Here is a 288358-nt window from a genome sequence, read left to right as displayed (position 1 = left end):
TAAGCGGGGCATGTGAGCACGTCCCTAGAAAATGCCTTCCACTCTGCTCAACAGCCACCTCCTCAGATCCCAAAGCAGCAGAGTCTTCCAAGTCATCCCCGACACAGCACTCAGCCACTTTCCTAAGGCTCCATTTCTCTGACTTTGTGATTTCTTTCACCCTTCATATCTAGTCCACCTAAACAAGTCCCTGAAAAGTTTCCTCCACATCAGTTTATCTACCAGGTCTTTTTCAGTACGCAGTACGATCACCACGGCTTTTAAAATGACCTCTTCTCCCCTCTTGAACTACTCTACACACAGCAGCAAGGCCTTGCTTTGGAATCTTCTGGATAGTGTCACCACCTTATTTCACAACCTGTAAAAACATCCTACTGTTCAAGTCTCAATTTGACAAGAGCCATAAAAGCTTTGAAATGACCCTCACCCCCAAACTCCCAAACTAAAATCACTGCTTCAACAACCACCAATAAAAAGACTGCCAGTAGCGCAGCTTGATGAGGGTTCTCTGAGCACAAACCCTCCTCGGCCAGCTGCAAGCAGGCATGGCACCTGTGCTCACAGGGCCCAGAGCAGTCCCCACTTTCCTCACCTCACATCCCCCACCCACAGTGCTTCTGCCCCAGGATGGGCTTGATGCTCAGAAATGTTCTGAAAAGTTTCTTTCCCCCACCTCCAATACAATGCTTTTTTTGGGAGACTCTTCCTAAGAATAATGTCTTCTCTTGCCCATCAAAAAAAAAAAAAAAAGGGCTTCCCTGGTGGCGCAGTGGTTGAGAGTCTGCCTGCCGATGCAGGGGACACAGGTTCGTGCCCTGGTCTGGGAAGATCCCACATGCCGCGGAGCGGCCGGGCCCGTGAGCCATGGCAGCTGAGCCTGCGTGTCCGGAGCCTGTGCTCCGCGACGGGAGAGGCCACAACGGTGAGAGGCCCGCATACCGCAAAAAAAAAAAAAAAAAAAAGTTAACTCCTACTTCTGATCTCCTTGGAGAGCTTTCCTATGACCTCCAAACTTTCAAATGCAACAGATATTCATACTACCTGTGGACATGAACTCTGCTCATCAGCAAAAAGGAATGGAAGGAATAAGAGGAGGAGCTACAAAGAAATACAGAGGGAAGAGGACAAACCAATGAACTTTGTGGATGTAGAATGTTAAACCAAAATATGATTCACAACAATAGTTAAATACCTTGAGAAACCTGCATGCGATTCACTGGCAGAGGCATGGGCCCATCTATAATGGCAGGAAAAAAAAATGGGTTATTTAAAATAATCCTTGGGACTTCCCTGGTGGTCCAGTGGTTAAGAATCCACCTTCCAACGCAGGGGACGGGACGCAGGTTCGATCCTCGGTTGGGGAACTAAGTTTCCACACGCCGGAGGGCAACTAAGCCCGCACGCTGCAACTACTGAACACGCGGGCCACAACTAGAGAGCCCACACACCACAACTAGAGAGAAGCTCGCGTGCTGCAACAAGGAGCCCACACACTACAGCAGAGGATCCCGCATGCTACAATGAAGATCCCAACGAAGATTCCGTGTGCCGCAACTATGCAGCCAAAAATAAAATAATTTTTAAAAAATTTTAACTTAATAAAATAATCTTTTAAACTTAAAGAGAAAACCAGGTCCAAAAGTGCTGTGCATTCTGATGCCAGCACACCCGCCTTTCCATGAGAGAGACTCAATGTCTAAACACAGGCCACTGCAGAAGGTCACAGCCACTACCACACAGGTTTCACAGCATAGGGTTCCAGAGAATATAATTCTATATGCTTAGAAATACACACCAAACGCAGACGGAAAAACAAGGAAACAGACTAAGGGCTGGAAATGAAGTCCTTACTTGGAGGTCTCACAGGCTGTGCCTGTGGTATCCCAGGAGGCTGTGTCCCGGGGGCTGGTAAGGCTGGCTGGTTACCCAAGATGCCTTGTTTGTGTAAACGCGATCTCCGTTTTTCTTCTAGTTCTTTCTGTATCTTGTAGATTTTCTCTGCTAGTAAGTGATAGTACTCATCCTAAAAAGCAGTAATATTCAATACTAGTTATTTGTAAAAAAAACAAATGATCTGGTTTTGTATGTTCTAACAAACTAATGAACTTTAAATTAAGTACATGGGCACAGGTAAGCATTCAGCACTTCTGATAAACCAGTGCCCAGTGATGTTACAGGAGTTATCAGATAGGAGGTACTGAGTGCTCATTACATTCATTCCACAGCTGAACCTCTTCTTGGACACTCACTGACACTGGCAATAACATGGACAAGCGCTGTGAACACTGCCACTATAAAGTACACCCACGGATTAAAAAAATTTTATATACCTCATTTACCACTGTAGCGGAGACATCTGTACTCTGTAGTTACAGAACAAGAGAGTTGTACAGGGACCTCATGTCTTAACTGGGAAGTCTCCCTGGTCAGTGCCCTCAAGTGATGAGTCTACCAGACTAACAGATGTCCCCACTTCCAGACAATAAGGCAGACAGATGCAGTTACAGCTCCCATAGGTGCTGTGCGTGGCTAGAACACAAATGGCAACCTACCCTGCTGTTGGCAGACTCATACATGTCCCCTTCCACTTTCTTAGCATAGGCCACCAGGTTCTCCATGCGGCGATCCTTCAGGGCTGCAGGGTCAGGTGTTGGGAAGATGGCTTGGACACTGAAAAGACAACACACACTCTCAATCTATTTTCAATACAATGTCTGTCTATGTGACACGGAAAGAGAAGAAACAATCGTCTACCTATGGGCGCAATACACTGCTGATAGAAACCCCCAATCTCTCTCGCCTAGTTCATGAATACACAAATGAAGTCGCTCTCTGGAGACAATACTGACCTGTCAATTTATCTACAAGTCAAACACACCCATATTTTGCTATTAACGATAAGTGCTGGACCATTCAAAATTCTCATTTTGAATTGCTAATTTTTAAACTACTTATTCTAAAAACTTTTGATTAAAATAATGAAGGAGAAAACAAATCTCCAAGGGAATCAAGTTAACCTCACCTTCAATTTAACTTAAATAGCTGGAGAAAGTTAACTATTAATTTCCTGTATGTTAAAACTGTATGATGGTAGTGTCATGCCATCTGTATTTACTAGGCCCAAATTCCTCCAATTCTCAGGGGTCTCCACAAGTATAACCTTGAGCCACAAAATAAGGCTAAGCTTCTGAGCTGATCACAGGTCCCTGGTGCATCCCAGAGCTTAGAAAACAGGTCTGGCCCCCTGCAACATGGGTCACAGTTCATGTCCCTCTGTAGGACCCACTGGGGATGCAGCATCTGGGTCACAAGCATGTGACCCCCTTCAGCTGCTAGGATACAATCACCTGCAGCGCAAGAGAACACTTAGGAATTAAATCAGACATCGATGAAACTGCAAAACTGTCACATCGCCATCAGTCACAAAATGTTTCCATCACATGTGAATAATGGGCGAGGTGGCCACGTACAGTTTATGCACTAGATGGCTCCGCAGGTCCTGAGTGACATGTTCGTGCCAGCCTTTCCGAACGCCAGTGCTGGAAGGAGGTGCTGCTGTGGGTATAGTGCTGAGGGTTCCAATGTTTCCAGAGTTTGAGCCGTCATTGATCAGTGGGCTAAGGAAAGAGTAAGATTTATCTAACTAAGGTTCGTCAACCATATGGAACTTTAAACTGTATTGGAAGGAGGGAAGGAGGGAGGGAGGGAGGGAGGAAGGGAGGAAGGAAGGAAGGAGGGAAGGAGGGAAGGAGGGAAGGAGGGAAGGAGGGAAGGAGGGAAGGAGGGAAGGAGGGAAGGAGGGAAGGAGGGAAGGAGGGAAGGAAGGAAGGGCGAGCATCACACATTTAGAAAGAATCAAGAGCTTCCCGTGGTTACCAGCCCACTTTCACATGCAACTGTCACTCAGATCGGAGCCAAATGAAACACGGGTCTTACTTTGTGGCCCCAAGGGAAGTTGGAAGAGCTGATTCTGAAATCAAGTTTGGTGGCTGCTGATCTGTTGTTATTCCTCCTGCTGGAATGTTCATTGGGTTATTTCCTTGAAAGAAAGAAAGAAAAGAAATCAACCAACTCCTGAACTATAATATACACTTTAAAGTCCTGATAACAGATAAAAAAAATCACATATAAATAAATGATTCTTATAAGTTATAATAATAAACGCTATGGCAGGAACTCTGGGAGTTATATTTTCAACAACGGTGATCAAGTTGTATAAATTCAGTTGCAGTCTCCTTCCCACTGCACTTTATAACTAAAGAAAGGCATTTCTATGGAGGCTGGCTGGCATCATGAGTGCTCTGTGGCTGCAGAAAAAACCCAGAAATGATCCATCTGCAGATTCAAATTTTGATTCTGGCTTCATTGATATCATGACCTAAACAAGTAAGCTAACCTGTCACATACAAATTTAAGTGCAGGTGAAGAAGATAAAAGGTCAACTTATCTACAGTATCCATTCTAAAGTAAGAAAAAGGTGAGATACAGAGAAGTTAATAGTCTTGTTCCAGATTATATCACCAATAGGAGTAGAGTTAGACTATAATGCAGGTTTCAGGGCTCCAACCCAGTCTCCTAGCCAGCAGGAGTTAGAGATGCATTAGGGTGATTATTTCCCAAAACGCAACAGATGAGATGTCTTTAACTGGACATTTTTAAGGTTAAAATATTTTATTAGGAAAAGAAAAAAACTAGCACAACAACCTTGATTTAACTTACTGACATAACTGTTTGGCTTAAGTCTGAGTTTAAAAGGACTATGCCAATTTGAAGAGAAACATTAAGGAGACACTATGCAGAGATGGCAAAAACTGTGGAGAGATGTGACTGAATGATGAAACACTGGCAATTAATGGGTTGAGATGACACTAGGAAACACTAATCCGTGGAGAAGTCTGAGACAGAAGAGATTTTCTGAGATTCCTGTTAACCTCCTCATGTCCAGGCTGGTCACCTCCAGCCATGAGGTAGCCCATAACCAAGACGTGCTAAGAGCTGTACCCACCTTCAGGTTCTTTGTCAAATAAATGGTCTACTCAGAGTCAGTGCAAGTGGTACAACCCTAATTCTAACTTGTGAGATTCTGTATTCTGAGCCATATGAAATGCCCTTATGAAAACTGTCCAGACAGAAGCAACAAAAATATTGGTTCATTTGCAAATGCTATTCATTTTACAAGCCTGTAACATCTTCTGTGCACCCTACACTTTAGCCTTTTCCTGGAAGTTTTTTATTTCAATCATTTAAAAGATACCATCACCATAATATATATACATACATTAACTTGAATTTAAAGTAAAAACAGTAACTGAAAACAGCCTTGGGTTCCAGGAAGACTTGTCATTCCCAATGCTGCACGTGGACAAAGAAATTCTTGAGAGTTCTTTCACCTACCCAGGGTGTTGAGAGTCCTCATCTGCTGGTGAGTTTGAGGCTGTGCTGGTTGCTGGCCAGGAACCTGAGGCTGCAGCTGCGTCTGGGGCTGGTTCAGGTACGGGAGTCCAAGAGCAGCATATGCTCGTTGCATGGAGCTGGGGTCTATGGGATTTGGGTTACTTAAAGAAGTGGCATTCTGTTGGCCTGTGCCAACAGAACCAATTGTGTTTTGAATTCCACTAGCTGGAGACCCCAGGATGGCTATAACAACAAACAGACAAACAAAAAAGATAAGTAAAAGGGAGAAGTCCACAAATGATTTAAAAACTACTGAAAAGCAAGTAAAATTTTATCAGAAGACCACCTATGTATGTCACGAAACACTGGAACAAGGCTACCAAGAAAGGAACTGTGCAGACAGAAGGATCCCATTCTATTCATCTATTCTGCACAGCAGTAGTTGAAGAGCAAAAAGCTGAAGAAAAATTCAAGCTTCTATGTTAGAAAACAACAGACCACAAAGTCAGTGATTACCTAATCAAAGTCCTCATGTATTAAATCTAGAGACTCATAAGAAGTCGGTTCTGGGGAAATAGAAAACGTGTAACAACAGAAAGTTTCGGATTCTTTGGGGGTCATCAGCCACCACTGAGATGACCTAAGGAGCCCCCCCCCCGCTGCCGCTCTCCCAAGTCCTTTACTCCTCACCTGCATAGGTACAGAAGGATTAACAGAAGGAGCAGAGGTGATACCTAGTTGGTCAGTTTTGTTACTTATTAATAACTTGAGATCTATGACATGACCTTCCAAAAAACAAAAGTGCACTTCCTTGAAACTGCAGTGTACAGTGACCAGGTAACACCACACCTTTCTCTCCTACGAGTTTCCTATGCAGGAGGACACCATGCTGAGCTCTCTGCTATGTGAAGCTGTTCGAGAAATGCTGTACTTGACAGAGTGACTATCTAGCTGAAATGAGTGATGGACCGAGGCTTGGTGTCCCCTCAGCACCGCTGATACTCAGAACTGAGTGTCAAGATGCTCAGCCTCGGCAGCCAACCTCGGCTCCCATGGCCTGGCCTGGCCTGCGGCTGGCTCGCAGGGCGTTCTCTCCAGCTACCCTTCTTCCTGCCTGATCCCCGGAGACTAAAGGAAAAATCTGTGGCAATATAAAGAGTCCCATTCCCAAGGGCTTCAAAGCTAACAGAGATGGCCCCAAACATCCATCTGTCCGTCTGTCCATCCATCCATCCATCCAAATGTCTTCCTTTGCTGAGCACTCAATATATGGCAGAAGTTTTATGTCATACCATTTATTCTTATTCTTAAGATCTCCTTTCTTTCCAACTTCCCAAAGCTTTATAGTCATGTCATAAACAGCAGCTTATAAAACTGATACTATAACACATGCTCTCTGATACATTAAAAAACACTATCACAAAGCCTTTCTTTAAAATTCAATTACCTTATGTGTAATAACAATATTCTCACATTACCATCAGTGCAACTATAACATAAACAACTCAAATACTTAACAGAGTAACTTAATTAAACCGAAATGTGTTTTAAAAAACCCCAAAACTTGATAATTACACATTCCATACTATTAATTTTTCTAATAAGGATATTCAGATCTCAAACTCATTAATGCTCATTAGACACAATTACACACACCAAGCACCTCGTTATTATAAATGAAAATCAGTTCCCAAGGTACACTTTATGACAAGCATGTAGCTGAAATAAGTCATGTATAATACCTTATAAAAGTGTTTTTTTCCTAATAGCTAATACTCCACAAAACTTTAAACACATGACACTGTACTCTTGAAACTGACATGCTAAATTTTCTAAAAGAACTATGATGTAAAAAGGAAAGTGATAATGGTAGGATGACTTATTTTTCTATCACCTTGTGGTATAAGAAAGAACAGACACAGACTACGTTGATACACATATTGATCAATTGTGGAGGGAGAGGAATTTAAAGAAACAAGGTGTACGTGGCCTTCCGTTTCTGGGTGAAGCTGCATTAGCGACCACTTCTTCCTGCTATTATCCATTCGCGTCCACACTTCCCCAAATGCCATCCTTTTAGCCAAAATTCCACATCCTAGGACAAATGCCATTCCCAAGCTCAAGGCCACTTATGGGGCAGCCAGCATGTCTCGTGGAAGCTGCTGACAAGGTCAATGCATTTTTTGTTTGTGTTACATTTATGTCCTAAATGTAAACATTACTATATTTTTTATTTTAAAAGAAAACACATCTATCCGAAGACAAGCAAGCATTTGGTAATTGACATTTCTAACAATTTAGAGACAAAGGAAAACAAAATACAAACAAAAAGCGTCTCTAACATACACGCATGGCCCAATTTGAGTCCAAATGCTGCTATGAGATAACACAAATTATCTCATAAGGGGAAGGGAACACAGGCATTTCCTATGGGGGTGACAGCTGATGGAAAGGGGTAAAAGCGCTAGATGCTCCAGCTCTCCGTGAACATCCTGCTGGTGTCTTGGGCAGCAGTTAAGTCTTCCCCGAATTCCCCCAGTGTCTCCTGGGCCTCTGCTTCTCTTTGGGCATCTGAGCTTCCTGCACTCTCTCGCTCACTCATTCACTCAACTTGCGGCACAGACTGCGTACAGACTGGATGTTGGGGACTCTGCGAGGCTCCGGGATATGCACTCACAGAGCAGAGGGTCTGATGGGAGAGCAACAAATTTATCTGATAATACTGACAAATGTAAGGCCGCAGCTCTGGACCCCATATCAGATTCAATGGTGCTCATCTCCTCTTCCCTGCACGTTCCCTAAAGGGTGGACCAGTGTGCGACGCATCTGGATTCCTCCCATGTTGTGGCGCCCAGCACAGGGCAACGAGGTGCAGGTGAGCTGCGGCAGTGTAACAGGTGCCCTCCCAGCACTGAGGGCTTTAGGGCCGAACAAAAATGAAAGGAGTGCTAAAACAGCAAGGCTTCATTTATCTGGTATCATTGAGAATACAGCCTGCTGTACTGATGTTTGCCCCCCCCTTTTTTTTTTGGGCCATGCTGCAAGGCTTGTGCAATATCAGTTCCCTGACCGGGGGTGATCGAACCTGGGCCCCCACAGTGAAAGTGCAGACTCCTAACCACTGGACCACCAGGGAATTCCCATTTACCTCTTTAAATGTCAAAACCTCTTGTTCTTTTTACGATTTTTACATCATTTTCTTTCTTAGAGCTCAATGCTATGTTTCATACACAATCAATCCTTAGAATATCACATCACACAATGTCTCAATACATCTCAATACAGTGTGGGTTCCTCTCCCTTGAGTATCAGTCGGCATTCCTGCTACATCAAAACACCCCCAACCCCTCCACTGACCCACCGTTCCCCTTCTGTTGCAGCTATACCAGGAGCCCACGACTTAGGAAATAAAAGTCCAAGTTTCATAGTTGGCTCTGCCCAGGACTCACCCACCACTTTTCAAGGCAGTCCTTCCCCAGTGAGCACAAAGCCTCACGGAGAGGGTCCATGTACGCTATACACTGCTGCTTTGCAACATTCAATTCACCAGAAGTTCCAGTCCCCCCAGTCATTCTCAATAAAACTGTGCTCAATTTGTAAATCCAATGAAAAGGGACACACTGAACTCCAAAGCTTTGTGAGGTTGGTGGGGGACATGCCACGGAGCAGGCAAAGCAACTACTACCTGGTCATCACTTAGATTTCCACTGAAAAAGCCAAGCTGAAATTTACTCAGACCTGCAGACGTCTCTGCAGAGCTGCTCCCACAGCACAGGGCTTCACATGCACTGTGCACCAGGACCCCCCTTCCTCTCCAGCATCTTCATGTGTACAGCACAGGGCACAATGACAAAGGGGAACACCTGAGCCCCAGGGCCAGGCCTCCCAACACAGCCACCAACAAGCAAGAATGCACGCCCTGCAGCAGGTTTTCCTCAGAAGCCAAAGACTCAGAAGTGGCAACCCTGTGTCTCCCAGAAGAGCAAGGACAAAGCTATTCTGATGAAGTCTATCACCAGCGAAGGTTTGGTACTTAAATCAGGGCAAACAAGGCCAATGCTCTGTCCCTACAGCCAGAGGCTACCGTGCCCGCTTCTGCTCCCCGCCCCTACCCGAGTGAGGGCTGTCAGAGGTGGCTGAGGGTCTCTGGGGAGCCCTCAGGTGGAACAGGCGGCCATCCCACAAGTGCTCGCTGACCACCAGGCAGGCGTCATGAGGGCACGTTTTAAGGAAGACTCAACACCCTGAAGGAATGCATTTCACACAGAGGGGTCTAAAGTTGGAACACACAGCAGGGCCAGATAGTGAGCATCAAGCCAGTAGAGGTATTCAAGTCACAGGTCTGGGGACTGCCGACTGAGACCCTGTGGAGGCTCACATCGAGGTGCAGCCCAGGGCCCAGGCAGCCCTGGGCAGTGAGTGGGCTGGTGTGGCTCTGGGGCTGACCCTGGGGCACCCATTCTGACAGTCCTTCTGGTCTGAGTTGGGAAACCCATGGTTTCCCCCAGAGAACAACTCACACCTTCTCAAAAGTTCCAGAACAGACACTCTGCCCTTCAACGCATTCAGAGCAGCATGTCCCGATCACCTGGGAATTTGTTAAAATGTAGTCTAGTAACACAGAAGGTCTGGGATGAGGTCCAGTTTTCTGCATTTCTAACACACAACCTGGGGGTGCCCGTGCAGTTGGTCTGAGGACCACATGCTGAGTACCAATAACCCCACTGATGAGGCAACATGAATTCAAATAGAGAATTCGGTCATGTGTTCCCACAGCCCCTGTCCCCGTTGCCACCCTGTACAGTACTGGAATTTACTGGGAGTCAGATGCCAGGACTGACATTAGGTATATACCTTGCAAAGTCCTAATTATTCAATAAAATCTGATTATCTCTATAAGGGATGGATAACTCAAGATCAGTGATTGCAGAATCTCTTGAAAACAACTCAAGGAAAAATTAAACAAAATCTCAACACAGGCCAAAGAGGTCTGAGTTTCCTTTCAATGACCACTGTGTAGGCTCCACAGGTGATTCTGGCAGGCTCTCTCAATAGAGACATCAGTGAGAGAAGTTAGATAAGTAGGATGTGTGCACCAGGTAGGGTGAGCATCTGTGGGAAAACCTGCCTGGAAAGCACAGCCTTGGTGGGCACAGGTGTGTCTCAGTCCCCAGGGGTCCTTACCACCCACTACAAACCTTACTATAGCATAGGAACCTCTGAATCCAGTCAGATCTGTGCCCTTGCAGGCATATCAGCTGTGCTATCTAGAATGCTCTTCCATTGTTATTTTATTGAAATTGGGCTTTGCCCAGCCCCACCCTCCAGCACACTCTGATCCTCCCTGCCAGGACTGCTTATAATACTGACTTGCCTCTACCTCACTCCTCTGACTGATGCCATCGTCACATCATTTTCAATGTACAGCTGACCCTTAAACAATATGGGTTCGAAGAGCATAGGTCCACGTACACACAGATGTTCTTCAACAGCAAATATGACACCCACACACTGTCATCTGCAGATGCAGAACCAAAGACACGGAGGAACCAAACTGCCAATGCAGTGGGAAGGCCGTGGTTTGACTGACTGATTTATGCTGCGCTGGGTATTACCTGTGACGCGTGGGATCTTTTAGTTGCGGCATGCGGACTTCTTAGTCTTGGCATGTGAACTCTTAGTCGCTGCATGCATGTGGGATCTACTTCCCTGACCAGGAATCGAACCCAGGCCCCCTTCACTGAGAGCGCAGAGTCTTACCCACTGGACCACCAGGGAAGTCCCGGGCGGTGGATATCTGACTGTGCAGAGGTTTGGTGCCCCTAACCCCTGAGCTGTTCAAGGGTCAACTGGATATATTCTAACAGTGGAGCTGACTCTCAGCTGCTAGAGGGTCAGATCCACAGTTCCTCTCTATTGCCTAAACCCCATTTCACACATGATAAGCACAACTTGCTTCAGGAGAGGAGGAACAGCAACAAACATTTACAGAAAAGATATTGCTGCAACTTTCTCACTCAGCCTATCAAAGTCCTTTGTACTCACAAAACTATAGTGCTAGAGCCAAAGGAATAGACTCAGAGCAGAAACGTAATTTGAGAAGCATGTAAAAAACCAAAAACAAACAAAAAAAAGAAAGCACTTTCATTTCTTTCATGAAAATTTGCCAAAACCTTGCACAAAGTTAGTCTACACCTTCTCCGTGACTTTATATTATAAAATCACTCTGGTAACACCTTACATTATGACTAGGAGAAACACTGTGGTTTACCACTTCTGAGAGCACGCACTGGATCAATTGTCACAACAGTCAGGCAGTTATAAGGAGTCTAAAAAAAAAAAACCCACATTCATTTTTCTTTTTTTTTTAAAACAAAAACCACACAAAGTGTTTCTTAAAAAGAGAAATCTTTACAATTGTCATGGCAATACATATTAAAAACCAGAAGAGCTCAGAAAATCCACAGCCCCAAATTAAAAGTTAAGAACAATGTCTTAATTCATTACTCATGGAATTAATACTGTACAACCACAAACTCGACAAATGAATATTCTGGCACTTAAAACGCCTACTGGGCTTCCCTGGTGGCGCAGTGGTTGAGAGTCTGCCTGCCAATGCAGGGGACACGGTTTTGAGCCCTGGTCTGGGAGGATCCCACATGCTGTGGAGCAACTGGGCCCGTGAGCCACAACTACTGAGCCTGCGCTCCGCAACGAGAGGCCGCAACAGTGAGAGGCCCACGCACCGCGATGAAGAGTGGCCCCCGCTCGTCGCAACTGGAGAAAGCTCTCGCACAGAAACGAAGACCCAACACAGCCAAAAATAATAAATAAATTAATTAAAAAAAACAAAACAAAACACGCCTATTACTGAAATACATCATAAAACACAAGAAACTAACCATCACAACATACTAGTTAAAAAAAATGTTTTACACTAACTTGAAGGAAAACCAGACTGCATTCCACTAGAACTACTGTCCCAAATATCTGGTTCTAGAAGACCCAGACTCCTAGATCTTCACTTTATATAAGAGATGTCCTGGAAAATTGTGTATTAATTCAATTTTTGGTTAATCAAAGTATAATTTAACTGATTTAGGAAAGTGACTTTTAAAGGAAGCTTAGTATGACCCCTTCTGCAGGGAGGGAGGGAGGATGACAGGCCTGTGGCCCTGGACCATCTCTCCTGTGCCGTGGACACCCAGCCACGTGGGGCAGGCTCATGAGGGACCCTTTTGGAAGGAAGGAGCTGGGCTTGTTGAGAGGAAAGCATGTGGCCTGCACAGTGCTCTGAGGAACAGTGTGCTTGTCCATCTTTCCTTGTGCCACATGGAAACAACCAGAAAGAAAAGCAGCACATGTTCTGCAGGCAGCAGTGGGGTCTGAGGCAGGTGATCAAGAAGAATGAGAGTAATGAACACATAACGACAAACAGGGGAGGCTGGCAAGACAGCACAGATGAGGTGGAGGAAGATGAAGACGACGGTGCTGGAGTCACGGGGAGCAGCTCCAGCCCAAGGGGTGACACAAGATTCAAGGGCACGGCCTATCTGCCCAAACTGAGGGACACACCCAAAGACCACAGTTTCACCTTGGAAATGACAGGAAGGGACTTAAAATTCAGGAGAGATGCTCATCCTTTCCCTGCTCTGATGCCTACAGGGAGCCCCTGGGAGCCACACACAGGCCTCCTAAGCAGGGCGCTGCTTAGCCGATCAGCTAAAGGCTACAAAGATCGACTGGAAAGATGACAAAATGATGGGAATGATCAGGATGCAGCCAGTCCTGGTGCAGAGACTCTCGATTTGTGCTGAATAAACTGTTAGTTATGCAACTAGATCTGGGAACTGCATCTCCAAGGAGGAAAACCTCCTAAACATCTACACGTGGGATTTTACCCTGACCCCCTGACTCTTCTAGAAAACGGAGTCCTCAAAACTTACTTTAGAGTAATTCCAAAAGAAGTGTCCAGTCTACTCCACCCCTCACCCCGAAGTCGCCGCCATTATAGTGACATGACACTCAAATCTTCAGATACTGAGTATCTGTCAAGAAACATGAAGAGTCATCATGTTGGCTCTTGGCTCTCTAAACAAAGTGACGCCCCTCTTTTGCACTAACTGCTCTGCTGTGACCAATTCTAGTGCTGGAGGTGGAGGGTGGGGGGGATTCCAAAGCGAACATGTCACTGAGCACATGGAGGACCTGCCTACTCGCTAAGCTGAGCTTCACCCTCAGGTCTCCACCTTGGTACCTCTGCTCCCACTATACTTTGCGGTTAGTAGTTTCTGCCCTGCTTCCTACCTACTCCTCTGTATTCTCTTTAGAAATAGCTTATCATCTCATCGCCAAGCTTCTCTATCCCCAATGCTCACTTACTTTGTTGGTTTCGCTTGTCACTGGCATTTTTCAAAGGGAGGCAAACAGGACAGTCATGTCGTGTGCAGTTCTTCCAATGAGAGATGATTTGTCGTGAAGATGCACAATGGGCAACTATGACCAGAAAAACAACGAGATGTTATTTTTCTATCCAAATTGTCACGCTTTCAATTACACCTAAATTATAATGCCAGCTTCCATAAAAAAATGCTAACAAGTGTAACCACAGCACAGTGCAGGCAGTCCTCAACTTACAAACAGGCTATTTTCCAAAAAGTTTGTAAGTCAACTACTGAGAGTTCCAAACAAAAACTTCCCATAGAAGCAATGTTATGAATGATGGTGAATAAGGTTCAGCCCACAAATCAAAAACAAAACAAAAACTACTCGCCCTGAAATACTGCACAACTGGAATGAAAGGCAGAACAAATAATAATTCTGCGATGTCACTATTTACAATAAAAATTTTACATTATGTTTAAGGATGAAACCATCTAAATACTATAGCTGAAGAAATATAGACAGAAGCAAATGAGAGGTCTGTGGAGACTCTGAAGGGGACGCTGGGCAGTTCTCAAAGTACTTGAGAGGGCAGCTGTGCCTGGTCCCTCTTTCTTTATTTTTGCTTCCATGTGAAGGTGCTGTCACTTCTTTCTAAAGGTCTAGCATGACCCTCCTCTGCTTTTCCATCAGGATCAGGGTTACACCTGGGACTCACAAATGTCACAAGGGAAAGAGGGAGATCAGGGACAGACTCTCCCCAAGGTTTAGGAGCACAAGTTTGAAGAGAAGGAAAGAGAATAAAGAGTAAAGGGAAGTAGAGTTGTTAGTAAGAAGCAGTCTCTTCGGGAGAACTGGGGTGTCTGCTATAGAAGAGCAGGCGGCGGGGGAGGGGCACGTGACTTGCCTGAGTCCTCCTCCTGGAGGGGAAGGAAGGAGAGGCAGGGATGATACGGTGCATAGTTCCCCACGTCACAGACAGTCACCCAGGACAACTTCCCCAGTATCCCAATGAGCCTCAAGACGAAAAGGTGGAGGAGCAAGGCAGTGGGCCCCTGGCAGTGTGGGCACACAAAACGACTGCAAGACAGATGCTCTAGGTTCTAGGAAGGGCGTGTGCATGCGTGTATGTGTGTGAGCTACACTGTCCAAAAGAAAACCGTGATCTAAACAGTTATGACAAAGACAGTGTCAAGAAGGGACAAAGGTCTTCCGTGACACAGGAAGGCAGAAAAGAACAAATGCAGGGCACAGCCCCAGCCAGCAGAAGTTCACAGAATATCATAAAACCAAATCGCCTTTCTCCTCAGCAGGTAAGTGTCCAGAGGCATCTGACTGGTCGGCGTGTGGGGACGTTGGTGGTGGGAACCTTATTAACGAGAGGTGCCTGAGAATAATAGGCAAATTTAATCCTAAACTCTGCCCCCAGGACTTCAGAAAATGGCACTTACCTTGACAGGCTTTCCCAGCCTGACAATGTGTCATGTGATTCAAAACATTTTTCATGGTTCGACAATGTGGGAGAGAGCAGGCCCGAACCTCTCCATTTGCTTGTTCTCGCCTCTGACATTTATGAGCGTGAAGCAGTAGAACCAGCTGCTGCTGTATCAGTTTGCGTTTTTCAGGATCTGCAGTAGGGCCCGTTGCAATTGCCTGTGTGGGTCCAATTCCCACTGATGTTTGCATCTGAGACTAAAATAAAACAAATAAAAATATTTTAATAAGCTTTCAGAGTTCCAATTCACGTTCATTAATTATTTTTCAAACTAATGTTAAAGCTGATGGATAGTATTAGCCACAGAGAGAAGGCAGCTGGTGAGGTTCTCTTTAGCTCATTGGCAACTTTAAGGAAGATCCAGAGGCACAGAAATAAACCAACTCAGAAGCAAGGCTGGTTAAAGTTCACTTTTGTATGATCATCCGAGAGCAAGAAAGCGATGCTTATTCTAAACTGTAGTAACAAAAACCCAATTCACTCTACAATACACACAAGTGCACGAAAAGCTGTTACTATATTAGGTTCAACCATATGAAACTGTTGTTTCTCTAGGCCCAAATGACCAAACATTGGCAATTTCATATGATTCAACCTAATTAAAAAGATTGTCAAGGCCTGACCAATTACAACCCACTGCGAATATCTGATGGAGCCTAAGAATCAGAGCCACCCTTTGGATTTCATAATCTTGTGACCAGAGGGACAATACTTGCAGCATTCCTAAAAGAATAAGACAGGACTTCCCGGGTGGCACAGTGGTTGAGAATCTGCCTGCTAATGCAGGGGACACAGGTTCGATCCCTGGTCCGGGAAGATTCCATGTGCCATGGAGCAACTAAGCCTGTACGCCACAACTACTGAGCCTGCACTCTACAGCCTGCAAGCCACAACTACTGAGCCTGTATGCCACAACTACTGAAGCCCCTGCGCCCTAGAGCCTGTGCGCTGCAACTACTGAGCCCATGTGCCGCAACTACTGAAGCCCGAGCACCTAGAGCCCGTGCTCCACAACAAAAGAAGCCACCACAATGAGAAGCCTGCACACCGCAATGAAGAGTAGCCCCCACTCGCCACAACTAGAGAAAGCCCATGCGCAGCAATGAAGACCCAACGCAGCCAAAAAATAAATAAATAAAATAAAAAGTTTTTTTTAAAAAAGAGAATAAGACAGCACTTATCTTGAATACAACCACCCAGTACAATTGTTAATGCTTATCAAATGCTTTGCCTTCCATTAAAATTTCTATGCAGACATCTGACAATATTTTTTCTAAAAGTATTAGATGATCTGCTAAAGTTTCAAAAATAGAGTTTAGCTGCTCTCAGCCTTTCAAAGTAATAGGCCAGACCAACCATATCTCTTAACTGCAAAGAAAATGGAAAAGGTGACCTGTGGAGACCACCTTCTTACTCTTTACTAACTACCAACATTCTTCACACAAATTTACTAAAGAAACTTGTGAAATCAGAGAAATGTAATGTTCCTAATATGCAACAATATAATCCATAGTTCAGGGATTTCTATCTTCTGCTCTGACATTCACACTCCTCGCCTGATTTCACAACACTCAGTGCCTCCCATGAAGTACACCACCACTCTGATTTTCCAAATTAAGAATCAAAACTATACACCTGCCATTAGGGGAAAACCAAGTATAAAATTATTTCTTAATGAACCAAAGCTCATTTTTAAAAAGTTACAGGGTTTTGTGCTTTGGTTTTATCGTGATGAGAACTCAGAAAATAAGTGTGTAGAAAAACCGCCTGGCTTTGCTCAGGAGCACAACCCCTGGAAACCTAACCAGGATCCAAAGCAAAAACAAAGTTCAAGCTGAGAGGTCGAGCTTCCTGACTGGTAGAGAAAACAGCCTCTTTTCCTTATGTCTGTTTTTTCCCTGATTATATAAACAATATATGCACCTGGTAGAAAATGTGGAAAGCAAAAGAACTAAGGAAATAATTAACATGTGAAATCCTGACAGCCAGGAGTCCACTACTGAAGCACAGACAGGTTTTTCTTCTTCCAGTCTTTTTTCCTATGCACATGTGTATGCATGAACCATCTGGCTTCGTATTTACTCCAGGTTCTATCCCATACCATTAAGTTGTAGTATGATGTGTAGTGAACATGTGACTATACACTTGTTTATCCAATCTCCCATGATTGGGCATAAACTGTACCCTCTCCTTTTTTTCTGGTACTTTAAAATAAAGCTCCAATAGCCTGTGACTATGCCCCCAGCAGCATTCAGTATCAATGTTAAATGTTTCAGAACTGATCAACTTATTCCCATGGACTAGAAAGTCCAAGCGGAAATCAATAGGAATAGAAGAATATGAGAAATATAAGATGATCCTTGTTTAGGTCTCTTCTGCATTTACAAAAATTTCAAACGTATGGAAAAACAGAGAGGAAAGGATACCATTATCACATCTAACAAAAGAAGGATTTTTTTAAAAAATAAATTTATATATTTATTTGTTTTTATTTTTGGCTGTGTTGGGTCTTCATTGCTGCGCCTGGGCTTTCTCTAGTTGCAGCGAGCGGGGTCTACTCTTCATTGTGGTGCGCGGGCTCCTCATTGCTGTGGCTTCTCTAGTTGCGGAGCATGGGCTCTAGGCGCGTGGGCTTCAGTAGTTGTGGCACTCAGGCTCAGCAGTTGTGGTTTGCGGGCTCTAGAGCACAGGCTCAGTAGTTGTGGCACATGGGCTTAGTTGCTCTGTGTCACGTAGCATCTTCCCGGACCAGGGCTCGAACCCATGTCCCCTGCATTGGCAGGCGGATTCTTAACCACTGTGCCAGCAGGGAAGCCCAAAATGAAGGATTCTTTAATATCTGCTAATATCTAGTCCCTATATAAATTTCTCTACTTGCCCCCAAAATGTCTTTTAGAGCTGGTCTGCACAAATCAAGACCCAATTCAGACCCAAACCCTGCATCTGGTTATTGTCTTTAAAGTTCTTCATCTCCTGCCCCCTCCCCCATTTTCTCATGGCACTGACTTGAAGAATCCAGCCAGTTGTCCTCCTCCCATTTCTTAAAATACAGAAATGCTACATACAAAAAAATATGTATCATACAAAAATCTGGTAAAAATCTCAACCTTATGATTAAATTATGAAAGACTTTTTAGGGGCTTCCCTGGTGGTGCAGTGGTTGAGAGTCCGCCTGCCGATGCAGGGGACACGGGTTCGTGCCCCGGTCTGGGAAGATCCCACATGCTGCGGAGCAGCTAGGCCCGTGAGCCATGGGCGCTGAGCCTGTGCGTCCAGAGCCTGTACTCCGCAACAGGAGAGGCCACAACAGTGAGAATCTCGCGTACCACCAAAAAAAAAAAAAAAGACTTTTTAAAGTTATTAAAGATTAACACATTGCTTCTCATCTGGGATGTTCTTAATATAGCATATTTTGAGCTATACGTGACAGTATATTGAAACCTCAACATGTAGAAATAGCATGGCTGGAAACTATACAGCACATTCAAACCTTGGTCTTTACTTTGTCTATCTGTAGATGCTTAATAAGCTCTACACACTGCTTACATGTGTCTCAAAAAACATAATGGATGGTGAAGATGAGTCTGCAGCAAAATGGAAGAGAAGACATGTCTCGTGTCCCTGTGTTTGGCCTTCCCCATATAACTCCACGTACTTGCTCAAGGCTATTCCAGTTTGCAAAGTGCTTACAAACTTCGGGTGCATTTAAGCTCCTCCTCTCTCAGACTGGTGTTCAACAAGACAGAAGAGGTGTATGAACTCCTGCAGAACTCTGTCAGAAGCAGCCTTCAGACTCTACCAACTTCCCTGCTCAGTCCCCACTGTCCAGGCGGGCATGGAGAATGGAAAAAAAGCGCTTAGACAAGAACCTCCCTTTAAACATATAGAACAAAACCTGCATATTCCCCCCAAAGTAATTTATAATTTTATGCAAATTTATTTTTGCAATAGCCAAGAAAATTTTGAAAAACAGTAAGAATGAAGGAGAAATCTATCCTGCCAGATACCAAAACTATAAAGCTATAGATTTCTTTACATAAGTCTAGAAAAAGATACATGTACATATAAAATTAGTGTATTATACAGGTGGTATTTTAAACTGGACGGCTGTGGCGGCAATCTTTGATCCTTGTATCATCTTAAAATATAAAATAAATTCCAGGTGAATTAAAGTGAATAAAGTAGATTAAAATGGATAAAAATACTAGGAAAAAATACTTGTAGCAGGACAATAAGAAAAACTTAACATAAAGAAAAACAGCAAAATTTAAAAAGTGAAAAACAGGGAAAATGGTTGTTTTTGGGAAGTGGAAACAGTGAGTCAAAAGATAGGGCCATTATTAAAGCTCCTTATATATGTTGCTAAATTGTTTTCCAGAAAGGATGTGGCACTTTTTATTATATAAAGAACTCGGGGGGGGGGGGGGAAGATACTACTCCATTAAAAAGTTGGGCAAAAAAAAAATGTACAGATACCTCACAAAACAAATAAACAACAAACATAAAAAACGTTCTACACCTCGGAGCCAAGACAACTAAATGGAGAGAAGAATAGTCTTTCCAACCAACAGGGATAAAAAGGATAGGACAACTGGATATCCACATGCTAAAGAATGAAGGTGGACCCCTTCTTCACATCATACTCAAAAATTAACTCAAAATGGGGCTTCCCTGGTGGCGCAGTGGTTGACAGTCCGCCTGCCAATGCAGGGGACACAGGTTTGTGCCCCGGTCCGGGAAGATCCCACATGCCGCGGAGCGGCTAGGCCCGTGAGCCATGGCCGCTGGGCCTGTGCCTCCGGAGCCTGTGCTCCGCAACGGGAGAGGCCACAACAGTAAGAGGCCTGCGCACCACCAAAAAAAAAAAAAAAAAACTCAAAATGAATCAAAGGCCTAAATATGAGAGCTAAAACCATAAAACTTTTAGAAAAAAAATCATAGGAGTAAACCTTCATGACCTTGGATTAGGTAATGGATTCTTAGATATGTCACCAAAAGCACAAACCACATCAACGAGAAAAATAAACTGGACCTCATTAAAATAAAAAGCTGTTATGCTTTGAAAGATACCATCAAGAAAGTGAAAGACAACCCAGAGAATGGGAGAAAACATCTGCAAATCACAGATGTGATAAGGCACTTGTATTAAAAAAACACTTACAACTAATGATTAAAAAATAAAAAGAACCTAATTTTTTTAAATGGACAAAGGATATGAACAGACATTTTCCCAAAGAAGATATACAAATGGTCAATAAGCACATGAAAAGACGCTCAGCACTATTAGCCATCATCAGAACCACACTGAGGTACCATTTTACACCCACTAGGTAGCTACAATTAAAAAAACGAGACAGTAACAAGTGTTGGTGAGCATGTGGAAAAACTGGACTCTCACACACTCTACTGGTGAGAACGTCAAATGGAACAGCAACTTTGGAAAACACTCTGGCAGTTCCTCAAAAGGTTAAACCTGGAGTTACCATATGGCCCAGCAATTCCCCTCCTAAGCATATACACCCAAGAGAACTGAAAACATATGTTCACATAAAAACATGTACACAAATGTTTGTAGCAGCACTATTCCTAACAGCCAAAAAAGTGGAACGAACTTAAACGCCCATCAACTGATGAATGGAAAAAAGTGATATATCCAAAATGCAATATAATCCAACCACAAAAAAGGAAGTACCAGTACATGCTACACCATGAATGAACTTCGAAAACATCGTGCTAAGTGAAAACAGCCAGTCACAAATGACCACATATTGTATAATTCCATTTCTATGAAATGTCCAGAATAGGTAAATCCATAGGGGCAGAAAATAGATTAGTGGTTGCATCTGGCTGAAGGTCTGGGGGAAATGGAAGGAACTTGCTAAAAGTACAGAGTTTCTTTCTGGGATATGAAAATGCTCTAAAATTGTGGTTGGCGGACTTCCCCGGTAGCACAGTGGTTAACAATCTGCCTGCCAACGCAGGGGACACGGGTTCGAGCCCTGGTCCGGGAGATCCCACATGCCGTGGAGCAACTAAGCCCGTGTGCCACGACTACTGAGCCTGCAGCGGCTCCAGAGACTGAGAGCCACAACTACTGAGCCCATGTGCCTCGACTACTGAAGCCCGTGCGTCTAGAGCCCGTGCTCCGCAACAAGAGAAACCACTGCAATGAGAAGCCCACTCACTGCAACGAAGAGTAGCGTCCACTCATTGCAACTAGAGAAAGCCCGTGTGCAGCAATGAAGACCCAACTCAGCCAAAAAATAAATTAATTAATCAAAAAAGAAAAAAATTTAAAAATAAAAAATTGTGGTTGGTGATGGTCACACAATACACTGAATGCCACTGAATTGTGCACTTTAAAAGGGGAAAGGAACACTGTATGGGACATGAATTATATCTCAGTAAAGCTGTTTTAAAATGAGTTCTATCTCACTAAGCATCAAAGAAATGAAATGAGAACAAAGAGACATCTTTCACCTATCAATACGACCAAGATAAAAAAAAATGGTATCAATGAGGGTACAGAGACAGCAATTTTCAGAGATTTTGGTGATAATGCAATTTAGTACGACTCTGGAAAGCAACATGTATCAAAAAGAAAAATGTGCATTTCTTTTGATCCAGTAGTTCTACTTCTTATAACTTATTATTAGGGAAGTAACCGGACTAGTGTGCTAAAATGTATGTACAAAGACAGCCACCACACCTTGATTAAATCACTGAATACTGGAAAACTCCTAAATGCCTATCAAAGGTGGACTAATTAAAAAAAATTATGGCTACAGACCTCATGAAATCATATGCAGTCATGAAAAGTAAGGTGGACCTCAAGTGACCCCAGTCAAAGCCACATGGTACATAAGGGCCCAAAGCCAAGCCCTAACCAAATCCTTGACCCACTCAAAATTGTGAGATATAGCAAAATGACTGAGGCAAACGAAATTAGTAACAATAATAATGTAGACCTTCATGCTCTCATGAAAAGCTGTCTATAACATATTAAGCTACAAAGGAAAGTTATAAAATAGTACCATAAAGTCATTTGGTTTTTCTTTATTAACTTTATATTTTGTACCTGTTCTTAGAAAATCTTTGTTAAGATTATTTGGTGGTTAGCTCTGGGCAGGGGTGCGATCGTGTTTATAATTATGTATTGTTTGAATGTTTTACAAGTGTCCACTATTTTTATAAACAAAAAACATTCCACTTTGGGAGGGATCAGAAGAATCAGTAGAAAACAATGAACAATTAAATATAAAAAATAAAATTGTAGGGCTTCCCTGGTGGCACAGTGGTTGAGAGTCCGCCTGCCGATGCAGTGGACACAGGTTCGTGCCCCGGTCCGGGAAGATCCCACATGCCGCGGAGCGGCTGGGCCCGTGAGCCGTGGCCACTGAGCCTGCGCGTCCGGAGCCTGTGCTCCGCAACAGGAGAGGCCACAACAGTGAGAGGCCCACGTACCACAAAAAATAAAAAAATAAATAAAATTGTAAAGGTACTAGAAAGTATTAAATGAATATTTTGTAATGCAAAAGTGGTAAAGGCCTTCATAAAAATATGTAAATAAAGCAGTGGTTCCTAACCAATCCCCAGTAAAACCTCTTCAAATACAGATTTCCCATTTGTCCCTCCCAGAGACTATGATTCACAAATCTGGGGCGGAGCCAGAGGCATTTCTATTTGTTAAAGTTCCACAGGGAGTGCTTTATTATATTTAGCTTTCTACTTTTTAAAGATTTTCCAAAATGAACATGTATGTACTTTTACAGTTAGAATAAAACAAAACATTTAAGAGCAAAAGGGCCACAGGTGATTCTGATGCAGCGGCAGCCATGCATAATGGAAAAGCGCCAGGGCCAGGCCACTGTAATAGCAACCAACAAACTAGGAAAAATATCCGAAACACACAAGACAAAGCAAATAACACTGCAGGTATTATTCTTTTTCCTCTCCTTGGCCAGTCTTTATTTCTCAAGGACTTTGTGCCAGGCTCTGTGTTCAGTGCCCAACAGCATCAGCTCATTTAATACCCACCCACCCACCCCCAAGGGAGGACTAACTCAGGGCCCAAAGTGGCACTGGGCAGTGGTGGAGAGAGGGATCTAGCAGTAGACTGCCCACCTTTTAACCCTCCTGCTGCCCACCTTGTCAGAGGGTTGCCCACCTTGCTTTATAAAGCATTCTAAGAGAATCTAACAGAAAAACTGGCCAAGGACAGGAACTAAGCAACTCAAAAAATAAAAGCATACTAAACATAAGTACTTTAATTCTTACCAGTAATCAAGAAATGCAAATCAAAATAAGAAGACACCATTTCCTCCTATCAAAGGACAGAGTGATAATCCCCAGCCTTGGGAGCACTGTGCGATACTAATGACCTGGTTCGTGGCTTTTCTTGGAAGGCAATATAACAGTATCATTAAAGGCCTTAAAATGTATGAAATTTGCATTTCAGTAATTCCCATCAGATCACATGCAATTCCTAATCATGGAAGGGGGAGGTTACCACGGCGTGGGAGTCACATTGGTGCAATCGTGACCCCCCCACGCCTGCCTGTCAGCATTTTGAACGATGAGAAACAGCAGGTGAACACAAAGCACATGATCTAAGGGCTGTGGAGGGTACAGCCCACTCACCCCTTTTCAGTCTTTGCTAGATCTTTGCTCTTTGCATGTGTCACTTGTCACCATAACTCAACCATCATTTACACCCCTGTCCATCACACGACCTTGAAACGCAAACATTTTATATTTATTGTGGTGTATTCCTTAATTTTTAAAGGAGTCTGATGTATTTTTATTAGGGTTGCGCTATTGTTACATAGGTTTGAGTAATCAGCACCAACCCCATTTTTTAAAATGCCCTTTATTCTATCCTAAGGATAGAATCACAGATATGCACAAGGAGTATGTATAATAAAGTTTATTCTGGCATTCTTTCTAGAAAAGGAAGTTATTTTCCATGAAGCGTCCAAGAACAGATTATAATGTCTGCAAAGGACTCTGTAATGCAAACAGTAAGAAGCAGACACTGACCAAGACAGAAGAGGGAATGAAAGTGCTTCCTCCTGCCACATAACCACTGCCCCCAATTCATGTCGGGCTGGATTCCTAGATATGGCCCTTCAGGATCAACCTGGCCCAGACCTTCTACATTACTGATGGACTCCAGACCCACACTCCTCTGACATACTCCCCTGGCCCACCTGGAAACTTTACTTCTTCCCAACCTCCACTTAAAAGTCAGAAAATGACAAGAAAGCAAATACCAGGTGGGACAAAGCGTTGTTCTGCAATATTTGCTTGTTCTGATTCCCCCAGAAGGACCCTAGAACAGCTGGGTACACAAAGCTTTGCAGTCATAAAATAAAGAATATGCTCATTAAATGCAGAGCTATCAAACTAGGAAGAAGTGATAATCACCTGAGATGATAAAGATCAACTGGTAAGAAACCGAACATAGTTGTTTAGATAGAAGGAATAATGTTTCTGTGTTTTCTCCTTCTTGCTTGGTGTTTGTTGATTAAAAAAAATAAGATTACCTTACAATTTAAGATTTAAATTCAATAGGGAAATAATTTAAAATGAGCAAGCTGGACCAGAATGATTTCTAAGCAATCTTCCAAATCAGAAATGCTGTGATTTCACAGCAGAAAACAAATGGCTAAGTCAAGAAAGAAAACTCGATGGGTGAGCCAGAGGGCCAAGGCACAGGACTGACAACTGGACAGACCCACTCTCTCCCCTGCCCTAAGGTCACTCCTTCCGACCCAGAGAGTTGGTCTGCCATGGAGGGCTGAGTGGTCAAATGCACCTGTGCAAAGAAACCCTAAAAGGTAAAAGCTGCTGAATCTATTCCAACAGCCAAGGTGACAGGCCAACCAGACCAGCAGGTCTTAACTGAGTTAAGGGGTCTTCACAGCATCAGGCCCATTCACCGAATGAGAATTACCAATCTACTAAAAACTTTTAAGGAATAATCTTCTTGACCATCAATATATACGAACATATTCTTCAAGAACATTTATTACAGTAAGTTTTTGATAACTTGGCAAATTAATCATTTGACTGAAAAATTCGTTTTTGGTGACTTGAGCCTTAGGGCCATTTCAGATAATTGTGGAAAAAAGTAAAAAGAAGTTAGGGTAATTAGGGCTGCAAAAAGACTGTTGTGGTTCCTGGCTCTTCAGACACAGTATTGCACTTACATCTTTGGTAGCTACGACTATCTCCTTCCAGATCCATTAAATGTGCTATCTACTGAGTTCTTCTTCCTTTTAAAAAAATATATTTTTTATTAAAATTTTTTTTTTATTTTTAATTCTTTTAATACAGTCTTTTAAGGTGTCTACTGAGGTCTTCTTAAAATGGTCACTTCACTTTCCAGAAACACCTGTATTTGCTGCTATCGAGCAGGCAGAAATTCCAACACTAGCATGTGGTGGGCGCAGCTTGTTTAGACATGAAGAACCTTCCTACTGAGTCTCTACTTTACATGAAGTGAGAGGGCTGAATGTCTCTGGAGATAATTTATGTTGTTTTACCCAGAAAGTTTCATTGAAGAAAAGGCTACGCTAATTAGACCCTAGAAAAGACACTGTTGGTTAATGGAAACTCATCTTGGAAAGAAGTTAAATGATCTTGATTGAGTACTTGCAATACGTACAGTTGGTTCCTAATATCAAAGAATACTGTTAATTTTTCTCCATTTACAGTTTCCTGATATTCGCAACACATCATATTTTGTGCTTAGTCTATGTTTCCCAGCTGATATTTATTACCAAAACAAAAGGGGATGAGTTAAAACAGTAGAAAGGATTTATACAGGTACTAATAAGAATTTTAGAACTAAAAGTTATTCTTCAAAGCCCTCACATACACATTTTCTCAGAGATCTTCAAGTTACAGGTGAAGGCAATAAGTGGAGAATACGAAAGGTAAACTCCTAAAATTACAAAAACATTTGGATGGCTAATAATTACAGGCAAGCGCTCACTTCCCAACCTTGTCCCCTGTTTTCCAATTCAATTACTGAGGCATAATTCATAGCCACAGAGTGATTTTATACAGAAACTGCTCTCACGGTGAAGAGCTGACAAGACTCTTCACTCGTCGTTTCCAGAGAAGGACGAGAGTGCCGGGAAGCACTCTCCCCAGTCCTAGGGTAGAGGGAAATACTAGACCACCAGTGATTTTAAATTCATGCTTGTGAAGTACAAGGAGCTAGTGGACAATGGTATGCGAACATCAGCATCTCCGCAGGGCAACTAAAACTGTGAGATGAGCCAATCAAAGACAACAACAAAGAGGAGACCCTTGGGTTCACAAAGTTCAATCAGTTCAAGTGTTGCTCCCTCAGTGATCAGAAACTGGACATGGAGGACAGAAAATCATAAGAGAATAAGACAGAAAAGGTGGAGGGAGACAGGGAAGCCTTCTGAAGTACTGAAGTGGACTCAAGACTAACAAAGTAGCCCACTCCACAGTGGGGCAGCCGGGCATCAGGTCACTGACACTGCAGGGGACAGTGGCTCTCAAAGACTAATCTACATCAAAATCACCGGAGGAGCTTATTTAAAGCTGCAGTTCCAGTGCAAAAGAAACAACAAGTCCATCTATTTGGCAATTATCCTGAACCGCCTTACAGGGAAGTAGGTGGCATACATTGGAAAACTGAGAAAAAAACTAAAGTTTCACAAATAACAGTGACAGACAAGAACACAGATTCCTCACCCTCTTCTAAGGCATTCTGAACCAGGAGGGCAGGGTGGGGCCCAAGAATCAGTCCCACTGATGCAGTGGGTCCACTGACATGCTGAGAAACAGAGAGGACTAACCCCAAAACACACAGCTTGCCCTGGAAGAGCCGTAGCTAATGGCACTATCCCACATCTTTGTTATTCTGGCAGGACACAGAACACAGTTCTACAACCCTCCTCTGCATGGATAGTCAGTACTAGCGACACTTTCCTTCACTTTAGAGACATGAATCAGCAGCTGCCTGGGGGCCTCGTCCAAAGCCTCCAAGTTCAAATTCTCTGACACACGACCAAAATCCTAACACCATTCTCATGAGCTATTTTATTTTATTCTTCTGTGAGCAATTTTAATAAGCAGCACTATTGATGATTTTCCTCCATTACAACTTTAAGAATGGCAAAGTCTCCATAATACAGTTCTTAGTTTTTCTCAAAACAACAACATAACAAAAAACCCCAACACGTATGAACTTTCTATTAGAAATAACCCTTGTAAAATAAGCTCAAAATGGACTAAAGACCTAAATCCAAGGCGAGACACTATAAAACTCTTAGAGGAAAACATAGGCAGAACACTCTTTGACATAAATAACAGCAAGATCCTTTTTGACCCACCTCCTAGAGAAATGGAAATAAAACCAAAAATAAACAAATGGGACCTAATGAAACTTAAAAGCTTTCGCACAGCAAAGGAAACCATAAACAAGATGAAAAGACAACCCTCAGAACGGGAGAAATTATTTGCAAACGAAGCAACTGACAAAGGATTAATCTCCAAAATTTACAAGCAGCTCATGCTGCTCAATATCAAAAAAACAAACAACCCAATCCAAAAATGGGCAGAAGACCTAAATAGACATTTCTCCAAAGAAGATATACAGATTGCCAACAAACACACGAAAGGATGCTCAACATCACTAATCATTAGCGAAATGCAAATCAAAACTACAATGAGGTATCACCTCACACCGGTCAGAACGGCCATTATCAAAACATCTACAAACAATAAATGCTTGAGAGGGTGTGGAGAAAAGCGAACCCTCTTGTACTGTTGGTGGGAATGTAAACTGATACAGCCACTGTGGAGACCAGTACGGAGGTTCCTTAAAAAACTAAAAATAGAACTACCATATGACCCAGCAACCCCACTATTGGGCATATATCCTGAGAAAACCATAACTCAAAAAGATTCATGTACCACAGTCTTCACTGTAGCTCTATTTACAATAGCCAGGACATGGAAGCAACTTAAGTGTCTATCGACAGATGAATAGATAAAGATGATGTGGCACATATATACAATGGAGTATTAGCCATAAAAAGAAACGAAAATGAGTTATTTGTAGTGAGGTGGATGGACCTAGAGTCTGTCATACAGAGTGAAGTAAGTCAGAAAGAGAAAAACAAATACTGCATGCTAACACATATATATGGAATCTAAAAAACAGAAAAAAAGGTTCTGAAGAACCTAGAGGCAGGACAGGAATAAAGACGCAGACGTAGAGAATGGACTTGAGAACACGGAGAGGGGGAAGGGTAAGCTGGGACGAACTGAGAGAGTGACATGATATATACACTACCAAATGTAAAATCGATAGCTAGTGGGAAGCAGCCACATAGCACAGGGAGATCAGCTCGGTGCTTTGTGACCACCTAGAGGGATGGGATAGGGAGGGTGCGAGGGAGACGCAAGAGGGAGGAGATCTGAGGATATATGTGTATGTATGGCTGATTCACTTTGTTATAAAGCAGAAACTAACACACCATTGTAGAGCAATTATATTCCAATAAAGATGTTAAAAAAAAGAAAGAAAGAAAGAACCCTTGTAGGAGACCGCATTGGGGAGCCCCACAGGAGACTCTGTGAGAGAAACTGATGATGAGGCCCCTTTGGTCACCAAACTTTCTTAGATTAGATAAGCCCAAGATGTGTCCCACTTCGAAACAGTGCTCCTTTAAAACAATCCCAGACCCATCATGAAGGTCAGCAATGACCTAACTGACAAATCCAGTGCCAAATGATGTATTTCCCTCCTTCCTGCAAATGCTCCCTTGCTCTCCGTGTTACGACTTTTTCAGGTGAAAATGGCAAGAAGGGTAATGTCACCAAGGAATCAGGTGGCCTCCTCTTCCAGAGGACTGCCCTGGAACAACTCTCCCCCACCCCACGCACTCTCATGCAAATCTCTCCTTCGAGAAGGCCCACATGGACCTTGAAGTCAGGCCACAAAAGACAACCCAACCTATACCCCTGCCCAAACCTGTTCTTGTCAGTAAAATTTACATAATTTTGAAATTTTTATATCCATGTGAGCTATCCTAGAAAACTGGATAGTGAATATATATTTAATAGTTGTCACTCTTATTAATTACAATTATGAACAAGTAACGTAGTTAGTACACATACTGCGTCTTATTAGACCTAAAACTTGTTTGTTTCTAAAATACATCCTGATTTCAAAGATGCTACAAATGTGAAAAAAATTTGCATCTTAGAATCATGAAATACAATGTAATAATATGGTAAAAGTTCTAAGAAGCTTCAAAAATCTGTAGAAAGTTAAGAAATTACAAATAAAATGGCCAAAGACACAGCTGCAACGAAATCCATGTGAAAATTTAGGGAGATGTGGTATTTGCTTTTGAATATTGTCCTGAGGATATATATGCCCTCAAAAGGACCCCATTTGCCATAGGGTCTCTGAACCTTTTGGAGCTCCAGGCAGCACATAGACCTTGGTGATCAACACGTCTCCATGACTACGGGCCACACTTAAGTCTCACGGAAGATGTTCCATGCTTCCTGACCGTCCCACAGATCCCCTGAATATTCCAGCGATGCTCTTTGGTCTTCATCTCACTCACCATCTCAGCAGCCACCATCTCTGCCTGTCCAAACGATCTCCTCTCTCGGCTTCAGTGACATCAGTCCCTTGCTGTCCCCTTTGCCAGTTCCTCCTCTGCCTGGTCTCTCTTCCTGTGCTCCCCTCTGAGCCACGGCATCCACTCCACAGCCCTTCTACCATAGCATGCTTACTGCCAGCTCCCGATGGATAGTGGTTGCCCTACTTGTATGTCTACCCATCTGCCTGGCCTCTTCACCTACACATCTCGCAAGCATCTCAAGAGGAGCATGTCTAAAGTGGAATTACGAATGCCCTCCCCTTCATCTCCCTTCTCCCAGTCTGTTCCTCCGCTAGCTCTGTAAATGGTCCTGCCTCCCACCAAGTCATCTCACATGGTGACCCCACATATCCACTCTAGTGGCAAACCTCATCTGGTCTCCCGTCCCCTCTGTAATCAATGGCCTCCAGGCCCCCATCTCCGCTAGCCTAGAGCACTGCAGTGGCCACTGCCACCCATGGCCCTCCTTGAGACGGCTCCTGCCCAGCCCCCAATATCCACTTCACACCGCTTTCCTCTCACCCTTCCCACTGGACTTCTGCTGGCTCCTACACAAGCCAATGCTCTCCCAGTGCCCTGGGGTCTCCGCGGCTCCTGCTCATCCTTCCAATCTTGCCCTTAAAACCCCCTACTTGGTGCGGCCTTCTCTCTGATGGCTCCACCTAAGGAGGTCCCTGTGTCAACCTCAACCTCTCCGTGCTACTCAGACCTGTTGGGGCAGTTGGCATTTGTAATTATTTGTTTTCCATCACCACCACCCCCAATTTCACGAAAGAGGGGTGAGCTCTATGTAACTCACACCAGCACTCCAGATGCACCTGGGCTCAGATAAGGTGCTCAACAAATGAGACGAGTTAAAGGAATGGCCACATCCCCTCGCTTCCTGAGCACCACCAGTGCTGCGGGAATCCTCTAGGAGAGGAAACAAGCATGAGTCCCTCGGCCAGTGACCAAGTGTCAATCGTCCCACAGAGAGCTCAACCAGGGCACCAGGTGATTCGGTATCAGAGTCCTGAGCTCAACTGTTTGGCACACTGAACCTAGCTGGGCTTTAAAAGACCACTCCCCAAAGCATGACAAAAAACACAAATATGTTCAAGGCTCCAAATTTTTCTCTTTTATTAATTAAAGAAATCTAGATCTTTGGTAACTGCTCTCCCTCACTGTACAAAAATCTCTGGGCTCCAAGGGGCCAGAAACAATTTACAAAACTCAAGGAAGACAACAAAACATGTTTGAGGAACTGCAAATAAGCAATGTAAACACACCCCAAAGGGCTCGGAGCCACTAAAACATGACACCAGGACATACTGAAGGAGCTTTGGGCCTTGCAGACAAGAAGTTACATAGCCCTGAATGAACCAAAAGCCCTCAGACCCTCAGCCTCTTCATCTGTAAAATGGGAGGTGTAGTGATGTCTTTCAAGAGGCTGTCGAAAGAATAAGGTAAAACAGGGTGAGAAAGCACTTAGAAAGATACTAGGCAAATTATGTGCACTTGCTGCCCTGCTTCTCTGTCAGTTCCCTCTGGTTCCTGTGCGCCCAATAGCGTGAAGGCCGTGGCTGGGTCACCTGGCCTGGTGAAGCCTGCCCCGAGCCCCGCGGTAAACGTCTGAGGACTTCACTCCAAAGGCACCAGCTGCGGATCTCTCCGAGAGTCCACCTGTGCCCCTGTGGAAAAGTGGTGGCTAGGCTCCCATACACCAAGATACTTCCCCAGTTCACCATGCAGGTAGCCTGATAAGGCCAAGGCGAGGGGAGAGGGGGAGAGAACTGCTTTTATCTATTAGATGTCACAGACAGAAGGATGAGATGTTACTGCTACTGCCTCCCCCAACCATTCCCCGGAGCAGGGGCTTTCAACTGGGGCCAACTATAGGGGGGTCGGGGTAGAGGGCTGTGAGCATCGAGTGGGTGAAGGCCAGGGATATTGCTAAACATCCCACAATACACAGGATGGCCCCCACAACAGAGAAAGATCGCACCCCAAACGTCAACAGCGCCAAGGGAGAGAGAAGCCTTCCCTAGCCCAAAGGGCTCCAGCCCAGGCACAGGTGGAGGCAACCAGAAGCCTCTTTCCAGTCTGGTCTGAACCTGCCCTTGACAAGCACACCACTCTCAGGAATTCAGTCCCCTGGAGCCGCAGAGGCAGGCAGAGGAACCTGCAGTGAAAGGATTCTGCCACTAAGTTGGGGGTAAAGGAGAAAGGATGAAAAAGTGGGCCTGGAGAAGATTTAAAAAAAGAAAAGGGAAAAAAATGTTAGGTCAGGGTTTCTCAGACTACAAAACACAGAATGTCTGTGAAAAGCAAACACTCTTACTCTGAAGCCAAAATGTGCTCCAGGTCACTGACCAAACCCAGGTGACAATCAACAGTACTGAAGTGCACGCTACTGCCCTCCCAGTGAGGACTGGAAAAGGAAAGGCAGGCGAGAACAGAAGAGCAGGGCTGGGGATCCTGGCCTGCTGCCCCCAGGGCTGACAGGAGCCACGTGAAGGGAGCAGTGGGCTTTGTTGTAAGTTCTGGGTCTGTATGGCCGGGAACAGGGCAATCCTGGCAACAAAATGTTACTGGAAGAAGAGAAGCAGATCCAGGCAAGTTACAGGGGGATGATCAGAAGAAGAAATAAAGAAGTAAAAACTGGAAGCAGCTTGAAAACAGATCTCATTGCTTGTACCCTTTCTTTTTAAAGAAGGAAGAATGTAGCAAACTGAGAGCGAATCTGATTAGGATACCTCAGTATCACTCCCTTTTCTGATTTTTTTTTTTTTTTGCTGCGTTGGGTCTTCGATGCTGTGCACAGGCCTTCTCTTGTTGTGGTGCACGGGCTTCTCATTGCAGTGACTTCTCTTGTTGCAGAGCACAGGCTCTAGGTGCATGGGCTTCAGTAGTTGTGGCTTGCGGGTTCTAGAGTGCAGGCTCAGCAGTTGTGGCGCACGGGCTTAGTTGCTCCGCGGCATGTGGGATCTTCTTGGACTAGGGCTCGAACCCGTGTCCCCTGCACTGGCAGGCAGATTCTTAACCACTGAGCCACCAGGGAAGCCCCTTTTTCTGATTTTTAACAAAAACAAAGAAAAAGAGATCCAACTCTTCCTGCTTCCAACAGCCGCAAAACTTCTAAGTACTGTAAGCAGTCAATTCCTTAGTTTTGGCAAATATACCAAGGTTATAGAAGATGTTAACATCAAGAGAAGCGGGTGATGGAGATACAGGAATTCTTGTCTGTATCTTTACAACAAATACTTCAAATTAAAGTTTTTTAAAAATCAAAAGACAAAAAGCAACTTTTTCTGAACATAATCCCCCAGCTTTCTTCTGAGTCTTCCCAAATCACTCTGCACAACTATGTGGATGGCAGCCCTGGAAGGGCAAGCCTAGGGGAGAGGACAGTGGCTGCTCCAGGCCCTGACCCATCGCTAAAGGCACATCAGAGACGCAGAAGCCATGTATGCACGGTGAGGTCCGACAAAAGAACACACTTACCCTTAGTGGCCGGAATTAAAAGAGATGCCATTTTGTGGCACAAAAGGAACCATTTTCCCATTAATAATCTGGGTTAGTTAGGTTGAGAGTTCCAAGGGTAGTTTCTATTTTACAGGTAGGAAATCTCAGGGAGAATGAAGACATGTGAAACCATCTGTCAAGTCAGACAGGACACACACATCTCACAGACAAGGTACAGTTCTCTGAAGATAAATGTCCTTCGTAACAGAAATGGATGGACTTCTACTGACAGCTTCAACCACTAACAGACAGGAAGTGTAAAAAAGCCCATCTCTCCAATTCTCTTGGCTCTACTGCTGAATCAAGAGGGTGACCTCTGGAGGAAAGTCAAAATGACGCATGGACATGAACCCTCTCCCTCCACATAGGGACCTCGGGAAGACTAGCTGAATCATCTTAACTAGCCCCTTACGGGCAGCTCATCACAGAAAATTAAACTCACTGAGAGAGCGTATGCATGAGAAATACAGGTTATTTTCCTTTTACCCATGACGCACTTTTAGTTGCAGATCTTCACTGTCAGCACGATAAAATCCACACACCAAAGCACCCACTGGAGACCCACAGCTCTGAGACCAAGGGCAACTTACCATGTTTGGCACGTTGGTGACTGAAGCATTCTTGATGTCTGCAGCGAAGGGAGGCAAGCTATTGACCATGCTCTGCTTGCTGGGCAGCTGAGGGTTCACTCCAGGGGCTCCCATCTGCTGCCCTCCAGTTTGACTAAAGGGTTGTCCAAATGGACTTGTGTTACCAGTCATTCCCATCTGAAACAAAAAGAGCAACATCAGCCATCCTGACGCGACCACATATGAAAGGAAGAGCCTCAGAAATGCTCACTTTGACCCACTGAAGCAAAAATCATTATTTCCTGTAAAATCTTCATTTCAATTATAAATTAAAGGCTCATTCTCAGGGTTCACAATTAGGATTATGAACAGAGCTACTTGCTCAAACAGCTACAGACTAAAGGCAGGAGACTAGTGAAGCTGCTCCCAACAACCCCATCTGTCCCCTCCTCCTAAATATCATCCCAAGAGCCAGCACTTTTCCACCCTTACCCCTCAGCCATACTCCTCACGCCAAGTCCCCTACCCTGAGAGTGGCACCGACCCATTAAGATCATTTGGAAAACAAAACCTTCCAGAATAACTGACAAAGGGGAGCTCCTTCAGTTTAATCCTTAATTACTCTATAAGTAATTCGTTTCTTTCAGCTACCACCCCCCAATCAGATTTAAGTTTCCATTATTTCAAAATGCACAGCAGAAATACTGACAAAGAAATGATATAATGTCTGGGATCTGCTTTAAAACCTAGTGAGGCAAGGGGTAGTGTGGATGAAAAACGACTGGACAAACGTCGGTGACTCCTCACCAGGGGACAGGTGTGTGTGGGTGTTATACTAGCCCCTCTAATATTATACGTATTTGAAGTTTTCCATAATAAAGTCCTATTTTAATTACAGTGAAATAAAAGAAACTGTAGAGTAGATAAAGCCAAGAATGGAAAGGAGGAACCCCACCTATGCCACGGGGTGGGGCAGCAGCCAACCACAGGAGTCAGAGATCCCCTCCAGTCAAGAGACCCCGGCCAGGTTCCCGCCAGACCCCTCAGCTCTAATCTCCACATGCATGAATCCGGGAATCCCCACAGTGATGTCCTGCTGCTCAGCCACCCCCTCTGGAGAAGCAGAGTCTCATTACTAAGAGAGTGGCTTTTCTAGTCTGCCTGCTTTGCTCTCTCACGAAGTTGCAACAATCCATCTGCTGCCTACTGCCTGCTCTAGTTTTCTGGTGTCCTGGTGCATTTGATGTTTAGAAACTGGGAGGAAGGAGTCTCCTGAAGGGAAGAGCCCCCTTCCCTAGGGGAGAGAGTTTCCATTCAAGAAATCACAGCTCAGTTCTCTCCACCAACCTCACATGGTGACTGCACCAGCCCGTTCATGCTGGTTAACTCACGTTCCTTCTATGGACCTTTATCTCACCTGAAAGATGAGCATCTTGCACAAGACAACTGCATTACTTCTTTCAGCTCTAAAATTCTAGGCTGCAAACAAACAGATGCTCAACACAATCGACCCCTTCCTGCTGAAATGTCCGCATAAAAACACAAATAAAACCAAACTACTGTAACCAAAAAGATCTTGTTCTGGCATTTTCATATGTACTGGTGGTTTCCACACATAGCCCTCACAGCGGTACTTCTCAAGTTTTTGAAAGTGAACACATTCTAGCTGCCACTTTTGCCTTATTTGCTTTACTCAAGTAAACTGAAACAAATTTAAATTCAACTGAAATTCAAAGTGAACTTGAGAAAACTGAAACAAAAACAAACTCTTTACGAAGCCCACCAAGTAGGCTCAACTCTGAATTCAGATGATTTAATCAAGGTGAGACTTAATCAGCAAACTTTTAACATAAAGGACATTTCTGATTCTCAACTAGGTTCCTTCAGTTGTTATCTGAAACTCAGAAGAACTGAAGCAAAAACCTATATTTTCAGGAAGTGTTACACTAAATTAACTCCACGTAATGATTACTTTTTGTAGAATTCTGCATAAACTCAAACACTGTTCCCAGAGCCCCAAGAATCTGGGGAAAAAACATGGTTATAATTTCCATTTCCTAAATTTCATTTAAAATTTCTCTACTTAGGACCAAACATGTCAGAAGACACATGCATCAATTGACCCTCCATGAATCCGTGCTCACAGTCAGCCAGCGTTTACCTAGCGCCTGCTATGAACCAAGCCCGGTTCAGAACACATTCAGATGCAATTTTCCTACTTGTCATAGAGCTTGCTCCAAGTAACCACCAATCTGATAAACAAGAAAAATCAATGTTGTTTTGGAAGTTTCTAGTACTGATGAATCAAAGTGGATGGCAGCTGGGGGGTGGGAAAGGAGAGGCAACTGTCCTTCCACTGATGCCAACTGTCCAAGGCAGTCAGCCCTTTGGTGTAGAGAGGGACATAAATACCAAGAGGTCAAAGAGCTTCCAAAGGGGACCTGTGCAGCTCAAAGTTCATCAGCCCTGTTAAAAACGTCTAAGGCTCTGCGAATATTGGGACGGTGTTCACATGATCACCTTGCCAGGGTGAAAACTGGGTGGGTGTGTGGCCTGGTCAGTTGGCTACTACTTGCCTGGTAAGCCTCTGGGACAAAGCACCAAAGTGCTGTGGACACTGACAGATTTCATCAGGAAATCTGTTCTCACCTTTTCTTCTTGGCCATTCCAGAGTGAAGGAAACCTCTCAACATGGTTTCAATTCTCATGGGACAAGAACCAAGGTAAAGTCAAAGATCACAGACAGCAGGTAAGGAATGGCCAGCTCACAGGAGGCTATGTGTCTAAAAAAAAAATTGGGGAAAATCCCACCCTCAGCCTATGACAACACATTCCAAGGAAAAACCAAAGCAAGTCACAGCCACCTTCGGGATCAGGCTCCAAGGTCACGGATCAGCTCCCTGGTCCAGGGCCAGTCCCTCCTTAACATCAGAGCTAACAGAGGCCTAGGTAAGGACAGTCCTCTAACAGGCCACCCAGCCACATCAGCCAACTAGGCCCCGTGGTTCCAACTACCCCCGGCAGAGCCTGGTAGAACCGGAAGGCTGCTCCAGTCCTAGCCTGCAGTTTTGAGTAAAAGCCCTTCACTTCTAGAGATTTCTAGATTTCTGATTTCCTGTCTGTATCTCTTCTCCTTTGATCAGATCGAACATTCCCAAGTCTAGCTAACACATGTTTTTTTTAGCATCAACGTGTTCTTTAGCTCATGATGAAATAGTATAAATCGAGATGTTTCTCTAACTCCAATGAATAAAATCAACGTATTTAATTTCCCAACAGTTAACTTGATAGCAATATAGTAAACTTTATTTTCTTTTGTCTTTTCTTTTTTTTTTTTGCGGTACGCGGGCCTCTCACTGCTGTGGCCTCTCCCGCTGCAGAGCGCAGGTCCCGGATGCGCAGGCTCAGCGGCCATGGCTCATGGGCCCAGCCGCTCCGCGGCATATGGGATCCTCCCGGACCGGGGCTCGAAGCCCCAGTAAACTTTATTTTCAACTGAAGTTTATCAGATTTTGGTTTAAGGCTGCTACAGAACCAGCACACAATCTTTTCAATAATATTCAAAAAGTAGAACAGCAGGGCTTCCCTGGTGGCCCAGTGGTTGGGAGTCCGCTTGCCGATGCAGGGGACACGGGTTAGTGCCCCAGTCTGGGAAGATCCCACATGCCGTGGAGTGGCTGGGCCCGTGAGCCATGGCCGCTGAGCCTGCGCTTCCGGAGCCTGTGCTCCGCGATGGGAGAGGCCACAGCAGTGAGAGGCCTGCGTACCGCAAAAAAAAAAAAAAAAAAAAAAAAGTAGAACAGCAGAAATAGGCAACTGTTCAGTTAATGGTGCAGTTTATATAAGAACAAATTAAAGCCTACAGAATAAATATTTATATTCTGCCTCACTCAGCAACAGCCCATACATGTTAAAATATCCTTTCACTCTATTCTTCCAGAGCCCTTTTAAGCATTTAATTCAAGTTCAACCTTAGAAAATAGGAAAAGTTAAGTATGGTAAGTACTGAAAAAAAGACAAGCTCCCCCATAAGAAAATCTAAATTAAATAATGCTTTATAGGTCTACCAAGTATCCCCATGAAAATGCATTCTTGTAACCAAGTGTATCAATCAATCATTTGAGAACCTACTTACTCTGTTGTTTGTCTATCACTTCAATGAGACAATAAAGACATGTAAACTACAGTCCCTGTGTACCAGGGAAGAACAAACTAGATAAGAAGGTAAAAAAGACAACCTCCCCCAAACCCCCCAAAACTAGTGCCAGATCCTGAGGCCTACCCCCTGCCCTAGGATGGGATTAGGTATTAGTCTTGGCATGACTCTAAAGCATGAGACCAGATGAGGAAACCTGTCTTTAGGGTTTAGTCCAAACAAACCTGAACAATGCCTACACAAGCCTCATTATGAAACAAAGGTAGTGTCCGCAGCAAATTCTGTTGATAGCACCTGGCCCATCAGTCAAAAACTGCTGAAGTTCTGAGCTGTTAGGCAAGAAGGTGAATGACAGACATCACAGAAGAGGGAAAGAGTAGACGATGCTTCTCTACTCTGACAGACACATACTACAGATATGCTATGGAAGGTTCAAAACAGGACATGACTCTGTGGCAGTATCTGTCATAATAATATTTATGACAACCCATCCTAAATCTATCTTTGGCACAAAACCAGGATGAAACTTCTTGCCTTCCTGGAACATACATCTCCTCTGTGTCCTTGGGCCCCAGTACACAGTGGGTATCAATTAGTATTTGGGGAAAGAACCAAATAAATGAACACTCCAAGAGACCCACTGCATCATGCAGCCCACCCCTCGGAACAACAGAAACCCCAACATCAGCCCTGAGGGCAGGGGGGGAAATCAAAGAACCGTGCCCCAGTCACAGAAGCCAAGCACAGATAAGGGTCACCACTGGGTGAAGCGGGCACTGGGAGTGGCAGAACAGGCTCCTTTCTGTTTTCTAAACAGTCACCACGAGGATCTCAGCTACTAGCTGCAATGGACAGGCTGTCAGTCGACTGGCCTGTGCTCAAAGGTTGAGTACAAAGAGCATATGCACTCGGAGTTGGTTTTACAGGACAAATACGATTTTGTGCCCCATGACAGCACAGACGGGAGCCCGGCCTGGCTGTACAACAGGCACTCTGTGCTTACGTGCACTAGGCCAGCAAACCTTTGGCTTTGGTGCAAGGCCTCAGCCAGGCCCAAGCCCAGAGCTTCCCACTGGTGCACTGCGATAATGGTCCATCAGCCTCCATGGTCACCTGTGGCTGCAAACGGCCTCCTCTGCTGAGCTCAGTGTGGGACAAATATTTCACTTTCTACTTGTGTCATGATATGACAACTATCAACATAATAAGAGAACAAGCCGTGGGCTACGAAAGAGCAGGGAGATTCTCTCCACCACACTGCACTAACCCGGAGAAGATCTCTACTACTTACCTAACTCATCTAATCAAATAAGGTAGTAACTGAAAACCCAAAGTACTAAGAAGGGGTGTTAAGGAGAAGTAACAATGATCATGTAAGTTTCTCCCCAGAATAGGTTTCTACAATAGTAGCAAGCCAAGTATTCCTTTTCTTGCTCTTTCTTAGGAAAATGGGACAGAGAAACACTTTCTTTGCAGTTAGGGCCACCACAGGTTGTAGCTCCTCTACCATCATCAGCAGCCCAAACTCCCTTGAGATGAGACAGTGGGCCTGGGCCTGCCTGGGCAGTCCGTGGCAGGCAGGGGTGCCTGGGCAGAAACGTCTGTACACATTTTGTGTGATGTGCATTTTTGAGAGAAAAGGTCCATTATTAGATTCTCAAAAGGGGTCCTAAGATCCCCTAAAGATTAAGGATGCCTGCCCTTGGGGAAGGCAACTCCCTCTTCCTAGACCTCACACACCCCTGCCACATACGGGCCTTTTCCAGTAGCAGACTCCCATCCAGAGACGTCAACCACTAACGTAACAACGACCCTCACAAATGAAATCTCCCCAATTTCCATCTCCAAACATCCTCTTGAAATGCACACTCACAGGAAGGATCAGATCATAACTATTTTTGAGCTAAAAGCTTGATGGGGGACACACTGTGTGACCATTTGAGAATATAGGGAAAAGGAGGTAAGAGGGAAGATGCTCAGGACTGGAGCAGGACAGCCAGAAACACGCTTCCACTTCATGATTTTACTTAGAGTCCACCAGGGCTTCAGAAATGCTTCAAGTGGCAACAAATGTTGAGTTTGATGTGGTTTCAATGAGCCCACTAAACACGCTTTTTCAAAAGCTGAATTCTTCAGCAGTTTCCTCACACCTTGATATACACTTAAAACCACACTACACAGCAGAGCAATCAGAGGAAGTACCGCTGTGTGTGTGTGTGTGTGTGTGTGCGTGCGTGTGTGTGTGTGTGTGTGTGTGTGTAACTGGTGTGACGCTGGTCAGGAAACAGAAAGAAAACAAAATACGGCCTTCAGCGATAAGCTTAGTAGGGACAATAAGACAGGTTAGAATTGTCAGCTGGAAGGCCTCAGAGAGTTATCTAGTTAAAATTTACACTCCGTCGGGCTTCCCTGGTGGCGCAGGGGTTGAGAGTCTGCCTGCCGATGCAGGGGACACGGGTTCGTGCCCCGGTCCGGGAAGATCCCACGTGCCGTGGAGCAGCTGGGCCCGTGAGCCATGGCCGCTGAGCCTGAGCGTCCGGAGCCTGTGCTCCGCAACGGGAGAGGCCACAACAGTGAGAGGCCCGCGTACCACAAAAAAAAAAAAAAAAAAATTTACACTCCGTGGATGAGGAAAGGGTGGCCCAGAAAGCTGAGGAACACAACAAACCAGCTGGTGAACCTGCCGTGATGCTGGCCCTGCCCTGCCCCTCCTAGAGGCGCCACCGCCGCTGCAGGCTCGTTGCCCCCTCGCTTATTTAGGCAGAGCCTCAGCTCCTCCAGGAGCACCCAGAATTGCACTGCCCAGACTTGCACCGCCAAAAGGGACAGGCTCAGTCCACCAAGACCAGGCGTCAGCAACTATGCCCCCAGGGCCAAAGCAGCCCAATGCCTGTTTTTGAAAAACCAAAACAAACAAAAGTTTTATTGGAACATAGCCACAAATAAGATTTCATTCTAAGAGACAGCAGAACGTTGTGGTTAAGTACAGAGGACCTGGTCTGCGGGTGGCTCTGCCACTTGCCAGCTGTGTGACCTTCGGCAATTTACTTAAACTTCTCTGTGCCTGAGCTTTATCACCTGTAAAGTGGAGATGATAGCACCTCCTCTCTTTGGGTTGTGTTAGAATTAAGTGGATTCACGAACATGAAGCACCAAGAAGAGTGACTGACATGTAGCAGGTGCTACAGGTGCTGGCTAGTATGTTATTATTTGGCTTTGGGGGGGAATTCATTTTACACTAGATGTAGTTTCTTTCCTAAGTATGCTTAGGGTACTAATTTAAAAACTGAACATTTTTCAGAGACTGTGTGATGGTGGAGTGGTTCAAACAGGTAGGATAAGAGGGAGAAGCCAGCTGGGATTACTGGCATTTGATTATGAGACATTTGCAGAGAAACATGAAATAAACTTGTGACAAGAACAATCTTGTGCATTCACCAGCTGTAGAAATACTTTTAACAGACAACTATGTTCAAATTGTCCTAGTAAATCACAAAGTTTCCAGTTTCACTCTAGATTGTTTTCCAGCTTAAAAAATAATTAATACTCAGAATGTTTACTTGGAACTTAAAATAGATCATAAGCTGTAAAAATATATGATCAAAATACCCTAGCCTAACCTTCCTGGGTTGAAATTTGAATCAAAACATCGAAGAATTGAAGAAAGAACATTTTCACAAAAAAAGACATTGATGTGACTCCCACTTGCAAGCCGGCCACGACAAAGCAACAAATGTTCCATCTGATGTGGCTTCGACCTAACATGACAGCTTTATTAACCTGAAGTTTTTAGCATCTTTCTTCACATGCTGGTACACACATAAAACCACAAATTCATATAAAGTATGTAAAAACGACACAATTTAGGATGCCATGAGCAAAAAGCTGCTAAATAATTTAAGAGTCACAAGTATTCACTCTTTTCAATGACTAAGAAAAACAAACCAAAAAACAAAGCCAAAAAAAAAAAAAAAAAAACCCAAAAAACCAGAACTACCCCAGAGTATGGCCATATCATTTGTAAAGCCAAAAGCATTTTCTCCTGGCAACCTAACATTGTTGGGAGAAAGCCAAGAAAAGCAGTTTTCATGGAAAGACATGGCTGTGTTCAGCTGTCTGCTATCACCCACTTGCTCTTGGAATCCTTCCAGTACCTCAACTTGGCAGATAAAGAGTAAGTAGAAATATGCAACAAATCACAATGCCAAAGCCATCGCCTGGCTGTCCAGTGTCACCTGGAGTAAGAGAACTGGGAATGAGGACCCTGGACATGTGAGCAGCCCCCCTCGCTGAACTCAACTCTCAGAAGGACGCCAGCTTTGAAAGCATTCAGGGAAATACACAGCCCCCAAGTCTGAACACTCTCCTTAGACTAATAAATTGCAACTGGAAGAGGGGCAGAAGTATTTACTGACTTTCATGGTACTGCCCTTGGATGATATGTGGGCAGAATGTGACTTAGAAAGAACGGTGGAAACTCCTAAAAGGAAGGTGACAGGACAGCAGATCACTGCCAAGGCCTCAGGCCTCATTTGTAGTTGCCCAATTGTTCTAGAAACTTCTAGCAACAAAGGCAGTGCCCTAACACTGTTGGTATCCCTCACAAGTCACAAAAGTTAGACACACCAGCTCTCCAGGGTACAGTCTACATTAATTCACAAGCAAAAGCACCAGGCCAAGGTCAGTGGGGTAACTAATCCTGACTCTGCGGCTAATCAGCCGCGTGACTGAGACAAACCTCTTGCTCCCTCTAAGTTTTAGTTCTCCTCAGCCGTGAGACACGAAGCATTTAGATGACCACTGGGTGATCTTTAAAGTTCCCTGTGACCCTGGACTTCCCTGGTGACTCAGTGTTAAGAATTCACCTGCCAATGCCAGGGTCATAGGTTCGAGCCCTGGTCCAGGAAGACTCTACATGCCACAGAGCAACTAAGCCCGCGTGCCACAACTATTGAACCTGCGCTCTAGAGCCTACGAGCCACAACTTCTGAGCCCACGTGCCACAACCACTGAAGCCCGTGCGTTTAGAGCCCGTGCTCCACAACAAGAGAAGCCACCGCAATGAGAAGCCCACTTGCCGCAACTAGAGAAAGCCCGCGTGCAGCAACGAAGACCCAAGGCAGCCAAAAATAAATAAAAATATTTATTTTAAAAAAGTTCTTTGTGATCCGAAAAGCCAGTGACTTTCTTGGTTTTAAACAATCAGCCCTTGAATTGTATGATGTCTGTACTCCTGGAAGGCCCAGCTACCCGTAATGAGAGGCAGATGGGGACTCGGATTCGTGTGGCCAAGTGCCGGCCCCTGGACTGTGAGGACCTCATTAAGTCTAGGCTCCCTGTGGGGTGGCCAGCGGCCCGTCCAGGAGACTGGGATTTTGTAGGGTGCTCCCTGCCACCCGCACTGCAAGGCCCCCACGCTTTCTACAGCTTCACATCCTCCACGCCATTTCCCAGATCGTGTTACAGGAAGTACCGCCAAGCCAAGGTGAGGGTGATAAAACTTAAATTGATTGCCTTCCCTAATTCTTCAAGTCCTAACATTTTTTAGGTGGGAAAGCAGCCTCTTTAGGATTGCATCAAAGCCAAGTCAAGGCAAGCCCACAGTGGCTATGGAGAAAGAGGAAAAGATGATAAAAGAGTAGGAGAGAAAAGGGAAAAAGATAAGAAAAAAGCACTTTATTTTATAAGGAATGAATCTGTAGAAAGATGAATTTTAATTTACACTGCAGCTCAGCTAAAGCACAATGGAACAGAAAGCCAAGTTGTTTTTTTTTTTTTTGCAGTACGCAGGCCTCTCACTGTTGTGGCCTCTCCCGTTGCGGAACACAGGGTCTGGACGTGCAGGCTCAGTGGCCATGGCTCACGGGCCCAGCCGCTCCGCGGCATGTGGGATCTTCCCGGACCAGGGCACAAACCCGTGTCCCCTGCATCGGCAGGCGGACTCTCAACCACTGCGCCACCAGGGAAGCCCCGAAAGCCAACTTTTTAATAAACCTTACCCCGACCCTCTACAGGGCAGCTCTCTCCTGTTAGGCCAAGAATTACCCTACTCCATGGATTTACAATCCACTTGAAAAATGATGAAACAGATCAGGCAGAGGAGACAACAGAGGAACAAGGCGACGTCCATACAGATAATGCGTGAATTCAGGGGAAGGAGAGGTAAAGATGGGACCGAACAGGCAAAGAAGGTTGTAGGGAAGAGAGCCCATGATTATTTCTAGCAAAATTTAGAAGAGAAAGAAAGCTGACATTTAAGAGAATTTTTTTTTTCCTCTCCATTGGGGCAGGAAAACTAAACAAGTTCTTGTAACAGACAGGCGATCAGCTTCACTGCTGGGGCAGGAGGTGAGTCCCAGGACGCAGGGTGAGGACAGAAGCCCAGTGTTTTCTGGGGCCTCCTCGGCTGCAAGAAAAGGAATGGAGAGGATAAAGTAAAGTCCCACCCAGCTTATTAAATGCCATAAATCTCAAACCATAAAACATACTCAAAGACATATCACTGTTTCAAATACATGTGGCTCTACTTCTAACCAAAAACTGAGTTGTGTAAAGTCCTAACAAAAAAATACTTGGTATAGTAAAGTGTTCTTAGTCATGTCCACTGGTGCAGAGACATGGCTTTGAGGACACACAGAGGTACCTTAACACTCTACAGATGTTGCACCTCACTCCTGAAGATAATGTAAGTGAAAGCACTTGGAAAATGAAAGTGCAAAATCAATGTAAGGCAGTAGCGCTGGCATTAAAACAGTTCTTTTACTATAAAAACTCACCTATTACTGACAAGGGGAAAATGTTCCTTGTAAAACATTAACTTCTAAAAAAAAGGATTAAAAAATATAATCCCCGTAACACACGCACACGTGTGCACACACATACACACAGAGCAAGGAAGACAGAACACCAAAATATTTAATAAAGGGTTTAGAGGTGTTTTTTATCTTTTAAACATTTTCTGTATTATTCAAATTCTCTGCATGAAACATTATTTTATCTAAGGAGGAAAAGTTATTATTTTTTTTTGAATTTTATTTATTTATTTATTCTTGGCTGTGTTGGGTCTTTGTTGCTGCACGCAGGCTTTCTCTAGGTGCAGAGAGCAGGGGCTACTCTTCGTTGCAGTGCATGGGGTTCTCGTTGCGGTGGCTTCTCTTGTTGCAGAGCACCGGCTCTAGGCACGCAGGCTTCAGTAGCTGTGGCTTGCGGGCTCTAGAGCACAGGCTCACTAGTTGTGGTGCACGGGCTTACTAGTTGTGGTGCACGGGCTTAGCTGCTCCATGGCATGTGGGATCTTCCCGGACCAGGACTCGAACCCGTGTCCCATGCATTGGCAGGCGGATTCTTAACCACTGTGTCACCAGGGAAGTCCCTATTATTTTTTTAAAAAATAAATTTATTTATTTATTTTTGGCTGCGTTGCATCTTCGTTGCTAAGCACAGGCTTTCTCTAGTTGCGGCGAGTGGGGGCTAGTCTTCATTGCAGTGCCTGTGCTTCTCCTGTTGCAGAGCATGGGCTCTAGGAGCACAGGCTCAGTAGTTGTGGTGCACGGGTTTAGTTGCTCTGCGGCATGTGGGATCTTCCTGGACCAGGGCTTGAACCCGTGTCCCCCTACATTGGCAGGTGGATTCTTAACCACTTCGCCACCAGGGAAGTCCCAAAAAATTATTTTTAAAAGCCATTCTCTGCTCAAACATTATGACTGCCCACAATGACAAGATGACACACTGTTGGGCTGCACACCTGTACTTAAAATATTAACTTTTTCTTTTTTAAAAATTAAATTTAATTAATTAATTTATTTTTTTGGCTGTATTGGGTCTTCGTTGCTGTGCGTGGCTTTCTCTAGTTCCGGTGAGCAGGGGATACTCTTCATTGTGGTACGCAGGCTTCTCATTGCAGTGGCTTCTCTTGTTGCAGAGCATGGGCTCTAGGTGCGCGGGTTTCAGTAGTTGCAGCATGCAGGCTCAGTAGTTATGGCACGCAGGCCCTAGAGCGCGCAGGCTTCAGCAGTTGCAGCACGTGGGCTCAGTAGTTGTGGCACGCAGGCTCTAGGGTGCGCAGGATTCAGTAGTGTGGTGCACAGGCTCAGTAGTTATGGCACACAGGCTCAGTAGTTGTGGCTCGTGGGCTCTAGAGTGAAGGCTCAGTAGTTGTGGCGCACGGGCTTAGTTGCTCCGTGGCATGTGGGATCTTCCTGGATCAGGGCTCAAACCTGTGTCCCCTGCATTGGCAGGCGGATTCTTAACCACTGCACCTCCAGGGAAATCCCTAAAATATTAATTTTAACCTGTCATCAGACACTGAATAAAACTAGGTAGATCAAACTGACTATGACTGTCAAGAGATTACTCTTGGGTGGTAATTTAAATCAAATTCACCCCGGTTATAACATGGTTGTAAGTTGTTACTAATGTATTATACATGTGACCAGAAAAAAAAGCCTGAATGAGGCTCAGCCACTCAGACATCTACCACTACTATTGGCAAAGAAGGCTGGAAGGAGGGAAAAGAGAAGCAAAACATAGTCAACAGCCAATCAGGATATAAAAAGCTGTATGTTGCTTTAGTAGCTTATGTTTATCAACTTGGAAATTTCGTGAGTGCCTCCTGATACAACAAAGGCACAATTATCCTGCTACCTTAATCTTGGTTCATATTTCAGGCAGCAGGGATACCATTTCATCTGAATCTATCTGGTACCTGAGCTTTGGAGAGCAACAGGCAAGAGACTGGATCATGAGGGATTTACCAGAATGTGTTTGGCTCCCATGTTTCGATAGTGAGGTACTTTTACAGTTGGAAAGTACCTATTTCAGGAGTAGCACCTATTCCAGCAAGGAGATGATCCAGCTGCTATCACATCTGCCCAACTCTCACTAAAGCCCACTTGCCTCCCAGCTCTCAGCTGTTAGCAATGATGCTCTGATCTTTGGCACAGTGGAAGCTGAAAAGGCAGTGGTAAAATACACGTTATCAATTATTAGAATGATGTCTATTAAGCATCTTCCAGAAGGGAGATACTACGGGGTGGTGGAGGTGTATAGCATGCAGGGCCACGTCCTCTCGAGCCCAAGGCAAGAGACACAAGCTACAAGGAAAACACATGTGCGCTGTCAGCAGGTGGCACCAACACTGACTGCTAAATGGAGTCTGAAGAGGGAGAGGGGGGCCCTGGCCCTGTGGGCAGACAAACAGCTCAGGTGGTCTAACTTGAGGTGGGTCTTGAGAAGTGGGCTAAATAGTAACTGTAATATTCATCAGTGACGGGTGCTGTTGGGCATCATCACCATGAATGAGAATACGGTAAGACATCTCAAGAAGGGGCCTGGGTATCCACTAGGCCTAGAGAAGTTACTCTTGCAGTTTCAAAGTCTCTCTCTACTCAGTTACCCACAAAAATCGGACTAGATGACCAGCCATCTGGCTGGGAGTTGACTGATAGATCGAAGGTATTAATTAAAATGAACATCAATACTGGGAACAGCAGGAGTAAGCTGGTTATTAATGTTGATAATTACTTATAAGAGGTAAGCTCTGTCTCTGAAGAGCATCACTTGCAAAATCAACAGACAGGAATGAAAGCTGCTATGATGTCTCCAATCAGATTCTGACAGACTGAACTGAGAGTCACCACCTTCTGTCTTCCGGCCACACCCATCTCCACACACCTTTCCTTCAATGAATCCACATGTGGCAGTAGCACAGCTAGGTGCAACCACACCCTGACAACTTTAAAAGTACAACTGCCAAGCAGGCCAGCACCTCCCATTCTACAGCCAATCTCCAACCAACATGTGCCAAGTCCTCAGGGGAGAAAACAACGCTCCGAACCTCCCCTTGGTCTGTCCCTTATCTCCATGCCCCAGTGCTTTCCCCCATAGCCCTATCAGCATGGCTGCTCACCAATGAGACCATACACCTCTATACACCATACACAGAGGGCTGCTCAGACTTCCTGTTTCCAACTTAAATGGAACAGCACATAGGAAAATGCTCTGAAAACCACAAAGCACTGTGCAATCTTGAGGTGCCTTTAAGATCTCTTTCCAAAAATAGAGCACAGAAAATCTCTAACATCAGACAGGATTCTCTAAAGTGAATAAATTTTCTACAATACTGAAAACAGACGGGCATGCATTGTAATTTGTAATTTACAAGGTCAGTAATTCCAATACGATGTATGAAGTTGGCATTTCCCAGTATTATCTATCTCTTGCCTTGTTCTAGGACTTAAGATGGCTTGTTTTCCAGTTCATCCTTCAAACACTGGGCAGAATAACAGAATTAAACAACTCATTATTGAGGGCATGAAGTTTCCACTTGGTAATAACAAAGCAACCACTGCAATCATGCCATTTTTCAAAAGCTACAAACCCAAGTGCCACATTCTTACCCTAAAATATACAATAATATGCACAGATGTAATTATACAGAACTATGGCTTTGGAATTACAATCCACTGATAATTACTTGCATCTCCTGAACAGAAAATGTCATCAACAACCAATTCATAGCTCTGATCTGGTGTTAGTTATTCAGAGCACTCTGGACACTTGTTCATTAGAACATTCAGGAAAGGTGCTCACTCCTCAGCAGACAACAAAAGGGGGGAAAAAAAGGAATTTTTGCACAGAATGCATTTTACCAACTGTAGCAAAGATGATCAAAGAAAAATAAAAAATGTTTGGGGAAACTCCATTTGTGAGTAATTTTTATTTTAACAATTATTAAGACAAAACCCTCTTGTTTCTGAGATTCAGCTACACCCACTGCTTTAAGTTCTTGTACAAAGCAAAGTTTTCAGAGTGTTATGTGTATACTCAAAACTCTGCACAAATACAGAAAAATTTTAATACAAAAAAATTAAAGAAGAATTTTAAGTCATATGAATAGATGTTAAAAATAAATGAATCAGGGCTTCCCTGGTGGCGCAGTGGTTGAGAGTCCACCTGCCGATGCAGGGGACACAGGTTCATGCCCCGGTCCGGGAAGATCCCACATACCACAGAGCGGCTAGGCCCGTGAGCCATGGCCACTGAGGCTGCGCGTCCGGAGCCAGTGCTCCGCAACGGGAGAGGCCACAACAGTAAGAGGCCCGCGTACCGCAAAAAAAAAAAAAAAAAAAAAAAAAAAAGAATCAAACCTATATGTATCAATTTAATAATACCAAGTTTTTTTTAATGAGATGAATACATATAGCGTACCATGTATATCGTGTATAAGACACTTAGATTTTTAATCTGTTAGATTTGATTTCATTTATTTTAAAAAACTATGAAAAAGAGACAAATCTCCCATGCAGAAGCGCTCCAAATAAGTTACACAGACACCCCACCAAGAGGGAGATAGAGCCCAACCCCATTCTTTAAGTGTGGGCTATGCATGGTGACTTCTTTCCAAGAGGACAGGCTAGAAGGGGGAGGGAATGGAACAGTACAGCAGAGACACGAACTCAGCCAGGTAAGCCACACAACCATGTGATCAGCCATGATGACAATATGCACACTTTGCCATGTGATAAAAATGGCACTTTAGGACTTCCCTGGTGGCGCAGTGGTTAAGCATCCACCTACCAATGCTGGGGACACAGGTTCGATCCCTGGTCCCGAAGATCCCACATGCCTCGGAGCAACTAAGCCCGTGCGCCACAACTGCTGATGCCCGTGTGCCTAAGAGCCCGTGCTCTGCAACAAGAGAAGCCACCGCAATGAGAAGTACGCAGTGCAACGAAGAGCAGCCCCTGCTCGCCGCAACTAGAGAGAGCCCGTGCACAACGAAGACCCAATGCAGCCAAAATAAATTAATTAATTTTAAAAAATGGCACTTTATGATCTTCCTTCCATAACCCCGTAAGTCTAAAACCCTAGTCTTACCATAATAAAAACATAAGACAAATCCCAATAATGGGGCATCCTAAATACACCTGACCAGTCCTCCTCAAAACTGTCAAAGTCATCAAAAACAAGGAAAGTCTGAGAAAATGTCACAGCCAAGAAGAGCCTAAGAAAACATAACAAATGTAATGTGGTATCCTGGATGAAATTTTAAAAAAAGAAGAAGGACATTAGGGGAAAATTAAGGAAATCTGTATGGATTTCAGTTAATAATAATGTATCAATATTGGCTCATTAATTGTGACAAATATACAAATATAATAATATGGGAAACAGTAATGGGGGGAGGAAGAAATATAGGAATCCTCAATACTGTCTTCCAATTCTTCTATAAATCTAAAACTTTCCAAAAAAGTGTCTACTTTAAAAGTGAAAAGGGAATTCCCTTGGTGGTCCAGTGGTTAAGACTTGGCACTTTCACTGCCATGGGCCCAGGTTCGATCCCTGGTTGGGGAACTAAGATCCCACAAGCCATGTGGTGTGGCCAAAATAAAAATTAAGAAAAAAAAAAAAACTGTGAAGAAAATCTGAAAAGTATCAACATGTGTTAATTCTGACTAACAGAAACATAGATGTTGATTATATTGTTCTTTGGTGTGTTTTGAAAATTTAAAAAACCCAGAAAGTCACAAATGAAATCTTTCTTTGCTACAGTAGTAGTATTGTTTAAAAAAAAATTTTTAAGAGACAAGATCACTTTAAAAAATCACATAAAAAGTAATTATAACTATGCTGGCCTCCCACATGGGAGGTAAACACTTTTTCCCTAGCCAGAAAAATCAACTTCTTTATGGGTCTTGCAAAACTTGCTTGGCTGAATTACTATTTCAGATTGAGAGCCACAGCCCAATGAGACCACAGGCAAGGCCCACAGTATACACGTGTGTTTCTAGAAGGGTGTAAGCAGCAAATCCTTCTGTACAACAAAAAATACTCCTGGGGAATTAGACTCACTCTCCAAATTATCTATTCTATAAATTTTGTAAATGGGGGTAAAACCTGGTCCATACACAGAAAATTGGGTATTATGCAGTTCCCCATCTTATGTTGAATCCTGGTATATTACAGACAAAATGGTGTAGTAGAAAAAATACAGACCTTGGAGTCAGACATGGATGGGTTGTAAGTCAAGTCTGCCACTTTCTAACATGTGTCATCTTGAATAATTTCCTGGGAGACAGAAAAGTGGCTCAGAATATTTTATTCCATGTGCAAAACAGATATGGCATGTACCTCACAGGATTATTAAACATGAGACGAACTGAGATTGTGTTGCAAAGCACCCAGCACAGAGCCCAGTACAATCGGCACCCCAGCCCAGAAGTGTCATTCCTTGCCTGCTCTTCTCTTACTATAATTCAGAAAGAGTAAATACAGTAATTGTTATCCTTGTTCATAAAAGGATCATACTGAAATTTTATGTTATAGTCATTATGTAATTCTGAAAAATGCCATAAGTATTATGCGGTAATCAACATAAAAACCCTAAATGTTTTAACTTGGTGACAGATGGACAGCAAATTACTGTCTACAGTAAACGTAACTCTTTCCAAAATATTGCAGAAACATTTTGGAGAAGTCGATCCTTGAAGTCATGCTTTGGACCCATTTACATAAAGAATGTTAGGTTTAGTACTTCCCAACTTTCTACACTGAACAAGGAAAGAAACAACAGATAACTTCTGAAGTGTGATATATCCAATCACCAATGGGCACCCATTACATACCCTAACTTACAATCACACCATCAAGATGGAGAGACCTCCCAGTGCCTGGAGGGCACAGCCACAACTGCCCCTCCTAGAGCTGGTGAGAAAAGCAGACTCAAAGCACCCCACTTCCCAAGACCTCCCAAAGCAGAATTTGCACCTTAACAAGATCCCCAGGTGATCTGCAAATCATTAAAGTTTAAGAAGCCCTGCCCAAGTCCGTGTTAAAGTCTGAGACAAGTTAATGGCTGGGCTTGAGAATGGTTCCTAAAATGTTTGCAGTGACGGGAAAACACCCAAGAGGAATACAAAGAGTGGAGTCAAATGTCTCTCAGAACAAATCCAACACTCCCTAAAGGAAGACAGCAAAACTTATTCAACAACATATCCACAATATCCACTACATAATCAAAAATTACTAAACATGCAAAGAGGCAGGAAAATGTGACCCGTAACTGGAATTATATATTTAAACAAACGAACAAAAGACTGCAAATGAAACAAACAGAGAGATGACAAAGATGTTGAAATCAGCCTTCAAAAGAAGGGCAGGGAAGGAACAAAGAGGAAAAAAAAGAACAATATGCAGAAGGGACAAATCGAAAGCAAATGGCAAGATGTGGACCTAAGTCTAACTGTATCAACATTTCATGTAAATAAACTAAACCCTCTATTTAAAGACAAAGATTGTCAGAATAAATTAAAAGTAAGTTCCAACTATATGTTCGTTCCAAGAGACACACTTTAGATATAAAGACATAGACAAAAGGGTAAAAAAAGATATCCTTTGCAAATATTAATAAGAGTGGGAGCAGCTATGTTAATGAGACAAAGAATATTAATAGAAATAAAGAGAAACATGTAGAATGATAAAAAGTTCAATTCATCAGGAAGACATAATAATCCAAAATGTATATTCACTTAATAAAAGGGCATCAAAATACATGAAATAAGTAATCAAATTTCATTCTAGTTAAAGTAAAAATAGAAAAATCTATAATTATAGTTGGATATTTTTAACATTCTCTCAGTAACTGATAGAAGAGACAGAAAAAACATCAGTAAGGGCGTTGCCAATTTGAATACAATCAACTTACTCTAACTGACATTTACAAATGCTACACCCTACAACTGTAGGAGGCACATTCTTTTCGAGCATATGCAGAACATTCATCAAGACAGACCATACACTGGGCCATAAAACAAGTCTCAGTAAATTTCAAACGACAGAAATCATATAGAGCATGTTCTCTGACCACAATGAAATCAGAAATCAATAACAAAATAATATCTGCAAAAATCCCCAATATTTGAAAATTAAGCAACACACTTCTACCTAGAAACATGAGTCAGGGCTTCCCTGGTGGCGCAGTGGTTAAGAATCTGCCTGCCAATACAGGGGACACAGGTTCAAGCCCTGGTCCAGGAAGATTCCACATGCCACAGAGCAACTAAGCCCGTGTGCCACAACTACTGGGCCTGTGCTCTAGAGCCCGCAAGCCACAACTACTGAGCCCATGTGCCACAACTATGGAAGCTCGCGTGCCTAGAGCCTGTGCTCCACAACAAGAGAAGCCACCGCAATGAGAAGCCTGTGCACCACAACCAAGAGTAGACCTGGCTCACCACAACTAGAGAAAGCCCGCGTGCAGCAATGAAGACCCAACACAGCCAAAAATAAATGAATTAAAAAAAAAAGAAACATGAGCCAGAGAAGAAATCAAATATAAAAAATCAAATCAAAATATAAAAATATTCTGAACTAAATGATAACCTATCAAAATTTATGAAATGCAGTGCAGACCAATATTTATTGCTCAAGGGTGGGATAGGGAGGGTGGAAGGGAGGAAGACGCAAGAGGGAAGAGATATGGGAACATATGTATATGTATAACTGATTCAGGGAGGGTGGGAGGGAGAGAGACGCAAGAGGGAAGAGATATGGGAACATATGTACATGTATAACTGATTCACTTTGTTATAAAGCAGAAACTAACACACCATTGTAAAGCAACTAAACCCCAATAAAGATGTTAAAAAAAATTATTGCTCAAATGTTAATATTGGGAAAGTCTAAAATCAATGTAATAAGCATTTACCCCAAGAGGTTAGAAAGAGCAAAGAAAACCCAAAATAGAAAAAAGAAAATAACAAAAAGAGAATCAATGATCTATAAAAATGAGAATATTAACAAGTCAAAAGTTGGTTGTCTGAAAATACCAATAAAATTGACAAGTCCCTACCCAGACTGATCAGGGAAAAAGGAGAGAAACATAAAATTATAAATATCAGATTGAAAGAGGGCAATGGACATTATTACAGAGTCTGTAGAAATTAAAAGGAAATCAGGGGAATATTATGAATCCTTTTATGCCAAATAAATTCAAGACCTTAGATGAAATGGATAAATTCCTTGAAAAACACAAATTATCAAAATTAACACAAGAAATGAAAAATATGAATAATCTGTACCTATTAAACTAATCAAATTATAGTTTAAAACCTCATCACAAGGAAAACCCCAGACCCAGATGGTCTCACTGGTGAATTTTATCAAACATTTTAAGGAAAAATACTGAACTCAGAAAAGAAAGGAAGAGGGAACAAACCAGTGTAGTCTTGATACCAAAACCATATCAGGACACTGCAAGAAAATTATAGACCCATATCCCTCATGAATATAGACGCATAAATCCTAAACTATATTCTAATAAATCAGATCTGGGACTTGCCTGGTGACCCAGTGGTTAAGACTCCTAGCTCCCAATACAGGGGGCCCGGGTTTGATCCCTAGTCAGGGAACTAGATCCCATGCGCCACAACTAAGACCCAGCGCAGCCAAATAAAAACAGGAGGGAGGGAGGAAGGGAGGAAGGAAGGAAAATCCTAACTCAGTTTAAAAAATAAATAAATAAAATAAATCAGATCCAGTAGTACGTAAAAAGGTTAATACATCACGATCGAGGGAGGTTATCCCAGGACTGTTAAGGTTGGTTCAACATTCAGAAAGATGTACTTTACCACATTAACAGAATAAAGAAAATCCACCTGATCCTCTCAATAGATACAGAAAAAGTATTTGATGAAATTCAGCAATCATCTATGATAAAAAGACGCAGCAGACTACGTAGAGTAGGGGCCTTCTTCATCCTGACAAAGGATACCTCTAAAAGCCTACAACTAACACCATGCTTAATAAATGACTGAATGGCTTCCTCCACAGATCCAGAATAAGACAGGGGATGTATGCTCTCAACACTTTTATTAAACACTGAAGGTCTCAGGCAGAGCAGTAAAGCCAGAAATATAAAAAGCATACCGATTAGAAAGGAAGAAGTAAAACTATTTTACAAGGACAACCATGACCTAGAAAATTCTAAGGCATCTACCAAATAAGTAGAACAAGTGAGTTTAGCAAAGTTACAGGATATAACGTTAATAAAGAAAAACCAATTATATTTCTCCATATTAGCAACAAACAAGTCAAACAATGACACAAAATCTAGAAATTAAACAGAAATGAAAATGAGAAATTAAGCAACCCGATTTTTTTTTTTTTTTTTTTTTTTTTTGCGGTTACGCAGGGCTCTCACTGTTGTGGTCTCTCCCGTTGCGGAGCACAGGCTCCAGACGCGCAGGCTCAGTGACCATGGCTCACGGGCCTAGCTGCTCAGCGGCATGCGGGATCTTCCTGGACCAGGGCATGAACCCGTGGTCCCCTGCATCAGCAGGCGGACCCTCAACCACTGCGCCACCAGGGAAGCCCAAGCAACCCGATTTTAATACTATAAAGCTAAAGAAATAAACAGATCAATGGAATGGACTAGAACAGGGGTGGGCAGACTTTCTGTAAAGGTCCAGCTAGTAAATATTTTAGTCTTAGCAGGTGACCTATGGTTTCCATCCCTCATTCTTTTTTTTTTTTTGCTGTACGCAGGGCTCTCACTGTCGTGGCCTCTCCCGTTGTGGAGCACAGGCCCCGGACGCACAGGCTCAGCCACCATGGCTCACGGGCCCAGCCGCTCTCCACAGCATGTGGGATCTTCCCGGACCAGGGCACGAACCTGTGTCCCCTGCATCGGCAGGCGGACTCTCAACCACTGCGTCACCAGGGAAGCCCCCATCCCTCATCCTTTTATTTATTTGTTAGTTTGTTTTTTAACCAATCGTTTAAAAACATAAAAACCATTCTTAGGTTGTGGGCCACATCTGGCCCATAGGCTATAGTTTGCTGACTCCCAGAGTAGAGTCCAGAAACAGACCCCTCCTTATCCAGTCAATTCCATTCCTAGTTATTTATCTAAGAGAAATGAAAATTTATATGTCCACACAAAGACTTATACAAAAATGTTCACAGAAGCTTTATTCTTAACAGCTCCAAACCGGAAAGTACCACAACATCCATGAATAGGAGACTAGATAAGCAAATCATGGTATATTAATACAACAGAATACTAATTAGCAATAAAAATAACTACTAAATTCAGGCAACAACATGGATGAATCTCAAAAACACACCATGAGCAAAAGAAGCCTCACCAAAAACAAACCAAAAAACCCACATTACAGAATTCCATTTATATGAAGTTTGAGAACAGGTAAAACTCATCCATGGTGAAAGAAATCAGTAGTGACAGCAGACATGGGGGTGGAGAGAACAGGTAAAGTGAGGAATACAAAGGAACTTTCTGGGGTAATGAATATGCCCTGTATCTTAAGAAGGGTACGGGTTACATGGGCATGAGTTTTGACAAATCAAACTGTAACACTTAAGATCTGTGCATTTCACTCTACGTAAATTATACCTTTAAAAATATTAATAATGGGGGGCTTCCCTGGTGGTGCAGTGGTTAAGACTCCGCCTGCCGATGCAGGGGACACGGGTTCGTGCCCCGGTCCGGGAAGATCCCACATGCCACAGAGTGGCTGGGCCCGTGAGCCATGGCCACTGAGCCTGCGCGTCCGGAGCCTGTGCTCCACAACGGGAGAGGCCACAACAGTGAGAGGTCCACGTACCGCAAAAAAAAATAAAAATTTAAAAATTTAAAAAAAAATTAATAATGAAAGTAAAACAATAAAATATTTAAAAAATTAATACATGTAGGTCTTTAACCCCAGATCCTAACTGTTGACCTTTAGTTAGAAAGTAACAAAGCTGACTGGTTTTCCTTACAAGTATACTCTTCAAAGTAGTCACCCTGGAGACCTATCAAATCAAAGTACTCAATGCTGCTATTATGCAAAACATTCATTCAGTTTGTGCTACAGAAAATAATGAGTTACAAAGTTAACTGGAAAAAGAAAGAAATATAACTCCAACTTTGACTTTAAAAAGAGATACATAATTATAGATAAAAGACTGCTAGGGAAAACATCAAAAAGTTAACACCAATTATGAACTGGGTGATAAGATTATGGTTTCTTCTCTAAACTTTCAATTTTTGTACAATCAACTACTTTTATTACTAGAAAATAATTCTCTGAAAACAGTAGAAAAGCAGTCTCATCACTTCAAATGTGATTATCTCAAATCCTTTATGTAAGAAAGCATCTAGCCAGCTAACTAACCAATCTTCTCTCAAAGTTTTACAGTAAACCCAGACACTGTGGTTAAGAACTATATATACACCATCTCATTTAATCAGCACAATTCTATGAGGTAGATATGATTACTATCCCCTCTTTATCCATACAATTCTCAAAGGCAGATACTATTATTATCCTCACTTAAAAGACAAACAACTAAGACCCAGAGTGATTATATTATTTTCCCACAGCTAATAATTTAGTGGAGCCTGAACTTGAACTGAGGCAGCTTACTCCAGATCCCAACCTCTGCTCTTAAGCACTTGGCTGTACTGCATCTGGGGAAAGCAGTTTGAGCTGCTGAAGCTGCTGCTGCTGCTACTAACGATGATGATGATGACAACAACGACAGTAGCAGCAGCAGGTCAGTACAATCTGTGGGTAAAGCCATTAAATATACATATACAACCTCATTTAATTAAAAAATTAAAAAATAAATTCATGGATAATTATCATGGGAAGTTCAGTAAATCCTGAATCACATATTCTCCATTAAAATCATGATACAATTATTGAGCCAGTACAAGACCGCTTAATATTTCTACCAAAAACCTGTGCCTACAGGAGCTATATAATTATCACACAGCACACTGTATTAATTCAAAGCTTTCAACCTTTTAATTCTATAAACTGACCATTTACCTCCATTGTGATCTTTTTCAAAAAGGCCAAATTAGGATTTACTTAATAAAAAACTTCCTTGTTTCCTTTGCATTATTTCAAGGATCAGATGAGATGACATTACATGAGAAAGAGAAAAGGATCAGACAAATATACAGTATTATTTCTCTTGCTATTAAATGTTAGAAATGTCCAATTATCATTCCAAAATAGAGAAGGTGAGTCACTTATTCTGAACAGCCAATTTGGCCCTACTCCTCTCTTACTGACCATATGCGGCTAATCTATCCCTTCGGCACGCCAATTCTCGGAGTGTGGTCGCTGATCAGCACAACCACCGTCACCTGGGAGCTGGCAAGAAAAGCAGATTCTCAGGCCCCACCCCAAACCTACTGAATCAGGAACTCTGGGGAGGCCCAGCACTCTGGGTTAACAAGCCTGCAGTGCCTGTGCTGGACACCAAGTCTGAGAACGACCACTTTATCTTATCTGACCAAAATATTGGTTGACTGGATCCAGGGGGGTCTGGATCTAAAAATCAAAACCTTCACCCCAGAACTTCCCTGGTGGCGCAGTGGTTAAGAATCCACCTGCCAATGCAGGAGACACGGGTTCTAGCCCTGGGCTGGGAAGATGCCACATGCCGTGGAGCAACTAAGCCCATGTGCCACAACTACTGAGCCCTCGTGCCACAACTACTGAAGCCCGCGTACCTAGAGCCCGTGCTCCGCAACAAGAGAAGCCACCGCAATATGAAGCCCACACACCACAACAAAGAGTAGTCCCTGCTCGCTGCAACTAGAAAAAGCCCACGCACAGCAACGAAGACCCAACACAGCCATAAATAAATAAATAAATTTATTTTAAAAAAAAAAACAAAAAAAAACACCCTGCACTCCTCAGGGAGAGCTCTACGGAAAGCTAGCTGCCCATTTTCTGATCACTTTCTAAAAAAAGAACAGGGCTTCCCTGGTGGCGCAGTGGTTGAGAATCCGCCTGCCGATGCATGGGACACGGGTTCATGCCCCAGTCTGGGAAGATCCCACATGCCACGGAGCAGCTGGGCCTGTGAGCCATGGCCGCTGAGCCTGCGTGTCCGGAGCCTGTGCTCCGCAACGGGAGAGGCCACAACAGTGAGAGGCCCGCGTACCGCAAAAAAAAAAAAAAAAAAGTAAAAACAAAAAAATAAAAAAAGAACAATATTCCAAAAACCTTATAAAAAAATAAGCCCTAATCTAACCCCCTGTGAAGAAGGCTTACCACACAAACTATTTTGGTCCCTTATTTCCAATACATTACTTATAAGAAAGGACTGAAAGGATTTCTAAGGCTGTAAAAGCATTTATCAACCTCAAAACTATAAAGAGTCTGGACCCCTTGCCCAGATACATCAAAATACCTTCCTCTTTCAACCAGTGTCTGGCTTCCCTCTGCCACCTTCTCTGTGCAGAGCAATAACTCTCAATACCTCTAGCCAGGAGAAGAACTTGAGTGTATGGCTTCCAATTCCCACTTAAATTTATCTTTATTTTTTTAAAGAGATTTATTTATTTATTTATTTAATTTCTTTTTGGCTGCACTGGGTCTTAGTTGTGGCACGTGGGATCTTCACTGAGGCATGCGGGATCTTTCACTGTGGTGTGCGGCTCCTCTCTAGTCGTGGTATGCAGGTTTTCTCTTCTCTAGTTGTGGCACGCGGGCTCCAGTTGAGGCACACGAGTTCAGTGGTTGTGGCACGTGGGCTTAGTTACCCCGCGGCATGTGGGATCTTAGTTCTCTGACCAGGGACTGAACCCGAGTCCCCTGCATTGTAAGGCGGATTCTTTACCACTGGACCACCAGGGAAGTCCCCTTAAATTTATCTTTAAATATCTTTTTTGCTTTCCTCCTAAAAGACAAGTGTTTGGGTTATTTTCTGTAGAAAACAAGAGCATGCTACTGAAAAGATAACATATGAGGTTTCCTACTGTTGAAACGGAGGCACACAGAATGAAGGGAATAGAGGGAAGCTGAGTAACTTTCCACGATCACACAGCACAGCCAGGATCGGATCCCATAAAGTCTGGCTAAGGGTCTCTTAAATCACTAACCCGTGCAGCCTGTTCTTGGATCAGTTTTACAATCTATATTTTAATAAAAATTCTTTTTATCCAGGCTTTACAATTAATTAAGAGTTATATAAAAATTCTTACAATTTTGGACTTTCCTGATGTTTTTGATTATTTCTACTTTCTCATTCCTAATTTTGTGTCTCTTAAAGAAAACATTTAAAATAGGAAACATAAGCCATTTCAACAACATGGCAATAATGTTAACATGGCATGATATATTTTTTTTAATGAAATAATTTCTCCTCTCCATTCTGTGTGCCTCCATTTCTAATCTGTAACATGGGAATAGTACCCACTTTATATTTTTTAATGAGAGTAGAAGTTAAACATTTTGAGTTTTTCTTCAGAATAAAAATATATTTAGACTTTTCTAAAAGAAAAATATATTGACTTAAGAGACCAATAGTCTAATGGAGTATTGTCAAAGATCTTAAGTCACCCTCGAGGAAAAAAGCTTCAAGCCCATACAGTTGTACAGATGGTTTCTCAATTCTTCAAGGAACAGATCATTCAAATTCGAAACTGTTCCAGAGAACAGATGTGACCAGCTTCCAAACTCTTTCCGACCAAATTAACACAACCCTGATATCAAATCCTGACAAAACACAAAAAAGAACTACAGAACTACAGATCAATCTCACTGTTGATTAGTGAGAACCAAAAATTCTAAATGAATGCTAGCCAATAAAATTCAGCAAAACGTTAACTTTCAATTTCACAATTACAGAGATGGTTCAGTTGGATAGTAGGAAACCTACTGAGATAATTTGTCACATAAATAAAACAAAGGAGAAAAAAAAAATCACAGGGTAACCACTACAGATGTCAAAAGGGAATTGACAAAATCCAGCATCCAATAAATGAGTAATAGATTACACCCCAATTTTAAAAGACTGAAAACCAAAGCTCACATTATACTTAATAATAAAACACTACATACATCTCTATTTAAGTCAGATACAAGACAGGGACTCCCAAGAGCATAAACACTGGTAGAAATATTGCCAAGAAGACAAAAGTATCAGTAATGCAAAAGATGACTGCCTACTAGGAAAACCCAAGAGAATCAACTGAAGAAGTATTAGAATAAACAAGAGAACTCCATTAAGTGGCCAGATTACCAAATTGACATGTATATATCAACATCTTTCCTATATTAAAACAATAGTCAATTAGGTAATGAAATAGAACAACTCATCTCTAATAGCAATGATAAACCCATTAATACACCCAGAAACAAACTTAATAAAAAGGGTGTATTACCTATATAAAGAAAACTATAGTATGCCTCTGAGCAACATAAGACTCCATGAAAAGACAAACCTTGTATGTACAGGATAAGACAACTTGGAAAGCCACAAAACTGTTAGAATGTCAAAATCCCCCTTAAATGGTTTATAAAATGCAATATAATCCCAATCAAATCCCAAGACTTTTGTTTGATTTTTGGAATCTGAAAAACAGTCCTAAAGTTTATCTGAAACAGAGGTTCTCAACCCCGGCTGCCATGAAAATCATCTGAGGAACTATAAACTATATCAATGCTCATGCCATGCCCCAGAGATTCTAACTTAATTGGTCTGCAGTAGGGATGAGGCACCACATTAAAAAAAAAAAAACCAGGTAATTTTGATGCACAGACAGGGTTGAGAACCATACATCTAGAAGAGTATCTTATAAGGACAGCAAAGAAAATACTGGATTCTTGAAAAGGAGTGAAAGGCAACTGGCTCCATCATATGTTAAAATTCGTTACACAGGGCTTCCCTGGTGGCGCAGTGGTTGAGAGTCTGCCTACCGATGCAGGGGACACGGGTTTGTGCCCCGGTCTGGGAAGATCCCACATGCCGCGGAGCGGCTGGGCCCATGAGCCATGGCCGCTAAGCCTGCGTGTCCGGAGCCTGTGCTCCGCAAGGGGAGAGGCCACAACAGTGAGAGGCCCGCGTACCACACACACACACAAAAAAAACAACTCAGAACTATCATATTGTAAACCTATGTGGCCATTCTCCTGGTAAAACAGACTTTAGCAAATAAAAAAGGGGGAGAAACTTTCACTCATTAAAAGACTTTAGCTGTTTTTTTAAATTATAATATTTTCAGTCAAAAAATTGAACCATTTCATATTTTTAAATTATTATGCTTGATTTTGCTTCTCCCATCCTGCTTTATTTCTATTTTTTTTGTCTTTAGACTTTAGCTTTTAATATATAAAGAATACAAACCAACAAGAATAAATGGGAAACCATGCAACAGAAAAGTTGACAGACAATACAAGCAACAGCAAAATACAAATGCCCATGAATTTATGAAAAGACATTCTGCCTAAGAGACAATCTGCCTAAGAGAATGGCAAATCAGTAAAAGAATAGTATCAGTGTTGGTGAGAATTTGGGGCACAGGGACTTATTCACTTTGGTGAGGGTGTAATTTGCATAATGTTTTTGGAGAGGATCTGGCAATATCTATGCTTATTAAAAATGTCAATATCCTTTAATCCAGAAACTTCACCCCCAAGAATTCATCCAGCTGTTACACTCAGCTGTACAAAGATATATATACGAGTCAAAAATTGTGATAGCAGCAAAACACTGGAAACAATCTAAATGTACAGATACTGGGGCACTAGTCCTATAAATTAAGATATAGCCAAATCAGGGACTTCCCTGGTGGTGCAGTGGTTAAGAATCCACCTGCCAATGCAGGGACACAGGTTTGAGCCCTGGTCCGGGAAGATCCCACATGCCACAGAGCAACTAAGCAAGCTGTGCACAACTACTGAGCCTGAGCTCTAGAGCCTGCGAGCCACAACTACTCAGCCCGCGCGCCTAGAGCCCGTGCTCTGCAACAAGAGAAGCCACCGCAATGAGAAGCCCGTGCACTGCAATGAAGAGCAGCCCCTGCTCGCCGCAACTAGAGGAAGCCCATGCGCGGCAACGAAGACCCAATGCAGCCAAAAATAAATAAATAAATACATTTATTAGAAAGAAAAAAAAAGATATAGCCAAATCAGGGACTACTACCGTACCATAGCTAGTAAGAAGGACTGAGAGCTCTATCTAACATGGAACAACTTCCAACTTATGTTGTTCAGGGGTGGAAAGGAGGTGTATGTCTACATTTATACATGGTGGGGGTTGGGGGGGAGACAGAGAGAGAGACAGATGTTATACCATACTACTCTTCATGTTTAGAAGAGATAGCTACACACACACACGCATGCACACACACACACACACACCCTTTCTATACCTCTATATATACAGACCACCTCTGGCAGGATAGATAAGAAACAGTAGTTGCCTTTGGTGAGAGAATTTGGGAGAACGAAGGGTCAAAAATTAAGGGAGACTACCTTTTCAGTTCTTATCCTTAGTGCTATTTTTTAAAAATTTGGCTGTTAGCTGTTAAACCATGTGCATGATTTCTTCTAAAAACAAAACGTTTAACAAAGCCTTTGACCCAGTAACGTCACTTTTCAGAATTTATCCCATGATGCATGTGGATATGCCTACACAAGGATATATTCACTGCAGCACTGTTTGTACTAATGAAAAGTCAGAAACAATCCAAATGTTCATCATCAGAGGAGTACATAAATTATGGTGCATCACAAAATGCAATACCTTGCTATCAGTAGAAAAAAAGGAAAAATCTGCACACACAGCATGGAAAGGCATCCAGGGTATATAGTTATGTAAAACAGCAAGGTGCTTATGTACTGGGTTGGCCAAAAGGTTTGTTCAGTTTTTTCCTTTTTTTCCCTGTAAGATGGCTCTAGTAGTGCTTAATTGTCTTTAACTTCATTTGAAACAATTTTGTTAGATTGTATTGTAAAAGCTGTCATGTCAGCGTGCATTTAAAAAAAAAACATTAAAATTGGTGAATTTTTGTGTAGCCATTTTAATACTGAGGATGAAAGGAAAAAAGCAAAATTTTTGGCATATTATGCTTTATTATTTCAAGAAAGGTAAAAGCACAACTGAAACGCAAAAAAAGATTTGTGCATTGTATGGAGAAGGTGCTGTGACTTGATAGAATGTGTCAAACGTGGTTTGCAAAGTTTCATGCTGGAGATTTCTAACTGGATGATGCTCCAGAGTTGGGTAGACCAGCTGAAGTTGATAGCGATCAAATCGAGACTGAGAACAATCAACGTTATATACTACACGGGAGATAGCTGACACACTCAAAATATCCAAATCAAGTGCTGCAAATCATTTGCACCAGCTTGGTTACGTTAATCGCTTTGATGTTTGGGTTCCACATAAGTTAAGCAAAAAAAACCTTCTTGATCATATTTCTGCATGTGATTCTCTACTGAGACATAACAAAAACGTTTCGTTTTTAGAACAAATTGTGGCGGGCAATGAAAAGTGGATACTGTACAATGATATAGAACGGAAGAGATCATGGGGCAAGCGAAATGAACCACCACCAACCACACCAAAGACTGGTCTTCGTCCAAAGAAGGTGATGTTGTGTATATCTCCCTTGGGATTGGGAGTCCTCTATTATGAGCTCCTCTGGAAAACGAAACGATTAATTCCAACAAGTGCTGCTCCCAATTAGACCAACTGAAAGCAGCACTCGACAAAAAGTGTCCAGAATTAGTCAACAGAAAACGCATAATCTTCCATCGAGATACCACAAGACCACATGTTTCTTTGATGACCAGGCAAAAACTATTACAGCTTGGTTGGGAAGTTCTGATTCATCTGCTGTATTCACCAGACATTGCACCTTTGGATTTCCATTTATTTCGGTCTTTACAAAGTTCTCTTAATGGAAAAAATTTCAATTCCCTGGAAGACTGTAAAAGGCACCTGGAACAGTTCTTTGCTCAAAAAAAAGTTTTTGAAGATGGAATTATGAAGTTCCCTGAAAAATGGCAGAAATGGCAGAAATGGCACAAAACGGTGAATACGTTGTTCAATAAAGTTCTTGGTGAAAATGAAAAACGTGCCTTTTATTTTTACTTTAACACTGAAGGAACTTTTTGGCCAACCCAATAGTTTGGTTCCATTTCATACTAAAAAAGAATCTGTGTTAATATATCTGTATAGACAGAAGTGGTTATCTGTAAGGAGAGAGGGGCTGCTCTTTTTTTACTATTTAAATTATTTTATAGGAAATCTGCATTTCCTTTGTAACAATAATTTTTAAAACAAAATTACCTTTGTAAAAATGTTTCTTTTCCCGAGTGCATTTTAAAATCTTATTCCGCTTAAAATGAACTTGTCTCTTACACCTACTATCTGTCCACCACTGTTAGTTCTTTTGTCCCAACCAAAGGCCATGACAATCTTTCAAAAATGCCAGTTCCCACTCCTTCGCCATCAGCCTCTTTAGGGTACCTACAGGGGACAGAGATGGCTGCCCGCAAAGCACTAACGTGGCTCACTTTCCACATAGTGAACACTAGCTAAGTGTCATTTGAAAGAAAGATCACTCTGTACAAAGGAATGAAAAAGTTGGCAGAGGAACATGGAGTGAAGGAGACATTATCAGCAAAGCCCAGACTATAGGAAACCCCCAGAACAAAAAAATAAACGAGCAAAACAACTAGATTCTCCTACAGATAACGTTGTAAGACTCCTAGAGATTAATAAATTCTTAACAGCCATATCAACTGAATAAAATATAGGTTATTCAGAGCTGGGGGGAAAAAGTCTGTAATAACAAATCATGACATACGCAACCATTGGAAATTTGAATATTCAGTGGACATTGATGACATGAGGAAATCATTTATTTACATGTGAGAGTGGCACTGTGCTCAGGTATGCCAAGTCTAACTTCTAGGAATATATATATATATTCTATCAATGGCTCTCCAAGTGTGGTGGAGGGACTCAGTTCCTTCCAGGGGTCAAAACTATTTTCATATAATACTAAGACATTATTTGCCTTTTTTGCTCTCATTCCCTTACAAGAACACAGAGGAGTTTTCCAGAGGCTCTGTGACATCTAATGTGGCTAATATGGACAGATATATCCACGTTTTATCCACGTGGGCCCCTCAATAATTTTTTTTTTCCCTCAGTAATTTTTAAGATTACTTAAGAGTCCTATGTCTACTTTTGCATGTGACTTAAATTCTCCAAAATAGTTTTTCGTAACTGGGCAGCGTGGACAAGAGTGATGAGTCAATTAGGAAGGAACAAACATCAATCTATTCATGAACCCTAAGCCCACAGAAATCTTTTCTCAACCCAACTCCGAAAGGCACATTCACACACAGACCCCTCTTCAAATGCCAGGGACAACTAAAAATTAAGTTCATATTCCCCCTTAATAACATTTCAAAAGAGATAAATGCAATTTTAACGTTTGGAATTACTTCACCTTTACTTAAGCGAAAAAAAATTCCTCTTCTTACCTAAGCCAGTCACAGGGTTCACAGCTGTCACCTAATGCTCGCATCAACCTTGTGGGGAAACTGTGCTCTACTGTGATCTCTCCCTTTCCCTTATTTGGGACTAATCAAATCCAAAGAACAGCCCAAACTGTTTTACTGTTCTGGAATCTGCTGTACCAAATACTGCCTGAAACAGGTGCACTGGTGGCTGTAGCTGAGAAGACTTTTCTCAGTGCATCTCGGTGTTTGGCGCTCCAGTGGGATCAGCCCGCCCTCTTTCCCTTGTCAGCTCTCGCTTTCCCAGTGGTCTCCTATCTACCCTGGCATCTGCCTTCCCTTTCTCCACATTCAGTTCCTACGCTACACACCAGTTGCAAGGCCTTTCCCTGGAGCAGAGCTCTCAACCCCGCACAGGAGTCACACCATCTGGAGTCGGTAGCTTTGCACTTCTAACAAGCTCCCAGGTGATGCTGATGCTGCTGGTTTGGGGACCCCACTTTGAAAACCTGAGTTTCCTCTGGGACCCGAGGCCCCATGCTGCCCCCTGGCTCTGCCATGTTATCTCTTCCCTGTTAACCACGGCAGGTAGCTGACCAGCTTGGAACCTAGCTTCTTTGTTGGTAAAACGGAGACTGTGACAAAAGACACTTCACCAGTTGGTTGTAAAAAGGGAAGGGCATGAAGAGTAACGACTTGTTCGGCTGCGTGAAGTGAAGGTAAAGAGCCTTTACCGGATTCACTGCTGCAACAAAAAGCTGATTCCCAGCAGAAGCTGCCTCTTTCAACCATGTGGTTCTATTTCCACACATTCTCCTCAGAGGCTGAAAACTGGTTATCAGTCCAAACTCATTCCCTAAGTTTCAACTGTCTGACATGCAAGCTAGCCTATCGCTGGCTTCTTCAACAATTCCCACTTTAAAGGCATGGGGTAGAGATCTGTATCCTGGAAAGAAGGGCACTAAATACCAAATCTGTCTCTTCCATGTGGGAGGGGCAGGAGGAAAGCCTAAAGGAGGACAGGAATGTGACCCTGGTTAATAGGAAGAATTCAAAGCACTGAAGCTCACTTACCTTGCTCATGCCTCCGGCTTGCGCTGTGTTCAGTCCTGCATGACCGGCCATTTGCGGTGAAACTTGAGTTAACGTCTCAGCCAGCACACTGCTCGCGGCCCCCTGCATGGCCGGAGTAGCGTATGGCATTCCAGCTCCCCTTCCTCTGCCAGCAGCCCCAAGAGATCCATTCATGACTTGCGCCTGCCCTTGCTGGGCCGGGTTCATTAAACTATGGCCAGAGTTACTATTGAGGAGGCCTGGGTGGGTCTGGTTAAAATTAGCATTCATGCAGATACCAGGTCCTGTCTGTGACGTGGCAGGGCTGCTGGTCACCAGCCCCACTTGCTTTTGTGCTTGAGGATTCAGTGCTTGGGAAGCAGGGGGAGTGGGCCCAGAGGTGCTGGCTGCCTGTTTGGGAAGGCTGGGGGCTGAAGAATCTCCCTGGTTCAGAGGGCTCTTGCCCATGGCACCCAGACTGGCCATGTTTGCACTGTTCGGCTGCCCCTGGGCCTGGCCTCCGAGGCCTTGTTGCACGGGGCTGCTGGAGCTCACATTTCCTATTCCTGGGTTGATACTAGAGCTGCTGCCTCCTCGCAGAAGCTCTGACAGTTGTTTATGTTTGGAAGCAGCATCTGGAACAAGATTCCCACTGTTTAAAAGGCCTAATTCTCCTCCATTGGGGATCAGCTCATCGGGAAGATCATTTTCCAAGTCAAACAATGATCCAAAATCTAGAAATTAAACAGAAACGGAAATGAGAAACTAAGCAACCATAAGAGCTCTCCAACTGTCATATGTTACTATGATCTTAACCTAAAGGGGCATTTAACATGGAACACTAGCACGTCTTAACAGTAACATCAAAATGATCTGAAAGTTCATTTGGGAAAATAAAACAGGAAGAATATTTTTCAAATTCTGAAGAAGGGAAAGTTAAACAGAGATAAGAGGAAGGCTATCTAAAATGATAGATTTTATCATATATTCGAAAACAATAATAGTGCAGTATATGGCAAATGCAGATATACAAATTAAAGGAAAACAATGGAAATTTAATTAGTTCACTGAATTATGATGTTAAAATGCTTTATAAGAACGTATGTGTGTAAAATAGTAATTGGGCATCAGGTAAGACGAATAGTAATTTGAGGAAATTAAAGTCTAGCCTTAAGTGATTACATATTTAAAAGGTAAATTATCAAAAAACCCCAACCTTAACAGAAAATGAGATTTCTCAGAGTGCTGAAGCTACAGGAAATGAAAATAAAGACATATATAGAAACTAAAAATAATTGAAAGTAAAAGAAAATAGGAGCTTAAAAAACACTTGAATTATACAGAAAGGGTTAAGGGTCAATTTTACAGAAAGATTCTAAACACACTGAATCCCAAGAATAAATGCACAACGGATATAGCAGGTAAATATCACAAAGGAAGATAAAAAACAGTAAACAAAATAGACCATCCTTCCTAGTAATCAAGCATGAAAATGAAAGCAACTCCTTTTTTCCAGTCCCTCTCAAAGTAACACTTCTCTAATGTGGCCTATATATGTCATCTCTAGTTCCTCACTGACCAGGCACTGTCCAACCCACAACAACCTGGCTATACATGCAAGTATAAAGGACAAGATATGTACAAGTACATTCATCATAGAATTACCTGTAACATCAAAACAAATGCAAACAATACCCAGAGGTAGTTTAACTTAGTGGTTATTACAACTCTAGACCCATACTGCCACCATTTGAATGCCAGCTCTGCTTCTTGCTCCCCAGTTACTAGCTGTGTGACCTTGGTTAAGTTAGAGTTTCTGTGCCTCAGTTTCCCTATCTAGAAACTGGGAGTGATAATGGCTACTACACCTCATAGGGCTGTTGTGAGGACTAAATGAATTAATAAATGTAAAGCACTTAAACAGTGCCTGTGGATGCTAAGTGTTCAGAAAGTATTAGCTATTATTATTACTGTTATCCAATAACAGAGGTTTGATAAATTGCTGTATAATACTATAAAACACTATACATCTATTAAAATAATTATGAAGACTGTACAAATACAGGAAAATGTATGTTATGTAAAAACATGCAAATGGAAATTGTACACAAAATAGCACACAGAGTAAGATTAGAACTAAAGTACGTGCGTGTAGGCAGTAGCTGGAAAGTAATATGCCAAAAATAGAGTCGTAATGGTAAAATGGTGGGGTGATGTGCCCATGTGGCTTTTAAAAAAAATTTTAAAAGCCACTCCCCCTCCCACCACCCACTTTTAGAAAACTGAAAATCTTTTTCTCCATGGCGCAAACCCTTCTGACTGCTTCCCCCAACAACCTCCTCGGCTGGCTGGCCGGGATGTTCCTTTTAGGAAGGGCAACACCTTCTCAGGCAAGGAGCAAGAACCGCCACAATCACCTTCCCCTTCCAGGTGACACAATCCCAGCTAAGGGAACTGAAGGCAAGTCAGCCAAGACAGTTCTGGAAAAGGTTTTCCTTCCTACTGGTAAGGGATGCTCAGAAAAAGATCTCTCTTTTCCTCACTGGATTTCATCATGCGACTGTGGCAACCCTCTTCAACCAGGAGAGGAGACACTGTTCAAACACTAAGGATGGGGCTTCCCTGGTGGCGCAGTGGTTGAGAGTCCGCCTGCCGATGCAGGGGACACGGGTTCGTGCCCCGGTCTGGGAAGATCCCACATGCCGCGGAGCGGCTGGGCCCATGAGCCATGGCCACTGAGCCTGCGCGTCCGGAGCCTGTGCTCCGCAACGGGAGAGGCCACAACAGTGAGAGGCCCGCGTACCGCAAACAAAAACAAAAACAAACACTAAGGAGGGCTGCAGAAAAAATACAAGCACCTGGGTTCATGAAGCCATCTCTAGGCTAAATTATCCAACTCTGGAAGCCTCCCCATCTTCAGACTTCTCGTAATGAGAGAAAATACATTTCCTATCATTTAAGCCATTCTAGTTGGAGTTTAAAGGTAACTTGCAGCTGAAGGCATCTTATCTCCATCACTTCTGTGAAGTTCAAACTCCTTCACACAGCACATCAGTAGGTGGCCCCTGCCCACTTTCCAGCCCTTCTTTCCCAGGCACCTCCTACCTTCCAGCCACAATACCGTGAGCCAGCACATGTATTAGCAACCTTTCTTCTGGGTGCACTCTCTCTCAGTCTAGAAAACCCCACGTCCAGCCCTCCCTCAGATTAAACAGTGACTATGAAGACTTTCTGTAGGCTGCCCCTGCAGAACTGACCAGTTCCTTTTCAGCCTCCTGAGTTCTCTGTACCTACATGCCTCATAAACCACCTCGAACACATACTCATTTCTTCCTGCCTGACTGTAAGGGACTAGATACTCCTTGCAAGTGGATATACACACACTCTGTTTTGTAGAACCTGTGAGAGTAGCTGCAGACACCATGAGCCCTTCCTCCCAAGTACTTTATTTTGTGCCTCCTAAGAACACCCTTTACACAGTACAGTACATTTATAAAATTCAGAAAATTTAACCTTGATACAACACTTAATATACTGATTGCCCTTACTCAGATCTGGCCAGTTGTTTTCCAAAACGCCCTTTATCACACTTATTTTTCCTGATCCATAATCTGATTCTGGATCCCAGCGCACTTAGTTGTCATGTCTTGGTCTTCTCCTTTACTCTAGAAAGGTTCCTCACACTTTGTCTTTCGTAACTCTGAGATTTCTGAGGAGGGTAGGTCAGTTGTTTTGTAGAATGCCCCTCAATTTGGGGTTGCTTCCTCACGATTACAGGACACTCAACTATGAAGAGACAACAGGACTCGACTCCTGGATACAGCAGACACCTCTGAGAGAACCACTGACCAGGGCGTGCTGCTAGCAACAACCCAGCTCCTGTGTTTCCAGGTGGCTTTGTGGGTTCCATTCCACAGCTTTTATGCTATTGTACTGTCCTGAACCTGGAGATTCCCTAAGGTCTCCAGACACAAAGACCACATGAAATAAAGTAAGAACGAATGAAAACAACACTCCAACATCTAACATTGTTTGTTGCCTTCTAGGTTCTGTCCACATGTACACACATTTTTACTCAGTAATCTCATAAAAAAAAAGAAATCAGTGACCTCCCTGGTGGCGCAGCGGTTAAGAATCCACCTGCCAATGCAGAGGACGCGCGTTTGAGCCCTGGTCTGGTAAGATCCCACATGCCATGGAGCAACTGGGCCTGTGCGTCACAACTACTGAGCCTGCACTCTAGAGCCCACGTGCCACAACTACTGAAGCCCGTGTGCCTAGAGTCTGTGCTCTGCAACAAGAAAAGCCACCACAACGAGAAGCCCGCACATCACAATGAAGAGTAGTCTCCGCTCACTACAACTAGAGAAAAGCCCATGCGCAGCAACAAAGACCCAACACAGCCAAAAATTAATTAATTAAAAAAAAAGAAATCAATGTATGTGTGTGTTTAATGTAATGCTTCTTAATCTATGAACGTGAAAATGAAACTCATTTAAACTAGAAAATGGAAGCCGTTATGATAGAGATCACGTTTCCTCCCTATCTGCTGGGGAGGAAATTAGGTGTCAAGCACTATAAACCAGAAGAAGGGACTGGGCTACTAATATTGTACATGTAAAGCTTGGAACAACCTGCTGACGCTCCCCTGACTGACTCTTCCAAGATTGCCAAAGCACTTTTCCTAGGAGAGGGCAGACAGGCCAGGACAAGAGCAGGTAAATGCAGAAGAACATGGTCTCTAGTCCAGTGTAGGAATTGGAATTGGAAATGGAAATGCAAAAACAACACTTGCAAGTGGAACACAGGAGTTCAAATCCTGTCTGAATCAATTAGCCCTGTGTCTTTGGGCAAACTGCTTAATCTCCGTGCCTTAATTCCCTCAACTGTAAAACAGGGACAATGGTACCCCAGGGCTACACGACGAAAGCAGGAAAGGAGTGCTCTGTGCCACAGATACTGGTTATTTTATTCTATCCTGCACAAAAACTTTACCTTTAAAAATGCACCCAGCGTGCTGCCATTCTCAAATTGACTGATTTTCTTTAATGGTTTAGTCTTGTTCTAGTCCAAATGCACATGCACCTTTTACGGCTGTAGCAGGCATTATGTCTGCTTGTGTTCACTTTTGGTTTTGGTTTTTATTGGTCTGCCACAATTTGTCCACCTTAACTACTTTTTCTCATCCTGCTTCAGTCCAAGCACATCTCACAGCTGTTTGGGCTCAGAAAGGGTTGACAAATTCTGCTATGTCCTCACCTGTGCAGTCCAAACACGTATGAACCTGTCTACAACCACATATATGACGTATAGCTTTTTTAACAGACAAAGCGGTTGTGTAGGGCTTGAGGAAGGCACATCCATACCATCACCATCACCATCATACCCACACCATCACCCTTTTCTCACCATTACTTTCTCCTGTTCTCTAGTTCAAAACAAAACATTGATAAAGAGAGCGAAGCAGGAAAGCCAGGCTGTTGCAACATAACACAGCTGTGCTTTCTACACACCAAGTGTCCCAACACACAGGTTGGGTAATACCAATCTGAATCATCGGAAGTTCCTAAAATTCAAGATAGAGCGCCACCACTTCCAATCCCAGATAAATTCCTTTCTTTCCACCAAGTCACCGGGGGACGGACCAAGGAGAGAGCAAAGCTGAGGCTGAACGAGATTCGAGGACACCCCACTTTCCAGGGGTTCACCTTTAGCAGAAGACGAGCTCTGTCACACAGCGAACAGCAGACAGCCTGTCACACTGCCACCGCTGGGAACAGGAACTCTCTCTCTTCGGGGGCTTGCTGGTTGCATCCAGGAACTTGAGATAGAACATACACATTTGGGGGAGTCACCCTCCAGTCACCAGCTCCCTGAGGAACCACAAATGACTCTTCTTGGTTTGAAGGCACTTGGGGCGGGGGCGGGGCTGAACCTCTTCCCTCCCCTGGTCTCTGCCAGGTCTCACAGAGACCTGCCCGAGAGCCCCTTTCAATTAAGCTGACCTGAGAAAAGAAGCTACGAGCTCCCCAGTCTCTATCACACTGAGGTGAGGATGGGGTGCCCACAGCAGCAGCTTACGAAGGAGAAAGTCAACCAAACTTGGCCCGCCTCAGGAACGGAAGGTCTTCATCACGTGCGACCACGAGGGACCTTTCCCTCCTAGACCACACGCAGAGACCTTGGTCCAGGGGATGGTCACACCACACACTGACAGACATGCTGCAAGACCCATTCTTATGCATCACGATCAGAAGTCAGCATTTCACCTTAAACAAGGAATGAACTGCTATCAAGCAGGCTGAAAAAAGCTTTTCATTTTACAAAATCAAATACCAGGCAAGTGACTGACTCAATCTGTCCAGCCAATAACATCCGAAAACAGTTTTGTTTGAAAGACTTGTTTCAAATGCAACAGCTAAACAAACCATCTAGAAAACACATCTTCCCTCAGGTTTTCTAAATTCTCCTCTTTCTGTCATAATACCTTATTTTCTCTTTTGAATTGCATTTGGAGCCCCAAATTCTCTGTATTGGCAGAACTGATTTTTCTCCCAAAATGTGTACAAACCAGTTTATCACACCTGGTATTGGCCAGACGTATGAACTTTCCACACTCTACAGACATAATGAATGAGTCTTAAAATCATATGATCAACTTCTTGTTACAACTCACAAGGCTGTAAGTACCTTGAAAGCAGGGATCCTGTCTACCCAGCACCTGCCATACAATGCTTAGCATATAGAAGGCCCTCAACAAACATCTGCATGCTGAATGAGAGAATGAATTACAGAGAAGAGTGCCAGTTACAGATGATACACAATATCAATTTTAACAAGTTACTTGTCTAGCCAAAGATATCAGGTAGTAATCTTAGCATCTATTACTAGTTTCCTAAAATAGAAACAAAGAACAAAATTCAACAATGAACTTTCTTGAAATGTTACATTGTTCTATTCATCCTTCTCCTTACACCTCTTTCCTGCTGCCTCTATCTTCCAGAAAACCCGCCAAGTCTATTTCACTCTCTGGCTACACCTCAGCATTAATGACCCTCTATCCTATGGTTGATGCAAGGATTAAATGGCATGATGGAGAACGAGAGATGGTAGTGTTAGAAATAAACTACATAAGAGTTTTGATGCTGTTTTGTCTTCATGTTTCTCTACTTCTGAGCATGAAACTCCCCTCCCACAGATATCTTCTCTTCCCCACTCACCCCTATTTCTACCTGCAGTCCTTATTCCCTGTGAAAAAGGTCTGCTTTCTTTAAAGTTTTTTCAGAATTTCTCTACATTTTCTTTGGCATTACTTGTACTATAACCATGACTACCTAAATGCTTCTCTTAAATCTCTCAAAAGCTGAGCACTTTTACTTATCAACCCTGGAAAATTTTACAAGAAGAATTTTTAATTCCTGAGTCAAAACTGTATACAAAAAAACTTGACCCAAAAAGGGTAATGCATCCTGAAAAAGTTCACATCTAAAGATGAGGAATCCATAGAATGGTAGACATTTTCACAGGGTTATAAGTCTTAGATGACCTGGAGACCATTCTAGGTCTCTTCAGTGCATTTATTAATATATTACTAATTAGACACTGACAACACAGGAAGAACAGTCTGGGGTAGTGAGAAAATTACCCTGCCAGAGCTTAATTCAGGTCCATCTCTGTCACTCACTCCTCCCTCCTAGTGTGTGCTTCCTCAGATCTAAACTGGAAATGAAAATAGTACCTGCCTCTAGGATCACTGATGAAGGAATTAAATCACACAATGTGTATACAGCACTTAGCCTGTCATGCAGTAAGGGCTCAATAAGTATTAGTCATTATTATCACTATCACTGTCCCATCTTCCAAAGTTGCTATGAGGACTGAACGATACACACACATCAAGGACTGGCACCCTACGCCTGGTACAGGGTTCGTGCCAACAATCATCTTTTCTGTAAGGTAAAGCCCTAATAATCTGATGATTCTACTAGAATTAAAGCTTACTTTGCTTTGAAAATTCTCGGAGACTATGCAAATAAATAATGGAACAACTCTCCAACAATGAAGAATTAAATTTTTTTTAAAGGAAAAGAAAAGGCACTGTTTTATTGGCATTTATGCCATTACAAATAAACTTTATCCAGGCATTTAATCAAGTTCCTAAAAGACATCTTTTATTTTTTTTACAATTATTAGGAAACAATTAAAAGCAAATTCTTTCTAAAACCTTCTGTGATTAAGGCTTCTTTTATGTAGATACATAAATTAGTACAGAATGGGGTTTTACTTTATTCTGAACAATGATTTTACACTGAACAAAAAAATATGTCCTTCCTCAAGATGACTATCTGCTTCTTAAGAGTCAAAGTGGGGTTAGCTGGGCAACCCACCTCCTCCCAGGCCTTCCTCAGTGGGAGCAAGTGCCGGCTCTCAGGCCTTCGTTCTGTGCACGGCGGACTAGGCTCACTTGAAACTTGAATAAAAGGATTATAAGACAGTCCTGAGTGGAAGTTCTCTGTCACACTGGATCCTAAATCAGGAGAGTCCTGGAATTGCAGCCAGCCTCCTATCCTCATCTGACTCACTTAGAGGTTCCCAGGAGATGCCATTCTCAGACAGCTAGGACAATTTAAAGTTTCCTAAGTGTGGTTTGTATGCTGCCTCCCTCAGCCCTGAAGGGAGGAGAAAAGCCTTCCTGGGACAAAAGTGGGAAAGAAGGTACTGTCACAGCAGCAACCACCACTAAACCAACCATAAACCACCCAGCAGCCCCGAAACGCAACCAGGTGGTTTGGAGTAGAAAGGGGCTCACTGTTCTCCACCATCATGGCTGAGAAGGGCACTAGGACCAAGGGGAGGCGCTGCCTAGCCACCCTGCAACCCAATTAAAAGTCCTAGAGGAGGAGGAATGTGGGGGCTGAGCTAGGATTCAACCTCTGCACCCTAACCCCAGGTGCTGGGCCACCTCAGACTACCTGGCCACAATGTAAGTACAGGAAAGCAGACAGCCAGAGACCAGGTCCCCTGGCCCAAATGCTGGGAGCTGTAGCTGGCAGGCAGCAACACCAAGTCAGGAAGAAGGGGAAAGACCTTCTTCTGGACACAGAGGTGTCAGTGTACAACATATGGAAGTGTGTGGGCTATCAGAAAGCCCACAACAGAAAATGAATGCATGAAGTCCAGAAAGTACACCAACATCCAGACAATGGAATATTATTCAGCACTAGAAAGAAATGAGTATCAGGCCATGAAAAGACATGGAGGAAACTGAAATACACGTTACTACGTGAAAGAAGGCAATCTGAAAAGACTAAATACTACATGATTTCAATTATATGACATTCTGGAAAAGGCAAAACTGTGGAGACAGTAAAAATAATCAACGATTGCCAGGAGTGTGCTTTTTTGTGGGGGGGCAGGAAGCTGGGGGAGATACAGGAGGAATACAGGGGATTTTTAGGGCAGTGAAAATATACTGTGTGATAATATTATGATGGATAAATGCCATTGTACATTTGTCCAAACACACAAATGTACCAAACCAAGAGTGAACCCTAAGGTAAACTATGCACTCGGGATAATTACGATGCATCAATGTAGGTTTATCAATCGTATCAAATGTACCACTCTGGTGGGGGATGCTGATAATGGGGAGGCTGTGCATGTGTGCGGGCAAGGAGTATAGATGGGAAATCTCTGTACCTTCCCTTCAGTTTTGCTGTGAACCTGAAAGTGCTCTAAGAAAATTAAGTCTTAAAGGAAAAAAAGAAAAAATGTATGCCATTAGATTACAGATAAATCACAAGCAGCTGAGAGGTACAAAATGACAGAGAATCACAAGCTGAAGAATAACTTGAGTATTTATCAACTATATTAATAACTAACATACAAAATATCCAGTGATGTCTATGCTGGGTTTAAGTGTGCTGCTTTTAAAGCTTTAAGGATCCACCAACACACAAGCTCTTGGAGGACAGTTTGATGATATGATCAAAATTACAAATGCATATTCCTTTTAATCATTAATTCCATTTTTAGGAATCTGTTCTATAGATATACACATAACTGTGCAGAGCTATTCATTAAAGCACTGTTTGTGACGGGTCAAGACTGGAAACAGATTAAATCAATCATGGCACATCTCACATAACAAAACTAGCAACTACACGGCTTCCCTGGTGGCGCAGTGGTTCAGAGTCTGCCTGCCAATGCAGGGGACACGGGTTCGGGCCCTGGTCTGGGAGGATCCCACATGCCGCGGAGCGGCTAGGCCCGTCGGCCACAAATGTTGAGCCTGCGCGTCTGGAGCCTGTGCTCCGCAATGGGAGAGGCCACAGTAGTGAGAGGCCCGTGCAGCGCGATGAAGAGTGGCCTGCTTGCCGCAACTGGAGAAAGTCCTCGCACAGAAACGAAGACCCAACACAGCCAAAAATAAATAAATAAATAAATACTAACTCCCAATTTCTGACATTAAAAAAAAAAAAAAAACTAGCAACTACAGAAAGAGATAATAAGGAAGCTCTCCATGTGCTGCTGTGTACAGGTATGTAACCATGTGGACAGTATGCTGCCTCCAGTAAGAAGAAGGCAGGAAGGGGGCAAGGGAGCTAAGAATAGGCTGTCTGCTTGAAGAGATAAACCGTGGAGGAGAGCACAGGGAAGGAGGGGGGCTCTCACTCTACAGCTTTGTGTTCTCTGATTTTTGAACCATGTGAGTGAACTTCCTTTTAAAGAAATTGATTTTTAAAAGGCAGCCCCTGGGGTGTCCAGGCCCAGGTGATTAGCTTCAGCCTACGTGATAATACCTGAATTGCTTCCAGATGCTCCTGGTTCCAGTTGGAGTGTTTACGTTTGAGGATGAAATCTGAAATGGGTTCAATACTAGTTTAAAATATTTTTAGTATTCAAATGAGCTTAAAAGGCAGGAAAATAAAAAGCACTTTAAAGAAGGATTTTACAAAAATAATATTTTTTTCCTAAAGAAATGTGACAAATCTACATATCATATTTTGTACCCAACACAGTAGTAAGGTACACGTTGCTCGCGTCAGGAAAGCTGACATTATTTCAATGTACTTCAAAAAACATTAGTTGGCTGTCAGGTCTTGTAGCTTCCAGCACAACAATGAAGAAACCTCTAATAAAAGGGTTCTGTTACCCACTACTGGGCATATACCCTGAGAAAACCATAATTCAAAAAGAGACATGTACCACAAAGTTCACTGCAGCACTATTTACAATAGCTAGGACATGGAACCCACCTAAATATCCATAAACAGATGAATGGATAAAGATGTGGCACATATATACAATGGAATATTACTCAGCCATAAAAAGAAACGAAACTGAGTTATTTGTAGTGAGGTGGATGGACCTAGAGTCTGTTATACAGAGTGAAGTAAGTCAGAAAGAGAAAACAAGTACCATATGCTAACACATATATATGGAATCTAAAACAAAAATGGTTCTGATGAACCTAGGGGCAGGACAGGAATAAAGACGCAGATGTAGAGAATGGACTTGAGGACACAGGGAGGGGGAAGGGTAAGCTGGGACAAAGTGAGGGAGTAGCATTGACATATATACACTACCAAATGTAAATAGCTAGTGGGAAGCAGCCGCATAGCACAGGGAGATCAGCTTGGTGCTCTGTGACCACCTAGAGGCGCGGGATAGCGAGGAGGTGAGGGAGGTGCAAGTGGGAGGGGATAAGGTGATATATGTATACATATAGCTGATTCACTTTGTTATACAGCAGAAACTAACACAACATTGTAAAGCAATTATACTCCAATAAAGATGTTTCCAAAAAAAAAAGATTGTTAAAAATCAGAGCTTGTGACAAAGGAAGTGATGACTGGACACCACACTAACACACAATCATATTTTCCCATCTCTGGACGACACCTCTAAGTTAATTTACACTTTGTTCAAATCATTCTTGATAGAGGTCTAAAGGTTTTGCAATAGGAATTAACCAAAACTCCAGTTCTCACCATTTAACAGATTCCTCTAACCACAAATAGTAAAGATGTTTTGCTTTGGATCTGATTTACTTTTAAACTAGTTTTTCTTTTAATTTTTAAATTTATTATTTATTTATAAATTTATTTATTTAATTTATTTTTGGCTGCATTGGGTCTTCATTGCTGCACTCAGGCCTTCCTAGTTGTGGCAAGCAGGGGACACTCTTCATTGTGGAGTGTGGGCCCCTCACTGCGCTGGCCTCTCTTGTTGCGGAGCACGGGCTCCAGGCACACGGGCCTCAGCAGTTGTGGTGCGCAGGCTCACTAGTTGTGGCACGTGGACTCAGCAGTTGTGGCACACAGGCCCAGCTGCTCCACGGCATGTGGGATCCTCCCAGACCAGGGCTCGAATCCACGTCCCCTGCATTGGCAGGCAGACTCTCAACCGCTGTGCCGTCAGGGAAGCCCAGTTTTTTGTTTTAAAAATAATATATTTATGTTTTTTAAAAAAGCATTTGGAAGACTATAAAGTGAAAGTGGAGAGCCCCCAGTCCCCCACTCCCAAGGAAAACAATTTTCAGGGATTTCCTTCTGAAAATACCCTATGGACACATTAGTATATATCTTTTTTTTGTTTGTTTGTTTGTTTTGCTGTACACGGGCCTCTCACTGTTGTGGCCTCTCCCATTGTGGAGCACAGGCTCCGGATGCGCAGGCTCAGCGGCCATGGCTCATGGGCCCAGCCGCTCCGCGGCATGTGGGATCTTCCCAGACCGGAGCACGAACCCGTGTCCCCTGCATCGGCAGGCGGACTCTCAACCACTGCACCACCAGGGAAGCCCAGTATATATCTTTTTACCTCTAAAAAGGATCTAATTATCATTTCTGTTCTCCATCCTGACTTTTTATTTAACGATTCTCAAACTTATCTTCCATCTTAAATACCCATCACTCTCCCTCCCCAGATTTACAATGGCAAAGGACTCAGCTACTCCTCTTCTGAAGGACTTCTGGGTCACCTTTAGTGTTCTGCAATATCTAGATTAATTAACTAAATTAATAAAAAGGTCTGGAATTAACACGAATATTCTTAGAAGTCCTACCAAGCAAGAGATTGATTTTTACCTTATCTATTGTACTTGGCATACAAGTAGGTTGTTAAGCTACAGACATTTGTATGTCAACTAATAACGTGGTTAATAAAAACCACAGGTTTAAAGAATCTTTTCCAGAAGCTGGGAAACCATAAACAGAACTTTGGTGTGAACCATGGTCCAATGATGTGCAATATGATGACAGTAACAAAACCTCTAATACTCTTCAAGATGAAATTACTTTTTAGAACTTCAATTCTTCCTATTTACAAACTGTTGAAAAAACACAAAAATCATTCTGTTTTATTTAAGTACAGCACCAAAACATTTTACCATTTAAAAAAAAAGGATTTTTAGAATGAAGCCTGCTCTTCAAATATTAATACTTCCTACAGCTCTCAGATATTTATCAGTCTGAAATGCACCTATAGTGGAACAATATATATAACATGTCACTTTGGGAAGAAGGAGTAAAAAGAGACAGCCTGTGCTTACATACACAGCATATGTCTAGCATGATATACAAGAAACACTAGTTGCCTGTGGGGAGGGGAACTGGGTGACTCTGTAAACAGGAAAGGAAGGCTTTTCACTAAAGTCTTTTGTACTTTTTGGAACCCTATGAACACGTCATCCAGTCAAAAGAATTTAAAAAAAAAACTTTTTAAAGAAGAATTACCTGTTGGTACAAAAATTTCCTAATATCTTAAATAAGAACACTACAGCTGACCCTTGAACAAGGGTTTGAACTGCACAGGTCCACTTATACATAGATTTTTTTTTTCAATAGTAAATAGGGAGGTCCCACGAATATGGAGAAACCGGTATACAGAGGGCAAGTTATATGTGGATTTTTGACTGCAGGGAGGGTTGGCGCCCCTAATCCCCACGTCGTTCAAGGGTCAACTGTAGTTCTGATTCTTAAGCTGCTTTTTGTGGGGTCTTTTCCCTCCCACAAATAGGGTTTGGGAAGAGAGAAAGCAGTTGTCAACTCTCCCGGCAGGTATGAACTTAGATGGAAAAATATACCCTGGAAAAAGATGATACAGCCTCTAGAGAACAGATCACAGTCATGTGATTTGGATGTGATGGGCTTCTAAAATTTTGTATTGTTTTTTAAGCTCTAAAAGGATGGTCTGGACTCCCTGGTCAGACACTGCAGGCTCTCCATGACTTTACCTTGCCTTCAGACACCCAGCCTGACTCCCCCTGCTAGTATGTCCTACAATGAGCTCCAGTGCCCTTCCTCTAAGAAGTTTCCCTGACCACCCAGCCTGAAGCATCTGGTTCCTTCCCATCACAACACTGATTTCAGTTCGCAAATAGACAGGCATTGGTGGGGCTGCTGGACTGCCTGCCCACACCACTGCACTCTGAGTTCCAAGAACACAGGGCCCCCACTGATATCACCACAGCCCAAGAGTGTCCCATACATAATAAGCACATATAAATAATTTGAATTATATAAGCGTTTTAATATTTGTTGAATAAAAGAATAGATAAAGAGTGGTAGAGTTGAGACTAGAGCTCAGGCCCACCCAACTTCTCAGCACAGGACATCAGTAGTGTCCACATCGAAGAGGCAAGACCACGCTGCCTCTAAATGGTAGCCTGTTGAATGTAAAACAAAAACAAAACTGACTTTTTGCAAAAAGTTTACACGCTCAAAAGTGTATACCTCCAGACCTCCACACTTGCTGTTTATGCTGTTCCCTATGCCTGGAATAGCACCTCACCCCAACTCCTGTTCATCCTCAGGTCTCAGTCACCTCCCCCAGGCGGCCTTCCAAGACCCTTAAGAAAAGACTCTGTCCTATGCCCCAATCATGGACCTCCTCTCCAAGGTACTCGGTCACAGCTCACTATAGCTGTCTCCCATGAAGGCAGACCCTGGACCTGCTGTGTCCCCACCACTAGATCTCCAGGACTGACATCACAGTGTAACAAATATTTTCTACATGACTGAAAAATCCTATATCTAAACCAATGAGTATTTTTGAAAATGCTTTCCATCTTTACAAGTTGGTCCCTTTAAAGGGACTTTGCCCTTTAGGTCATAAATATCTTAAAAGAACACTCTAGACAAATGAGGTAAGTAAATATACTCAGGGCTGTGCTGTCCGACACAGCAGCCAATAGCCACATGTGGCTATTAACATTTACATTAATTACAATTAAATAAAATTTAAAATGTAGCTCCTGACTCACATTAGTAACAGTTCAAGTACTCACTAGCCACAAGAGCCTAGAGGATCCAGTACTGGGAGTGTGGGTCTAGAACATGGCCATCATCACAGAAAGTTCAGCTGGACTTAGTATCAGGAGAACACTAGCATTTCAAACAAAGAAAATGTCCAAACTCACTCTTACCATTGAGAAGGAACCCATTTTTCCTTAACTTTCAAAGATTAAGAAAGTCACCAGTGTGAGCTAAAACACTGAATTATCACTAAAATAAGTTTTAGCTCACCAGTGTGAGCTAAAAATCACTGAATATGATTTTCTCAGAGATCTTTAAAAGAGAAGTTCAACTCTGGGCAGGTTGTGCTCTTCAAACAAAAACCAATCCCAGAGTAGTAAAGGCACAACCAAAATAACACAAAAATCTATCAATACTTTATGCCTTGTTGCTTTCAATAAAAATTACTGATTAAATAAAATGTAAATAAGATTTAATGTTAGGGGCAAAAATTCTTTGTCCGCCATGGGGTGATTTTTACTAGCAAAATCCATAAATCACCACACCTAAAATATCTAGGAGACTGGAAAAACAGTAAACTCCAACTGAAGCAACTTCCTATTGTAGAATCTGTAGAAAGAGAAAATCCCCACAATACAGGGAAGAGCTGAATCCATTCCTTTCAAGGTCAGTGGTAGCTGAATCAAAGAGGAAATTAAATTTCACTGCTCTTTCTTTCAACCAATTAACCTGACTAAACTGGATAGTGATTCAAAGGCCATTTTCTCCCCTGTTTGCTAAAAAAGAAAGACCATTTTTATAGCTTCTCCATGTTCACTTTTCCTTTTTCACTAAGTCCTAACCTAAATCAAGTCCCTGTTCTGAAACAATACGGGAAACACAGTTCCGTTTAGACTTCAATTTTCCAATAAAGAACAGTTTTTAACTTCAAACACAGACTGAGTAAAGTGTGTCAAACTCCTACCCGTTTTGTGGGATTCCTGAATCTCAGCCTCTAATTCATCCCTTTGCAAGCTGGTACTGAGACTGCACCAGCCCTGGTGCTCCACGTGGAACAGGAAGGGGAAGCATCTTCCTGTGTACTCAGCAAGAAACGTCCATGGATCTGGTTCTGGGTCAGACCCCTCACCTACATCAGTCCCATCCTCACCAGCCCAAGGGTAGGTGATGTATAGTACTTTCCCACAATGATACAATAATAATAGCCGCTGCAACCGGCTATATGCCAGGAACCACAGAAGTCCAATATGCAAAGCTAACCAAAGTGAGAAGAAATGGAAAATTCTAGGGGGGGAAAAATCCCTTTTAGAGATGAGACTCACCCTCCCCAACGAAGTTCTAATGTAAAGTCACTGGCCCAAGGCACAGAGCTGATGAGCTGGAAGCTGAAATCCAGTGTCCACTGAGTGGAGGCCAGGGCTCCTTCCTCACTACCTGTATCCCAGTATAAAAAGCTCTGACATTTCCTTCAACTCTGAGTCATGGTTAGAAGGTTCTACTTTTAATCAAGTGACAAACACTCAAAATATTTTAATCCAAAGGAACTGGGTCAAACGCATACAGTCCATAACTGTCAAAGAAAACCCCAATTATTTGATATATTTCTATAGTTCCTGAGTGTTATCATTCAGTTTGTTATCAAATATCAAAATCCACTTTATTCAAATATTGTTCAAGCCTCATTCTACAGGCTATCAGAAGAAACAGTAGCTTATTTTTCTTGCTATTTCATTGGTTATTCTAAGTACAAAATTAAAACACATATAGACGGTACAGTTTTTATAAGGAAAATTCAAAATATTTGGGGGCAGTGCAAAGGGAAGCTTTTGAAATATAAAAATATTTTGCAGGACTTCCCTGGTGGCGCAGTGGTTAAGAATCCACCTGTCAATGCAGGGGAGATGGGTTCGAGCCCTGGTCCGGGAAGATCCCACATGCCGTGGAGCAACTGAACCCAGGCACCAGAACTACTGAGCCTGCGAGCCACAACTACTGAAGCCCACGCGCCTAGAGCCCATGCTGCCCAACAGGAGAAGCTACCGCAATGAGAAGCCTGCATACCGCAACAAAGAGTAGCCCCCGCTTACCGCAACTAGAGAAAGCCTGTGCACAGCAACAGTGACCCAATGCAGCCAAAAATAAATAAATTAATTAAAATAAATGTAAAAAAAAATTTTTTGCTTTACAACAGAATTGTATAATCCCGTTAAACAGCTACAACTATTAAGAAACCCCTACTATATACACAGGTGTATTAGAAAGACTGGCAAATTAAGAGATCTTCAAAGAGCAGCAGACGGGACATCTAGAAATAGGAAAGTCGGGTTTAACCGAGTGAAAATCTCTTCAGCATTAGATTTTACTATTCTTAGTGATGGTTCAACTAAACATTCTTTTGATTAATGGAAATGAAACATGGGGGAAAACGTTACACGGGATGATATCCAAGGTCTTTCTAAGGGTAAGGTTTTAAAAGAAAGGAATTTGACTTCTAGACAGAGCTCAAAAATAGCCTCACTTCCCAAATTTAGAACAAGAAAACACCCTGAAGGCAGATTTTTCAAAGTCAGCAACATTCTGCATATTGTCTAAGAACTTGGGGAAAAAAAAAAAGCCACTTTTGCTTACTTCCATGCCTTTCCTAAAGATACCCTCCCACCCCAATCTGTGATTCACATCTCTTCAAGTCAAAGCTCGAGCTGGGCAACCTTGCACATGGCTCTTTTCCGGCACTACTGTCAGCAAATCACAGCCCCCACAGAAAGGTGAACACGCAAAAGCCCCCAACAGACACTGGTGCAAGCGCTGACTTCCTGCATCAATGACTTGCTGCAATGTGACAATCCTGAAAGCTAAGCTTAGACTGTATTGGGAAAGTATGGCATCCCCTCCCCCAATTTATGCAAGAGCTGTGGATGCCACAGCAGGCCAGGGGAGCCCATCAGGCATGGGACAGTCTTCTGATAAGGGACGTGCTACTAAGGAAAGGCCTCAGAGTGGGCTCAGCGAACACTGGGCACACGTAATGGAAACCAGAGGGCATGGCCAGGAGCCTGAGAGCTTCTAAGAGACCATCTTGGACAACCTGAGAGGACTAGATGCAAGCCATGGGCTGAGATCACACCCATGGAGACGAAACTCTCTGAGTAGCCAGAGTGCTTTTCGCCACGCACAGAAGGCACAGAAGCCCAGCAGACTTCCCCAACTGCCTGGCTCCTTGCTCTGGCTCAGTGAGAGAAGACCAGGGGGCACCACAGAACAGGAGTACTAAGGCCCTGCCTCAGGTGCCACCTCCACTTGGACACCCAGCCCTGGGCTTATGCACATGGGGCATTCAGTAAACACTGGGTGAATAAATGAAGCCTTCTTCAATTGCCCTTTCTGACTCCTGCATTTGGGCACCTGACTGCATTTTATATTCTTTTCTCAAGTTTTGCCTCTATGTCTTATCTTTGTCAACATAGTTCTAAGCTACTTGAAGGCATCACCAGAATCCTTTGTACACTGCTACTGCATAAGGGGTACCTCAGACTGAACTGTAATATACACAGTAAAGAAACAGAATCACATATTTGTTTGCTGCTTCAACAGTCCATGAAATACACTTCAAAATTAGTAAGAATTTTCAGAACATACCATAGTGCCTAAGTTTTTGCAATTTTAAAATTTCATGGCCATCGTGTTCCTACAAAAAAATACAATTGAAAATGGAGGCAAAAATCAATAGTATTGGGCTTCCCTGGTGGCACAGTGGTTGAGAGTCCGCCTGCCGATGCAGGGGACATGGGTTCGTGCCCCGGTCCAGGAAGATCCCACATGCCGCGGAGTGGCTGGGCCCATAAGCCATGGCCGTTGAGCCTGTGCGTCCGGAGCCTGTGCTCCGCAACGGGAGAGGCCACAACAGTGAGAGGCCCGCGTACCGCAAAAAAATAAATAAATTAATTAATTAATTAAAAATAAAATAAAATAAACAGTATTGATTAAAGAACTCCTGGCTATATACTGAATGTGCTACACTACAAAAAGATCTGCCTGCTTGTGCGCCTGTGTGGACACGCATACATGGCTACTACTGTTTCCAGAACCATCAGCAAACGTGGCTACCAGGGTGCACCCACTCTCCCCTGTCAGGACGGTGCTGGCACCAGGCACTGAGCACTCACTCCAGACCAGGCACTTCTCACACAGCATCTTATTCCACCTTCACCATCACCCTTGGAGATGGGGATGGTCATCCTCTCTTTTTCACAGATGAGGAAACTGAGGATCTTCAGAGCACCAGTCCCACATTACATCAGGGTCACAAACTGCAGCCTGAGGGCCAAACCACCTGGCTGCCGGTTTTTGTAATGAGAGTTTTTCTAGTTTTACTGGCACACAGCTGCACACATCCGTGTACATATTGTCCAGAGCTGCTTTCACATCAAAATGGCAGCACTGAGTTAGCTGCAGCAGAGACCTTGTAGCCTGCAATCTGAAATTATGTCCTCTGACCCTTTACAGAAAAAGCTTGCTGACCCATGTATTTGGGAATGGTGCAAAATGCAAGCCCCTCTCTCCAAGCCTCACAGCCCATCAGCAAACTAAGGCTGGGAGGGCCCGCAAGAAAGTGCCTCGGCTATGACCAATTTCTTGTGAGCACAAAACCTCTGTTGAGCAACATCTCTTCACGTGCCCTTGGAATATACTTGAAATGCTGGTCTGAATGAGATAAAGAGGTAGTGTCCTGACTAATGTTACCCCAAGAACTAAAATGGCTTAAAGCAAGCTTTTCTAATCTTCAAAACTCACAATAAGGAACATTTCATCTTAACACGGGAAGGTATACTTTGGCAAAATCATTTTAAACTATTTTGTTCTCAAACACATTAAGTAAAAACACAAAGCTGGCACTTATGTAGCCCCAAATAATCACTTTGTCACACAACTATCAATAGAATGGCACAAGTCAGAAGTTGTAAAAATACAGGCTAACAATGTAAGCATCAACTTCCAATAGTAGGATTAAGCCTAAGTCCCTTTACAAGCCATTCTCAATTATGTTTGAGAATTACAGAATCAAATTCAAGCTTTAAACAGCAGTGATTCTCAATCTTTTGCTCTACTGTGAAGGCTCCCTTGGTGGGATTCATACTTACCTGCCATCCCCAAGGAACTTCAAATGAGGCCACTGTTCTCATCGCTCTCACAGTTATTCAAAAATCCCTACTCTTCTACTAAGTAAAAGCTAAGCAAGTCATGAAAAGCCCTAGAAGTCTCTACAAAAACTCACATTTCCTAGTTAGCCAGAACTTAGTAACGAGATGAAATAACCTAACTGGTCCTCAATTACCCACTGCAATAAACAAGAACGTTAAGACCAGTATAGGCCTTGAATAACACCCTGCTGCACCAGAATGAGAGGGAGGGGGGAGCTCCTACCCCAGGCCCCTAATAGGAAGAACACTCTCCTGTTCCATAGCTGCTGACAAACCTTCCCTACAGGGAATTAATTCACTTGCTGGAGTTATGCTACTGAAACTTAGCTGCTGACAAACTTTCCCTACAGGGACTTAATTCACTTGCTGGAGTTATGCTACTGAAACTTGCTAAGTACTGTAGTCTCCCGGGTCCATGATTGAAGTAAATTCCATGTTTATCGATGTAGATTTATAAGATGAATTTATCAATTTACTTTAACGATCTAGGTTTGATTCTGGTTTTTACCCTTTATGTTATTTGGGGCAGATCACCTCTCTTAAGTCTGGTTCCTCAACTGGAATTGGCAGGAACTGTATCTTCCCTTCCTGCCTCACAGGTTGCTGTGAGGACCAAACTGAGATGATGGGGAGAAAAGCACTCCGATATGTAAACCTAAAAGGTCATCATTTTGCCGTAAAAGGTATTTCAGTTGGTAACAGTATTTACACCAAGTTTCTTTAAATATAGTTTTCTCTTGCACTTAAAGGGATTCACAGTATAAAATGTAACCACAACTGCTTAGGGACATTTATACAGCACAGGATGAAACGTACCTGTGTTCAACTTTCAAAAGGCAGTCCTACAAAACTTTTTTATAGTATATCTGTTGAACGTAAATTTGGCTTCAATAAAGCTGACCAAAAAAGGTCTACTGCTTGCCTAGATATTTATTTGTTCCGTGCTGTTAAATCATGAATCCCTGCTGCTGAAAGACACTAATATGCTGGTTTAATTTGAATATATTAAATAAAAAAGTTTCCAAAACACACACTGGTAACACAAAATCCTACTTCTCATAAAGGGTGCCAAGTAAAGGAAGATGACATTTGTAAAAAAGCGTTTACACCTTCAATGTAAAACAAGAAAATGCTTCTTCAACAACATCTGATACCATCAAATTCTGTGCCACTCCAGAAGAAAGGTTGGGGTTGGGTGAAAAGTACTGCTTTTCCTTCTTCCTCTTGTTACCTTCCTTTGGGGTACATTCCCTATTTCTGCATCGGCTCTGCATGCTCTCCTCAGAAACCTTCCCTGACCTCCCCAGCCTGCACTGATCTCTCCCATCTGTCTCTGGTGGCAATGACATTTATCAGAGATGCCGCCTTACCTCACTGGAGTGCATGCACATACACACTCCCCCTGCAGGCAGCATCCTGGCTGGTAACTGCCTTACCTTACTGGAGTGTACACACATACAAGCGCCCTGCAGGCAGCATCCTGGCTGGTAAGCGCCCCAGCATCAGGTGTACTATTCTGCCCCTCCCGCACACCCGCCCCGGGACTCAGCTGACACTGATGGCTCCACAGACCAGTCCCCAGAGAAATGCACTGCATCGTGACAGTCCAAGTCACTCTTGTTTCTCAGGCCACCAAGGCCGCCTCCTTCTCCTCCTAACCCTTCAGCTCTTCCCATGCAGAGCTCCCTTCCCTCAAATTTTACCACATGAGCATGGAACATACCTTGCTCTGCCTGGCCCAATTTTATCCTAGAAGCCAAAAACACACCTCCCCTCACTAAAATGACGCTGTCTCTCTCAAGAATGTTATTCCCAGGTCTCTCCCCACTTTTCCACCTAACCAAAGGCTTTCACTCCTTTGACTAGTGTAATATAATTGCTTTAGTTCTTTATTGGCTTTAATATACATCCTTAAGATCTCTGTTTTAGACTAGTAGTTATAGGAAACAAGGTTTTACCTTTTTTAATATGCTCAATGATGACCCCTTCTGTGGCCTACCACGCTAACAGACCCTCTCACAATAATGTGATGGTGATGATGTGCAACCAAGGACCCAACATAAACATGATGGTGAACTTATTCTTTGGATTATTTAAACAGAACTGTTAAAAACTGACTTTTTTGTTCCACATTTATAAAAGAGCCCCAATGTCTTACAAGGATCAAAATTGGAAAAGGGGAAAAAAGTAGTCAAGAGTAGAAAATCCTTTCTGATAAACTTTGTTGTGATTAGCAGCACATTAAGTAAATATGTGACCATCCAATAACAGAACTACCCAAAAGCCAATCCTTTGGGCACCATCTTGGAAACAGCTGAAAGTATATAGTGGGACAAGCCTTTTTGTTACGTGTCATGTTACTAATTTGTCCTTCTTCATAAAACAAAATCTACAATAACCTCATTCAACAACAGAAAAGCTGCAAAGCCATTCAAAAGTTACCAGTTTCAAAGGACAAGCTTCAAGGCTGAACTTGTCTGGTACGATCTGTTTCATATGATTAAAGATTTTTCACTCAAACATGCCAAGATTAATGAAGCAAAGGAGATCTATTCTGCAGTAAAATCATAAGTTTTTTTCAGGCAGTAAAATCAGAGTATTTAAATCTTGGTTGTTCCCACATTTCTCACTTCAGATAAGCCAATTTTACAAAATTAACATCAAACTCAACTCCTTATCAGTTTTTAGAAAGAGTATTATTAGTGACTTATATAGCATGAGACTTACTGATTCCTCCCCACTGTTTAACAAATTTATTTCAACCAGACAAGAATCTTCTTACGACTGATTTGTTTTTTAAAAAAATTGTTTCCCTCACTTCTACTTTAACTAATAGTCTAGGAATTGTATTAAAACTGAAGCCACAAAATTCAAGTTTTGTTTCAACAGTAGAAATAGATTTTTAGACCACTAGTATAAAAACACTAGCGGTCAGTCCCAGAAATATTTGCACAAGCTGAACAGCTGTGTCTACTGCAAATCTGAAGGCATTGCTGCAGCAATATAATTCAATTTGGACCCATTCATTATAAACTGATTTTCAGATGCTGCTACTCAAGACCGTAGTGGAGAAACGCAAGCTGCGCTGGGAATCAAATCATTCACAGCAGCGCACAAGTTTTTATTTTACTGCAAAGGAGAGTTCTGAAAGAGGAAATACAACTAGTTCATAATGCTACCGTGAACCAGCCCAGAAGAAGCTAGCATTATTAAATGAACAGAAAACTAAAATACTTCTCTTAAGTAACTGACATGATTACCTAAGGAAGTTTCCAAGGAAGCTGCTTAAAAGAATGATTTATTCAGTACCCTGATAAAAATTTTTTTGGGAAAAAATGTAATTCCTACATTCCTGAACATAATTTTTTAATATATATCTACACGGTAAAAACAACACAAGCGCCCTTGGAGACTGCAGCTCAGATGAATCTGCTATTTAACTTTCTTCCGAAGTCATACAAGTGAAATTAAACACTCCACAGCAACTTTCATGACATCTTGCTAACGAAGTTTGGGGTTGTGAAAAATGTAATGACTTAGGTGACCAGCAACAAGAGTTTTCAAAATAACTACTAAGCATTTTCCCAATGAGCACATTCCAAGTAACTTCTAAGTCGTAACTCACAGGCTGGCTGCTGCTAGGAGTGTCTTCTGGTCGCAGCCTTGTGAATGTGTTACCAATTCAGAAAACACTTCGGGTCCCCTTTCGGCTGCACTATTTTCTTTTCTCACCAGCAAACCTACCCTCCGCTGACATCCCTCCAGACAGCCACGCGTGTGTCGACACACGGCGGCAGAAGGAGGGGTACGGAATCACCACGCAGAATAGACACGCTCCACTTTACTTTTTCTCGCTGGAAGTACCACTCGGTCTGCACGCGAGGAGGGTTCACCAACTCCGGGCGATCCGAGCGCACCCGGGCATGTGTCGCCCTACTCGGGCCCCATAACAGTCTTCCGACAAACTTCCCCCTCTGCGGCGCGGGTCCCGGGGAAGGCGCTGCGCGGTCCTCCGCTGAGTTCGGGTCCCCCAGGGGCACTCACCTCCAGGTGGGGCTGACAGCGACCCCCCAGGGCCCCTACCCCCGGCCCGGCCCCCTCCTCACCTGTGCTGTCATTCGCCGAGAAGCCTGGCGAGCTGAGTTTGGCTCGTTTGGGGTTGGGCGGTCCGTCCAGCAAGTTTTCGGCCATTTTCACCTGCTCGCGAAAACAGCCCCGAGCGCGGGCCGCGGGGTCGGAGAGGGCTCCGGGGCGGGGGTCGGCGCCAGCCCCGACCGGCTGCGAGGGGAGAGGAGCGAGCCGCGAGCCGCGCGAGCCGCGAGCCGCGAGCGAGCGCCGAGGGAGAGGGAGGGCGCAGGGCCGGGTGGGGGAGGCGGCGGCCAAATCTCAGCCACAGCAACAGCGCCCCGCAGCGCTCACCGCCCGCCCCCGGCCGCCGCCGCCGCTGCCGCCGCCGCCGCCGCCGCCGGCCGCGGCCCCCTCATCCCCTGCCCGCCTCCCGAGCGCGACACTCCGCGGCGGGGGCGCCCCGGCGGCCCGGCGGTGCCCCCGGGCCCGGCTGGCAGCGACGGCGCCCGGCCGGGCGGCTCAGGCAGTACCCGGGAACATGGTGCCGCCGCCGCGCCTCCGCCTCGCTCCCCCCCCGCGCCCCACTTAATTAATTCGCTCGCGGCCCGACGACCGGGGGGCTCCGGGCTCCGCTCCCCGCCCGCGGCCCGCCGCCGCCGCCGCCGCCGTGAGGAAAAACAATGCGCGAAGCGGGGCCGCCGCCGCCGCCGCCGCCGCCGCGGCCCCCCCACCCCCCGTTCCGCCGCCGCCGCCGCCGCCGCCGCTGCCGCCGCCGCCGCCGCCGCCGCCGCCGCGGCTCCGGGAGGCCGAGCCGAGAGGCGAGCGGGGCCGCCGGACTGGGCGCCGAGGACCGGGCGGAGCGGGCCGGCCGGGCGGAGCGGGGTGCGCGGGCGGTTGTGGGGCCCGGGACCGGCGGGGCCGAGTAGATCGCGCTCGAAGCCCCGGTCGGGTCCGCGACAAGATGGCGGCTGTTGATTCCTCAATTAAAAAAAAAAGAAAGTTTTTTTTCTTCTCTTTCCAGAGCCTGAACGGGGAGGGGGAGGGGGCGGGGCACGCCGGTGCGTCACCCCCCCCGAGGCGTCACCACGCACGGCCCCCGCCCCGCCCCCTCCACCTGCGCCTGCCGCAGCGGAAAGAGCCGAGCACGCTCGGACGGAAAGGGCCGAAGATGCGGTCGCTGTGCGTCGTGCCGCCGGGCGGCGGGGCTGCTGGGCTGCCTGGCGGGGGCCGGGCCTGCGGGACGCCGAGCGCCGGGCATCGCCGCCACTTTTGTTCTGACGGTGACTGGGCGGCGAGGGCTCTGGCTACGACCTGGTCGCGAGCCGGGCCCCCAGGCGCGGAGTCGGCGCCGGCCGGGCCCGCCTGTCCCGCAGGGCGACTCTGCCAGGTCCCGGCTCCTCACGCCCCTGCCCCGCGACCCTCCTCCGCGACCAGACCTGGCCACTTCCCCTCTCCGGATGCCATCGATGTGTCGTGGCCTCTGCAGGTTACATACTGCTCTCGGGTCCGCCTGCGAGCGGGTGCAGATGGGGAAACTGAGGCAGGAAGTGGCAGGGCCGGAATTCGAACTCCCCCACGTGAAGTGAGGGGGGCGCAAGACTCCTGAGCCCCTGTTCCCCAGCCCGATGAGATGGGGTCACCTGCATCGGGAGTTGGTGAGCGCTGCCTCCCAGACGGACGCGCTCAGCCTGCGCCCGGCCCAGAAGGTCCCATTACATTAGGGCTTAGGGCCTCGACGACCGGGGCGCGCCCCCCACCCCCACCCCAGGACAACTACCTGGACCCCACAGGTGTTCCAGACAGGTGTGGGGTCCCAGGGAGACCAGCCCGCGTGGCCACTCCCCGCAGGACAGTTCCACAAAAATCTAAGGTGTTCACATATCTCAGCTCCTTATCTGCTTCTCACAAGTTGCCAACGCTTCATCCGAAGTCCTTATCCGAAAGGTATCACCAGCAACCTGTTTCCTAAGCTAGAATCCTGTGAGTCAGCACCGACTTCTCCCTCTCTCCCACCCACCAAGCAACCTGCCTTCCCAGGTCCTTTACCTGGACAAACCGCTCTTCGTCCCCATCCCACTGCCCCAGAGGCGTCTCGCATCTCCCAAGTGGCTACGATGGCAGCTTCCCACTTCAGTGTCCCTTGCAAACCGTATTTCTCCCCACGCAGCATCAGAGTTAACTTCTTGGAAAAACAGAGAAAGAACTCTGCTTGAAACAAATAGCTCCTACACATAGAAAAAAAAAAAAGCCCATATATATATATATATATATATATATATATAGTCTGGGGAAAAAAAGAACATATGTATAGTTGTTTTAAACAAATATATATATGCAAAAAAGTGATTGTCTTCATGTGTCAAGACTGAGTGATCTTTCTACTTTTTTCTCTTTATATTGTTCAAAATCTTGACTGCCCCCCCATCCCTCCCTTCCACTTTCCATTCTTCACTCCACCCTCACTCCCTGACACCCACGCAGCCACTAGGAAGTTCTTACCATTCTGACCTTTTTATATTTTTGCAAATGCTGTTCCCTGCGCTGAGAATACATATACCTGGCAAACTCTAATCCCAAGACCCAGTTCAAACATCACCTACTCCAGGAAGCCCCCCCCCAGCTCAGTTTTGGGCTCCCACAGCACTTGTGGGAATACTTCTGTGAAGGCATACCACACACTTTCATTTTTCATCCTTCATGTCTTTATTTATCCATCAAATATCCCCTGAGAATCTCCTGAGGGCACTGCCACTGTGCTAATCTCTTGGGCAAAGAATAAAGAAAGAAATCTCTATATATTTGACGAGGCCAAAGAGCAAGGCCTGGAAACCAGAAACAGAAACATTCAGGAAGGCAATTTGCACAAGAAGGCAGAAGGTGTTTAGAGTCACAGAGTAACACAAGGCCAGTGGCATCCTATATCTGAATGTGCCTTGTGTGTCCCTCTCACCCCAAGTCTGTGGGCCCCTTGAGGGCAAGAGCCAGGTCTTAGTCATAGTACAGTGCCCTGCAAGAGGTAGGTTTGTAAAATTTGATGAATGAATGAACACTGTCAGGTTCCCCTGAGTCCTAGAGGCCTCCAGGACACCGAGAAGGATGGGCTCCAGCCTGAGGCAGGTCCAGGCCATTCACTCACAGAGGGGACAACGTGTCAGGTCACTGAGAGGCCACAGCCAGGACCTGCTTGGATCAGTAGGGACACCACCTGGCCTTCAGAGTCCCTGGGTAAATGGTTTACACAACAGTGGGCCCATGAGCTCATACCACCCCCTCACCCCCAGAGGGGGAAATTGAGGGCACCCGTCCCTGTAACCCAGAGGTAAGTGACCTGGATGTGTCAGGGCTGGGGCTGAAACACAGGTCTTCAAACCTTCAAACCCCATGTTCTTCCTACCTCACCACGCTCAACCCTGAAACATACCTGCTCTATAGACCTTTTTCTATCTCATTTGTATCCTTTTATTACATTCCTCTGGTATTTCTTGATATCTGCTTTTTCTTTCCTTTCTATGTCTTCTCTCCTTAGTCTGACTCCCGTCAAAGAACACCGCACTCAGACATCGACAGCAGAATAGCAAGGAAGGAAGTATGGTTCCTGTCTGCCCACCCTTAGCTTGGGATCAAGGTCGACACAGACAAAAGGGACCCAGCACTATTGAGTGCCTTCTGTATGCCAGGCCACTCTGCCACATGCTCCACTTGGATCAGGACTTCCCACAATCCTGGAAGGAAATATCATTGTCCACATTTTATTAAGGAGGAAATAAGGCCCCAAGGAGGGCCAGTCACTCAGCCACTAAGGGGTTCTGCTAGGTTGCAAACATAAGGTTGCCTCCTGCTCTCTCCATTCTCAGAGGCCGTGTCACCAAGGAATCCCCATTTACAGAATGCTTCGGGCCCGGGAGAGGAGGAGTAGGTAGAAATAAATCAGGAGAGATTTCCTGAGAAAAGTCTATTTGAGGGCTTCCCTGGTGGTGCAGTGGTTGGGAGTCCGCCTGCTGATGCAGGGGACGCGGGTTCATGCCCCGGTCCGGGAGGATCCCACATGCCGCGGAGCAGCTGGGCCCGTGAGCCATGGCCGCTGAGCCTGCGCGTCCGGAGCCTGTGCTCCGCAACGGGAGAGGCCACAACAGTGAGAGGCCCGCGTACCGCAAAAAAAAAAAAAAAAAAAAAAAAGTCTATTTGAATCCATCAACTGCTGAATGGATAAATACAATGTGTTATAGCCACACAATGGAATATTATTCAGCCAGACAAGGAATAAAGCACTGACACAGGTACAACATGGATGAACCTTGAAAATACGATGTTTAGTGAAAGAAGACAGTCACTAAAGACCATATATTGTATGATTCCACTTATATGAAATGTCCAGAATAGGCAAATCCATGGAGACAGAAAGTAGATTAGTGGTTTCGGGGGGCTGGGGAGAGGGGGAGACAGTGGATGGTCGCCAAAGGTTATGAGGTTTCTGTTTGGGGAGATGAAAATGTTCCAAAATTAATGGTGATGAAGATTCACAACTCTGAGCTGAAAACCATTGAAATCTACACTTTGGGTGAATTGTATGGTACAGGAACTCTCTGTCAATCAAACTGGTTCTTAACATGTCGGTTTGGGAAGAAGTAAGAGAGACAAGGAAAGACAGAGGGAGGCTGGTGCTCCCAGCAGAAGGACACAAGTCAGGACCAGTTGGGAGAGCGAAAAAGGGATCTGCTTGGTGGCACCAAGTGAAAGCTTCTGGGGGGAGGGGCAGGGCGGGGTTGGATTTGATGTGATTGGGATTTCCCAGGTGGGGGCTGAGGGATGAACTCAGCAGAAAGAAAACAGAGACCCAGAGTCACAGACCGAACTGGAAAGAGAGGACGTTGATGGGGGAGAATTGAGGAATGTGCAGCTCAGGCTCCTGCCTCGGACCCCAGTGGACATTCATGCTCAGCGGGCCCCAAACAGAAGCCGCAACCTTGTCTCCACTCCAGCTCTGCCTCAGGTGCTCTGCTTCCTGGGAATGGCTCCCAACTCTCTTCTTGGGGACCTCAGGGTAACTTCCCACTGTCCCCTTTCCTGAACCTTTAATCTCCCCCCTACCCCCAAGGGCTTCTTTTTGTTTTTTAATTAATTAATTAATTTATTTATTTATTTTTGGCTGCGTTGGGTCTTTGTTGCTGCGCACATGCTTTCTCTAGTTGTGGCGAGCGGGGGCTACTCTTCCTTACGGTGCATGGGCTTCTCATTGCAGTGGCTTCTCTTGTTGCAGAGCACCGGCTCTAGGCACGTGGGCTTCAGTAGTTGTGGCAGTTGGGCTCAGTAGTTGTGGCACATGGGCTTAGTTGCACCGTGGCATGTGGGATCTTCCCCGGACCAGGGATCAAACCTGTGTCCCCTGCATTGTCAAGCAGATTTTTAACCACTGCGCCACCAGTGAAGTCCCCACCCCCACCCCGGGGCTGCTTCTCCTCAATAAACGGTCAACCCTGATCCTGCCCCATCTCCTCCATTCCCAGTCAAGCTGCTTGACCCAGTTGTCTACACTGGCCCGACTCACTTCTCTTCTCCCAGGCACGATTTTTATTTTTATTCATGAAAAATTTCCAACCAGTTACAGAAAGTAATGTAGAGACACTTGTGTCTATATTGTTAAGGTAGACAACGTTAACATTTTGCCATATCAGCTTCAGACCTTTATTTTACTTATTTATTTAAGGAATCACATGTCAGAGACAGAGCTAAAGCCCCCATTTCCTGCCCCTCTCCCCCAAAGTCACCACTTTCCTTGGTGTATATGGTTACCATGTAAGATGTTTATTTTTACTAAGTCAAACCAAGTGGAATTGCCAATACTTGACTGTTTTTGATCCCCACCCCCCAACAAATTAATATGGTTGACCTAAATATGACATGTGCATACAACTTTTTCATCCTGCCAAATTGAAACTGTATTCATTAAACAATAACTCACTATTCCCTGCTCTTCCCAGCCCCTGGCAACCACTGTTCTACTCCAAGCTTCATCTGTGTTGTAGCGCATGTCAGAAATTCTTTCCTTTTTAAGGCTGAATAATAATCCATTGTATTTATATGCTGCAGTTTGTTTATCCCTTCATCCATTGATGGATGTCTAAGTTGCTTCCACCTTTTGGCTATTATGAATAATGTTGAGTGTACAAATGTCTCAAGACCCTGCTCTGTCTTACTCCTTACTCTGTTCAGGCTGCTAAAACAAAATACCATAGACTGGATGATTTATAAACAACAGAAATTTCTTTCTTACAGTTCTGCAGGCTGGAAGTCCAAGATCAAGGTGCCAGCAGATTTGGTGTCTGGTGAGTGCATGCTTCCTGATTCATAGACGGCTGTCTTCTCTCTGTGTCCACACATAGTGGAAGGGATGAGGGAGCTCTCTGAGGTCTCTTTTATAGGGGGCACCCCTAACCTCCTGAGCTTTTTAAGGGTCAACTGAAAGGTTCCCTCACCTCTATTACAGTGTTTCAAATTTAGAGATATCTAGTAAGGAGAGTTCCACCACCCCCTCTTCCTTTTCAAAGCTGTCTTGACTATGCTTAGCCCTTTACTCTTCTAGATGAATTTTAAGGTAAGTTTTTCCAGGACCATAAAAAAAATTGGATTTTTTATTGAAACTGCACTGAATGTGTGGATTAATTTGAGGAGAATTGCCATTTAAAATATAGTGAGTCTTCCAGAGGATCATGTCATTCCAACACTATGGGATGTAATCTGCAAAATCCAAACTCTGGGAAGCTCTGCAGGAAACGCAACTTGGACTTCTTTAACAAATAAATTTCAAAGAAAAAAACATAAAGTAGATGAAGGGAGATCCTGAATATAAGGGGACTTAAGAAACATAACAACCCTGATTCCAACAAGTTAAAATAATGAAACAACTGGAAATTGAAACACTGACTGGCATGAAATGATATTAAGAAATTAATGTTACATTTTTGTGTGTGATAATGATACTGTGATTATATATTTTTAAATAGTCCTTATATTTTAGAGGGATAGGCTGAAATATTTGTAGGTAGAATAATAGGATGCCTGGGAGGAGTAGATGGGAAAAGAGATGAAACAAGATTGGCCAGGAATTGACAGTTATGAAGGTTGAGTGATGGGCACTTGAGAATTCATTATATGATTCTGTATACTTTTGTGTATTTTGAAATTTTCAGAATAAAAAGTTTCTCAAATATTGAAATATTGAGTCTTTCCATCCACAGACATGCTTCATTTATTTAAATTTTCTTCTGTCATTTTTTTTTTTTTTTTGCAGTACGCGGGCCTCTCACTGTTGTAGCCTCTCCCGTTACGGAGCACAGGCTCTGGACGCGCAGGCTCAGCGGCCATGGTTCACGGGCCTAGCCGCTCTGCAGCATATGGGATCTTCCCAGACCAGGGCACAAACCCGCGTCCCCTGCATTGGCAGGCAGACTCTCAACCGCTGTGCCACCAGGGAAGCCCTCTTCTGTCATTAAAAAAATATATTTATTTATTTATTTTTGGCTGTGTCGGGTCTTAGTTGCAGCATGCAGGATCTTTTGTTGAAGAGCGCAGGCTCTTGTTGCAGCACACAGGCTGCTCTCTAGTTGTGGCACATGGGCTCCAGAGCATGCAGGGTCAGTAGTTGCCCTGCGCGGGCTCTCTAGTTGTGGCACGTGGGCTCAGTAGTTGCAGCGCATGGGCTTAGTTGCCCCACGGCATGTGGGATCTTAGTTCCCCGACCAGGGATCAAACCCATGTCCCCTGCATTGGAAGGCAGATTCTTAACCACTGGACCACCAGGAAAGTCCTTAAATTTTCTTCTGTCTTGCTAAGTTTTATAACTTTTTCCATAAAGTCCTGCATATCTTTGGCTGATTCAACAAATTTGCCAATTACTTATTTACTAGTTCTAATCACACTAATAATTTTTCTCTAGCGTCTTTTGGATTTTCTATTTAGGCCATCAGATCACATGAAATGAAAACAATGAAATTTTGTTTCTCCTGTCCAATACTCATAACTTCCATTTATTTATCTTGTTATACACTGCCAGTTAGGTCTTTCAGAATAATGTTGAATTTAAACAGTGATAGATGCATCTATGTCTTGTTACCAACCTGAGTAAAAATAATGTTCTTGGTAGGTTTATTCATTCATTCCATAAGTACTCATTGACCAATTACTATGTGCCAGGCACTGTAGTTGGAATACAACAGCAAACAAATCAAAGGTCCTTGCCCTCACAGACCTTACATTCTAGTAGGCAGAGAGAGAAGATGAATATAATTAATGATTAAATTCTACAGCATATGTTAGAAGGTGATAAACACTATGCAGAAAATTAATAAGATAGGTTAAGGATGATCCAGAGTGTCAATGTGGGACAGGTGCAATTTAAAATAAGGTGAGGGGGCTTCCCTGGTGGCACAGTGGTTGAGTCCGCCTGCCAGTGCAGGGGACACGGGTTCGTGCCCCCGGTCCGGGAAGATCCCACATGCCGCGGAGCGGCTGGGCCCGTGAGCCTGCATGTCTGGAGCCTGTGCTCCGCAACAGGAGAGACCACAACAGTGAGAGGCCCACGTGCCGCAAAAAAAAAAAAAAAAAAAAAAAGGAACTCATAAGCTGTGTAAAAAATGTTTATGGAAAAGAAAGGGAACCTAGTATCACCAAAATGTCATTCTGGCCACTGGGCATAGAAGGGATGGGAGGGACAAGAGAAGAAGGAAGGCCAATTAGGAGACAATTGCTAACAACCCAGGCTAGAAACTATGGGAACAGTGGAAATGAAGATGGAGAAACATGGGCAGTTTTGAGAGAAGTTAAGGAGATAAATACCAAGAGATTTTGGAGATTAAGCATGGAAGTAGGGGGGATCAAGAATGGCTCCCAGATCTCTTATTTGGGAAAATGAGTGGATGGTGGAGATATTCATTATGATCGGGGACACAAGAAAACTAGTTTTGAGAAGGGAAATAATGATGTCAGTTTAGGGCATAATAAGTTAAAGCATCCTTTGACATCAATAAAAGGACACATCCAGCAGGAAGCTGCATACATAGGATATACTCTGGGCTGGATGTGCACATTCAGGAGTTATCAGCAAAGAGATGGCAACTGAATACAGAAGTAGATGAAATATCCCAGGAGGTGTGTAGAGCAGGAACAGGGGACCCAAGGTCAACGCATGGAAGTGTTCTAAGCATGTGGAGAATGAGCTTAATGGGGATAAAGTATTAGGAGAAACCAGTTTGGAAGTTACAGCTTTAGTCTTGGTGCTATGGTGGCTTAAGACTAAGGCAGAGAGAGTGAAGTAGAGACACTTGTATTGATTCCAGTGATACTTAGGGCTTCTATTCAGATATGCGCAAGGAGCTCCTATTGGATCAACCCTTCTGCAGATCACTACTGAAAATTCTGGACCAAACATTAAAAAAAGCACCTACTTAAAGGCCCTGGAAGGAAACCAAAAACAATACTGGAGGGGCATCAACCCTTGAAAGAATGGAACTGCATTAGATATTTCACATTTTTATGGTTTCTAGCCTGAGGGAAGGTTGCAGTAACCACCATTCCAGATGGTTAAAATTCCAATAGAAAACTCATAGCTCTATTGGTTTGAGGAACCAGGGGATGATTTGTGACAAGCACAGCTGCTGGAAAGGAGGGAGAGAAAACTTGGCAAGAACAGAAACAGAGATGAAGTGCTCCAAATTCTGTGTATAAACTGCCCAAATCTTTGGCTGACTCATAAATAATGCATGCATTGGCACCAAGCTAAGGCTAAAGGAACTGACCTGAGGTTTCAGCTGCTTCCCACTATGGGGAAGACAGAGTTTGCAAACAGGATCCAGCCAAGTTAAATGCTGGCTTAAAAAAAATCAACACTGTTCAGAGGAAGATAACAGGATTCAGAGTCTCTGTAATATATCATTCACAAACCAATCTTACTAGACATACAAAGACATAGGAAAATGTGGCCCACTCTCAAAAGAAAAGACAATCAATGGAGGCTGACCCCCAAATAAACAAGACATTAGAACTAGAAGACAAGGATGCCATAGCAATTATTATAACTTGTATTGGCCATATAGGGCTGCTGTAACAACATACCACAGACTGGATGGTTTTACTATTGAAATTTATTTTCTTACAATTCCAGAGGCTGGAAGTCCAAGATCAAGGTGCCAGTGGTGTTGGTTTCTCATGAAGCCTCTCTCTTTGGCTTGCAGATAGCCACTTTATCTTTGCTGTGTCCTCACAAGTCCTTTTCCCTGTTCATGCACATACCTGATGTCTCTTTCTTTTCTTGTAAGGACTCCAGTCCTATGGGATTAGGGCCTCATTTAACCTTAATTACCTCTTTAAAGGTCCTATCTCTAAACACAGTCAGAGTTGGGAGTTAGGGCTTTAACATATGAATTAGGGGGCAAAATTCAGTCCATAAAATAATTGTTCTCAAGGACAATATGTATATAAAGATATATAGATATAGATATAGATAGATACTTATAGTATATATAGATATATAAACACAGACATTTAGGATATAGGGTATCTCAGGACAGACGACAGGTACAGAAATGAATAAAAAGAACCAAATGGAAATTCTAAATATAATTTAATTAAAAATTCATTGGATAGGCTTGAGAACAGATCAAACACTGTAGAAGAAAAGATCAGTAAACTAGAAGATGGGACAATAAAACTACCTAAACTGAAGCTTAGAGAGAGAAAAAAAAAAAGCATGAAAAATAGCCTCAATGACTTGTGGGACAAGATCAAATGGTCTAACATGAGCAATTGGAGTCCTAGAAGGAAAGGAAAGAGAGGATGGACAGATAAACATTTTTGAAGAAATGATGAATGGAACTTTCCCATATTTGGTGACATACTCATCGATTCAAGAAACTCAGAAAAACCCAAGCTGTATAAACACAAAGAAAACTACATCCAGGCATTTCAAACTGCTGAAAACCAAAGATAAAGAGACAGTCTTGAAAGCAGACAAAGAAAAGTGACACAATAGATACAGGGCAACAAGAATCTGGATGATACTGACTTCTCATCAGAAACAATGGAGGCCAGAGTGCGATGGAACAACACCTTTAAATTTTTAAGAGGAAAAAAAATATCAATCAACTCCAATTCTGTACCCAGTGAAAATCTCCTTCGACATTTAAGGTGAAATAAAGACATTTTCAGATAAAACTAAGAGAATCTATTGCCAGGAAAACTTTTCTATAGAAATGCTAAAGGACTATCTTCAGACTAAAGAGAAACTATATCTCCTGGAAAATTGAATTTTCAGGAAGAAATAAATGACATTGAAAATGGTATATATGGGCAAATATAAAAGAATATTTTTCCTCTTAATTCCATTAAAATACATATAAATGTTTGAAGCAAAATTTATAGGGTTGGCTTGATTGTAAAGTTTACAATGGGTGAAGATATAGCATATACAAAAACTATAGCATAAAGGATGGGGGAAGGGAGTAAATGGACCTGTTTCTACATTTTGGGAGCAGTAGCATAAGACTAGCTTTAAATAGATTGGGAAAAATTAAGGATGCACATTGCAATCCCTAGAGCAATTACTAAAGTAATATGGCACACAGATATTGCTAAAAATATTCAATTAATACCAAAAAGGCAGGAAAGGAGAAACACTGGAACAAAAATAGAAAGGGCAAACATAAATCAAATGGTAAAATGATAAACCTAAATCCAACCATAGAAATAAGTACATTATATGTCAATGAACTGAACACTCCAATTAAAAGGCAAAAGTGGTCAGATATTATCATACTAAGTGAAGTAAGTCAGACAGAGAAAGACAAATATCATATGATCTCACTCATATGTAGAATCTAAAAAATGATACAAATGAACTTATTTACAAAACAGAAACATACAGACGTAGAAAACAAACTTATGGTTATCAAATGGGAAAGGGGGGTGGGATAAATTAGGAGGTTGGGATTAACATATACACACTACTATATACAAAATAGATAATCAACAAGGACCTACTGTATAGCACAGGGAACTCTACTCAGTATTCTGTAATAACCTATATGAGACAAGAATCTGAAAAAGAATAGATATATGTATATGTATAACTAAATCACTTTGCTGCACATCTGAAACTAACACAACATTGTAAATCAAGTCTACTCCAATATAAAATAAAAATGAAAAGAAAATTCTACAGTTTATAAATTTTAGAAAGAGGCAAAAGTGATCAGTATGGCTTTTTTAAAAAAGCAAAACCCAATTATATGCTGTCTGCAAAAGCTTGACTGTAAATAAAAAGACACAGGTTGAAATTAAGTGGATGGAAAAAGATATATCGTACAAGCAAAGGGACATAGGCTGCAGCAGTTACATTAATATCAGATAAAACTGACTTCAAGATACAAATATTACCAGAAAAAAAGAGAACACTTCATAATGATTAAAGGGTCAACTCATTGGGAAGGCATAAAAATCATAAATACGTGAACATCCACTTAAGACTTCCATTTGAAGATGGAAAACCAAACATATGCGTTTAGCTCCACTCCCTCAAACACCCTACTAAAATACTAAAATATATATTGCATTATTAAAGAAAACCCCAGGGACTTCCCTGGTGGTCCAGTGGTGAAGAGTTCGCCTTACACTGCGGGGGATGGGGGTTCGATCCCTGGTCAGGGAACTAAGATTCCCACGTGCCGTGGGGCAGCTGAGCCCGCACGCCACAACTACAGAGACCACACGCCCTGAAGCCTGCTCTCACCACAACTAGAGAGAGAAAACCTGCACACCACAAGTAGAGAGATGCCCATGCGCCACAACAGAAAAAGATCCCGCATGCCGCAACTAAGACAGGATGCAGCCAAAAATAAATAAATAAATAAAAATAATAATAAAAAAGAAAACCCCATACCTACAAAAGGTATAATGATTTCCTACTCACCCATTACCTAGATTTAACATTTATTCACGTCATTCTATATTCGTTTCTCCCCCCACCACAAAGTATCTTAAAATAAATTTAGTTTTTTAAAATTTTAAGTGGTTGCATTTTACCCAGTAAAGGAATTTGTAAAAAATTAAAAATGTATAAAGTCAATAAAATTTTTAGAAGAAAAATAGGAGAAAATGTTTGTGATCTTGGGTTAGTCAAAGAGTTCTTATATATGACAACAAAAGCACAATACATAAAAGAAAAAAATGATCAATTGGACCTCATTGAAATGCAAATCTTTTGATCTTCAAAAGACACCATAAAGAAGACAGACAGGCAGATAATACACTGGGAGAAAATATATCCAAAATACATTTATGTTAAAGAACTTATATTCAAATTTAAAAAAATTAAAAATAAAATAAGATAAAAACAAAAGAAAAAAAGGAAAATAAAAAAGAACTTGTATCCAGAATATACAAAGAATTCTCACAACTAAATAAGAAGACAAACAGTACAATTAAAACTGGGAAAAAGATTTAATTAAATATTTTACCAAAGAAAATATACAAATAACAAGTGAGTATATGAAAAAATGCTCAAAACCATTAATCATTAGGGAAATGCAAATTAAAGCCACAATGAGATAAAACTTCATACCCACTACTGATGTCTATAGTAGAAAACAAACAAAAAACCCAAACAATAACAAATGTTGGCAAGGATGTAGAGAAATAAGACTCATGCATTGCTGGTGTGAATATAAAGTGGTGCAGCCACCTTGGAAAAACAGTTTGGCAATTTCATATAGAATTAAACATATTCTTAGATGTGACACCAGAAGCACAAGCAACAAAAGAAAAAAAAACAGGTAAATTGGACTTCATCAAAATGCAAAACTTTTATGTATAAATAACACTATCAACAGAGGAAAGGCAACCCGCAGATTAGGAGAAAATACGTGCAAATCATTTATCTGATAAGTGATTAATATCCAGAATATATAAAGAAATCCTGAAACTCAACAGCAACAAAACAGACAACCCAATTAAGAAATAGGCAAAGGATTGGAAAAGACATTTCTCCAAAGAAAATATACAAATAGCCAATAAACACATGAAAAGATGCTCACTAGCATTAGAAATTAGGGAAATGCAAATCAAAACCACAATAAGATACCACGTCACAACCCTTACGATGAAATATATATATATTGCACACAACAGTGTATATACACAGTCAAATAAACTAAAAAGTAAAATATGTTCTATCCTCCTACCTTAACAAGCATACCTTCAGAACTACCTGGAAGGCCAGGTTCTGATATAAAATACTCAGGCTCTCTGGAGTTCTGCTCCAGAACGTGGAGGTGTGGGGATTTCTGGCCCCTGCTGACATCCCCTCACCCAATCTTTTTTCTTCCAGCTCCTGATTCATCCCACACCACGAGGGGCCTCATGTGCATGAACGTGGGCACTCCAAGCTCCAACCCTGTCTCCCACAAAAGGGTGTTTTTCTGGGCTACTCCATAGGCATAAAGTTGTGAACAATTTGTAGTGTGCTCTGTCCTCAGGACAGATCTAGAGAAGATGCCTGCATGGGTCCTGGAAATGGACTTTGAGCTATTTGGGCAAGGAATTCCAGGTTTACAGGTATGTACCTAGGTTACTATCAGGGCATGGGCTCTGAGTTGCCCAGTGTGACTTCAGAGTGTAAGGTGAAAGCCAATCAGAGTAAGAGTGGATACTGATGGGATCACAGCATCCCTTGATGGAGAGCGGGCCAGCCCCATAAAGACATTCCCATGACCAGCACCGTGTTGCCCATGTACAAAGTGGCGCCACCGCTCTGAATGGTGACGATGAATTCAGACAGCTGATGCCCACTGAGCGCTTACTACGTGCCAAGACAGAGCCTAGTGCTTTCCACACCTTATCTGGTTTAATCCTCTCAACAGCCCTGAGAAGTAGATGCTATTCCCATTGTTCCCATTTTACAAACAGAGCACCCAAAGCTTGGAAACTTATTCAAGGGCAGACCCAGCTGACCCGAAGTCAGAGCATCTGGTCCCATTACTGCAGAGAGGCAGCTCCTCAGGGGTGTGAATCTGATCTTAATTGCAGAGCTGGGAGTGACCAAACAAGTTCTATCACATACCATCCCCCACCCCCCCACCCTGCAATGCCCTCTGGCTCTTGTAAGACTCCACAAGCACCTCCTACTGCTGGACGGAGGGAAGGAAGAGGAAGAGCCCAGCCTCACTCTGCCTAGCACCTGAGGTCCACTGGGTGGGTTGGCCTCTCCGGCCTTGAGCCAGTCCTGATCCAGACCACGCTGCTGGGCAGCATCTGGACTCGTGCTTGTGTTTGAAGCTGGGTGTTTCCCTGCCCCAGTAGGGAAATCTTAGCTTGGGGCCTAGGCTGGGCCCATGGCTGGACTGAGACATTTTTGGAAACATAAGTTCGAGCTAATGGGTCTGGCCCCACCAGAAGCTAGTTGCAGAGTCCAAGAAACTTCTGGAAAAGTCCCCCTCGGCAGCATGGCACCAGAGGAAGAGCTCAGGCTCTGGAAAACTAGGTTCTAATCCCACACCTGCCACTTCCTGTAGTGTGACACAGGGAAAGTTCATTAAAGATTCCCAATCTGGGAATGTAAGTTGGTACAACCACTATGGAAAACAGTATGGAGGTTCCTCAGAAAACTACAAATAGAATTACCATATGATCCAGCAATCCCTTCCTGAGCATATACCGGACAAAACAATAATTCAAAAAGATACATGCACTCCTATATTCGGAGCAGCTCTATTCACAATAGCCAAGACATGGAAACAACCTTAATGTCCATTGACAGATAAATGGATAAAGAAGATGTCGTACATATATACAATGGAATATTACTCAGCCATAAAACAGAACAAAATAATGCCAATTGCAGCAACATGGATACAACTAGAGATTATCATACTAAATGAAGTTAAGTCAGAAGAGAAAGACAAATACCATATGATATCACTTATATGTGGAATCTAAAATATGGCACAAATGAACCTATCTACAAAACAGAAACAGACTCACAGACACAGAGAACAGACTTGTGGTTGCCAAGGAGGAGGGGGTTGGGGAGAGGGAAGGATTGGGAGTTTGGGATTAGCAGATGTAAACTATTATATATAGGATGGATAAACAACAAGGTTCTACTATATAGCATAGGGAACTATATTCAAAATCCTGTGATTAAACCATAATGGAAAAGAATATTTTTAAAAAAAGAATGTCTCTATGTATATAACTGATTCACTTTGCTGTACAGCAGAGATTGGCACAACACTGTAAATCAACTATACTTCAATTTTTAAAAATTAAAAGAGAAAAAAAAGATTCCCAACCTGGGACGGGAGTGAACATGTCTACTGTGGTGGTTTTAAAATACATCTGCAGGGCTTCCCTGGTGCTGCAGTTGTCAAGAATTTGCCTGCCAATGCAGGGGACACAGGTTCAATGCCTGGTCTGGGAAGATCCCACATGCCGCGGAGCAACTAAGCCCGTGTGCCACAACTACTGAGCCTGCACTCTAGAGCCCGCGAGCCACAACTACTGAGCCCATGTGCTGCAACTACTGAGCCCATGTACTGAAGCCCATGTGCCTAGAGCCCATGCTCCATAACAAGATAAGCCACTGCAATGAGAAGCCTGTGCACCACAATGAAGAGTAGCCTCCACTCTCTGCAACTAGAGAAAGCCTGCACACAGCAATGAAGACCCAATGCAGCCAAAAATAAATAAATAAATTAAAAAATAATAATAAAATAAAATATGTCTGCAAATCCCTTGATATTCTTCCCTTCAAGAGGTGGACCCTAGTTCCCCTCCCCTTGAGTGTGGGCTGGACTTAGTGACTGGCTTCCAACTGATAAAATGAAGCAGAAGTACTGGTGCATGACCTCGGAGACCTGGTCTTAAAAGGCACCATGGCTTCCTGCCTGCTCCCTCTCTTGCCCTTGAATCTCTCCCTCTAGTGGAAGCCAGCTGCCATGTCAGGAAGAGAGGCACACTGGTGAAGGACTGAGGTCTGCAGCCAACAGCCATATGAGGGCACCATCATGGAAAAGGACCCTCCTGCCCCAGTCCAGCCTTCAGATGGCAGCAGCCCTGGACAACATCTTGACCACAACCTCATGAAAGACCCTGAGCCAGAACCACCTAGTGAAGCTGCTCCTGAATTTCTGACCCGTGGAAATGGTGACATAATCAATGTTTGGTGCTTTTAGCCAGTACATTGAGGGTATTTTGTTACACAGCAGGAGATTACAGATATATACACTCATCTCAAGTATTTGTCAGGATTCACTGGGATAACAGACACGAAATGCCAGATGCCTGATGGATGCTGAGTCTGATTAGCTCCTTTCTACTCTGCGGTCTTGGCAGTCCCTTCCCCGTGGGGCTAAGGTTTGGACTGTGGGTTATGCCCACTCAGGGGCCAGCCCTCCAGCAGGTCCCTGGCTTCTTTCCCTGCCCCCCACCCAGCAGACCTCCTGGCCATGCCCACCAGAGACACTGTCACCCTGGGGGAGGACTGCTCTCTCTTTTATACAGAGGATCAAACAAATTGGTTGGCATCCAGTTCAATCCAAATCCTGCATCAATACTACCAGCCTCGCCCGCCAGGCTCACCTTCTGCACAATAGCACAAGTGGGATGCCCAAACTATAAATCAGTTCACACCACTTTTTGCTTTAAACCCTCCAGCAGCTTCCCTTTACCCTTAGTGTAAAAATCCCAACTTGTTACCATAGCTACAAGACCCCTGTGATAGGCCCCACCCCCACTGTATAATTGATTATTATGCTTCAGTTTCTCATATTCCAAATGCCATCCAAACGTGCCAAACCTCTGCACGTGGAACATTCTTCCGCCAGACCTTCACAAGGCTGCCCCCTCCCCATTAATTGAGCTCCACTCAGTGTCACCTCCTTAGAGCCCCACCCCAGGCCATGTCTACCACATTATCTTATTTCATCCTTTTTATCACCAGCTATAATGACCAGTTGCCTTGTTTATTGCCTGAAGCCCACCTACTGCTGGAGAGCAGAACTTTGCTTTGATTATTCTAGGGCCTGGAATGGTGCCCAGAACCCAAGAGACACTGGATGAAGGCTTGTGGGCCAAATGGCTTCTTGAACATCAATCAAATTCCCTTTTGAAAGCTTTGGAGGCATCTTTCTTCATGAGGAACCCTCTGGAAAATCCTTCCATAAAGGGAATGAATCACCTCCAGACTTTCGAACAGCGGGTCATACCTGCATCATAATCATCTTAATCCAGGAAGGCCCATGTTAGGGATTTTGAAATGCCAGTGTTCTGAGAGGCAGTAAATCTTTTTCTGATTTGGTTCCAGGTAACGTACAGGGACTGGAACACCCTGATTTTTACCCCTTGGCTGGATTTTCATGTGGATCTGCCTGGCCAGCCGTCCTTTGCAAGGAGCAGAGGTCCAAAGACCATGTGGCTCTGTGATGCAAACCTTTTCTCCACCCCCCAGGAGGGCAGGGACCGAGTAAGGGGCCACCTGAAGAAGCCAGAATGTTCTGAGGTCCTGGAGGTTGGAAGAAGGGAGGGCACCCAGCATGGGGCTGAGAGGGGCGTGGCTCAGGGATAAGGACGGACTACAGGGCCACCCTCCAGCAGGTGAGATGGCCATGGCCTCCAGGGCCAACCAGCAGAGGACTCTGCTTGTTCCTGCTTCCTTCCAGGACCTAGGGGAGCTGAGGGGCTCATGGAGGACCCTGATGCTAACTGGTCTCCTTGCTTCTCTTGGTGCCAACCACAAACAGTCGTCTTCTACAGATAAGATCGCATCATTCCTCTGCTTGAAGGAATCACTCCCCTTATTCTCAAGATGCAGACCCATCTATATGTTGAATCTCCACCTCCAGCCCCAGCCCCTGCTGCTGGCCGCAGTCACACTATTCCCAACCCTGGCCAGCTCTGTTTGCTGAGCCACAAGGCTGTTCCCGCCATGTCATCTCCTGAAAGAGACCATGCAGCCCTCCTGCCCAGTCCAATCCCTACCCACTTCACCGTCTCCCACTCCTGTCCTGTGGGGGGGCACAGCACTGCCACGGCCTCAGCTCTTATGTGTGGGTTTGATTACTGCAGTCCCAGGGGGACGGGGATGCTGCCTGTCCTCCTCACCCCTGCACCTGGAGGGGAGTGGCCCTGGCACTCAGCAGACACTCAGACCACACTGAGTGAAAGAAAGAATAGGAAGCTCTAAGGGCCAGGCCAGCATTGTTGGAAATGCAGTGAAAATGACGGACGGGGCTGGAGAGCTGGGTGAAGAGCATTCAGGCGAGTCTCGGGCTCTGTCTCCAGGGGGTGGATGTGTGTGGATGGAGCAGGGTGTGTCCAGGTGTGTCCCCCTGGCCTGCATCTGGGGAAGCCACATCCCCAGTCTCCCTTCACCCAGACAGCGTGCAGGGTGGGCGTGGTGGGTGGGGAAGGACTCACTGGATCTGGAAGGAGAGAAGGGGCCCAGCGTGGTCTGGGGATCATGGCACTCTGATGTCCCCGGCTTTGCCCAGGGGAGGGGAAGAGCTGGGGAGAATGGAGAGGATGAAGGGGTCAGGAGGAAACGGTGTGACCCGACAGGTGCCCTGGGAAAGCGGCCGAATGCAGCTGCTTGGACTTGAGGTTTTCTGCCACTTTGTGTGGCTGAGCATGGGGCACCCTGTGTGTCCCCACTTCTGGGTATAGAGCCAGGGCGGGAGCAGCATCTTCAGCTAAGAGGCATGAGGTCACCGCTGCTGCAGGGGGAGGGCAGGACACTCGGGGTCAACCACACCGGTACCCAAGGGGGCAGGTGGGACCTGGGTAGGTAAGGCGTGGGCAGGACCAACCAGAAGGGGCCCAGCCATGGCAGGGGAACAGGGTTCTGGAGACTCCCTCTGGACCAGGCATGCCCTTTATTGCCTGGATTTAGGGAAGTCCAGCGAGTGCCTGGGGAGGGGGTGGGGTGTCTGGGAGGCCATGGGAGCATTCAGATGTTAATGCCTGGTCCACCCCTGCCAGTTGGAGCCAGCTGAAGTCAGACCCCACCTCAGCAGGTCAGGCCCAGCCCTAAGTGGCCTCAGGTCTTCTCTGTGTCCAGCCACCCCAGCCTTCCATCAGTCCCTGGAAGACACTGTGCTCCCTGGGGCTCTGGTCCCCAGTCTCTGCTCTCTCTAGAACCTCCATGACTCCCAAAACTCCTCCTTATCCTTCTAAGATCAGCTCAGCCATCTCATCCTCAGGGGCCTTCCCTGGCCCTGAGGCCAGTCCAGGTCCCTTGGTCCCCACCAAACACTCATCCTTCTCAGGGCCTGACTTTGCTGACATGCATCTCTGTTCCTAATTCCACAGGGATGAGAGTTTCCCACGGACTCAGTCCAGAGGCTCGGGATCAGAACTATTGTTGCTCACTTCTCTATCATCGACATCTCATGAAACATCCACTGAATAGATGAGCAAAGGAATGAGTGGGCCCAAGACGCCCACCCTCATGTGGATCTTATCACTCCCTTCTTGGCTACGAATTCAGGTAGTGGGTACCACTCGTGTGGTCAGGAAAACATGGCTTCTCTGAGGAGGTTGGGATCTTAGGGGTGCCCTCCCACTGTAGCAAAGAGAACCCACATGGTCTGGCTGCGAGGGACACAAGATCCTGCCTGAAAATACAAGAGGCAGAGTTGCGCCCCCCGGGGCCAGACCTTTGAAGTGGAGACTGAGCGCAGTGGAAGGTTGCCCAGGCTGTGCACTGCTGCGCTGATGGGACCTTTTCAGCACAGACATCTCCTCCTGTGGCTCACCTTTGAGCTCCTGTCTCGCAGCACATGGGAGAAATCCACGTCTTTGTAACACAGTTGGCATTGCCACGGACCAAACAACTAGCTATTTGATTTTTCTCTCTATTCTGTTTGACTATTTTACCAGGATTTTCCCCCCTCTAGAAATACTTAATCTTTCCCAACTGGCTGGAAAGGTGGTCAAACAAACAAAAAGATTGATAAACAGGGATTTAATTAAAGGCATGGGCTACATTAAAAAGCAGTGACATTTCATCCTTTCCTTAGCGCTGTAGTAAGACTAGAGAGCTTCTCTTATTCAGCTCTTCAGTTGCCTACACTGGGAAGGCTTGAGCTAGGTATTTCCCAGGATGTACCCCCATCCCCCACCCCCGGGAGCTGAACGCAAGTCTGGAGGGGGTGGAAGCACAGAGACTAGCATTCCCCCCCTGAATTGTCGCAAAGGGCGATCCTCACCTGCCACGAACAGCCTTGGGCAGAGCCAGCGGGTCCACGCGCTGCCAATCATCACACAGGAAATAAGCTTGCTGGCCGACCCCTGTGCACATGCCCGGGAGCAGCGCCAGAGCCCACAGAGCGGAGAGGGCTGGGAGGAAGCGGGCTCGCAGAACTAGGAAAACCTGTTCTGTGTGGGAGAGGCTGTGTAGCAGGGAACCCTGCGCAGAGGAGGAGGGGACTCCAGTGGAGGATTAAGGTGGTCTTTGCTCACCTGATCCCATAACTACAGCAGGAAGATGGGTAAAAGCACATGTAAATTGGGTGAGATGCACGCGTTTCACGGGGAAAGGCAGGGAGAGACTCTTAAGTGTTAAAGCACCACCTGTGAAAACTGCCCCTTAATGGGAAAGCTGAAAGGGAGAGCAAATTCTAACAAGGATGGAATTGAGCGTTTGCCAGTCTTGCCGACAACGATTCGGAAACGTCTTTATTTCTTTAGAACGAGCTCAGTGGGTTCCCCTCCGTCTGGGTGGATGAGGGTGCTGCAGGGAAACCGAAAGTAGAACCAGAAGGAGAAACAAAAGGCAGCATTGTTCTTGCAGTAGGTCACTTGTCATCAGGAAACACAAATCGGAGCCACAGTGAGACACACTTCACACCCGCTAGGGTGACAGTAATGAAAAACACAGGTAATAACAAATGCTGGTGTGGGTGTGGAGATATTGGAACCATCACACACTCCTGGTGGAATGTAAAATGCTGCAGCTGTCTTGGGAAACAGGTCATTCCTCAAAAGGTTAAACACAGAGTCACCATATGACCCAGCAATTCCACTCCTAGGTATAGTCCCAAGAAAATAAAAAACATTTGTCCACATGACAACGTGCAAGTAACTTTTCAAATACAAAATCCAGGGACTTCCCTGGTGGTCCAGTGGGTAAGACCCGCACTCCCAATGCAGGGGACCTGGGTTTGATCCCGCATATATGCTGCAACTAAGAAGTCTGCGTGCCACAGCTAAGAAATCCGCATGCCGCAACAAAGATCCCACAAGCCGCAGCTAAGACCTGGCGCAGCCAAAACAAAAAGTCATAAATGTGTTTATGTAAAACTTGTTTTTGAACATGATGCTCTTGAGAAAACTTTTTAAGAGAGGAAAATATGTTTACATGAAGAGAAAATGGTTTGCGTTGACAAAAGCCTAAGGAGGAAAAAAATATCTATGCTAAAGTCCTGGTTAATATAACCTCTAACCTCCCAGTAGAAATTTTAGCATAAAACCTAGGTTCAGTCTAATGCCACTGGGCACTGAACAATGGATTTCCTTGCATCTCTCTGGAGAGCACTAACTGGGTGTTTTGTAGGTCACAACATACAAACCAGGAGGAGACTCACACTCATAGCTGGAGGCAGGAAGTATTGCTAGCAGAAGTCATTGATGAATCAGCTGAGAGTCAGCATTGGCTGAAAGAGAAAACTGAGGGATTCGGATAAGGTCATGTGTGCCTGCCTGATACCCCAACTTACTCCCCACTGACTTGCTCCCTGCTTAGGTGAAGGGGTGTGTGTGTGTGTGTGTGTGTGTGTGCACGCATGTGTGATCGGTAACTTCTCTAATATGAGTTTGAGTTCCTATGATCAACCTTGAGTTAATACTCAGATAAAACAATCTAGAGTGAAGTATGAAGAGAAAAAAGAAAAGAGAATATAGTGGAAGAGCAAAGACGTCCCTTATATGGAAAGAATATCTAACATAAGTTTTATTGGGGTTTTAGGAAGAGAGGAGGAAGAATGAAGCAATATCTGGATAAAATAAGCTGATTATTTTCCAAAATTGATGGAACACATCAATCCGTAAATTCAAGGAGCCAAATAAATCTCAAGTAGGATAATTAAAAAGAAATCCATACCTAGTACAGAAACCCCCAAATGAAGAATTTTAAAAGTAGCCCAAGAAAAACAAAAGATGACTTTCAAAAGTGCAAGTTTTGCTGAGTTTTTAGCAGCAACAGGAGAAGCAGAAGTAGTAGAATTACATTGTCAGTGTGTTGGAAGTAAAATTAACAACACAATAACAGCAACCTGGGCAACACAGCTTCCTACCTGGTGAAAAAATATTTCAGTAAAGGGAATTCTGGGGTGTTTTTCAGGCAGAAGAAAAATTTGTCCTAGAGGGGAGGTTGGGGATAGAAGAAGGAATAAAATGTCAAATGTGAGATTAAGTCCAAATGAACATTAACTTTATAAGACAATGTCTTTTTTGGCTTATGACACAGAGAGAATGAAAATTCAAAACAATAAAATCATCTTGCTCAATAGAAAACAAACAACCCAATCAAAAAATGGGCAGAAGACCTAAATAGACATTTCTCCAAAGAAGACATACAGATTGCCAAGAGGCACATGAAAAGCTGCTCAGCATCACTAATTATTAGAGAAATGCAAATCAAAACTACAATGAGGTATCACCTCACACCAGTCAGAATGGCCATCATCAAAAAGTCTACAAATAATAAATGCTGGAGAAGATGTGGAGAAAAGGGCACCCTCCTGCACTGTTGGTGGGAATATAAATTGGTGCAGCCACTATGGAGAACAGTATGGAGGTTCCTTAAAAAACTAAAACTAGAATATGACCCAGCAATCCCTCTCCTTGGCATATATCTGGAAAAAATGAAAACCCTAATTCAAAAAAGATACACGCACCCCAGTGTATCATAGCATAATGTCATTTGCAGCAACATAGATGGACCTGAAGATTATCATACTAAGTAAAGTAAGTCAGAGAAATACAAATATCGTACGATATCACTTATATGTGGAATTAAAAAAAAAGATACAAATGAACTTATTTACAAAACAGAAATAGACTCACAGACATAGAAAACAAACTTGTGGTTACCAAAGCAGAAAGGGTGGGGAGGGATAAATCAGGAGTTTGGGATTAACAGATGCACATTACTATATATAAAATAGACAAAAAATAAGGACCTGTTACATGGCACAGGGAATTAAATTCAATATCTTGTAATAACCTACAATGGACAAGAATCTTAAAATACAGGGCTTCCCTGGTGGCGCAGTGGTTGAGAGTCTGCCTGCCGATGCAGGGGACACGGGTTTGTGTCCCGGTCTGGGAAGATCCCACATGCCGCGGAGCGGCTGGGCCCGTGAGCCATGGCCACTGAGCCTGCGCGTCTGGGGCCTGTGCTCCGCAACGGGAGAGGCCACAACGGTGAGAGGCCCGCGTACCGCAAAAAAAAAAAAAAAAAAAAAAGTTGCTTGTTTTGAAAAATAAAGCATCTAATATGGAAGAAGTGTAAATGTTCTAAATGCATTGATTTTTCTAGGAGAGAAGTAAAGGTAATAATTCCTATTGGGTGATAAGTCAAGGCTGCATATTGTAATTTCTAAAATAATCACTAAAAAGAATGGTAAAAGCCTGAATAAATATCAAACCAACAGAGGAACAAAATGAAATTTTAAAAACTCAACTACACTTGGGACTTCCCTGGTGGTCCAGTGGCTAAGACTCCACACTCCCAATAACGAGGGCCCAGGTTCGATCCCTGGTCAGGGAACTAGATCCCATGTGCCACAAGTAACAGTTCGCATGTCTCAACTGAAGATTCTTCATGCAGCAATGAAGATCCTGCATGCTGCAACTAAGACCTGGCGTGTCCAAATAAATATTTTTTTTAAATAAAAAAAATAAAAACTCAACTAAACTAAACCTAGGCAAAAAAGAGATAAGGGAACAAAGAACAGGTGAGATGAGCAGAAAGCCCATCAGTAAGACAGTAAAATCATTGCATTAAAGGTAAGAGGGTCAACTACTCCAGCTAAAAGACAAAGATTATCACACTGGATAGAAATAAAATCCTATATATGCTAAGTACAAGAGACACATCTAAAACAGAGGGATCAATAAAGATTGCAAAGAAATGATGAAAAAAATCATATACCACTGAAATACTATGAGGATGGCTGGTGTCACAATCCTAATATCAAACAAATATACTTTAAGGTAAAAGCATCACTAGAATTAAAGAGTGTCACTCTATAATAATAAAAGAGTATTCTAAATTTGTATGAACCTAATAACATGATATATAAAGTAAATGTAGACAGAATTATATGGAGAAACAGACAAGTCCATAGTCATAGTGAGATACTTTGACATACTTTTTTCAGTAATTAATGGAGTAAGCAGACAAGAAATCAATAACACTATAGAAGATTTGAAACAACGTAATTAACAAGCTTGACTTTATGGGCATATGTACAGCAACTGAAGAATACATTATTTTCAAGAAGATATAATCCACTTTAAAATTTGACTATAGAGGACCTCCCTGGTGGTCCAGTGGTTAAGACTTCACTTTCCAATGCAGGGGGTGTGGGTTTGATCCCTGGTCAGGGAGCTAAGATCCCACATGCCTCTGGGCCAAAAAACCAAAACATAAAATAGAAGCAATATTGTAACAAATTCAATAAGGACTTTAAAAATGGTCCACATCAAAAAATCTTTAAAAAAAAATTTGACTATATGCTGAGCCGAAATGCACATTCCAACAAATTTCAAAGGACTGAACTAAAACAGATAATATTCTCTAATCACATTGCAAATAGCTTAAGAATCAGTAACAAAAATATAATTGGAAAATCCCTGTATCTTTGAAAACTACACTTTTGAGTAATGTGCTTCCAAAATACACTTTTAAATAATGCACTGTCTCTGAAGAAATAAAAATGGAAATTAGAAATTATTATTTTTTTAACATCTTTATTGGAGTATAATTGCTTTACAATGTTTTGCTAGTTTCTGCTGTATAACAAAGCGAATTAGCTATATGTATACATATATCCCCATATTCCCTCCCTCTTGCATCTCCCTCCCACCCTCCCTACCCCACCCCTCTAGGTGGTCACACAGCACCGAGCTGATGTCCCCCTATGATGCAGCTGCTTCCCACTAGCTATCTATTTTACATTTGGTACTGCATATATGTCAATGCTACTCTCTCACTTCGTCCCAGCTTACACTTTCCCCTCCCAGTGTCCTCAAGTCCATTCTTTACGTCGGCGTCTTTATTCCTGTCCAGGCCCTAGGTTCGTCAGAACCTTTTTTTTTTTTTTCTTAAATTCCATATATATGTGTTAGCATATGGTATTTGTCTCTCTCTTTCTGACTTACTTCACTCTGTATGACAGACTCTAGGTCTATCCACCTCATTACAAATAGCTCAATTTCGTTTCTTTTTATGGCTGAGTAATATTCCATTGTATATATGTGCCACATCGTCTTTATCCATTCATCCGATGATGGACACTTAGGTTGTTTCCATCTCCGGGCTATTGTAAATAGAGCTGCAATGAACATTTTGGTACATGACTCTTTTTGAATTATGGTTATCTCAGGGTATATGCCCAGTAGTGGGATTGCTGGGTCATATGGTAGTTCTATTTTTAGTTTTTTAAGGAACCTACATACTGTTCTCCATAGCGGCTGTATCAATTTACATTCCCACCAACAGTGCAAGAGGGCTCCCTTTTCTCCACACCCTCTCCAGCATTTATTGTTTGTAGATTTTTTGATGATGGCCATTCTGACTGGAGTGAGGGTGATACCTCATTGCAGTTTTGATTTGCATTTCTCTAATGATTAGTGATATTGAGCATCCTTTACGAGTTTGTTGACAACATGTATATCTTCTTTGGAGAAATGTCTATTTAGGTCTTCTGCCCACTTTTGGATTGGGTTGTTTGTTTTTTGATATTGAGCTGCATGAACTGCTTGTATATTTTGGAGATTAATCCTTTGTCATTTGCTTTGTTTGCAAATATTTTCTCCCATTCTGAGGGTTGTCTTTTCATCTTGTTTATGGTTTCCTTTGCTGTGCAAAAGCTTTTAAGTTTCACTAGGTCCCATTTGATTAGTTTTGTTTTTATTTCCATTTCTCTAGGAGGTGGGTCAAAAAGGATCTTGCTGTTATTTATTTCAAAGAGTGTTCTGCCTATGTTTTCCTCTTAGAGTTTTATAGTGCCTGGCCTTACATTTAGGTCTTTAATCCAGTTTTTTTTTTTAATCCATTTTGAGTTTATTTTTGCATATGGTGTTAGGGAGTGTTCTAATATAATTCTTTTACATGTAGCTGTCCAGTTTTCCCAGCACCACTTATTGAAGAGGCTGTCTTTTCTCCATTGTATATCCTTGCCTCCTTTATTAAAGATAAGGTGACCATATGTGTGTGGGTTTATCTCTGGGTTTTCTATCTTGTTCATTGATCTATATTTCTGTTTCTGTGCCAGTACCATACTGTCTTGATTACTGTAGCTTTGTAGTATAGTCTGAAATCAGGGAGCCTCATTCCTCCAGCTCCGTTTTTCTTTCTCAAGATTGCTTTGGCTATTCAGGGTCTTTTTTTTTTTTTTTTTTTTTTTTTTGTGGTATGCGGGCCTCTCACCGCTGTGGCCTCTCCCGTTGAGGAGCACAGGCTCTGGACGCACAGGCCCAGTGGTCATGGCTCATGGGCCCAGTGTCTCTGCAGCATGTGGTATCCTCCCAGACCGGGGCACGAACCCATGTCCCCTGCATCAGCAGGTGGACTCCCAACCACTGCGCCACCAGGGAAGCCCTATTCAGGGTCTTTTGTGTTTCCAAACAAATTGTGAAATATTTTATTCTAGTTCTCTGAAAAATGCTATTGGTAATTTGATAAGGATTGCATTGAATCTGTAGATTGCTTTGGGTAGTAGAGTCATTTTCATAATGTTTATTTTTCCAATCCAAGATCATGGTATATCTCTCTATCTGTTTGTATCATCTTTAATTTCTTTCATCAGTGTCTTATAGTTTTCTGCATACAGGTCTTTTGTCTCCTTAGGTAGGTTTATTCCTAGGTATTTTATTCTTTTTGTTGCAATGGTAAATGGAGTGTTTCCTTAATTTCTCTTTCTGATTTTTCATCACTAGTGTATAGGAATGCAAGAGATTTCTGTGCATTAATTTTGTATTCTGCTACTTTACCAAATCATTGATTAGCTCTAGTAGTTTTCTGGTGGCATCTTTAGGATTTTCTATGCATAGTGTCATGTCATCTGCAAACAGTGACAGATTTACTTCTTCTTTTCCAATTTGTATTCATTTTATTTCTTTTTCTTCTCTGATTGCTGTGGCTAAAACTTCCAAAACTGTGTTGAATAATAGTGGTGAGAGTGGGCACCCTTGCCTTGTTCCTGATCTTAGAGGAAATTCTTTCAGTTTTTCACCATTGAGAATGATGTTGGCTGTGAGTTTGTCACATATAGCTTTTATTATGTTGAGGTAGATTCCCTCTCTGGAGAGTTTCTGGAGAGTTTTTATCATAAATGGGTGTTGAATTTTGTCAAAAGCTTTTCTCTGCATCTATTGAGATGATCATATGGGTTTTTAAAAAATTAATTAATTTATTTATTTTATTGAATTTATTTTTTAACATCTTTATTGGAGTATAATTCTTTACAATAGTGTGTTAGTTTCTGCTTTATAAGAAAGTGAATCAGCTATACATATACATTTATCCCCATATCTCTTCCCTCTTGCATCTCCCTCACTCCCACCCTCCCTATCCCACCCCTCTAGGTGGTCACAAAGCACCGAGCTGATCTCCCTGTGCTGTGCAGCTGCTTCCCACTAGCTATTGGTTTTACATTTGATGGTGTATATATGTCCATGCCACTCTCTCACTTTGTCCCAGCTTACCCTTCCCCTTCCCTGTGTCATCAAGTCCATTCTCTAGTAGGTCTGTGTCTTTATTTCCATCCTTCCCCTAGGTTCTTCATGACCTTTTTTTTTTTTTTCAGATTCCATATATATGTGTTAGCATACGGTATTTGTTAGCATACAGTATGTGGTAGTATATGGTATTTGTTTTTCTCTTTCTGACTTACTTCACTCTGTATGACAGACTCTAGGTCCATCTACCTCACTACAAATAACTCAATTTTGTTTCTTTTTATGGCTGAGTAATATTCCGTTGAATATATGTGCCACATCTTCTTTATCCATTCATCTGTTGATGGACACTTAGGTTGCTTCCATGCCTTGACTATTGTAAATACAGCTGCAATGAACATTGTGGTACATGACTTTTTGAATTATAGTGTTCTTAGTGTATATGCCCAGTAGTGGGATTGCTGGGTCGTACGGTAGTTCTATTTTTAGTTTTTTAAGGAAGCTCCATACTGTGAGATGATCATATGGTTTTTATTCTTCAGTTTGTTAATATGGTGTATAACATTGATTGATTTGCATACACTGAAGAATCATTGCATTCCTGGGATAAACCCCACTTGATCATGGTGTATGAACCTTTTAGTGTGCTGTTGGATACTGTTTGCTAGTATTTTGTTGAGGATTTTTCATCTATGTTCATCAGTCATACTGGCCTGTAATTTCCTTTTTTTGTCTGGTTTTGGTATCAGGGTGATGGTGGTCTCATAGAATGAGTTTTGGAGTTTTCCTCCCTCTGCTATATTTTGGAAGAGTTTGAGAAGGATAGGTGTTAGCTCTTCTCTAAATGTTTGATAAAATTCACCTCTGAAGCCATCTGGCCCTGGGCTTATGTTTCTTGGAAGAATTTTAATCACAGTTTCAATTTCAGTGCTTGTGATTCATCTGTTTATATTTTCTATTTCTTCCTGGTTCAGTCTCGGAAGGTTGTGCTTTTCTAAGAATTTGTCCATTTCTTCCAGTTTGTCCATTTTATTGGCATAGAGTTGCTTGTAGTAATCCCTCATGATTCTTGTATTTCTGCAGGGCCAGTTGTTACTTCTCCTTTTTTGTTCCTAATTCTGTTGATTTGAGTCTTCTCCCTTTTTTTCTTGATGAGTCTGGCTAATGGTTTATCAATTTTGTTTATCTTCTCAAAGAACCAGCTTTTAGTTTCATTGATCTTTGCATTCATTTCCTTCATTTCTTTTTCATTTATTTCTGATCTGATCTTTATGATTTCTTTCCTTCTGCTAACTTCAGGGTTTTTTTATTCTTCTTTCTCTAGTTGCCTTAGGTGTAAGGTTAGGTTTTTTATTTTTCTTGTTTCTTGAGGTAGGATTGTATTGCTATAAACTTCCCTCTTAGAACTGCTTTTGCTGCATCCCATAGGTTTTGTGTCATTGTGTTTTCATTGTGATTTGTTTCTAGGTAATTTTTAATTTCCTCTTTGATTTCTTCAGCAATCTCTTGGTTATTTAGTAGCGTATTGTTTAGCCTCAATGTGTTCTTATATTTTACAGTTTTTTCCCTGTAATTGATATCTAGTCTCATAGTGTTATGGTCAGAAAAGATACTTGATATGATTTCAGTTTTCTTAAATTTACCAAGACTTGATTTGTGACCCAAGAGATGATCTATCCTGGAGAATGTTCCATGAGCACTTGAGAAGAAAGTGTATTCTGTTGTTTCTGGATGGAATGTCCTATAAATATCAATTAAGTCCATCTTGTTTAATGTGTCATTTAAAGGTTGTGTTTCCCTATTTATTTTCATTTTGGATGATCTGTCCATTGGTGAAAGGTGGGGTGTTAAAGTCCCCTACTATTATTGTGTTACTGTCAATTTCCCCTCTTATGGCTGTTAGCATTTGCCTTATGTATTGACGTGCTCCTATGTTGGGTGTATAAATATTTACAATTGTTATATTTTCTTCTTGGATTGATCCCTTGATCATTATATAGTTCCTTCCTCGTCTCTTGTAATAGTCTTTATTTTAAAGTCTATTTTGGGGCTTCCCTGGTGGCACAGTGGTTGGGAGTCTGCCTGCCGGTGCAGGGGACATGGGTTCGAACCCTGGTCCGGGAAGATCCCACATGCCATGGAGCAATTAGGCCTGTGCGCCACAACTACTGAGTCTGTGCTCTGGAGCCTGCAATTAGGCCCGTGCGCCACAACTACTGAGTCTGTGCTCTGGAGCAGCCCGCTGCTGAAGCCTGCATGCCTAGAGCCCGTGCTCCACAACAAGAGAGGTCACCACAATGAGAAGCCCGTGCACTGCAGCGAGGAGCGGCCCCCGCTCGCCACAACTAGAGAAAGCCCACACGCAGCAACAAAGACCCAACGCAGCCAAAAATAAATAAATAAAATAAATAAATTTATTAAAAAAAAAAAGTCTATTTTGTCTGATATGAGAATGGCTACTCCAGGCTTCTTTTGATTTCCATTTGCATGGAATATCTTTTTCCATCCCTTCACTTTCAGTCTGTATGTGTCCCTAGGTCTGAAGTGGCTCTCTTGTAGACAGCATATATACGGGTCTTGTTTTTGTATCCATTCAGCCAATCTAGGTCTTCTGGTTGGAGCATTTAATCCATTTACATTTAAGGTAATTATTGATATGTATGTTCCTATTACCATTTTCTAAATTGTTTTGGGTTTGTTTCTTTTTGTAGGTCTTTTCCTTCTCTTGTGTTTCCTGCCTAGAGAAGTTCCTTTAGCATTTGTTGTAAAGCTGGTTTGGTGGTGCTGAATTCTCTTAACTTTTGTTTGTCTGTAAAGGTTTTAATTTCTCCATTGAATCTGAATGAGATCCTTGCTGGGTAGAGGAATCTTGGTTGTAGGTTTTTCCCTTTCATCACTTTAAATATGTCCTGCCACCCCCTTCTGGTTTGCAGAGTTCCTGCTGAAAGATCAGCTGTTAACCTTATGGGGATTCCCTTGTATGTTATTTGTTGCTTTTCCCTTGCTGCTTTTAATATTTTTTCTTTGTGTTTAATTTTTGATAGTTTGACTAATATGTATCTTGGCATGTTTCTCCTTGGATTTATCCTGTATGGGACTCTCTGAGCTTCCTGGACTTGATTGACTATTTCTTTTCGCATGTTAGGGAAGTTTTCAATTATAATCTCTTCAAATATTTTCTCAGTCCCTTTCTTTTTCTCTTCTTCTTCTGGGACCCCTATAATTCGAATGTTGGTGTGTTTAATGTTGTCCCAGAGGTCTCTGAGACTGTCCTCAATTCTTTTCATTCTTTTTTCTTTATTCTGCTCTGCGGTAGTTATTTCCACTATTTTATCTTCCAGGTTACTTATCCGTTCTTCTGCTTCAGTTATTCTGCTATTGATTCCTTGTAGAGAATTTTTAATTTCATTTATTGTGTTGTTCATCATTGTTTGTTTGCTCTTTAATTCTTCCAGGTCCTTGTTAAGCGTTTCTTGTATTTTCTCCATTCTATTTCCAAGACTTTGGATCATCTTTACTATCATTACTCGGAATTCTTTTTCAGGTAGACTTCCTATTTCCTCTTCTGGTTGGAGCATTTAATCCATTTACATTTAAGGTAATTTTTTAAAAATTTATTTATTTTTCACTGTGTTGGGTCTTTGTTGCTGTGCACAGGCTTTCTCTAGTTGCAGCGATCAGGAGCTACTCTTCCTTGCAGTGCACAGGCTTCTCATTGCAGTGGCTTCTCTTGTCGCGGAGCACGGGCTCTAGGTGTATGGGCTTCAGTAGTTGTGGCACATGGGCTCAGGAGTTGTGGCTCATGGGCTTTAGAGCACAGGCTCAGTAGTTGTGGCACACAGGCTTAGTTGCTCCATGGCATGTGGGATCTTCCCGGACCAGGGCTCAAACCCATGTCCCCTGCATTGGCAGGCGGATTCTTAACCACTGTGCCACCAGGGATGTCCCTGAAGGTAATTATTGATATGTATGTTCCTATTACCATTTTCTAAATTGTTTTGGGTTTGTTTCTGTAGGTCTTTTCCTCTTCTGGTGGGTTTTTACCTTGCTCCTTCATCTGCTGCATATTTCTCTGTCTTCTCATTTTGTTTAACTTACTATGTTTGGGGTCTCCTTTTCACAGGATGCAGATTCATAGTTCCTGTTGTTTTTGGTGTCTGCCCCCAGTGGGTGAGGTTGGTTCAGTGGCTTGTGTAGGCTTCCTGGTGGAGGGGACTGGTGCCTGTGTTCTGGTAGGTGGGGCTGGACCTTGTCTTTCTGGTGGGCAGGGCCACGTCCAGTGGTGTGTTTTGGGGTGTCTGTGAACTTAGTAAGATTTTAGGCAGCCTCTCTGCTAACGGGTGAGGTTGTGCTCCTGTCTTGCTAGTTATTCGGCGTGGGGCATCCAGCGCTGGAGTCTGCTGGCCGTTGGGTGGAGCTTGGTCTTAGCATTGAGACAGAGATCTCTGGGGGAGCTCTCACAGATTGATATTACATGGGGCCAGTAGGTCTCTGGTGGTCCAGTGTCCTGAACTCGCCTCTTCCACCTCAGAGGCTCAGGCCTGACACCAGGCCGGAGCACCAAGACCCTGTCAGCCACACGGATGGAAATAGATTTGCTCTTGATTCTTGCATGTTCCTGGCCTGTAAACCTGCTAGTGTTGGAGGGTCTCATGCAGATGCGGGGGTGGCTGTGGCTCACCGTGGGGATAAGGACACTGGCAGCAGAAGTTCTGGGAAGTACTCCTTGGCATGAGCCCTCCTGGAGTCTCTAGAAATTATTTTGAGCTAAATTATATATAATGAAAAAATGCAGTACAACAAAATTTGTGGATTAAAGATAAAGCAGTGCTTGGAGGGAAATTTATAGCCTTAACTGCATATTTTAGGGAAGAAAAATGGCTGAAGTATAATGAATTAAGCACTCATTTCAAGAGGTTAGAAAAAGAATGGCAAAATAAACTCAATAAAAGTGGATGAGAGGAAATAATTTAAAAGTATAAATAACTGTAAAAGAAAACATACAACAAAGAAGCGACAAAGCCAAAATTGAAAAAACCAACAAAATCGATAAACTCCCATTGAGAATGATTAAAAAGAAAAGAGAAGGGACACATAGCAAGTATAAGAAATGAAAAAGAGGTTTTGCTGAAAAAATAAGAGGATATTATGAACAACTCTGTGCCAAAGACTTGAAAATTTAGGTGAAATGGACAGATTCAGAGAAAAATACAACCTAAATGACACAAGAAGAAATAGAAGATCTTAGTCTTATGATGATTAAAGAAATTAAATCTGTAATTTTTAAACATCTGATGATGAAAATTCAAGACCCAAATGTCTTCACTGGGGAATCCTACCAAACATTGAAGAAAGAAAATATGCTTACTTATGTACCTCTTCCAGAAAGAAGAAAAAGATTCAACAACTAATTTTGGGAGGCCTGTATACATTTTATACTAACAACCAACAAGAACAGTAATCCTCCCTTGTCTGCGGGGATCTGTTCCAAGTCCCCCAGTGGATGTTAAAACCATGGATAGTACCAAACCCTATATATACTTTGATTTTCCTATTTATACACACCTATGATAAAGTTTGATTTAGAAATTAGGTACAGTAAGAGATTAACAACAATAACTAATAATAAAATAGAACAATTATAACAATATACTGTAATAAAATTATGTGAATGTGGTCTCTCTCAAAACATCTTATTTTACAAATTTAATGCCTCTTCCATCTTAACTAAGCACTTATCATGCACAATGGCTGTAACTTTTACAGTTTGAGGTGCGACAGCAAAATAGCATGAATTTACTTTTCCTTGTTCACAATTTCATGGATAGAAGATTCATTCTTACCAGCCTCAGCGTACAATTTTTTTCCTTATTTAGTCGAGAACTTTTGCCTTTTCCCTTAAAGGAAGCATTTTTTTTGGCTTCTCTTCGGCATATCTGAATTGCCAGCACCACTCTTCTTATACTTTGGGTCCACTATTAAGTAAAATAAGGCTCATTTGAACACAAGTGCTGGGATACGGTGATAGTGGGTCTGATAACTGAGTTGCTACTAAGTGACTAGTGGGCAGGATCCACTGGACAAAGGGATGATTCATGTCCCAGGTGGTACAAAACAAGATATCATGGGATTTCATCACGCTGCTCAGAATGGCCTGCAATGTAAAACTTATTAATTGTTTATTTCTGGAATTTTCCACCTAATATTTTTGGACCATGGTTGACCATGGACAACTGAAACATTGGAAAGTGAAACTGCAGATATGGGCAGACTACTGTACCAGAAAGAGAAGATACAGGTCAATTTCACTCATGAGTATAGGTTCTAAAATCCTAAACAAAATAAAACAAAGCAAATCAAGCAATATATAGAATGATAATACACCATGATCAAATTGGATTTATCCTAGGAATGCATGTTGATTTAACATTAGGAAATCAATTAATAGAGTTCACCATATTAATAGATTAAAAGAGGAAATGCATCATCTCAAGTTTGCAGGAAAAGTAATAAAACTTGACATTCATATACAATAAAAACTCATAGGAAAGAATGAAACTGCCTGAATCTGATGAAGGACATCAATTTAAAAACCTATCATACTTGGTAAATATCATACTTGGTAAAAAGTTGAAAGCTTTCTCCTTAAGATTGTGTATAAGAAAGCTCATGACCATCGTTTCTTTCTTCTTTCTTTTTTTTTATGACCATCATTTCTTTTTTTTTAAATATTTATTTATTTATTTAGCTACGTCAGGTCTTAGTTGCGGCATGCAGGATCTTTGCTGCCTGACCAGGGATCAAACCCGGGCCCCCTGTATGGGGAGTGCAGAGTCTCAGCCACTGGACCACCAGGGAAATCCCTATGACCATCATTTCTATTCAGATTTGCTGGAGGCTTTGGCCAGTGCAGCAGGCAAGAAAAAGAGATAAAAGTTATAATGGTTGGGGACTTCCCTGGTGGCGCAGTGGATAAGACTCTGCGCTCCCAATGCAGGGGGCCTGGGTTCTATCCCTGGACAGAGAACTAGATTCCACATGCATGATGCAACTAAGGAGCTTGCGTGCCACAACTAATGAGCCCATGTGCTGCAGCTAAGGAGCCCTGGAGCCACAACTAAGGAGCCCACCTGCCACAACTAAGACCTAGTGCAACCAAATAAATAAATAAATATATTTTTTTAAAAAAGTTATAATGGTTGGAAAGGGAAAAAAAAAAACAAAACCCAAGACAGTCATTATTCTCAGCTAAGGATTCTATATGAAGAAAATCCAAAAGACTCTACTGTAAATATTAGAATTAATAAAGGATTTTAGTAAGGTTACTGGATATAGAGTCAATGTACAAAAATGAAAAGTGTTTCAGTAGTAAACATAAAAATAAATTTAAAAGATACCATCTACAATAGCATAAAAATATCCATGCCTAAAAATAAAACTAAAAAAAAAGATATGCAAAGACTTCTAAATAGGGAGGGATAAATCAGGAGGTTGGGATTGACACATATACATTACTATATATAAAATAGGTAATCAACAAGGACCTACTGTACAGCACAGGGAAATATACTCAATATTTTGTAATAACCTATAAGGGAAAAGAATCTGAAAAAATATATATATGTAACTGAATCTTTGTGCTGTACACCTGAAATTAACATGATGTAAATCAACTATTAAAAAAAAGTCTATGCTGAAGTATATTTACTGAAATACAATGTCCTTAGATGTGTGTTTTATACACAGTAAAAAAAAAAAAGCAGTATGAGTTGATACCAATAAATATTTGTCTTCCAAACTCCCAAAACCTAAAAAAAAGACCTCTAAATATAAAACTAAAACAAAGAGTACTGCAAGAAATTTTAAAAGATCTAAATAAATACATTTTATGGATAAGAGGACTCAATAATAAGTACATCAATTCTCAAACTGATCTGTAGATCCAATGCAATCCTAATCAAAATCTCAAAGGTTTTTTAAAACTAGAACTTGACAAACCGATTCCAAAAAATGGAAACAATTCAAAAGTCTACCAACAGTAGAATGGATAAATAACCTGTGGTATATCCAAAGGATGGAATGAAAATGAATTAACAATGTACAAAACATGAATGACTCTCAGGAAGAAACCACACACACAGACACACACAGACACACACAGTCACGCTCAGCCATAGGATTTAGGAATGCTTGTTTTGGTGGGAAATTATAGGTAAACACAAAGAAGAGATTAAACAAAAATTAGGATGGGAGTGGAGATTTGTGAAAGAAAGAGCATACAGTGTGTTCTGGAGTGCTGCCAGCATTCTGTTTCTTGACTTGGATAGTGGTTGTACAAGTATTTGCCTTATGATTAGCCATTGGGTAGTACATTTTTTTGTTTTGTGCACTTTTCTATGTGGGTGTCATTTTTCACAATTTTTTTTTTTTTTCAGTACGTGGGCCTCTCACTGTTGTGGTCTCTCCTGTTGTGGAGCACAGGCTCCGGACGCGCAGGCTCAGCGGCCATGGCTCACGGGCCCAGCCGCTCCACAGCATGTGGGATCTTCCCGGACCGGGGCACGAACCCGTGTCCCCTGCGTTGGCAGGCAGACTCTCAACCACTGCACCACCAGGGAAGCCCGGAAAGTAATCTTTTTAACAAATGGTGCTGGATCAACTGGATATCACTATGGAAAGAATGAACTTTACACAAAAATTAATTCAAAATTGATCATGAACCTAAACATAAAAGCCAAATCTATAAAACTTCTAGGAGAAAAGCTGGGAGTTCCCTGGCAGTCCAGTGGTTAGAACTCAGTGTTTTCACTGCTGTGGCCCCAGGTTCACTCCCTGGTCAGGGAAATAAGATCCTGCAAGCTGCACAGCATGGCCAAGTTAATTAATTAATTAAAATAAAACTTCTAGGAGAAAATCTTCATACCCTTGGGGTTAACAAATATTTCTTAGGACACAAAAACACTCAACATAAAAGAAAAAAAAAGATAAAATGGACTTAACCAAAATTTTAATTTTCTGCTCTTTAAAACATACCATTAAGAAAATTAAAATGATTAATTAACAAGATGGGGGAATCCTTTCACAATGTATATGTATATCAAACCACCATGATATATACTTTAAATATCTCAGAATTCTATATGTCAGTTATACCTCCATAAGGCTGAGGAAAAAAAGAAAATGAAAAAGGCAAGACATAAACTGGGAGAAAATAATCCCAATACATATATCTGACAGAGGAATAGTATCTAGAATAAATAAAAACCCTTTACATTCCCAATAATAGAAGATAAACCATCCAATTAGAAAATGAGCAAAAGTTAATAGGTTCCGCCACTTAGTCCTTACCAGCTGGGCTCCCTGCCTGGGGTCTTGGCTCTCCTCTCCTACTTATTACTGTAATTTCCTCCTGGCTGCCCTTCTTCTCATACCACTGAAATAGGAGGGAAGGGGGCAAGGCACAACCTTTAAAAGAATGACATAGCGGTTGAGCATATGACATAAACTGGTTAGAACCAAGTAGGTCCAAGATGGCCGAAGATTCAACTTCCAGTGGACCTTGAGCCTCATCATATGCTCATTGTAATACATTACCTAAACGATACATTACAGGTGCCATGACAGTTCTGAGGCTAACCATAAAAGGTCAAAAAGTGGGCACTGGCCCAATTCCTGGAAATCTCCGCCCTTTCCCCCTGAAATACTTGGAATAACCCTCCCACTCATTACCCTATGAAATTACCCAGCCAATAAAAACTAACTACTCCATTTTTTTGTTGTTGTTTTGTTTTTATTTGCGGTACGCGGGCCTCTCACCGTTGTGGCCTCTCCCGTTGCAGAGCACAGGCTCCGGACGCGCAGGCTCAGTGGCCATGGCTCACGGGCCCAGCTGCTCCGCGGCATGTGGGATCTGCCGGACCAGGGCACGAACCAGTGTCCCCTGCATTAGGCAGGCGGACTCTCAACCACTGCGCCACCAGGGAAGCCCACTACTCCATATTTTGAGGCCTCTCACCTTCTGAGATGGCCCACACTCTGTCTGTGGAGTGTGTTTCTCCCAAGGCCATTCTTGCCTGTTTGATGGACTGCATTTTGTCTATGGAATATGTATCTCTCCAAATAAATCCACATCTTATCTATCACTTTGCCTCTCACTGAATTCTTTCTGCGACGAGACATCGAGAACCTGAGCTTCATTAAGTCCTGAGACCAGGTATGTGATCTCAACGAAAAGACAGTGGGTTCAAGTCCCAGTCCGAGTTGTGCGGTTTCACTGCTTCTCTATGCCAAAGGACTCTCTTTCTTAAATTAATTAAATTTGTTTATTTTGAAAAAATTCAAACCTACAGAAAAGTTGTAAGTATATTACAAAGAATCCCCCTATACTTACTTTCATCTATAGACTCTTTCCCTTTATGCTGAAATTTCCAGTTACTCTTTCATTGAGATACAACCTACTCCTTTAAGATGTAGTGTGGGTTTCTCCTGGAATCTTAACAGTCCTTTTTTCTTTTCCCCAGAAAAAAAAAAAGAAAGAAAGAGAGAAAAAAGAAGAAGAAAAAAATAAGTTAATAGGTTCAGGTTTCTTTTGGAGTGATGAAAATGTTTTGGAATTAGCGCTAATGGTTGCAACAACACATTGAATATACTAAAAACCGCTGAAGGGTACACTTTAAAATGGTGAATTTTGTTATGTGAAGTATACCTTGATTAAAAAAAAAATACCCTAAAAATGGGCAAAAGGGCTTCCCTGGTGGCGCAGTGGTTAAGAATCCGTCTGCCAATGCAGGGGACATGGGTTCAAGCTCTGGTCCAGGAAGATCCCACATGCCGTGGAGTAACTAAGCCCGCGTGCCACAACTACTGAGCCTGTGCTCTTGAACCCATGAGCCACAACTACTGAAGCCCATGTGCCACAACTACTGAAGCCTGTGTGCCTAGAGCCTGTGCTCCGCAACAAGAGAAGCCACCTCAATGAGAAGCCCTCGCACCGCAACGAAGAGTAGCCCCCGCTCGCTGCAACTAGAGAAAGCCCGCGCGCAGCAACGGAAGACCCAACGCAGACAATAAATTAAATAAATAAATAAATTAAATTTAAAAAAAGACAAGCTCAACCCCTAGGGTTGCTTTAAAAAAAAATGGGCAAAAGACTTGAACAGACACTTCACAAAAAATGAAACAGGAATAGACAATCTACATATGAAAAGATGCTTAAGATCATTAGTAATTAGGGCTAGGAAAATGCAAATTAAAACTACAATGAAAAAAAAAAAAACTACAATGAGTACCTCTACACACCCACTAGAATGACCAAAAAAATTGTTTAAATTACAGTACCAAGGGTTTATGAAGTTGTGGGGCAACTGAAACTCTCCAGCACCACTGGTAGGAGTGTAAAGTGGTACAATCACAGTTCCTTATATAATATTATACGTACACCTACCCATGATCTGCAATTCCACTACTAGGTATTTACCCAAGAGAAATGAACATATATTCCACAAAAAGATTTGTACACAAATGTTCATAGCAGCATTACTCATAATAGCTAAAAAGTGGAAACAGCCCAAATGTCCATCAACTGATGAATGGATAAACGTATTGTGATAGATCCACACAACAGAATTCTACTCAGAAATCAAAAGGAAAGAACAGCTGATACACAGAAATATGGTTGTATCTCAGAGACATTATGTTGAGCGAAAGAAAACGGTACACAGGGAATGATTCTAGTCATACAAAGCTCTCGAACAGGCATTAGAAATCCGATCCGTAGTTGACTGGAGCAGGGGTTGGGGTTGGGGAATTGACTATAAAAGAGAATGAGGGAACTTTCTGGAGGAATGAAAACATCTTGATTGTGATGTTCGTTACGTGGATGTGTATACATTTGTCAAAACTCATTGGACTGTACACTTTAAATCTATGCATTTTAATACATATGTAAATTATACTTCAGGAAACTTGATTTTAAAAAATTAAAAAGAGCATGGAATCTGGAAACAAACGACCTGAGTTTGAGTCTTTTGTCCTGGCTCCACAGTTAAAGACCTTGGACAAGTTACACAGCCTTTCTAAGCCTCATCTGGAGAATGGGGATACACCTCAGATGAAGGAGAGGGAATACTCCTTGTTGTATCCAGGTGTTGTGTGTTATTAAGAATGGCTCTGTGCTTACCACGTGCCAGGCCCTACACTGAGCAGTTTGCACAAAAGGGCAACAGATTGGATGGGAAGAAATGTGCACACCGGGCTTCCGGGATCCATCCTTTCAATTCTGAACTCCGGAGGTGGGGCTGGGGTGGAGGTATATTTGTTTGCTTGGGCTGCCAAAACAATTACCCCAGACTAGGTTCCTTAAACAATAGAAATCAATTTTCTTACAGTTCTGGAGCTTGGAAGTCCAAGATCAAGGTCCCCTTGGCTTTCTCACTCTGTCCTCACGTGGTCTTTCCTCTGTGACTCTGGCTCTCCTTATAAAGACCTCAGTCAGATTGGATTGGGGTCCACCCTAACGGCCCTCATTTTGAATTAACATCTCTTTTAAGACCCCATCTCTAAATGCAGTCGCATTCTGAGGTATTGGGGGTTAGGGCTTCAACATATGAATTTGGGCGGGACACAATACAGCACATAACAGGGAATGAATTCAGATTTGGCCCCTCTTGGATAGGGATGTCTAAGGACAGAGCCTCTACCCTTGACTAGTTGAGGGTCAGCTCAGAATAACTGGTAGAAAGATCAGATCAGTTCACCTGTTTTGACATTTTGTAGCTGCATAACCTGGGATGAAGCATTTAAAATCTCTAAACTTGACACAATGTCCCCTCACCTAAAGGGGAACATAGTCTTATCCCATAGGGCTGTTGAGAAGAGCATATGGACCTACATTATTATATCAAAGTGTAAGGCCGTGTTCTTAGTCGTACAATAGAATCACCCCAGCAAAAGTGGAAAATATTGATGCCCAGGCCCCCGCGCCCCCTGCCCCCCGCCCCCAGTTTAATTAGTCTGGGATGGAGCCCAGATACTTACCCTTTGAGAAGTTCTCCAGTGATTCAAATGACCCACCAAGGTTAAGGGGCTGCAGGAGCATCCCGACAAGTTTCCAAGGATGGACTAGGGGCTGGGGGTACTCTGTGTACTTGGACTCGGACTTTCAGAGCTGGAAGCCCCCCTGGATGTTCTCAGGACCACTCCCTCCTGCTTCTCTACAAGAAGAAACAGATGCTGGAGGACTGAGGCTGGACTAGGACCTTGTCCCACCCCTGCTCCCAGTCCAGCGCCTTTCTCGCCCCAGGCACTGCGCACCAGAAACCCCTGCAGGGCGCGGGTCAGAGGCAGCGCGAGTGCAGTGCTGGCTCTGAAATCCGGCTATTCCTCCTGCTTTACTTTATCCAGGGACCTGGGATTCAGGTGCTCAGGGTTGTGGATGGTGGGGCTGAGCCCCGCCTGGAGGGCCGGCTGCGGGCGCGGCCAACGCTAGGTGGCGCCCGAGGGCCGGATCGGCCCTGCTCCCTGAAGTCCTGGGGGCGCTGGGGATCCTGGGGGTCCCGCTGCGCTGCTGGTCAGCAGAGCTTCGCCCCTTGTGCTGCCCGGTTCCTCGCCCCCTTCGAAGCACTATCGGGAGAATTACGTGCAAGAACTTCTCAAGATCTAGCCCTTGCCCGACCCCTAGAGAAGATGGACTGCATGTTACCCTGCTTCCCTCTTGCCTTCTCTCACTTGGGGGGACCTGTTTTTTTCTGGTGAGTTGCTCATCTCTGTTAGCAAATCTGGAAGATTCTTCAATGTTTTGCTGCTCAACACGTGCCACAGAGGACTGTCGATTAGTAAGAAAATCACATTTTTAAAACACAGGAAACGTATCAGAACGAAGTCAAAGAATTTTCTCCACTCAAGTGTCGGGATAGCAGCATCACAATGAGGGCCCTGAGACACTGTAAAATCCTGACTCAAAAAGGATTCACTTTTGTTCAGAGTTATTTTCATGTAGAGTGCTTTATGTGTTTTATAACAATTTTAGAACCGGGGACCCATCACTGTGGTTGCTATTTACAGTAGCCCCTCCCTAACGCAGAACATCCCAGAAAACCCAACAGCCAAACACATTTTGGAGTAAGGTGTCATCTTGAAGTTCTAAATACTTAAAATATTTCCTTTTGAGAAACTTGAGTTAGCTTTTGCAAAATGGTCTTTCTCATGTTACCAGTTATTTCTTTTTCTTCCTCCCCATTTTATATTAGGAATTTCTTCAACTAACACTTATTTGCCAGTCTCTGAGTCAGACCCTGGAAATACACAAACAAACAAACAATAAATAGTAGGAAACAGTCCCTACTCCTAGGAAACTCACCATCTAATGGGGAGGAGAAAAGGTATGTAAATAACACCAGCACCATGTGCTTGGGGATGTTATGGAAACGTGTGTTCAGGGGACACATAAAGGAGCAATTCATTAATTTTTAAACTTTGTATTATGAAAAATTTCAAACACAAACAAAAGTAGAAGGAATAGTATAATGAATCTTCTCTGCCTGTCACCCAGTTTACAAAATTATCAACATGTCACCAATCTTGTTTCCTCTGTGCCTTGCCACCTTGCTGGTAATTTTTTTTTTTTACAGTGTTATTGAGGTATGATTATGTACCATAAAACTCGCCCCCTCTAAATGTACAACTCAATGATTTTTAGTGAGTTAATAGTTGTGCAACCATCATCACAATCCAATTTTAGAACACTTCTACTATACCCCAAATGTCACTCGTGATTATTTGCAGTCAATCCTCATTGTCATCCCTAGCCCTCGGCAACCACTGATCTTCCTTCTAGCTCTGTTGACTTGCCTTTTCTGGACTTTTCATATTCATGGAAGTACTGTATATGTGGTCTTTTGTGTCTGGCTTCTTTCACTGAACATCATGTTTTCAAGGTTCATCCGTGTTGTAGTTGTGTCAGTGATTCATTCTTCTTTATGGATGAATAATATTCCATTGTTTGGATGGGCCACATTTTACTTACCCATTATTAATTGATGACACATTTGGGTTATTTTCATTTTTTGGCTTTTATGAATAATGCATCTATGAACAGTCACATTCAAGTAAATGTGTGGACAGATGTTTTCATGTCTCCTTGGTAAGTATCTAGAAGGAGAATTACCGGATATTATGGTATGTTTATGCTTAACATTTTTAAACTCTGCCAAATTTTTTTTTTCCATAGTGGCTGTACCATTTTAAATTCCCATCAGTAACGTATAATGATTCCAGTTCTCCACATCCTTGCAAACATTTGTTATTTCTTCTTGATTATAGCCATCCTAGTGGGTGTGAAGTGGCACCTAATTGTAGGGTTTTTTTTTTAAGTCTATTTTATTTCATTTATTTATTTTTGGCCGTGCTGCCTGGCTTGCATTTCTTAGTTCCCCAACCAGGGATTGAACCGGCGGCCTCGGCAGTGAAAGCACCTAACCACTGGACTGCTGGGGAATTCCCATCTAACTGTAATTTTAATTTACATTTCCCTAATGAATGATAATGTTGAGCACCTTTTCATGTGCTTATTGGCCATTTGCATATTTTTGTTGAAACGTCCATTCAAACCTTTTGTCCATTTTTAAAAATAAACTTTTAATTTTATTATAGCTTTAGAAAAGTTGTGATGAGAGTACAGACTGTCCACATCCTTCACACCCAGTTTCATCTGTTACTAACATCTGACATGAGTGAGGTACATTTGTCACAATTAACTAAAGTTCACATTTTGTTCTGCTTTCCTTAGTTTTTACCTGAGGTCCCTTTTCTGTTCCAGGGTTCCATCCAGGACACCATTCAGTTGTCATGTCTCCTCAGGTTCCCCTTGGCTGTGACAGTTTCTCAGGTTTTTTTTTTTAACCTTGACTTTTGATAACCTTAGCAATTTTGAGGAGGACTGGTTGGGTATTTTGTAGAATGTCCCTAACTGGGATATTTCTGGTATTTTTCTCATGATTAGAATGGGGTTATGGGTTTTGAGTGGGATTCCTCAGAGGTAAAGGGCCTGTTTATTCTGCTCCGGGTGACTTAAACAGCAGAAGTTTATTCTCTCACAGTTCCTGAGGCTGGAAGTCTACGCTCAAGTTTTCAGCTGGGTTGGTTTCTTCTGAGGCCTCTCTCCTTGGTTTGTAGACTGCCACCTTCTCCCTGTGTCCTCACATGGTTGTCCTTGTGCCTATCTCTGTCCTAACCTTCTCCTCTTATAAGGACACCAGTCATATTGGTTGAGGGCCCATCCCAATGACCCCATGTAACCTTAATCATCTCCTTAAAGATCCTCTCTCCAAATATGTTCACATTATGAGGTAACTGGAGTTAGGACTTCAATATATGAATTTGGGCGGGGGAAACAGGTTAGCCCATAAGAGTGCCATTCTCATCCTATTGAGGGTCCGTGCCATCAACAAGACTTATCACTGTTGACTTACCACCTTGATCACCTGGCTGAGGTATGTTGGTCAGGTTTCTCTGCTATACAGTTTTCCCATTCTTTTCCTTTTCCATACTGTGCTCTTTGGAGCAAAATCATGATGTGCAGCCCACACTTAAGAAGTGGGGTTTATGTTCTATGAACCTCTTAGGGGTAAATCTTCGTGACTTTGGTTTTGGCAATAGAATCTTAGACATGACACTAAAAGCATAGCAACAAAAGAAAAACTAGATCTATTGGACTTGATCAAAATGAAAAACTATATCAGTGGATATTATCAAGAAAGTGAAAGGACAACCTATAGAGAATGGGAGAAAATAGTTGCAAATTGTATGTCTGATAAGGGTCTAGTATCCAGACTATATAAAGAACATAACAAAAAAAAGACAGAACTCTAGCTTTTACAAATAAATGCTGAAACGAAGAACCTTGTGCACAAGGTATTTTGCATGTTTGAGCATATCTGCAGAATAAATTCCCAGAAGGGTGTGTGCTTTTCTAATTTTGACCACTGTTGCCAAATTGCCATCCATTGAGGGTGTACCAGACAGATCCTCAGCAGAATTTATTTCCAAACATGCTCTGACATATGTTAACACTGAAAAAATGCCCAATGCAGTGTTATTCATCAAAGCTCCAAACTGGAAACAGCCCAGTGACCCTTAGCAAGAGGATGAAGAAATAAATCATGGTCTCCTCATACAATGGAATAATACAAAGCAGTGAAAAAGGACAAAGTTTTGCTACCCAAGAGGTGGAGGAATCTCACAGGCATGTCAGTGCCTGAAAGAAACCAGATGCAAAGCAGTGCTTCCTGTGGGATTCCAGTGAGATGAATCAGCCATGAAGTTGAAAGGAAGACGCAATCTACAATGGTAGAGATCAAAACAGGGGTTCGCCTTGGATGGTGGGGGCTTTGATGACACAGCACAAGATTGTCCACTGAGCTGCTCAAAATGTCCTCTACCTTGATCCGGGTGATAGGCAGGTAGGTATAGAAATACATAAAAACTCACCAAGTTATTTGTGCCTCACTGATGTTACATCTCAATAAAAAGAAAAAAAGGCTTTGTAAAAAATAAGCGCCAATGCTGACGTGCAAACAGCAGGGCCAGGGTAGCAGGGAGTGTCCTTGGAAAGAAGGGTCGCGCAGCAGGCCCTGTGTCGCTTTGTTCCGTCTTGTCCGGCTGCCAGCTCCAGGTGTCAGGAGGGGGGCTTGCTGCATCTCTGCCATCCAGGCCACAGCCCCGCAGCTCAAGTGCAGGGGGGCTGCTGTCTTACCACCCTGAGCCACCTCCCCCTGCCCAGACGGGCCCTGCACCAGCTGTGGAGCAGCTGCCTGGTTATTTATAGCCTTGGGCTCCGCATGAAAGGAGCCTTTTTCAGTGGCTCCTTCCTCCTGACTTCAACTCTGCTCCTGAGTCGCTCTCACCCCACCCCCCACCCCAAGCTTTAATGTTTCTGGGACATTCCAGGTCCCACTGCTGGGCTACATGTCACTGTTGGGGGCGTTCTCCCCTGCAGAGCCGATTCCTGGGGCTCACCTCTCCTGACGTGGCCTCAACTCTCTGAAGGGCTTTTGGATAGGATGAGAGAGCTTATTTCTCACAGACTCAGGCCGGGCCCCAGGGTTTTGGGCCCTCAGCTGCCAGGCTGTCTCTGTGGGTGAAGGAACAGCCACTAGGAGGCTGAGGAGGGCTCTGTCCCTTCCCAGGAAGTGCGATGGTGGTCCTGGCCTTTCCCCTTCAGGGTCTCCTGGGCCTCTGGCTAAAGAGGTCGCCAGCCCATCCACAGAGCTTCTCCTACGCCTGGTGTAGGCTTCCTGGCCCTGGGCCTCCTCTGCTGGCCGTGTCCGGCGGGAGCTCCAGGGTCCAGGAGAGCTCGTTAGGGGCTAAACCCTCACCCCTCATCCCACCCCTCTTCTGGTGGGGCCTGATGGCAGCGTCCTTCAGGAGCCTTGAGTCTTTTCTCCAAGCCCTGTGAGGCCCAAGTTAGTCTTGTTCCTCTTCTCGGAAAACTAGGATGCTCCTTCCCCTCCCCCCACATTGGAAGGGTGGTGGTGCGGCACCTCGCCAGCTGCAGAGGGAACAACCAACTCCAGTGCCTTCCGTGGTTCAGCTTGAAACCAGAACGGGGAGGACCCCCCTGCCCCCAACAAGGTGTTAAACTCCAGCTCTCCTCTGTCACCAGCGGCAGGACACTTACTGCAGGAGACGGGTTCTGAAAACATGATCCAGAAATGCATTTTAAAAATCAAATCCACTTTAAAGGCAGTAAAAGCATTTGCCTGCCTTTTCTCTCGCTCGCTTTCTCCCTTTTTCTTTTCTTTTCTCCCTGCCCCCAACCTTCCCTCTCTCTTTCCTTCCTTTTCTTCTTCCTTCCATCTCTCTCTCTAACCTTCCTTCCTCCCCCCTCCCTTCTTTCCTTCATAAAGTGAAGGATTCCCCTCTAATGGGGCGGGGTGGGGGGTGGGGAGAACAGGTCAGGGAGGCCAGATGCAAGTGGACGTCCCTGGGCTCAAGCTGAGTGACTGATGACCCCAGGAGGTGGGATTGCTCAGTTATGTGGGCTGAGTGGCCAGACTAGCAGGGAAACAGTTTGTTCCAGAGCAGAGGAAGCTCCCTTTCTCCGCTGAGGGTTTTCGGTGGCCTGCATGCAGCTGACCCATCCGGATCCCCCTCAGGCTCAGCCTGTGCAGAGCGCGTGAGGGCCAAGGAGTTATTGGCGGAAACACAAGAGCAAAATTAGCTTTTGTCCTTTGAGTCTGTGGCTGCCTGCCAGCGTCTCCTTCCAATAAGAACACTCTCATTCTCATTCTGGAAGTTTTTGTCAGGTTTATTGCAAACGAAGGGGAAAGCAGACAGAAACAAAGTGACGTTTGCTGAGCTGGAAGGATTGTTTCTAAATCTCTTGTCCAGAGCACACCAATTGCCTTTCCCTGGCACTCGCCTTGGTGAGGGTTTGAACCCACGTCAGAGATGGCCTTGTTTTATGACCAGCCTTGGGTCCCCGTGCTTGCGCGTGTCTCTGCGTGCATGATGCGTGGGCATATGGCCGATAGATGGTGAGGACGGTGGTAAGCCACCACTGGAAACATATGCAGGACAGATGAGCACTAAATCCACAGGATAATGGAGAATTCTAATGAATTTCACTGGCATCAAATTTTTATGTTCCTGTAAACTTATGAAAGCCATGAAATTAAAATGACTACCTCACAACAGAGCAATTTAATTAAAAAAAGAAAAGAAAGCCCTACAAAAAAGCGAATTGATAAATCAAAACTCAAACGAATACCCTTCTAAAAATGGAGAATGATACCCTTCAATTTTAACATTTGCTCCCAGATCCCTTTGGCTGTGAGAATTTGTTATATAAGGTACTTTCTTGTTTTCCAGAAGAACGTTTCCAGAAGAACGCAGCCTCGGTGTGTTGGCTGCGTCTCTCCAGGTGGTGATGGACAAGGAATGCCCGGTGTCTGACCACACAGGGAAGGTCTGAGGGGCCACCAGGTGACTATTTCAGTGTCAGGAGAGCCTCCTGGCTGGAAAGGTCCCTTCCAGGGCATGTAAAGGGATACTATTTAACGGGATGCTTTCTTATTTTCACACGAGCTTGATAACTGGAAAAAAAGAGGTGAGCAATGTTTCCTTCGTGGACAAGAACATTTAGCCATCAGGGCATTTGTTAATATGCACATTAAACACCTTTCTCCCCCCCACCCCCCATCACTAGGTTGCTAGAAGGATAAGACTTTTCTCTCTCTAGATGGTTGGGCTGACTTTAAAAACAACAAAAAAGGCAGGTCTCCTCCCAGGAGGAGTGCAGCTTCTCTGTATGGTGTTTGCTAATCAGCTTCACACACCTGTATACCCAACACCAGCTAAAAATGTCAAGCTCAGCATCAAGAATTATATACTTCACAGTTGGTGCAGGAAATCTGACCCAAACACACAGGGAAAGACCATTCTATGATTCCTGGGCGCCTCAGCTTGTGGGCTCGTTTTCAGAATATTCTTACAACCCATGGAATTGGCCGTCATGCTTCTAAGTGAAAAGATTGGGAAACTGGGCCAGTGAATAAACAGTTACTTTGGATTTGTACTATTGATCAAAAAAAAAAAAAAATCACTGGAAAAAATGAGCCCTTTTCTTCTATTTTGGCTCAAAACAGTCCAAAGAAAACAAGTTTTGGTTCACTCCTGTCCATGAGCTCAGCTCAGGGTTGAACAAACTCCAGTGAAATCACGGAGAAGGCTTGCCACTCCCCCATCCATGTTTCTTAGCAGGGAGGCCTCTCCGGCCCTTTCAGCGTTGGGAGAGACCCTCAGGGAGGGGGGCTCCTTTGCCCTCTTTCTCTACTTGCCTGTCTGCACACATTCTGCTGGAGGAAAGGAGGTACTGAACCTTCTGATCCCAAGAGTACACTCGAGGTCCTGAACATTTGCAGCTGCTCTCTGTTCTGAACACTTCTTTTCAAGCTAAAGCAAGCTGATAGAGGCCCGGCGGGAGGCAGGCTGGGCGCAGGCTGCAGCACCTTCTTCCCGAAATGCCTGCATCTGGATTAAAATGCAACGACCAGCTTGCGACCCCTTGGGCTGCACGGTGAACCCACACACCATGAGCTCTGTGAGTGGCGCTGCCTTAGAGAGGTCTCAGGAGTCTCGCAGATAAATTCAGTTTCTGGTTGATAATTTATAGTCAGCACATCTTCCACTTGAAATTGTGCCATGCCCAGAATAAACAAACAACAAGATTTGAGTTAATTATACTGTATTTTGAATTATTTCCCCAGCTTCTCTGGATCTGTAGCGTGACGTTTTCTCTGATACAGTAAAACATTTTAATGTACAACAGATTACAAGGTCTGTAGTGATGAATTAAAGATAATGGGCTTTTTATCTATATACAGATACAGCTTAATAGTTCACAGATACAATTCTTCCTGTTTTGGGTTGTTGACAGAACATAAGCAGTTTCTTACATATGTTTAAAATTTACAATTAGGCTCCTTCCCTTTATCTGAAAGAAAACGGAGTTCCCCTCTCAGCAGTGCTTTCATCTTGTGGAAAAGAGGTGATGGGAAAGTGCAGATGAGAAGAAGGTTGGAGGGGAGGAAAGGAAGAACCACGAGCAGTTTCTAGAAAACATGACGATTAAAAAAGGAAACTATCCATGCTTCTGCAACGGAAAGCTGATTTACACTTTTCCATGATTGCTTTCTGTATTCCATGACAAGCAAGGGGCCACGTGTAAGAACGACCATTCTAGGATGGAGCATGCAACCACCCATGGCCAAAACGCTGCTGGAACAAACCACTGTTGCCCCTTCGTGGTGATGCAACACCGAAAACAAGGAAAACACGCTCTGGCGACCTGTCAGGACAAAGCTGTCAGGATGGGGCGATGCTGACCTGTTGCGTTACATCACAGCTTGGGAGCCTCACAGAACTGGTTTTGGTATGAAGATAAGTGCATGGATTGAGACGGTGGACATTGATGTTAGTAACTGGATCATCTCAGGGATGGCTCCATCCTATAACGCTGTCTGTTACAAACCATGAAAACGACACAGGGTTTCCTAGAGGATGTTAAGGCTCTCGGTTTTTCACTGGTGCTCATTTGTGTGTTATTGGTTCTTCGGTTGGATGCGGTAGAGTGAAGAGGGTGTGCCCATGGAGGCCCTGTCTGGCACACCCCGTCCAATGGCTTACGATGAAGCTGCAGTGGTGGCACACAAGGGGCCAGGCCCCTGCTGCGTTAGGTCACTGAACGCTGGAGACCCCACTTTGCCGACATCCACTTTTCTGGGTGTTCCCAGCTGGTCCTCTGCTCTGTCCCTGACCTCCCCCAAGTCCAAGGACCCCAGGACCATTGGTGGGATTGGCAGGGGTCTCTGTTTGGCTTCCACGCTGGTCTGAGAGTCTGGCTCACTGCTGCCTGGGCCAGCCCAGGACTGGATGGATGAAGAGCCTCTTTGTGAGTCTGGATCAGGCCCAAAGTCCCAGCTCGCTGCTCTGGCAGCTTCTTGAGGCTAAACCCAGAAGGGACTTGCAGACGATCTTCTGAAGGGTAGTGGGTGCCACAGGCTTGCCCAGGACTTGGTGGCAGTTTATGGTGAGGGTTTTGGAGTGTCTCAAGCGGGGCCAGTGCATGAGGCTGCCTTCCTGCACTTCAGAGGGAAGAGAGGGAGGAAGGCCAGTCTCCTCTTGGCTGCCAGACTGTCTCGGGCACATGGGACGGTCACGCTGGCACTACAGAGCTCCTGCCAGAGGTCATCCATGGGGCTGTTGCTACGGGAACAGATGTGGGACGTCTTGTGTTTGAGTCGGTGACAGGAACCACCAGTCAGGAACACAGGCAAACTCTTTTGGAGTCCCGGTAACTACTGAATGGCTAGTTCACAAGAATATGCTAGGTTTTCCCTCAAAGCATGCAGGTCTGTTCCTATTGTAATTCTGCCAACAAAACAGACAGTGGCAGAAGATGAGGACATCTGGAAATGAGATGCTGAAGGGATTGAAGCAGCCCATTGTATTGGCTGCATAAGAAAAGTGAACTGAAGAATTTGGATCACTATCCATGTGATTCATGCAATAAATTCATTTTGTCTCATTTGAAATATTTTAGGCAAAAGGATGCTTTTATCCTAAATTATCTGGATAAGTGCTTCAAATCTCTTTTTTTTTCCCAAAAAGTTTTACCTTATCTTCTTAGATTTAGGTTTTAGTTGAATGAATTTCCTGAAAGTTCACATAAATCACATTCTTCAATATTAAAAAACCAACCAACCAACCAAATCCAAAAGCTCTCCAGGTACTACAGTAGATTAGGACCTTTAGAAGTCTCTGGAAGTCCTTGACTGAAATTTTTGGAAAGTACAACCTGTCATGCAATTAACAATAGAAATAGGAGACCAAGGGCAACATTTAGCCACGTTCTTCTGTGCTAACACTCTAGATGTATCTGTGATGCCATCAGAAGTCTTTACTCTTGAGGAAGAAGAGATATCACTGCAGCAAATCAGAATTACAAAAGAAAAGTTCCACCAACTCACCATGTTATAAGATTTGCTTCTAAACTATTGGCTTCCTTGCTCCTTTGTAGTCAACAAAGTCGTTTTCTTGCCCAAGGTCCCCAAATTGGCATAGAAATTGTGAATTATGTTTTATGATATTTCAAGTTAAATGGCCAAAAAATATTTAGTTTTTTCTTTCCCCTCTAATATTTCCCTGAAATTCTGGAGATGTGCAGATATACAAGGGCATTTTAAAAACTTAACATTACACATAATAACAAATTTATTGTGTAATCAACAGTTGGGGAAAAAAACGGATCTTGTGTTCAAGGTACCTGATCTAGTTCTGCTACATTAGCAGGACGCACAGGACACCAACATAATCTGTGTTTTATACAGATCTTTCCCAAGGCACCGATGTGTTGCAAACTTGGCCTCAATTCCCTGATGGTCTTGGTTAGCCGATGGACACAAGTCCATATAGACACTTGAATAATCTGAAAACTTTTCCATTCTAAGCAGACACTAGACAATACCTTAAACATTCCACACACAATTCAAGTATCCCGTCTTACAAAAAGAAGGGGAGAGGGAGAGAAGGGGAGACGGATTTACCTTGTCAGTCACTTGCTGACCTACTGTCTAATCTCACCATTTAAATGCACCATGTCTCATCCCACCACCTGGATTCTTTGTTCTTTTCTTGCAAAGGAAGGGGGGGCAAGCCATGAGATGGTCTGGACTGGCAGCATGCTCTGTCTCTGGCTGTGCAGCTGGGAATCACTGGCAATGACTGGCTGAGGGGGGCAAGCCGCTCAGCTACGCTGAACCTGAACTTTCGAATCTGTTGGACAGGAAAAACCACCTCTGCCTTCGGTGAGGCATCATGAGGACAGAAAGGGTTCCAGGTGTCTTGAGTTCCTTGGCAGAAAACTATCATATAATGGGAGGCTGCCTTATGTGTAGAGGCACATTTGCATGTGTGAGAACTGAATTTCACAGCTAAAGAGTTACTTTCTTTAAATCAATAAAGTGCCCGCTCGCCGCGTTGCCATAGGTTTATCTGTACTCCTGAAGTTTGGGAGTGAGGTAACACAGCACTGAAACCTACTTGGGAGGTCAAAGGTGATGGTGGAATGCAGGTGGTGGCCGCAGGTAGAGAGGAGGAGTGGCCGTCCATGAGACGGGGAGACCAGAGCTGGGGACCTCAGAGGGTGGGAACCTGGCAGGATTCGAGACGGATGCCTTGGGTGCGAGGCTGTCTATGCCATGGGACTCCAAGGGGAGCGTGTGAGGCCATGTCACCCCCATTCTGCTCCTTTCCCTGGAATCACATGGACAAGTCCAAACAATTCCCCCTTTCTGCTATCAGTCCTCGCCCTGTCAACCTAGAGGGCAAGAATTTTGTTTGCTGAGAAGATCAAGAAGCCCAGAGGAGGGCTTCCCTGGTGGCGCAGTGGTTGAGAGTTCGCCTACCAATGCAGGGGACACGGGTTCGTGCCCCGGTTCGGGAGGATCCCACATGCCGCGGAGCGGCTGGGCCCGTGAGCCATGGCCGCTGAGCCTGCGCGTCCGGAGCCTGTGCTCCGCAATGGGAGAGGCCACAACAGTGAGACGCCCGCGTACAGCAAAAAAAAAAAAAGCCCAGAGGAAGACAGAGAAAGAGCAGCTCTGAGAAGACTGTAGCCTGCTGGAGGTCACTTGGAAGGAGGTGGGGTCAGCAGAGGCTCTAGTCCTCCAACCCCTTGCAATTCTGGGGGTGGGTGGTGGCGTGGGGGGGGCAGGGAGACCTTTCACTGGGGGTGTGGTTCCTGAAAGGCCACCACCGGCCCCGTCAGTCCAAGCCAGTGCCTTGTTCTGCTCAGCTCTGAGACCCTCGAGCTGGGACCCCAGTCGCCATCAGGATTGTTTTAAAAATAAAATATATGACCATGTGGAGTGGCCCCTCTCTCAGGGAGGGACCAACACAATATTGGTGCAGTTGTTTTCCCTGAATGGTCCTCATCTGTTGCTCTTTCTTGAAAGACTGAATATTCCATAAGACCATAACACAAAGATCATCTCTGATGGGGTACAGATGACACTAAGGTGCCACCATTTAAAAATGTCAGCAAGGGTCTTCCCTGGTGGCGCAGTGGTTGAGAATCTGCCTGCCAGTGCAGGGGACACGGGTTCGAGCCCTGGTCTGGGAAGATCCCACATGCTGCGGAGCAACTGGGCCCGTGAGCCACAACTACTGAGCCTGCGCGTCTGGAGAGGCCGCAATAGTGAGAGGCCCGCGCACCGTGATGAAGAGTGGCCCCCGCTTGCCGTATCTGGAGAAAGCCCTCGCACAGAAACGAAGACCCAAAACAGCCAAAAATAAATAAATAAATAAATTTAAAAAATAAAAATGTCAGCAAGGAGAGGGATGTCTAAAAATTCCCTTCTGTTTCCTGGTGGGACTCCTAACAGGAGAGCCATCGGGAAAAACAGTGACTAATCACAGGTGCTCCTCAAATATTCTCAAGTATCACAGCACTGTCACCACCTAAGTGAAAGGAGCTTTGGCACATAGTAGGGTACTCAGTAAAACACTGTCTGATCGTTATTTATCTGTTGGGAAAGAATCTGATGAACTTTGTCTTTATATTGAAAAGTTCTTTGAGTGCCTCTTCAGATGTACTTAGGTAACTCACACATTAAAGTCTAAAATATAATTGGATTGGAAATGCATATATAAACAAGCAGCATTAACCTGTTTAATCACGTTTCCAGTAGAGAGTCCAGAAGTGCTTGGAAACCTCACCTGCAGATACTTATAATTAAAAATCACCATTCCTCCTGTTATTGTAGATCATGGGTATTGGATTTGGATCCAGGAACATGAAGTGGATTTTTAAATTTTTATTTATTTATTTTTTGCGGTATGTGGGCCTCTCACTGTTGTGGCCTCTCCCGTTGCGGAGCACAGGTTCTGGACGTGCAGGCTCAGCGGCCATGGCTCACGGGCCTAGCTGCTCCGCGGCATGTGGGATCTTCCCGGACAGGGGCACGAACCCGTGTCCCCTGCATCGGCAGGCAGACTCTCAACCACTGCGCCACCAGGGAAGCCCACGAAGTGGGTTTATTTTGATGTGCATTTTTTTTTCTGGATGAAGGAGCCACAACTTTCATCAAATTATCAAAGGCTTTGCGAGCCCAAAAAAAGGTTAGGAATCGCTGCTGCTGATGACTGAGGTTTCAGGAGGCACTTAGATTGCTCAATACCTGATTGCGTAATTTCTTTCTCTTTCCAACTTTCAGGCCCAGAAGGGATGTGAGAATTCCCCACGCTTAAGTTATTCTGACATACAGTAACAACTCTTTGGAGTCGTGTTATTTAAAAACCAATTTTTACAAAGGAACAGTATAAAAATAGACACTTGGGAAGGTTTTGAGTTTACGCCTACATGGTGTGCAACTCTGTACTTTTTCTTAATCACTTCCTCTCACTTATCTCCTGCCCCAGTTAGCTTCCTCTCCCTGGTACTTGGGATCCATCCCAGGCGGCCACAACGACAGATTCCCACAGCAGAGAAAAGCAACCACGTGTGAAAGAGATTTTAGATAAAAGTAGATAACTCGTCTCCAGTCCCTGCAGAGGTCAAGTGAATACCATGTGATCACCACACTAAACGACACCTTTGGACTACCTGGTGGGGCCCAAAGCCCCAGTTAAACAGAGACACTTATCAGGCATGATATTCCAAGAGCTCAGAGATCAATTCCCAAGAAACCAGAGAAAAGGCCAGCCCTCTATTTGGGTAAGGTCGATTCTTCATTACACTTATTTTAAAACTCTCCCTAATATGAGAGTGAAAAGATTAAAAAAAAAAAAGAATAGATGAAAGAGAAGCCATAAATGATAAGTCCTGAGGTTTACTGCAAAAATTAGAGGCTGCCTTTCTAGACTGTTTGAGAAACCCCCCAAAGTCCCTGGGGTGTCCTTTCTACTAGAGAAACGCAACAAAGACAAATATTCCCTTACCTCCGGAAGGTTCCTAGGAATGCCTGCAGCGCGGACTCAGAGGAAAGAGCACCCTCGTCAACAAGCAGTGTCCTCACAGGTACCAGGCTCCAGTGGAGGATCACCTAGAAGCTGGATCCCTCTGATCTGATGAGCAAGGCCTGGGGCCACATCTGCATCCCCTTTGCTGAGTCGACAAGAGGGTCCTGTGCTTTGAAGTTGCACATTAATACTGAACTCTCCAGGAAAAACCCTGGGGGAAGAGGCTCTAACCCCTAGCAGAGCCAGCATTTGGCTCCAGGTTTGGAGGTGCTGTGAGCCCCTATGACATGTAAAATGGCATGTGTGATTTTTGGCAAAGACGCTCTGTGACTTTAAACAGATTCCGAAATGGGTTTGTGACTTCCCCATGATACAGGCACCCCAGGACTCTGTAAGGAAGAGGCTATGCAGGCACATCTTTTCAGAAAACTTACTTCATCTTCTCAGTCAGTTGCTGAAGATATTGCGGGAAAAACTATTTAGAAGGTCTAAAAAAATCAGGATGTGGTCGCAAGCAATTGTCCTGCAACCTGCTTCTGTTCCATGTAAAAATAAATAATTCTCAACCAAAGTTCACTGTAGCAAATGTGTCCATTTAAAACACACACACACACACATACACACACAATAAGAGTTTTTAGTTGCCCTGTTTTCAAAGTCACGATGTAAAAGACCTGCAAAGTTTCCTATTTCAGCCACAAATGGCAGGGAAAAAGGAGCGCCCTAATCTCGGAAGTGGTAACGATCTTGTCGATGAGGAAATACCAGGCATCAAATATTGAGATTTTAGAGTATTTTAATGTCCATTTCTTCAGTGGGTGCATTTTGAAATTATTAGGATTAACAACTTAAAAAGGGTAGAGCAAAGGAAAGATGGAGAACGCAAACAATTGGTTCTCGCAGATTTAATTTTCATATTCTAGGCATGACGTGATTTTTCGAAACAACCACCAAAAAGTGCTTACTTCGAAAGTCTAGAAATGCAAACTCGGACAGATCTTTGGAAACTACAAATCACTACAGCCCACATAATGGGGAAGCACGCGGCCCTTTGGCTCTCAATGTCAAGTGCAAATGTGCAGGTGTCTCCACAGCACAGTCAGGGTAACGGAGCCGTGAGCAGCCTCCAAGCTCTGTGAGGGTTTCATAACTGATGCTCTGCATTTGTTTGCATTGGATGCAATTATTTGTGTTTGTTTATATATATTTATACATATATAATTTGATCTGACCTAAGGCCAAGAAGAACTAGCAATTGCAACTCAAAGCAACTATTTACACACATTCAATTCTGAAGTATTGCTTCCTGCCCTAAGTTCACAGGAGGTATTGCCGCTCTGAAGAACGCCTCCACCTAATCGGAAGCGCTTGAACCCGCTGCTCAGAAGCCTGTCTTCAGCCACCGTCTGCTCAATGCCCACGGAGTCAGAGGCCTGGCGCTGCGGGTGCAGGCACTCCGTGGTTCTGTGCTGAGGTATGCTTCCAAGCAGGGGCTGGGAAGGACCTGGGTCACTGGTGGCCCAAAGAGAACATCTGTACTGGCTGCTTAGGAAGGCTCGCTTGGGGTGTTTTTTTAAAGACAATTTAAACCGTCCACAAAGGCTTCCATTTGCACAATGTTGAACTGGACAGGTGGACGTCACCACTCTCTCCCTGCGTCCGCAGCCTCTTGGCTTCCCAGGAATCGCAGGAGGGGAAGGAAAAAAAAAAAGTTTGATAGGGAGGAAGCGTGTGCAGAGATGAACTCTGTGGAGCATGTTTTGAGTGGAACAGCAGAGACACGGGGAACAGCAGGAAGCACCCAGGCCCCTAGCCGCCACCAAAGCTGCAGAGCCTGGAGCCAGATGGTGGAGGGCGAGGCCCACACTCAACACACGTCTTAATACTGACGGAAGGAACCCCTGACATGCCCACAAGCCTGACAGACAAGGAGAGCATCAGGTAGTGTGTTTCAGAAAAAATAAAATCTCTGCAGGATTTTATAAGAATACATTCTTTAGAAGAGGTAATGTCACAGTCATCCTTTCTCTATTTCTCTAGCATTGGAAGACCAACAATCTGAGAGTAAAACCTGAAGGCAAATCTCCCTGGACATGGAGATCCTGGCTACAACCGTACTGCTGGGGTCTGTGCCATGCATGTCCCTGGGGAGCTGGGGGACCAGAATCAAACTTCATGATGCCGGGAAGGGCAGATTCTGTACGTATTTGGTGAGGAGTGATAACAGGACTTAATGCAGATGTGAAATCTACATAGAGATTTACCAGTGAAAAGAAAATACACAGGGCACATCGGAGAAGACCTTACACAGAGCAGGAGCCAGTCCTCAAATATCCCATGAGCTGCAGCCACCTTAAGAATGAGGTGTCATATGACTATGACAGGGCAACTCTGGCCTGAGTTCAATCCTACATAAACTTCAGACTCAATGTGGCAAAACGGTAATTACAAGCAGGATTAGCAACAAAGGGCACAGAAGCAATTTCCTTGGGTTTTCTGTACTTCCCCGGTTCCATACCTCATTTCCATCCAGACGATTCTGTCCCTACTTCCAGGGTAAGAGCTCCATTTAAATAGGGCTGGGATCCACTCACCAGGCTCAACCCCACCACAAATGGGTCCTGCACAGGCTGAGAAAAGGAAAGGATGGAGCAGCTTTCTGAATGTGGAAGCCAAGCGCTGCCCGCGGCCCTGGTGCTCTGCCCAGAACTGCTTCACAGCGAGCCGGTTCTGATCCCACCCCTGTCGTGAGCAGACCCCCTGGGTGGGGAGCAGGAGCAGGGCTTTTGCTTTAAAAGTGGTGGCCGAGGGCTTCCCTGACCCAGAGTGTGCAGGCCATGCCCAGTGGGGTCCTGCTCAGCCCCTGGCGGGGGAGGCGGCCCAGAGTAGCTGAAGCACTAACGGACACCTTCTCATCCTTCTGCTGTGCCCTCTGTGACCACACCCCGCCCCCTCAGCCTACTGCCCTTCCCCAGACAGAATGACCCGGCAACCCTCCCCAAGACACACACGTTTCCTGATAAATAAATAAATAAATAAATGCAACCCTTGGATGTTTATTTTGCGTTTCCTCTCAGTTGAGTCAGCTTCCAAGACAAGCCCCTCCGCTCCAGCTGGAAGACCCCTTGGGGCGGGGGCAGAATGAAAAAGGGCTTTGAGATACCTGAGGCCTGGGTTCATGAGCTGTGAGGCCGGTAAGCGTTTGGAATCTCGGCCTGCACGAGGAGGAAGCCCTAAAGCTGCTGGGTGTGGGGGGCGGTGGGTGCAGTCACAGCCCCTGAGGGCCCGGCTGGCCTGGAAGGCGCAGGTCAGGGGACACCGGTGTCCTGGCTGATGGCCCTCTACGGTCCTCAGCCTGCACCCCCCCAGCATCCCCGCCCAGTGAGTTACTGGCACTTGATCTCAGATTCATGAATGCAAGTGTGTGTGCGTCTATGTGTTTACATAGAAAGGTCAGGTCACTGGAAAAACACTAGTACGTATACAGAAAAAAACCTCAAAAACATTGTATTAGCAAAAAAAAAAAAGTGTCTCGTGAGAAAAAGCAATAAAAATAATATTTTAACCACAGCTTCTGTTTTAACATCCACCACCACCCAGCACCACACCCTGGCCGCACCTTCCCTGGACTCCAGGCCGCGCCAGCCCCTGAAGGCACTTGTTCTCCACACTGCCAAATGGTCACACCAAGGGGGAAGAGGAAAAAAACGGATGAAGATGAACCCTGAATAACTGTGATCCACACAGAAGTTAGGGCTGCAATGACCACAGGACACCACGTCCGGGGACGGGAACTGTGGAACCTGGACGGACAGAGCACCGCGGGCGGCGCTGGGCCGCCTCACGCCCTCTTTGAGACGTTGAGCTTGGTGAGTTCATTGGCTTCCTCCACCCCTGCTTCTTCACAGTCGCTTTTCTCTATGGCTTTGCTGAACCTACACCTTTCTTCGGCTTTGATGGGCTCCTTCCAGGGTTTCTTAGAAGACGGGTGAGTGTCCCTGGCCTGTGTGTTGTTCTCGGAGCCCAGGGACACCTGGTCCGGGTTCTGTACGGAAGGCACCAGGTTGGTGATCTCGTCCGTGGGGGAGCGTCCGATGCTGCCGTCCACCTGGACTCGGATGTCGGGGGAGATGGAGAGCTGGTGCTGCGGCACCATCCCGTTGTCTGTGCACTTGGGGTACAGGTAGGTCTTCATCTGGCCTTTGCCCTTGACGTTCACCGTCCCTCTGTAGTCGAAGTCGTAGCCCATCTTGCTCAGGACGCGGTAGCTTTCCTCGCTGACCTGGATGCGGCACTCCACCCCCGTGGTGTCCATCCTGCTGGCGATGTTGACCGTGTCTCCCCAGATGTCGTACAGCAGCTTGGTGGTGCCAATGACGCCTGCCGTCAGGGGCCCATGGTTGAAGCCCACCCTGAGCTTGAAGTTGAACCAGAGCATGTTATTGTTGAAGTCGTCCACCACGCGCATCATTTCCTTGGCGAACTCAAACAGGATCTGCAGGTGCTCCTGCGGGTGGCTGCCGTCACGGCACTGTGTGGCGTTCAGCCCCGACGCGGCCATGTATGTGGCCCCGATGGTCTTGATCTTCTCAATGCTGCTGTAGTCCGGCTTGCTCAGGAGCTCGTCGAAGTCCCCGATCAGCTCGTTGAGGACCCGGTAGCACTCCTTGCCGCCCTCGTAGTTCTCCTCATAGAACTCGCTGAAGTTGACGATGCTGGCGAAGATGACTCCTCCGTTGTCGTGGTTCTTCGAGTAGGTCTGGGAGACCTTCAGCTGCTCGGCCACGTGGTAGGGGATGATGTTTCTCAGCAGCCAGTCGGCCTGGTCCCTCATGCTCTGGATCTTAGTGCGGTGCAGGTCCGCCTCCACGTCCCCGTGGTAGTGTAGGCGGTAGCTGACTTCGAATTCTCGATTCAGGAACCAGACCAACAAGAGCAGGAGGAAGAAGACAAGAATCACCTCCTGGCCGATCAGGCTGGCTGGGCTCCTGCTGTCGTGCGGCAGCGAGGCGTTGCACGGATTCCTCTTGGAGCTGGAGAGGAAAGAGAGGACAAAGGATGTGCCTTCTGAAATGCATCTTTAAGGGAAAGGTTACTGCCCAGTGCTTCCAGGTTCTGAACCAGCCCAGCTAACCAGCATCCTGCACAGAGTTTTGTGCAGCTCAAACCTTCAACCACCTGCAGCTGCAGAGTGACCTGTTTCTGTTTAGAAAGATGTGGCGTGATAAAGAGTCACTCTTGTAAGATTCCTGTAATGAGTGCTTTGTACTTGCTTTGTTTTTCAGAAGTCTTTAGCTCCTTGATTTTTAAAATCTTTTCTTTTTTCCCAACTTTTTATTTTGAAAAATCTCAACCTTACAAAAAGGTTAAGAGACTGGCAAAACAAACATTTGTATACCCTTCTCCTGGATGCAACAATTGCCAACATTGTGCTACTCTGCTGTTTCCCTCTGTCAACACAAACTGCACAGGCGCACACACACTCACACAGGCATACTTTGCTGAACAGTCTGAAAGTAACCTGCCACTTCAATCCTGAAGAGTTCAGTACGAATCTCCTAAGAAAAAGGACGTCTCCCTATGGAATCACACCACCACTGTCACACCCAAGAAATTTCACGTCCTCTGATACACTCTGATATAATTCCCCTGCCCCCTCCCTCCCACCCGCCCTGGGGTTAGTTCTGTTTTGCCAAAGTCATTTAAGATAACTTAACCATTTTTAAAAATAATATAAAATGTATACTTTTAAGAGTAACACACTGTAAGAAACTCAAACAGTATAAACAATGGAAAATAACTGTCTTTCCTATGAGGTAACCTTTCTGTTGCGCACTATTCTAACACACGGCTGTGCTGTAACAACCAGTCCCCTGCAGAGGGCGATCAGCTGTGTCCATCTTTGACTACTAGGAACGAGGTTACAGTGGATATTCCCGAGTGTCTTTGTGCATATGAATGAGCCTGTCTGTGGGATAAACTCCTGGAAGTGGAACTGCTGAGTCATTTAAAATACACTTAGAATTCCGGTAGAAATTTCCAAACTGCCCTTCTAAGGGCTGAGCCCATTTCTATTCCCTCTGATGACCAAGTCTACTTGGTCTGTTCTACAGTTCCACAGTGCCGAAAGGCCACAGCTTGGGATCCCAGGACTGAAGATTAGCGTGGGCAGTCTCTTCTAAAGTTTATTCTTTAAATATAATTTTTTCCACTTAAAAATACTACATACTCATCATATAAAATTTAGGGTGAAAGTAGAAAGAAAAAAGATTCACCCATCATCACACCATCCAGAGGCGATCACTGTTAATGTTTGTTGAATTTCCTTCTCATCTCTCTTTTATCTGTTTACAACGCTGTGATTGCTCTGCTCATGTAAACTGTACCCTGATGTACTCTAAAATGCACAGAGCAGGCCGCTAGATTTTACATAACAGTGGTCTGGGTCACTTATATGAATATAATTATACATGGAACAGATGGACCCTGAGTTTAGAGAGTACCATGGCACAGAAAGCTCAATTCTACCATCAGAGTGTTTTTTAATGAATTTTAATGTTACCTGTACTTAGGCATATTAAAAATAATGAAACTGACCAATCTGGTCATAACGCCTTCCATGAAACACAGTCACAAAAGCCTGGCTTTGGAGTAATGATGCCTGGACTGTGACCGGGCTGGCCCCCCACAGAGCTCTGAGAGCCTTGGGCAGGTCACACCTCTTTCAGGTCTCAGTTTCCTCATGAGTAAACTGAAGATGGGCTGGAGTATTGCTAAGTCTCTACCGGCCTAAGGGTCTGTGCAGAAAGGGCCTGAGGCTATGTCTGTAGAACCAGCAGGGTGCCCTAGGCTGGCATTGGGGAGCTTGGATTTGGGGAGGGTTCCCACCAGTCCTTGATGAGAGGGGCTCACCGTGCCTGGACTGTTCGTACAAACAATGTGGATTCTGCACCTGCCCTCCTTCCGAAAATCTGGAATTTTGGTACATGCCAGGCAAAGGGCGCCTATGTGACCAGCCACCAAGAAAAACCCTGGAGTCTGATGGGCTTCCCAGGAGGGTGTTTCACACGTGCTGTCACAGCTCATTGCTGGAAGAATTAAGTGCATCTCATACGACTCCACTGAGAGAGGACTCTCGAATGCTGGCGCCTGGTTTCCTCTGGACTCTGTCTCATGCACTTTTGTTCTCTGCTGATTTTGCTCTGTGTCCTTTTGCTGTAAGAAACCACAGCCACGGGTACAACCATGTGCTGAGTCCTGAGTCCTCCAAGTGAATGATCAGACCTGAGGGTGGTCTTGGGGACCCTGACAGAGGTTCTATGACTTAATGCCTAAGAACCAGGAACCCAAAACAGCCTCTATGGCAAGATGCACCACACTTCACTCATTTATTTTGCCAACTGTCATTTAAACAAATGGCAGTACTTACTATGAATCTAAAGTACTAAACAAAATAACTATTTTAGATACTAAAACAGATCTATGTCCAGCCCCTCAAGCCCTCTTGTTGGCTCAGAGTAGGGAGAGAACCTGGAGGGAGTGAGTCTTCTCTACATGAGCCCATCTCCTTGGCTTAGGAGTTGACCTTTCCTCCGGTTTCTCCAAAGTGATAACACTGAGGAACAGCCTCTTTATTAGGAGACGTCACCAAGGCTTAAGGTCATCCTAGAACCAGGCATTGTAGAACCCGGTGGTAGAACTGGGTGGCGTTGTCTCGGTTTCCTCAATTGTGCTGTAGCTAAAGCCGGCAGTGTGGCCTGAGCCTGGGATGGGCACAGGCCAGTGCCCTCTGGGTGGAGCAGAAGAATACGAAACATGGGCAGGTGTGACAGGGAAAGGGAAACAACTGCACTGCTTGCTTTTACCTTTGCTTAAAAGGAAGGGTCCTAATGCACAGGCTGACATGTTGTGCCCAAGGGGCTGCCTTGCAACAGAAGATCTGTAACCAGCGGGTGAGAGAATTATTTCCACTCTACAACCTGTACTTCTTATCCTACTGCAGAAGGAACAAGGAAGGCGATGGTTCTACTCCTAAATTCAAATAGTAAAGGGCAGTCCCAAAAGGAGGAATTTTGTGACTAAATGCAAGAGATAACTTAATAGATGGACAAATGGAAGTCAGAGTAAAAAACAGTATAGTTCATTATCACGGAAAAGAGGGATTACAAAATAGAGAAAAACGGAAAACAAAGACCACTCGTCCTAGCCAGCTCAACGTGGGATGCATTAAAATTTTGGTATATTTCCATGCCATTTAAAATCTACGCCTAGGATGGGGGCGGGATGCACCAAGAGGAGGCATAAGGGGGGCTTCTGGGTAATGTTCTATTTCTTGGTCTGGGTGGCAGTTAAATGGGTGTGTTCACTAGTGAAAATTCACTGAGCTGTCTTCATGATCTGGAGGCTTTTCTGTGTATGTGTTATACGTCAAAAGAAAGTTAACTTAAAAAAAGATATTAGGTGTTTTGCTACTAAATCTTATAATTGTCAATCATACACAGAAACATCTGTATTCTGTTTTTGTTCCATTGTCACTTTAATTCTCCTTCCCAACATCTAAATGTCCACAGGTATTTAATTTTTTAATTGTAGAAACAGAGAAAAAATCATCACATCATTAGATCGTAAGTATTACATATCTTACTTTTTTTTATATACAGTGAAATACCTAGCTGTAGCTATAAGACCTATGTAATTTCACATAATAAATGAAAAATGAAAACCATAAATGCTTTCCACATTGCTGCATTTTAACAGTTGTAATATTTGGGTATATGTATCATAATTTAATTAATTTCTTTTTTACTGACAACTGAAGTTGCTGATGAACTTTCAATATTATCAATCAGATGTTCAATATTTTGGGGCATGCAGCCTTTACCAAATGCTGAATTATTTCCTCAGCAGATAAGCAAAAACAGAATTATTAGTTTAAAGGTGATGGACATTTTTATGACTATGTTTTATAGATTGCCAAATTACTTTCCAAAACTATTGTACCATTCTGAAAAGTAATGAGGCATGGCAGAAAAAGCATGGCCTGGTAGTGAGGGAGGCCAGGGTCTGAACACTGCCAGTGTCCATAGGCAGGTTCCTTCTCTGAGCTTCAGCTTTCTTATCTGGAAAATGGGGACAAAGTTACCTAATATATCAGGTTACTGTGTAGATTAAACAAACCTATATTAAACACCATCAATTCATATATGTGCCACACCCTGGCCTACACTGGGTATTCACATGGTAACATTTTGAAGGTATGATTTGAAGATCAGAAGGAATTCTGTAGTTATTTAATAGTGCAATGACTTGTGTAGTAGCCTATTTATCTTCTACTACATTTCCTCTTTTGTGATTTTTTTGGTCTTTTGTCTACACAGGTCTTAATTAGCTCTTTACATAACAGTCTCACAAATATTTTTTTCAGTCTGCTTTTATCATCCCCTCGGTCAGTCTTATTTTTTTGTGCATGTGGTTCTATTTATTATTTGTAAGATTGGAAAGTTATCTCTGTCTTAGAAGCTTGAGAACTGCTTAATTTTATTTTTTCTAGATGTTTATATAGTTTTATATAATTTTAAAATTTTTGACTTCAATTTATTTAGAATTAATTTTGATGTTTATAGTAAAGCAAGGGCCCAACATTTATTTGTTTCAAATTTCTAGTCGGTTATTTCAAAATATTTTAGGGAATAAATTTTCTTTGATTTGTGAGATCTCCTTTGTAACATTCTAATGTCTTATATAAAATTAAACCAAATCTAACACAGGAAACCCTCGCTTTTTGAAAGTTCGCTTTTCACCGCTTTGCTTTGATGAAAGACCTACATTAGTACCTGTTTTTGCTAATGAAAGAAATCTGAAGGGGATTTTTGCCTTTAGGAAAAAAGGCAAAAAGCAAAACTAACGTTCAGCATTTGTTTCGCAGTGAGTGTTACAGAGGCAGCGCCATCCTGAGAGGCAGGAGTGGCCCCGCCAAGCTCCTTCCCTGGAACCACACTGAGCATCGCAGCATCAGCCACCACAGCTCTGAACTGTGTCTGTAAGCATCTGTGCTTTACCTCAACTTACTCTGTGCCTCCGTTAGCAAGCTGTGTCCTAACGGAACTGCTTCTTCACTTTTTGGCTTAGGAAAGTTTTCACAGGAACGCTCTACTTTCAGAGAGTGGGAGAAACCTGCCTATGTCTTTTTTGAAAAAAATTAATTAATTAGGCTGCGCGGAGTATTAGTTGCAGTACTCGGGATCTTTGTTGCCATGTACAGGATCTTCAGTTGCGGGATCTGACCAGGGATTGAACCTGGGCCCCCTGCATTGGAAGCATGGCGTCTTAACCGCTGGACCACCAGGAAGTCCCCTGCCTATGTCTTAACAATTATTCATTTTCCCAAAGATATTATAAGTATGAACTGATATTTTAACAAATAGATATCTTCCACTTACTCTTGTAAGAATGCATATGTTGTTTCTTTAATTCAAGATACAACTGTTTTTCAGGAAACTTAGAAATAACCAGCAGTAATAATACAGTTACACCCATTTATTCAGATATAGGCACAATGTTAAAAGCTTACCTGAAATTCTGTACTGCATCCAGGTGTGAAATTACTATGGAACTGAAATTAAAATGCAGAAAACTTTTATTATAAAAAGCAAAAAGGGCATTATACAAAGCAATCTGAGAAGAGTTTAAATAAAAACAACTTTCCTATTTTTAAGGTGGAGATCAAGGTAGAAAGTTAAGGATAGTAAATTTCTATTATAATTTGATGCTGTGTGTTAATGAAGAATGACAAAATGGTAAAGACAACAATGTAAAAGCCTTTATATCAGCTGTGGAAAGTAGGCACAACCACTAAAAAGCGAAATCAAGGAAGAATCTCTAAGGACTTCATTTTGCTGTTAAGGACTTATCTATGGTGTCGTGTCCTACAGGCTAGAAACTTCAGTCACGTTCAAACAGCGAAGTCTACTGACAAAGGATCAATGTCAAAAGGCCCCGCCGGAGGCGTTGGCAGATTACTTACTGGAGAAGCCGGACTTTGCTATTGGTGATGCCCAAAGCAATCAAACCCCAATTTTAAGGCATCAAAACCACACCTAACTAAAGACCTCTCTCTTGGTGCTTGGGAAGGTACCCAAGACACCCAGCCCCATTCTCTCCACATGCTGCACAGCTTCCTCTGGGGTCATGTTACCCAGCGTCCACTCAGGCCCACAAATCACCCAAACCTCTCCACCCGGGGCAAGTGCCCTGATGCTTCGTCCTTCAGGTCCCCCAGCCTTGCTCCCTGAAAAGGGGACGTTGCAGAGCACCTGTGAGCAGCTCTCCTGGGCAACAAAGGCCAGTGAGGGCTCAGAGTGGCTTTTTTGATTACAGGAGGTATTAAATGACTTCACAGAAAAGGAAAGAAAAACAAGAGCTACACACAAACTGTCCTCTTCTTACCCTGTCCAGACGTGACTGTGACACTGCTGTAACCCACGTGTCTGTGTCTCCCCAAAGCTGGAAGAGTCCCCCCCGCCAGCTTCACAGGAGTTGAGTTTATGTTTTGTCCTCCCCACATGTTCCCTACGCTGGGCTCGGCTCAGCAGTGACAGGGTGGACAGGCTGAAAAGATTCTGCGTGAATGCGGGTGTACTGGGTCCAGCAGAGATTCAACCGCCAGCCCTACCTCAAGACCTGCTATTTGATTTCTAGGTGAAAAGGCGATGGATGGGTTTCCTATCGCTACGGCTCTCTAGATCCAAGTGGAAAAGGCCCGCACCAGTGACTAAATGACACTGTGAATGGCTGATGGAGTATTTGTGTTGGATCTAAAAGGTTAAAAGTCAGACTGTTGAATTTCATGCTCTTGGGAAAGAGCTTTATAATGACCATAATTCCAAAAGGCCGCACCTTCAGAAAGGAAAAATGACATTTTGTTTTGCTTAAAGTAATTTAACTATTCATTAAAGTTTCCTTTCAAATGCTGAATGACATTTCTACTTCCTTTTTGATCTTAATTTGCAGAGAACTTGAATATCTTTCATGTGGTTATTATTTCATTAAGTAAACTGAGGAAGGATACTCACCCTGTCCATTACTGACCACTGCTTTGGTAATACCCAAAATGCACTATGGCAATTTTGTCTGATATTGAGACAACTTGGACCACTTTCTACTTTTGAGCAATGGTTCTTGGCAACAGTAATACCATTCCTAGGGGGCATTTTGGAAACACTGGGGGTCCCTCTGATTGTTTGGGGAGCCAGGAATGTTAGATGCCCTGCAAAGCACAATAGGGAAATGTCCCATGTAATTTTGAAATATCCTAACCTAAACCCACTGTAATTTTAAATAAATGATTCTTTAATATGTGCTAACATAAAACATAAGCAGTTACACAAAAAGTCCAACATTTAGGAGAAGTCTGTTACAGAAACAGAAGCTTAATGGCTTTGAGACATTCCCCTGAAATTTCTGAATAAATTACTCACCGTGTGCACTCTGCTATCCAAGGTATCATCGTATTTCCAACTACATATTTAGTTGAAAAGGTTAAAAGCCACAAAACCAGTTGCAAATGTGCAACAGGTAATTTCAGACTCATTTTAACGCTAAGAACCAAATGTGATTTAATTTGTAGAACACATGAAAGGTAGGGGTCTTACTGGATTTCATTAACAAAGGATGTTTCAAATATAGCACCTATCACTGCCATCCTCTATATTTTAATTTTTAAATTCTTTGTAGCACAGCAGTAAGAACACATCCTGCCCCCAGGGGTCTTCACAAAGCTCCTGTTTCTCTTCCCCACACCATCTGTGAGAGGGCTTTTTTTTTTTTTTAAAGATTTTGTTGTTGTTGTTGTGGACCATTTTTAAAGTCTTTATTGAATTTGTTACAATACTGCTTCTGTTTTATGTTGGTTTTTTTGGCTGCGAGGCATGTGGGATCTTAGCTCCCCGACCAGGGATCGAACCCGCACCCGCTGCATTGGAAGGCGAAGTCTTTACCACTGGACTGCCAAGGAAGTCCCCGTGAGAGGGCTTTGAAGGCCATCTGAGTACCAGGGATGGAATCCACTCTTCAATATGTGGAAGGATTTCAAGATAAATGATATATTTCCAGTGATTCGTCATTGCCCTAACGTTTCCTGTTACAACATGGAGAACTGTTATGACATGATATTTATGAATAAGGCCAGGTCACTCGCAAGACCATCACACTTCTTCATTTCCTTCACTTCAATACTCTGTAACCTGTCTCGGCACACCGGCCCTACTACAAAAGGTTAGGACCAGCTTCCTCTTTTCATTTTTGTGTCACCTATACCTCTATCACTTCATTTTCTTGATAGTCTTGTATGAAACGGCTTCTGGTCCTACTTTCTTAAATTCAAACTTCTTCATCATAAGTACAGTCGACCCTCTGCGTCCATAGGTTGTGCATCTGCGGATTCAACCAACCTCAGACTGAAAATATTAGGGAAAAACAAAATCCCAGAAAGTTCAAAAAAAGCAAAACTTAAACTTGCCACATGCTGACAACTATTTACATAGCACTTACATTGTATTAGGTATTATAAGTAATCTTGAGATGATTTAAAGTATACAGGAGGGCATTAGTAGATTATATGAAAATATTCATATTATGCCATTTATAGAAGGAACTTGAGCATTCTTGAATTTTGGTATCCAAGGGGTGGTCTGGGAACCAATCCCCTGCAGATACCGAGGGACAACTGCGAGTTCAAGCGTGTGACTGCTGCATGATGTCTGCTGGGGATGGTCACCCCAGGATGTCTGCAGGCAAATATTCAATACATATAATGTTATTAAAGTTATTTTCTTTTTCTTTCGTTTGTGTATTACTCTTTGGGCATTTCATCAAGTTGTTGACTTTATGTATGCTGAAAGCTCTTTCATGTTGTGACAGGAAATGTCTGTTCGGGTGGAGTGCATTAGTCCTGACGAGAAAGTGCAAGGGACAGACACAACTCCACAGCAAAATCCAACAATCTGGTTAAAAAATGGACAGAGGATCTAAATAGACATTTTTCCAAAGTAGACAGAGATAGCCAATGGGTACATGAAAAGCTGTTCAACATCCCTAATCATCAGGGAAATGCAAACCAAAACCACAGTAAAACATCACCTCACACCCGTTAGAACAGGTATTATAAAAAAGACAAGAAATAGCAAGCGTTGTTGAAGATGTGAAGAGAAGCCTCGTGCACTACTGGTGGGAATGTAAATTGGTACAGCCACTATGGAAAACAGTATGTAGGCTCCCCCCAAATTAAAAACAGAACTATCATATGACCTAGCAGTTCCACTATTAGGAATATATCTGAAGGGAACAAAAACAGTAACTTGAAAAGACATCTGCAACCCCATGTTCATTATAGTACTATTTACAATAGTCAAGAGGGGAAGCAACCTAAGTGTCCATCAATGGATGAATGGATAAAGCAGATGTGGTATATATACAATGCAGTATTACTCAGCCATAAAAAAGAAGGAAAATCCTGCCATTTGTGACAACATAGACAGACCTTAAAAGCATTATGTTAAGTGAAATAAGTCAGACAGAGAAAGACAAATACCGTATGATCTCAGTTATATGTAGAATCTTAAGACAAACAAAAACCCCCATGAACTCATAGATACAGAGAACAGACTGGTGGTTGCCAGAGGCAGGGGTGGGAGGTGAGTGAAATGGGTGAAGGTGGTCAAAAGGTACAAATTTCCAGTTATAAATAAACAAGTCTTGGGGAAGTAATGCACAGCATGGGGACCACAGTTAATGATACTGTACTGTATATTTGAAAGTTGCTGAGAAAGTAACATGTTTTGTTTTGTTTTTTGGCCATGCAGCATGGCTTGTGGGATCTTAGTTTCCTGACCAGGGATCGAACCCGCACCCTCGGCAGTGAAAGCTCAGAGTCCTAACCACTGGACCGGCAGGGAATTCCCCCAAGAGTAACTCTTAAAAGTTCTCATCACGAGAAAAAAATATTTGTGTGGTGATAGATGTTAACTAGACTTACTGTGGTGATTATTTCACAATATACACAAATATTAAATCATTACATAGTGCACCTGAAACTAATATGTTCTATGTCAATTATATTTCAATTAAAACAAAAAGAAAAAGTGAGAAGGAGAAGAAGAAAGGTGGTCCTTCTGTGGAGGGCACAGTGCACGTACCTGTCTGGGCAGAGGGAGACGTAGAGCAGCAGCAGGGGCCCGGCCCCGACGACTGTGGCCAAGGAGGACCTCATCCAGGAGCTGAGCTGGCAGAAGTTACAGTAGTGCACCACGGTGATCAGGACAGCCGAGCCCGTGAACACGGTGGACTGCAATGAGGGGCAGGCTCGGTGAGGACCCCAGGCCCCCTCCTTGCCACACGGGCTCACCTGCCTTCCCTCCAACTGGGCACCCCGAGAGCAAACGACACGCTCACTTACCTGTCCTTCTGTTTAACAAAATATCTGGTGGTTTCAGGGACAGATCATAAATCATTAGATTAATTACCAGAGCTTTCGGTTACAAGTCTCACTGGCACTAAAATTCCTCTCCTGATGTGTGCAAATTGCACACGTCACATTGGAGGAGAGGAAAGGTAGACTGCCCTGGTTGAGAACTTCCACCATGTAACCAGTTACCTCCCAAAGCCTGTCCTCCAGGCACCCTGCTGTGTGTCAGTGGAAATGTGATTTGGTTTTAAGTATCAAATGCAGCCAGCCCACCCAGTACTTCATGCTATACTCGCTGGCACCAAAAATGTAATCTTCCACAGCAGGATGAATTCACTCTTTATGGGGTTTAACTTGGATGCTCCTTCCCTGATCAACAGCAGCTGATCCAGGTGCCAGTCAATTGTTTGTGCCAGTTCTTCAGACTAACATTATCTTTTTTTTTTAAACTTTTAAAAAAAAATATAAAGTATAGTTGATGTATAATAGAATATTACCTTGTATCATCTGGAAACATGGGTCAGATGCTTCTTTGTAAAACGTGTAAGAAAATAACTGATTTGGGGGACTTCCCTGGTGGCGCAGTGGTTAAGAATCCGCCTGCCAATGCAGGGGACACGGGTTCGAGCACTGGTCCAGGAAGATCCCACATGCTGCAGAGCAACAAAGCCCATGTGCCACAACTACTGAGCCTGCGCTCTACAGCCCGCAAGCCACAATACAGAGCACGTGTGCCACAACTACTGAAGCCTGAGTGCCTAGAGCCCATGCTCAACAAGAGAACAAGAGAAGCCACTGAGCAGAAACAAGAAGAACTACAATCCCACAGCCTATTGAACAAAAACCACATTCACAGAAAGACAGACAAAATGAAAAGGCAGAGGGCTATGTACCAGATGAAGGAACAAGATAAAACCTCAGAAAAACAATTAAATGAAGTGGAGATAGGCAATCTTCCAGAAAAAGAATTCAGAATAATGATAGTGAGGATGATCCAGGACCTCAGAAAAGGAATGGAGGCAAAGATCGAGAAGATGCAAGAAATGTTTAACAAAGACCTAGAAGAATTAAAGAACAAACAAACAGATGAACAATACAATAACTGAAATGAAAAAATACACTAGAAGGAATCAATAGCAGAATAACTGAGGCAGAAGAACGGATAAGTGACCTGGAAGACAGAATGGCGGAATTCACTGTTGCGGAACAGAATAAAGAAAAAAGGATGAAAAGAAATGAAGACAGCCTAAGAGATCTCTGGGACAACATTAAACACACCAACATTCGCATTATAGGGGTCCCAGAAGGAGAAGAGAGAGAGAAAGGACCAGAGAAAATATTTGAAGAGATTATAGTCGAAAACTTCCCTAACATGGGAAAGGAAATAGCCAACCAAGTCCAGGAAGCGCAGAATCCCAGGCAGGAAAAACTCAAGGAGAAACACACTGAGACACATAGTAAGCAAATTGACAAAAATTAAAAACAAAGAAAAATTATTAAAATCAACAAGGGAAAAATGACAAATAACATACAAGGGAACTCCATTAGGTTAACAGCTGATTTCTCAGCAGAAACTCTACAAGCCAGAAGGGAGTGGCATGATATACTTAAAGCGATGAAAGGGAAAAACCTACAACCAAGATTACTCTACCCAGCAAGGATCTCATTCAGATTCGCTGGAGAAATCAAAAGCTTTACAGACAAGCAAAAGCTAAGATAATTCAGCACCACCAAACCAGCTCTACAACAAATGCTAAAGGAACTTCTCTAAAGGGGAAACACAAGAGAAGAAAAGGACCTACAAAAACAAACCCAAAACAATTAAGAAAATAGTAATAGGAACATACACATTGATAATTACCTTAAATGTGAATATGGATTAAATGTTCCAACCAAAAGACACAGGCTCACTGAATGGATACAAAAACAAGATGCATATATATGCTGTCTACTAGAGACCCACTTCAGACCTAGGGACACATGCAGACTGAAAGTGAGGGGATGGAAAAAGATATTCCATGCAAGTGGAAATCAAAAGAAAGCTGGAGTAGCAATACTCATATCAGATAAAATAGACTTTAAAATAAAGAATGTTACAAGAGACAAGGAAGGACACTACATAATGATCAAGGGATCAATCCAAGAAGAAGATATAACAATTGTAAATATTTATGCACCCAACAGAGGAGCACCTCAATACATAAGGCAAATGCTAACAGCTATAAAAGAGGAAATCAACAGTAACACAATAATAGTGGGTACTTTAACACCTCACTTACACCAATGGACAGATCATCCAGACAGAAAATTAATAAGGAAACACAAGCTTTAAATGACACAATAGACCAGATAGATTTAATTGATATTTATAGGACATTCCATCCAAAAACAGCAGATTACACTTTCTTCTCAAGTGCACACGGAACATTCTCCAGGATAGATCACATCTTGGGTCACAAATCAAGCCTCAGTAAATTTAAGAAAATTGAAATCATATTAAGCATCTTTTCCAACTACAACACTATGAAATTAGAAATAAATTACAGGGAAAAAAATGTAAAAAAATACAAACACATGGAGACTAAACAATACGTTACTAAATAACCAAGAGATTTCTGAAGAAATCAAAGAGGAAATCAAAAAATACCTAGAGACAAATAACAATGAAAACACGATGACCCAAAACCTACAGAATGCAGCAAAAGCAGTTCTAAGAGGGAAGTTTATAGCAATACAGTCCTACCTCAAGAAAGAAGAAAAACCTCAAATAAACAATCTAACCTTACACCTAAAAGAACTACAGAAAGAAGAACAAACAAAACCCAAAGTTAGCAGAAGGAAAGAAATCATAAAGATCAGAGCAGAAATAAATGAAACAGAAACAAAGAAAACAGTAGCAAAGATCAATAAAACTAAAAGCTGATTCTTTGAGAAGATAAACAAAATTGATAAACCTTTAGCCAGACTCATCAGGAAAAAGAGGGAGAGGACTCAAATCAATAAAATTAGAAATGAAGAAGGAGAAGTTACAACAGACACTGCAGAAATACAAAGCATCATAAGAGACTACTACAAGTAACTCTACGCCAATAAAATGGACAACCTGGAAGAAATGGACAAATTCTTAGAAAGGTATAACCTTCCAAGACTGAACCAGGAAGAAACAGAAAATAGGAACAGACCAATCACAAGTAATGAAATTGAAACTGCAATTAAAAATATTCCAACAAACAAAAGTCCAGGACCAGATGCCTTCACAGGTGAATTCTATCAAACATTTAGAGAAGAGCTAACACCCATCCTTCTCAAACTCTTCCAAAAAATTGCAGAGGAAGGAACACTCCCAAACTCATTCTATGAGACCACCATCACCCAGATACCAAAACCAGACAAAGATACTACAATAAAAGAAAATCATAGACCATTATCACTGATGAATATAGATTCAAAAATCCTCAACAAAATACTAGCAAACAGAATCCAACAATATATTAAAAGGATCATACACCATGATCAAGTGGGATTTACCCCAGGAATATAAGGATTCTTCAATATACGCATATCAATCAACGTGATACACCATATTAACAAACTGAAGAAGAAAAACTATGTGGTCACCTCAACAGATGCAGAAAAAGCTTTTGACAAAATTCAACACCGATTCATGATAAAAACTCTCCAGAAGATGGGCACAGAGGGAACCTACCTCAACATAATAAAGGCTATATACGACAAACTCACAGCAAACATCATTCTCAATGGTGCAAAACTGAAAGCATTTCCTCTAAGATCAGGAACAAGGCAAGAGGGTCCACTCTCGCCACCATTATTCAACATAGTTTTGGAAATCCTAGCCTCGGCAATCAGAGAAGAAAAAGAAATAAAAGGAATACAAATTGGAAAAGAAGAAGTAAAACTGTCACTGTTTGCAGATGACATACTATACATAGAGAATCCTAAAGATGCCACCAGAAAACTACTAGAGCTAATCAATGAATTTGGTAAAGTTGTAGGATACAAAATTAATGCACATAAATCTCTTGCATTCCTATACACTAACAACGAAAGATCAGAAAAAGAAATTAAGGAAACAATCCCATTCACCATTGAAACAAAAAGAATAAAATACCTAGGAATAAACCTACCTAAGGAGGTAAAAGACCTGTAGTCAGAAAACTATAAGACACTGATGAAAGAAGTCAAAGATGATACAAATGGAGAGATATACCATGTTCTTGGATTGGAAGAATCAATATTGTGAAAATGACTATACTACCCAAGGCAATCTACAGATTCAGCACAATCCCTATCAAATTACCAATGGCATTTTTTACAGAACTAGAACAAAGAAAATCTCAAAGTTTGTATGGAGACACAAAAGACCCCAAATAGCCAAAGCAATCTTGAGGGAAAAAACGGAGCTGGAGGAATCAGGCTTCCTGACTTCAGACTATACTACAAAGCTATGGTAATCAAGACAATATGGTACTGGCACAAAAACAGAAATATATAGATCAGTGAAACAGGATAGAAAGCCCAGAGATAAACCCACATACCTATGATCAACTAATCCATGACAAAGGAGGCAAGGATATACAATAGAGAAAACACAGTCTCTTCAATAAGTGGTGCTGGGAAAACTGGACAGCTACTTGTAAAAGAATGAAACTAGAACACTCCCTAACACCATAAACAAAAATAAACTCAAAATGGATTAAAGACCTAAATGTAAGGCCAGACACTATAAAACTCTTAGAGGAAAACATAGGAAGTACACTCTTTGACATAAATCACAGCAAGATTTTTTCTGACCCATCTCCTAGAGTAATGGAAATAAAAATAAACAAATGGGACCCAATGAAACTTAAAAGCTTTTGCATAGCAAAGGAAACTATAAACAAGACAAAAAGACAACCCTCAGAATGAGAGAAAATATTTGCAAACAATCAATGGAGAAAGGATTAATCTCCAAAATACATAAACAGCTCATGCAGCTCAATATTAAAAAAACGAACAACCCAATCAAAAAATGAAGCCCTAATAGAAGACCTAAATAGACATTTCTCCAAATGAGACATACAGATGGCCAAGAGGCACATGAAAAGCTGCTCAACATCACTAATTATTAGAGAAATGCAAATCAAAACTACAATGAGGTATCACCTCACACCAGTTAGAATGGGCATCATCAAAAAATCTACAAACAACAAATGCTGGAGAGGGTGTGGAGTAAAGGGAACTCTCTTGCACTGTTGGTGGGAATGCAAACTGATACAGCTACTATGGAGAACAGTATGGAGGTTCCTTAAAAAACTAAAAATAGAATTACCATATGACCCAGCAATCCCACTACTGGCCATACACCTAGAGAAAACCATAATTCAAAAAGACACATGCACCCCAATATTCATTGCAGCACTATTTACAATAGCCAGGTCATGGAAGCAACCTAAATGCCCATTGACAGATGAATGGATAAAGAAGATGTGGTACTTATATACAATGGAATATTAGCCATAAAAAGGAACGAAACTGGGTCATTCGCAGAGATGTGGATGGACCTAGAGACTGTCATACAGAGTGAAGTAAGTCAGAAAGAGAAAAACAAATATCGTATATCAACGCATATATGTGGAATCTAGAAAAATGGTACAGATGAACCAGTTTGCACAGCATAAATAGAGGCAGAGATGTAGAGAACAAATGTATGGACACCAAGTGGGGAAAGCGGTGGTGGGGGTGGTGGTGGGATGAATTGGGAGATTGGGATTGACATGTATACACTAATATGTATAAAATAGATAACTAATAAGAACCTGCTGTATAAAAAAATGAAATTCGAAAAAAAAAAGAGAAGCCACCAGATTGAGAAGCCCGCGCAGTGCAACGAAGAGTAGCCCCCGCTCGCCACAACTACAGAAAGCCCACGTGCAGCAACAAAGAACCAACACAGCCAAAATTAAATAAATAAAATAAATTTTAAAAATTAAAAAAAAAAACGATTTGGGACTTGAGGACACCAAGAGGGGTTGGAGAGGACACAGGTCCACCAGGGAATCTCCCCAGAGCAGCCCCTGGGCTGACCTCCCTGCCCGCTCCTCTGTCCCAGGCAAGTCTTTTAAAAAGACAAGTTCAAAGGACTGACAAAGAGTTTGCGCCTCTTTAAGGGCCTATATTTAAATTGCTGTCCCAAGCCATCAGGCTTATATTTTTAAAAAGTGATCAGGGAGTCCATAAGAGCACCGACACAAAATCACCAAGACTTGACTTACGTGTATGTTTGTCTCAAATTCGGAGGTGACATGTGAATAGACTGCGAGGGCGGGGAGGGACACCAGGATGGCCCCGATGAAATGGCGCGGGAGCCAGCCGGCTATCCACTCCAGCAGGCGCTTGGTACAAGCCATCACATCCTCCAGGAAGAACACCATCCTGGGAGCGGGGGGGAGAAAGGAGAAACGGGGTATCTGTGGGTGGGGGACCCAAAGCCAGGGCCACTCCCAACCCTGGCCTATGCTGTGGCCACTGGTGTGGGCGGCGGGCAGAACCCCCGCCTCCTTTATTTTTGATCAATGGCAAGTAAACTGGACTCACTCAGCTCACCATACCGTATTTTAAGGTTACTTGCTGCATTCGGATAAGACGTGCTTGTAAAAGACAAGCATAGGCCTCTGTGAGTCTAAATGGAGCATGTAAGAACCAGGCAGGCAAATACTAACAGGTCCTGAAAAAGGTCACCTGTCACCTGTTACTGCCTGCTTCTAGGGAGGTCTCAAGTGGGTGGTTCAGGAGGTGTTCGGAATTTTTTTTTTTCTTTTTTTTTAACATCTTTATTGGGGTATAATTGCTTTACAATGGTGTGTTAGTTTCTGCTTTATAACAAAGTGAATCAGTGGTGTTCGGAATTTTGTGGGGCTTTTTTGGTGCCTCAATGGTTGCAGGTGCTACTGGCACCAACAGGCAGGAGCTGGGGATGGGTGATGTCCTGTGATGTACAGCGAGGCTCTGCCCTAAGCCCCACATGACTGCTACACACCCCCTGCTGACATGACTTCAGCCTACAGCCTAACTGCGTTTTGTTTACAAACAGAAAGTGGTTTCTGTATGGCAGTAACATACACTGAATTTTCCAGGAGTGCAGCTACTGGGTAAACCAAACAACATTACCCGTAGTTTTATTTGGGACACCACCAAGAGTCGTCAGCATCTCAGAAACCACATCACAGGCTCCTGGGGCTCATACCACCAAACCCGCACACTCATAACAGTCCGCACTGGGAGCTGTCATATTATCAGTGCACAAGGGCAAACAGCTGACGACTTTGGCGTGGCTGCCCAGGTGGTGATGCCCTGGCATATTCGAGGTGAAGCGCTACACGTATATTATTTTAAATGGCTTTCTTGCCATTTCTCCTTCACATTGGAGTGATGGCATTTCATTGATTGCTTCTGAAATTGTGTGTATACGTGGGCTATACTTCAGGGTAGGGATGTGGCATCATAAAACGTTTTTCATGGAGAATGGGGAGCTGAGTGTGTGGAGCCGAGAACTGCTTCTCTGCAGGAAGAATCCCTGGGTCAACAGCAGCGGGAGGTGGAGGAGAGGACACTGGGGGTCCGCCTCGGGAGGGAGAACCACGCACACAGTCCCCTCTACAGACACCTCGGTGAGGGTGCAGGTGGGGCAGGCCCACTTCCCTTGCCTTCAAAGGTAAAAAGCCTGTCAAGGGCCTCTCGCATCCACCCAGGCGTCCACACCTTCAGTTACCAGTGTAGGTCCTTATTGACCTAGGGTCCCATATCCACCCTCAGTGGGGCCAGAGGAAATCCCCCAGGCCCCGCCCTCTCCTGGGCACCAACATCACACCAGAGGCTCAGGCAGGAACAAAGTGGCCCCGTGGAGATGTGGGTGCGCCGGGCACAACCAGGCCTGGCATCCTCATGGCCCACAGTCCTCTGCAGTCCTTAACCTGGCTTAGCCCAGATTTTTTCAAATTGGGTCCGAAGAACAGGGAACAATCATGTAAAGGGTTCTTTAGAAAAGGTATGGAGAAAACGCTTGCCTCAGAGGGATCAAGAGCCTTAACCAGTTGTGAGCCCCGCATCAGACAGAAACTCAGGGCAGGGAGGGGAGTGATTGGAAGTAGGTACTGGCTTTTCTTTGGGGTGACAGAAATGTTCTAAAATCATATGGTGGTGATGTTTGCACAATTCTGTAAGTTTATTAAAAATCTGTGAATTGTACACTTATGAGTGAACTTATTGTTTGTGAGTTATATCACAATAAAGCTTGTTTTAAGAAGAAAAAAGACTAGGGGCCAGAGGATGCCTTGTTTTGGTCCCTTCGGGTGTCCCCAGGCCCAGGGCAGGCCCACAGAGGGCGCAGTTTATTTGGAAGTGGGTCCCAGGCAGCTTGTGGAGACATGGAGGGAGGCAGGCCCAGGGGAGGGCTGTGCTGGGGAGGAGTCACCTGCTGTGGGCAATGCAGCTCCACGCTGGTGGCGAATCTGGGGAGATGGTGAGGATGTGCCTTAGAGTTCCCTCCACTGGGAGGAGGAGGAGGGAAGGGAAGAGCCCCTGGCAGCCAGAGAAAGCCCTTGGCAAAGGGCTGAACGGGCCTCAGTGGGGAGTTGGGGGGGAAGGGGGGAGTGTGGAAGGGAGGGGGCAGGTGTCCAGCTCATCCATTTCGAAGGGAGGGATCTTGCGTTTGGGAGTCTCAGGGCCAGACCCAAAGCTGTGGTTTCCTGTCCTGGGATGTTGGGGAGGAGTAGAAACTCAAGGTCAGGGCCCTTTACCGCATTTCTCTCCGATCCCCAGTGTGGGGCTGTCCTGCTGAGAGGACAGGGCTGGAGGAAGGGGGTGGGCCTGGTGCAAGGACCCAGCGTGAGTGGAGGCCCTGTTTGTATCAGTAGAAACATTGTGAGCTTCCTGAGTGGGGTGGGGCCTGAAACTGGGCTAGCCCTGAGGGCCCAGCCTCCCAGAGGGACTCTGCTGTCTCTTCGGACACTCTGTCCATTTTTAAATGGGTTGACTGTCTTTTTATTATTGAGCTAACATTCTAGATATTAGACCCCTGTCACAGATATGATTTGCAAATACTCTCTTCCATCCTGTAGGTTCTCTTTCACTTTGGGGTGAAAAGTGATGATGGTGTTCTTCGAAACATGAAAGTTTAAAATTTTGATGAAGTCCATCTTAACTATTTTTTCTTTGGTTGCTTGTGCTTTCCATGTCGTATCTAAGAAAGCGTTGCCTGATCCGAGCTCATGAAGACTTGAGCCTGTGCTTTCCTCTAGAGGTTTATGGTTTCACCCTTACATTCAGGAGAGGCACCTGCTGATGTGCTGGCAGCCCCTTACCAGCTGTACCCTGTACACCTACCTCTTCTTTCTCTGCCTTGCTTTCTTATTCCCTATCTTCCCACTTTCTCTCTTTAAGTATCTGATTTGGGAGATCAGCAGACTAGTTGGTGGCATTAGGGCTGCAGAGGACAGTGACCCACTGGTAAGGTGAGTGCCCACCTGTGCTGAGGGCCCGTGTTGGTGAGGGAGGAGCCAGTGAAGCAGGCTGGGGGAGGGAAGAAAAGAGGACCGTCCCCGAAATGGGTTATGGAGACAGCTGGCTGTTCCACCAGCAGAGGGAGCTAAAGGCTAACAGCTGGGCAGTGCTGCAGGTGGGCCTTTACCTGACAGAGACCACGAGGGACAGGATCTCCAGAAGCAGGGCTGCTCCGAAGACCACCAGGGCGGCCGGCGGGGGTGGCATGGAGGCGGCCCCATACTTCAGGAAGCAGGTAATGGAGAGAATCAGAAACACTGTTGTCGACAGAAACACATCCAGGAGGGAGCTGAAGGTGGCACTGGCAAAAGTCTTCACGGGAGAATTCTTTATAACCTGTTTGGGGGGGAGTGTGAACAGATGCTGCTGGATGTATCCTCCTGGAGAAGTATAATCCAGGCGGAAAAAACAGCAGATGCTTGCTGAGCACTTGCCTCCTGCGGACCAGGTACAGGGTGAGTAGTGCTTCAGGCAGGCCGTCTCCTACCCCACCTAACAGTGAAGAAACTGAGGCACAGAGAAGTGAAGAAACTTGTCCAAGGTCACACAGCAACTGATTACAAACCAATTAAGTTCTCACAGGCATGTGACGCCCTGAGCCTGAAAGGCGAGCTATCGACAGGCAAAGTCAGTGACTCTGCGTCTGTAGAGACAGTAACAGGAAAGCCACATGCTAGAAGCTTCCACTGAACGCTGGGTCCCAGGCTCAGGGTGTGTGAAAGCTGGCTTCATACAGAAGTAGGAGGTCAATAGCAACAGTGACAGCAAGAGCCTGCTCTGGGCCTGGACGCTGTGCAGGGCTCGAGGGCAGGCATGAAACAACCCCCTTGGGGGCTCATGGCCTAATGGTGGGACAGACAGGAGTCTGAGATGGGTGGTGTCATCAGTGTATCAAAGCAACATGCACATCATGTCAGGAAATCATGGGAAGGAGGGAAAAAATGACGACAACGCCAAAGAGTCTGAGAGAGACTTGTTCCAGGCACCATGTGGACCCTTTAGGGGCACGACCTCAATCGATGCTCACACAGCCCTCAAGGAGGAAATGCTCCCAATCTCAGGGCACAGGCTGGGAGGCTGAGGTGAGGTGGCCACTAGAGGTCACACAGCCAAGGAGAAGCCCAGCCAGGGGCTGTGGCATCTTGATCATGTCACCTACTGTCCCTGTGCCTCCATTTCCTTAACTGGAAAGAGGGATAAAATGGGACCCTGCGCCTTATGGGTGCTGGGGATGCTTAGATGGGAAATCACAAAGTGCAGCGGGGGCCTAATGTGGGGGCGGCTTGGAGCCTCCCACCGTTCCTGCATCGCTCCCATCCTCGCCAGCTGGCCCTGTGGTTCAGGGATAGCGTCCCACCTGCACCCCAGGCCTCCGGGCTCATTTACTCCCATTACCTACAACTCAGCCACGTGACCTTTATACAACACAGTCTGATAGTGCCAACTCCTGTTCTGGATCCTTCAATGGCTCCCCTGGCCTTTAGCATAACGTCCACAGTGTGGGAAGCTGTCATCAGGCCCCTGCCCACCTGCCCCTTCCACCCTGTCTGCCAGACAGAAGCGCCCACAGCTCCCTGGATGCACCCAGGCTCTGTCTTATCTCCAAGGTTAGGTTTGCAGGTGCTGGCCCCTCTCTGGAACGTTCCTTAATTCAGTTAATTGCTAGTCCTCCCACTAACACGGGCTCCTTCTGGGCCCTCGACCTGGGGTCGGTGTGCTCTGCGGCCATTATGGGGCCCCTGTGTCTGGATTCTCATTTCTGCCGGGTTACTGCTTCCCTGTGAGTGTCTGTCGACGCTACACCCCAGCCCCAGGAGCAGGACCCGGCGGTGCAGACGCTCAGTGAGCATTTGGTGACCTGTGCCCTCTGCTGGGGAGGCTCTGTACTCAGCACCGGGAGTGGGTGGGAGCTCCTGGCCCTGAATCAGGCAGGTGCCCAATCCTAGCGATGGGATTTCAGCCGCTCGGCCTTTCCTGGCCTCGGCTTTCTTTTGGTAAAATGGGGATAATCATAAGCTTCCTTGAAGGGTTGCTGTGAGGATTAAGGTTGCTGTTTTGCCTTAAAGGCACCAACCAACCAACTCCCAAGTCCACAAGAGTGAGCCTCGCCTGGGGTATTAACGGTATTCACCACCCAGGAGGCTGACGAAACTCAAACCCCACAGGCATGAACTGCCCTGTCTAGTTCACTAGGACTCTCGGGGTTGGTCAGGGCCTGGATGTAACAGACACTGAGGGATGATCTGCTGGATGAACAAATGGAGTCGAATGAGAAATCCTTCTGGCTCTGGGGTTGGGAGGGTATGCATTTTTGACCTTGGAACACTAAGCTGGGTTAGATTTGGGAAAAATGCAGGGAGCTGGCTTCTTGGAACTCAAACCAGGCTCTAGGTTCTCGTATTCATTCATCGTTTCCACCAAGCCCTACTGAGCACTTGTGGGTGTGGGGACTGGATGCCACGTAGAGTGGAGATGAGAGACAGGGTCCTGCCTCCCAGAGTGGAGAGTCCAGGAGGAGGCATATGATTCAACAGTCCCACAAGAAGAGATTACAAACTGGGATGCAGCTGCGGAGAAACAGTATAACAGAGGAAAAAAATCCAGTCTGGGGTAAGGGAAAGTTTCTTAGAGGAAGTGATGTTTGGGCTGAGAGTTACAGGACAACAGGAGTTAAGGCAGGGGAGGGGCGGTAGAGGAGGGCTCAGCACCAAAGCAGGCGGGAGAGCCGAGCAAGGTGAAAGCCCTCTCAGCTCTTGTCCCATTTCAGTAGGAAGAAAGCCGACAGGGAACAGGGGGAGAAATCCTCCTTGAGAACAGAGAATAGGTGGGGCTGGAGTTTCCCCCCTCACCCCTCTCACCCCATACGAGGCCTCCAGGGGCTGGAGCACGGCCAAGGGCGCCTGGGGATGCACCAGCTGCAGAGCAGAGGGACTGGGAGACGACAAGCCTGGGTTGCTGTAGAGATATTTGGGATTTTCTCCCTTGTGAAGATAAATTCACATACAGGTGAAATTTAGGGCTTACAGACTGTGGGAAATCAATATGAGCCGTCAATTTCCTGTCACTCAGGAAAACAAAAATGGCCTCCAAAGCACAAGACTAATCGTGAACTGCAGTGAAAACGACGCATGTCTTTGGTAAAATTATAAGGACCCACGCACCTCTTCTTGATAGCTGGTCCTGTAGGCTTGTTCTAGCTCCTGATCCAGGAAGTTCAAGCTGAACTGATTAATGGGTGGCTTAAAAAAATAATCTTTCATCAGGCTAGAAGAGACAATAAATGCAATCAATCAACGTGCAGCACAATCGTTACATTTATTTTATCAGAAGATCACAGTTACCTACTGAAACGCCATTTGTGAAGCATGTCACAAAAGCTGTACTAAAAGTCACCATACAATAGACATTGCTCAACTGCCCCTTTTAGAACATGTCTCTGGAAACTCCTTCATGCTTCTAGACATAATCCCATTTTAGGTTTCCCCTCCACAAAAGAATGCCCATTCACCATTAACATAACACACATCATCAGAACCGTGCTTTTGAAAACATCTTCCTAACGTCCAGAATTAGAATAGAAGGAGGCAGCAGCTTTTTTGTTCTATAAAATGCTCCCTTCCAAAGGACCAGCAGATCCCTGTACTGAGCATACTTATGTTGATTTGGAGGCTTCCTTGCAAACATAATTCAGAACCGGCTGTCCTGTCACTCAGAGTACTGACAGTAATTACCACTGTCACTGCTAACAGGTTGTTATCACAAAATTGTGTTTATAGTTAGTGTAATTTTGGTGCTACTGTCACATATGCAGATTGCATGTGAAATGATAATGCTCAATGATTTTAATAGCAGAGAAATCAAGCCTGCTTTACGTGACTCTTTCATTCTTTTACGGACTGCTAGCAAACAGTCATATCCTTTTTATCCTGAAGAAAATTACTATAAATTTAAGGGAATGTTAGCATAATTTCAGAAGGCAAATGCAGCTGTGGGATGTCTCTCTCCCTCACATAATAACTACTAGAATTAAATCTGATGAAATTTGTAAAGAGCCTATCATGTGCCTGACACACAGTAGGGTTCACTGTAGTTCCTCCTTTCCCTGAAGCAGAGTGGGCTCTCTTTTTGTGCTAAGTGTGCAATACCTTACTGGGCTCTCAGACTTAGAAAAGAGAAAATTCTATCCCCTAATGTTGACCCCCTATCCTCCCCTCCACTTGGCAAGTATGGACAGAGGGAAAAACAACAAAGCAGCTATAAGAAGGAAATGTAATGGCTTCATTTTTGCAGTCAAGTGGCAGGATCCACACTATAAAATACACTGCCCATTTGAGATTAATATTGGGAGGTCCCACTTCTGGGAATGGAAATTAGCTCCTGTTAGATCAATCGTCTCTCAGATAACAACTATAAACCCTAAACAAAATATAAAAACAACTCCTGGAAGGCACTGGCAATTGATCAAAGCAGTAAGAAAATGGAGAAGAGCCACACTTGGAACAGGCTGAATTTCTTGTGGTTTTTTTTTTTTTTTTTCTTTTTTTGCCTAAAGAGAGTCATTAGTCAGCACCACGTGTAAGATGGCTAAAACTCAGAAAAACTACAGTTTTACTGACCTGGAAAACCAGAAAATAGAGTTTAGCATGCCCACCAATGGAAAATGAGGTTGGCCATTCCAGAGAGAGAGGACCAGAGAAGGGGGAGCCCCAAATTCTGCATACAGGCTCTGCTCGAATCTCTGGCTGACCCCTGAAATACACATGTGCATGGCAGACTACAAGCCTAATTAAGGCTGAAGGAATAGTGGCTGCCCACCTCAGGGGAGACAGAGTTTGGTGTTTGAGTTCAGATGAGTTAACTGTCTACTAAAACAAACAAAAAGTTGATATTCTTCAAAGGAATGTAACAGAATCCAAGTTTTCTAACCATTGTACATAATGTGCACAATGCAATCCAAAATTACTAGACAAACAAGGAAACAGGAAACCATGATCCATCCTCAACAAAAAAGCAATCAATAGAGACCAACCTGAGATTACCAAGAGGTTGGAATTGGAGGTTGGGGTTTATAATGTATATGGATGTAATACATGTGAAAACTGTAACATAAGGAATGAGAAGAGAGTAATGTACCTAAACAATTGTAAGATTTCTACATTTAAAGTGAAATGATACAGGGACTTCCCTGGTGGCACAGTGGTTAAGATACTGCTTGCCAATTCAGGGACACGGGCTTGAGCCCTGGTCTGGGAAGATCCCACATGCCACATAGCAACTAAGCCCCTGCACCACAACTGCTGAGCCTGCACTCTAGAGCCCACGAGTCACAACTACTGAGCCTTTGAACCACAACTACTGAAGCCCACATGCCTAGAACCCATGCTCCGCAACAAGAGAAGCCACCTCAATGAGAAGCCTGCACACCACAATGAAGAGTAGCCCCTGCTTACCACAACTAGAGAAAGCCTGCATACAGCAACGAAGACCCAATGCAGCCAAAAATAAACAAATACATAAATTTATAAAAAGAAAAAAAGTGAAATGATGCAATATTAACTATAAGAAGACTATAAAAATATAAGACTGCCTAGAGCAACCATTAAAAGAAAAATAATGCAAAGAGGTATGGCTAAAAAGCAAATAAATATATTAAAATATAATAAAAAAGGCAGATATTGTCAGAATGATTTAAGGAGCAAGACCCAAAAGAGATGTATTTCAAATATAAAGACCCAGGTTATAATTTTTTAAAATGGAAAATGATGTAGCATGCAAACAGTAAGAATAAGAAGGCTAGAGTGACTATGTTAATATCCGATAAAGCAGTCTTCAAGACAGAGTATTACTGGGCACGAAGAGGGACACTTCAAAATGATAAAAGGATTATTTACCAGGAATATATAACACTCATAAATGTGTATGTACCTAAAAAAGAGCTTCAAAATACCTGAAACAAAAATTGTCAGGACTACAGAGAGACACAGACAATTCCACAACCACAGCTGGAGATTTTAACATCCCTATCTCAATAAGTGATAGAACAAGAGACAAAGAAGTCAGTAAAGAGACAGATGATCTGAACATTACTGCCAACCACGTGGGCCTAATTGAGGTTTATGGATCACAACATCCTGAGAATGCAGAATATGCATTCTTTTCAAACGCACATGGTATGTTTACCAAAACAGACCACATGTGAGACCACAGAACAAGTTTCAATAAATGTAAAAGGAATGAAGTCACATAGTGTATGCCTTTGGCTACAATGACATTAAATCAAACATTAATAACTAACATATGTAAATACCGTTTTTCACTAAAAGGAGCCAGGGCTTTTGGAGAAACGGCTGATTCCTGAGCTGGGGCAGGGAAGATATAAAATGAGCCTGTTGTACTGGAAAGTAAGAAATCACTCAAAACAAATGAAGGAGCCGTGTCGAAAGGACACAGGAGCCAGCCTGAAGGCGGGCTCCCAAAGGCCAGATTCGAGACAACTAGAGCATCAAACTCTAATTAGGACAGTGATAAATGATGTCATGTTAAGTAAAACAGGACTCCATGAGGATTTATATGGATTTATAAATCTATAGATGGATAGATTAAGTAATAAGTGGGGAGGAGCTCTTCTTTACTGCAGAACGCCAAGCCCCAAATGATAAATGCAGAGTCAGCGCTGAAGCAGGAAAACTGCCATTTTGACCAACATAGTAAAGACTGTTTCAAACAAGAACCATCAATGGAGATTAAGTCTAGGAAAGCGTGGTGAGGAATGGGATCTTTACATGATCTGAAAGCATCTTCCCACAGATGGCCGACTAGTCACAGGGAGAAAATAAGTACAGACTGGAGAAGTTGGCAACACTTGCCCAGCTGATCAACATCACTACCCCTGATGAGGTCAAAGCGGGCACCACGGGCCTCTGGATCTGGTGCCTGAGAAGACACGTCACCTCCATGGGATCTGGACACACAAGCAGCCTGGACAGAATCATGAGGAGATGTCACACAAATCCAACTTCAGGAATATTTTATAAAAGAGCCAGGCCTGCATGTTTCAAAAATGTCAATGTCATGGAAGATCAAGAATGGCTGAGGAACTGCCTCAGATTTAAAGAATGAAGAGGCCTGACAACCGCATGGTGCAGCATGTGATTCTCTACCATGCTATGAGGGACACGTGGGACCACACAACAAAACCAGAATAGGAACCGCAGACTGGGTAAAACACCTCATCAGTGTTAAATTTCCTGAATTAGGTAGCTATGATCACGTGCAAGAACACCCCTGTTTTCAGGAAATACAGTTTTAAGGGGTAGAAAGCACAATGTATCTAACTTACTGTCAAATGGTTAAGAAAAATAAATAAATAAATTTCACAGGGAGAGCGAGAATAAAACAAGCAGAGTAAAATGTTAAAAGTTGGTAAATTGGGGCTTCCCTGGTGGCACAGTGGTTGAGAGTCCACCTGCCAATGCAGGGGACACAGGTTCATGCCCCGGTCTGGGAAGATCCCACATGCCGCGGAGCGGCTGGGCCCATGAGCCATGGCCGCTGAGCCTGCGCATCCGGAGCCTGTGCTCCGCAACGGGAGAGGCCACAACAGTGAGAGGCCCGCGTACCACACACACACACACAAAAAAAGTTGGTAAATCAGGCAAAGGGTGTAAAGGGAATCTTTTGTATTATTCATGCCACTTTTCTGTAAGTTTCAAATTATTTCAAAATACACTGACAATAGAAGGCAAATGCGTGGGGGGTGAGGTGACTCAGAAAACGGGGAGCTTCTACCTGCAAATCTTCGCTTTAAGGCAGGTGGCTGCATCTTACCTGTCTTCCTTGATAACGTCAACAAAATGGGCATCCGTTTTCTCCCGGATGTTCTTGAACCTCAGCGGAAGGAGGGCTGACTGGTCCAAGCTCACACCTGCCCACCTTCCCTTCTCTTGTAAGATCTCGCACAGGGAGGTCTGACTGTTGGTGAGCTTCTCCTCCGGGGGAGGGCTTAGCAGTCCGTTTTGCGTTTTGGAACTGGGTCCTCCAGAAGCCTGTGTCAGGATAGGGAGTGGGGGCAGACACAGAGGCTGAAGCGTGGGATGCAGCAGCACTATCCCCCACAACGCGGCCATACCGGAGCACCCTGGACTGCGCCCTGCACACCACAACCTGCACCTTTGGATCTCTGCTCTAACCTGAGCCCTCTGCCTCTCTGCCAGTCTGCTTTTCCCCATTCCCCCTGGCTCCTCCAAACACACCTCCAGGCGCCCAGGACAGTGGTGACATGGGAAGAGCCGGTAAGGAGGTCAGGGGGAAGGCTGAGGCAGGAGTTGGGGAGGCTCGCAGAGTTTCCTGACCACAGAACCAGCATTCCAGGAGCCAGGAGGACTCGAAGGAAGTGCAGGGGCGGATCCAGGGAAAGGAAACCCAGAGCTGTAAGGGCTGCGGCTTAAGAAAGGGGGGTGACTGATTTGCATTTCTCTAATAATCAGTCACCCCAAGCAACCTAAATGTCCATTGACAGATGAATGGATAAAAAAGGTGTGGTACATATATACAATGGAATATTACTCAGCCATAAAAAGGAATGAAATTGGGTCATTTGTAGAGATGTAGATGGACCTAGAGTCTGTCATACAGAGTGAAGTAAGTCAGAAAGAGAAAAACAAATATCGTATATTAATACACATATGTGGAATCTAGAAAAATGGTACAGATGAACCTAGTTCCAGGACAAAAATAGAGACACAGACATAGAGAACAGACATGTGGACACAGTGGGGGAAGGGGAGGGTGGGATGCTTTGGGTTTTTAGGATTGACATATACACACTACCATGTGTAAAACAGATAGCTAGTGGGAACCTCCTGTATAGCACAGGGAGCTCAGCTTGGTGCTCTGTGATGACCTAGATGGGTGGGATGGGGCGATGGGAGGCGGGCTCAAGAGGGAGGGGATATATGTATACATACAGTTGATTCACTTCATTCTCCAGGAGAAACTAACACAACATTGTAAAACAACTGTACTCCAATTAAAAAAAAAGAAGGGGTGACTGGACACAAACGACGTGGAATGACCCAGCATCGTGCAGGTCCATGGGCCAACGACCCGAGGATGAGGATGACAGATCTGCGCCTCCCTGGAGAGTCGCCTGATTCAGAAGCTTGCTTGGAGGCTCCTGGGTCTGGTCTCCAGGCGAGACTTCTTTGCACTGCCCTTGCTGCTGGCCTAACCCAAGCCCTCCTCATGCCCCACCTTTCACCCTAAGGGTTCCCCTCTTCTCCTTCCACATCCACATCCCACCAGCCACTGAGTCCAGCTTCCAGCTCCACAGGTCTCACTGCCCGTCAGGGTATCCCATGCAGGTCAGCATCCATCCTGCTATTTATTGGTCTGTTCAAAACCCAGAGGACTCGAAGGTATGCAATGGTGTCACCCAAGAGGAGTTGCCCTTGGAACTGAGAAGCTGACCAGACAGGATGTCCCCTCAGGTGGGTGCACCAGGAGAGGCACTGACAGGGACTACAGCCCAGAGCAGGTTACCTTGGTGCTCTTCTTGGGCTCCTCCTGACAGCCATTCTGGACTGCTCCGCCTTCAGCGCCAGCTTCCAATTTGGGAGCAAACATGATTCTGCACGACGGGCAGGTCTACGAGAAAAACACAGACCGTAGGAGCTCACTCAGGCAACATGACCTCACTACGTGATTCAAACAAGTCAGCTGCTGTTGCAATTTGCTGTCACACAACAAATGGCGCAACCAAATGGAAGGCTTACCAAACCACTCAGGATGAGTTAAAAATGAACTCGCTGGGGCTTCCCTGGTGGTGCAGTGATTAAGAATCCGCCTGCCGACGCCGGGGACACAGGTTCGAGCCCTGGTCCGTGAAGACTGCACATGCCATGGAGCAACTAAGCCTGTGCACCACAGCTACTGAGCCTGCGAGCCACAACTACTGAGCCCACGTGCCACAACTACTGAAGCCCGCGTGCCTAGAGCCCATGCTCTGCCACAAAGAGAAGCCATGGCAATGAGAAGCCCGCGCACTGCAATGAAGAGTAGCACCCACTTGCCACACTTAGAGAAAGCCCGCGCACAGCAACAAAGACCCGATGTAGCCAAAAAAAAAAAAAAAAAAAACCGGCAGCATGATAATGGAAAATAAACCACACAAAGACCTGTATGTGAATGTGCCCTAACAGCTTCTACTTTTTAGTACAAACAACTCAGATGTCCATCAGCTGATGAATGGATCAACAAAATGGGGTATATCTACAGAACGAAATATTACTCAGCTATCCAAAGGGATGAAGCACTGACAAACACGACAACGTGGATGAACCTTGAAAACTCATTCAGTGAAAGAAGCCAGACACAAAAGGTCACATATGGTGGGATTCCATCTGTATAAAATATCCACAAAAGGCGAATCCACAGCGACAGAAAGGAGATTAGTGGTTGCCAGTGGCGAGGGACACAAGGGAATGGGGAGTGACTCTAACCGGTGTGGGGTTTCTTTTTGGGGTGATGAAAACGTTCTGACCGTAGTGATGGTTGTACAACCTTTCAAACATACTAAAATCCACCAAATTATACACTCTAAAAGGGTGGATTATATCTCAATAAAGCTGTTGTTACACAAACTAGCTGCCAACCCACACTCAAACACTAAGCGAAGGTTCTCAAGCTCTCTGTGAAGGTGAGCTGTTCTCATACAGCAGGACAATCAGAGGGACGAGCTTACAGACCTAGCCCTTCTTATTCATTTGCGGGAATTAGCTGACCTAGAAGAGACAAGGCAAGACTCAACACTGTCACATATAGCACAACACAGGGAATACAGACAGTCGTTTACAATAACTACAAATGGAGCATAACCTTTAAAAATATACCATCACTATATTGTACTTCTGTAACTTATATAATATTGTACAGCAACTATACTTCAATTAAAAAAAAAAAGTACCCCCAGGGATAGTAGAAAGGGCAAGGCTTTCATTTCTCACAAACCAGGGTTCAAATCCTCGACTACTTACTGGTTTGGAGACCCCTGTTCAAATCCCTCACCTCGGTTCTCTCCTGTGTGAAATGAGAGTGAAAACACTTTTCTTGAAGACATATTGTAAGGATTTATGAATACGCAACTAGAAAGCCTAGCATTGCTCCTGGCGCTCAGTGTATCCTTAATAAATGTACTCTTATTCTTAATATGATCTGGTAATCTAGGAACCAACCACCACTGAGATAGCAACTGACAGCATCCAGGGGAAAAGACAGACTTATTAGGCTTCAAAAGCAATTTCCTAGCGTAAGAATCGTTAAGCACTGGAATACACTGTAGGAGGCTAGATATTATTTCAGAAATTTTAAATAATAAAATTTAAATAAAATAAATGTCACTTAGTGCCTTAGGGCAAGGATATAACCCAGATCACATCCTAAGTTAGATTTCAGGCCTGTACTGTATTCAATAAAAGAAATAAAGATTCTAAAGAGTTGTGTAATTTGGGAATCTGATGCAATGCACCCATTAAATTCGAATGCTCGTATTCATTCAAGAAGTGAAAATATACATGCCAAAAGAGCTGGCCAAATCAGGGAGTATCATGTCCGAGCAAACAGCAGTACCTAGGTAAAATCTGCTTGTAGCTCAGAAAAAATTGGCATTATTAACAGGGGCAAGATGCTCTAATTGTCAATGGCATACAGTAAAATTATTTTAAAGCACCTCTTGGTATTGACTGAGTTAAGCTTCAGAATGTGTTGCCAATGGGGCCAATGATCTCAAATGGAAAAAAAAAATCCACTACCACACACATGAAGTGACCCCCACAGCCCCAGAAAAAAGTGTGTGCGTCCACGTGACAGGCCAGCAAGATTCCCAAGGTCTTCCCTAGCAGGTGTGTGTGTGTGTGTGTGTGTGTGTGTGTAAATGGCTTTGGTGGTGGTAGTGGTGGCAGGCTTGCTTCTCTAGGGGAACACAGCCTTTTCAGGGGCCAACTGATGGCCCAAGGGTAGGATGGATACAGCCTGGAGCGGCAGGGGGGTGTGGAGGGTTGAGACCCTCTAAGCCAAACCCTTAGGCTCCAGGGACTGTCTGTCACCAATCTTGTAAAGACACAATGGAATAGTGAACAGATTCTCTGACCACTTTTCTTTTCTTTTTTTTAGTCTTTATTTATTTATTTAATTTTATTTTTGGCTGTGTTGGATCTTCATTGCTGCACACAAGCTTTCTCTAGTTGTGGTGAACAGGAGCTTACTCTTCGTTGCGGTGTGCGGGCTTCTCATTGAGGTGGCTTCTCTTGTTGCGGAGCACAGGCTCTAGGCGCATGGGCTTCAGTAGTTGTGGCACGTGGGCTCAGTAGTTGTGGTTCACGGGCCCTAGAGCGCAGGCTCAGTAGTTGAAGTGCACGGCCTTAGTTGCTGCGCAGCGTGTGAGATCTTCCCGAACCAGGGCTCGAACCGGTGACCCCTGCATTGGCAGGTGGATTCTTAACCACTGCGCCACCAAGGAAGCCCTCTCTGAGCACTTTTCAAACGTTAAGTCTAGAGAACAAGTGTAACACAGTGATTAAAGGCACTGGCTTTGAAATCAGATTGTCACGGACTGAATCCTGGTTCTACCACATAATAGTATGGGAATCTCTCTGAGCCTCAGTTTCCTCCTTTGTTAAATGGGATTGAATCATAAAGGCAGAATGAGGAGACACATGTAAGGCCAGTCAGAGGTATTTTAGATCAGCTCTAATCCCAAGGCACTGACCTCCTAGAATGCTGAACTGAGAAGGATGACGAGGCCACGTCCTAGCCCCGAGGGAGGGGACCCATGGGGGCTGGCGATGTCTGCCGTGGGTGAGGGCTTGCGTGTGTGAGCGTGCGTGCGTTGACCACACTTGGCTCCACACACGCCTGCAGTGTTGGGGAGTGCTCAGTAAACACTGGTCCTTAACACTGAAACATCTGGTCCCTATTCTCTTGGGTTCTGAAGCCAGTGCATACGATCATTTAAAGTCCTTGATCCCAGACTGGACAGCCACCGGGCGTCTGCTCTTGCCCAGCCCTGTGTTTTCAGGCATCTCTTGGCATCAGCTTGCTCCTAAGTATCTTCCTCTCCTCAAGTACACCTGATGCACTTGAAGAACAGGCCATCTGCTTCTTAGGAATTCCTCACGGTGTGCTGGCTTTGCATCTGGATGATGTTTCAAGCTTCTAGAGCCACAAATATGCAAAAGTGACTCTCAAACCTATCGGACACCAGAGAGCATACACCCGCTGCAAAGGAGTCCCTGGACAGGAGTCAAGGCCACCCCAGTCAGCCACTGCATCCCCTCTCTGAAAGGTCTTGGCTGTGAAGGAAGGGGTGGGAGGGCCAGTGGGGACTGGGATTGCCCGTGGGGACCGGGCTGTCTCAGGGGGCCGGGGGCAGGGCTCTTTACAGATGGGCAGCTCAAGGCCACACCGTTGGCAAACAGAGGCTGCAGGGCCTGTACCCCATTCTAATGCATGTCCCGCAGAGCTGCCCACAAAAGAACCTCAGGGAGCAAGGACGTGTGTTGTCGGAGCCGGGATGCTCACAACTGTCTAGGAGACTGTGCTCAGGGAGCTCCGGGGCTCACCGGGGTCACATGTCAAGTGTAGAGCAGGATCCGTGAGTGGGACTCCTAATGGTCTGAATGGTGCTCACTCCGCACACTCACAGCAGCTTCATCCAGGGAGTGGGGACTGGGGGTTGGGGAGGATGCCAGCTGTGGACCCAGGCCCCCCTGTGGCAGGGTGGTTCCTGCAGCACAGGGACCCAGCAGCAGATCATTTCATTGTACTGTGAAGATGTGGCTCTTTGTCATTCTGTTTCTTCCTCAGCTACTTTCCTTTTCTGGGGGAAACTGTACTGATTCTAACTTAAAAACAAATGAAACAAAAATCTTAGAGAAATCTGTCTGCCCTGATGGAAACTTTCTCATATCTCGACATTCCCTCGATCTGTAGGGGGAGCCTCTTGTGCTCCACGGGGGTCCCGCCAAGCAACGGTGGGACGGTGGGTGGGTTTGTCCACCCCCTCCCCCCAGCAACTTTCCTTTAACTATTTTCCAGCTTCGTTTTAATCCGGTTAAAACGTCTCACATAGTGGTTTTTGTCAAGCAGATACCTCTGTGAAATGTTTGCCAACCTATTAAAGGCCCGTCTCTCCCTCTGAGCAGCTGCTGTCATCTCAGACCCCAAAAAGCCTTTACCAGGAAGAGGGGTTTAGATTCTGGGGACGCTGGGGGACACGCCCAAACTGAGCAACTGACTTGTAGGGCAGCCCCTCTGCAGGCACAGTGGGTCAAAGCTACTGTTCTAATGATAGTGGCTGCCACGATGTGGAAATGCCTCAGTGCCCAGGACGTGCCAACGAACACTGTCAGGTCCTTATCCACGCCATGCCCACGGTCTCACGCACCTGACCTCCATTAATCCTCATATCGACGCTGCAAGGCAGAAGTGACTGTCAACAGCGAGGGTCAGACTGTGGGGCTCCTGGCCCCTGACCACCATGCAGCCTCTCTCTGGCCTCCTTTCCTGGCACAAAGAGGACCCAGGAATAATCCTGGCACTCTGATCTCCTCTGCCTTGTTCCCCTGAAGTGACCCAAGCAGTTATGGTCACCTCCTGGTTCCTTTAAGTGGCACCACTGGACACCGGCACCAAGGGGCGCTTCACCAAGACCAGCTAAGGTCTCCAGGACAGAGGACTCTCCGAGCCAAGGAGTGTGCTGGCTGTTGCCTGGGAAACCCGAGATCCCCTGGAGAACAGCCAGGAGCAAACTCTTCATCTTCCCAGATTACCCACGCTTGCTCCCATCTCGGATGTGGGCTCTGGAGGGAAGATTATAACGATTTCTCTAACACGCTTGGGTGCCTTTGCATTTGTTTTTAACACATTTCAACACATACACCCTATATCCTCTTCAGAATACATGACACTGAGCTATAAAATAGTTTTTTCTTCAAGGCTATTTCTCTTCACAAGATAAATCACTTCTAAGCCAACAGCTGTCCTTTTTTCATAACTGTCAAGGGAGGGAGCAGGGAAACCTCTTTTCTGAGAAACGAGGAGGAAACAACATCAGAAAAGTCCTGCTTTGCCTGGTCAGTCTGCTGAACATAACTACTGAGCGAGCTGTCCTCAGACCAGGAGGAACATCCCTTGCTTCCCAAACTTGAAACCCAGGTTGAACATGGCAGACAGGAGCATGTAGCCAGAGCACATATAACCTACTGAGGCCCATTCTGAGTTCTAAGCTCTTTCCTGTATTACTTTGTTTAGTCCTCACAAGCACCCAGGAAACAGACGTTGTGAGTAGCCCATTTTACATAAGAGGGAACTGAGGCATAGAGTGAAGGGACTGGCCCAGAGTCACAGTTAGAGAATGGCAGGGGGACAACGCCCTTGACCCCAACCACACATGTGACATCTCTGCGTGAACAGGGACAGCCAGCTGTGTGGGGCAGAGGTCGCCCTGGCTGAGACCTGCCACGGGCAGGCCAGGCACCCACCCCAAGCTAGCGGATCGGCACAGGCATTCACACTCCCAAATAGATGATTTCTGCTAACAAAATCTTAGAGAAAAGTAGAAGCCGGATATTAGAGGAAAATAGGAACGGTAATCATTACAGAAAAAGAAAGGCATCCAGAAGCGATAAGAACAGAAAAGTGGACAGCCTGCGAATACTGGAGGCAAAACAACAAACAAAACACACACCTGTAAAAACCAGGCGCAAAATCTCTAAGCCACAGAGTGTAGAACCACTGAAACCTCAGATTCCTGAGCCCTAAGCGACCTAAGTGAGTTTAATAATCGAGGCTGATAAGGCAAGAAAAGTGTCACCGTGGGGTGGTAAAGTGCCATCAGAAAGTCAAAGGAAGAAGATATTTGGTATTTGGGGAAATTTATTTCATGTGCAGTACTTTACTACCTGATGATGCCAATTAAATGAGCTGGACTAACCTTTCCACTTCAATTCACACGTAATATATAACAATAACAAGCATATTTATATTACATAAAAATAATATAAACATAATATTGTATACATATGTATTAAAATGTTTTATTTTGAAACAAGTTTAGACTTAAACAGAGTGGGAAAGACAGTTCAGATAGTCCCCATACGTCCATCCCAGCTTCCCCTAACATTACTTAGCATCTTATATGAACCGTGGTCCAGTTACCAAAACTAAGAGATTAACACTGGCACGGTACTATTAACCACGCTGCAGATTTTACTCAGATGTCCTTTTCCTGTTCCGGGATCCCATGCACATTTAGTCTCCTCCAGTCTGGGACATTTTTGAAGTGTCCTGGTTAGGTATTTTGTAAAATGTCCTTGAATTTGGATTTGTCTAACGTTTTCTCACGAGATGACTGAGGTTTAGGATTTGAGGGAAGAAACCCACAGAGGCGATATGCCCTTCTCTGCACGTAACACGGGGTAGAGGGTGGTACATGATACCGCTGGTTTTCTTAATTGTGATGCTAACCATCAGCATTTGGTGAAGGTGGGCTCTGCTAGGTTTTCCACTGTCGAGTTACTATTCTTCCCTTTCTTTATTTTTTGGCTGTGCCGCATGGCTTGTGGGATCTCAGTTCCCCAACCAGGGGTTGAACCCTGGGCCATGGCAGTATAAGCCCGGAATCCTAACCACCAGGGAACTTCCTAACTATTCTTCCTTTTAAAATGAATAAATATCTAAGGGGAGATGCTTGGAGGCTATGCAAATGTCCTGTTTCTCCTTAAACTTCTACCTGCTGATTTTAGAATTCAGTGATGGATCTTGCCTGTAGCACTTATTACTGTGATGCTCTAAAGGTGATTTTTCTTTCCCTCACTCCTTCTACAATCTATTAGCTGGAATTCTTCTCTAAGGAAGAGTTGTCAATTTATATGTGATGTGCTTCCTCCTAATTGAAGGAAACACACACACCTCTCAAAATACAGACACAACTTGAAAAGTCCTTTTTAAAAAAACTTACTTTACATCCACATTTCCGAGCCAGCCTTCAGATTACTATTTACTTATTTGTGTTGCAGCTTTATGGAGATATAATTCACGTACCATGCAACTCACTATCTAAAGTCTATAATTCAGGGCTTCCCTGGTGGTGCAGTGGTTGAGAGTCCACCTGCCGATGCAGAGGACACGGGTTCATGCCCCAGTCCAGGAAGATCCCACATGCCGCGGAGCGGCTGGGCCCATGAGCCATGGCCGCTGAGCCTGAGCGTCCGGAGCCCGTGCTCCGCAACGGGAGAGGCCACAGCAGTGAGAGGCACACGTACCGCAAAAAAAAAAAGTAAAAAAAAAATAAATAAAGTCTACAATTCAATAGTTTTTGGTATAGTCACAGAATTGTGCAACCGTCAACCATCATCACTATCAACTCAGACAACTATTTACAATAAATACTTAATATCTAAACTACACACGCACACACAGAGAGCGAGAGAGAGAGAAATCTATTACTTTTTCCATCTATAATAAAGTAAAAGGCCCCCTCACTTCCTCAAACTGAACTGACTAAGCCTATTCATAATGATTTTACATACAAATAACAAGGAGATAACAGAAGTGATCATTTTCTTAGAATCATTTAACAAGCCATAGGGACTGTCACAGAAGCGTGTTCCTAGGGCAAGTGACCTTAAAGGGAAAGTATAACCCTTGTGAGACAGGACAGGCCCTCTCTGAATCCCCCCACGTGGGTGCATCCACTTTATCAGCCTCATTACCAATTGTAAACAGGGAGAAACACCCCATGAGCACATGCCCTGGGTTCTGAATAAGGGTTTAAGGCAAACTCACGAAGACCAGCCAAGCAGGTGCATCCCAGGGAGGTCTTTCAGGGATGACATAAGATGCTCTCACAGCTCATGTGGCTCAATGATTAGGATGGATGTGATAAAACACCATCCACATCTTTGGTTTGCATTTCTTTGCTCTTTGCAAACACGTCAGCCTGGCTATTTTTATTGGCATGCACAGTATCCCTCCATCCGTCACCCACAGGTTCATGATAAATGAGCAGCAGACACCACAGCAGGGCTGGGGCCACACAAAACAGGTTGCACGTGTGCCGTGGCTACATCCCTTACAGCAACGATTAGCTGCAACAACTGAAGGACCCCCTTCAGCTCAGAGCAAACAGGGACCTTCCCGAGAGACTCAGTGACTCCTTGTGGGCGAACCAAACAGCGCCTCCGCCTGCTCCTGTCCTCCCTGCTCCTTCTGCGGTCAGCATCCACCACTCGGTGCGGACCGAGTGAAAGTGCACTCCAGGGTCAGCTGAGCTTCTCCAACCCCAGCTTTCGTGGCGTGCCTTCAGTTAATCTTCAGGACAGCCCTGAGAAATTGCCATGTCCCTGTGGCTTACAGCCACGAGGTGACCTGTTCGATCCCAAAGCCAAGGCTTTGAGATGGATCCTCAGCTTTAGGTTCCAGCCTTTCTGAGGCACCCAAGCCACCTTCCGTGACACTGACGTGGCAAGGCCTTGTCTCTTTCCCTGGCTCCCTTCTTGCCTCCTCACCCCAAACCCTCTGATACCTCTGCAGCTCAGCCCAGAGAGCTGAGTGCCACCATTCTGGTGGGACTCCCCTCCCCCCAGTATGTGACATCAGGTCCTTCCTGAGGAGCAGCTCTCACGACCAGCCACTCAAAAAGCCAAGGCTTAGGTGTGAAGGGTTCCCTCTGATGTATGACCTCAAGGCCAAAGCCCTTGACCTCTGCCATCACTACTGTTTCTTAGCAGGTCATCATAGTACTCAGACTATTTATGAAATATCAGGTGGCAATTGTCCAGCTGTGAACTGGGAGATAACTTACAGACACACAGGGTACGTGTGCCAGGAGCGGAAAACAAGTGCTTCATGGGCATCACCTTGGTTCTGTCCAGGCTTCCAGTTCAGCCCTCAGTCTAACTCTGCAGAGCTACGTGTCTCTGCGTGTCATTACAAAACTAAAAACATAAGCCAAAAGAAAGTCGTAATTATCTACTACATGCCAGGCACCATGCTGGATCCTTCGGAAAAACTTAAGTTATGTAACAAACGGGCCCTGCATTGAAATAGATCAGAGAAAGGGGCGTAAGAAACATAAGCAAGTATTTCAGGTTGCGTATGTTATAACCAAGCGGTGCAGACTAACTGAATTAAGGCTTCAGAGATGGGGTGGCGGCATCACTAGCTAGAGGAGTCACAGGAAACTAAGAAAGCTGCACGGTGAGAGAAGAGGGGAGTTTATGGGGACAGGGAAGCGATCGCACTGCAGGCGAGAGCAACAGGACCAAGCCTCCGTGGATTCACTCGATGAGAATTTACAGAACACCTTTCCTCTAATTCCTTGGTTCCTTCAAGGAATTAAGGAAACCAAGGCCCTCTAAAACCTAGTTCTCCTGCCGAGTTTATGATTAATCTCTCTGTCCCAAACTTTATTCCCTTTCTTGTCCCCTCTAACCTCAACTGTGTGCTAACTAAACACTCCTCAGCCAGAGTCAGGTGACTAAGACGGCTATCGTCAATAACATCGCTAACGCACTAAACTGCTGTTGCTGATATCACTGTTAAGGTACAAACTCAGGTTGTTTCTCCAGGGTAAGATGAGCAACAGACCCCCCCCCCATCCATGGACCACCTGGCCTGAAAATCGTAAACCAGAGACATACTGACTCCCAAAACTACGATTAAGAAATGTCACAGAAATGTCACAACACGATGATTAACCCTAGCTTCACTGTTCTTCCCCCCTTTAACTCAAAGACCAAACTGGAGTGGATCTGAGGCTTGTCTCCCACTCCTTTGCTTGGTGTCCTGAAAATAAACTCTGACTTTGCTGCAGACACCCACTGTCAGAGTAGGCTTTCTGCACTGCGGGCAAAAGAGCCCTTTTGCTTGGTTATAAAACTCCTTCCACTAGATAAGCACACCCAGAAAGGTACAGCTTGAAAGAAGAAATCTTTGGTCAAGAGGCCAGAGAATGCTGCATACCACTTCCCTCTCTGGAGACCTATCCATGCATGTTAGCATGCTAAAGGCTCTGAGAAGGCCTGCAGTAAAGAAACCATTTCAGTGTTGTTTAACCCATATTGACTTGACCACAGACACTTTTTCCATACTGGACACCCATTTCCATCCTGAGAAACTTCTGTTCAAGGGAACCTGCTTGGGGAATCCTCCTTAGACCAGGCCTCTTCCACTGGTCAGGGCTTCTGGCGCTGGGCAGGGGGAGGAGGGAGATGTGGGGAGACAGAAATCCCCATGGGAGTCAACTCTTTGTTGGCTGCAGAGGCAGCAGCAACAAAGCGAAAGAAGTCTGTTGACAAAAAGAGTCAACAGATCCTGGGAAAGGATGAGGAGGAACTCGTCTGTGATCCAGCGAATCAGAACAGCTCACTGTGGTGCAGACAACATGGAGCAACAAACCAGTGGCACACATGAGCCACCGACACGCTTGTGGGATAAATCTACTCAAAGAACCTGGAGCAAGAGACTGCAATTGCACTTTTGTATTGTTCAAAAACTCTTACCTGAGGGAAAGCCTTGTATGTCAGATTATAATCTATGTAATCTTTAAAGGAGACCTCAGTTTTCTGCCTTTCAAGTCTAGGATGACGGTTCATAGCGATTCACTTGGTTCCCCGGTGCTTATGCCTCTCAGCCGCCTGCCCTGGCCCGACCTGCACCCAGGAACCAGGGCCCAGAGCAGGGTTGTGAGGATGGACCCCAAGTGGCAAAGCCTGGCATGGAGACCAGGCCTCCTAACTCCTCATGCTCCTTCCACTCCAACCGTGAATCCCAGGAACCCTATGCTTCAGGGGTGTCCCTCATCTCAGATGTCCTGTTATCCCCCAAACACCATCAAAACACCCCCAAAATTATACTTCATATCCACTCATCTTTCCCTCCTGGAAGGGGCAGAAAGATCCTTTTTTTTTTTTTTTTTCCTCAAATTCCTTTTGGTAAACACAGTTAACTTCATAGATCACAAGATTATTGGAAAATTTATACATGGCAATAGAGTATGCTAAATAGTTTGTTCTTCATTTGCGGTACGCAGGCCTCTTACTGTTGTGGCCTCTCCTGTTGCGGAGTACAGGCTCCGGACGCGCAGGGTCAGTGGCCGTGGCTCACGGGACCAGCCGCTCCGCGGCATGTGGGATCTTCCCAGACCGGGGCACGAACCCGCGTCCCCTGCATTGGCAGGCGGACTCTCAACCACTGCGCCACCAGGGAAGCCCTGCTAAATAGTTTTTGCCCAACCAGATCAAAAACAAATAAATATATAAATAGGTTTATGACTAGAACAAGACATGTTCCGTCGGGGGGAGAGAAAACCTTCTTAAGCCAATTTAGCACAGAATGCCTGTCATTAACACTGCAGGTGTGTGATACAGTGAGGTCCTCAAGGGCACACACCCTCATGGATAGAAACACACACACACACCACCTAAAGTGGCAGACAAATGCAACAAAACATTTATTTTTGGCTTTGAGCTCTATTTCTCTACTTGACTACAGCTCAGTTGGAAGCCTGAGGAAACAATTTCTCCCCAAATAATAAGGCCGTGTTTGGAAACCATGTTTTTGTTCCCCTCCCCACCTAGCTCTTCCCGGCCCATGTTCAGTGGTAGCCTGTGAGCAGGGGGCTCCTCTTTCTGACTCCTGCAAGACAGCAGCCCAGGCAAAGAGTGCAGGCATTAAGGAAATTTCAGCTACATGCGCTGTTATGCGTGTGCCAGAGAGCACGGGGAAGGACAGGGTCAAATACCCTATTCTCAACAGGTGTGAGTTTACCCTTCCCCGCTAGGGGCCATTGGGTCATGTCTGGAGACCTTGGTTGTCACACTGGTAAGAGAGGGTGCTACTGGCATCTAGTGGGTGTAGGCCAGGGATGTTGTTCAACATCTCACCATGCACAGGATGTCCCCTCCACAAACAGTTCTCTGGCCCAACATGTTGATGGTGTTGAGGCTGAGAAACCCTGCACTAAGTGAACAATGCACACGATGAAAATGATACGTGTGTGTGCTGTCCACAAACCTGAACACAGGAACCGCACACAGTGCCTGGATGAGAGACACCATGAAGTCCAACACAGTGAAATAATCTGGACACTGCAGCCGAGTGCCACATTATGATGCCTTCAGCTGAAGTACCAAGATCGCAAGCTTTCAACTCTGTTAATGATGTGGATAGGCAGGAATGTACTGGATTACAGCCATACCAATAGGCCATCGTCCTGACCAAACATCACTGTGTTATTTGAGAGCACAAAACAGTGAGGTGGAACTGTTTTAACCATCTCTCTCTTTAAAAAAAAAAAAAAAAAAAAAAGGAAATGGCAAATATTTAAACTGTAAAAATAAATAAGAGGTATCAGTTGGGGAACTAAATCAAATGTGATATCTGAGGAACAACTCACATACCAGAGTGATTTCACATGCCCAGGGTCCATCATGTTAATTCCCTGGTAGTTTATTGGGACAGAAATGCACCCAATATGCAGCCACCAGGAGATCTCTGTCCCAGTGATGAAATATTATAATGTTCTTGGCAAGCCTGCACTCTTCCAATGAGCTACAGCACAAGATTCACCCACACCAACAAGATTTAAAATAATCATAAAACACTGAATTTCAAGAGATGTTTGAGTATTTGAGAAAGTGATCTCTGAAATAAGATACAAACTAGCCCTCCAAGCAAGATGCTGGGAGAATCACCTTTACTCTTATCATTTATTGTTAGCTTTCAGAAATCCCAAAAGACATCATAGGTTGCAGAGAAAGAAAATAGTAACTCAAGTGAGAAGCAACTCTATGCAGTGTAGAAAGAAAATGGAGGTGCATATGTCAAAAAAGCAAAGATATTAAAAATGCAAAATGCTGCTAACTTTATACTAAATTTAAAAATCATAAAAACCAAATGGAAGGGCATTCCAAGTCGTCTGCCACAGACCCGAAGGCTGTTTATTATTTCACATGTTCTACTGCAGAATTAGTATCAAGTTTTAGAAGTAGGAAAAAAAAAAAAAAACTAACCTTAAGGTTATCAAAGGTTTTGACAGTCTGCGCCAAGTCACTGACACTCCCTGGCGATGCTGTCCCCTGTCCCCTAGGGCCTGAGGACACCCGTGAGCCGTCAATGACCTCAAAGCCAGAAAGCAAGGCCTCTGAACAGCTGCAATGAGACTCCTTCGCTCTCTGACCCGCTATCAGGTATGTCTTCAAACCTATGGATAAAAATTACAGTCAGCACAGGTGGACACCAGCGTCGGTCGAAATGCAGCTCCGTCTTGCTCTCTACGCAGGACATGCTCCTAGAAAGTTGAGAGTAAAGTGAAAATGAGAATAGGTCATATTTTACTACTACTCCCATGACCTTTCCAGAGATGCGCAGCCTCAGGGAGAATGACTGCCTCCAAAACACACCATGTATTCACGCTGTGTTTTCTCTGAATGGAGGCTGCACGCTTCATCTTCTGGGGCTGAAACAAGGGTTTAAAAGTCCTTCCTTGGAAGGGTCACGTGGCCTCTTTCTGACGGCAGCAGAGCCCACTGAGTGCGGACCCTATACATTTCTTGGGTTTGTTTCTATCTGTAAATACCAGTCGCCGACATTCATAATGGTCAGTCTAGATGTGAGGGTGACTACAGACCATGTTACCTATGTCAGGGACTGGCAACCACCATGAAAAGGGAGACCAGAATGTGCACCAGCGGGGGAACTAAGCCATCCCTCGATTCAGACTTAAAAAGTATCTCTTTTCTGTTGGATCCAAACATTCACAAGGCAGGAACATCATTTTTTTTTTAATATTTATTTATTTGGTTGCACCAGGTCTTAGTTGTGGCCAGTGGGCTCCTTAGTTGCAGCTCGCCGGCTCCTTAGTTGCAGAACGTGGACTCCTTAGTTGCAGCTCCAGGGGTCCTTAGTTGCAGCTTGCCAGCTCCTTAGTTGTGGCACTAACTGTTAGTTGTGGCATGCATGTGGGATCTAGTTCCCTGACCAGGGATTGAACCCAGGCCCCCTGCACTGGGAGTGCGGAGTCTTATCCACTGCGCCACCAGGGAAGTCCCAGAACATCAGCTTTTTGTCAAGCTGCAGTCTATGTGAATTTTATTCTCTCACAAAATCCCCACTGTAAAAAAAAGTTGGTTAAATGGACTATTAACCTACAACTTTACAATCCCCATTAAAGGCTGAAGTAACAATATATGCTATAGTGTTAAGGAGCTGTAACAGGTGGGCTGGGCCCTGCTCCTGGTGTACAGGACTATCTGCTGGGAGGTGAGTAAGGAGCAGCTTTTCCAGACGGAACTCAAGGGCTTTCTGAAAAAGAAGCAAGCCTTATTTAAAGAAATCCATTGTTAGTCCTTACTGGAATTTAACCAGACTACGAATTTATGAAAGGGAGTGACAACGTGATTTATTCAATAAACATTTATTTTAGGCCTGGTGTATGCTGTACACAGAGAATAAAACCAGAACAAAGCAGGATTCCCATCTTAAGGAGTTTAAGCTTCAGCAGAAGGTGGTAGAGAAAAGCCATCATGGGACTTCCCTGGCGGTCCAGTGGTTAAGACTTCGCCTTCCAATGCAGGGGGTGCGGGTTCCATCCCTGGTCGGGGAGCTAAGATCCCACATGCCACGTGGCCGAAAAACCAAAACATAAAACAGAAGCAATATTGTAACATGCTGAATGAAGAATTTAAAAATGGCCCATGTCAAAAAAAATCTTAAAAAAATAAAAGACTCTATACGCTATCTAAGAAAATAAAGTACATTTAAAAACAGTACATTGTACTGTTTTTGTGTATTTGTATTTGTACATTTAAAAATGTATTTGTACATTTAAAAATGTACAAATAAAGTACATTATAAAAATAAAGTACATTAAAAAACAAAAAAGAGGGCTTCCCTGGTGGCGCAGTGGTTGATAGTCCGCTTGCCAATGCAGGGGACACGGGTTCGTGCCCCGGTTGGGCAAGATCCCACATGCCGTGGAGCGGCTGGGCCCGTGAGCCATGGCCGCTGAGCCCGCACGTCCGGAGCCTGTGCTCCGCAACAGGAGAGGCCACAACAGCGAGAGGCCCATGTACCGCAAAAAAAAAAAAAAAAAAAAAAAAAAAAAAAAAAGAGGTGACATGTGACTACACTGCTGGATTCATACAGTTTCTCGCACTCAGTACATATTTAATAAATGCTCTAAAATTAATTAAGCACATAACCCTGGGACTACTTAATCAATAATCCTTAATCATTTTATAATTAAACCACCATTTCATCACTTTATCTTTCTTCCTCTCCCTCCCTCCTTATAAAATACTGTATAGCATATGTTTTTAGGTCAGCAGTTCAGAGAATTTGGCAAGAGTCACAGGACACCTAGAGACATCCAGGAGTGTAGCCAAATCACAGGTGGGATCCAAAGACTAAGATAAATAATTTTAGATGCTAACTGACCCCAAAGGAGATTGCTAAATGCTCACTCTTAACTAAGGTCCTGAACTTCCATGTATTTTTTCCAACCAAAAATATACATCCCAAATGATATATAGGATCAATCACAATTCTGACTAGCTACGTGTATAAACTTGAAAGGGAAGCGTGAACTAGAATACAACAGAAGGGTAAAAGCAGCTTTGCGTGAATTTCTCAGACTCTGTTACAGAAAACACTGAACTGATTTTATCACTTCGCCTTGGGAGAGTCAGAAAACACAAGCTCTGTGGGCTGAGGAGAGAAAAGCCCTATTTCTGACCTGCCGTGGCATCTCATCCCTGGCTTCACCCAACCAGGGCATGAAGTGGCCTGGTCCCTGGAGCTGCTGTAACTAGCCCCTCTCGAACTCCTGGGTGTGGCAGGTAAGTCACCTGCAGCGGGTGGGAAGCGGGGCCCAGAGAGTACCCGCAGCTGCTGCAGGGACTGCCTTGGGGAACAGACAAAGGAAGGGCAGTTTTTGGATTGCAGGGGTGAGGAGCTGAGGCTGCAGGGGAAGGTTTTCCGTTGTGTCTGTAGCTGGCCCTGACCCCAGAACTGCATTCCCATGGGGAGGCCGGCAGCTCGGGGCTCCCCTGCCCGGGGCTCTGCACCCCTGGGCCCTGCTCCCAGTCAGCTCTCTCACACCCAGGAGGGGTCCTCAGTCAGGGAACCACTTATCCCCTCCCTGTATGGCTCCTCGGGCAAGAACAGGTGAAGGAGGCCTTTCCTGGAGGCATGACAACTACAGCAGAGAAAGGGCTGAGCCTCCAGCCCCGCAGGGCCATGAATACATGATGATGATGATGCAGCCAGTCCTCCAAGCAGCAGTGCGCCCTCCACCTGGGCATGGAGCCAGCTCTGCAGCACAGGCTCTGATGCCTGCCTTGGGGTGGGCACCCCTGAGGTTTGTCGTTGCTGCTTTGAATTGTGACTACTGAGTTGCCACTCATTGCTCAAACATTTATTAAATGCCTCTGTTTACCATGCACTGTGAGGGTGCTGAGGGGACAAGCGTGAACATGGCAGCCGTGACCCTCCCTGTACAGGGCGGCTCCTGCAGGGGGATCTCGGCAGCAGGTGGGTACGCCTACCTGGTCCAGGACCAGGAAGCACAGGAGGGTGTATCTCACGAAGACTCAGAGGTTTGAGAAGGCCTCCTGGGTGAAGTCCCCTCCACGTTGAGGGTTACAAGATGAGGAGAGGCCAGCCCAGTGAAGGCCACCAGGACCAGGGGCTGGGACAGCATGGTCAGGCTGTGGGTGTCACCAGAATAGTCGATGAACCAGACTCCAGAAAGGGAGCCTTTAGCAGGGAGAGTGGAGGGATGGAGGTGAGTGTTGTGTGGCTGGAACAGAGAACATGTTCGGGGCGGCAGGGGGTGGGGAGGGGGCAGAGAGGAGCTGAAGTCCGTGCAGGGCACCAGGGAGACCAGCTCCAGGAGCCTTCGCTCTGGGGGCAACAGGGGTGAGGGGGAGTAACGAGCAGGCACCAGGCTGAGGAAAGGCCAGGGAGCCCTGGAAACTCCAGTCACAAGTGGGTGGTGAGGGAGTCAAGGGACAAGGGAGGTGGGAAATAATGGTGAAACCTACTCCTTCTGAATTGCGGGGGCAACAGGCAAGGCTTCCACAGCAAGCACGAGTGTGACGGGTAAGGGCATGTGGCTTCCAGGGAGAAGCCCTGGGATTCAGGCTCTGTCCCTCCTAAACGTGTGATGCAGTAAGATACTTCATGGCTCCACCTCTCACTAAGAACAGGACTCACCCCACAGGGCTGACTCGAGGATTAAATGATTAACACACATGAGGCCTTCATGGCAGTACCTGGCGCACAGTAAAAACTCAGTAACGTTAGCTATTATTCTCAACGTGGGTGTTTGACCTGCTTATCGCTGGGAGTCTTTTTTATGCTCCTTCTATGTACAAAAGCATTTGCAGGATTGTTAAATCAATAACTGCTCCACATTTGTTCCTAACTTGAATTTTTCTTTGGGGGGCTCCTAACAATCAACCTGTATTAGTAACACAATGCGAGTGTTCCAAAGGACAAACGCACAGATGTGTCCATGGCAAGCAAAAAATCGGTGAACAAATTAAGCAACTTTTTTTATGCTTTAATATGGAAAGTTAGATTTAAAGTGAAATGTTTTGCCAAAACTGGAGTGATATCAGTAATGATAAAGTCAGACTGGATATGAAAGGTCCCAGGGAACGTATCAGGGCCGGGTGACTGGCTGCAGTCAGGAGAGGTCATAAGACATAAGGATTTAATGAGTAACTACACACATGGACCTTGGGGTCCAAGTTCGTTAGAATGGCTTTTAGAGCAGAAAGTCAAAATAAGGCAGCTAGATTATTTATTTCATTAAGTATAGTGTAAACAGGAGAACAATTAATAAGGTTTCTTATATTCTTTCCTGGTAATTGACTTTAAACCTCACTGGCACGGATGCCTTTCATTGGCTTAATTTCACAGCAGGTGGAGAAGTGGGGAAGACGGTTCCCATAAGCTCCTGTCTCACGGAGGCGTCGTCTGCAGCTATGTGTGCCCGGGAGGCTGACGTGGTTAACAGTCTTAACTATAGCATCAATTCTTCGAGGAGAAAAACTGAGCCTTGCACCCAACTTGTGTTTAGTTTTCGTGAGCTGAGCGTAATTTGAGTGAGTGCCAAAGTCCATTTTAGAAAAGAAAGACTATTCTGGCCTTTTTATCACTGTATTTTTCTGCAGAACTCTTGCTTTGGAGGGTGATACCCTCAATCCAAGAACCAAGGGCCTAAGTGTCAACCCAACAGAAAGAGAATAATCAGGAAGGAAAGAATGTCTGCAGGTGTGTTGGGAGTTAGCAGAGTGACATAGCAAACGCCTGGGAGCTTGCATCACTGATGATCTGAAACAATCAATGTAAGGGAGGCAACCAGTTTGGGCCGGTTCACAAATCAAAGGGTCTAAAAACTTATTCACTTTGTAATGAATTTTTCCTTCTAATGATATCTGTAATGGCCGAGTAGCATGAGGATTATTTAAACGAAAATGTAGTCAGTCAATACGGAAAATAAAGATTAAAAGCGCTCAATCTTAATCTACCAAATAAGCAGGGCCTAAAAACTATAGATATGATATTTCATAATTGTCTATTGCTTCTGCTTAGGAAGACCAAAAGTTCTCGTGGAAAAAAAAAAAAAGCATTTTCCACCTTGTTAACATCAAAACACTCTGGATGGGCCTAAGTCCTCTCTGCTCCTATGTGAAACAATTAATCACACGGAGGTGATCCGTCCTGGTTGTCCCAACACTTGACAATAAATCACAAGTTCCAACAGCAAATGGCTGTGGGTGAAACTTAACCTTCTTCTTAAAAAGTGAAGTCCCAAACAGTAAAATACGAGACAGACTAACCCAAGCAGGTGAAAGAAACAAAGGGTGGGCACCACGCCTGAGTGGCTTGATCTTGACTACACCTTTAGCCTAACCAACCGACTCTTTCAAGAACATGCACATGCGCACGCCCACCCCACAGCTGCTCCTGTGGCAGGCGTCCTCTGCACCAGCCTCCATCTCTCTGCAGGAACAGGTACATGTCACGGCCAAAGGTGAGTGACTGGGCAGTCACCTCGTGACCACGTTCCCCTGAGCTGTCTTCTTCTGAACTTTCCTACTTGACATGAATAAGGGCTACCCTGCTCAATGCTCAGAACTAATGCTGGGAGAGTCCAGTGTAACTGCCTTCAAAGACCCACTCCTCCCATCTCTAAAACACTCCCAAATTAGGGTTTAATACCCAGGCCTTCAAAAACTACGAAACGAGTTCTTTGAAAGGTAGCATTTGGCTGTTTATGCAAACAGTCTGCCGGGTACTAACCAACTCATTTATTCATTGGCTCATTCACACATTCACTTGCCCAGCAAATGAAACATTTATTGAGTACCTACTAAGGGTGAGGACCTGGGCTGAGTGTTGAAAGAAATGGATAGGAAAAAGGAATGCTCTGGTGTTAGCAACAGTGAGGACGAAAACCGTGACCCAAAATGGAAATACCAGTCACCTAATCATGACCCCATTTCAAAGGGCTGCTGTGAGGATTAAATGAGTTAATGCTTTTCCTTAGAGCATCTTCAGGAACACTCAGGAGTAACTCAGAGTAGACTGAGGAAGGGCATGAAGTAATGCTCATAAAGAATTACATGGGAGGATGGGAGGCTGGCAGTGAGGGGGAGAACAATGAGTAAGTGATGACGCATCGACAAGAAGAGAGAATCATGTGAAGTCAAGTCTGTGTGCTGGCGGGATGTTCGCAAGTGACAAAAGGCGTTTTTACAGTGAGTTTTAGAAAACAAAAGGAAAGTGAAGGTCTATGATAACTATCTTGGAATACTGTATACAACAGAGTTGAAATAATCAGAAGAGACTATGAAACAAGACAGCTAGAAGGAAGGGTGTCGGGAATTGAGACGGACTAACAACTAATAAACTGTTATTCACCAAATGTTAACCCAGAGAGTGGTCATCAGACACAAGAGAGCACATCAGGTCACATCTGGAGCAATTACAGGAGGAGCCACAGACCGTATTCTTTTCCCTGGAGAATTGTGAAACAATAGTTAATTTTAAGATTTTAACTTAAGTTAAACTAACAGTTTAAAAATTAATAATTAGGGGGCTTCCCTGGTGGCGCAGTGGTTGAGAGTCCGCCTGCCGATGCAGGGGACATGGGTTCGTGCCCCGGTCTGGGAGGATCCCACATGCTACTGAGCAGCTGGGCCCGTGAGCCATGGCCGCTGAGCCTGTGCGTCCGGAGCCTCCGCTCCACAGCAGGAGAGGCCACAACGGTGAGAGGCCCGCGTACCGCAAAACAAAAAAAAAATTAATAATTAGGGACTTCCCTGGTGGCGTAGTGGTTAAGAATCCACCTGCCAATGCAGGGGACACGGGTTTGAGCCCTGCTCTGGGAAGATCCCACATGCCATGGAGCAACTAAGCCCGTGTGCCACAACTACTGAGCCTGCGCTCTAGAGCCCACGAGCCACAACTACTGAGCCCACATGCCACAACTACTGAAGCCTGTGCGCCTAGAGCCCGTGCTCCACAACAGGAGAAGCCACCCACGCACCACAACAAGGAGTAGCCCCTGCTCGCTGTAACTAGGGAAAGCCCGCACGCAGCAACGAAGACCCAATGCAACCATAAATAAATAAAATTTTTAATTAATAATTAATTTTAAGAGTGGCAGATTTATGTACAGGATAGACAATGGAAAACAGATTCTAGAAAGAAGATAAATGAAAGACTCAATTTTAAAATCTGGGAATAGGTGGCAGCTAAATAATTGAAAAATGAAGCCAAAAAAAAGGGAATACATCAAAAATAGAAATAAAGCTATAGGATGCTATGTGAAAGAAGCCAGTCACAAAAGGCCACATACTACATAATTCCATTGATATGAAATGTCCAGAATAGGCAAAAATCCACAGACACAGAAAGTAGCTAAGTGGTTGCCAGAGGTTTGGGGGTTGAGGGATGGGGAGCAATTGTTAATGGTACAGGGTTCCTTTAAGGAGTGATGAAAATATTCTAAAATTAGACTGTGGTGATGGTTGCACAACTCTGAATACTCTAAAAACCACTGACTTACATACTTTGGAAGCATGAACTGTACAGTACGTTAATTATACCTCAATAAAGCTGTTTTTAAAAAACAAAACAAAACTATGCAAAGATCAAGATGTAAAAGTCCTGAGATTTAGAGGACAAATAAAAAAAAAACAGTAAGAAATACACTATCCTTGGGAATTCAAAGTAAAGGAGTGGGCAGTAGCAGGTAAAAGAAAAATGTTTCAAATAAAGGCTTGGAAATAGATAATGTAGTAGAGCTAGGATGGAAAAATATATAAATAAGAAATAAGGCTAAATAACCTTGAAGAACTAAAAATTCAACATGGCATGAGTTCAGAAGTCTGGGAGAGATTAAACAAAACAAAACAAAAGTTTGACTTTCAGGAGATATCTCCAAGAATCATCAAATTAGCAACACTCACTGCTGCAGGCTAGTCCAGAAGAGCTGGCCCGACACCCAGGCTGTCTTCCTAGATCACCAATGCAATTCCCCCCCAGATGACAAGCGCTCACTGCGCTGCACAGCAAGGCTGCCAGAGCACCAGGGCTGCAGCCTCGCTGCAACACAGTAGAGGCGGGGTTCTCCTGCTGCTCCCCTCTCACCCACCAGGACTTTCACCTGCAAAGGGCAGGGGCACCACCACCAGTGACACTTCCTGGGAGCATCTTTACATGGGAAGAAAGGGAACATAGACAACCTCACCTGGAAACTTCATATTATGCAAAACAAAAACAAAAACAAAACCCACAACTCTTACCATTCCTGACTAGCCTTTCCTGGGAGTAACCGTGCCTTTACCACCTGTTCCTTCGTGGAAATGTTTATCCAGACTCTGGCTGGCTCCCAAATCACATTTCCAGCACAGTCACACGCTTGCTGCAAATTTCCTCACTTTCCAAGTCAACCAGTTTTCAGGTCACATCAAAGTTTTCTCTCTTTTGATGAGTGCTTTGCATACTGGCTGGAACACTGCCAGAAACAATTTCCCAAACTGCATTTTCTTGTTCCCATAGGCAGACTTGCTCGAGCCATAGAACTGGGAAACCCAAACCTCTCCTTTCTGACCAAGAAGCAATATCTTCTTAGATATCTCGTTTCTCTAATTTCATTTCAGCATTGGAGGTGGTCTTTCTTTCTTAGACCTTTTTCAGGAGAATCAAAGCTGTGTTTGTGTGGTATGTTCTTAAGAACCTGAAAAGTGTTGCTGGGCATCAAACAAGAAGTCGAGGGCCCATCCCTTCACTCGGGGTCACCGGCCGGGTGGTCCCCTCTCCCTCTCTAGCCTCACACTGTAATTGATGCCGCAAGAAAATCACAGCTATGTTGTAGACTCTCGCAGAAGCAAAACTGAAAGTGAAACCAAGGCAGTGAGTAGTGAGTGCCCACATATGAGAAGAGGTCGAGGGACGGTCCAGGGGGCACATCGACATGCAGAGATGTGACATATAAAAATGTAACCTGGGTCTGCAGTCAACAGCCCCTCATTCGCAAGAAGCGTGTGGATGAGTCTTGAGGAGTCCCCTGTCTAAAGGCAGACAGTGAGGAAGACCCTAAAGGAGAGGCAGATGTGGGCAGAAGGCCAGGGATTCAGACTCCCCAGGAAGGAGGGGCAGACACTCCAGCAAGCAGGTCCCTGCCCCGTAGAGGTGCTGGCCCCAAACCACATAGCTGAGTACTTGGAGAGAAGGAGGCATGAAGTGCACCTAGTATCACAGGGAAAGAAACAAGAAAAAAACAAAGTGTTATTCTGAATAACACTAGACCACGTTAAAAACACAGAAATACAGCTTGAGGAGCTAATGTAAAATGTGGTAACAACAGCTGATAACACTGTATTATATAACTGAAATCTACTAAGTGAATAGAACTTAGATGTTTCCACCGGAAAATAAAAAAAGATAAATACCTGAGATGATGAATGTGTTAATTAACTAGATGAGGGAATCCTTTCACAATGTATACATATATCAAATCACAATCTACACTTTAAATATCTTACAATTTTATTTGTCAATTATAACTCAATAAAACTGAAAATTTTTACAGAAAAAAACACAGAAAAACACCAAAATATTAACAGGGCAACAGGATTATGGAAATTCACTTTCTATATTGAATCTTCTTATTTATGTTTAAAATAAGCATAAAGTTTTAAACTTATTACAAAATATTTTAGACATAGAAACATGTAAGGAAAAGTAAGCTCAAGACTCGGAGTCCCTCCAGTCTAAGAAACAGATGGTTGCCTGTACCATCCAGGTTCCCTGCAGGCCTTCCCCACCACACCCCACCTCCCGCACAGAACTATCCAGAACGCCACAGGCTCCTCCCCACGTGTTTCTTTAAGTTTTCACTACATACGTATGTAATGCTAAACAACACACAGCATTAATATGTTTTTTTTTAACCTTTACATAAATGACATCATTTTACAAGTATTCTTTCGAAAGTTGCTCTTTTTGGTCCAGCAATATGTTTGAGAATCATCCATACTGATACATGTGATCCACATTCATTTATTTTCAACACTATGAAACGTCCCACTGAATAAATACACCATGATTCAAAAAAGAAAACCTCCAAGTATTATGTTAACACCAATGATAAACTCTGTGTTCTGTTAAAAATAAGAAAGAAAGAAAAAAAGAAAGAAAGAAATATGATAAATCAATAGGGTAAAGACATGCTGAATGCAAAAATACCACCGATTCAAAGAATACATCATAAATATACATTTAAGAATGAAATGGAACTTGTGAAGACTAGTAAAAAAAAAAAATCAGGAGAGGAGCTCAAGGATGGAAGAAAAGTTGCTGGAAAATAGTCAAAGAAATCAAACTCAGTGAAGATGGCAGGTCAGGCACCACAAAGATCACACTGAAATGGAAAAAAAGAAATAGGGAGATGAGAGGAATACAGAGCTCCTCAAATTGTGAGTTAATGAGTCTGAGAGGTGACAATTCCATTACCCAGGTTAAAAAGACCCTCAGGACTGCTGTAGTTAGGCCATATGCCTGCCACTTTCCCAAATGAAGAAATGGACAGAGGGTCCCAGGGAAGAACTCCCGACCAGGCTGACTCAACCCAATCAGGTCAAAGGCTCAGCAGTATGGCTCCACCTGACTTTTCAGCCATACACAGCTGGGCTGGGAGGAATTGGAGGAGAAGGTTTCAGACGGTTCCAGAAAGCTGAAGAGGCTTTCGGGGAGTTAATGAGATAATACAGGAAGTGGACTATTGGGGGGGTGTAAAGAATGTGGCCCAGGGCTGTCCAAGAGAACTGTCTTTGATGACAGAAATGTCCTATGGCTGTCAGTTCAGCGGCCACCAAGCACTTGAAATGTGGCTCATACAAGTGAAGAACTAAATTAATTTATTTATTTTTGGCTGCTTTGGGTCTTCGTTCCTGCACACGGGCTTTCTCAAGTTGCAGTGAGCAGGGACTACTCCTCGTTGCAGTGCGTGGGTTTCTCATTGCGGTGGCTTCTCTTATTGTGGAGCACGGGCTCTAGGCCCGCAGGCTTCAGTAGTTGCAGCACGTGGGCTCAGTGGTTGCAGTGCGCAAGCTCTAGAGCACGGGCTCAGTAGTTGTGGCGCATGAGCTTAGTTGCTCCACGGCATGTGGGACCTTCCCAGACCAGGGCTTGGACCCATGTCCCCTGCATTGGTAGGTGGACTCTTTTTTTTTTTTTTAAATATTATTAAACTATTATTTTTAATTTATTTATTTTTGGCTGCATTGGGTCTCTGTTGCTGCGCACGGGCTTTCTAGTTGCAGCGAGTGGGGGCTACTCTTTGTTATGGTGTGTGGGTTTCTCATTGTGGTGGCTTCTCTTGTTGTGGAGCATGAGCTCTACAGCATGGGCTCAGTAGTTGTAGCGCATGGGTTGCTCTGCGGCATGTGGGATCTTCCTGGACCAGGGCTCGAACCCGTGTCCCCTGCATTGGCACACAGATTCTTAACTACTGCGCCACCAGGGAAGCCCAGAACTAAATTTCTAATGTTTTCTCATCATAACAAATTTTAAATAGCTACATGTGGCTCACTGCTACCACACTGAACAGTGAAGATCCAGATCCTTCCTTATTGGGAAACAGGAATGAATTGGCAACAGAAAGCTCCTTCTTATCTTTACTAACTAGAGAAGAGGTATAAGAACCATTAAAAAAAGAATGAGTGGAGTAAAGAGGAAAACTAAATGTGAAACCAGTAAGCATGAACTTCTATTTATTATAGATGACATTTAGTAGCAAACATGAGGGACAAATTACCCTGTACACTAAGAGCAGGAGTAGCCAATTGGAAAACAGGGTAGAAATAGATACTCTAGCAAACAAAATGGTAGACAATCTCTAAGAATAAGAAAACAGGAGAGGACTCCCCTGGTGGCACAGTGGTTAAGAATCTGCCTGCCAATGCAGGGGTCATGGATTCGAGCCCTGGTCCAGGAAGATCCCATATGCCACAGAGCAACTACGCCCATGGGCCGCAACTACTGAGCCTGCGCTCCAGAGCCCGCGGGCCACAACTACTGACCCCGCGTGCCACAACTACTGAAGCCCACTGTGCCTAGAGCCCATGCTCCACAACAAGAGAAGCCACCACAATGAGAAGCCCATGCATTGCAACGAAGAGTAGCTCCCGCTCACTGCAACTAGAGAAAGCCTGCGCACAGCAACGCACCCATAAATAAATAAATTAATTAATTAAATATATTTATTTTAAAAAAGAAAAAAGAAAACAGGAGAGCTTGGAAAGATTGAACACTTTCCAATAAAAACTTAAAATAGTTTGAAAATTTGATTCAAAAACCTAATTCAGAGCCCATCTGTATATAGTTCAACCTTGCTTGACATGTATTATTCCTAAAAATGTTTTTAATATCAATAGTTTTAAGATATGCTGTAGTTTCCACTTTTTATACACTTTAAATTGTACTGCATGATTCCTAAAAGCAGTCTGTAAAACAAACACTGAGCTCTCTGATCTTTCACACCCATTAAAAGCAACACATGTAGTAAAACACACCACTGAACAAATTACCATTTCGTGGGGGTTCTCTGTCTCCACCGGCCTGAATGTTGAACTAGGCACATGGCCATGATGCTAATGGATTTGGCACAAACCACCGAGGCCAGGCCAGAGAAGGCAGCAGGAGAAGGCGTCCTACGAGCGGTATCACTGGAGCGGTATCACTGTACCGGCCTTTCTGCTGAGGCCCAGCCCCAGGCAAATATGTGAAGCAGATAAACTGACTGGTCCCCTCGGCCAACCTCCCCTCTCTTTCTGTTCCTCCCGGGTCCCCTCCACCCTGCCACCTGCTGTCTGAATGTCCACCAGTGTCTGCATGATCGAGGGCCTTGGGGTGCTGTGACATCACCCAGGATGAGAGAGAGGAGGGAGCCCTAGGGACCACACCCCTGCCCCCTGCTCCCATGAGCTGCTCACAGTAGTCAAGGAATTCACCCCTGCAGCTGACTGATCTGCATATTGTGCCTTCCTGACTCGAATGCAGAAAACATCTGGTCCCCGGTCACAGCCAGAAACTCCTGTGTCACCAACATCCAGGCACAGTTTCTGCCGGGCACCACAGAAGCGGGCCTCCACGCCGAGGGCAGGTCCCAGTGTAAAGGTGTGCCTCATCTGGGATCATCACGAAACATGGCATTCCCGCTGGATTCTCTGAAATACTTTAAATTCCTTGAGGACCCATAATGACACCTTCTGGAGACCAGATGGTGAACCATGGGTTCTCAACCTGATCAGACCCAAGGGCCCCGTGTTATCCCATTTTTATTGCATACTTCATTTGCAATGTCCTCTTTACCCTCCTGAATAAAATTAAATTCATGGACCATACATAACCCTTCATCATTGAGACCACCAAAAACACCTCTACCAATCTCCTGCTGCGTGGCCTTGCATCAAGCTGCCTTACGACACAGCAGGGGGAGCTTGGGAAAGTGGGTGCTGGGCCACGGCAGGGCCTCTTGCCCTATAAGCAGCCAGAAGTTCCATAGTTCTCTTCCCACACCTCCCCCTGCCAAGAGAGAACCAGCTGGAACGATATTTAAAAGACTGAAAGGACTTCCTTGGTGGCACAGTGGTTAAGAATCTGCCTGCCAACACAGGGGACACGGGTTCAATCCCTGGTCCAGGAAGATCCCACATGCCGTGGAGCAACTAAGCCCATGTGCCACAACTACTGAGCCTGTGCTCTAGAGCCCGCAAGCCACAACTACTGAAGCCCAGGTGCCTAGAGCCCATGCTCTGCAACAAAAGAAGCCCACACACCACAATGAAGAGTAGCCCCCGCTCCCCACAACTAGAGAAAGTCCACGCGCAGCAACAAAGACCCAACACAGCCAAAAAAAAATAAAAATAAAGAAATAAATGAATAAAAAAATAAATAAAAAGACTGAAAATTCCACAGTGCTGTATGTGCATCTATTACAAAATTGTATACGTAACATGTGAGTGTGTGCGTATCCGCAGCAATTTTAAAAGGAAATGATTTCGGAACATATCCTATTCATTCTTTCAGCAAATAATGAGCTCCTGAAATCTGCCAAGAATGAGGCTAGGTCCATTATAAATGCTCTTAGTACCGTACATTGCCTCTGTCTTACTCATCTGAGTACCGACAGCACCCGGCTGAAGGCCTAGCAGACAGGGCATTCAAACGCCGCCAGAGCTGACCACACCCCTACAGCAGCGGTCCATTTGCAGAACAAAGTATTGAAAGTACTGTATCTTCTCCAACTATATAGTAAACTTTCCTTTTTACACAATAGGAACAAAAAGTTACTCATCTACTGATTCTATCTGAGCACCTGCTATATGCCAGGTGAAAGCTAATGACAAAACTGTGAGCGTGACAGTTAATTGTCCCTGACCCCAAGGAACTAGAAGTAGGAGAGTAAACAATGAACTGCACCTCGCTGAAGAAAAGTGGGGGAGGAGGGTGGCCCGGGTGAGGCTGGAGCAGCAGGCAGGGCTGCAGCCGTCGGGAGCAGCCTGAGTTGGCGCTGGGCCCCTGGAAGGCCTCAGTGGAGTTTTAAGCATGGGTGCACACAATCCAATTTTCTCTCTTTTTTCCACTTTAATGTTTTTAAAAACTTTTTAATTTGAAGTAATTTTAGACATACAGAAAAGTTACAAATAAAGTACAAAGGAGTTCCCTTCTATTCCTCACCCCACTTGTCCTGATGTTACTGTTGTCTTATGCTACGTCAAACATAGAACAATAATCAAGAAAAGGAAGTTAACGTTGGTACAATATTGTTAATTAGACTATGGACTTTATTCAAATGTCACAAATTTTTGGTCTGATTTCTCTTCCAAGATCATACCCAGATCCTGGCTGGCTGGGGGTAGTGGTTGGCTGGGAGCTGTCGAGAGCAGCAGCGGGACTTGTCCTGAGGTTGTTGCTGTGACCCAGGCAGAGGGTAAGAGCAGCCTGGCCTAGGATGACTGCAGGGTAGAAGCAAGCAGATTCCCGATACAACGTCCAGGCAGAACTGAACAGGACAAGCCAACAGGCTGGACGTGGGGGTGAGGAAGGGGAACAAAGCGGACTTCACAGGTTCTGCCTTACTCCCTGGCTGAGAAGGACCAGGGCAGGTAAAGGTTTGGGGGGCAAGATTAGAAGCTCAGTTTTGGACTCTTTAGTTGTAAGATGCCTGTGAAATTCCCAAATGAAGACATCCAAGAGGCAGCCACACCGTCCCAATCAGAGGGGAGATTCAGACTAGAGAAGGGATGTCGCTACTACACCCATGGAGAGGATGACGAGAGAGGAGGGGCCAGGAAGTAAGCCTGAGGACCTCTGATGTCACGAGATGGTGGGGGAGAGGGACCCAGCAAAGAAGTCCAAGGAAGATAGTCAGGCAAACAGGATTCTGAGGAAGCCAAGAGAGGAGAGTATCTCAAGAAGAAGGAATGGGCCACTGTGCTGAATGCTGCTGAGAAGTGATCCTGGGTTTGGTAGCATGGAGACTGGCAGTGCCATGCCAAGAAGGGATGCACCTGAGTGGCCAGACTGGGTGGGTTGAGTAGAGAGTGGAGAAAGCACGTGTCAATCCTTCGGAGAAGTCTGGTCATGAAGTGTGGCAAAGAAATGGGGTGATGTGGCATCCTGGGGGGATCTGTGCAGGGCGGAGATGCTAGAGAACATTGTGGACTGAGGGAGTGGTCCAGAGAAATTAAAGGTGCAGGAAAAGGAAAGCAGCTAGAGGGGCAACGTTGCTGAAAAAGGGAGAGAAGATAGAACCCATAACTCAAGTGAAGGGATTGGGCATTATCAGAAGGAGGCAAACTTCTTCTGTAAAAGAAAGAAGAAAAAAACTAGACATAACCATTTGTAGGCTTTCAGGGAAGGGAGTGTATTTGGTTTGGCGGGAGCAAAGGCAGGACAGTAGGACTCTTGATGTCTGGCTGTGGCTGAGAGGATGTCACGTCGGGATGTGAGGTTCAAGCTGGGATAGATGCTCTTGAGGGAGAATATCTAGAGTCATCAAGGTGACAGTGCTACCAGCCAGACAAATGGCAGTGGGAGCTGGCTCTTCCAGAACAGCACTCCAAGGCAATGAAAGAGCAAAGGCACAAGTGAGGCACTTAAGTATCTGTTGAATAAATATATAAATAAATGAATGAACAGATGAGTTGATGTGCTAATTAATCAACTCACAAAGTGAAGACTGTTTTGAAGGCAGAGTGAGAGGAGACGGGAGAGTGGAGTAGTGTGATGTGCTGTGGACGCCTGGAGGAGAAGTGCGTGAAGAACTTGCACCATGGACAGTGAAACAACAAACAACCCAATTTTATTTTTTTAAAGGCAAAAAGGTCTGAATAGACATTTCTCCGAAGAAGACATACAAATGACCAATAAAGCATGTGAAAAGATATTCGGCATCATTGGCCATCAGGGATACGCAAATCAAAAGCACAATGAGGTATCACGTCACACCCATTAGGATGGCTATAATTAAAAAGACAGACAGGGCTTCCCGGGTGGCACAGTGGTTAAGAATCCACCTGCCAATGCAGGGGGACACGGGTTCGAGCCCTGGTCCGGGAAGATCCCACATGCTGTGGAGCAACTAAGCCCATGCACCACAACTACTGAGCCTGTGCTCTAGAGCCACGAGCCACAACTACTGAAGCCCACCCGCCTAGAGCCCATGCTCTGCAACAAGAGAAGCCACCACAATGAGAAGCCTGCACACCACAACAAAGAGTAGCCCCCACTCGCTGCAACTAGAGAAAGCCTGTGCACATCAACGAAGACCCACCACAGCCAAAAATAAATAAAATAAAATAAAATAATTTTTAAAAAAAGCTTAAAAAAATAAAAAAGACAATAGCAAGTGTTGGCAGGGATGAAGAAAAACTGCAATCTTTATACACTGCTGGTGGGAAAGTAAAATGAGGCACCTGAACACTCCAGCAATTCTTCAAAATGCTAAACATAGAATTACCATATGATGTTCGAATTACCATATGAGTTCCCAGTGATTCTACCCCTAGGTAAATGCCCAAGAAAAATGAAAACACATGTCCACAAAAAAACTTGTATACTAATATCATAGCAGCATTATTTATAACAGCCCCAAAGTGGAGATAACCCAAAGGTCCATCAATTGATGGTCTATACATACAACAAAATATTATTCAGCCATAAAAACATATGGAGTTTTGATCCATGCTACACCATGGGTGAATCTTGAATCTCATGCTAAATGAAAGAAGACAATCATGAAAGACCATGTATTGTATGATTCCATTTCTACGACATGTCCTGAAGGAAAACGAGGGGAAAGCTTGTTTTACAGGAATCCAACAGGTCTTACAGAGCTACAGCGGTTAAGACAGTGGAGTATCCACACAAGGGCAGACAAATAGATGAAATGGCAAAGTGTTCAGAAATAGACTCTCACACATATGGACACAATTTATGACAAAAGCGACACTATGGAACATGGGAAAAGGATGGCCTTTTCAAGAACAGTGCTCAGCTCAGACTGGATATCTGTTGCTTCCTTTACAGCCAGCCCCAAAGTCCTGGGCTGGTAAATGCGCACATGCAAAGATATTCAACATCATTAGTTGCTTAGGAAATGCACATTAAAACCATGAGATGTCACTACACACCTATTAGTATGACTGAAATGAAAAACACTGATAATATCAAGGGCTAATGAGTATGAGGAGCAACGGGAACACTCATATGTTGCTGGTGGCAACACAAAATGGTACAACCACTCTGGAAAAACCTGCAGCACTTACTTATAAAGCTAAACATACACTGACCATGTGCCCCAGCAATTCCAATCCTGGCTATTTACCCTAGAGAAATTAAACCTATGTTCACACAAAATGCTGTATACGATGTTTACAGCAATTCTATTCATAATTTCCAAAACCTGGAAACAACCTAAAACGTCCTTCAGTGGGTGAATGGATAAACACACAGTGTTAGATCCACAGGATGGAATACCGTTCAGCATTACAAGGAATGAACCACAGACATATACAACAACTAAGATGCAACAACTTATACTAAGTGAAAGAAATCAGTTTTAAAAGTGTATATACTGTTTGGTTCCATTTTAGTGACATGCTCCCAAAGGCAAACTACAGGGGTAGATAAGAGATTAGTTGCTTCCAGGGAGAGGGTGTGGGCAGGAGGTGGGGTCTATAAAGGGTCAACACAAGGAAAAGGTTTGAGCGGGGTAGAGGTGAATCTGTTCTATATCCTGGTCGTACTGGTGGCTACAAAATCTATACATGTGTTAAAATTCATAGAACTGTACACAAAAATTAAAATATCAATTTACAAATGACAATTTGAAAAATAAAATTATACAAAAAGGAACTGCCACACAACATTGCAATTCCAATCCAAGTCTCTACTCGTGAGAAATGAAAACATCTATCCACACTCAGACCTGTACACAGATGTTCAGAGCAGCTTTATCTGTTACAGCCGAGATGTGGAAATAATTCACATGTGCATCAGCAGGTGAATGGACAAACTGTGGTCTATCCATCCAAAATAACTTGACCCAGCAAGAAAAAGGAACTGAATACTGATCCACGCTACAACATGGGTGAACCTCAAAGAGAGGACGCTAAGTGAAAGAAGCCAGATGCAAAAGACCATATAGTGTATGATTCCAGCTATATGAAATATCTAGAAAAGGCAAATCTCCAGAGACAGAAAGTGAATACCCAGGTGCTGGGTTTGGGAGCAGGTCTGCCTGCAAATGAGCATGATGGGCCTGAGGGGTGATAGAAATGCTCTAAAATCAACTTTTGGTGATGCTTAGACAATGCTGTAAATTTTCTAAAAATAAGTCAAGTGTACGCTTTTAAGAGGTGATTTTTGTGGTGTGTAACTTACACCTTGATAAAACTGTGCTCAATTAGATATTCATGAAAACTTGGCCCCTACCTCACAGAATACACACAAAAAATTAATTCCATGTGGATTATAGACATAAATTTGAAAAGCTAAACAATAAAGTATTTAGGAAACAAAAGAGAAGAATAATTTCATGACCTCAGAGGCTGAGGAAGGTTTCCTAAACAGGACACAAAAAGCAGTAACCTAACAAAGAAAAAGACTGATAAAATTCATACTAGGTTGAACCACATGAGATTGCCAATATTTAATCATTCTGATCTCTAAGAATGGCAATTTCATAGTAAAAAGGCAAGACCATAGTGGGAAAAGGCATTTGCTTCACTATAACTGACAAAGGGCCAGTAGCCTGAATATAAAAAGCTCCTAAAAATCAATAAGAAAACCAAACCAAACAAAACCAGACCACTCAGTGGAAAATGGGCAAGAAACTCAGACAGACACTTGACAAAAGAACAAAACCAGATGGCCTGCTGACGTAAGAAAAGGCACTCGACCAGGGAAACGCAAACCAAATCAGAGAATCACAAGTTAAAGCTACCAACAGAAACCCCACACACCAACCAGAGTGACTAAAATCAGACAGACTGACAGCGCCCCTGAGGACGCGGGGCAGTGAGGAGCTGCTGGTGGGAGGAAAAGTTGCAAACTGTTTGGTATTATCTGTCTATTAAAGTTGAAGATACTCATACTCTATGACCCAAGACTCCCACTCCTGGATGGTTGTTTACACACGGAAGTGCACGCAAGTGTCACCAGGATATGGCACAGCTGTGTTCACAGTCATTCTGTAGGAGCCAAGATGGGAACCATCCACACGTCCATCAACAAGACAGAGAGAGAGACAGCAGTACAGACACAGAGAACACCTTTCAGCAGTGAAAATGAACAAACTACAACCATAAGCAACAGGGATGAATCTCACAAGCATGATATTGAGTGACGGGAGCAGCCCCAAACGAGTACATACTGCAGATTCCATTTATATGACATCTAAACACTGGCAAAAACAATTGATGGGGCCAGAAGTCAGGATGCGGTTCCTGCAGGAAGAGGGAGTGAGTAGTACTGAGGGGAGCACAAGAGGGTTCGGGAATGCTGGCAACACTCCATTTCGTCTGGGTGCTGGCTGTGTCCATTTTGTGATAATTCTTCAAATGTACACTTACGATTCGTGCATTTTTATTTATGCATATTATACGTCAACACAGCAGTTTGTTTTAAAAAACAGGCATCCGAAGTCTTCAAAACTGCCAATATCATTAGGGACAAAAAAGGCTGGGGAACAGTTCTAGATCAAAGGAGACTACATGGATGTGCAATGAACAATCCGATCCCTGACTAGACCCTGGATGAAAGTAAGAAAAGCTCTAAAAGATACTACAGGACAACTGGGGACATCTGACTATGAACGACACATCTGCTAAGAGTATTGTGTTACATTTCTTGATGCAATAATTCAGTCTATGCAGGAGAATGTCCTCGTCCTTAGGAGATACATGCTAAGGAATTTAAGGGGGCAGGGCCATAATGCTTGCAACTTACTCTCAAATGTTCAGTGGCTCAGGAAAGAAAAAAGAGGAGATACACACATACACATATACACACATATGTACACACGCACATATATATACATATAAAGGGCATGTATATGTATACACACATATATAAAGGACATACACATATGTATGTGTATGTATAAATATATACATACATTTATATAGAGAGAAAGAAAACAAATTTGGTAAAATATTAACAATTGGTGAATCCAGGGAAAGGGCATATTAGTATTCATTACACTATTCTTTGAACTTTTCTGTAGGTCTGAAATTTTTCAAAATAAAAATTTGGGAAAAAAGCAAAAACGAATAAAAATCTGGCAAAACCAAACAACCTAAGCCAAGTGTTTAAGGAGGCACACTGGTTAAGAAAACCACAAGGAAGAGAAGAAGTAGACCCCGGTGAGGGCCAGACCACGGTTACCTTTGGCAGGGAGGGGACAGGATGGGGTGTCTGGGCAGTGGCAATGTTCTCTTTTTTAACCTGGTCAACAGATACAAGGGTGTACACTTTAATCAGACCGTACATGTATTTTATGTAGTTTTCTGTAGCTGTGTCATTTCATGATTTTTACAAAATTGTGGTTTTACAAGAACAAAGAGATTGAGCAGGGTAGAGCTATGTGTGCAGCGTGAGAGAAGCAGTTATAATCGAGCTGGAGGAAGAGAGAGCAGCTCAGCCACTCAGCTCCGGCTGCCACGGGTTCTGCCACCACACTTTGCAGTCCCCACTGTGTAGCTGCTTCTGGCATGGCAGCTTCTAGCGTGGCAACACAATCATAACAGCATTACTGTCTCGTAGCTGCCAAATATTCTCATTATTTGGTTGCTATGAAAACACACCTAACTTACATTGAAGACTGATTTATTAAAGGTGTTGCAAGATGGTGGGTTTTTTTTAATGAAAAAAAATTGTCTCCCAGGAAGTCATTTTCCCATAAATCACAAATAAAAACTTAGCAAAAAATATTTAAAACTCCCATAAGTTTTGGTCTTTAATTCTCTTCTCCTGATATTGCTACAAAAATAACTGGAAACAAAATATTTATTGTTTACAGCTGCTTGGAATTTAATTCCAAACGAGTTGGTCAGTACATTGATTTACTGCAGAGCTAAATCTGCAAGATTCCATGTTGAGGACAAATCGTCTCCACGCACAAGACGGAGGAACCCTCAACAGCTTCTCACCGAAGTCATTCTTGACAAACGATAACAGTATGTATGTTCCATTTCAGCTCACTGACTCCAGCACCAAGCTGCTTGGGTTCAGCCCCCAGTTCCTCTACATGCAGCCTGTGGAGTCTTAAGCAAATGACTTAACCTCTTTGTGCCTCAGCGTCTTAATCTGAAAGAACGTGAAAACAGCACCTCCTTGACAGGGTTGTTCTGAGGATTACACAATCAAATACACACAATGTGCTTAGAACCAGGCCTGGCACATACAGGCATTATACAAGGGTCTGTTCAAAGGGAAATGGCCCAACAACCACACCCAGAGAGCGTGGCCGAAACGATCACAGATGACGGCTCTGAAGAACAGACTCTGGAGAGGTGCACACTCCTCTGAAACCTGAGAACATGGCTTCTAGCATCAGGCTGTCTGGCTTTAGGTACTAATTTTACCACCTTAAAACTACATGTTACTTAACACTCTCTGTGCCCCAGTTTACTCGTTTGTAAAACTGGAGCAGTAAAAGTTACGAGCTTGCAGGATTATTGTGAGAATTAAATAATGTATGGGAAATGCCTGGCATGTAGTAAACACTCAGGAAATGTTCGCTTCCTCTACTCTCATACCAGGATATCTGCAGTCTGCCACCCTAGACAGTACATGGTGCTGTGTACCTGATTCTGACCTATTTGCAAGTTAGATTATCATTTGGTGGATAGCTTGGATGAAGACGGATGTAGATGGGAGGACCAACCAAAGATGCGTGGGTGTTGGAGGAGCTGTTGTCCCTGCCAACAAGGGAAGCCAGCAGGTCAGGACCGTGAGCTCGATGCCCCTGCACTGACTTTCTGAGTGTGAAAAGAATGCAGCTGCTACTTCACTTCTTCCTTCCAGATCTTGTGCAAACTGTCCCTTGTGGCCCAAGCTGCATACAGAGATCTAACTTAGCAAAGCTGACATGTGAATCCACTACAGTCCACCCCTGTCAACCTGGCACCCACATATATACATACACCTCTTTTTAACCATAATCAACTTCCAAATGAAATCAAGGGTAAAATCATGCTTCCACCTGATGTAATGCAACCATCCCTCTTACAGCCAAAACCATGCTCACCCTCTCTCCAAAAGAATCTCGGTTTAGCAGTGCAATTAGCTCAAACTAAGGTGGTTTTTGTTGTCTTGCTGTTGAGGTTTTCTCTTTCTTTTTTCATTCTTTCTTAACCAAGAAAGCCTCTGTAGGAGCAGGGAAGTTACAAAGTGATACTCTCCAGAACTCTTTTTCACTCAGCTTTGAAGACAAACACTTGGTGAAGTTGCTGGGCACTATCATATTCCTGGTTTCTTCCTTCCTTAGAAAGAAATTGCTCATTTGGGACATCCCTGGCCATCCAGTGGTTAAGACTTCACCTTCCAATGCAGGGGTTGCAGGTTTGATCCCTGGTTGGTCGGGGAGCCAAGATCCCACATGCCTCACGGCCAAAAACAAAAACAAAAAACAGGAGCAGTATTGTAACAAATTCAATAAAGGCTTTAAAAATGATCCACAACAACAACAAAAAAAAAATCTTAAAAAAAAAAAAGGAATTGCTCTTTAAAATGACATTCAATTAAGCAAACATTTTAAGGAGTGTCTACTGAGTGCAAGATATTGATTCCAGGTTAAATAAAGTATTAAAACAAGCCTTTTACCTGCTGATTGAATTGTCTTTAATAACTGTGCTTGTGTAGTACTTTTCATTTCCATTCCCTCATTTGATGTTCCGATGAGATAGGTGAAATAATCCTGCCTCCAATAGAGACGGGTGTGCGGAAGTGGCGGGGGCAGTACCTAACGACAGGGGTCAGGTTTAAGTTGGAGGTAAATATCCATCCAAAATGTCAGGATGTTAAAGACCACGTATGATGAGACAGAAAAATAAAAGCTCAGAGAGGAAAATCATATACGGAGCATTAAAGACCAGCAGTGTCACAACCCTTCCCGAGGAACAGGGGGTTCTAGGACAAGGCTGGATAGAAGCTCACTCTCAGTAAGAAGGGAGCTGCCCCCACTCATAATTCTCTGTGTTTCTATCTTATTTTTTCCTTCTAAAAAGCTATGCTCTTTTCTAAATTTTTAGATTTATTGCCAAACTCAAGGAACACTTGACTGAAACAGCATATAACTCTGAAATCACAAATAAAGTACTAGGAAATTCCATCTTCATGTTCTATCATTTTACTGCTGTGCTGGTACCAAAAAAAAAAGAAAATGATGTGTAAAGAAAAGCTGATGATTTGTGAGTTTAAAGTTTCTTTTTGTTTTTATTTATCTGAATTCATTTGAGAAAGAAAAAGGAAAAAATACATGACCCCCCATTATTATCTGATTATTTTATAATCTTATATACAGACATAAAGCATCATTACAAGAAAAGGCACATACCAATGGAACAAAAGAGAAACCTGATTCCCTTATTTTCTAATAATTTGTAGTCTTTGATTCTTTGCTTAGAACTTCTGTTCATCACAAAAGGAGCACATTAACAATGTGCTAAAAACCTTCGTGACTTGGGGCAGGGCACCGAAGTTCCATGGAACTCAGTTTCTCCCTTTTAGAAAAATAAGATAGTTTAACTAGAATCATCTAAACTACAAAATGACTTTTATTAATTCTTTAAAAAAAGGATTCATAAAATAAATAAAATTCTACGATTTGATGGAGCCATTTTTGTCTAAGATGTTTAGCAACGCCTGGCAAAGGAAATCTAAACAAGGGCTCCTGAACAGTAAGGCCTATTTTAGAGACTTGGACTTCTCTATCATAAACCTATGGAATCAAACTGTTGCCAATCTAGCCACCAGTGACAGCACAGCTCAACATCAACAAATGTATTGCATTTAATCCTGGAAACACAAGGCATGCAGCTGTTTTTCCTGGAAATCAGCTTTGTCTCTGGATATTCACAAATCCCAATTTAGAAGGCTGATCTATTTGAAGAGAAACAGCATGAGAGTATCACTTCCAAACCTTAATACTTTTAAATAATGTTTCTCGATTGGGAGCCTGCATCTAAACCCTACCAATTTTCCAGGACCTCGCTCGGAGGCCACTCCAGCCCTGCAGACAGGTGGATGGACTCTCCATCCTTCTTCTGTCATTCCCAGAACAATCCATCTCTCCCCAGACAAACATTCTTCTCCCCAGCATCACAGTGATTGGCTCCTGGCTCCCTTAACCGACTATAAATTCTCTGAGACTGCACTGGCTTTGCACTGTTCGTGAAGCAAGCACACAATAAACATCTGTTAAAATAAACTCGTATAAATTAATATAATCTTCTTAATTTAAGGGCATAAATACAGATTACAAAATCATTATAAGTGACTCTGAACAAAGCCCTGAATTGAAAAGCCCAGTTCCATTTTTTAGATCCTTTGATGATATTTAAGGGGAAGCTGAGGACCAAAATAAAATGGTTACTAAGAAAAAAATCAAAGCCTAGGTAAGAATAATCAGTTTGAGCTCTGTTTTAATTAAGGAGGAGCCAAGCAATTTTGCTTCCCGATTTTCTTGATTCGTGTAAGTAGACCTCAGATAATAACTAGCTTTGAAAATCCTTATGAATTTGCAATTCATGTGAATTATGAAACTGAGGCTAAGCTTTAAGTAACTATCCAAGGTCACCTAAGTAGTCAGTGGCAGGGCTTAGCCTGAACCATAGCACATGCATTTTCCTATATTTCCCACATTTATGTTAATCGACATACTTTGCACAGATTCATATGTGAGCATAGCTACATTTTTCATATTAGCTTTGTAAATGAGGACAAAATGGTATCAGCCAGGCAACTTTGTTGCTTGTATGTGTGCATAGTGCATGTGTATTTTAAGCACTAATGATATAAATGAAGAAACCAACAATGTTTCCACTCATCCAGGAGGAATCAATTCTACATGAGTAGGCTAGTGGTTACTGCCAAAGCCACGTTAAATGTGTATACTTCATGGGAAAGGGTTGAAGTTAACTGTTCTAATGCCCTTTCATTTAAATCTAGAACACGTACCTCTCAAATACGAGCCTCTAAAAATTCTAGGCACGTTGTCAACGTCGATAATCTTAAACCAAGACTCTTTACTAGTCTCCCTTATCAAGGTAATATTTCTCTCCAGTTAACAACCAGGGGATTTATATATCTGTTACAAAGTCAGTATGTAAAAAAATCTTGTTGGCTTTTTTTTTTTTTTTGGCGGGGCTGGGGGGAACAACTAGATTGATAAAGAGGCTTCCTTTGCAACCAACTCACTTCTGTGTGGACGCTGAGACACATACTGGTGTTCATTCAGGATAGAAAGTGACATGACATGGGTGTCTACAGTGACAGTGTTTAAAGCTTTGCCTGCAGGAAACTGAGAAGCTGCTTTGGGTTGAAGCGTTTCCCTGCAAGAGTAGCCAGGTGACCACAGTCCTACCCCCTCCAACACACACTTCTTTAAACATAAATAGCATTTTGGACGTCTTTAATTCTTTGCTTCCAACACTGTACACATGCAGGTTCCAGGACTGGCAGACAGCCTTTTTTCCTGAACAGTAGGGTGGGAGATGGGTCCAAGGCTACCCACAGACTTTGCAGATAGTGTCTGAAAACCACAGAGTGTATTCTGAGAATACAAGAGAAACTGACCTTTGTTTTGGAATGAACTCGCATCTCCTCAAGTGTTCGCCATTGTTTAAATTGCAGATCTCCCCTAACTTACCCCTGGACCTCTCACCAGGAAGCAAGGAGGCCTCTTGGTGGCAGCGGCTCTCAAGCCGCACTTCTGTTCTCCCCCGGCCCCACCCTGATCCACCTGGACTTGTAATGCCATCCTCCCCTCAGCCCCACAGGAGGACCCAGTTCTCCACAGCACTCATCCTGGATGGAAACAGGTCTGAGGCTGGGAAGGGCGCCAAGCAGAGATGTTTTCATTGGTTTCTATTCCCTGTCATTTTTCAGGGAAAAGGAAACATTTGACCATCAGAAATTGTCAGGCAGACATTAAAGAGATTTAATTAATCATAAATACTCCTTTAAAGTTGTATTTGCACTGCCATTTTAAAAGGAGATAACACTAATAACATGAGAATGAAGTCTCTGTTAAAGGAAAGTGACGACATATTGTTCAAATTTCAATTACTTCTTTGCTCGACACTGAAAAACCATCCTCAATTAGTTACACACACTTAACTGGGAAACACAGCGGTTCATCCCTCTGTCACATTCTCGCCCTTCTGTAGTTTATATAACTTCTCTTTGTTCAACAAACCACGGTACAATGTCAAGATGGAGTTTATTATGAAAATAGATCCATTAAAACCTACCTAAGAATAACACAACACTACAATTCTGTGATTTGAAAAGGAGGTGAAAGAAATGCCAGCACACCCTCTAGAACGGCTCAGGCTGGCACCTCGCCCCACCTCCAGAGGAAGACCAAAACGGGAATGACGAGGAGCAGAGTCATGGCCATGGCCTGCTCCCTGCCTTCCTAGGGCCCATTTCTGCCCTTTAGAGATAAACTAGAAATTCCTTGAAGTTAGGAACGTGTGCTGTTATTCACCACTCTCTCTTCCTCAGAGAGTGACTCAGTGTCCAACACGGAGCAAGTGTTCGGTAATGCTGGTTTCCCACCATTACCGAGTGTTTCCACTGACCCTCCAGCAGGGCCGCTCCAGCCCCCAGATCACTCATAACCCTGGGGCTCTCAAGGAGGCACCTGGGCAGGGCCTCTGGTCACTCACTGGATAAAACCCAATAACGTCCCCATCAACTGAAACCCCTGGCCTCCAGACCATGACTCAGAGCCCAAGCAAGTGACCGGAAACTCCCTGGGGCCATCAGGACTTGAAATGACCAAGGGTCCTATATCGGTTATGACTCCAATAAGGAAATAGTAATCCCAGAACAGAAAGATTTTATATACACGGAAGCAGGGGACCCAGGGAGCAAAGGTCGGGAGAACGCAGCACTCACCACAAGGCGTTACAGACAGGAGTTTCCATGAGAGCCGCTGCTGGTGTGCCACCTGCCACCCGTCTGCTTCGAACACCACAGACGACCCAGCAACTTCTCCCTCACCTCCCACAGCTGAGGAGAACCTAACCTGGAGCTACAGGAAAGGACCAGGGAAATACAGCTCCAGGCTTTCCCTGCCATAAGGGCACAACTTGGAAGGGCAAGCATCTAGCTGGCTACCCAGCCAGGCCCAGGCGCCCCGCTGGTGCTGAACACCACCCCCCACAGACGTTCTTGACCTCAACAGACCCAAGCCAAGCTCAAAGATATCGGCTAACAAAACACTGAACACTTTCTGCCAGATTATCCTCAAAAACAGTCACTGGAATCTCTGCAGTAACTCTCTAAGCCTCTTCTGAGCTTAAACTGAGTACAGACAGAATTTTCTTCTGACACGCCAGTAAACCCGGCCCACACTTCAATCCAGCTCTGCCAAGGAGCTGACACTTCCACGGGCCCCTCACCAACAGTGCCAGCTGATTCTTCCAAGTGTCAACATCTTTGGGCTGAACTGAGACATAAATACTGATAAAGAAGACCTTTTTCTGAGCTTATGTTGGATATGTTTTTCTGTTCAGGCCACCACTATAAACAACATCCCTAGACTAACTAATTTTGCCTTTTTGAAGCAAAAGTTAGACTTTAAAGTACATGTATTGCTTGCTGGCACAGGCTGGGGGAGTCTGCCCAGCACTGGAGGCACAGGTAGGGGCAGGGGACACCTTTGGGCTGGGGAGTTAGTGCCAAGGCCTAGATGATGCATCCATGGAAAGACCAGTTACATACGAGGGTAATGATCAAATAAATGTATCACAGATGATGGGAGAGGAGAGGTAGGTCCAGGGGAAGGGGGAAAGCGAAAATGAACCATGTGATCTGAACTGTAATTGGACACATCATGCTTTTTATAGCTACCTTGTTAGATAGCGAACTATAAATGTACATGTGCACACATGCATATATCTAAATACTGTACGCATGTGTGGAGGAGAGTATACACACACGTGAGTCTCCTAACTACATCCATTGAAAAGGCTTAGTTGCCATAATGTCCCAGTAGCCATGGACATACAGAGCACTCAGAACTTGCTTTCTAGAAACTATCCTCGGGTTTCCCTGGTGGCACAGTGGTTAAGAATCCGCCTGCCAATGCAGGGGACACAGGTTCGAGTCCTGGTCCAGGAAGATCCCACATGCCGCGGAGCAACTAAGCCCGTGCGCCACAACTACTGAACCTGCGCTCTAGAGCCAGAGAGCCACAACTACTGAGCCCGTGCGCCACAACTACTGAAGCCCACGTGCCTAGAGCCCGTGCTCTGCAACAAGAGATGCCCCTACAACGAGAAGCCCACACACAGCAACGAAGAGTAGCCCCCTTATTGGAGAAATGACTGACTCCAAGGCTGGGGAAAAGAAAGATCAAAATAAGCATGAATGGGGACTTCCCTGGCGGTCCACTGGTTGGGACCCCGCGCTTCCACTGCAGGGGGCATGTGTTTGATCCCTCGTCAGGGAACTAAGATCCCACATGCCGCATGGTGCAGCCAAAAAATAAAAAATAAAAATATAGCTACATTAAAAACAAAAGATAAGCCTGAATGTGTTGTGCCAAAAAAGTAAGGATGATATAGACACGTCAAAAGTACACGATGGGGGCTTCCCTGGTGGCGCAGTGGTTGAGAGTCCGCCTGCCGATGCAGAGGACACGGGTTCGTGCCCTGGTCCGGGAAGATCCCACATGCCGTGCAACAGCTAGGCCCGTGAGCCATGGCCACTGAGCCTGCGTGTCCAGAGCCTGTGCTCCACGACGGGAGAGGCCACAAACAGTGAGAGGCCCGCGTACCGCAAAAAAAAAAAAAAAAAAAAGTACACGATGGCTCCCACTGGCCAAATCTGGGACAATCTCAGCATCAGAGTAGACAATGACAGTAATGGATTATAACCCAATGAATAAAGTAAGATCTATAAGTCTGGTGCTGGGAAGGGAGGGAGCAAAGAAGAAAAAAAGCTCTACCTTACAGTGGGACACCAGCCAATAAATGCAAAATAAATGATGTGACTAGAAAACTGCCCTTTGGTAACCATCACACTAATTGATTCAGGTAAGACACATCAAAGGATGCTAAAACTCGCGGGTAAAAGTTTAATGAAAAACAGCCTCGTAGCCTTACATAGCCTCAAAATATTTCCCATCAAACAGTTATTTAATAACTACAAAAGGTTAATTAATTAATTTTACAGTGAAGAAACCTGGCAGACACCTTCTCAACTAATGATAACCGCTAACTAACATCTCTGGAAATGGGACAAATCAAAATTGTGTGCTCTCCTATTACAAAACACCTAGGAGGATGCAGCCCCAATTCTGCAGTCCTGCCAGACAAGCCCAAACTGAGGGACATTCTACAAAAGTAACTGGCCTGTTCTCTTCAAAAATGTCAAGGTCATGGAACACAAAGACAAGGAACTGTTCCAGATTGAAGGTGACCAAAGAGCCACGACAAGCAATGCAACCTGTGAGCTTGGGTTGGCTCCTGGGCCTATAAAGGACATCATTGGGACAAGCGGCAAAATGTGAAGGGGGTCTATAGATTGGGAGGTGTACGGTAACAACGTTCACTTCATGACTTAGGTGGGTATACGGTGACTACACAGGAATGTGTCCTTGTTTTTAAGAAATACACAGGGAAGTATTTAGGGACACTGGCTACGATCTGTTCCCAAATGGGTGAGAGAAGAAAGAACATGTGTGTGGTGTGTAGAGAGAGACGAATGTCACAGAACATTAACATTTAGGGAATCTGGTGAAGGGTTGGCACAGGATTGGTAGGGACCCCAGACACCCCAACCACACAGTTCTGGTCACACCCACTGGGGGCAGCTCTTAAGACAACCCACTTGGGCCAGCCGACTGGACTGAAAGGCGTGTCAGTAGTGCCTCTTTTACCCCAAGTGCTAAGTGGCATTTGATCATCTATGCCAAGAGTAGAGACCAGGACACCACAAACTCCTAAGGGAAAGGCCGTGTTGTTTATCTCTGAACCCCACGCCCACACCACATTTAGGCTCTTATAAATGCTCAAACATTGGGTGCTCAACCAATATGTGTTGAATACAAGCTCCTTATGTGGGCCGAACAGTGTCCCCCCCAGATTCATGTCCACCAGAGCCTCGGAATGTGGCCTTATTTGGAAATAGGGTGTTTGCAGATGTGAGTAGTTAAGGTTCAAGATGAAATCACACTGGATTAGGGTGGGCCCTAACTCCAATGAGTGTCCTTACAAGAGACAGAAGAGGACACGTGGAGACACAGAGAAAGCCATATTAAGATGGAGGCAAGATTAAAACGCTGCATCTACAAGTGTGGAACACCCAGGATGGCCAGCAGCCCCAGAAGCTGGGAGAGAGACCTGGGACGGGTTCTCCTGAGTCTCCAGAAGGAACAAACCCTGGCCACACCTTGATTTTGGACTTCTGCCCTCCAGAACTATGAGAGAATAAATTCCTGTTGTTTGAAGCCACCCAGTGTGTGGTACTTTATTACAGCAGCCCTGGGGAATGAATATACTCCTCAAAAAATATGTAAAATGGTTTTGTCAACAATACTAAAACCTCACTTAACATGTTAACTTAATTAAGGTAAATCACTTTAACATATTCGTATCTCAGCTAAGTGAATATGACACAGCATCTTACACCACATACCACATAAGCATCGTTTCTTTATGACACTGAGAGGCTCTTAACCTGCCCTGGGAAGAGTAAAGACTGCCAGAGGTGCACATTGGATTTTTTTTCCTTAAGAGACAAATTGACTTCTAAATTACTGACAGCCTACTATATGAATGGCACAGTTTTAGACGTTCTGACGTGTTACAAATAAACCACAATAAAAAACTTCCTGGAATAGGGGTTAAAATGTGGGAATGAACATGATATTTAATAGGCATGCATTTCCAGCCATGAATCATACCACACACACAGCACAGTGATATGTAAACCTCTCATGTAGAACTGGGTCATGTGAAACTTTAAAATGCAGTGAAGTGGCCCAGCTGGCCACCGTTACTAAATGAGCACAAGATCTCTCTGTGATTTAGGGTAGAGACAGTACACACATTTGGATTAGAGGACTAGAAATAGTTAAACTACGCTGAGCTTCTGCAGAAAACACAGTTGCTGTTTTTTCAGTTTAGTCAGTGAAACATAAAATAATATTGATGTCTGAGAAGGGCTTTCGATGGGAACAGCAGCTCACATTCATCAAGAGAGCACTTACCCTTCCTCCAGAGCATTTCACGTGGAGCCACAGGACTATTTATAACGGCTGGCACAGGGCACCACAATGGGTGATTGTATTGTGCAGCTGTTTGTGTGTATCAAGAAGGGTGGCCGTGGACAGCCTGCACTTTGATGTTTCCCTTTTTTGGAGATTTAAAATAACATTTTAAAAACTGCCAACTAGCAAGGTCACGAAATATTTTTGGATGGCACGGGAACGAGTGCACAGTCGCGGGCCCTTCAGATCGGTGGCCTGGGACTCAGCCAGCGAGCCCAATTGCACAACATCCACCACGGCCAGCTCTGCAAGTTATTTGCCTGGAAGCGCTCACAGACTACCCCTTCCTGGTAATGAAAGTGCAGTTGACACATCAGCAGAGGGTCTCCCTGACAGGGAGGACCCAAGGGGATGAGGATTTCCCTGGCAGCCTTGCTTCCCATAGCAACCACTACCTCCAGGCCTTTTCGCTGCCCTCACCCCACAGCTCCCCCAAACCCCGGCCGTACCAGCTGCATTTTCTCCAAGCGCTTTCCACTGACATATCACGTATTTCTCTAAGATGCGTGTCCGCGTTTCAACTCCCCCATTCTACACGTATGGTCCACAAAAGCAGGGACAGGGCAGTGTGTTTGTTTTCTTCACTGATGGATCTACAGAACCGAGACTTGGGCCCGGCATGTAATATTTGCCGAGTGCATACTCGTAAAGTGACTTAATTTAAGTAGCAGAGACAGTGGTTTCAGGAAGCACATGGGAATCCTGAGGACCAGTGTTTGAGTCCAGAATTCTCCCCCCACCATAAAGATTCCAGTTTTGTTCACACATTCACAGCCTGTAAAAACAGAAATGGACTTCATAAAATACTTGACTTCCTCAAACTGTGGTAGGACGCAAAGACTGATACCTCACAGGGCTCAATTCTGAAGTCATATTCATCCAAATTGTATCTCTGCAACTCTTAAGAGCACTGCTCATCCATCCGGCAAACCTTCCTGCTGGAGGTGTTAGACTTGGGAAGCACTGGTGCTAATGAAAAGCGTGGCCCTAATTCAATGAGTATTAAAAGCATCAAGTTACGCAAAAGGGAAACTGTATTGTGTACAACAAATGACTCCTGAGATTTTAGTCTTTTTCAGGGTTTTATCTCAGTATATCATGAAAACCTAACGATTTTAGGTAAATAAAATTCAACTCACCACTCAGAAATTCTGGAAGGTCAGGAAGAGGCAGAGATCAGGGCCCCAGTGGAAGGGGAGGGGGCACAGGGCAGAGGGAGGAGGGGACACAGTGGGGGTGTCCTGGGGGATTCTACCGAGCCTTCCTTCCATGATGTACAGGCACAGCCAGGCTCAGAAAGCTGGTTCTACTCAGCAAATTCACAGGTCAGGAAGCCTTTAGAAATGCTTTTTTGGGGAAAAATGCACTAGTGGAATAAAGGTGTGGCTTCCTAAATGTGAGTAACTCTTTATCAAAGATGCCTGAGTAGCGATAAAGCCCCCTGCAGGTATGGGCAAGATGACTGGCTTACTGAGGACCCCAGGCAAACGGCTTTGAAGCTACTTCTTAACCCTTGATGACGAGCAGTGTTTGAAACACACAGGCAGGGAGCTCTCTGCCAGGGCTTGGGAATACTAAAGTCGACAACGAAGAGAGAGCAGGTCAAGTTCCCCCACAGACTCTTCTTTTCCCCTCAGAGGTCATCTTCAGAAAAATCTGCGATACCCTGGATGCTTGAATAATTTCCTCAATATCAGAGCTCAAAACATTTACAGAACACCTGCCTCGTGCACAGCTGTTTTCCTACCTGCACAAAAATTCTGTGGCTCCAAAGCAAATTTAAAAGGGGCGTTAGTCCTCCCAGGAGTCAGAATCAGCCCTCAATGTAAAAAGCAGAATTCTGGGGCTTCCCTGATGGCGCAGTGGTTGAGAGTCCGCCTGCCGATGCAGGGGACGCAGGTTTGTGCCCCGGTCCGGGAAGATCCCGCATGCCGCAGAGTGGCTGGGCCCATGAGCCATGGCCACTGAGCCTGCGCGTCCGGAGCCTGTGCTCCGCAACGGGAGAGGCCACAACAGTGAGGGGCCCACGTACCACAAAAAAAAAAAAAAAAAGCAGAATTCTGACCTCAAAATTGGTCTCCTGGGAACACTGGGAGGCAGCATATGATCCGCGATGACCAGGCCAACAGATGCCCCAATTCATCTCTGCATCAACAGCAGGCATTCAATGCCACACCCGCACGTAGTGGGTGCTCAGGAAACGTGCTTCATTGTTATATGGAGCACAGTGAAGGCCAGAGACGTGCAGAGCTTTACATGTTTTTATTATCAGTCCCACAGCTGACAAGCAGTCCACACCCACCTTGCCCAGTCCCTACCCCTGTGATTTCTGAAGTTGCCTCACCACAGCAACCCCCGCCTGCTTCAGGCCTGGGATGAGATGAACACCAGTCCAGGAAGACCTGCTTTGAGAGCCACGGCCAGTGCTGACGCGGGGCTGGTTCCAGCAGAGCTCTGCCTAAGACCTCAGTTCTTTCAGGTCACCTGCAAGGATGAAACCCACCCCAACCTTATTCTGCTACTATTTTACATCTATCATAGGTTCGGCAGATAAAATAACATGATTTTTTTAAACTGATGCTTGTTTGCTCATTTAAAAGGCAATAAAAAAATATATGTATATATATATATATTTTGCTGGAAATACCTAACAAAGGGAAAAGTATAGGGTAATGAAAAAAATAAAAATGATCAGCAACCCCAACCGGAGAGATCAACCCACTCTTAACTTCCTCACTTCCTTTCCACCATTTTTAAATAATAGCTTTATTGAGATAAAATTCACATACCATACAATGTATCCATTTAAAGTATAGAAGCTGGTGATTTTCAGTGTATTCACAGAGCTGTGCAACCACTGGCACGGTTGATGGAGAACGTTTTCGGAGTCCTAAGAACAAACCCTGTGCCCTCCAGCAGCACACGCTCCTCCTGTCCGCCCAGCCACTGGCCTCCTCCGCATGCCTCCCAGCACCAGCCCCTCCTCAAACCCATCCTCCAGCGACTGCACTTCCACACCCTGCCCTGTAGGGAAGTCTCGACTCTACTCAGAGGTTTAACTAATTCCGAAGCTGCTGCGAGAACATATGAGGCTCCACTTACGATATCCTCTCCTATCTGAAATGTCATTGTTAAGGGGTGATTCCTTGTTAGTAATAAAAAAAAAAAATTGATGACGACAAGGACTACAGGAGGAGGGACATGGAAGCATTTGCTATGCGCTCCAAAGTACCAAGCACTGTTCCACAGCACATTACACAGAGAATCCCGCTACATCCTTCTCACAGCCCAGTACATAATGGACTGCTACCAGCCTCATTGCAGACGGGAAAGCCAAGGCCTGGGAAAACCAAGGTCACAAAGGCTTAGAAAAAGAAAGCTGAAATTTGAACCCCGAGCAGTGTGACACCAGAGCTCCGGCCCTTAACCCTACACATGCTGCCTCTTCCTTCACAAAACTCTAAAATACAGTCATGCCAGAGTGACATCACAGGGGAAATAACTGATGGGCACTTTCCCAGAGAGCCTGGGAAGAGATACTCGGTGGGATAAAGGACCAGGGGTTGGGACACTGTAGAGAGCGGACTAGACAGGCGAGCGCTGTGAGAAGTGCAGGCAGAATTAGGGTTACTTAAAATACATAGATCATACCAGTCTTAGTATTTTGTCCTTGCCAGGAGAGGGCCCCTAGTCTTTTAGTCAAACTAATTATTGCTAATTAAGTTTATCTCTTTTAATGAAGGAGCTAAAAGTCCCTGAATTAAAAACCGTGTGGCAAAGGGTAAGGGAATTGTGTGGTGAGGGGATACAACCAAAAATACAATGACTAAAGTAAGGCTTTGATCTGGAAAGCAATTCACTAAACCTATCAGCAATGGCTACCTTTAAGGATGGGAACAGTGAATGCTTTTCATTTCCACTTTATACATTTCATACTGCTGTGTTTTTATAACAAACTTATACCACTTAGGAAGTTGGGGGAAAAAAGATATAAAAAGGCAGGTTGGTGGGAAGGGAGAGAAATTCTGAAATAATAAGTAAGAAGCTTGGCAAAACTTCTCCAAAAGCAATGAAAAACTGGACAAATTTGTCAAAAGCAACCATTTCAGGAATGGAAATCAACTGAAGGCATACAACAAATTGAGAAATATTCACTCCAAAATAACTACAGAACTTTGCATCCCAGCAGTGTATCTATGGCATTTTAGTCTGGTGTGCTCCACCCCTCACCCCAGCTCCATCAACAGTGTTGGATCCACCAGGGCAGGACAAGCTGTGAAAACTGGTGGCTCTGCTGCTGGGGGGGATGACTGATGTGGAGTAGAGCACATGCCCAAGGGCACTATCATAAGCAACAGTGATCACAGAAAATTATACAAGGCCAACATCTCCGCGAGCCTTAGGTCACAATACTGACTGGGATAAGCAACAGACCAGCAGACTAGCCAAAAATACATTACGTACATGCAAAAACAAGAGAGCCACAGTGGGCAAGGATAAGCTCCCACATGTCCCTGGTGTCCTCAAAGGGTACACACATGCAGGAGAGACCAGAGAGGGCCCTAGCTATCTACTCATCCCTGGCTGAAGTGAGGCCTAGCACCTGCACAGAGGAGGTAAAAGAAGGTCTGGCAGAAGGTAAACCAAGGCAGACCTGTAAATGGCCTGAACTTTGAGTGCATTCCTCAATGCACTCCACAGATCCACTGCAGAAATGATGAAGCTTTGCCAGCTTAAGGTGTTTAAACTAACTCTGAACAATCACTGGCTGACCATTATGCTATGCTGACCCAGGGGCAACCCTTAGTAAGCCAGGCTTAAACATAAAAACAAGAAAAAAAAATGAACAGAATTAGCAGCAGCTGCATACTGCTAAGAAGAGAGACTCTCCAGAATTAACCAGGCAAGTCACAAATAAAAAGCAACAAAACTTGATTTTGTCATGGGTGAACAGAATCTAGAGTTGCTATATTATGCGACCTAAAATACCTGGTTTAAAAAATAAAATATGAGACATGCAAAGAACATAAAAGTACTGTGAACTATACTCAGGAAAAAGGGCCATCAATAGAAACTCTAAGGGGGCCCAGATGTTGAACTTAACAAAATTCAAAGCAGCAATTATAAACATGGTCAAAGAAATGAAGGAATCTGTGTTCAAAGAAAAAAGGAAAGTATGAACACAATGACTCATCATATAGAGAATATCAAAAAAGAGATGGAAATTATAAAAATAAACCAAATGGAAATTTTGGACTCAAAAGTACAATAAATAGAGCTTCCCTGGTGGCACAGTGGTTGAGAGTCCGCCTGCCGATGCAGGGGACACGGGTTCGTGCCCTGGTCCAGGAAGATCCCACACACCACGGAGTGGCTGGGCCCATGAGCCATGGCCGCTAAGCCTGCGCGTCCGGAGCCTGTTCTCCACAACAGGAGAGGCCACAACAGTGAGAGGCCCACGTACCGCCAAAAAAAAAAAAAAAAGTACAATAAATGTAGTGGAAAATTCACTAGAGAGGCTCAATGGCAGACCTGAGATGGCAGAAGAAAAAAAGCAACAAAGTTGAAATTATCCAATCTGAGGAAGAAATAAGAAAGAATGAAGAAAAACGCACAGAGTCTCAGAGACATGAGGGATACCATCAAGAATATCAACATACGGGACTTCCGGGAAGATGCTGGAAGTGTAAGACACGGAGACCACCTTCCTCCCCACAGATACACCAGAAATACATCTACACGTGGAATAACTCCTACAGAACACCTACTGAACGCTGGCAGAAGACCTCAGACCTCCCAAAAGGCAAGAAACCCCCCACGTACCTGGGTAGGGCAAAAGAAAAAAGAATAAACAGAGACAAAAGGATAGGGACGGGACCTGCACCAGTGGGAGGTAGGTGTGAAGGAGGAAGTGTCCACACACTAGGAAGCCCCTTCGCGGGCGGAGACTGCGGGTGGCGGAGTTGGGGAGCTACGGAGCCGCGAAGGAGAGCACAGCAACAGGGGTGTGAAGGGCAAAGCGGAGAGATTCCCACACAGAAGATCGGTGCCGACCGGCACTCACCAGCCCGAGAGGCTTGTCTGCTCACCCGCCGCAGCGGGCAGGGCTGAGAGCTGAGGCTCGGCTTCGGTCGGAGCGCCGGGAGAGGACTGGGGTTGGCAGCGTGAATACAGCCTGAAGGGGGTTAGTGCGCCAGGGCTGGCCGGGAGGGAGTCCGGGGAAAAGTCTAGACCTGCCGAAGAGGGAAGAGACTTTTTCTTCCCTCTTTATTTCCTGGTGCGCGAGGAGAGGGGATTAAGAACGATGCTTAAAGGAGCTCCAGAGACGGGCGCGATCCGCGGCTAAAAGCGCGGACCCCAGAGACAGACATGAGACGCTAAGGCTGCTGCCGCCGCCACCAAGAAGCCTGTGCGAGCACAGGTCACTATCCACACCCCCCTTCCGGGGAGCCTGTGCAGTCTGCCAGGGTCCCGAGATCCAGGGACAACTCCCCCGGGAGAACGCACGGCGCGCCTCAGGCTGGTGCAACGTCACGCCGGCCTCTGCCGCAGGCTCGCCCTGCACTCCGTGACCCTCCCTACGCCCGGCCTGAGTGAGCCAGAGCCTCCGAATCAGCGGCTCCTTTAACCCCGTCCTGTCTGAGCAAAGAACAAACGCCCTCCGGCGACCTACACGCACAGGCCGGGCCCAATCCAAAGCTGAGCCCCTCGGAGCTGTGAGAACAAAGAAGAGAAAGGGAAATCTCTCTCAGCAGCCTCAGAAGCAGCGGATTAAAGCTCCACAATCAACTTGATGTACCCTGCAGCTGTGGAATACATGAATAGACAACGAATCATCCCAAATTAAGGAGGTGGACTTTGAGAGCAAGATTTATTATTTTTTCCCCTTCTCCTTTTTCTGTGAGTGTGTATGTGTATGCTTCTGTGTGAGATTTTGTCTGTATAGCTTTGCTTCCACCATTTGTCCGAGGGTTCTATCCGTCCGTTTTTTTTTTTAACTTTTTTCTTAATAATTACTTTTTATTTTAATAACTTTATTTTACTTTATCTTCGTTCTTTCTTTCCTTCCCTCCCTCCTTTAGACAACGAATCATCCCAAATTGAAGAGGTGGACTTTGAGAGCAAGATTTATGATTTTTTCCCCTTTTCCTCTTTTTGTGAGTGTGTATGTGTATGCTTCTGTGTGAGATTTTGTCTCTATAGCTTTGCTTCCAACATTTGTTCCAGGGTTCTATCCATCCGCTTTTTTGTTTTGGGGTTTTTTTTTTTCCTCTTAATAATTTTTTTTATTTTAATAACTTTATTATATTTTATCTTATTTTATTTTACTTTATCATCTTTCTTTTTTTCCTTCCTCCCCTCCTTCCTTTCTTTCTCCCTCCCTCCTTTCTTTCTTTCTTTCTTTCTACTTCTACTAATTCTTTCTTTCTACTTTTTCTCCCTTTTCTTCTGAGCCGTGTGGATGAAAGGCTCTTGGTGCTGCAGCCAGGAGTTAGTGCTGTGCCTCTGAGGTGAGAGAGCCAACTTCAGGACACTGGTCCACAAGAGACCTCCCAGCTGCACATAATATCAAACGGCGAAAATCTCCCAGAGATCTCCATCTCAACACCAGCACCCAGCTTCACTCAACGACCAGCAAGCTACCGTGCTGGACATCCTATGCCAAACAACTAGCAAGGCAGGAACACAACCCCACCCATTAGCAGAGAGGCTGCCCAAAATCATAATAAGTCGACAGACACACCAAAACACACCACCAGACGTGGACCTGCCCACCAGAAAGACAAGATCCAGCCTCATCCACCAGAACACAGGCACTAGTCCCCTCCACCAGGAAGCCTACACAAACCACTGAACCAACCTTAGCCACTGGGGACAGACACAAAAAACAACAGGAACTACGAACCTTCAGCCTGCAAAAAGGAGACCCCAAACACAGTAAGATAAGCAAAATGAGAAGACAGAAAAACATACAGCAGATGAAGGAGCAAGATAAAAACCGACCATACCTAACAAATGAAGAGGAAATAGGCAGTCTACCTGAAAAAGAATTCAGAATAATGATAGTAAAGATGATCCAAAATCTTGGAAATAGAATAGACAAAATGCAAGAAACATTTAACAAGGACCTAGAAGAACTACAGATGAAACAATGATGAACAACACAATAAATGAAATGAAAAATACTCTAGATGGGATCAATAGCAGAATAACTGAGGCAGAAGAACGGATAAGTGACCTGGAAGATAAAATAGTGGAAATAACTAATGCAGAGCAGAATAAAGAAAAAAGAATGAAAAGAACTGAGGACAGTCTCAGAGACCTCTGGGACAACATTAAATGCACCAACATTCAAATTATAAGGGTTCCAGAAGAAGAAGAGAAAAAGAAAGGGACTGAGAAAATATTTGAAGAGATTATAGTTGAAAACTTCCCTAATATGGGAAAGGAAATAGTTAATCAAGTCCAGGAAGCACAGAGAGTCCCATACAGGATAAATCCAAGGAGAAATACGCCAAGACACATATTAATCAAACTGTCAAAAATTAAACACAAAGAAAACATATTAAAAGCAGCAAGGGAAAAACAACAAATAACACACAAGGGAATCCCCATAAAGTTAACAGCTGATCTTTCAGCAGAAACTCTGCAAGCCAGAAGGGAGTGGCAGGACATATTGAAAGTGATGAAGGAGAAAAACCTGCAACCAAGATTACTCTACCCAGCAAGGATCTCATTCAGATTTGATGGAGAAATTAAAACCTTTACAGACAAGCAAAAGCTGAGAGAGTTCAGCACCACCAAACCAGCTCTACAACAACTGCTAAAGGAACTTCTCTAGGCAAGAAACACAAGAGAAGGAAAAGACGTACAATAACGAACCCAAAACAATTAAGAAAATGGGAATAGGAACATACATATCGATAATTACCTTAAATGTAAATGGACTAAATGCTCCCACCAAAAGACACAGATTGGCTGAATGGATACAAAAACAAGACCCATATATTTGCTGTCTACAAGAGACCCACTTCAGACCTAGAGACACATACAGACTGAAAGTAAGGGGATGGAAAAAGATATTTCATGCAAATGGAAACCAAAAGAAAGCTGGAGTAGCAATTCTCATATCAGACAAAACAGACTTTAAAATAAAGACTATTAGAAGAGACAAAGAAGGACACTACATGATGATCAAGGGATCGATCCAAGAAGAAGATATAACAATTGTAAATATTTATGTACCCAACATAGGAGCACCTCAATACATAAGGCAAATACTAACAGCCATAAAAGGGGAAATCGACAGTAACACATTCATAGTAAGGGACTTTAACACCCCAATGGACAGATCATTCAGACAGAAAATTAATAAGGAAACCCAAGCTTTAAATGATACATTAAACAAGATGGACTTAACTGATATTTATAGGACATTCCATCCAAAAACAACAGAATACACATTTTTCTCTAGTGCTCAAAGAACACTCTCCAGGGTAAATCATACCTTGAGTCACAAATCAAGCCTTGGTAAATTTAAGAAAATTGAAATTGTATCAAGTATCTTTTCCAACCACAACGCTATGAGACTAGATATCAATTACAGGAAAAGATCTGTAAAAAATACAAACACTTGGAGGCTAAACAATACACTACTTAATAACGAAGTGATCACTGAAGAAATCAAAGAGGAAATCAAAAAATACCTAGAAACAAATGACAATGGAGACACGACAACCCAAAATCTATGAGATGCAGCAAAAGCAGTTCTAAGAGGGAAGTTTATAGCAATACAATGCTACCTTAAGAAACAGGAAACATCTCGAATAAACAACCTAACCTTGCACCTAAAGCAATTAGAGAAAGAAGAACAAAAAACCCCCAAAGTTAGCAGAAGGAAAGAAATCATAAAAATCAGATCAGAAATAAATGAAAAAGAAATGAAGGAAACGATAGCAAAGATCAATAAAACTAAAAGCTGGTTCTTTGAGAAGATAAACAAAATTGATAAACCATTAGCCAGACTCATCAAGAAAAAAAGGGAGAAGACTCAAATCAATAGACTTAGAAATGAAAAAGGAGAAGTAATAACTGACACTGCAGAAATACAAAAGATCATGAGAGGTTACTACAAGCAACTCTATGCCAATAAAATGGACAACCTGGAAGAAATGGACAAATTCTTAGAAAGGCACAAACTGCCAAGACTGAATCAGGAAGAAATAGAAAATATGAACAGACCAATCACAAGCACTGAAATTGAAACTGTGATTAAAAATCTTCCAACAAACAAAAGCCCAGGACCAGATGGCTTCACAGGTGAATTCTATCAAACATTTAGAGAAGAGCTAACACCTCTCCTTCTCAAACTCTTCCAAAATATAGCAGAGGGAGGAACACTCCCCAACTCATTCTAGGAGGCCACCATCTCCCTGATACCAAAACCAGACAAGGATGTCACAAATAAAGAAAACTACAGGCCAATATCACTGATGAACATAGATGCAAAAATCCTCAACAAAACACTAGCAAACAGAATCCAACAGCACATGAAATGGATCATACACCATGATCAAGTGGGGTTTATTCCAGGAATGCAAGGATTCTTCAATATATGCAAATCAATCAACGTGATACACCGTATTAACAAACTGAAGGAGAAAAACCATATGATCATCTCAATAGATGCAGAGAAAGCTTTTGACAAAATTCAACACCCATTTATGATAAAAACCCTGCAGAAAGTAGGCATAGAGGGAACTTTCCTCAACATAATAAAGGCCATATATGACAAGCCATTGTCCTCAATGGTGAAAAACTGAAAGCATTCCACTAAAATCAGGAACAAGACAAGGTTGCCCACTCTCACCACTCTTATTCAACACAGTTTTGGAAGTTTTAGCCACAGCAATCAGAGAAGAAAAGGAAATAAAAGGAATCCAAATCAGAAAAGAAGAATTAAGCTGTCACTATTTGCAGATGACATGATACTATACATAGAGAATCCTAAAGATGCTACCAGAAAACTACTACAGCTAATGAATGAATTTGGTAAAGTAGCAGGATACAAAATTAACGCACAGAAATCTCTGGCATTCCTATACACTAAGGATGAAAAATCTGAAAGTGAAATCAAGAAAACACTCCCATTTACCACTGCAACAAAAAGAATAAAATATCTAGGAATAAACCTACCTAAGGAGACAAAAGACCTGTATGCAGAAAATTATAAGACACTGATGAAAGAAATTAAAGATGATACAAATAGATGGAGAGATATACCATGTTCTTAGATTGGAAGAATCAACATTGTGAAAATGACTCTACTACCCAAAGCAATCTACAGATTCAATGCAATCCCTATCAAACTACCACTGGCATTTTTCACAGAAGTAGAACAAAAAATTTCACAATTTGTATGGAAACACAAAAGACCCCGAATAGCCAAAGCAATCTTGAGAACGAAAAACAGAGATGGAGGAATCAGGCTCCCTGACTTCAGACTATACTACAAAGCTATAGTAATCAAGACAGTACTGGCACAAAAACAGAAATATAGATCAATGGAACAGGATAGAAAGCCCAGAGATAAACCAACGGACATATGGTCACTTTATCTTTGATAAAGGAGGCAGGAATGTACAGTGGAGAAAGGACAGCCTCTTCAATAAGTGGTGCTGGGAAAACTGGACCGCTACATGTAAAAGTATGAGATTAGATCACTCCCTAACACCATACACAAAAATAAGCTCAAAATGGATTAAAGACCTAAATGTAAGGCCAGAAACTATCAAACTCTTAGAGGAAAACATAGGCAGAACACTCTATGACATAAATCACAGCAAGATCCTTTTTGACCCACCTCCTAGAGAAATGGAAATAAAAACAAAAATAAACAAATGGGACCTAATGAAACTTCAAAGCTTTTGCACAGCAAAGGAAACCATAAACAAGACCAAAAGACAACCCTCAGAATGGGAGAAAATATTTGCAAATGAAGCAACTGACAAAGGATGAATCTCCAAAATTTATAAGCAGCTCATGCATCTTAATAACAAAAAAAACAAACAACCCAATCCAAAAATGCACAAAGACCTAAATAGACATTTCTCCAAAGAAGATATACAGACTGCCAACAAACACATGAAAGAATGCTCAACATCACTAAATCATTAGAGAAATGCAAATTAAAACTACAATGAGATATCACCTCACACCAGTCAGAATGGCCATCATCAAAAAATCTAGAAACAATACATGCTGGAGAGGGTGTGGAGAAAAGGGAACCCTCTTACACTGTTGGTGGGAATGTAAATTGATACAGCCACTGTGGAGAACAGTATGGAGGTTCCTTAAAAAACTACAAATAGGACTACCATATGACCCAGCAATCCCACTATTGGGCATATACCCTGAGAAAACCATAATTCAAAAAGAGTCATGTACCAAACTTCATTGCAGCTCTATTTACAATAGCCCAGAGGTGGAAACAACCTAAGTGTCCATCATCAGATGAATGGATAAAGAAGATGTGGCACATACATACAATGGAATATTACTCAGCCATAAAAAGAAACGAAACTGAGCTATTTGTAATGAGGTGGATAGACCTAGAGTCTGTCATACAGAGTGAAGTCAGAAAGAGAGAGACAAATACCGTATGCTAACACATATATATGGAATTTAAGAAAAAAAAATGTCATGAAGAACCTAGGGGTAAAACAGGAATAAAGACACACACTTACTAGAGAATGGACTTGAGGATATGGGGAGGGGGAAGGGTAAATTGTGACAAAGCGAGAGAGAGGCATGGACATATATACACTACCAAATGTAAGGTAGATAGCTAGTGGGAAGCAGCCGCATAGCACAGGGAGATCAGCTCGATGCTTTGTGACCACCCGGAGGGGTGGGATAGTGAGGGTGGGAGGGAGGGAGACGCAAGCGGGAAGAGATATGGGAACATATGTATATATATAACTGATTCATTTTGTTGTGAAGCAGAAACTAACACACCATTGTAAAGCAATTATACTCCAATAAAGATGTTAAAAAAAAAAAAAAGAATATCAACATACATGTAAAGGAAGCCCCAAAAGGAGAAGACAGAAAAGAGCAGAAAAAATATTTGAAAAACAAAAAGCCAAAACTCCCCACATTTGATTTTTAAAGAATTGATCCTCAGGGACTTCCCTGGCGGCGCAGCAGTTGAGAATCTGCCTGCCAATGCAGGGGACACAGGTTTCAGCCCTGGTCTGGGTAGATCCCACATGCCGTGGAGCAACTAAGCCTGTGCACCACAACTACTGAGCCTGCGCTCTAGAACCCGTGAGCCACAACTACTGAAGCCTGTGCACCTAGAGCCTGTGCTCCATAACGAGAAGCCACCGCAATGAGAAGCCCATGTACCGCAATAAAGAGTAGCCCCTGCTCGTTGCAACTAGAGAAAGCCCACACACAGCAACGAAGACCCAATGCAGCCAAAAATAAAATAAATAAAATAAATTTATATTAAAAAAAACTCAACAAATGAATTAAAATAGAACCCTAGAAGATATCTACTTAACACAAAAGAAGACAGTAAGGAGCAACAGAGGAACAAAAAGAGATGCAAGACAGAGAAAACAAATAGCAAAATGGTAGAAGTAATCCAACCATATCAATAAATACACTAAATGTGAGTGGGTTAACCACTCCAGTAAAAGGCAAAGACTGTCAGACTGGATAAAAAATAAGAACAAAGCAACAAGGATTTACTGTATAACACAGGAAATTATACCCAATATCTTGTAATAACCTATAGTGGAATATAATCTGCAGAAAAAAAAATAAACTGAGTCACTATGATGTACACCTAAAACTAACACAATATTATAAATCGACTACTTCAATAAAAAATAAATAAAAATTTTTTAAATTTAAAAAATAGAAACAGGGCTTCCCTGGTGGTGCAGTGGTTGAGAGCCTGCCTGCCAATGCAGGGGACGCAGGTTCGTGCCCCGGTCTGGGAGGATCCCACATGCCGCGGAGCGGCTGGGCCTGTGAGCCATGGCCACTGGGCCTGTGCGTCTGGAGCCTGTGCTCCGCAGCGGGAGAGGCCACAACAGTGAAAGGCCCGTGTACCACCAAAACAAAACAAAACAAAAAGAAACAAAATCCAAACATATGTTGGCTACAAGAGACATAAAAAGGTCGAAATAAAAGGATGGCAAAAGATACTAGGCAAACAAAACCATAAGAAAACTGCAGTAGCTATACTAATATTAGAAAAATCAACATTAGGACAAAAAATGTTGTTAGACAGAAAGAGAAGTTTTTATAATGATAAAAGGATCAATTCATTAGGAAAATATAACAATTATATACACATAAATACTTAAAACAGAACCCTAAAACACATGGAGCAAAAACTGACAGAACTGAAGGGAGAAACAGACAACTCAAAATAGTATTTTAATTGATATAACAACTAAACAGAAAATTAGCAAAGATATATAAGGCTTGAACAACCAACCTGACCTGACATCTATAGAACACTTCCAGCAACAACAGTGGAATACACATTCTTTTCACGTGCACATATAACATTCTCCAGGGCAGATAATAAGCTAGGTCAAAAAAAATAAGTGTCAATACATTTTAAAGGATTAAAGTCATGTAAAGTATGTTGTCTACCACAATGTAATCTAACTGGAAATCAAGAACAGAAAGAAATCTGGGGGAGCCTCAAATATTTGGAAATTAGAAAACATGTCTAAGTAATTCAAGAGTCAAAGAAGAAATCACTTCAAACTGATTGAAAATAAACATAGCAGATCAAAATTATGGGATACAGCTATGGAAAGTACTGAGAGAGAAATTTATAACTTTTATAAAAAGCCTGTAGGGAAAACAGAAAAGTCTCAAGTCAATAACCTAAGCTGCCACCCTAAGAAACTAGAAAAAGTAAAGCAAATTAAACCCAAAAGCAGTAGAAGGAAGGCATGAATAAATATTAGAGTAGAAATCAATGAATTAGGAAAAAAAACAGAAAAATCAATGAAACCAAAAGTTCATTCTCTGATCAGGAACAAGGCAAGGATGTCCATTCTCACCGCTTCTAGTCAACATTGTACTGGAAGTTCTAGGCTGTGCAACACAGCAGGAAAAGAGAATTTAAAATATACAGATTGGAAAGGAAGAAGTTAAACTGTCCTTATTCACATATGACATGATGCCGTATATAGAAAATCCTAAGGCATCTACAAAAAAAAAACCTGCTAGAATGTGAGTTCTAGCAAGTTCACAAGATACAAGATCAATATCCAAAAATCAACTGTATACCAGCAATGAACAATCCAAAAATGAAATTAAGAAACAATTCTATTTACAACAGCATTAAAATTAATAAATATTTAGGGATAAATGTGCTAAAAGAAGTGCAAAATTGTACACTGAACAATATACATTATTGTTGAGATATTAAACAACATCTAAATAAGAGGAAAGTGATAGACACTGTGTTCTTAGATTGGAGGACTCCCTATTGTTAAGATGGTATTTCTCCCCATATAGGGCTACAGATTCAACATAATCCAGTAAGTTTTTTTATAGAAATTGATAAGAATGGCCATGAGTAGATAACTGTTTGAAGCTGAGTTATGGGTACCTGAGTTCACTGTACTATTGTCTTCACCTTTGTATGCTTGAAATTATCCACAACATGGCGTTTTTTGTTAAAAAAAAAAAAATTGGGACTTCCCTGGTGGCACAGTGGTTAAGAATCCCCTGCCAATTCAGGGTTTTGAGCCCTGGTCCAGGAAGATTCCATATGCCGTGGATCAACTAAGCCTGTGCACCGCAACTACTGAGCCTGCTCTCTAGAGCCGGAGAGCCACAACTACTGAGCCCGTGTGCCACAACTACTGAAGCCCGTATGCCTAGAGCCCATGCTCCACAACAAGAGAAGCCACCGCAATGAGAAGCCCACTCACCACAACGAAGAGTAGCCCCCACTCACTGCAACTAGAGAAAGCCCACGCGCAGCAACGAAGACCCAGCGAAGCCAAAAATAAAAATAAATTTATTAATTAATTTTTAAAAAATTAGCAGAGCTTCTTTCTTTTTGCTAGATGGGATGCTGCCCAATTCATCAATCACTGAATAAAGCCAATAAGATCTTTAAAATTTTTTTTAAAAAATTAACAACTAATTCGGGGCTGCCTTAATACTCCTCACTCTTCACCGTCTGCTTATATCACTCACCTATAGGTTGATCCTTGCTCAGAGTCCACACTTAGTACACATGGCTAGTGGCTGGGTGGGCGGGGAAAACTAAGAGGGCAAATACACAGAGTGACAAAGGAAGAATAAGCGAAAGATCAGAAGCATTAGCGACAGGTGTTCCTGTAGTCTAGCCCGTCACCAGGCTTAAATTTTTGGCAGTTTATAGCCACTTCACAACCGCACATGTCAATCTCTAATGATCCACGTGCCAGACTGGAAGCTACCAGAGTCGGCTACAAAATGCCCTCTATTGTTATGTCAATTGCACAGTAATTTACTTGGATTTGAGCTAAGTACAAATTAGTGGTGCTCTAAGATCAAGGCATCCAGGGCTTTAACGTTGTCATCTTCACTGCCTTGCCCCACCCCATCCTGTCTGGAACACCTGCACATTCCTTTCGCTTTCTATTCCCAAGTACACACCCTAAATCCCTGGCCGAAAGGGAAAGTAAGCTGTGTTTTAGTTTCCTCCCAAATATTTGGTGCTTTCCAATTTTCTTTCTTTCTTCCCTAATGGAATAAAACTTGACATTTGTTATGCATTATTCACCTCCTCTTAAGATCCTTACAACACCACCACACCACAGATAGGGAGGGTATTAAATCTGAAATAATGGTGAAGTCCAATGTCACATAGCTGCATAGCCTCCTGTCCAGGCCTGTGACTTCAACAAGCGGGATGTGTTTTCCACTTCCTGCTGCTGCCTCCCAAGGCACAGGGGCACTTCCTAGCAACAGATAAGGGGGGCCTATCCTAGGGATGATGAGTAAGAATTTGCCTGAGTATCTGTGATGGGCAACTCGGAAGTTCCATTTACATCTCATCATGGAATCCCCTTACAAATTTATAAAAATATACAATCTTGAAGTTTTAAAAAGTATTAAATATTTCTAATACATAATACCCCATAAATCTTTTGTCTGGAAAAAAGAAAAACCACACTTGGTTTTCTCATCTTGATCTACTACTGCAAACTTCCCTCTACTCCTTGACTATATTTTAATTTTCTCTCCCTAGGCTAGATCAATAGTTTTACTTTTTAATGACAGAGATCATATGTCCAATAACATTTCCATGAGACCCATAAAGAGGTGACTATCACTCTTTAGAATAACAAATAATTCATATAAAAAAACTTAGCTTCAAATAGGAGCAATTTCAAAAATGCCCAGTTAAACATAATCTTGTCCATCCCAACTTTCTCATTTACATACAATTCAAAGAAAGAATTTGCTTTTCCATAAATTTCCATTTTCTTTAGACGCAGAAAAGATTCTTTATTACATCAAAGCAAACGCAACTTTACTATGCAGTTTCCTTATCTGTTTGTTATACAATTAAACTGAAATTCATCACTTGAGACAGAATTAGAGAAAACTGCTGCTGATGCTTAGCTCTCATGAAAAAGTTTTAAGAACTGACAACATTTTTTTAAAATTAGAATAACGGGTGGGAGGGAAGGGGATGAAAAAAAAAGCACCCCAAGTTAGAAACGTGAACTCCTGCTCTAAGCACAGGTTTTTTTTAAAAAACTGGATTTATGAAACAGATTTAAACAATATTTATAACCAACATTACTTCACAAGCAGAGTAAAATACTAATTTTTTAAATCCTTCTTCTTGTACCATGGCTATTTTTGTGTTGGCCAAGCAAGTCACTTCCTCTCCCCAGGCGTCTAACAATGAACATAATCTGACAGCATTACACACACCACAACTCCGCTGCAGACCAAGCGGGTTCTGGGTCAAACCCAAGACTTAAGGTTCAAATTAGGATAGTTATCAAATTAAGATAGTTCTGGCTCAACTGAGTCATCCTGCACAGGCGGCTGAGTCAATTCAAGGCTAAAATGCCTGCTCTGGGGTAACCCTGTGCAACCCAGAGGGCTGTACTTAGGGTCTGTCCTAACATAATGGGACCCCCAGAGGAGTTCCAAAACCAACACAGCCTCCAGGTGACCCTCATAGCAGGTTAAGTCAGGTCCCAAGCTGACCAAGAGGACGGGATCTCCGCCACCAGCAGTGAGATGTCACCTCCCTAGACACACTCTTCCTCATGAGCTAATGTATGTAAATATTTACTTTGTGAGTTTGTACATCTTCACTAAGTGAACAGAATCAACTCTCTGGACCTGTTGTTGGTGACTGAACTAAGTCTACTGTTACACCTTTGGTGAAAAATTGATTCCTTCTTTCATTAAATAGGCTAGAGGGGGGCTTCCCTGGTGGCGCAGTGGTTGAGAGTCCGCCTGCCGATGCAGGGGACATGCGTTCGTGCCCCAGCCCGGGAAGATCCCACACGCCGCGGAGCGGCTGGGCCCATAAGCCATGGCCGCTGAGCCTGAGAGTCCGGAGCCTGTGGTCCGCAACGGGAGAGGCCACAACAGTGAGAGGCCCGCGTACCGCAAAAAAAAAAAAAAAAAAATAGGCTAGAGGGAAAAAAGGTAGCAGAAACAGTTTTTTCCTCTTTCACTTTTGAAATTTGAAGGTGTTTAAATAAGAATTTTTCTGTTTGTGGGGAAAAAGTCTTTGGATATTATGATTTATAATTCAAGAAGCTTAAGAAAGAAAGAATGCATAGAATGTGATACTTTCACACCAGGACACATCTGATCCACACCCAGTGTAGAGTCAGGTTTATTCTGAATTCACTTTTCCTCACCTATGCCTTCAACATGCATTTCTGCCACTTAGGGTAATTCATATAATTTTTTTTAAATTTTAATAGATTTTTTTGCTAATAAAAGTAATATATGTCCATTGTAGAAAAAAACTGAAAAGTATAAAATATAAAATTAGAACTTCCTCTAATCCCACCCTAATGACAACCACTATTTATAGATTCAGATACAACCTTTAATGCGTATCATAATCTCTGTGTACACATACTCTCAAATACATCGTTTTATAGAAAATGAAATCATGTTTCACATATGGTACAGTCATTTGCTTTTTTCAATGGATAATTGATGATGGTTATTTTGCCCACGTTGGCACACAGAGATCTACCAGTCTCATACAAATACTGACAAGTATTCCACTATATGGATAGACTGACTTAATTTACACTTGATAGAAACTCAAGTGATTGCCAGGGAATTCCCTGGTGGTCCAGTTGTTAGGACTCTGTGCTTCCATTGCAGGGGGTCCAGGTTTGATGCCTGGTCAGGGAACTAAAATGCCACACAGTGTAGCCAAAAAAAAAATAAAGAAACTCAAGTGATTTCCAGTCTTCTGTTGTTACAAGTAAGAGAGTAAACTAGATCCTCCTAAATTCATCTTTGCACACTTACACAAGTATTTCCATACAGTAAAATCCTAAAAGTAGCATGGCATGGTCAAATGGTAAAATTTGGAAGATACTGCCACATGCCCTCCAAATCGTTTTTCTCAGTTTGTACTTCCAAACACTGATAGTGTTTCAGGGCACCTGATTTCCCTGTCCCCTCACCATCAACAACTACAACCAATCTTTTAAATCTTTGCAAATGAAAGAGATTAAACATTTCTTATCATGCTCATTTCAGTCTGCTCTTTTGATTATCAGGGAGATTGTGCATTAGGTCCTCCACATTACCAGCTATGTGACCCTGGCAGGTAATTAATCTCTCCATGCCTTTGTTTCCTTCTTTGTAAAATAAGAATACGACTAATGTCTTTCTCCTCGGGGAACTGTAAAGATCTAATGAGGAAAGGCATCTAGGACACTTAGCACAGAGCCTGACACACAGTAGGAATTCAACAACATTGCTGAACAATGAATAAATATCATATTCTATCAGGGAGAGCTGCCAGAGTAATCTCAACAATAACCACTGTGGGGAATTTGAGTGCTGTTCACTTTTTGCTATTATCAATTGCATTATCTTTGGGTAAACTGCTCTTTTGTTTTTTTAGAACCATCTTCTAAGACTATTCTACCAAAATTTAAAGAGTGTCATAGTTCTTGCTTCTATTCTTTAGAAAAAGTGAACTAGCAACAATGTGCCATCCAATGGATTTTATGATTTTTTTTCTGATTTAAGAAGTAAATAATGGTGCTTCAAAGCATTCTTATTTGTATTCTTTAAATTTCTAATAAGGATACACATTTTCCATATTGTTCACTATTCATAGTTTGGAAAATAAGCCTTTATCAGTTATAATTTTCATGTATCTGAAAAAACCCTTCTTTTACAAGTAGTAACTGGAAAATTGCATATCATCAATTTATAAATAAACATACACACATCTGTATTTCCTATATGTGACTTTTCCCTATCAGTAAAAAAAAAAAAGAGAAGACATAAGTTAAAAATTTAAATAACATTGTCTTATAAATCTTATATAATTTCTGAGCTCAACTTAATTTCTGAAAAATAACCAAGGAGAAGTTTTTTTTAGAAAGCTAGAAAGAGTGTCATTCCACATTAACAAAAATTAAAGCCAAGATAAGTTACAAAATCACAACTTTTCTTGAATCCAACAAAGAGGTAATGCCACTAGGCAACCAAGTAGCCTAAAGTCCTAGACCCCTCTCACACATGGAGAGGAAGGACAGGTGGATTGTCCTACTAGTGGCAGAGCCGAAGAGAAGGACATGCCTCCCATACAAATGGGATCTAGTGAGACAGATGGACAACATGCATGACCAGCCTGAAAATTAGAGCAGAGAGATGGAAAGGATGAGAAAGAATCAAGTGGAAATGACAGAAATAAAAAGCACAGCATCAGAGATAGCACCAGAGACAGACTCACCACAGCTGAGGTAAGAATCAGTGAGGCTGAGAACAGGTCAACAGAATCCCAGAAGAAAGAAAGAATGGAAGGAAATATTTGAAGAAATACTAGCCAAGAATTTGTCAAACATAATAAAAGTTATCAAACCACAGATCCCAGAAACATAGAGGACCCCAAGCAAGATAAATACCAAAATCACATCACATCCAAATTGCTGAAAACTAAAAATGAGGAGAAAAATTTTAAAAGCAGCCACAGCTGGGGTAAGAAGTGGGGAGACTACATTCAAAGGAACAAAGGAGAAGAATTAGAGCAGACTTCTCTTCAAAAACAATGCAAGCTGGGCTTCCCCAGTGGTGCAGTGGTTAAGAATCTGCCTGCCAATGCAGGGGACACGGGTTAAAGCCCTGGTCCGGGAAGATCCCACATGCCGCGGAGCAACTAAGTCCGTACGCCACAACTACTGAGCCTGCACTCTAGAGCCCGCGAGCAACAACTACTGAAGCCCGCGTGCCTAGAGCCTGTGCTCTGCAACAAGAGAAGCCACCGCAATGAAGAGTAGTCCCAGCTTGCCACAACTAGAGAAAGCCCGCGCGTAGCAACGATGGCCCAACGCAGCCAAAAATAAATAAATAAAACAATTAAAAAAAAAAAAACAATGCAAGCTAACAGACCCACAGACTTCGAAAACAAACTTATGGTTATCAAAGGGGGAAGGTGGCAGGGTGGGATAAATTAGGAGTTTGGGATTAACATATACACACTATTATATATAAAATAGACAACCAACAAAGACATACCGTATAACACAGGGAACTCTACTCAATATTCTGTAATAATCTATATGGGAAAAGAACCTGAAAAAGTATGAATATATGTAGATGTATAACTGAATCACTTTGCTGTACACCTGAAACTAATACAACATTGTAAATCAACTATATTCCAATATAAAATAAAAATTAAATTAAAACATAAACAATGCAAGCTAGAAGCCAAAGGTGTGACACCTATGAAGTACTGAAAGAAAAAGATTCAACACAAAATCCTATACCCTGAAAAAATATATTTTATAAATTAATGTGACAGGAAGAGATTTTGGGATTAGCAGATGTAAACTATTACATACAGGATGGATAAACAACAAGGTCCTAATGTATAGCACAGGGAACTATATTCAATAGCCTGAGATAAACCATAATGAAAAAGAATATATATGTGTAACTGAGTCACTTTGCTGTACAGCAGAAATTAAACACAACATTGTAAATGAACTATACTTCAATAAAATTTTAAAAACTTAACGCGAAATAAACACTTTTTTAGACAAACAAAAGCTGAAAGGATTCATTCCCAGAAGACCTGAGCCATAAGAAATGCTAAAGGAACGGACTTCCCTGGTGGCAAGTTAAGAATCCCTGTTAAGAATCCACTTGCCAATGCAAGGGACACGGGTTTCATCCCTGGTCCAGGAAGATCCCACATGCTGTGGAGCAACTAAGCCTGTGTGCCACACCTACTGAGCCTGCGCTCTAGAGGCCGCGAACCATAACTACTGAGGCTGCGTGCCACAACTACTGAAGTCCACATACCTAGAGCCCGTGCTCCACAACAAGAGAAGCCACAATGAGAAGCCCACGCACCGCAACGAGGAGTAGCCCCCACTTGCCGCAATTAGAGAAAAAGCCTGTGCAGTAACGAAGACCCAACGCAGCCAAAGATAAATAAGTAAAAAATAAAAATAAATTTATAAAAGAAAAAAAATGTTAAAGGGAGTTCTTCAGTCAGAAGATGAAAGAAAGAAGAGAAAGAAAACTAGATCTACACAAGAAACTAAGAGTTCCTGAACTGGTTTTAAAAGAAGAAAGTCAGCAAAAAATTAATTAAAATAAAATTTAAAATTCAGTTCATCAATCACAACTGGCCCCTTTTCAAGTACTAAGGAGTCACATGTGGCTGGTGGCTACCATACTGTACATTACAAATATAAATATTTCTGTTATTGCAGAAAGTTCAACTGGAAAACACTGCTCTAAAAGGTAATTTACTGTCTAAAGCAAAAATAACAAGAACGTATTATGGGGTTTACAACATATATAAAATATAGTAGTATGATAATCATAGTATTAAGTATTATAACAAGGTTGTTATAAAGTGGATAAAGCAGTATAATATCTGAAGGCAGACTGTGATAAGGTAAAGATATATACTGTAAACTTTAGGCAATCATTCAAATAGGTTAGAAAAAGGGCTTCCCTGGTAGCCCAGTGGTTAAGAACCCGCCCACCAATGCAGGGAACACGGGTTCAAGCCCTGGTCTGGGAAGATGCCACACACCGCGGAGCAACTCACCCCGTGTGCCACAACTGCTGAGCCCGCATGCCACAACTACTGAAGCCCGCGTACCTAGAGCCGGTGCTCCACAACAAGAGAAGCCACTACAATGAGAAGCCAGGCACTGCAACGGACAGCAGCTCTCGCTCGCCACAACTAGAGAAAGCCCACATGCAGCAACAAAGACCCAACGCAGCCAAAAATAAATAAAATAAATAAATTTATTGAAAATAAATTAACAATAATAATTTTAAAAATAAAATAGGTCAGGAAAAGAGATACAACAATTAAGTTAATAGAGGAGACAAAAATGGAGTCAGAAAAAAATACTCAATCCAAAAAGAATGCGGAAAAAGAAACAAAGAATATACAGGACAAGGCATAATACCTGTTAGCAACAGCCATATTATACACCAAAAAAGGCTGAATTTTAGTGTATGTAAATTATGCCTCACTAAACCTGACTTTTATTTTTAATGAGAGAAAAAGAAATAACCAAGGAGTCTTTGTCTTGATAAATTAGTTAATTTAGGCCCCACAACAGAGGTAGACTTAATATTTATTTCACTATATGTACAGAATCATTTTATATTTGAAAAGTTCTGGGCTGCCTCGCTGACTGCGAAGTTCCCAAGAACTGTGCAAATACAGATATCCCTTGCTGGTGATCACAAAGCTTATAAGCAGTAAAACTAGGAGTCAATTTAAGTTCAGATCCGTCTAACCCTAAAGTCCATTCTTCAATGAAATCCAACAGGATTCTGAATTTGAAGAGTTTATGAATCGAGTCACAAATCCATTTAAGAACCAGCTCTTGCTAAAACAGGGCAGGGGTCTTAACAGGATTCTTTTCCCCAGTATTGGTATTGAGAGTGCCTGCACTTTGCAAACACACTTCTGGTGCACTGGTCAACCTAACGGGGTGCCCAGCTGAACAAGTAAGACATGAGACTGGAAGCAGACCAGTCAACGCAGGTGCCGTGGGTGACTACTGTCACACACTCACTGGTTGCTGGACAACTGTCTCCCACAGAGGGAGGTACCCTCCCCACCAGGAGTGGGTGCTGGTCCCAGCCTCCTGCGCCCTCCCTCTTATCCAAGGATGTGAGAAGGAAACATACCAGCAGATTGTCTACAGAGAGGAAAGTTTAAAAATGATAGAGGAAAAGAGAAGTCAAATCTTGTCTTTGTATGGAAAATCCAAAAGGTTATTTTGAAACTAAAAAAAACTCAAGTAAAACCAATAAACTTTAAGAAACCACTTCATGCAGGATATCGACAAAGTGAGCCATGAGACTGCACTGCCAACACTGAGAAGTGTGCAACAGAGGCACTGATTTTTATTATTATTTATGCAGTTTAAAGAAAACAAAGAATGATGATACTCTGAGTACTGTTAATACTTGATTTTAACCCCTTGTTTTATCCCTACATTAATATTTTCAACCCCAGAGGATTATTAATTTACAGTAGAAATAATGAAGGAAAACTGGATGTATTTACAAGAACTTTGCTTCCCTGAAAGCATACACTCCATGAACACCTAAGTACTGAGTACCCGCTACGTACCATACACCAGAAATACAAAAACATTGTAAACTGTGTTCCCAACAGCCCACAGTCCACTGAAGGGAAGGGACAACTCCAAAAACTGGTCAAAGCAACAGGAACTAAATACAGTTTTAGAATTCATCCTGCATGAACGCAGAGACAGGAATGCTGCACTCTGCCTGGGGCTTAAGAAAGCCTTCACAACGGAGAAGACACCAGAGCTGGTTCTTAGAAGGTGAGCAGGGGCTCACCAGGCACAGATACTTGGCTAATGAGAGAGCCCGGCCTATTCGGGAGAAAGGCAGAGAGGGTTTTTGGAGAAAATGACCAATTCTAAGCCTGGAAAAATTAGTTGCAGTCCCATCATTCTGAAAGCCATCGGTATTATTTCTTTAAGTGACAGACACCCAGTTAATGAGGAGAAAAAGAAAGCACAAAAGTACTAAGTGTTGACAAATCAAAGGCAGAAAAGGATTAGAGCCCCAGTCCCTCAGGTTTATGCTTAGTTGTTCATCTATGACATCCCTGCTGGAAAAGCTAATCAGAGCTGAAAAGAGAAATTCCAAAGTCAAACCCAGGATTTATGGTGGTAACCTTATAAACCATTCCATCGAGAAATTCAACAGAACAAGAGATTTAGATTTTGTGCCTCTTCTGTCCAAATGACAGGAGTTCCGCTTTGCTACCTCCCCTTCCATCGCTTTACATAATCTGTTGAGTCACACAGAGGGGTGAGTGATGTCCCTTGCAGATGAGAAACGTTCAAGCTTTCACCTCCATGGTCTAAGTGGCTGTTGTGATAACTGGCAAGAGGTGAGGCACACTGGGGACTTAAGAAAATACCTGAAATGGTTACAAGAAAGTGAGAAGTGCACCCAAGCAGGAGCTGCAGTCACCAAGGGCCATCTATCCATTTGATATGAGGCGCTGACAAATTAAGGAGGTATCTATTAGTAACGCCCCAAAGAGATCCGAAGGACAGGGATAATTAAGAATCAGTCTCCTTTCTGTAAGCGCTTTCTATGGCTAGCACGTGGACAAGCTATTTCAACTGACTGGACTATGGGGTATAAAATGGGGCCCAAATTCAGGGATTTATTCAGGGGAATTACAGTTTTGTTCAAAACTCACTCACAGGGGATATAGCCTTATCATGACTGATGGAGTAGTGTGGCCTCATTCCGTTCTAGAAAAACAGTGCCAAGGACAATTCCTAGTACCACCCGCATACAGGGGAGAGAGCTCTCACGAGGGTAGTTTTTTGTTTCTGGTCTGCTTAGGAGTTCTTTTTGGCTGTGGCCAAGCAAACACCCTTCCCCAAAGTCCTTTAGAAATTAAATGGCCAGAGATAAACCCACGCACATATGGTCACCTTATCTTTGATAAAGGAGGCAGGAATGTACAGTGGAGAAAGGACAACCTCTTCAATAAGTGGTGCTGGGAAAACTGGACAGCTACATGTAAAAGTATGAGATTAGATCACTCCCTAACATCATACACAAAAATAAGCTCAAAATGGATCAAAGACTTAAATGTAAGGTCAGACACTATAAAACTCTTAGAGGAAAACATAGGCAGAACACTCTATGACATAAATCACAGCAAGATCCTTTTTGACCCACCTCCTAGAGAAATGGAAATAAAAACAAAAATAAACAAATGGGACCTAATGAAACTTCAAAGCTTTTGCACAGCAAAGGAAACCATAAACAAGACCAAAAGACAACCCTCAGAATGGGAGAAAATATTTGCAAATGAAGCAACTGACAAAGGATGAATCTCCAAAATTTATAAGCAGCTCATGCAACTCAATAACAAAAAAACAAACAACCCAATCCAAAAATGCGCAGAAGACCTAAATAGACATTTCTCCAAAGAAGATATACAGACTGCCAACAAACACATGAAAGAATGCTCAACATCATTAATCATTAGAGAAATGCAAATCAAAACTACAATGAGATATCATCTCACACCAGTCAGAATGGCCATCACCAAAAAATCTAGAAACAATACATGCTGGAGAGGGTGTGGAGAAAAGGGAACACTTTTGCACTGCTGGTGGGAATGTGAATTGGTACAGCCACTATGGAGAACAGTATGGAGGTTCCTTAAAAAACTACAAATAGAACTACTATATGACCCAGCAATCCCACTACTGGGCATATACTCTGATAAAACCATAATTCAAAAAGAGTCATGTACCAAAATGTTCACTGCAGCTCTATTTACAATAGCCAGGAGATGGAAACAACCTAAGTATCCATCATCGCATGAATGGATAAAGATGTGGCACATATATACAATGGAATATTACTCAGCCATAAAAAGAAACGAAACTGAGCTATTTGTAATGAGGTGGATGGACCTAGAGTCTGTCATACAGAGTGAAGTAAGTCAGAAAGAGAAAGACAAATACCGTATGCTAACACATATATATGGAATTTAAGAAAAAAAAATGTCATGAAGAACCTAGGAGTAAGACAGGAATAAAGACACAGACCTACTAGAGAATGGACTTGAGGATATGGGGAGGGGGAAGGGTAAGCTGTGACAAAGTGAGAGAGTGGCATGGATATATATACACTACCAAACGTAAAATAGATAGCTAGTGGGAAGCAGCCGCATAGCACAGGGAGATCAGCTCGATGCTTTGTGACCATCTAGAGGGGTGGGATAGGGAGGGTGGGAGGGAGGGAGACGCAAGAGGGAAGAGATATGGGAACATATGTATAACTGATTCACTTTGTTATAAAGCAGAAACTAACACACCATTGTAAAGCAATTATACTCCAATAAAGATGTAAAAAAAAAAAAAGAAAGAAATTAAATGGCCAGTTTGGTGGCAATGAGCACTTAAATAGGTCAGCATTTCCTTTATTATGATTATTTCCTGCACTTTACATCACCCTTTCTTTTCTTAGGGAGAGAAAACACACACACACACACACACACACACACACACACACACACACACACCCACACCAGAGTCCTATGTTACTGTAACTCTAAGCAGAGAAAAGGCACATGTGGGGCCTGTACATGCCAGTTCAGTACACAGAAAGGAGATATAAAGACTGAAAAGGAAGGGATTTTAAATTTATGTGACTTTCTACCAAGAAAATCTGAGACTATCTGATTTTTAAACACCAGAACAAATAAGCATTCAATTAAGTGGCCAGTTACACAGAAAAATAACTTTGTCACTTTATAGTTTCATATGAAGTTAAACACACACTCACCATACAACCCAGCAATTCAACTCCTATGTATTTAACCAAGAGAAATAGAATTATGTGTCCACAAAAGACCTGTGAATGTTCATAGCAGTTTTAACTCATCATAGCCACTAACTGGAAACAACCCAAACTCATCAACTGATGGGGTTTTTTAATTGTGGTAGATCCATCCATACAAGGAATACTACTTAGCAATAAAAAGGAACAAGTTTACAGATTCATGCAACAACATGGATGAATCTTAAAAGCATTATTCTAAGCAAAAGAAACTAGTCAGCAAGGGCCACATACTGTGTGATTCCATTTCTATGACATTCTGCAAAAGGCAAAACTATAGTGACAGAAAATAGATCAGTGGTCCCCCTGAGCTGGGAACAGAGGAGGGACTGACCGCAGGGGTGGGCATGAGGGAACTTTGGGGGGTGATGGAAATGCACCACATGAAGTGGGGTAGTGCTTACACACTGCAAACATTTGTTAAAACTCATTGAACTGTGCCTTTAAAATGGGTGGGTTTCATTGTTATGCATGTTATAAAAATGGGCAACTTTCCTGTATACCAACAGTAACTAGCTAGAAAACATAATGGAAAAAGACCCTAGCCATAGTAGCAATGAAAAACAGTACACCTTAAGAAGTATGTAAAAGCTCACGAAAAGCTACAAAACTTTACTGAGCAACATAAAACGGGCTTGTATAAATGGAGAGATACCCTGTGTACACCAGCTGGCTGGATGAGAAGACCCAAAATTGTGAAGATGTCGAATTGATCTGTAACCTGAAAGAACTTGAGTCAAGATGCCAAAGGGAGTTTGTAAGAAAACAACAAATCTAACTTTGATCTCGAAGAACAAATGCATAAAAACAGAAAGACAAAAAGACCTGCAAGAACAGACTCACATATGAATCAGAATTCTACACAGTCATAAATGGTATGCATCAATATGTTATATAATTCATAAACCATACACATCAATAAATGGGATAAAGTAACTGTCTAGCCACTTGGACCACCCATGCCCCACATTCAAATAAATGTTAGACAGTTTAAAGATATCACTATAAAAAAAGAAAAAATGCAAAAGCATTAGGATATAATCCTGGAGTGGGGAAGGCTTTTCTAATCATGTCACCAAAGGCAGAAACCATAAAAGAAAAGAATGACAGCCATGCTTACATAAAAATTTAAATTTGCACATGTCAAAAAACATCATGACTGAAAGGCAAGTTATAAACTGGGGGAAATTTTTACAACACATATGGAAGACAAAAATCTAAGATACTCATATAAATAAAGAGATTTTCTCAAATTAATAAGGAAAAGACAAATACCTCAATTCACAGGCAACTCATAAAAGAAGAAATACAAGAGAGCAATTCACATATGAAAAAAGGGTTTGGCCTCACTAGTAATTCACATGGGCAAAGACAATGGCCAATAAAGATGTCTGTCACATTATTATAGTTTACAATACTGTATTTCATCAAATCTAAGATGCCAATTGTAAGATGCATCGTTATGTTTTGGTCTATTGTGAAATAAAAGACAGGACTGTCAATTAAACTATGACATATCTTAAATTCTGTGATGCATCCTGATTTGAGGGATGTCTGGAAAATGCACATCTTAGCATCATGATATATAATAATACAAAACTGGAAACAATCTGAATTTCTAACAAGGGAGATTTCCTGAATAAGTTATGGTACATCCCTATGATAAAAGTTTACAGTCATTTAAAATGATGATATAGATGTATATACAGATTAACAGGAAGAAGGAAGTTATAAAACAACATGTTTACTATGACACCATTTTGTTAAAAGATAATTATTGGTATTGCATTGAAGAAGTCTAAAAGCCTTATATCGGGATGTTCACAGTGGTTATCTCTGGGTGGTAAGCATTTTTTATCTTTTGTTTGCTCATCTGTTTTTTCTGAAAGTTAAACCACAAACATGTTTCCCTTTTATTATAAAAAATATATAAATATATATTTGTCTTTTCTATACATAAAAATCCACCCACCTCGTCATCTGTCTAAATGTAAGGCTTCAAAAGTCACACAATTCCTTAAAGATGCAATATTTACAGGAGAAAGAAAAAACATGAAACAATCTAAAAGCTCAGGAAGGACATAGTTAAACAAACCATGGTCATTTGTTGCAAGGAACATTACATCCTCCTTACAAATAAGAATATGTGAATTAAACAGACACACAGGAAATCTACATAAAATAGCAACAGAAGTTGAAAACACAAATTGGGTGACATCAATTTTAACCAAGAAAGAAATTACTGCTTGTATCTAAGGATGTGAAGGAGTTACAGTCTTACAAAAAGAGGCCACTTAAGGTAACAGGTTTTATATAATTATTTGTTTTTATCTTTTCATTCCTTTTTCAAATAAAATTAGTTTAATAGAGGCAAAAAAAAAAATAGACTTTCCAGAACCACGTTAGCACTCTATAGGTCTGAAACATTACTCTCTAAAAACATTACATGTAGAAACAAACGGCCAACAGCACTCTTCCCCACATCTTCTCTAAACTCCTAAGTTTACAATTTTGTTTTTCTATAACCTGTCCAACAAAAAAGTAAACCTCACACAGAAATGCCTATGCTACAGGGAGATGTAGCAAGAAGTTTCCTTCATCTCTGTGTGTGCTTTTTTCCTACTTTCTGGTTAAGGAAAGCATTTGAAAGTTCATAAAAACAAGGAACTAAAATTAGATAGACGAGAACTGAACCTTGACTCATGGTAGGGAAAACATTATTTTTAAACTGAGAAATATTTATAGGTCTATGCTTTATGGAAAAAGAAGACAGGCGTGCTAATGTATGTCGACGGAACAGCCCGGGGCAGGGACAGGAGGCTCAGGAAGAGAAAATACTTTCACTGCATGTTTATATTTCAGGAGCCGCTGGCACTTCACATTTTTTTTTCTCATGGTATATGAATTAGAACCAGTAATTACAGAGGATTTGAGAACACTATTCACTTAACATTAAAGAAAAGGTTGCAAACAGCTCACAGCACACCGTGAAACCATCTCCGCCTCCTCCTACTGCCATCCTTGGGATCAGGAGTGTTCCCCAACCCCAGGAGAGGAGTGCTCCCCAACTCCAGGAGAGCTGGCTTCGCTCTAGACACTTCATCATCCCTACAGAACAACCAATACTTTCCAGAGCTCGCGATGAAAGTTTAAGAAATATGTTTGTTATAAGGTTTTTTTTAAAAAGACACAAAGGTAAAATCTAAGACACTTAGCAGGTGACTATTAAGGAATAAATCTCTTACACATTAAACCCACATTCATCTTGACACTCACAGCACCGCTCAAAACCTTCAAGAGTGCTTTACCTCTCACCACATCAAGTCTGAACGTCTTCCTTTCATTCATTCACACCCACAGGGTCAACACCGGAGCACCTGCGGTGAGCCCCCGACCAGTTGGGGCGGAGAGCGGTTGTGTCTGCAGGGGCAAGCAGGTAAGAGCTGCTGCAAGGGGCCAGCAGAGTGGGGAGGCGGGGAGTCCTTCCACTCTGGGGGCTGAGGAGAGGGGAGGAGTGCAGAGAGGCCCTGCTCTGAGAAAACTCAACCAGTAAGGGCGCAGGCTCAAGGCAGAAAAAACAGTTGTGCCTGGTCTAAGGGACTGGAGCCATCTCAGGGAAATGAACAGTAGAAATGCAAAGTCTGAGTTGGTTGCATAATCCAGTTTCACAATTTCTCCTAAGAACAAGCACCTAAATTTTCATTTTAAAAACACTGCATGGGGACTTCCCTGGTGGCACAGTGGTTAAGAATCTGCCTGCCAATGCAGGGGACATGGGTTCAATCCCTGGTCCGGGAAGATCCCACATGCCACAGTGCAACTAAGCCTGTGCGCCACAACTACTGAGCCCGCATGCTACAACTACTGAAGCCTGCGCGCCTAGAGCCCGTGCCCCACAAGAGAAACCACCACAATGAGAAGTCCGCGCACCACAACGAAGAGTAGCCCCCGCTCACCGCAACTAGAGAAAGCCCACACGCAGCAACAAGGACCCAACTCAACCAAAAAAACCAAAAACGAAAACACTGCATGTTTTCATTAAAGTCAGAGGCTTAATGCTTTGCATCCTTAAGGGCCATTTTCTTTCTTTATGCCCCCACCTCAAACCATCCTTGACAGCAGAAGCCTGATACTCTTTGGGGGATCTCCCTTTCACCTGTTCCAGAAAGAGACCCCACCCCCACCTGGCCCCAGTTGATGGATGGAGCAAAGTAAGACCAAGCCAACAGGGCCTCACTCCCCTTACTGGTGACTGGTGAGAGCATGGACATGGTCCTGCCCTGGCCAAAGGGACCTGAGGGAGGTCTGCTTGGGGATGTCTAGGAAAAGTTTCATTACTAATAAAATAAGACATGCATGTGAAGGAAAAGCCCTCTTCTTTACTGGATGTCATGTCACCTGGAATGTCTGCAGACACCTTGTGCCACAAGAGAAGACATCTCCCACACAGCAGGGATGGCAGAGAGCAAAGACAGACAGCACCTGGGTCCTTGAAAATGTCATCAAACCTCTGACTTAAAAACCTGGAACTGCCACACTTCTTGTTATATGAGATAAGAAATTCTTTTATTTTTAGCTACTTTTAGTTAGGTCTTCATTAACTCACACACTACTAAATTGAAACTACCCTTGGCTTTATTTGTAAGCATTCCTACATATGTTTACATCCCTTATGAAGTGAGGAGTTTTCTATTTTATGGTGAAGCTTTGTTTTATTTTACAACATCTCCTGTGTTTTTTTTTCCCTTTTTCTTTTTTTTTTTTTTTTTTTTTTTGGCTGTGCTGCACGGCTTGCAGGATCTCAGTTCCCTGACCAGGGACTGAACCCAGGCCACAGCAGTGAAAGCCCAGAACCCTAACCACTAGGAAACCAGGGAACTCCCCAACATCTCTTCTTTAAGGAAAGCACACGGTAAGAGCTCTGGCAGCATTTCACACAGTTCAGGGAAGGCACTCAATCTAGTGGACATAAGTGTTCCAGGCCCTGGAAGATGTACTCACTGTGATCTCCCCATGGCTAAATAAAGCATCACATGCTTTAAGATCCTTCACTCTATTCTACACTTCTTAGCAATCTTGTTCCTATTAACTAGGCCCCCCACATATTTTGATTTCGTGGAGAAAATGCCCTGGGCAGTAGATATGAATATTCTACCCGCAGAAAAATACACTATATTCCCCAATGTAAAGTAATACATTGGCACCTAGCTTGTATATCAGTCTCATGATTAGCATGAATCAGTCCTCCTAAACTTGTACAACTCTGAACACCAATGGAAATGAAGATTCTGAATGTCTGACTTCTATCTCTCCCAAGAGGCTGCAGCAGCACCATCCACCGCATCCCCCTCTGCCCTGCAGAGACAAACTACGAAATCTCAATCTCCAATCGCACTGCCTTGTACTACGATACATTCCAATTAATTGTCAGTGTTAGTTAATGTTAGTCTTCGAGGTTTCTGTGTTTTCTATAACAGCTTTTTTGAGATACGATTCACATACCATACAATTCATCCATTTATAGTATACAATTCAGTGATATTTAGTATATTCACAGAGTTGTACAACCATCACCACAATCAATTTCAGAACATTTTCACTGCCTCAAAAAGAAACCCCATACCCATAAGCAGTCACCCTCCTTTTCCCTTCAATTCCCCCAGCCTGAGGCAACCACTAATTTATTTTCTGTTTCTATGCATTTGCCTGTTCTGGACACTTGATATCCTTTAATATGCAGCCTTTTGTGTCTGGCTTCTTTCACTGAGCAGGATGTTTGGGAGCTTCATCCACATGGTAGTGTGTGTCAGTGCTTCATTCCTTTTTATGGCTGAACAGTATTCCATCTAACGACAGACCACATTTGTTTATCTGTTCAGCACTGGATGGACATCTGGATTGTTTCCACCTTGTGGCTGTTACGACGAATAACGTTTTCTGGTTTTCTGGGTGCACACCTGGAGTGGACTGCTGGGTCACAAGGTAATGCTGTTTGACCTTCTGAGGAGCCGCCAGGCTGCTCCCGCCCCGACAGGGGGCTCCACCTCACACCCCACCAGCACGATGGGTGTAGTCTGGGGGAGTTTCGAGACAAGGACCACGGTTTATTCGTCCTCGTATCCTCAATCCCTACCAGGCCCTCAAAAACTTTGTTTAATGAATGAATGTGAACAAATGTGGCTTAAAAAAGAAAAAGCAAAATGTAGCCCAGCAGCAGAGTAACAGGCGCTTTCAAGGATGGTTCCTCCCTGGCGGGATCCTGACACAGGCTACACACTCCCTCTGTGCCCTGGAGGAGGTGCCCCCACTTACCTGCAGCTTTACCTCCCAACCCGCAGGCTCGAAGAATATCCTAGCAGAAGGCAAATGACATCTGCTGCAACCCCGTGGGCCCGAGGGCTGCCTCACAGTGTGGGCTCATCCACTCATGGGCATTGTAACCCAGCTGCCCTACAGGGCGTTCCAAGCTGCCCACAAGGGCAACTTCTCAGGGGGACCAATAAACACACCTTGGGGGGGGCGGGCGACACCACTCCCCAGAGTGGGGGCTGAGGTAGCACTGGAGCATCCCACCCACTCTACCTTCTCAGCACACGGCCTCCACCATCATCTTCGTCGCCACAGAGGGACCCTGCCTCTTCCTTTGCCCCAAAGGAGGAAGAGTAGTTTTCTGATTAGAGACTCACTTTTCTCCTCTTCTACCCTGAACAGTACTGACACTTAATATCGCTGACATGTTCACATACTTCTTCTTGTTTTAACTACATAAAAACAAATAAAAATGAACTATGAACCAGTGACCTTGTTTGGGAGCTGAGCACTGTCGGTAGCCAATGTTTTTTTAGAAAAACGTTCTATATTAAGGTCGCACCGTGGGAACACTGCTAGCCATGGATAGTATCCCACATCCCTGTGCTCGAAGGACAGTTAACAAGTGGAGAGTGTCCGGACGGCACGGGAGGCCCCCGGCTCACTAGCCCCACGGAAACCAGAGGGGAAGCCTAATTTTACCACACTGTATTTAGACAGTTTGGATTCATTTGAACAAGAAAGTTCCTAGAGCTGCTCGGGGCTTTTTTTTTTTTTTTTTTTTTGGTCAATATTTAATTAGCACTTTTTTAAAGCTTGCCCTAGATAACAACTGTTTATCTAACATACAATTCCAAAGTTGCCAAATCCAATGCCAGCCCAGAGGGGACAGCCAAAACCCATATGTTTATCAAAAAGAAAAGGTCTCTAAACATGTTATATCTACATGATAGTTCTTTTCCTAATCGTAATACCACTCCAACTTACAGGGAACAAAGTCATTATTTCAATCAGGATACATCATTCATAGCTACCTATTATGAGCTTGGCTCTCAACTGAGAGGACATTTGCTGAAACATCTGATTGCCAGATGTGACTAACAACAGGGTCCTTCTTACAAGTTTCTCATTTTAAAAAGTGGCAGAGGTTTGTCCAAAAGTTAAATATAGAGTTACTCTATGACCCAGCAATTCTACTCCTAGGCATATACCCCAAACAACTGAAAACATGTACTCAAAAAAAAAAAAAAAAAGAAGGTTCACAGCAGCACTATTCACAATAGTCAAAAGGTGGAAATAGCTTAAATATCCATGAGCAGACGAATGGATAAACAAAATGTGGTCCATCCACACAATGGAGTAGTATTCAGCCATAAAAAGAAATGAAGTTCCAATACATGCTACAACATGGATGAACCTTGAAAATATTATGCTAAGTGAAAGAAGCCAGACACAAAAGGTCCCATATGATCTATTCACACGAAATATCCAGCGTAGGCAAATGCATGGAGACGGAGAGTAGATTAGTGATTGTCAGGTGCTGGGAAGAAGGAGGAATGGGGAGAGACTGCTTAACAGATATGGGGTTTTCATCTGGGGCCATGAAAATGTGCTGGAATTAGAGGCTGTACAACACTGTGAATGTACTAAATGCCAATGAATTGGTAACTTTAAAATGGTTAATTTTATGTAATGTGAATTTCACATCAATTTTTTAAAAAGTGAACAGAACATCAGGAAAGTGTTGGATTACAGCAAGGAGGTGGGTGGCAGAGCAGAGCCCTTAAAAAGTTCTCCATGTGGTAGGAGAAGCCCAGCGTCAGTTTATAAAAGCAATTAGGGCAGCATCACCAGGCCTGTAGTTTAGACTGGGAGCCAGTCAGGTTCAGATCAATCCTAAGTCCCTACCCAAGGACTTTCCATGACAGTCTTACAAAGACTATCGTTAAGACATGTTGACCCCTGATCCCAGACGCTGGGCGAGCAGCTCAGGATGCCCCGTGGAGAAGTATGAACTGAGCACCTGACACATGAAAATACATTTTTCTTTATCTGTAAAAGGGGGGAAGCGGGAATTCAAGTGCTGCGTTCACAGTCATAAATCAGCCATAAAATTTATTAACATCTCTTCAGAGAGATGAATGCACCTTCCTTCCACCAGACACAAAATCATGAACAGCAGTGACTACGTCCTCACCCTGCTCTATTTTTCTGCGCAGCCCCAGTGCTGTGAAACACTGTGTCTAGCTTCTCATGTATCTGGTTTTACAGTCTCCCTTATCACAATCCCCATCCCGATCCCCCTGTGCCTGGAGCTCACGGCAGGGGGAGAAGCACATGCAAACGGCAGGTGAGCACCAAAGACGAAAGGTGAGTTGTCTGGATAGGAGGGAAGCCTGCATCTGACTCCCTCCTTGACTCTCAGTGGTGGGGACCTGACACTAGAGCACCCACTCCCGCTGTGCCCCCCCACCACCGCTTTCTCACAGCTGCTGGGGAGGGCGGGTACCATCCATTGCATGGGTTTCAACACTTGAGAAACAGGTTGGGGGGAGGGGGCAGGCTGAAAACCAACATCCGCTAAACACCTACCACGCACCAGGCACTCTTACATGCCCCATCCCATTTGATCAGAACCAGAACCCCTCAGGTTAGGCGACACGCTTTCCTAAAGAGAAAAATGATGCACACATGGCGTTTATTAACATGTTAACTACTAGACAATTAAGACATTGACAACCCATCCTCTTAAGAATTGAATCTACCTTAATTTTTAACCTCAGAGAACAGTCTTACTAAACCAGAAGGCCGAAGCCTCCATAGGCTTGACAGACACAGGAATGTAACCTGCAGCGTGAGGAGCGAGCACAGATCAGGTAACTTCGGAGTCGCCTGGGCCTGCACTGGGCGCCTGGCACCTGGCCAGGCCCTTCAGGAAGAACAGACCTTCCTAAAACAGCAACCACAGACTAGCACCATACTAAAGGCTGGACGACTAAATTTGGGGGCTGCAAACCCATGCACACCTTCAGCTTAAACCAAAGAGGAAGAAATAAGGCCTCTCCTTCCTTGGCAGGGTATTAGAGGATGCCCAACGCACACACTTCCTATACAATCAGCTATTCTTAGCAGATCGTTCTTGGGGAAGTCTGCAAAGTACTTTCCCAAAATTCTGGTAAATTTCAACAACAATCAATACTTCCCAAATTTAACATTCACGTTTTAGCTTTATAATACAACGAGTTATAGAATGAATTGTTAATGAATTCTAATTAATTCATCATTAGTTATAGAATCTATAATTCCCATTTTCCATCTCTACACACTCAAAAGAAACCTACTTCAGTCTTGTGGAAAACATGCTACATTTACTAAGACACAGATTTGATTCAAATTTCCCTTTCTCCTCCCCCTTAAAAATATAATAAAAATAACTGTCATAACATCTTACTCATCTGAACTCAGTACCTAGCAACTTATTCAGAACATAGCTGACAACCAAAAACTTGCACAAAGACGGAACTCTTAGTCTCTTTAATGAAACTATATCTGCAAGGTTAATGAGCTTGGTTATTTGGGGGTTTTTTTATGGAGTAAAGTGAAAACCAGGAGCAAACCTGTTATAGGAAAGCATACACTGATAGCTACATAAGCTGATAGCAAGACAGCAAGCAGAAAAAGTATTTAAAAACATAAGAACTGGAAAAACAATAATCTTGGTTTATTTAAAATAAAGCAAAAAGTCCGATTTTTATAGTCAAATTGCTATATCAATAAAAGCCAAATAACAAGCAATAAAAATAACTGAGTCAACAAGAAAATTAAATTTTATTTGGCATATTTCATTTTTATGAAGGTAAAAAGTGTTTTATACATTTCAGAAACACAAAACCAAATGTTTAAACTGCTTAACCAGGAAAACATCTGATTGACTAAAGGGGGAAATCCTGAGCTCTTCAGAAAACTTGACAAATCCAGAAAGACTTATTAATACTATATTTGATATTTATATCTAACAACGTATCAAGTGAGGCTGGTTTCAAAGTCAACCACATGCTACTCCCAAAGCTGTCTATTCAGGAACTGGTTGGGAGAAAGGAAGGGGATCAGAGAATTTAATATTTAATCAACATGGATCAAGCTTAGAAAAGAGAACAGCTGTTAAAAAAAAAAACTAAACTGATTATGTGAAACTACAATTCAGTATTAAATCTCATTTAATCATGTCTCTCAGGAAAACTTCTAAACACTAGTGAAAATGAAATAGCCATATTTTAGTCAAGTTATATTATTAAATAATAAAAGATTTTTTATCATTTCAATTTATTTTCAAACAATCAGTTTGCTGATTTTGAAAAAAGAATCACTTTTCCATCAACTGATGAATGGATAAACAAAATGTGATCTATCCATACAATGGAATATTATGCAACCAAATAAAGGGATGAAGTACTGATACAGGCTACAACACAGGTAACCTTGAAAACAATATGCTCAGTGAAAGAAATCAGACACAAAAGGCTGCATATTGCATGATTTCATGTGTATGAAACGTCCAGAATAGGCAAATCCACAGAGACAGAAAGTAGATTAGTGGTTGCCAGGGCCTGGGAGGTTTAGGTGGAAATGGGAAGTGAGTGCTAATGGGTACAGAGGTTCATTTGGGGGTGATAAAAATGTTCTAAGATTGATTATGGTGATGTGCACACATCTGTCAATATACTAAAAATCACTGAATTGCATACTTTAACTGGTACAGTATGTGAATTATATGTCAAAAAGAGCTGTTATTTAAAAAAGAAAAGCTTAAAATCAGCCACTCTAAGAACCTTGTTCATATTCCTTGTTCAGGAAAGTTCCACACACCATAACCAATGTTGTTGAAAGAAACAGAAACCTTAGCGCAAACTGGAACACCTCCAGGGGAGTATATGGAATTGGAAATTTAATAGCTACTAAATAAAGTAACATCATGACTAGAGCTATGAAAGCAAACATTTGCATTTGAACTTCAAATGGCAGAGGGACAAAGTTGTTATCTTAGAATCATCAGCTCTGAAAGTGTTCATAAATCACAATTTCTTTCAGGAGCCAGAAAGAACACAGAGTTAATCAAGTTATTCCAGCTGAGAAAGTCACTATGAAATGTGTGTTAGAGACCAGAAAAATCCTTTGAAATGTTTTGTTTGCATGGTGTTCCAAAAGTTTTTAACCTCCTGCAATTACTGACACACTGAGTCAGTCGCCTTAGCTGGTAGAAAACATATGACTCCAACGGGCTGTGAATAACAGTTTCTCTGAGGGAAGCTACAGTTTCACAAGTTGGGCCTTTGTTGAGGTGAAATTCTCTCTCAGGTCAGATGACATATGTACCCAGAGTCAACGCTGTCTTTCAGAACAAAGTAGAGTGTTTTTCCTTTTCACTTTGTTTCTCCAGCCATGCAAATCACAGAAAATGTTATATTACTTTCCATGAGCTGCTTTGCTATGCTTCGCTATTTGTAAGAAAGGATAAGAAAACCATTCAATTTCTTTCATAAATCCTTTACAATTAAATCCAAGGGTTTCCTTTTATCATTTGGTGACCTCTAATTCCTAATTAAGAGGCCTAAGCTAGACACTTTCCAGGTGTATTAATTTGGGGGCTACTAAAGTCACACTAACTACACAGTAAATACATAGGACCCTGGCATACTAACTATACAGTCAGCAGATCCAGGAACTCACCGTCAGGAGCAAGTGAGTCTTTTATTAACGGAATAATCAGTAAGAACATTATTAATCCAGTATTTGCTCTGTCCTGCCAGTGAAAAACTTGCCAACACAAGTGAAATTCATCTTACTGGCAACTAACCTTCCAATCTCTCTCCAAAGTAATGTTCAAACAGAAACTGAAGCACATTTTTTTAATTTAATCACTTCACATTTTCTCCAAGCCATTTCAAAAGTAGTTCTCAAACTTTCAAAATAAAATGGGTTTCCTCTAATGATACCCTGGCTTTATATAACAAATGTGATTTTAAAAATGTGTAAATTATACTTCTATAACTCCATCTTATTTACTTATATTTAAAGGAAGTAAAGAATCCTTTAGAACATTAAGAATTTCACCATGCCCCGCAATTTAGCGGTTAGGTAAATCTGAGTTTCCATGTGCTAAATTTATCTAAATAAGGGTTCACAGTTTAAACGAATGAAGAAGAAACCAGTTTTTCATATGAAGAACGCGTACTATGTTCCAGTCACAGAAGCTCAGCTATTCTTAGAGAAGGGTGGGGGATTTAAAGCGCATCTAGTTCAAACTTTACGTTTTACAAACAGGAAGAAACTGAGACAGAGAGATTAAATTATTTTCCCGAAAGTGTTTAACTAGTTAGTGGAGAAAACATCTCAAGATGAAAAGCTAATCTACTGAACAAATTTATTTTTTCAAACAATAATTCTATAAAAGTACTTTTCTTTCAGAACATCACCCTTCCCTGGTTTTAGACAGCTCATTCACAAAACAAAAATTAACATTAATGAACACAAGAAGCATTTCTCATGGGGAAAAGAACTCGTTTATGAAGTTACAGAATGCAGTATAATCCACACTTGAGACGTTAACACTTAATAGGGCAGAACTAAATCAATGCGCAATAGTCTCTTTCACTTAAAATGTCAAAGTTTTAACGGGATATTGTATGTTGATATCCATAAACAAGAATATAAATCACCTGCATGTGGGTTTTCTTCCTCTCTACAAACTACGTGGTAAAAAACCAAAGTTAATATTTCCCATACAATTCAAACACAAATATAAATATCTAAAAGCTGATTTCAGTAGCACATTTTTCTTTGGGAGAAAAAAAAATGAACGGAATTTAATAGCATTACATAAAAATCCTGGAAATTATGCACAAAGATTATGCTGGAGCTTTGCCGAAAAAAGGGTATGCTGGCTTTCCATGTGCATAAATTATAATCAAATAGGAATTGTAAGGAGCTACAGCATTATTAAAGATAAATATACTTCCTGAAATCTCCGTTTTAAAAAGCTTAAAAATGATTGCGTAAACTAAGCCATTCAACCCCATATTTCCTGAACCCTAAATAAACACTTGGGTTTTCAATCCTCTGAGTTCCTGCCCGGCGGCCTTCCCCGAAGAACTCAGGAGCCCGGGAGCCCGGGACTGCCCACTGTCCCACACGCATGGGCCCATTTCACACTCCCGGGCACTCTCCCCTCTCCTTCCCTAAGTTCTTTAATGATCCTACCAGTAGCCTCTATTTAATTAACCACTCAACTATTCCTGGAAAACCAGTTGTTGCCTTCCCTCTCCTTTCTGGTTTGTTCCATGTAAATGTCTGGGTTGTGGTTATTCATTCATTCATTCATGTCACAAATATTGAGCATCTGCTATATGCCAGCTATGTTTCTGGCACTAGGAATACAGCAGTAAATAAAATGTGCAAACATTCCTGCTCTCAAGACACATTCCAGTGGGGTGGAGACAGATCAGAAACAAAATAAGTAAGTCAAATGCACATTATACAAGACAGAAAGGAGAGTGGCAGGGCAGTCATTCCAGGAATCACTATTCAGAACAAGGTTCCTGTGAAGGGGATTCCTGAAGTTGGGCCTCCTGGAACCCTTCACAGCTGTCCTGGGGGATGGGGCTCGACGGGCTGGGGGCACACTTCAGTCTGCAAACAAGTGATCTACATTTTGGTCTAGGATTTCTTTCATTTCTTTCATTTTATTGTTCTTTATCCTTATTTACCAACATTCACAGGCACCTGTCCCTCAACAGGCATTAGTGGGAAGATACCAGAGACAGATATGCTGCATTGCTCTATAATTGTCAATTGTAAGAATGTAAATTAAAGCTTCTGAGGAGCTTGAAAAAGCACAAACCATTTGTTCAGCAGTGCTCTTTCTTCATACAAACATGCATATAGTGTTAATTTTCTTTTCAAAAAAGAGGGTAAACCTTACCTCAGTCTCGCTAAACAAACATACCAGACAAACAGAATTAATGAGATTTTAATGCCTATAATTTCTCTACTCCATAAAAATGTTACTCGATGAGTACAAACACTGCCAGTTTGTATGAAAAGGATTCAGGGGCCAACTGGAAAGGGTTCTCAGGGCCCAAGACAGGACAATCTGAGCATCAAAAAAAAGAAAAATGATATCTGTAATGGAGGGAAATACACCAAAGAAGCTAAAATCCAAGAGTTTATATTGATTCTTGAAAAAAGCCACTGGTCACCTTCACAAGATGTTAAGAAACCAACTCAGCCTGAAACCTGGAGGATAACGGGAAAGAATCAAGGAAATAGTACACAAACTTCTCAACATACACAGTCCCCAAGATCCTAAGATTTCACAATGGCTGAGATAAAAACGTGCCTGAAAACATTGAACAGGAAAGAGCTGAACGAAGAAAGGTATAGGTTTTTTTCTGTTGTTGCTGCTACTAAGAAAACTGTCCCCACTTTCAGTAACGCTATTTGGTGAATCTAATCTCTACGGAGGGTTACTATGTGCCGAGTACTTTTCTAAGTACTTAATATTATTTTCTCTTTTAATCCTTAAAACAATTTCTATGAAGCGGGGACCAATGTTTTCTAATACAGTCCTTTGGGATTAAATATTGGCTCCACCGCTTAGTAGCTTCTTCTAGCTGTGTGATCATTGCAAGTTACTTAACCTCTCTGTGCTTCAGTTCCCTCACCTATAAAATGGAGATAGTAAGTCTCCCTATCTCCAGCCCTTTTTGTATAGAGCATTTGTTTAGGTGATTATTTGATTAATGTCTACTTTCCCTTCTAGGCTGTAGGGTCTAAGAGGGCACAGAGCTCTATCTCCAGAACCTAGTCCAGGCCTCACAAATAGTAGAAACTCACTTGATACTTATTTAATAAATAAATGAGTTTACAGCAGAATACAGTAGAGCTGAATAACTAACTACTCTGGTGTAAACGTCGTCCAATATCTCCAGAGTCCCAAAGCTAAAGATTTTCCCATAATTTCTCAACTATCAAGGGTCACATCATCTTAAGCACCTCTAAGCTCTGGGGACCAGAAGCAGCCCAAGAACAATACTGCCTAAACTCCCTAGAGTTTTTCAGTAAAGAAGCTACCAAACCTGGCAGCTACAGTTTAACTAGGGCAAGTTATTGGTGTTCTGTATTTTGGACACTTGCCCTTTTTCATTCGAGAAACTGACACAATCACAGTCCCTGGTGTGTTCTGGGTTTCAGTACCCAGTTATGCAAGATGTGCACCAAACAGAGTGCCGGAAAAAAGAAACACCCTTGAGTGCAGTACAAAACGTGACTCCCCAGGCAGAAGAGTTGGTTATTATTTATTGAACGCCTGTTGCAATCAAGTCACTATGCTAATAAGTGCTTTACTTGAATAATCATCTCGTTTGAGTCTCCCAACAGGCCTCTGACGGAGGAGCTATCATTCCTAGCTTGCCCAAGGTTCCACAGTTCAGAAATGAGAAATGAATCCAAATGTATGGGAAACCAAAACCCACGCACAGGACCGCTATACTATTCTGCCACAGGGGGAGCCCGGCAAAAATAAATCAAAAAACAAAGTTGACAGTCTTCATCCTGACCCCTCAACACCAGCAGCAGAGATCTGGCAGAATCACAAAGGATTTTTTTGAGAAAAAGGAAATGTATGAACTGAAGTCACTTGCTACTTCCACAATAAATGTCACACGTCTATCCTAATTCCAGTGTGAACTGTCCCATCTACATGAGAATGTGTGTTTGAGGAGTAGGTACAAAACCCTCACTCTTCCTATCTTACCATTTAGGGAAGCAGTTCTGAAAGTGCGGTGTGCAGACCCCCATGGGTCCCTAAGACTTCTACAGGGTATCTGTGAGATCAAAACTATTTTCATAATAACACTAAGACATTATTTGCCTTTCTCAGTGTTGACATTGGCCTTGATGGTACAAAAGCAAAGGTGGTTAAGACTGCTGGTGCCTGACTAAACTGTGCTAGTCATCAGTGAGCTCTGTCTCACCACACACTTGCAGAAGGAAAAAACGGTCATTTGCACTTAAGAATGTCCTCTGATGAAGCAGTAAAATCGAATAATTGTGTTAAATCTTGAGTGTGTGTCCCTTTAACGTTCTGTGGGATGACATGGGAACAGCACCGCCCAGAGCACTGACGTGATTGGTTGTCACCAAAAGCATCTGCACACCTGTTTGGGCTGCAAGCTGAACTAGCTGCTTTTTTGATGGAACATCGTTTATACTTGACCCACAGACAGACTATGGTCACTCAGACTTGAGTATCTGGCAGACCGTTCCTGAAAAATGAATGAAATGAGTCTGTCGCTTCAAGGAAAACAACTGACAGTATTTGTTGCCAAGGATGAAACTCAAACTTTCAAGTGAAAACCAGAATTTTGGAAAGCTTTTATCTGCCACTGTGAAGCTGACATCGTCCCTATATTTAAAGACTTCGCTTCTGTCAACATTTGGAAGATCTGCATAACTCAAGAAACCATAATTTTCCAAATGACCAATACATGACGTTAGAAAATCACACCCGGGGAAAGGTTCGTTTAAAAATCCAACGGGGGCTTCCCTGGTGGCGCAGTGGTTGAGAGTCCACCTGCCGATGCAGGGGACACGGGTTCGTGCCCCGGTCTGGGAAGATCCCACATGCCACGGATCAGCTGGGCCCGTGAGCCATGGCCGCTGAGCCTGCGCGTCTGGAGCCTGTGCTCCGCAACGGGAGAGGCCACAACAGTGAGAGGCCCGCGTACTGCAAAAAAAAAAAAAAAAAAAATCCAACGGGGTTTTGATAGCAGACGAAAAAACTGATTAGTAGGATTTCAGATTCCATATTGCAACTAACCCTTAAGAAACTACCACTTCTTGGATGTTGGTACAGTATCAAAGAAAAACATCCACAATTGTCTAAAACAGCTATCAAAATGCTCCTCCACTTTCCAATTATATATCTCTGAGAGCCAGATTTTCCACACATTCTTCAACATAGTGCAACAGACTGAAGGCCAAAGCAGTTAAGAAAATCCAGCTGACAGGCTTAAAAATGGCTAAATGGCTAACATGGTAAATATTTATTATGTGTGTATGTGGAATGACTATACTCTCACAATATCGAAATCCAAACAGAAATACCAATTAAGTCACCAATCAACAGAGAGACGAAAATTTAAGCACATGTGCACACACGATAGAAAATACACTGTGTTCTTTTCAAGATTATTATTCCACAGCAAAGTACATAGGCGACACTAACCAGTAAGTAGAAATACTATTATTATTTGAAGGCTGGCTAGTAAATGAGAACCCCGAAATTTCTTTACTTATTCTATTTGCTTCTTTTTAATTTTTCCTTCTTAGTTATTCTACCTGAAAAGATTATCCTCCCTGCTTCATTCCACCTGAAATTCAGGGAACCATTCCCTTAACTTTCTTTGCCAAAGGCTAATTCTACTCAAAAGCTGGTCCTCAGAATTAACAGCTTGGGGGGGGGGGTACCTCCCTGGTGGCGCAGTGGTTAAGAATCCGCCTGCTAATGCAGGGGACACGGATTCGAGCCCAGGTCCGGGAAGATCCCACATGCCGCGGAGCACGGGTGCACTAAGCCTGTGTGCCACAGTACTGAGCCTGCGCTCTAGAGCCCCTGAGCCACAACTACTGAAGCCTGCGCACCTGGAGCCCGTGCTCCGCAACAAGAGAAGCCACCACAAGGAGAAGCGCACACCGCAACGAAGAGTAGCCCCCGCTCACCGCAACTCAGAGAAAGCCCGCGTACAGCCATCCATCCATCCATCCATCAATCAATAAATATTAAAAAAAAAAAGAATTAACAGCTGTGTGCTCCTCTGGAAGCCACATAATTTGGTCTGAAGGAGCCTGAATAAACGGTCATCGGGGGCTGCCTGAGCACCGACTCCACAGCTGTTTGTCGTCTCCGATCCCAGATGTCAAGCCAAATTTTCTGCTTCATCTTATCTCTGCCCCTTGCTACTCGAGAGGCTGTTTCGACGTGCACAAGCGAGTCCGTGCAAGGACGCAGGTGAGCAGGGAGTTTCTCTTCAACATGACTTAAGAGCGGACACCAAGCGGTCAGCTGTGGGCAAGCACTACCGTGGCAAGCGTTACAAGCTATCCAAGCTACCAGTTGAAGCCAGGGGTGCATTTGAGCAAGCAAACTGCACCCTAAACTAGTGTGTAGCCAGGGCTCCTAGCTGTAGCTGGCAGGGAACCAGGGAGCCCAGACTTCCAGTTTGGGACAGCTGCTGGCAAAAGCTGAAGCGCCAAGTATGTCTGTCCACTGTCAGTTTGAGGAGTGGCCCCAGACAGGGGCTAGACAGGGACTCTTCCAAGTGCCACCCATCAGCACATGGTGAAGGGCTCGGTCACTGAGGTGGCCAGTGGGTAACCATCTCTATCAATGCACATCAACAGATCTTTTCCCGAGCTAAAAGCTTGGTTTGGGGGGGAAGTCTTGTTTTGTTTCTGCACCTAACAATGCAGTAGCCTCGACATTCCCTTCTACAAATACATGAGTGTTGGTGTCGATTTGGAATGACTGTGCACCTTCGTTTTATCTTCCTAGTATTTAAGAGAAAATATGACTATATTTTCTGACAGTTTCACTTTCTTTGTGACTCTCTACCTATGAAAGGAAAAACTAACAGTTCTAGACAACACTCCTCACCTTTTTGCTTGTGGCCCAAGACAGAACGGAACAGCCAGTACCCTCATGGGCCCGGTGGTATGTCCCAAATAGTGTGAAAGGATCCTTCTTCCCATCACTCAAATCAGACTATTTCTTCCTAATCTTTAATAATAATTGCCCCTCACTTTCTGGATCATTTCCAAAATCCTAGTCCTGTGCTGAAAATTCTTTCAACCTTCTCTCTAAGTGATTGGGCACCCTCTCTAAAATTTCACACACAAACTTTATCTTTTACTTGTTTATTGTCTGATCATCCTTTTAGAACAGAATCACCACGAGGGCAGAAACTTTGGTGTTTTGTTCACTGCTGTATCCCCAGCACCTAGAAATGTGCCCAAAACAAAATAAATTATCTGTTGAATGAATGAATGGACAAGCCAGGGGCTCCTGGCCTATTTCATATTCTACAACTTGATTCTGCATTTTCCATTCACACCACAGAAACTTCAAAGGCCTCTCACCCATGACTGATGTCAAACTGTCCCCATGTCAATTCCAGAAACTTGAAAAGCCATTTCCGGTTCAAAGAATCAAGCCCCTTGCCTGCCCCCGTCATCTGTTTAAATACGGTTATAAATCCAATCCAGCTGATCTTACTGCTGCTCACATCTATCCCCTCATCTCCACTACCACTGCTGTTACCTTGGTCTAAGCCACTATTGCCTCTGCCTGGGATTTACTGAAACAGCTCACTAATCACCAACTCACATTCCCTAGAACTGAAAGAGTAAACTTTCTCAAATTGCAAATCAGATCACCTAAGCTTCCTGCTCAAAGCCCATCAGTGGCTACCCATTACCTACAGGATGGAATCCAAACTCCTTCCCAGGTAATCGCAGTCTTCCTTGTCCTGATGAACTACTTAAACTGCCCAGTCCACCAAGAAACGTAACCCCAAGCCTTTGCCCACGCTTCCTCCTCTGCACCGAATGTCCTTCTTTTATCCACTGGAAAGCCACTGCTCGACCTCAAGACCCCCCAGGTGCGTGCACCTCTCTACTGTATTCCCACCTCTGGACTCGACGATGTTTATACCCTCGAGCTCCCCCAAGTCACAAACCATCACGACTCCACCTGTGCGTCTATGGGGCCAGGCGCCGTGAAAGCACAACAAAGATGTTCTCGGGGTGAGTGAATGTGCAGAAATGATGAAATCCACTTCCCACAAAGCCTGTTCAGACAAATTACAGAGCGGCAGCTTTCTTTCACACTGCCAGGCTAGTGCTGGAATCCCCAGTTTATTCAATGGATATTCATTTCTACAGAATCCTCTACTGGTTATTTTTAACCCCAAGATCAGAAAAGGGGACAAAAGGACAAAACTGCCAACACTGCGTAGAGAAAAATATCTGCCACAAACCCAAAGATGGGCTAAAAGGAATCTTATGTATATAACCTTAGCCCTCTGTATGAAAAGGGTCTTCTACAAACTATGCTATCATCTCAACTGAGCAGATTTGTACAATGTCAGGAAAATTGAACTGTGCAGTTTCAAAAAAGGTCAGGAAGTTGTGTAGACATCCTCTATTACTGGGGTCCCGTCCAGAGGTTTTCAAAATGTGCTGAATAAAGCAAAAATCATGGTCTCAGGGAAACTGTTAAAGGAAAGAATATCATACCAAAAAATCACTGGTTAAGCTAAGCCTTCTATCCTTCCCCATATCCCATCCAGTGCTAAAACTTTTCCTTATAAATATACAGTGTACACAAATTTAAAGAAAAGGTTAATTTACGAAATTTACACTATGTGAGTTTTTCCTAAAAATCAACAAACTCATTCTGGCTTTTCTTTTTTTTTTTTTTGGTCAGTGTCTTTGAGACCTTTGATCTGTAAGTTGAAAATAAAATTACACATAAATTAACAAAAATGGGTATTGCCAAAGAATCAAAGACCTGGCAATTTCCAGACATACTTAATGATTACATCTGTTTTTATTTTTGAAATTCAAGTAATACACTGTTCAAAGCACCACTTACAAAACTGCTATCATTGTCATACTTAATCTAATGTAGTACAGCGCTGCTCCATTCTCTGGAATCTGTCCCACAACCCTTGAGGACAGAGCCTGAGAAACTCAGATCCCAAAGGTGCCAAAATGTCAAGCAGGGATTACATCCGCACCCCACTCCACTGGCACCTCCAGATTCCAGAGCAAGAGACACCCTCCTGCAAAGGAAGACACTTGTCACAGCAGAATCTCTTAAGCGAAATACAAAGTATAGTTTCTGACCTCATCAATGTAGCCTTGCAAGCTCTTGAGGCAGAGAGAATTATGAAGTGAAAATATATTTCTACTCTACCCACAAATTCTTCAACTGTTGGCAAAATTAACAGAATAAAGAAAAATTAGGATAAGAATAAAGCACCCTCACCAGATAATAGATAAGTAAATGACATGGAACTCCGATCACAAGCAGAGAAAGAAAATATCAACTGAGCACACGGGACTGTGTCAAGGCTGACAATTTACCCAGGCCCTCAAACTCAATCACTTACCAGGGCTGATTTACACTATTACTTCTCCTGTCTCTGATTTAAGCTGTTACTTCTCCTTCTGAGGATTCCATTCCCTGGGGCTTTTCACTGTGTAATTATGCAACGTGGGGGCACCACAAAACACAATACAGCTTTACAAATGTTGGCTTTTTAAAAATTAATGTTATTTTCTCTACATACTTCCAAAATAGATGTTCCCCTCAATCCAGAAGACTTTAGTAAAATATAAGGACAATTTTAAAAAAGGATGGGAGAGGATGTTATTTAGAATTCTTACTTTTGATCCCACTTACTTATACATCATTTCCCAGACCTCAAAGATTTTTGCCCTAAGTGAAAATAAAAGAAAAATAAAATAAAAGAAGCAGCTCAGTGAAAACATAAAGAATAGCAGTAAGGAGCTTAAGACAGGGACACATCTGAGGGGTTGGGGGAGGGGGTCTAAACTTTCAAATCACCTGGTGGTCTGAGAAGTTCAATATTCTAAAATGCTGCAGTCTATAAGGTAAGACAAATACCATGATAAGAAAGCATTGTTAAATAAATGAAAGCTGAAAATGCAAACATTTTAAAAAAAGAGATCTAGGCAAAAGGCAGTGTGCACTTAAGGGTACATAATTTCATCTAATTCTCAAGGGTCTTGCAGGGCTGAGCCGACTTCCTTATCCCAGCAAAGTGAGGCCCAGAGAGGAGAAAAGTTTTATTCTTCACATTTTTGGAAAAAGGCATAGAAAAACGTTTTGATGGGGCTTCAGGGTGACCAAATGGATCACAAAGGCAATTTCTTATGGTGTTTCAAAGTTTTGACCACTGAAAGGCTCCAATCCCCTTACACTCATCAGACCTGCCCCAGAATCTCAGAAACATTAACAGCCGACTGGCAGGATACATATTGTCAAAGTTCTCCTTCCTTCAAAAAAAGGTGTCATCTATGTCAGCACTGTCAGGGTGTGAACAGATCTGTGATACCTCACTCACTGGGGGAAAAGTCCCACTGGTCCTGAGATGCCCCCATGATAAGGTGTCCGAGAACAACTGATCTGCCTCCAGATGCTGACAGTGGAAAAAGACTGTTTTGTTTTTCCAACACAAATGGGATTGGGGAAGGAGATGACAAGGCAAAGAAATGCACATACCTTTCAACTGGTCAGCAACAACGTTCTGGCCGAGGCGTTCAGTAACCTTCCCATCTTCCATTTCGTACCGGTCATCTAGGTATTTTGCAGTGGCCTCGGAAATGTGAACCTTGCCAGCCACTCCCAGCTGCTCCATGAGATTGGCCAAGTTCACATCATTGGACCACACGTCGAATTTAAACCTCCTCATGCCCAAGATGCCGCACAAGACAGTCCCCGTGTGAACCCCAACGCGCATGTTCACCATCTCTTTCTTCTCTTGGCAGAACTGCTCGATAGCCCTTATCATGCCCAAGCCCATTTCAATGCAGCAGTAGGCATGGTCGGCCCGAGGCTCGGGACACCCGGCCACACAATAGTAGCAGTCTCCCAGAGTGCTGATTTTCTCACACTTGGTCTCCTCGCACAACCGGTCGAAGCGGCCGAACAGATCATTGAGGAGCCCCACCAGGGCATGGGCGGACTTATTGGCACTCATCTTGGTGAAGCCCACAATATCTGCGAATAAAATACTGACTTCTTCGATCTGCTGCATTTTGAATGGGCGGAAGGCAATAGGGGCTTTCTGTATGGAAGACTTTTTCTTCCTGTTCTTGGGGCTGGAGGTGGCATGCCTTTTGACAGAATTCTCGCTCTCCTCGTCCCCCTGCTTCATCAAGTCATCAGCTATGATTCTTGGCATCACAGAATGAATCATCCTCTCTTTCAGCGCTTTTTCCACTTCCAGATCCTTTCCATGCATAATTGACTGGCCCACCTTGAGGAAGGTGCTCCTGGATCTCACCTGGGACATGATGAACAGGTGGATCCCAATGGCGTGAATGCAGACGTGCAGCAGGGCTCGGCTCAGCAGCTCCCAGTGCAGGGCCTCTGCTCCAGGTGAGGGGAAGCAGCCTTTGTCTTGGAAATGATAGCCAAAGGTCTCAAAAAGAACAGAATAGGCCACTCCCAAAATCAAGCTCAAGTACAAAGGTAAGTGCATGACGGTGTAGAGCAAAAAGAGCACTTCAATGCACATGGAAAAGCTCCCCACTTGAGATAAGCAAGTGTCTGTGGGCCTGGCTGCCCGAGTATGATTGAAGCTGTCAACTCGTCCTGAGAAGGGCGTCAAAACCTGAAACTGGGAAGCCAGAGTCAGGGCGAACACCAGGAGGGTAAGAACCAGCGAGGTCCACACGTAATGCCGGGCGTACAGCTTGGTGAAGGTAAACAGAAAAAAGCCCACACACACCACGAGGAAGCACAGAGCAGGGGCTACCATGACAGTCAGTTTGGATCTCATGTGGACCCCAAAATAGATGCTCCAGAGAAGGCAGGCGACGCCAATGTAGAAGAGCGCATACCTGAAGCGGCGCTGGGTCTGCGGGAAGCAGCGCTCCATGCAAGCCTCCTCCAGGTTCATGGAGTCGAATTTGGGGTCCCACCACCGGCTGGAGGCCCTCTCGAACAGCTGAGGCAGCTTCTTTTTCCTGCGCAGGCGGCCTCCGGCGCCCATTCTCCGGGGGACGCCCCCTGAGTCCCCGGAGCTGCTACAGCTGGAGGAGATGCTGTACTTGCAGTGTTTCGGGTGGCTGTTGGAGGACAGCTGCTTGGGGTTGATTTTGACCCTCACGCTGTTGCTGTCTCCGCTGGAGTCACAACTCACCTCGGTGCTGTGGTGCTGCAGCAGCTGTTGGTGGGGCGGGGAAGCCATGTTGCCGAGCGCTCGGAAGCCTCCCGGCCGGGGTCACCGGAACCTATCAGCGAGACAACCAGAGTTACACTGGCATCTGTTCCTGCAGGTACGCACACCTGAAGGCCACGAGCTCTACCGGTTTCCTAAGTGGGGGCCCCGGCGGTCTACTGGGAAAGGCACCGTCTGCTCACAACAACCGGGTAATGTCTGAGCGCCACTCCACCGTCCCCCCTCGAGGCCAACCGCAGCCACCGGGGCCGGACCTGGAACACACGGGGGTCCGAGCGGCGGCCGCCCCCGCGCCCGTCCAGCGCCGCCCGAGCCCGCGGTGCGTTTCCTACGCGCGCACTCGCCTGCTCCGCCGCCGGCTCCGGAGGGAAAGTCCAGCCGAGCCCTCTCACGCCGCGGGCCGCTCTCGCAAACACAGCTCTCCCGGCGGCGGCCGCGGGCCCCTCATGCTGCGCACAGAGCGGCGCCTCGGCCGCTTCAAGGCCGGCGGCCGGACCCCCGCCCCCGCCCCGCGCCCGGCGCCCTCGCGCTCTGCTGCTCCGCTGGCGGCGGGCGGGCTGCGAGGCCCGGCGCAAGTTTGCGGATCCCGTTGGCGCGGCTCGTCTAGCGGGGCCTGACCCGGCCGCACCGCCCCTCCCGGCCTCCGGGGCCAACCCCGCGCCCCGGAGCCGCCGGGCGCCGAGCGCAGGGCGCGGCGGGCGCGGGCCCCTCAGCCGGCGGCCCGTCCGCGGCGCTGCCGCAGAGCCCGCTCCCGGGACGTCCGCCTGCCCACGCCTGGGGCGGCCTCCCGAGCTAGAGATGCCGCCGCGGCCGCAGCCGCAGCCGAGCCCCTCGATGCCGCTGCCTCATGTCGGAAGAGCCGCCGCCGACGCCACCGCCACCATCTCCAGCCCCCTCCCTCTCCCCCTCCCGCTGTCACTGACAGACTCGCGCCCGCGCCGCCCCTCGCCCCGCCACAGCGCGCACGCGCGGCCCGCGCACGCCGCCGCCGGGCCCGGGTACGCGCACAGTGCGCGCGCCGGGACAGCAGGGCTGCGGGACGGGGGCGGGCCGCGCGCTGTGGCGCCGCCCTCCGCCCGAGGCCGCGCTGCGTCCAGGCCGCGGGCTGCAAGCACTGGTTGGGCTGCGGGACAGCGGGCAAGTTGAGAGGCTACCGTTCCCCGCGGCTCGACACCCCCCCAGACCCGCTCCGGGAAACCTAAGGGCATCTGATAGTTAAGGAGCAACTGGGGTGTGACGTTTGGGATATGAAAATGTTTGCCCTCCTGCTCGGCACACCTTGTTTATAAATGAAAGTTTGCAACTATTGCTTGTGCCTAAAGGGAGGGTCCCCTTTCTTCATAAGCAATGAGCAAGTGTCACCCGCGGCCCTAGGCCCTCCCTGAGCGCGTTTGGGGCGACCACCGCAGTGCAATCCGAGCCCCAGCCCCTGCTGGCCCGGCCTGGCGGGCCTCCAGGGCGCGTGGTTGGCCCTAGAAAGTTGGTGACACTGAGAAGCAACTCCTCCAGCCCCAGGGAGAGTTTCCCTTCCCATCCTTGGGTCGTCTCCCCCTCCTCCTGAACAACTGTTTTTCCCTTTCCACAAATGAAGTTTTCAAAGGAGTCTGCTACTCCCGCGGCAGTGTGACAGTGGCCTCTCGAGCATTGTCTGCAATGTGAAGTACAGTCCTCTGCTCCCCAGGGCACCAGTCCTGACCCTTCTCCACACACTTCACAGTACCTCCTGCCAGTCATGGGGGTCTGCGCCCTCCTTGCCTCACCAGGTTTCACTGTTGAATTAGAAAATAAAGTATCAATAAAATGTGGCTTGTCTACAGCATGGAATACTATTCAGCCATAAAGAGGAGTGGTGTGCTGATTCATGTTGCAACCCAGGTGAACCTTGAAAACATGATGCTAAGTGAAAAAAGCCAGTCAGGAAAGACTGCATATTGTATGATTCCATATATATGAAATGTCCAGAATAGGCAAAGCCATAGAGACAGAAAGCAAATTAGTGATTGCCAGGGAGTGGGGGTGATGGGAATGAGGAGGCAGTGCTAGTGGGTGAGGGGCTTCTTTGGCGGGTGATGGAAATGTACCCCAACTAGATGGTGGTGGTCACACAACACTGTGAAAGTACTGAATGCCACTGAACTGTACACTTTAAAATGGTTCAAATGGTCAATTTTATGTTGTGTATTTTACCACAATAAAGAAAAAAGAAAACCAAAAAGTAACACAGTGTCTTTGCCATGGTTTTTCTGCAAAAAGTGCATAACCTCCATCTAATCATGAGAAAACATCAGATGAACCCAAATTGAGAAGTGTTTTTCCAAGTTATTTACCAGTACCCATCCAAAGTGTCAAGGTCATGAAAGACAAGTAAAAGACTGAGAAACTGTCACAAGTCACAGAAAACTAAAGGATACAACAACTCTGGATCGTGATTTGGAACCTGGAACAGAAAAGGCCGTCTTGGGGAAACTTGAATAATTTCTGGAGTTTAGTTAGTGGCGTTGAGTTGTGAGGTGTTAATTTCCTGGTTTGGATCATTGTACTATTGTTATGATTAGGCACGATGTTAACATTAGGGGAAGCTTGGGTGTATGGTATAGGGGAACTCTCTAGTACTTTTTGCAACTTTAAAATTGTTTCAAAATAAACATCATAAAAAGTTAAAAATAAACCTTTATTGAGCTTCAACTATGTGCCAGGCACTCTCACATATTCCATTTTTGCAGATGAAGAAATTTGAGGTTCAGAAGAGCAGAGTGCACGGCACAAGCCAGTCAGTGAGACAAGAATAGGAAACTTACATTGAGCGAATGTGCCAAAAACCACTGGACGCTTTCACTTGTGACCTTTTTGGTCCTTACCACAGCCCTCTGAGGTAGATATCATTGTCCCTATTTTAGAGATGTGAAACTGGGGTTGGAGAGTGACATGTCCAAAGTCAGACAATGGGCTAGGGACAGAGTTCAGATTCAAAACCTGATCAGACTCCTGCAGCCATGAAGCTCTGAGCGGCCCAGGCACCACCCTCTGTGAGCTTCCAGGTGGCCCTGACTCCTCTGTTGACCAACCCAGCTGGACAGGCAGCCCTTGGAGACAGTGCTAACTGTGCACCTGCGAGCTCCCCATTCCTCATCTCCTTCAATAATCTGAAAGATTGCCTATCTGTGCTTTTCCTCCCTTCTGCAAATCATTTCAGTCCTCCCACCACTTCTGGTGACTTTGACATTATAAATCATGTCAGATTTTTAGACACAGGGAATGATCATACCCACCTCCCTCCTTCTCTTTTGTATGTCTTCTAGAAGCAGTTAGGCAGCATTCCCTGCTGTTGAATGTCCTCAATCTCCAGGTTAGGGCGTGAGCCATTCCCTAAACCCTTGGGATTGAGGACGATGTGCCTGGCACTGTGGGTTAGGTCCTGGGTGTACGATGATACACCATCTCTGCCTTTAAGGGGCTTGTAGTAGCTGGGAAAGATGCCAAGGGAAAGGAATGGGTTAAGAAAATGGAATCAAGATCCAAATGAGTCCTGTGTATTGTAATTGGTTGAGGTAGCTCTTATGTCTCCTTTTTTTTTTTTTGGTTTATTTTTTATTGAGGTAACGAGATCTTGATTCAAACCAATCAACTCTATAAGATTTTATGAGGGCTTCCCTGGTGGTGCAGTGGTTAAGAATCCAGCTGCCAATGCAGTGGACACGGGTTCGAGCCCTGGTCCGGAAAGATCCCACATGCTGTGGAGTAGCTAAGCCCATGCGCCACAACTACTGAGCCTGCACTCTAGAGCCCATGCTTCGCAACAAGAGAAGCCACTGCAATGAGAGGCCTGCGCACCGCGACGAAGCCGGCACACTGCTCGCCACAACTAGAGAAAAGCCCGCACACAGCAACGAAGACCCCACGCAGCCAAAAATAAATTAATCATTTAATTTTAGAAAAGATTTTATGAGAGAACCAGGGAAATCTGAACACTGTATTTGATGATTACTAATAAAATATTGTTATAATGGTAAAAAGAAGAGGAAAAAGGGGGAGGAGGGGGAGGAGGGGGAGGGGGAGAAGAAAGAAAGAAAAAGACAATGAAATTAATTAAGCTTGGTGACAGATTACATGTGACGGAGAGTTCTACAAAGGAGGTAACTATATTCTCATTCTCCCCCAGACCTGGAGGGTAGTTGCTGGAGGGCCCTGAGTCCCTTCTTCTCCACCCCCAGCATAAAGGTGCCTGATACCCTGAACGTACAGGGAAGATGCTTTCTCCAACCGTCCAACCCGGGTTGCCACTAGATCTGCCAGGGTTTTCTCTCCATCTGTGATATGTGTAGAACTTCCACCCGGACACAACGTGAATCAGAATGCGTCCATACAAACTACAAAAGCTTTCGGAAAGCCTTGCTGGCCCCATCCTGTCATCCTCGCCCGCCCTCCCACGCATGATCACCCGATCAGTGAGGACCTCTGCTCTGAGCTGCTAGAAGTCACCGGGGTGACAACCGTGACTGGCTCCGTATGGATGGAGCACCACATTATTTTTGGTTGTCAGGTGGGCAACCCTCTTGGAGAAACACCCACTGCTACAAGGGATTCCCCTCTCTTACCTGCTCATGTGTCCCAGGCTTTGATTACAAGCTTTGAGTCCTTTCTTCTTTCAACTGATGAGGGTGAGTTTGTAGGAATCTACCCACATTGTTTTTCACCATTGACTTCCTCCATCCTGTTGGCTGGTGACAAGTCTTGGGCAGCTGCCTTCACGCTGGCAGAAGATCAGATTTCTGGGCAAAACAAAAGAAGATCAATTAGAGAAGATAACCAAAATCCCTTGCAGACTCCTCTATAATCCAGGAGTCTTCAATCTAGTCGTGTATATAGATTCTAAATCCTGCTGTGCCTGGTACATAGCCCAATAACACCTTATTGAACGAATGCATGCGGGAATTAAAAGAGATAAGATGTATGTGGGGGACTTTCCTGGTGGTCCAGTGGCTAAGACTCCGCACTCCCAATGCAGGGGACCTGGGTTTCCCTGGTCGGGAAACTAGGTCCCACATGCCGCAACTAAGAGTTGGCATGCCGAAACTAAAAGATCCTGCATGGGGCAACTAAGATCCGGTGTAGCCAAATAAATAAATATTTAAAAAAAAAAAAAAAAGATTTATGTGAAATAGTTGAGCTCCCCAATACTTTTTTTTTTTTTTGGTTTTTTTTTTTTTTTTTTTGCGGTACGCAGCCCTCTCACTGTTGTGGCCTCTCCCGTTGCGGAGCACAGGCTCCGGATGCGCAGGCTCAGCGACCATGGCTCACGGGCCCAGCCGCTCCCCGGCATGTGGGATCTTCCCGGACCGGGGCACGAACCCGTGTCCACTGCATCGGCAGGCGGACTCTCAACCACGGCGCCACCAGGGAAGCCCTTTAAAGCACATTTTAAATCCTGGAAACATTAAAAGCTTGGAAACCACCTTTTCCTCCCTTCTTGAGTTACACGGAGGCACGTTCAAAGACAAAGGTTATAGGTGCATCAGGACACAGATAAACACAGTGTAAATCATAATGCAAGCACCTTGGGTTTATGAAATACTCTATGGTTTGCAAGAGATTTGTGCCTATACTCCTCCCTTTGATTCTCATGGTAGTGCTGGGTGGCAGGGGGACAGGACACACTGGCCCCTGGCACAGAGACAGGTACCGAGACAGGGGTTAGGTCCTGAAGGTCCAGAGTGTTTCCAGTGCAGAAGGGGGTCTAGATTCCCAGGCCCACCATTCTCTCGGCTCCACCCTGATAGTAGTAAGTACTATTACTATCGCTTGCTCTGTGTCTGGCATTTTCCATTTACTACCTCATTCAATCCTTACCCACCCTTTGGGGAAAAAAATGTTTAGCCAACAAACACTCCAGGAAGGATCTGAACTCAGATGAGTCCCCGAATGCCACCTTCTAAATCAGTGGCATTCAGTTTACTCCAGTTCCATCCTGTCCCAATCTGCTCATCTGTGTTTGGTCCCAGGTACATACAGGGTACTGTGCGGCTGGGCAGCAGGCTGGAGGGGATCAAGCTCCCAGGCCAGGCCAGGGCTGGTCTTGCTTCCCTGACCCACACCCATGACTGGGTGAGGTACTGGTGTCCTGGGGCTGCTGTAACAAATTACCACAAATTTGGTGGCTTAAGACAATAGAAATTTAATTCTCTCACAGCTCTGGAGGCAAGAAGTCCAAGATAAAGGTGTCAGCAGGGCTGTGCTCCCTCCGGAAGCTCTGGAGGAGGACCCTTCCTTGCCTCTCCCAGCTTTTGGGGGCTCCCGGAGTTCCTTGGGGTGGGGGCTGCATGGCTCCAGTCTCTGCCTCCATCCTCAAGTGGCCCCTCTGTCTCGGGATCTCCAATCTCCCTGTGTCTCACTCTTATAAGGACAACTGTCATTGAATTTAAGGCCCACCCAGACAACCCAAGAGGATCTCATGATTTCAAGTTAATGACATCTACAAAGACCCCTTTTCCAAAGAAGGTCACATTCACAGGGACCAGGGGTCTGGAGCTGGGGGGACACTTTTCAGTCCACTACAGGAAGGAGGCAGGTCGGCCTGCAGTGTCACCCTGTTCTTGCAGCGGTAGCTGCTCCGGCCACAACCCTAGGATGGGCCAGGCCTCCGGCAGGCAGGCAACAAAACCAAGGCCGGGC

At 43.7% G+C, this 288358-nt stretch overlaps 2 protein-coding genes across 4 annotated transcripts in view; both read right to left on the bottom strand.

Annotated features, from left to right (window-relative positions):
* The window catches only part of CREBBP (CREB binding lysine acetyltransferase), a 131207-nt gene extending 39047 nt beyond the window's left edge, over positions 1-92160 (bottom strand). For both annotated transcript variants that reach the window (XM_082857255.1, XM_082857256.1), the window contains exons 1-11: positions 92064-92160; positions 67524-68236; positions 34032-34208; positions 15228-15468; positions 13777-13890; positions 5395-5637; positions 3937-4039; positions 3471-3617; positions 2553-2670; positions 1852-2023; positions 1193-1237 (exon numbers count right to left, since the gene is read on the bottom strand). In XM_082857255.1, coding sequence (XP_082713381.1) covers positions 1193-1237; positions 1852-2023; positions 2553-2670; positions 3471-3617; positions 3937-4039; positions 5395-5637; positions 13777-13890; positions 15228-15468; positions 34032-34208; positions 67524-68236; positions 92064-92148 — 2158 coding nt within the window. In that variant the 5' untranslated portion in view covers positions 92149-92160. The remainder of the gene's footprint in view (positions 1-1192; positions 1238-1851; positions 2024-2552; positions 2671-3470; positions 3618-3936; positions 4040-5394; positions 5638-13776; positions 13891-15227; positions 15469-34031; positions 34209-67523; positions 68237-92063) is intronic.
* A 57138-nt stretch (positions 92161-149298) lies between these two features.
* Positions 149299-286333, bottom strand: ADCY9 (adenylate cyclase 9). Of its 2 annotated transcripts, none has more exons than XM_082857258.1 (11): positions 286285-286333; positions 280006-281741; positions 196579-196769; positions 183050-183154; positions 181337-181554; positions 176671-176773; positions 173637-173845; positions 170224-170383; positions 163683-163831; positions 159062-159103; positions 149299-153524 (listed from the first exon to the last, which is right to left on the bottom strand). In XM_082857258.1, the coding sequence occupies exons 2-11, from the start codon at positions 281696-281698 to the stop codon at positions 152333-152335; spliced, it is 4062 nt and encodes a 1353-aa protein (XP_082713384.1). In that variant the 5' UTR covers positions 281699-281741; positions 286285-286333; the 3' UTR covers positions 149299-152332. The 2 variants fall into 2 exon arrangements, with proteins under 2 accessions (XP_082713384.1, XP_082713383.1); XM_082857257.1 differs by lacking the exon at positions 286285-286333 and adding an exon at positions 282034-282272.
* Between the last annotated feature and the right edge of the window lie 2025 nt (positions 286334-288358).

Source organism: Leucopleurus acutus (assembly GCF_964270905.1).
Source record: "Leucopleurus acutus genome assembly, chromosome: 16".
NCBI classification, from domain to species: Eukaryota; Metazoa; Chordata; class Mammalia; order Artiodactyla; family Delphinidae; genus Leucopleurus; species Leucopleurus acutus.
The sequence above is the reverse complement of the archived record's forward strand: the minus strand, read 5'-3'. Positions and strand labels throughout refer to the sequence as shown.

What these genes read in the sequence shown, in the direction of transcription:
- ADCY9 (XM_082857258.1), bottom strand. Translation starts at nt 281,698, where the DNA reads ATGGCTTCCCCGCCCCACCAACAGCTGCTGCAGCACCACAGCACCGAG. An exon ending in TGTTGCTGACCAGTTGAAAG is followed by an intron (nt 196,770 to 280,005) that starts GTATGTGCATTT and finishes TTTTATCCATAG; the next exon opens with GTTTGAAGACATACCTGATA. An exon ending in AAACCTTTGATAACCTTAAG is followed by an intron (nt 183,155 to 196,578) that starts GTTAGTTTTTTT and finishes TTTTTCTCGTAG; the next exon opens with ACCTGCCCGTCGTGCAGAAT.